Source organism: Podarcis vaucheri (assembly GCF_965113315.1).
Source record: "Podarcis vaucheri genome assembly, chromosome: 13".
NCBI classification, from domain to species: Eukaryota; Metazoa; Chordata; class Lepidosauria; order Squamata; family Lacertidae; genus Podarcis; species Podarcis vaucheri.
Genome location: NC_138751.1, coordinates 28,142,369 through 28,373,420, shown reverse-complemented (window position 1 = coordinate 28,373,420; position 231,052 = coordinate 28,142,369). Strand labels below are relative to the sequence as shown.

The following is a 231,052-nucleotide window of genomic DNA, read 5'->3' as shown; positions in this document are numbered from 1 at the left end:
TCAATCTAACCTCCCCCTACAGGGTTGTTGTGAGGAGAAAATGAGGAAGGAAGAACCCTGTACAATGCCTTGAGCACCTTAGAGGAGAAATTTGGTATAGACATGTAATCAATAAAATAAATAAGTAAAAGCACACAGCCTTTCCTGTCCATAAGCTTTATGTATAATTTAACCCCTGTCATATCCCCCCCTTTCCCCCCCTTTTTCCAAATGTGCATCATTTCTTCAGATTCTTGATTTTCACGCCGCAGCCAGTTTATCTTTTGGGTTTTTTAGCAGCTTTGACTAATCTACTGGTACCTACCCCTTCTTTCTCCCTCCTTCCTACCTTGTCTTCAGAGTCCTCAGTCCTATTCACTCCTCATGCTTCACTTCCCTGCCTGCTCCGCTCTTGACCTCCAGCCTCATTCTAACTTTCCTTCCTGTACTCTCTTTCATTCCCTGTTGTTACACGAATATGTCACTTCCCTACCTCCCAATCCTCATTCAGTATCTGTATGAAGTTGTAGTTCCTTCCAAATTGACAACTTTCTATGCCACCCTTCACCCGAGGATCACAGGGCAGTTTACAATATAAAAACACAAATACAGAACATAGTAACAACAAACAAACAAAAATACCCCAATGCACGGTTTAAGAGGCCATAGGTAGTTTAATTAGCCAAAGGCTAATTGCATAATCAGTATTAGAATTCAACTAAAGTTCACCTTGGTTTCTATTTGAGTGAGCTTTCTTCTCTCATTATTGCTACCAAATATGGTTGCCAACTGACCGGTACAAAGGCTCAGTCTCTTCTCATGCTGGATTACCCAACAGGCAGACTGAGCATGTGCTTAGGACACCAGCAAAGCAGGGGCACACAAACACACAAAATTGTTTGGGAAAGATTTAGTGCTCAATCAGAGCAAATGGCAATGGATGAGCTCTTTGATTAGCTAGTCACTGTAAGGGTTATTTTGTTCTGGTTTCAGTTGTGCTTTATGTTTTATTGTTGTAGGTGCCCTGATATTTTATGATACAGTGGTTGAGATGCCCTTGCTGGTAAAAAGGTAAAGGTACCCCTGACCGTTAGGTCCAGTTGTGGACGACTCTGGGGTTACGCACTCATCTCTCTCTATAGGCCGAGGGAGCTGGCATTTGTCCGCAGACAGCTTCCGGGTCATGTGGCCAGCGTGACTAAGCCACTTCTGGTGAACCAGAGCAGTGCACGGAAACACCGTTTACCTTCCTGCCAGAGCTGTACCCATTTATCTACTTGCACTTTGACATGCTTTTGAACTGCTAGGTGGGCAGGAGCTGGGACCTAACAACAGGAGCTCACCCCGTTGCAGGAATTTGAACTGCCGACCTTCTGATTGGCAAGCCCTAGGCTCTGTGGTTTAGACCACAGCGCCACCCATGTCCCACCCTTGCTGGTACTTGGCTCCAATTAAATAATGAGTAAGCCACCCGAAAGAATGCATATCACTGTGCTGTGTTGCATTAGAAGTTGATGCACTCACTTATCCAGGGGGATTCAGTGGGTATAATAGTTGTTTGTTTAGTGTTTCCTGTAACTGTATGATGCATTTGAGTCTTGAATAGATAAATAGATGATTGATAGATAGATAGATGGATAGATAGATAGATAGATAGATAGATAGAGACACTACCCTTCATTCTAGTTAGAAATGAAAGGTGGCATACAGCAAATAGTGTCAGCATGAAACTCCAGTAGTTGATATGTGGAGCATGCACGTGCTCATTCATTACATTTTGCAAGGGATCAGAAGTTTTGTTCACTTGAGATAAGAATATACCCTTTTACCGGGCCTCCTCTCAGACTTCAGCTCTGCTTAGATTAGCAAATATCCCTGATGGCCATTTTGGATCCCCAATTCACAAATGCCAGCTTGGCAATATTAAGTGATCACGTGGCATTAAACCAGGAGCAGCAACTCCATGGCAGAGAGTGTGCTTTGAATTTAGCTGGAGCCCAGTAATGGAGCAAATGTTCTGCATGCAAAAATAAATAAATCCCAGGTTCATTCCATGGTATCTCCAGTTAGGAGCTGCATGATATCCTACAGAACCGCTAGCAGTGGCTCCGCTTGGACAAATGGCCTCACCTAGTACAAAGCAGCATACTAAGAGCCTAATTTCACCCACTGGCCTCTCCAGTTAGGCAGTGCCAGAGAGCAAGGACTGTGAAATAGACCTCCTGCTTTCAGGCAGTGCTTATTGTATGCCATTTCTCATCTGCATACAATGAATATTGATCAAATATGACAGAGACAAGCCAAATGGATGTTGTATTTTATTTGGTCATTAAGGGTGTTCAAGACGTTTCCTAGTTCGGAGACATGTCTGAAGCATTATGGTATGTTCTATTTTGACAAAAATCTAAGAGTGGTCTGATTACTTACACTGAATTATTCCTCAGTAATTGTGGTGATAGTGAAAGATACAGCAAATTGAATGCACATTTCCAAAAATTAGCAAGGAGAGACAAGCAGGCCTTCTTAAACGAGCAATGCAAAGAAATAGAGGAAAACAACAGAATGGGAAGAACCAGAGATCTGTTCAAGAAAATTGGAGATATGAAAGGAACATTTCATACAAAGATTACCATAATAAAGGACAAAAGTGGAAAGGACCTAACAGAAGCAGAAGACATCAAGAAGAGGTGGCAAGAATACACAGAGGAAATATACCAGAAAGATATGGATGGCTCGTACACCCCAGGTAGTGTGGTTGCTGACCTTGAACCAGACATCCTGGAGAGTGAAGTCAAATGGGCCTTAGAAAGTACTGCAAATAACAAAGCCATTGGAAGTGATGGTATTCCAGCTGAACTATTTACAATTTTAAAAGATGATGCTGTCAAGGTGCTACACTCAATATGCCAGCAAGTTTGGAAAACTCAGCAGTGGCCAGAGGATTGGAGAAGATCAGTCTACATCCCAATCCCAAAGAAGGGCAGTGCCAAAGAATGCTCCAACTACTGCACAATTGCACTCATTTCACACGCTAGCAAGGTTATGCTTAAAATTCTACAAGGAAGGCTCAAGCAGTATGTGGACCGAGAACTCCCAGAAGTGCAAGCTGGATTTAGAAGAGGCAGAGGAACCAGAGACCAAATTGCAAACATGCGCTGGATTATGGAGAGAGCTAGAGAGTTCCAGAAAGACATCTACTTCTGCTTCATTGATTATGCAAAAGCCTTTGACTGTGTCGACCACAGCAAACTATGGCAAGTTCTTAAAGAAATGGGAGTGCCTGATCACCTCATCTGTCTCCTGAGAAATCTCTATGTGGGACAAGAAGCTACAGTTAGAACTGGATATGGAACAACTGATTGGTTCAAAATTGGGAAAGGAGTACGACAAGGCTGTATATTGTCTCCCTGCTTATTTAACTTATATGCAGAATTCATCATGCGAAAGGCTGGGCTGGATGAATCCCTAGCCGGAATTAAGATCACCAGAAGAAATATCAACAACCTCAGATATGCAGATGACACAACCTTGATGGCAGAAAGTGAGGAGGAATTAAAGAACCTTTTATTGAGGGTGAAAGAGGAGAGCGCAAAATATGGTCAACATCAAAAAAAACAAAGATCATGGCCACTGGTCCCATCACCTCCTGGCAAATAGAAGGGGAAGAAATGGAGGCAGTGAGAGATTTTACTTTCTTGGGCTCCATGATCACTGCAGATGGTGACAGCAGCCACGAAATTAAAAGACGCCTGCTTCTTGGGAGAAAAGCAATGACAAACCTAGACAGCATCTTAAAAACTAGAAACATCACCTTGCCAACAAAGGTCCGTATAGTAAAAGCTATGGTTTTCCCAGTAGTGATGTATGGAAGTGAGAGCTGGACCATAAAGAAGGCTGATCGCCGAATAATTGATGCTTTTGAATTATAGTGCTGGAGGAGACTCTTGAGAGTCCCATGGACTGCAAGAAGATCAAACGTATCCATTCTTAAGGAAATCAGCCCTGAGTGCTCACTGGAAGGACAGATCGTGAAGCTGAGGCTCCAATACTTTGGCCACCTCATGAGAAGAGAAGACTCCCTGGAAAATGTTGGGAAAGATGGAGGGCACAAGGAGAAGGGGACGACAGAGGACAAGATGGTTGGACAGTGATCTCGTAGCTACCAGCATGAGTTTGACCAAACTGAGGGGGCAGTGGAAGACAGGAGTGCCTGGCATGCTCTGGTCCGTGGGGTCATGAAGAGTCGGACACGACTAAACGACTAAACAACAACAACAATTGTGGTGATGGATTGATGCAGTGACGTCAATAGTAGGAAACAGTACTATATGGCATTAGCACACAGAAAGAAGAAAGAAAGAAAGAAAGAAAGAAAGAAAGAAAGAAAGAAAGAAAGAAAGAAAGGTCTCTGCTTCAAAGAGCTTACAATACAAAATTTGACAGCATAATACCTACAGGGGGGTGGAGTGAGAGACAGGAGAAGAGTAACCAGGAACAAATCTGAGTGCATGCAGTTATAAAGCAGGCTATCCATATAATTTAATTCAGTGGTTCACAGAGGTCTGAAATTCCTCACTGGAACTGAGTTCCTCCACTGGCAGCTGTATAGCAGAATGACACCCAGAACTGTATGTCAGAGGCGACTTTGCAATTGCAGCCGCCCTAGAAAAAGATCAACAACTTTGGCTCCCCCCCCCCCCGGTTGTCCGTCAAAAAAAAAGTGGGAGTTCCTGCACCTCTTTTTCTAGAAAAAAGGCACTGCCTCCAAGTGAAGATCAATAAAGACCAAACAACCTGTGATATGACAAATCAATGAATAGGATCTTCTGGTGTGTGTGTGTGTGTGTGTGTGTGTGTGTGTGTGTGTGTTTGTTAAAGATCACAGTAGTTGCAGTCCTGCTTCCATTTGACAGTTGCTTCAGTACTGAGGAAGAGACAGGGCAGGACTCCGGCAAAGGACAAAATGGCACCTTCTTCCCCCCACCGCACACAATCCCACACAGAGAAATCAAGTGTTTTGGCAGCTGAATCTTACCTCAGCACTGCATATGGGGAAGCATCCTCCACCATACCTGAGGACAGCACGTTAGATCAGAGCCCAAAAGGCAGGCTATGTAGCCTATAGACCTATGTTTTCCAACACCTCAGCAGCAGCAGAACCCATCCCCAGCATCTGCTGCCTGAGGTGGCTGCCTTAATCCAGCTAATGATAGGACCGGCTATGGAGAGGGAGGCTATTCCTTACTTTCTTTCTTGCTGTCTTCCTTATTGAAACCTCCCCACCACCGCCACGAAACTGTTGTATGTCTGAGGTAAAACAAGCCAGTATTGTATAGGTACCTATATAATTATTCACTGCCAGGCGAATAGCAGCATAGGAAAGGCAGTCCAGATTGAGAAAACAACACATGACAAATTCTTGGCCGTCTCACCCAGCTGTATGGCCTGACAGGATCCAGAGTGAAGGGGTGATGAAACAGCAGTGGTGCCTTTTCTTTTTTCAGGGAATGGGATGATGCCGAAGATTATCCCATGTCTTATCTTGTGTGGCCCTAAGATTTCTTAAAAGGCTGCGTGCTTACACCTGCCACTCATCTTCTAATAAATATCTGAAAGGTTGCTTTCTTCCCTCCAGAACTCCTCCAGACATTAAGATCAGCAGAGGGGGCCTCTTGGTAGTTCCAGAAGTTCTCTCGGAAGTTCAGAGGGTTGTAGAGAGGACATTCTTTGGGCCAGCCCCTAGGTTGAAGAACTCCCTCCCCACAGAGGCACGTCTGGCTTCTTCACAACTCAGCAAATGCTGAAGACACACCTCTTAACTCTGGCCTTTGACACCTGAGGTGTGTATTTTCAGGGCTCACCTAAGCGGCTTCAGCCTTGTATACCTGAAGGAGCGTCTCCATTCCTGTCATTCAGTCCAGACACTGAGGTCCAGCTCTGAGGGCCTTCTGATGTTTCTCTCACTGCAAAGTTACAGGGAGCCAGGCAGAGGGCCTTCTTGGTAGTGGCACCCACCTTGTGCAACACTCTTCCATCAGATGTCAGGGAGACAAAGAGCTATACAACTTTAGAAGACATCTCAAGGCACTCCTGTAGAGGGAAGTTTTAAATGTTTGATGTTTTATTAAGTTTTTATATCTCTTGGAAGCCACCCAGAGTTACTGGGGCAACCCACTCAGATGGGCAGCATGTAAATAATAAAATAAAATAAAATAAAATAAAATAAAATAAATAAAATAAAATAAAATAAAATAAAATAAAATAAAATAAAATAAAATAAAATAATGATGATAATGGTAATGATTCCTGTGACTTTAATCTGCTTTAACTGTTTATAGTTCTGGATTTTAAACTGTAACCTGTTCTGGGATCTGCTGGTGAAGGATGGATAACAGATTTGACAACAACAACAACAACATGTGCAGGCACAGGGATGTGATGAGTGTGAGACTCTACAGCACAGCACAGACCACTCCCTTCTTGAATGAACCATGCTTCCAAGAACATTTACCAGAATCCTTTGCAAGGCACAGGAGGCTCGTGACAGCTGAGGTGCTGCCAGGTGCGAGTGGACTCCGGGTGAGGTGCTCCCTTCCCTAATCTGGTCACCCCACTTTTCTCCCTCTTTGTTGCTGCCCTCACATGGTTTTTAACATAGTCATCTTAGCAATGGGGCCTTACAGACTTTACAATTCTATGATATCATACATAAAACCCTTTCATCTCATTTTCACATTGGTCTGCAAACTTTTTTTGTGTAAAAAAGCCTTGCATAATATTTTGCACAAAATACTATTCAAATAGTATATATATTCCATCACAAAATACATTTAATTAATTAACTGGGATCTGTGGGGAAAGCCTTGTTGATTGTGTCATGGCCACCAGAAGTCCATCTTGTTAGCTACGTGGCGATGGGCCTTCTTTGTGGTGACACCTACCCTATGGAGGAGCTTCACTTCAGAGATTAGGCCGGCACCAACAGCTGAGTGCTTTTACTACCCATCAGAGGATCCCCTTTTCACCCAAGCATTCTCTAGCCACCAATCACAGTACTTCAGCACCTTCAACAGCTGAAAACTTATGGTTTACAAACACTTTCTGCTGGTGTTTTGTTGTAATGTCTCATTATAGCATTACTGCCGTCTGATGGTTGTGAATGCTTTGGTAGCCACTGAATGAAAATTATTGAAAAAACAAACTTTTTTCTGTTCTTTTTAAGCTCATACCTGAGACTGTAATGTCTGAAGGATAATTGCACTGGTCTGGGAGGCGCAGATCAAGTTTGCACTGTTAACTCGAATTCGTCAAGCATCCCTAAGTGCACTAAAATATTCAGAACTGTGGCCATTTACATAGAACTTGATTAAACCATTCTAATATATGGAGCTTTACTTTTTCCCCAGGCCCTGTGCTTTGGTTACCGATATGTGCTTCTGTATTTAATTGAAGCTTTGCCAGACAGTTGAGGCCTTGCATATGTCAGACATACATGCAACCTGTATGTGCTTCTAAGTAGAGCACTGCTTCTGATTATTTCAAGTACAGGTAGGTAAAATGCACCCGTGAGAACTCATTCAAAGTTAATAAGGTCCAGACAGATACAGTTCCTGCCTTGCTTTCATCTTTACTTTCCTCTTCTAGCAGCCATTTCAGCTGAAAGCTGTGAACAGTGCTCATCAGCCTCCAGCCAAAAGAGGGAATCCCCACGAGAAACTTTTTTTAAATGAAAAAAACCACATCAATCCAAAAGGAAAACACCAGTGGCTATATTTGTGAGGGTTCCCCCTTCTTCCCCCACCCCTCCACCCCCAGCAGAGGAATTCCCCTTGAGATCTGTAAACAAGTTTATCTCGAGGATGCGAAGCTGAGAAGGCAACGTGACCCAGGAGGACCAAACGCTCATTGAGGAAGACGAGGTGGCCTTGCTAGGAATCGTTCGAAACTTAGGGGACCTTTCTAATGTTGGTGAGACCAGTCCTGGTGAGATGGGAGGGGCGAGCCAGCAACGTTCAAGAGCACGGATGGGTAGCAGGGAGGTTGCACCTCATGGTAACTCCAGATAATGTTGTTTACTGGTCCTTCGGGAAAAAAGTTGCATCTAGACCCACCAGGAACACCCCTGATGCCAGGTGGCACCGCGAGATTAAAGCAGCAGCCATGAGTCAGGACTTTGAAGCTCCTCTGGAGAGCTCTCTCGTCTCATTACCGCCTGTTGCAGGCTGTAGGGAACCGCTAAGGAGAGAGGGGTTCCACGGAGCAGCAGAAAGACCCCTGGCTTGAACCTTCTCTGCCTTCCCATCGAGCTCTCTCTGCAAGCATACAGGTAGGTGACCTTATACAATGAGTTGGTTCTTCAAGGGAGCCTATGGATGGAGGGGGCTGAGGGTGGAGATTGCAGGACATGGAAGGGAGGGCAATGTGAGAGGAGGGAGAAGAGGCTGCTCTTGGAAGGGGCCAAGGAACCCTTTGAGAAGCTTGGTGCCAACAAAAAATCCCAGTTGGCCATGCTTGCTGTGACTGATGGAAGTTGTAGTTCCCCATACCTTCTTCAGAGCATTTAATCTAAATACCCCCCCCCAAAAAAAAAAAAAAATCTCAAGGAGGTTTGAGGAGCCTCCAACAATTTTTCTCCACCAGCTGTTTGGTCTTTGCTTGGACTTCTGAGGCATGTCCCACCTTTGCTTCTCTCTCTTTCTAAGGAAAGTAGCTGCAGGTTACTGCTTTTTTTTCTTTTCCTGCCAAGAAAGGTACCTGCTTTGTGTGCTTGCAAAAGTTGGTTGGTCTCCTCTTTGTGATGTGCAGCTCCTTGTTCCTGGTGTGGGTCTGCAAGCTGTCAACAGCATCCTTTTCAATACTCTTGTCTTCAAAAGGAGGGGGTGGAGGTTACAGTGTACAAACCCTGCTGTAATGAAATGTTGGGATACTTTATGGAAGGTTGTCAATGTTTAAGAACTATGAATGTCACTTTTGGACAAACAAGGAGTTTGTAAGAAGTTAGCATCTCTTTTCCATTGATGCTTTCCTATGAGGATAATGAAATTGCCTTGCTGGATCTGACCAAAGGTCTGTTTGAGATTCATGTCTACCTCAGAGTAAGTCCCACTGTACTCTGTGGGGCTTATTTCTGAGGAGACACATATAGGATCAGACTGTTACTCCAACCCCCTGTCTCTGAACAGTGACCGCTAGATTAAGAACATAAAAACAGCCCTGCTGAATAAGTCCAACGACCCATCCAGTCCAACATCCTGTTCTCACAATGGCCAATCAGATATTTATGGGAAGCCCAAAAGCAAGACCTTAGTGCAACAGCACTTTTCCTGGCTCCAGCTTCCAACAAAGGAGGCAGAATATATCCATTCTGGCCAAAGTACTCTGGGAAGTTTGTAATCAACCAACGCTCATAATTGATACACTTATCCCCTGTGAATTCATATTCCCTTTTTCAAAACCTGTCTAAGCAAATGGTCGTCATCTCCAAATGTTTTTGGAATTCATTCCAGAAGTTAAAGAGGCTGGTGTTGTGGGAAGAAATGCTTCCTTTGGCGTGTCCTGAACCTAATGCTTATCAAATCCTTTGGATTACTCTGTGATCTATTTTGGGGTGTGTGTGTTGGGGGTGCTGGATGATTTTTGTCTCTTCACTTTCTCTGCACCACCATGTATTTCTCTCCATGCCTAGCTGACTTTAAAATCATGGATAGAGAACATGTGGTAATAGATACTGGACTCCAACTCCCATGAGCCTCAGTCAGTGGTCTGCAATGATGGGAGTTGTAGTCCCTCCAGCAATCCAGCTTTAGCCCGTGTCTAAAGCTACATTTGCATGGAACATGCTCCAACGCCTGATCTTTTTTAGCTGTGCTTCTCTTTTTAGCTTCACCAGCTGTACAGTACCTTTTTATCAGATGATGGAAATAGAACTGCCTGGTGCTCTTGTTGCATATAATAGGTGTTCCATAGAGACATAGTTGTCTAGTGACTAGGCTTAGCAATAGGCATATTCTGACTGAAGTCATGGATCTCTTTAAAAAAAAAAAAAAAGGTAGGCAAGAGATGTTTTGGAGATATCTGCCAATAGATCACAGCTGGTTTCCAGCATAGGAAGCTGCCTGGTGATGAATTGGACCATTGGTTCATGTAGTTCAGTATTGCCTACACCAGCAGTGGGGAACCATTTTCGGCCTGAGGGCCACCTTCCTCTCTGTGCAACTTTCTAAGGGCCACATGCCAAAGGTGGGTGGAGCCAGAGGCAAACATGGGCGGAGCAACAAATGTAAGTTTCTCTGCATACCCCTCTCTGTCCCCCATGCAGGCAACCAAGATGCATTGTCTGAGTTCAAAGACACACCCCAGTCATGTGACTGAAGAGTGGGTGTGGCCTGGGGAGAGTCTAGAGCAGCTTTTCTCAACCTTGGGTCACCAGATATTCTTGAGCTACAACTCCCTTCATCTCTGACCTTTGGCCACGTTGGATAGGAATGGTGGCAGTTGCAGTCCAGCACCGTCTAAGGACCCAAGGCTGAGAAAGGCTGGTTGACTCTAGAGGGCCAAATAGAGAAGGCTGCATCTGCCCCCCTCCACCAAGCCTAACATTTTCCCAACGGATCTACACTGGCTGGCATTGGTGCTCCAGGTTTTCAGATGGGAATGTTCCCAGCCCTACCTAGAGACATTTGGAAATGATCCCAGGCCCTTCTGCATGCTCTAACACTGAGCTATTCCTGCTTTCGATATCTCTTAGCATCTATTAATCTAGATTGCAGAAGGAGATGGAGGCATGATGACTGAGGGCAGTGATGGACAAACTTGGCCCTCCATCTGTTTTGAGACTACAACTCCCACCATCCCTAGCTAACAGGACCAGTGGTCAGGGGTGATGGGAATTGTAGTCCCTAAATAGCTGGAGGGCCAAGTTTGGCCATCACTGACCGAGGGTAACGAGGTGAAAAACTTTCATATGGGCATGCTTGAGAACTGTTGAAGGAAGGAACTGTTGCTTGTTCATGCTGGCTTTAGCTGAAGGTAGAAGAAGCAAAGCCTGCCAATGGAGTGAGGTGTGGGGTGGTCTTCTGTATGAGGATTTGGCAGTGTAAGGAGGGGTGGAAGGGAGTCTGAGCATCAACCCATCTAGAAATTAGAAAGTGGAGGGCAAACAGGAGAATTGCTTGACTCACAGAGCTGGGCAATACTCTGTGGGCCCTCACATTCAATGCTTTGTATTTAAATGGGACCGTGTGCCTATAAAGCATCTCAACATGCACCTGTTCAGTCTTCGCTTTGTACACTTGCCAATGAAGGGGTCTCTGCAGCAGCAGCATCCCTCGGGGGCTTAGTCCATTGCAGCATTGCTCTTGCAGCTCCATCAGCTGGTGCATAAGGAACTCAGCCCAGCTTGTGCAGGAGGGAAAAGATAAAGTTTATCTAAGGTGTGGTACCATAGAACTCCATTAACTTAATATGCAGTCCCTCAAAGCTCTTTTTTTAAAAAGAGCCAAATTAGGTATTACATAAAAGCTCAAATTGTGGACTGGAACACTTTGTGCATATTGATTAGCATTTATCTGGGGGTTTTTTGGGGGGGGAGGAAGTTGATAATTTGCATCACCAGGGCAACATTCCTTATAGAGCTTCTTTTCTTAAAATGAGAGCTGTGGTTGCTCAAGTTGATGCGGAAGCCACAGGGACCCTCTAAACTGGAAGCCAATTTTGCAGGGGTGGGGCCAAAGCTTAGATATGATTGCAGTTTCTCAATAGGACCAAGGATTTTGCACATGCCCAGAGACACTCAGTAAATTGCTTCGTGTGATTCCAGGGCTGAACTCCTGGCAAGAGAAGCCAGGTTCTGGGTCTAAGCCCTGCTGAGCCCTGCTTTGAATTATATCTTGTCTTCCTCATAGACTGGCTGGTACAGCAGGGCGAATAGGGCTTGAGGGTGCATAAGAAGTCCCTGAGGTTTGAATAGCGATCAGGAGAAATACATCAGCGTCCGCGTTTTTATGCAAACCTACCCAACTTGCACTTTCCAAACCAATAGTGAATGAAAATGCAACTTTGAAACTTGCATTTTGAAATTTGCACCCTGAATGTTGTTCTCCAAACAAAGAATGTACATTAGAGGAAGGTGCAGAATTTCACTAATATAGTTAAAATAATGTGCAAAATGCATCATATTATGGTGAAATTGCTTGTGTGTGTGTGTGTGTGTGTGTGTGTGTGTGTGTATATATATATATATATATATATATATATATATATATATATGCAGGTTTTGGTGTCTTCGGGTGTCTTCCCGTGTAAGAGTCGGGGTGTCTGTGCGACGTTTCGACGAGGTCTCACTCGTCATCTTCAGGCTGGTGCTTTATATGCTACGAAAGCATATATATATATATATATATATATATATATATATATATATATAGTGACCTCTGCATAGTTCCCTCTTGGCCATTCTGCTGTGGCCTCATAAATGTTGGGGCTAGCAGCACAGGAGAGAGCAATCTCTGTGGTAGTCCAGAAGTTGTGGAATTCCCCCTCCCCCCTGCCACCACCAAAAATAGTGTTTCTGGCACTGCCATTATGCAGACACATCTCTTTACCTCAGTTGAGATATATACATCTAATCTGTTTTAAACAGTTTTTAATATTGTATTCTTAAACTGTTTGAACCTGATCGGGTGGTGAAGGGTTGGCAGGGAATCATTTTTTTAAAGCTTAATTTATAATAATATCTTAGTCAAAAATTGCATACATGAAAATGTATATTAGATAAAGGGCTCAATGAAATGCCCTTGAATTTTCATGTAGAGAATGGAACTGAAAGTTGGAAAAATATTGGTTTCCCAATTTTTGAACCAAAGACTTCTTAGTTCGTAGCTCAGCCTGCTAGCTCTACTAGACAGTGACTTTGCTAAGATGCTGAAGATGAGTTTGGCCCTGAACAGCCCCTGCTTTTACCCCATTGGAAATTGGACCACAAAGGGGGTGCAGAATCAAGAAAAGACTGGTTTCTTGTAATAGCTTTTTGCACTCTCTGGCTAGGTGACTAAGCAGAGACAATTCCTTTAGCATGCTAGGCGCCGGCAGCCTCCCTGACTCAGCAACTTTTGCTGAACAGCGCCTCCTAGTGCTTCAGAAAATGTATTTCAACTCAGTGTACGGTGATGGGGGTGTGTACAGCAAATCCCATGCTAGAGATTAAAGGGACTGAAAATTAACCTGCTAGCATTGTTGAGATTAATATGTCTTCATATAAATCTGTCATCCAGCTGCACTTGAAATGCCGTATACAGTTCTGAACAAATCATCTAAAAAAAGGATATCATAGAACTGGGAAAAGGTGCAGAAAAGTGTAACAAATATGATCAGGGCCTGATTATCACATGTTCTATGGGAAAAGGTTGACGCATTTGGGTCTTTTTAGATGACTGAATGGGACACCATGGAAGATTATAAATGATGCTTGATAAGAAGAATATGAATATATTTTTTCTCTTCCTCCAATCATGCGAGGTTTATATATATATATTGTTTGGTTTCAAAACAAGCTACACAAATACTAAAATAAATTCCCATAATAAAGAATATACAGTAAAACAATGTTAAAACATTAAAATAGAAATATATTCTAATATAAGCAGCTTGAGGTTATTCGTTTAAACTGATTGGTGGTAGATTCAGGACAGAGAAAATCCACACACTGGCATAACTTGCCCCTCCATCTCAGGTCTCCATAAGGGACAGCTACATATTCCCGCATTGCAGGGGATTGGAGTAGATGATCCCCAGAGTCCCTTCCAACTCTATGTTTCTATGATTCTGGCTCAGCCAGCTAAACTGAAGCAGCCTGATCCAGGTGTAAGTCCCCACAAAACAGCATTCTGTGGGTGTGATGGGAGCAAGAGCAGAGAGGCTGGATTCTAAATAGAATAAACCTGCAAACAGGAAGTGTTTAATTAAAGGCAACAGAGCCACTGCGCTTTGCCTTTCTGCATTAGGCAAGTTATGGGGCTATTACATTTTATTATCCCCAAATCAGGTCTAGGTAAACACCAGGAGCCAACAGTGGGATGCACTAGGCTGAGACCTATATTTTCTGGAAGCTCCATAAAAAGTGAGAAAACAAAGGACGGTAATTCCAAAGGAAATGGCTATATCTGAAGCAACCAGAGAGAGGATTCAAATGGTTTGCTGTTGGTTATATTCAGCTGGTTATATTCACTGTAGGGCAGAGGGGCTGTAAGGACTTGTAGTGATTGCCATGGGAGTCTCTAGATACCCTATAGACAAAGGTGGCTTCTGTTTTCTTCCAAGAAAAAAGCAGCGCAGTCAATCTGCTCTTAAGTTATCTCTTCTAGGACAAAGAGCCACATCTATCAGTTCATGATCCTAAACTTCCTAACTTGTTCATCTTCCTTTTGGATTTCCAGCAGATCCAGCCAACCAGGGGATGTTACCTCCAGGCTGAGCGTTAGGAAGAGAACAAGAAGTACACGGAAAGAGTGAACGGAAGCCCAAAGGGAATGACAGCTCAGACGCAGGTGGGGAAAAACAAAAACAAAGACTGCACTTTTATAAGAATGTTGTGAATGAAGCTTAAAAATGAGGACTAGTGCCTTGAACTTTGTGCAAAGAATGTCAGGTTACCCCTGTTAGGCTAACACAGAGGTTTGTGATCTAGAACACTTGATAGCTGCTTTATAGAGTATTTAAATGATTATTCCTTTTTCTTCCCCCTCCTCCCGTGCCAGGACTATGAAGCTGACATTCAGAGGGAAATTGATATTGAAGGATACGACGACCCTGCAGTGAAACATTCCAACATGTCGCTTGCAACCAAAAGCGGTGAGTAATCCAAATCCCTTGAAGAAGAAGAGAAGCAAGATGTTCACGGGCCAAGCAATGAAGTGAGAGATCACACTGCAGGAGCCTTGCAAACAGAAACCTAGAATTTAGTGTTTCAGGATGTACCTGAGTAAGCCTGACTTAGATGGAATCTGGAAATACGAACACAAACATCTTTGACAGGCATTCCAGCTTGGAAGGAACACATGGGCTGAATTACAGTGTCCTCACATCTAAATCAATTGAAGGAAATTCAGATTGTATTAGGGTTTTCAAACTATGTTTGGAGTTTTGTTGTAAGCTTATTGAAGTTCCTCAATAAGGAGATCAGTAATGAAAGACAAGACAAATTTCCCAGGAAAGGAGCTTCCTTCTACCACCTCTCTTTCCCTACAGTTTGTTACCTAGGGAGTGTCTTGGGTAAATCCTAGCTAGGAATTGTGGAAAGAAATTTGCTTCGGTTCATCTTTTCATGTGAACTTACCTAATGCATTGTTCGTGAAACAATGTGCAAATAGAAAAAAAACACCATCATCATTTGAAATTCACACTTCTCTGAATTTTGCGATGCAGTTCTCCAATGTGCAAAAATGCACATATTGGGAGGGGGAAGTATGCATCAAATTACATATATTAATAAAAAAAAACCTAATGCATTTGTGCACCTTAAAGAAAATTGCTTGCAAAAATGTGCGCATTACGCCAAAGTGCGTAGAAAAATGTGTGTGTTAGGAGAAATGTGTGCGAAGGTGCTGGTGAATATTCATGAGGAATTGCAAACTGATGCATAAATGTGGCAAATTGAATTTAATGTTGGAAAAAGGAGAAAGTTAGAGAAAGAGAAATGATCAAATTCAGCCCTCCCTAACTGAGCATGGCTAATTCACCCAGGACAATGGCAGAGCCAGAGTACAGTTGCCTGGCTGGTTCCTTGCTCCTTAAACACAATGGAGTATGGAATGTGCACTGGATTTCAGTGTCCTCTGCAGTGACACACAAGGTCTCCACGGCAGATGCTCAGGGAGGTTTCTCAGCAGGCAAATCATTATGGGAAGGATTCCCTGGAAAACTGCAGCAGGGACAAAGAGTTAAGTCCCCCTGTGCTCCATGCCAGGGTCCCAGTCCAGAGCAGCTCCCCTCCCTTCCCCAAGACACAGACCCCAACTATTTGTGAGAGGAGCAATTCTTAAAGGCAGAATCATGTGAGCAATCTAGTGTGCAATATTAGATTGAAAGAAATATGGGTGTGGAGGGGAGATTGTGTTGCACTGAGAAGGGGGAGGGTGGGGGTGTGTGAGAAGGGATGAAGGAGGCATGTTCCTTCAGGTCAACCAACTGCTAATTACTGTTTGACCTCTGAACTTGCTGTAAGAAGAATGACCCAAGGTGGAAGCAGTGGATAAGCAAAGGATCTCTTGGCTCGTCTCGCCTGTGTATCTTGTTACTAACTGCCTAAATGGTCCTGTACCCAAACTCTGAAAGATCTGCTGCAGCGCATCTCTATTTCACTTGCTCTAACCAGTGCAGATTCACCCCAAATGCGCCTTCTTGACTCATTCTCGGCAGCTTCTTTCCCAGTGCAAATAGAACCTGGGTCAGATGAGCAGAGGTGGCCCTAGAATTGGGCGGAGGGAGGCAGCTGTCTCCAGTGGCAGACACAGGAGGGGGGTGAGGAAGGTCTGTAGCAGTGAATGTACGTTGCATGCAGAAAGTTCCAGGTTCGATTCCTGACACCTCCAGATAGGGTTGGGAATCTTCAGTTCTTGAAACCTTGGAGAGCCATTTCCAATCATTGTGGGTTGATGGCTTGATTTTGGCAGTCAGCTAGATGGACCAATGATCTTTCTTGGTATATATAGAGGGCCTTTCTGTGCACTATTCCCAATTCCACAGGTTGTCTTCTATGTTGGATTTATGCTCCATGGGGATAGGAGCGTTCCTGAACTTGATACATCTTAGCATTATATTCAGTGGTGGCATTTGGGTTGTGGCAGCAGCAATGGCATTCGCTGGAAACCCGTACCTTTGTCATAAAGTGATTCTGATCAACCATACATGAAAATACATAAAATCCAGCACATTTTGCATGCCATGTTAGGCTTGCTATTTGTGTTTGGGTTCTTACACACTTTCTTAATTCCTAGTTCTTATTCACATCCCTCTTTCCTTGCAGTGGGAGAAGGCAGAATGGGGACCGTGCAGGAGAGAGAAACTCTTCTATCACAGAGTTTATACCAAGGTTTCAAAGCATAGTCAGGGCCTTGTTTTCATTCAGATCCCTCTGCTCCCATCCACACGATAAACTTAAAGCATTCTTATAGCTTTGGACAGTCATGGCCTCCCCCCAAAGAATCCCAGGAACTAATAAAAATACAGCCCGTAACAAAATACAGTTCTCAGGCTTTTAATATTAATGACCAGTATCAAAAGCTTCTCTCTCTTAAAGTTGTTGTGAAAGAAAGTTCAATAAATGATGGGAAGCACTATGCAAAACAAGAGTCACAAAAAACGCAATGCTAATCTTTTAGTAGTAAGTGGCAGTGCTGCCTGGGTTGAACAGATAGTTGTGCCTGTGAGCTGGACCATGTCTCTTGCTTACAATTTTCTGGTTGCTGTTTGTGTGTTCCAAGCAATGGCCTTGAGTTCTGGCATCCTCTGCTTTCCCATTCCTCAACCTGTTGTCTTGGGACAGGAATGGTGTGCGATACAAAGAATGAAAGATAGCACTTTTCTCCTTCTCCCAGAGTCACATCCTCATCATATGTTTCAAGCACATTGTCAGCCTGGATAGCTCAGTTGGTTAGAGCATGCTGCGGATAACACCAAGGTTGCAGGTTCGTTCCCCATATGGGACAGCTGCCTATTCCTGCATTGGACTAGATTATCTACAACTGTATGATTCTATGAAGCAACTGGCTTCCCCCAAAGAATAAGGGGCCTGTAGTTTAACCCTCATGGGGCTACAATTCCCAGCACCCTTAACCAACTGCAGTTCCCAGGACTCCTTAAGGGTGCTAAATGTATGGTATGGATGTGGCCTGTGTTCTCTAGGGGACTGAGCTGAGCAGTTTGTGTACTGGCTCCTTTCAGACATTTCTGAATTTAGAGTAAGAGTTCATTGCTGCCCTGCACAGCTCTTCACCCCTTCCTCAAGAAGGCAGGCAGGTCAGCTCCAAAGGCAGGCACTCTTCAACCTAGGCATGATGCTAAAAGAAGACTTGTAGGAAAGCAACCAGATTATGAATCACCTTCAACGTGACTTAATGACACTTTGCCCATACCCTGCTGGGTCTGCATCCCCTTAGTTCACGCCAAAGCATTTCAGAGTGTTACCTGGCTGTGACAGTGGAGGAATTTTTGCAAAACAAACCCTAGTCAAGGAACCAGGGGCCCATGTTGTCCTCCCACCTCCTCCATCCCCCATTTCTGTACTTTCAGATCACCAAGTCAGCGCTTGCCAGCGTCTCTTTATGGTGTGTGTCTCTTTCTGTCGTTCCTCCTGGCCTGGTCACCGCCGGAGAGCATATCACCTGAGTAGGAGAAGGAGGATGGAAAGGGTATCCCCCTCAGGGAAGGCAGGACACTTTCAGAGCTGTGAGGACAATGGACCAAGTGAGTGCCATCCAGTGGCATTTTCAATGCAGTGATGATGCTGTGGAGTGGCTAAAAGATTGAGCTGCAAAACCAGGTTTTCCCTTTTAAAAAAACAAAAAACATTCTGCCTCTGCCGTGAACTAACTCATACTAAGTGACCTTAGGCAAGCTAACATTGTGTAACACCCGTACCATATATTGAAAGCACGTGGCTTCCCCCAAAGAACCCTGGGAACTGTAGATCCCCCCTCACAGAACTATTGCAAGGAAGGTTATGAAGAGAGTTGTTAGTTAAGATAATTAAAAGTAACAGTGAAATTAAGAAATGCAAATTAAGTGAAAAAGACTGGAAAAATTTTCAGATGTGATTGATGGAAGTCTAAAATTTGTATAAGATATGAAATTATGTTAAATGACCTTTGAAAATGATATGTTGAAAACTAATAAAAAGAAAAAAAGAAAGCACATGGCTTCTCCCAAAGAACCCTGGGAACTGTAGATCACCCCTCACAAAACTACAATTCCCAGTACCCTTAGCAAACTACAGTTCCCAGGATTCTTTGGGGGAAGATGTATGACCTTGGTCTCACTTTCCTATCTGCACTATGGGGGTAATAATACTAATTTACTTCACAGTAACACTTCTGAATACCAGTTGCTGGGAACCACAGGAGGGGAGAGGGCTCTTGGGCTCGCTGGTTTCCCACAGGCATCTGGTTGGCCACTGTGAGAACAGGATGCTGAACTAAATGGCTCATTGGCCTGATCCAGCAGGTCCTTCTTATCTTCTTCATACATACTGTGCAGTTGAATGCTGTAGCTTCAATCTAAGCAGTGAGCAATATGGATAGAACATACATCATAAAATCAATTAAAATTAAGCATAAGGTTTGTATGGGAAGTGCTTTGAAGACTCTAAAGGTTTGGTATAACTGTCCAAAACAATTAAGGTGGCATCTTCAGAAATGAATTGTGAGGGGGAAGAGTGCAAAATTCCTGGGTAATTAGCAGAGAAACCATCTCAGCCTCGCAGATAATTGCAAAGAACGCTTTTAAAAAAAACAGTCAAAAATCCACACCAAAGTTTTAAAAGAATTCTGCAGTCTGAGTGCACCATGCAAATAATTTATGGAAATGAGGGCAGACCTATGCATGTTACAAAAGTACTTATAAGTTCCCTTCTGGCTTCTGTTATTTCTGCAGGCATTGCCAATATGATTTGAAACTTATCTTTGCAGCTGTGACACCTAGAAACTTGCATATATGTATATATATAGAGAGAGAGAAATTAAACATCACATGCGAAGATGTGAAAGAAAGCCGTGATGGGTGCTTTTTGTTTTTTTACGAAAACAGTGGCATTGGGAGAATGAAGGAACATTAGCGAAATATATTTAACATTTTCACCACTAGCCACTTTTCCAATCCAAATGGTGACACCCCACCTCCTGACTTCCTTTCCCCACAGTTACAGGTGTATGTATATGGGGGAGATTCCCACAAGGGGAAGAGCAGGGCAATATGGTGTAGGTATGCCCACTGGATAAAGATCTACAGACCTAAGCAGCTAAACACTCCTCCTTGTTCTCTTGTGTCTCTGCTCAGAATCATGCCCTCTCAAGGTCACTGGCAAAATGTTTAAGACTGAGGCTTTCTGAACCTTGGAAAGGTAAATAGGCCTAGCGGATTGGCACTGGGAACAGCCGAGGAGCAAGCCAATCACTGCAGTCCTTGGATGTATCCAGCACCAATCACCTGAGGAAAGGTGAACAGTGGTGTTGCAGTAATCCCACCCCTTGCCTCCCTCCACCAGCTATCTCATTGGTGCAAGGAATAGCTGAGGAGTGTACACACCAATTTTTGATCAACTGATCAGTGATCAGTGCTAAAGACCTGGGGAGGGGAACTGTGGGCCACATGGAAGTCAGCCAAGGGCCACATTATGGTGTGCGGGCTGCCCTTATGTGATATAGGACCACTCCCCAGCCAATCAGAAGGCTGGGCTGGGAGCCAATCTGGGCTAAAGGTTACCTGAGATGCTTTATGACTGGGACTATGACCTCTGCTTCTCGTCCTGTGGAAGCTGGTCCATACCGGACAGCAGCCACCTTACATTTTGCTCTGTGAGTTTTTTCTCCTTATCAGGCAATCAGTAACCCACAAGGATGTTTGCTTTCAGCTTCTCCTTGAATGCTTCTGCTATTGATGATAAATAAAGATTTTGTTTGAAATGAAGACAGAAACCATTGAGTGCGAGCTGTTTCTGTTTACAGTTGGTTAAAAGCAGCTCTTTGGGTTATTGGTGTGTATGCATGTGTGAGAGAACGGATGGATGTGAGCAATATGAAGAACCATTTAACACTGTTTCAGTATAGGCAGTTGCCTGACTCCATCATTCTCAACATCATAATTTTTTTTAGCACCATCAGTGTGCAAATGGAGGTTTGCAGAGTGAACATGACCCAAAGTGCAGCCGGCTGCCACAACGAACTGAGAAATTCTTTTTGAACAACGGAAATAAGGATGGTGGAGGGATGGTGGATGTAATAGATATGTCCAAACGCAGCTACACAAAGTGAAGTTTCAGTTCAGGATGAAGACTAAGGGGGATAAATCAAAGATCTAAGGAGATTTGAGGCAGGATTTGAAGTGGGAGGGAGGTAGTGGTTTGGAAAGGAGCTCCAGACCAGACACAGGAGGCAGCAAAAGATGATGGTTGGATGTGTTTAAGGCAATAGGTGGTATCCATCCACTAACGCAAGGATTTCAGCTTGCTCAACGCAAGTTCCCCTACTTCTCCAAAGGCACTCAATGACTGGTAAATGCCAGGCACTTGTTTCTAACTTTTGTAAGATTAAATATTATTGAATTTTAATTACGTAATTTTATGTTGTCTATAATTTGATTCTAGTTGCTATGCAATTATTTACACACACACAGAGGCAGCCTTAGGCTCCCTTGCCACAACATTTCTTGCTACACACCTGAGTGAAGCCTGCCCTCCCTAGAGGTCCTGCTCAGTTCCCTCTCCACAACTGAGCTTTCTGAGAAGTTGCTAGACATCATCCTAGCACTTTCAAGCCATATTTTGTCATTTTAAGGACCAGAGACTTGCAGATGGAAGGCAAGAAAGAAAGCTGAGGTTCTTGGGGATCTCAATTCTGCACCCCGTATGCAAATTTCTGTGCTTGCGCAGTGCAATCTCCAAAGTTTGGAACAGACACAGTTTCAGCACAGTAACAATTAAAGAAGATGGGAACCCTATAAGGGACGGGGGATAAATTCAGTTCACACGGAAAGGCTAACATACCTAACAGGCATTTACCAAAGCAATGTGTGAACAGAAACCCAGCCACCCTTGAAAACTTGCCTTTCTCTGAATGTTGCAATGCAGTTCTCCAGCCCAGCAATGTGTACATGTAGATGAATATATCAGTGAAAACAACATGCAAAAATGATTTATACTAGCGAAGATTGCATGCAAAAATGTGTATATTAGGAAAAATGCACACTAAAATACTGGTGAATTTTCATGAATACTTTTTTTAAAAAAATCACAAAGTGATGTGGGAATGTGAAGAACTGAATTTAAGATGGGGGAAAATAGATTCACCCATCCCTAGATGTTGTGCTGAATTCTACTGCACCCACTTTCCCATTTGCCTACTTTTATTCTTTCTATTTTATCCTGCATCTTACTACAGTGGTATCTCAGGTTAAGTACTTATTTCGTTCCGGAGGTCCGTACTTAACCTGAAACTGTTCTTAATCTGAAGACCACTTTAGCTAATGGGGCCTCCTGCTGCCGCCGCGCTGCTGGAGCACGATTTCTGTTCTCATCCTGAAGCAAAGTTCTTAACCCGAGGTACTGTTTCCGGGTTAGCGGAGTCTGTAACCTGAAGCGTCTGTAACCTGAAGCGTATGTAACCTGAGGTACCACTGTATTACTTGCTTTATCTTATTGCTCAGTGCTGTCTGCTGCAGCTCTGCTCCTCTTATATACCAAGACCTTACCCAGCAGGGAACTTCACCTGGTGATTAATAAAGTGTCCTGGCTTAACAGTGAACTTGAAGGGCTTGTCATGGCTTGGTAATGAAGCACTTCTTACAACTCAACCTCTTGAAAGCCTCCAGGCTGGTCCCCTCACCTAGATAGGAGCCCAAGGCCCCCTTTATTTACTGTCAGCAAAGTTAGAGTGGCTTTCAATTTACTATGAACACAAAAACCACTTGTGACAGGAATTTGAGGGTGGGGCCCAGGTGTCCTGCTCTGTTGCCAAAAGGGGGGTTTATAGAGCCAAAACTCCAGGAGCTCTTTTCTTTTGGATGCCGGACGGTGGACTGTGCCTGCTTTTTAGGGTATGTGGGATAAAGCTGGTGGGGGCAGTGTGCATGGCAGTAGGATCAGTACCATGGCCAGAGATTACCTTTTAAATGCATTTTTGTGTGGAAGAAGTTGAACATGTGTGCAAGAAACTTTGGATGTGGGTTGTGAGGGCTTTCTGAAAAGAATCAGAATTGTTTGAAGGGACTAGCACTGGGGACCAGCACCATCACTCTTGGTCTTGAATGTGGAGGTGGTTGTTCCCATGTTGGAAGTGCCAACCTTTCATCTGGAAGCTGTTTCCCCTGATCCATAGAGACTTTCCACAGGGGAACATGCTGAAATATATGCACTCTGCACCAACGCAGGGACAATGTAATCTAGTCTTATACCCTACATTTAATCTATTCTTATATCCTACGCTTAATGGGCTGTGGCATTGAAAGGAGAGCTGGAGCAAAACCTTGCCATCAGCTAAGACCAGGGTTGCACATACAGAGTTATCAGTCTCCCCTGTTTGAATCTTCATTGTGGTGGGCAGAATGGGGGAAATTTGTCGTAGAGATACCATCACAATTTGCGATTCACAAAGAGGGCAACATTCTTTCTTGAACAGCGAGGAATATATTTGGTACTGACAATTTGTAGTGTAATCCTGAAGAGTGTGGGTTTTTTTGTAGGGAATTCACAGCCTATTTGTACATTGCAGTTGACATACAACAATGAAAAACCAGTTCCAGACTCTTAGTCAGGTAGGGTTCTGGGGAGGGAAGGCTGCACTTAAATTCCAATATACTTTCCCTTCAGAGAAGTTGATTTTGCTTAAACCTCAGAGCCTGAATGGTAACTGTATTAGGCATCAGGATGGTATTTGAGAGATCAGAGTGGCTGGTGGTGACGCTCACTGTGGTTTTCTTGTTTGATTGTTTTCCCTTGCAAGTGGCTTGGCTTGCTTGTTTGAGGCTCCTGTTGTTGTCTCATGGGAACCATCCACTGATGCAAACTCCTCTGTGATTGTGGCACACACCATAGTCTGGATCTATGGTGAAGCTTGGAACTGGCTGGTCCCAACTTTGTGTGGAACTAAATGTGACAGTGGCAGGTCTGTGCCTTGAAACACAAGTCACTACCAAAGCGTGATGTGGAAGCCATTGAAAATGAAGAAATTGTGCATGGAGGTGTTGAACTCTTCATGGCTTTGCCATTTCTCTGTTTTGCTCTCTTACACACACACACACACACAGAGAGAGAGAGAGAGAGAGAGAACACACTTTTTTGCTTGAAATCATCCCCACATTTGAAAATATAGCTCTGTGACATCTGATTATGCACTTGGTGCAATGAACAGGGGTAGACTTTGGAATGCAATACAGTCGTACCTCGGAAGTCCGCCGCTACTTCTGTGGCTTCCGATTGGCTGCAGGAGCTTCCTGCAGCCAATCGGAAGCTGTGCCGTGGTTGCTGAACGTTTTGGAAGTCAAACAGTTTTCTGGAACGGATTCCGTTCAACTTCTGAGGTACGATTGTAATTGCTTTGTTGCTTCAGACCATGGGTAGGCAGACTAAGGCCCAGGGGCCAGATCGGGCCCAAATGCCTTCTAAATCCGGCCTGCGGACGGTCCAGGAATCAGTGTGTTTTTACATGAGTAGAATGTGTCCTTTTATTTAAAATGCATCTCTGAGTTATTTGTGGGGCATAGGAATTCGTTCATATTTTTTTTCAAAATATTGTCCGACCCCCCACAAGATCTGAGGGACAGTGGACCGGCCCCCTGCTGAAAAAGTTTGCTGACCCCTGCTTCAGACCAAGGATCCACAGAACCCAGCAGTCTATTCTAACAGGCCTGGAGCCGACTTCCCCAACCCGGTGCCCTCCAAATGTTTTAGACTACAACTCCCTTCATCTCTTGCCATTAGCTCTGCCAGTGAGGGCTGATGGGAGTTGGAAGTCCAAACACCTGGAGGTCACCGGGTGGAGGAAGGCTGCTTTGGAATCTCACTAACAAGGTATGGCCTTTCCTGTCATTTTCTTCCAATGCCTAGTAGCTGATAGCTGACGCAACATATTATTTTTGGCTCATGCAACATACTAATCTATGTTTTAATAATCGGAATGCCAATTCATTAAGCAAATGGCAAAATCCATGGAGTTAATATGCCAATTTTCAAAATATTAATTATATATATGCTATTTCTTTATGCTAAATGGGATGACCATGGCAGGAAATGCTGGCTGCTCCTACTTATCATAAGGGATCAATTTAAGATAAGGTCTTCACTGCCTTTTGGTGGTGAAAGTCATTTAGCATGCCATCCAGAATTCTGCTACTTGCCCAAGTTGTGAATAAATAAAGAGGTGATGTCGTTTAATGGCTAAGAGAGTAAACTATGAATCAGGATCTCCGCAGCTCAAAAGCGATCTATGCATGCCAAATATTTTATTATTATTAAATTGCTGACACTCTTCCATGCTTTTATACACATCAAATCACCAAAGTTTGATTTGGAGCCCTTTTTGAGTTCTGCATAATTTAGATGTACATTGTGTTCTTGGTGTAGTGTCATTTTAAGGTGCTAAATGTTAAAATACGTAAGTCAGAGCTGCCATGGGGTTGGGGGCACCCTTTTCCTTGCCTCCCACACTCTACTCTGCATGGAAGCCCCAAACAATGGATCCTTTTGCCCACTCAAAGGATGACAGAGATTGTCAGAAACAAGGGCTGCTGTTTGGTCTCCAATCCTGAAATGCAGGATTGCCTGGATAGTGCCTGGAAGATCAGAAAGTGGAACCTTATGAGATAGAAGCAGAACCTAGTGGTGCCTGTTTGGGGCCAGACAGGAGAGCCGGTCTGTGCCTGATATCTCACAGCCTGGTGGACATAGGGCTAAACAGAAACACTGCAGCTTTTATGCAATTACCTGCTGCCTTTATTTTGGCTTCTCACCCTGCGGTTTTACAATTTTTTTGAGACTCGGAAAATGATGCTAAAATCCTGAAGTTTCAGGTCAAACCCAGCATCCTGCAACCCCCTTTAGAACCTTTCTCAACTATCAGTTGCAGCAGTCAATATATAGAGAGCACCAACTTCCAGAAATTGACAGCAGGAGGACAATACCTCTCTTATCTTTTACGCTCAGTTGAAATGAAGGTCCTGACTTCTGATAATGGGAGGAAGAAAAGAAAACAGTGGGATTTCAAAAGCCTATTCTGTTGGCTTTACAACAGCTGGACAAATCTTTGAATTAGGGGAAGTGGAAATAGAAAGAAGGAGCTGTGAAAAATTGCAAGAGAACTCTGAGAAACTGGGTTTGCACCAACTGTCTTGTTTCTCTGGTACCTGTCAGGGGCACAAAAACTGTTCCCTACTTTGTCCCTGTCTTTGCCTTTTTGAAGAGATTGAACATTTGGAAGCTGCCATTTAGCTCAGTACTGTCTGTTTTATGGAATCGTGGAACTGTAGAGTTGGAAGGGACCATCTAGTCCCACCCCCTGCACTGCAGGAATCTTTTACCCAATGTGGAACTCGAACCCATGACCCTGATATTAAGTCACTACACTGCCTGTCAGCAGCTCTCCAGGTTTTCAGGCCTACCTGGAGATACTGAGGCTCAAACTTGGAACTTCCTGCCTGCAATCAGATGCTCTGCCACAGAGCTATATCTTTCCCACTGGGGACACATTTTACCTTTTGGTACTTGTGAACTAGAATGGCTATTCTTGATGTATCAGCCACTTCCACCTGGCCTCTAGAAACTCTTGTCTCTAGTGCGCACCATCGATTCACACATTTTATTCCATTCTGAAGGAGCGTCCCCACCCCCATTGTTCTACCTAGACACTGAGGTCCAGTGCCGAGGGCCTTCTGGTGGTTTCCTCACTGCGAGAAGCCAAGTTACAGGGAACCAGGCAGAGGGCCTTCTCAGTAGTGGCGCCCGCCCTGTGGAAAGCCCTCCCACCAGATGTCAAAGAGAACAACAACTACCAGACTTTTAGAAGACATCTGAAGGCAGCCCTGTTTAGGGAAGCTTTTAATGTTTGATGCATTACTGTATTTTAATATTTTGTTGGAAGCCGCCCAGAGTAGCTGGGGAAGCCCAGCTAGATGGGTGGGGTATAAATAATAAATTATTATTGTTATTATTGTTATTATTATTATTATTATTATTATTAGGCCTCCAGGGAGCTCTGGATGGTTAAGCTGAGGGAGAAGAATGACCACCTCAGAGTTACCCAGGGAACTACATGGCTGAGTGAAGATTTGAACCTAGGTGTCTCCAGTTGTAGTCTTAACAATTTAGCCAGTATGCCACCTGATTCTAAGGACAAAGTTGATTCCAGTTGAGGGAATATACACCAAAAAACCCACTTCTTTCACACACCTGAAGTTCACCTGGGCCACACAAGAAAGGGAACAAAGTGCAGTGAGACTTGATTAACTATTGAGACCCTGCGGGACAATAGATACATTGCTGTGGACCTGGACAAGGACGTGGACATTCTAGAAAATGAAGCATACTGGATGTCCTTTGACAAGGCCATATCTGCTAGCTTAACTTTATGTCATGTGGTTTTTGGGGGCATATAGTTGGGAAATTTCATGCATGCTGCATGGAGCTTCTTGGAGGAATTTGGGGAAGGGGTGGGATTCAAAAGTAATAAATACACATATTTTTCTGTTGGCAGGTGGCTCCTCACCCGAGGAAGCATTAGGAAGTGGGGAGGCTGCCCCACCACCCTCCTATCGCAGAAACACACATGAGGTAAGTTCCTAGGGACTGGAGAGCTTTGAATTTTACTTTGTCTCACTAACAAGGAAGCTTTTCTTTCTGGCAGTGCTCCTTGTGTCTTTAATGTGCTCATTGCAGGGAGAAATTCAACAGGTGAAACTATTGGCCTCCCACTAAGCTATCTCTGTACTTGCGTGTTCAGACCCAGAAACCTCCCCCCTAAAATAAATTCACACTTGACTCAAATTTTGGTTTGGTTTTTGGCAGAATTTAGGCCACAACTTTATTGATTACAGAAAGTGACTGGTTGCATAGGCTCTGGTTCAACTAGCTCCCTGCCATGCAGGGAGCGCTGACCCAGGGTTCCAGCATAGGTCAGCCAAGGGTGAACACCTGGATAAGCGGAAAGCCAGGAACAGGCATCTCCGCCACCCAAATGTCCCCCTGGACTCGGGCATGGGCACAACCCCCTCTCAGGGGTTGACCAAACCATCAAGTCCCTGGATTCCTTTAACAGAATACCCTTCACATAGGGATGGTGAGAGCGTTCTCCCATCCCTGTCACCTGAACCAGAGCCTATCTGCAACTTTACAAGTTGTGACGACTTGCTACGCTGCAGGCGAAACCCAAATGGCAACAGCCAATCAGCCAAGTGGGGAAAATTCCTGCCATGCACCTGTCCCAACAACAGATGATACACGACGGCATAGCAAGGTCAAGCGCAGCAAGCCCTAAAAGTAGGGAGAGGTGGATGGGTGTTCCGAATGCACGCACCGAAAGAGGAAGCTCAGGGTCACATGCATGGGCATAAATAGGTCCCTTGAACCGTTTGGACTGCGTCCCATTGGCCAGATTGTACCCATCTTGAAGGGACCTACCAATCGGGTGTTGTGGCTAACCAATTATACCCACCCGCAACACAGGGTGTCGGTTGTCCAGGTCTCACCACAATACGTGCCCTCTTTAAGGAAGGCCCCGATTTGTTGAGTTTCTGCCTTTTTTGCTACTGCTAAAGAGACCTGGGCTGGATCTACACTGACCTTTTTAACGTTATTAGAACGATATTAGATATATCGTTCTAAAATGTCACAGGACATACTAGTAAGTTAAAAACGTTCCTTATCTTTTTGTGTGTGTGTTGTCAAAAAGCAGTTTCCCTACTGCTGGTTGCTCTGCAGCGCCCTCTGTTGTCACGTTTTAATAACGTATCATTCACGTTACAAGCGAAAAACATAATATGTCCATCTATGTTATAAAAACCATAACTTATAAACCATGAGTGTAGATCTGCCTAAAGAGCTCTGAAAGGGGAAGGGGAAAGGTGGCCACCATAATCGCAGGGCCCTTTGCTATACTCCCCAGGCATTTGTAGAACTTCATGAACTGGTCATGGACAGGAACAACGAGCTTCGCTGGATGGAGGCTTCTCACTGGATCAACCTGGAAGAGGATTTTGAGGAGATGGGGCACTGGGGAAGACCACACCTCTCCTATTTGAATTTCCAGAGCCTTCTGGAGGTGCGCAGGGCTTTCAGCAAAGGTGAGGGAAATTGCTGTGAGGTTTGTGCCTGTTGTCGCTCTGTGGCATTCAGGAAATGCAGCATTTATGTATGAATTGGCCCTCAGGTTGAGCACAGGCAATCATTTTTAGGAGCAGCTCTGCTTGCCTACAACACATAGGCAAACATGCCCACCACTTCCAATTCCCTCTCGCCTAAATCCTGATTCTACGTTATTTGTCCTTGCAAAGGGGAAGATATACAAATTCCAAATGACCATGTTGTTTTGCCCCTAGAAGAGATGTCCCTAGGATAATTTTGAAGACCCTGTCCAGGGCCCCACAAAACAAGGGTTATCTCTTTCAGTAAAGTTTGATATTAATACATATATTTTTAAGGTAGCTTAGGGGGAAAAATATGTTTCAACCCATTCAACAGCATGAGCATAACCTTGCTGAAAAATCTGGACTTTCCGAAATAAGAGTGACAACAATTTGTTGGGGGAACTGAATAGTCACCTGGAAAGATTCCCAAATCCTCTTCCTTTGTACCTTTGAAATTTTAGCAGGCATATCTTCTGAATTGTCAGGTTTCAGCCAGTGTGTTCCTTCTTTCTACTCTTCTAGGAACTGTTCTTCTAGACCTGCAAGAGAAGAGCCTAGCTGGGATTGCCAATCAGATGCTTGATGAAATGATCCATGAAGGGAAGATCAAGCCGGATGACCGAGAGTTAGTCTTAAGGACTCTCCTACTTCAGCACAGGTACACTTCCAAAGCACAGCACAAAGTCAAGGCGTGATCCCATTCCCTCCCTGCTGGCTCCAAATTCAGCCAGAGTGCAGGAGGGTGCCCATGTCATATGTGGTGTTTGTGCCACTTAGAGAGTCTCTAGAGTGCAGTGTGTTGCTGATAACCCCAGACGCACTGGCAGAGGAAGAGGAGTGCAGGGGGAGCGCACTGCCCCCGGCAGCGTGATCACGGCAGGGTGCCATTGTGGCTGCCCCCCGCCATGCTGGGCACCACACCCCCACAGGTGAGCCACACCGCCGCCTGCTCTCTGCCCCCCCCCCCGGTGAAGCTCTGCCACTGCCCAGACTTCCTCCTGAGCTTGAATCAGGGGCAGGGAAATATCCTCACAACCATTTATGAGGGTTTGGAAGCTCAACACTACAGAGACAATACCTTTCCCAGCTAGGACTGGGCCTCATCTGCCCCATCTTGTGTGGGGTGTTGAGCCTACTGAATATTGGCTCCCAGTTTCACATGTATCAGTTGCCTGTGAATGAAACCAGTCATAAAGTATTTATTAATTTTAATTATTTACTGGGTGCCTGCTTGTCCGAGGTCCTAGACATTAAACTTTTCTCCTTCCCTCCCTGCCCCTTCTTTCTTGGTTCCTTCCCTTCCCCTCATTTATTTCCCCCTTTGCCCAGTCACCCTGATGAGTCTGCTTCAGTGGGGACTCTTCTGCCTGGGCGGCTGGACAGAACTGATGGCCAGGACTCAGGGCAGCCACTTCTGCAAGAACATCACCAGATTGAGATGAAGACCTTCCCTGCTGACTCAGAGCAGGTAAGAGAACTTTCAGTCAGTGGGTTTAGGAGACAGAGAAGACCAATCTTGTGAACTCAACTCCAGGAACTCTGGGACTTGAACCAGAATGGAGTCACACTGTGTTAAGGCTGGGACCAATTTGTGATCAGTCCTTGGAGCCCTCTTCAGGTATAGAAGGGCACTTACAACCCACTGTTCATTTGTAAATCAAAAGCCTTTCGTTTTGTATGCCTGTTTGGCACCATAAGATACTGATGCTCTGTTCTCCGAAGAATGCATGCAGATTAATAAGAGCACCTTTACTCAGAAGTAAGCCTCACTGAGTTCAATTGGATTTTCTCCCTGCTAAGTATATTTAGAGTTGCAGCCTGAATCTGCAAAAGTTGTCATTTAAAAAAATAAATATTAAAATTTGGAAATATCAAATGTCTTTTTTATCAAAGTTAAAAAGCTAATCTAAATAAAAAGACAGACCAGAAAGGGAAAGAGAGAAAGAGATAGAAAGACAGAGAAAGAAAAGAGGAAAAGGAAAAGAAAGAATATATATCTGTCAGCTTTATATAAAAAATATTTAACACATCCACTTCAAGATAACACCCAACAAATCTACTTTTTATAAACCAACATTATCTTCCATCTTCAAACCCAAATGTCATGAGTGCATTTTCTTTTCCACACAAAAAGGCTATAAGAAGTTTCCAATCTTTAGTAATTGTTGGTAATGACCTTTCTCTTATTAACATGGCAACTTTGCCATCTCAGCTAAATCCAGTAATTTTGACAACAGTTCCTCCATTGTAGGTAATAATTATGAGTCTTTCCATCTTTGTGCATATAAACGTCTTGCTGCTGTAATCATATTTTGAAAATGAAGTTCCATAGCCTTTTTCAAATTATATATTCGTAAGTCCCAAAAAGGAAAAGTTGCCATGATTTCAGGGAAGGGTGAGTGCAAATATATACGCATTCTGAAGGCAGATTTCTGTTCCAATGGTCAATATTTGCATTTATTTATTTATTTTAAAGAAAAACTAGTACAAAATTTAAAAACAACAATAACCCAAGACCCCCACCAAACACAGCAGATCTTCATATTTACATGTTAGATTTGGAGTTGACATTCACAACTAAATGATTGACTGACATAAATGACTGAAAATTCTAATTCATTCATAAAAATGAAAACATTGTATTCTCAGAATCCCCCATTCTGAGGGCAGCAACAGAGCACATACTGTGAGATGAACTTGGGCCATGTCAACCTGCCTCATGACTTGGGGGTTAACTGCTTGCTTCTCTTGTTGCAGGAAGGCTCCAGCGGTGGTATTAAGAAGCCACTGGCAGATAAGATCCCACCTGATGCAGAAGCGACACTGGTACTGGCCGGTAAGTACTCTTAACTTGTGCAATGGCACTGTTAGGACTGGGCAGTGGGACCCTCATAGCCCTGGGACCTTCAAATGGTGCCCGAGAGCTAGAAGCAGCAACACATATACAAGGAAGGGTAGAGCTTTGGCAGGGTGAGAGTGGCTGTGAGGTGAGCCAATCAGACACCACCTATGGGGTTGTGGAGGGGCCAATGAGAGTCTTAGAGCAATGAGGGGAGGCCAGGCGAGAGATTGTGGCGGCCATTTTGGGTGCCATGCTCTCGCTCTGTGCTCTCACTCCCCAAAAGTGCCGGGGGGGGCTGCAATCTTGTGCAACCACCAGCAATGCACATTTGGGGGCATCGCCTGAGATTGCACCCCCAAAAAGCACTGGGGGGGGCAAGATCACGATGCGGGTCATGTAACTCACCCAGGAGCACATCTTGAAAGATGCATGTCCTGGTTTTTGACCTGAAAAAGTTGGGCAGTATGGATTGTAGTCTGCCCCGATACCTTCATGAACACAAATAATAAAGAATACCTAATAAACAGGATGTCTGGAGGGCTCCTTTCTCAGAGGTCTCCAGATATTGGAAGAAAAAAGAAGGAACATTGAATGGGACCCAGGGCCTCAGTAGTCTGTGTTAGAGCTACCCTATTAACCACAAAGGACTAACGAAAGCATTTCTGTGCTCCCAGCTCCATCTTCCTTCTTCCTTTAAAAAAAAAAAAATAACCAAATTTAAAATCACAAAAAAATTAACCAGATTCAAAATGTCTGTCCAGCGTAGCCTTAGACGTTTTGGTGTTTGAGATGGAAAAATCCAAAAAAGATGCTCCCTACGGTTGCTACAAATATATTAATTTTTAAAACAACAACAACAACAACAACAACAGACAACTTGCTGGAGTTTAAAATTGCCACAATTTTGCCCCTCCACCCTACATAATGGTAGAGCCAGTCCTGATTCAAGCCAACATGGGATATAATATAACTTCTTCCTTCTACAAGATGTATGCTAATCTAGCAAGTTTGGGAGGAAGGAAGTATTTTCTGGTTCTTGCTTGCCTTGTGTGTTTTGTCAGGGGGAGCCATGTTTCTCCCCGGCAAAAATGCTGCTTCGCTTCTCTATCTGGCTTAGCCAAACTCATTTGCAAACTTTGCTCACTTTGCTGTCTCTCGTTTTCTTCCCGTGTCCCTATTCTCTTCCACTCCACCTCCCTTTGCCTCTGCCTGGATCCCTTCCTTTCCTGCACATGGTTTGTGTTTCTTTTTCTTTCTGTTTCTGTGCTAAGCCCCCTAAATGATGCCCCATACCCATCCATCCTCCTTTCAGGCCGTGCCAGCATCGTGGACCATCCCACTCTAGCCTTTGTGCGCTTGAAGGATGCTGTAGAACTGGACTACGTTCTGGAGGTTCCTGTGCCTGTCCGATTCCTTTTTGTGGTTCTGGGCCCAGATTCCCCTCACGCCAACTACTACCATGAAATTGGGAGAGCCATCTCAACAATGATGTCCGAAAGGGTAAGTTGGAACCCTCCATAGCTTCAACTTGCCCAAGAAAGTACAGTGGTACCTCGGGTTACAGATGCTTCAGGTTACAGACTCCGCTAACACAGAAATAGTACCTCAGGTTAAGAACTTTACCTCAGGATGAGAACAGAAATCACGTGGTGGCGGCGCGGTGGCAGCAGCGGGAGGCCCCGTTAGCTAAAGTGGTACCTCAGGTTAAGAACAGACCCCCAGAACAAATTAAGTTCTTAACCTGAGGCACCACTGTAGTTGGAATTTCCTTTCAAGGAAGGAAGGATTGTATAGGTTAGGCATGGGGAACTTGTTGCTTTCCAGGTGTTGTTTTCCATCCCTTCTGACCATTTTGCCATGCTAGCTGAGGCTGGGAGTCCAGCAACAATATTCTGCAGGGCCACAGGCTTTTCCCATCCCTGTTTTAAGATCTAGAATTTCCCTGCATCTGCTCAATCACCTGAGTATGGTAGACAGAAGCACTCTGGAAAGGTTGGACCTCATACTCGTGTTGCAAGCTTAACTTAACTCTTCTGGAAAAACAGGAGCTAAAAGTGTTAAAAGTAGCATGTTAAATTAAACAATGTGGACCTGGCCATGTGCCACAAGCCATGTCATCATTCAGGACACAGGAAGATCCTGTGGAAATTAACGCCAGGAACTGCCCCTTTTAAACTCTCCCAAGCACAACATTTGCCTCCCTGAGTCTCCATGTTTTTCCTTCTTCCCTGACTAGGTGTTCCGCCTTGACTCCTACATGGCAGGAAGTAGGCAAGACTTGTTGAAGAGTCTGGATGCATACCTGGACTGTTGCATCGTCGTCCCGCCCTCTCATATCCAAAGTGAAACGCTCGTTAAGTCGTTGTTCCCAGTGCAGAAGGAGCTCCTGCGAAAAAGGTACCGGCCGGAGGAGAGGACGGAGCTCACCAAACAGCTTGGTATGTATGAATCACTGTGGGGTGATCTGCAGGGAACTTTGCCTGATCGCTACCAAGCATACCTAGGGAACCTAGGAAGCTGCCTTAGGCTGAATCAGATGATTCTGTCATCTAGCTCAATATTGCTTCCACTAAGGGCCCATCCATACTTACGTTTTGCCTCGCACTTTCTAAGCACAGGTTTGTGCTTTCCTGGTCCATGTCCAGGCACTCCCCCGCCTCCACTGCTTTTCCCAGGAAAACCTGCTCTTTGATGTGGAATTGGAACAAACAGCAACTCAGGTTTTCATTGGAATTATTGTCTGCAGTAAAGAGAGGGTTTTCATAGGGAAAGCACTGGGGCAAAACAAAGCACTTGGACACGGAGATTCAAAGTGCAGACCTGCAAATAATAATAATAAAAATAGTAATAATAATAATTTTACCCTGCCCATCTGACTGGGTTACCCCATTCACTCTTGGCAGCTTCCAACATATATAAAAACATAATAAAGCACCAAACATTAAAAGCCTAGAATGCGACACAAAAGGGGGTCTGGAAGAGCCCTAAGTGGAAGTGGCCCTCCAGGATTTGAGACAGGTCTCCTAGCCTTACCTGGAGATGCTGAAGATTGAGCCTAGACTCTTCTGCATGGTAAGCAGATGCGCTCTCCCTGAACTATGGTACTTCTCAGATGTTGTATATTATCACCCAAACAGTTTGGTGTGTTTGCTCCCACATGGCTTAATTACATTTGCAGAATTTTTAAACATACATATTTTTATACATGTATTTTTATTGATTTTCAGAAGTGTCTAATAAACTCATTTTGTATGCAGGTTTGACTAATGTACACATTAAAACAACTTCTAATAGAGTGCATTTTTAGCACTATTTTTACTAATATATTCATTTTTATGCATACTTTCCCATGATGTATGTATTTTTGTAAACATTGCTTGGTTGTAGAACTGCATCGCAAAATTCAGGTAAGTGAGAATTTCAGAGGATGGCTATGCTTTGGTTCTCACAATGCTTTGGAACCTGAATTTGATGGATTCAACTTTAAACAAGAACCAAATAGAATTCTTCACCCCTGCAGCTGCCCCACACCTAATGTCATAGATAATGTCAGGTGTAGGGCAGGTGTGTGTAGCTTTGCCAAACCTCTTCACAGGCCAAATGTGGAGACCTGTTGTGGGGTTCCTCACCGCTGCCTTAAGGCTTCCCACAAGATTTGGGATGAAACTCATGAGCTCCACATAACGCAAAACCTATGTTCGCAAAAAGCGAGGCTTACAGCCCTATTGCGGCCTCCAGTAAAACATCAGTCCTCTTTTCCCTTCATTCATTCAGCCTTGTCAGTCCCTGTGTTCTTATGTCTCATACAGAGCAAGAATTGCGGGGCCAAGCCTTCAAGACCCCAGAAAAGGATGATGATGACCCCTTGAGCAGGACTGGCCGGCCTTTTGGAGGGGTGGTGAGGGACATAAAACGCCGGTACCCCAAGTACCTCAGTGACATCACGGACGCTCTCAATGCTCAGTCTCTGGCTGCCGTCATCTTTATCTACTTTGCTGCCCTTTCTCCTGCCATTACCTTTGGAGGCCTTCTGGGTAAGGGAGCTGGGGCTGCTCGCTGCACCCTGACAAGTAATCACAAACTGATTATAAGTGAGGAAGTACTGTTATGAAAATGAGGAAAATATTGCATCAAACTGGAGTTCCCAGCAGCTCAGCACCACTTTCCCTCTTGAGTTTCTGCTGGACAAAACAGGACGGGAAGTAGAATGACATAAAGTTTCCCAGCAGGTTGGGCTATGCTGGTTTGTTTATTTTCTCCACATCCTTCTCATACGTAGGTGGAGCATGGCAGGGGCGAACAAAGGCTAACCAACACCGAGGGTGCGGCAAACCACCGGATGCGCACGCATTGCGCCACTACGTACAACGCATGCATAAAACACCGGGCATGTGTTGTACATAGTGGTTTGCCGCCGGCACCACCTAAGCGCCATACGGACAGTGGTAGGATCCTCTGCTCATGGCTGCAGCAGTGGCAGAGGGATCCTCTGGCTGTAGCGGCGAGGGAGGGATCCCACCGCCATCTGTACAGCGCTCAGGCGGTGCCGACAGCAAACCGCTATGTACAGCACATGTGCGGCATCGCTACGTACAGCGCATGCATGCAACACCACGCATGCGTTGTACGTAGCGGTTTGCCGCCGGTGCCGCTCGAACGCCCTACAGACGGTGGTGGGATCCTCTGCTCGCTGCTGCAGCTACAAACGGAGGATCCTCCACATGCGGCTGCGGTGGTGTGATGGCTGCTCGTGCTGCTGCGCCCAGGGGTGGTGGGGTGAGCACCCCGCGAAGTGCCTTCTTGTCACCCCTCCAGACATGGCACGGGGGGGGGCGCCATCCACCCCCCTTGTGACGCCACTGGGACTTGGCCACATGAACAACAGCTAGAAAATTATGCCAGAAAAACCCTATTAGAGGCTACTTCCATGTCTTGCTTGCTGACTGATTTGCTTATAGAACAGTTTTATACCACTATTCCCATAATCAATGCTCCAACATAGCTTACATGTAAAGTAAATAGTTATAAAAGCAATTTAAAGCACAAAAACATCTGTATCACCTTTGGACTGCAGGCACTCCTTTGCTACTCATCTTCAACTATGTGAAATTTATTTTTTGACATTTATTTTATTCTTTTAATGGCTGGATGCTGGTAAACTAAGAGACCTTGGTGACATCTCCTCCAGCCAAGGGGTTCGGGGAAGAATAAGAAAGATAAACTCTGGCACACCTTCCGGAAAGATCTCTAGCTTACATTACAAAGCAGATACTTAATAGACCTGGTTATTTACTCAGCAAGGAAAATAGTTTGACAATTTTAGCAGTCACCCCCTCCCTGGTTGTTGTTTCTTTTGCAGAATCCTGTCTTACAGCTATAAAATCAGAGGGCTGGAGGGGACCCTGAAAACCAAGGCCACCCACAACCCCAAACTCATTACAGTAATTAAGGCTGGTGATAGATGGCATTTGTTAAATAGGACTTAAAGGGATTTTTGCTCATGGTGTGCCTCCATTCATGTCACTTTGAGCTTCGACAAGCAGGCTTTTGTTTTGTTACTCTTACTGATGTGCCAGTTAGATCTCTGAAGTTTCTTAAAGCAGGAAACACCCCAGGTTTGTTCTTTCTTGCCGATAATCTGCTGTTGCTTCCAGGTGAGAAGACTAAGAAGGAGATGGGAGTATCTGAGCTTCTGATCTCCACGGCAGTCCAGGGTGTCATCTTCTGCTTGCTTGGAGCTCAACCTTTGCTTGTGATTGGCTTTTCTGGCCCCCTTCTGGTCTTTGAAGAAGCCTATTATGGGGTAGGTATCCTGCTATAAATAACATCCCTGTTGAATGATTACTTGTTTCAACACACTGAAAAGCTTCTTTAAACTTATGCAGTCCCCAGATCCACCCTGCTAATCAATGGAGATCACCATATGTTACCCGTCCATTCAATGGTTACCATAAGATGTAGTGAGGACTGTTAGTTTACACTGCTCTTAAAACAGGGTAGGCAAATTCGAAATGGAGGACAGTTCTATTATTCATGGTCTTTAGCTATTACATGAAATGGAACTTCCATGTTTGCAGGCAGTATATCTCTCATTACCAAGAACAGCATAGAACCCTAACCACTTTCCAGGTGGTTCTAGCTGATCACAGATGGAGACAGAATGCTAGATTAGGCAGCTTTTGATCCAGTAAAACCATTCTGCCTGAGCGTTTGCAGGTTTATTTCCATAACCCTAAGACGGGGTGGGAAGCATTTTGCCCTCCAGATGTTGTTGGACTCCAGTTCCCATCAGCCTCAGCCAACATGACTAATGATGAGGGATGGATGGGAGCTGGGAGTCTAAAAACATTCACATTCCTGTCATAAATGGCAGAAACTTGCTTCCTTTTAAAAGATCAAAGCTCAGATTCTTAAGATGTTGAACCTCACATGTACCAAACTCTGCTTGCTTGTTGTGACCAGAAGCACCTGTGCACTATACCCAGACCTGGGTATAAATGTCTATGCAGGTTTCACGGGAGGAATGGGCTACAAGATTTCAGCATGGCCCATGTAGTGTATCACGAGAAGGGCCAATACTCTACATTCTGGATAGCTGTTTCATTCCAGAGCAAGTTCAGCTGAGGGGGAAAGAACCATCAACATCTCACTAGCTTCTCCTTTGCTTTCCTCTCTGCACCCCACCCGTTTCTCTCTACACAGTTTTGTCAGAGTTTAGGGATTGAGTACCATCCGGGGAGAGTCTGGATCGGCCTCTGGCTTATAATATTGGTATTGGTGGTGGTGGCTTTTGAGGGCAGCTTCCTGGTACGTTACATCTCCCGCTACACCCAGGAGATCTTCTCCTTCCTCATCTCCCTCATCTTCATCTATGAGACTTTCTTCAAACTCTACAAGGTAACATGGCTTATATTTCATTCTCCCTCCCTTCCTTTGCTTTTGTGAGGGAGCAGCTTTGCTGGCACAAGGAACAGGCTGCTTCATGGCCACAGGGTTCCTCAAGACCCGTGAGGCAGGGCTGAAAGTTGGTCCATCATGGCCGTGTTTGAGCACTGAGCTGTACATAGTACCTATTTTCCATTGTCTCATGTGTGGCTTGGCTTCCTTTGTGCTTGAATGCTGGCTCCTGAGAGATTTGGGGCCCATCCACATTATCATTTGTCCAAGAGGCATTTTATTATTATTATTATTATTATTATTATTATTATTATTATTATTATTATTACATGGACAGGCGGAGTCCCCCTAACCCCAGGCAACCCCCGAGCAGAATAATGACTCAAGAAAATGCGCTATGGGATTAAAATTGCCACAACTTTATTAGGTTTCAGATGTAGGGAGACTTTGGCTCAGGCATTGGGCATTTATCCTTCCCAGTCCCCAGCCGGGGATCTGGGGGACATCAGGGTTATCCAAAATGTGGGGGATTGGCCTGGCTCTGGAGAACATATGTTCAAGCAGAGAGCCCGCCCCCTGTTTCGCCGCCGTTGCAAGGGAGAGCAATGACAACCTCTCAGCGTATGGCCAATGCCTCCCCTCAAAACTGTAGGCTGAGCCTAGTCCATGCCAGGGAATAGTTGGCCCGCGTCCTCAGATCCAGAGAGAGAGTAAAAGAAAACACCAGGAAAGATCCTTCTTTGGAGGAAAGCAGTTTTATTCTCTGTGCACAGGAGACAGCCAGCAGAATAATTTCTGGAAGACTGACTGCCTAGCAAATACGCCTCTGCAGACTTTCTTATACCTTGAGTAGGCTCTCTCCCTCCTCCCCACGCCCTCCAGAAACTTCCCCAATCAACTGGAAAGTTTTCAACTTATTTTTAGCATGTCTATAGCCCTCTAAACAGCCCTCCCTATTGTTCCCTATAGTGTCTTTCTAAGCGTCCTGCATCCCCTCGTCCAGTCTCCTCCTCCCGTCTCCCCGTATGTGTCCTTTTTATCTTGCATTCCTAAGGTAAGAAAGCGAGGCTATTAGCTTACAGTCTCTGTCTTATCTTACATTCCTTCGAGGGCCCCTTTTGCAGGTCTGGCTATTTCTAGCTAAGAAATTGACTTAGACAGAAAATATGAAGATCCTTCTTAGGTACATATGAAGATCCTTCTTAGGTACAAGGTACAAAGTATAGAAAGCAAAGGTACAAAGTATAGAAAGCAACCCTTCCCTCTCCCTTCAAAACGACCCCTTTAACGGGGAACCCTGGGATCACCACCGCATGGGCTGTGTGGGTCACTGCTTCATGCCCCCTCCCATTTAGGAAGATAGACTAAAGGATACTGCCCAAGGCCTGAAACCGCCACCCGAGGCCACAAAATCGCGGTCTTGCCGCCAAGACTACCTACACCTGAAAAGCGACATCCATTCCAAAAGGCCATGCCGAATGTCACTCAATTTCAGCTCTGTGACCAGAAATCACAGGGCAAATGGAAGTGTGGCTGGGCTCTTGGTCTCGAGTTCTGAGCATGAAAAATGACCCGTCTTCAGACTTTTCATGTTGTCTTCAGGCAGACCACACCATACAGTTAAAGCACAAGACTGCCCTCAAAAAAATCCTCGAAACTGTAAATTGTATGGTCCAGAGCTTGGAGTTTTAGCTCTGTGACTGAGGAAACTACTTCCTCCCAAAGGAGCACAGGGAAGCTCAGGCCCAAACCGTATGTTACAAGGAACACACAGCATCTTCCTTACAATGTTTTGTTAAAGACACACGGTATGTGTGTAAGAATGAAAGATATGTTTACGAAGCTGCCACCTAGTGGCCAAAAGTGTTTCTTGAGGAAAAATTTGGAACTGAGCATGCCTATGGCCTTTGGGAGTGGTTCCAAGATGGATGTCAGACTAAAAACTATATAACAGAAACCAAGATATTAATCCAGTTATTGTTCATTAAAACTCTCGCAGCTTGCTCGGTTTCTGCCTGCCACACTCCATTTCAGAGCTTGATGGTGTCATGCTGCTTCTTTAATTAACCGTTGTCTTGGAGGCAATATGTGAAAAACAGCAGCTGTGTTTCATGTTAGTCATTTGCATCTCAAGCATCTTTCTCAGTGTTCTCCATCCCATTGTTTTGGTTCATCAGGTGAGCAAGAGACAGGGCTTTGAGGTTCTCAGATCTTATCCCCACAAGCTTTTTTTCAACCAAAGTTGCAAAGGTTTTTTTATTGCAAATATGCAGTCATTTGCGTGTTTGTTCCCTGTGGCAATCAGCCCTGCCACTTTTATCCCCATTTTACAGATGGAAAAACCAAGACAGGGAGGCACAAGACTTTATCCAAAGCCACCCACTAAGTCCATAAGCGAACAGTGTATCTCCCACATGCATTAATATGTGCTCTGTTAATCTCAATTGATGTTCCCTGTGTATTACTGCATTTCTGCTACTGAGAGATGTCCTTTTGTCTCAGCTTGTTACACCGTTTCCCTCCCTCTCCACTGCCCCCAAATCTTTGACCATGCATAGCTACATTTTATGACGGCGGTGACACCTTGTACAGTCTCCACCTTCTGAAATCCTCTAGCCCCTCCTCTCCCTCTGCCCCTCCCTGGTAACAATTTGGCCACAGGAAGCGAGGCTGTCATGACATGGTTTCCATAGAAACTGAAGAGCAAAAGCAAGAAAGGAGAGATTGAAAACATGTAGGAAGAATGAAATGGAGCTCTAGCAAATGTTTAGAAATTAGACTGGGTGGACTAAGTGCATAGGAGACGAGCCTTTCGGAGACAGATGTTTGAAGGATAAGCAGCAGAAATGCCGGGCAAGGGCCTAAGAACAGGGGCAGAGGTTTCAACCTTGAGTCCCTGTTAGCATTGTGGTCTGCACAATATATTTTTGTTACTTATTTTATTGACTAAATTTGTATGCCTCCCTTCATCCAAAGATCACAGGGCAGTTCACAACATAAACTAGGCCTGATCTATGTTTGCAGCGGAGCGAAGGGCTAGAGATCTGAGGTAGCAGAATTCGTGATATGATTTCAGACTGAAGGTGGAGGGACACTTCTTTCTTTCTTTTACACGATGGGGATTCAAAATGGTACCCCACTGCCTGTATTCTAAAATGGTGCAGTCAACTCTTTCACCTCCCTCTGCTTCATACGTAGACCAGGTCTAAGAGTTACTTGTGTGCTGCGGGAGAAAGGGTAGGAATTATTTTGTTGCATGTAACAACAACATGATTTGGGTGGCGGTGTGGGCACGTGTGCTAATTTTGGCTGGCTGTGTTGTATGGTGTCTCAAGTCCTTCCCACTGTCCTACCCATTCCACATTCTAACACATCTTCCCTCTTACAGATTTTTGAGAAATTCCCTCTGCAGAAAAACTATAACGTCACCGTTGTAAATGAGGATCCAGACTATCCTGTACCCAACACAGCCCTGCTTGCCCTTATCCTCATGGCAGGAACGTTTTTCATCGCCTTTTTCTTGCGCCAGTTCAAGAACAGCAGTTTCTTTCCTGGCAAGGTAAATCCTACATTGCATGAGTGAAGTAGGACTTTGGCATGTTTGGGGATTTTGGAAGGGAGCGGCTTAAGTCTGTGCCTGCACTAACAAGTTTGTTCTGTCTCTGTATAATGGCCAACCTACAACTGGATTTAAATAGCAAAGGGCAGACTTCAAACTGAAGCAACAAGACACTGGGAGAAGTATTTTGGTCAGCAAATTGGTTTAGAATAAATGGGGCTTCCTTAGCATTCCTACCACATTGTACCTGAAGCATTAAAAAGTAATAAACAGAGCTGCAATGTTTCATCAATTAGAATAATCAATTTATAACGTGCCGATTGGAAAGCAGATTTTACATTTTTTGTTGTTATTTTTATCACAAGTAGTTCTAAAAACCAGATATGGCAGGTGCTATCTTTTAAGAAGCATTGCTTCTGATATTAGAGATAAGAAGGAAAGCCTCTTCTCTAATATACTTGCTGCAATAGATGTGTGCATCATCTAAAACCAATATATACTTTTTTTGCATAAGGAAGTTGATGCATGTTCAATCCATTAATCGCCTCATCAACTAAGTTTTCTTTAATCATCACCATCATCACCATTTTATTATTTGTACCCCACCCATCTGACTGGGTTGCCCCCAGCCACTCAGGGGGGGCTTCCAGCATATATAAAAACATAATAAAACATTAAAAACTTCCCTAACCAGGGTTGCCTTCAGATGCCTTCTAACGGTTGTATAGTTACTTATCTCCTTGACATCTGATGGAGGGCGTTCGACAGGGTGGGCATCACTAACAAGAAGGCTCTCTACCTGGTTCCCTGTTGACCTCACTTCTTGCCTCACCACCAGAAGGCCTATACTAGGCATAGAATTCAACATCTTAAAAACCTGTTTTGGTAAAAACCAAGTTCTGATGCTGTAAAGGCACATGCAAAAGTGTATGGGCAATAACTTCACAGAAGACAAAAAGGAGAAAAAGCAGGATTTCAAGGCAACAGACAGGGTTGCCTCCACAGCCCTTTCATTCCAGTGACTAAGGCTACAATACTATGCACACTTACATGGGGTTAATTCCCCCACGGAACCCAGTGGGATTTAACTTCCAGTTAAAAATGCGTAACATTGTGCTGTAGCCTACCAAAGAAGTAGCATAAATTTTACCAATGTAAGCAAATGTGCTTAAAATGCAAAATGATGATGGTGAGGATGAATTCAATTTATATACTGCCCTTTAATCAAATGATCCCAGGGCCGTATATAACATCAAAACACATTACAGAACATAAAAAGCACCAAAATAAAAAGCATGCTGACAGAACAGTCTAACATGACTTGCAGAATTTGGTGCAGCGGTGGTATGAAATTGTTTTGACTGCAGAATATGCACAGCCCAGTGTATCAGTCACAATATATGACTAAAGGGTTGCTGGTGCAGTTTCTTAGTTTGTCCCCCTTTTAAGCTGAGTCTAAACATTCCCTTATCAACATTGAGGTCTGTAAATCACCCAACAAAAACAGTCTCTGGCAGTATTACCCCTTTTTTTTTAAGTTCCACACTGTTCGCATGTTTGAAGGGGAAGGTCATATTTCTCATAATCAGATCAAAACTTTTAAAACTGAATTAGTTATATTTCCTTTGTCTCCAGGGTCAGTGTGGATGCCTGCCCTGGTAGCTGAGAACCTCTGTTCTATCTCATTTCCAAAGATACAGCTGGTCTTATTCACCTCTCACCTCCAGCCCTATATTGCTGAATTAATGTGGTTCTTTCTTACTTCTTATTTTTTGACAGATCCGCCGTGTGATTGGTGACTTTGGTGTCCCTATTGCCATCTTCCTCATGGCATTGGTAGACTACTTTATTGAAACCACCTATAGTCAGGTGAGTAGCTGGTCACTATCAGTAGCACCCTCTCCTTCCTTCTGTCTAAGTCCAGTGGATTCCAGTTTTTGATATCCTTTCCGAGCAGAAAAAATGAGCACTGACTCACTTTCCTGTCTGGGGTTGTCAGCATAAAATAATGTGGCGCTTCCTGCACTGGGGGCCAACAGAACTAGAGTTCATCCGTATTCATTTTGCTTGTTTCCTCACAGAAACTGAAAGTCCCCAAAGGCCTTGATACCACCCATCCAGCAAGGAGCTGGTTTGTTCATCCACTTGGAGAAAATGGGGAGTTTCCCTGGTGGATGGCGCTCGCTTCCGTTGTGCCAGCCCTCTTGGTCTTCATCCTCATCTTCTTGGAGTCACAGATCACCACGTAAGGAATTTGGAGAGTGTATAGGAAAGAAAAGCAGCCACAAGGGTCAAGTTTTGTATCTACTGCAGTGAGGGTGTTGCTAGGTACTTGGGATACGGGTGGTGCTGTGGTCTAAACCACTGGAGCCTCTTGGGCTTGCCAATCAGGTCAGCGGTTTGAATCCCCACGACAGGGTGAGCTCCCGTTGCTCTGTCCCAGCTCCTGCCAACCTAGCAGTTCGAAAGCACGCCAGTGCAAGTAGATAAATAGGTACCGCTGCAGTGGGAAGATAAACGGCGTTTCTGTGCACTCTGGCTTCCATCACGGTGTTCCGTTGTGCCAGAAGCAGTTTAGTCTTGCTGGCCACATGACCTGGAAAGCTGTCTCTTTAATAAAAACGAACTCATAAACAACAAAAAGGTTTATTGATAAATATTTTATTAGGTTTGTTGAAAGAGCAGACACCAATACAGATTTGAATAACATTTGCATATGCTAATTTATAAGCATAGCTGCAAATGTAACTCAAGAGAAGAAAAACAAGCTTTGTCTCCTGCTGTGAGGGCTTACTCTGAGCTATGGCATGCCAGCGTGATTTTCTACACCCAGTATACTTATATGTGAATTGGACACCTCCATCCCACCTGAATTGCTTTGGCAATAAATGCTTCTTATGGGCATGTTAAAAAGAAAACAGGATCACTCTCTCACACACGCATGTACTTCCTTCCCCTCTCCACCCAGCTGTTGTATGTGCCTCTGGGCAAATACAAGTCTCACTGGCATAAAAGACCCAAAGCTTAGGACATTTGAGCCAGCCCCCTATCAATGTCCCTGTACGCAGATGCCACTTTGAGTTGTCACCTGGTAGCAATGCTTAGTTATATCACGGTTGTTGGGATGTCCAATCTGTCATAGAATCATGTCAAATAAATATTAGGTTGTGTCCAATGCTAGTCATACCCCGAGTTGACCCATTAGAAATAATGGGCATGGGTAAACTATTAATTTCCGTGGTTCTACTCTCTGTGTAGGATTTAGCTGCCCGCAACCCACTTTCTTCTTCATTTCCTCCCTGCCCCCTTCTTCTTCTTCTTCTTCAGGCTGATTGTGAGCAAACCTGAAAGGAAGCTGGTGAAGGGTTCAGGTTTCCATCTAGACCTGCTTCTGATTGTTGGCTTGGGGGGTATTGCACCCCTTTTCGGCGCACCTTGGCTCAGTGCCACCACAGTGAGGACTGTCACACATGCGAATGCCCTGACGGTGATGTCCAAGACTACAGTCCCAGGGGAGAAGGCCCATGTCCAGGAAGTCAAGGAGCAAAGGATCACCGGCTTGCTGGTGGCCATTCTTGTAGGTGAGTTCTTCTGATACAGATTCCAATTTTGGGGGTGTCTAGGGATCAAAGTAGATACTATTTACTTACAAAATAAGTATTTTTATACTGCCATCTCATGAAATATCAGGGAGGTGTACAATGTTGAAATGTAGAATACGATCTAAAAAAAATAAAAATACAGATAATTATTACGGTGAGTGGCTAACATAAGAATATCTTTAATAAAAACTAATTCATAAATGACAAAAAAGGTTTACTGATAAATATTTTATGAGGTCTGTTGAAAGAGCAGACACCAACTAGGCAATACTGAAGGCACCTCTCTGATACACAATTATATATTGCTGCTGTTAGTGTTGTAATACTATTGGGTTTTTAGTATTGTGCTCTTCAGATGAAGGGTGGCATATCAATTTAATAAATAATAATTTTAACGTAAAAAAAGGTGAGTGGCTAACAAAAATTTAAACAGCTGCAAAGGCCTATCCGCATAAAAAGGTCTTCAAAAGATGCCTGAGAGTAAAAAAATGAGGATGCTTCCCAAATCTCTGCTGGAAGAGTGTTCCATTAACATGGGATTGGTGACACTAAAAGCCTGATTTCTGGTCGACCACCTGTCAGGTGTCTGAAATGCAAGGGATAAGTAACAGTGCTCCTCTGGTGGATCTCAGTGATTGGGCTAGGATGTAAAGAGCTCAGGGGTTCCTTAGGTTTTCCTGGAGCCAAGTTGTTCAGGGCTTTGTATTTCAACACCTTGAATCTGGCCCAGTAGTATATGGGCAGCAGAAGTTCCTCTCAGGTGCCTGTTCCCATCAACAGTGTCACTGCTACATTCTGCCTGGAGCTTCTGGACCAGGCCCAACGGCAGCTCCACACTGAGTGTGTTGCAGTTATCCAGTCTCAAGGTTACCAACGCAGTTGCCAAGTGATCCTGATATGGCCCTAAGCTGCCGTATAGCTTTGGGCAGGCATGTTTGCTCCTATTTCTTCCCTGTTCTCTCATAAAGCAGGGTGTGGCAAGGTGTCTAATTTTCCCATCGAAAGGAGCGCAGAGAGACGGGAAGAGCTGAACATCCCTCACCTTACTGCCCTGCACTCCTTTGCTTCCACTTAGGCACTTTTCTCTCAAGCCAGCTCTCGCTTTTCACCAAAAACTTTTATCACTCGCTTTATACATCAGTCGTGGGAACCCTGTGACCCTGCATGTGTTGTTGGACTGCATCTCCCATGTTTCCCAACTATTGGACATATCAGCTTGAGCTGATAGGCCTTGGAGTCCAAGAACATTTGGAGGGCCACAGGTTTACCCTGTGGTTATATATGAATGGGGCAGACACTGGGAAAGCATCCCCACCCCCAGTTTCTTCCCTTGGCACTGTCCAGCTTTGGATGAAAGAGGCGTGGAAGGGCTGGATGAAAGAGGGGAAATTATGGGTTCAGTTTCAAACTAGTATGAATAATCTGCTGGACTTGATAGGTAGCAGATTTATGAATGCCCTTGAGGAAATACCTGTTCTCACAAATCCTTAATTCACCCGTGGATCTCATTGCCATGTTCTGATAGTCTCTGGAGTAAGTTTATTTTGAGAAGAACTGGATAAAGCCATCGAGGTGGCTACTAGGTCTACTAGCCCTGATAAGAAGTGGTGCAACCCCCATGCTTGGTGACATCTTGAAAACCAGATGCCGGGGAAATAATGAACAGGGGATTAATTATCGCCATCAAGTTCTGGTGTCGTATCTTAACTTGTAACTCTTGGTAGACAGAACAGAGAGCCAGATGGACAGTTGGCTTGCTGGGTGGTGATTGTTGTTTGTGTGCCTTCCATTTGGGGAGGAGAGCTTCATTGGTGTCACCTTCCAGCTGAAGACGTGCCATCCTAAGTAACATGTGCCATTGCTTTTTACCCGCCTGCAGGCCTTTCCATCTTCATGGAGCCCATCCTGAAGCTCATTCCACTTTCCGTGCTCTTCGGCATCTTCCTGTACATGGGGGTGACATCCCTAAATGGGATCCAGCTTTACGACCGAATCCTTCTCATGCTGAAGCCGCCCAAATACTACCCGGATGTGCCTTACGTTAGAAAAGTAAGCCCAGGGGATCAGAAAAAGTAATGCTTGGAGGTTCAGGGAGAGCTGTGGTGGACGAAACAGATAAATCCCCGCAGGCTAGGAACCCTACTGTTTGAAACAATCATATGGGGTCCCTGATAGTCATGGATATATCTAAAAGGCTTCAGTAGACCTGGTGATCAGTTGTAGAACCTGGCCCTGTGTGTTAATGTCAGGGCTCTAGCTGAAACTTGAAAAATATTCAGGATGCCTCTGAGCATGTAGAAAGTATATTTGCTTTGTCAAATGAGTCACTTGTGGGATAAGAGAGGGAGCGAAGTACTTTTGTGGCAGAAAATATAGTTTCCAGAAAAGCTGCAGCCTCTTTAGTTCTCTCCCCCCCCCCTTCCCAATTGACCATTCTATTCTCTGATCTTGAACCTAAAATTTTAAGAATCGTAGAGTTCTTAGGGGCCTGATTTCAGCTTAACTCCAGCTGGAGGCTTGGATCAATACGGGATTCACCATGGCTTAGTTCTGGAGTCTGTTTTCTGTGCCTTCAAACCGAACCAGAAGACATGGGAGTCATAATGAAGCACAAAAGTGCATCTGACAACATGGCTGCCCAGTGATACAGGAGAAGGGGGAAGGAAGGTTTCCTGGTGAGAAGAGGCAGACGATGGCCTCCAAGTAACATTAAGGCCCACCATCCCAGTTTAGAACTTCGTTGCAAAGAGAAACGCACTGAAATAGCCCCAGGTGGGGCTGTAGCTCAGGGGTACAGCATGTGCCTCACAAACAGAAACTTCCAGGTTCAGTCTCTTCAGCTAAAGAGGCCTTAGGTAGCAGTGCTGAGGCCTTGGAGGTCCATGGCCAATCAGGGTGAACCATCACAGGCTAGGCGGTTTCAATGGCCTCAATCGGTGCTTGGCAGCTTCATAGGAAGATGCACACACAGAGAAAGGTTGAGGCATACTGAATGGTATGACTTGGCCATTTTATTTTGAAAGGAGGATTGCTTCTGAACTTTCAGTGGTTTAACTGGGCTTTATGAATCGTAGAATCATGGAGCTGGAAGGGACCATGAGGATCATTCAACCTCCTGCAATGGAGAAATGTGGGGCTCAGACCCATGAGGGTTTCATGCTCTACCAACAGAGCTGTCGGCTGAGAACCATGCTATCTATCTGTCTACAGACCTTGGTTGTCAGACGGGAGACAGGTAGACTGCTGACACCTCTGACTGTTTCTTGGGTCTTCTTCCTTTAAAGGTAAAGCCTTTGCGGATGCACCTCTTCACCTTCACCCAGATTTTGTGCCTGGTCTTGCTGTGGGCAGTGAAATCCACCCCAGCCTCCCTCGCCTTGCCTTTTCTCCTCATCCTGACAGTGCCTGTGAGACGCTACCTGCTGCCATGTTTCTTCAGCAATGTTGAACTCAAGTATGTAAGTATCGTTTGGCTCCTCCTGCTCGTCGAGCAACAGGAGGTTTAGATTCAGGTCTCTGTGTGGCCTAAATAGGAAGAAGGAGGGGAACAGCTTGGGATTTTTAAGAGTGGTCCCTGTGGGAAATGTTTGTTTATAAAACCTGGATTTCCCCATTAGGTCACATCCACACCATATATTTAAAGCACGCTGTTCCCCCAAAGGATCCTGGGAACTGTAGTTTACCCCTTGCAAAGCTACCACTGCCAGCACTGTTAACAACCTACAGTTCCAAGCATCCTTTAGGAGAAGCCATCTGCTTTACATATATGCTATGGGTGTTGTCCATGCCAGGGAGGGGGAACCTATGGCTTTCAAGATGTGCTGAGACTCCAACTCCCATCATTTCCAGTCACTGGCCATGCTGGCTAAAGGTCTTGGAAGCCTGGAAGTTCTCCATTTCTGCTTTATGAGGTGGTTTTCAAACCATGTCCCAAGGAACTGTGGAGTGCTTTAGACATGCTACTGGCGTTCCTCAAATTGAAGATTTGCGGGTGGCGCTGTGGTCTAAACCACTCTTGCCGATCGGAAGGTTGGTGGTTCAAATCTCCGCGACGGGGAGGGAAGGGGGGGATAAATAGGTACCACTCCGGCAGGAAGGTAAACGGCGTTTCCGTGCACTGCTCTGGTTTCACCAGAAGTGGCTTAGTTATGCTGGCCACATGACCCGGAAAAACTGTCCAGGGACAAATGTCGGCTCCCTAGGCCAGTAAAGCGAGATGAGCGCCGCAACTCCAAAGTCGTTCGCGACTGCACTTAACTGTCAGGAGTCCTTTGCCTTTACCTTTTAATGGCAGGCCACCTGTCCCTAATAGCTTGTCCATTACTATTGATCTTCCTCTGCATGGCACAGCTAGGAGATGGAAGGGTTTGAGATACAGGAGATCCAAAAGGAAGTACCGTACTTCTCTACACAGCACGTAGTTAAACCATGGAATCCTCTACCACAAGATGTGGAAGAGAACATGTCTTGTGTCTTGATAGCACAGCAGGGAAAGGGAGTCGTTGTCTGGGGCCTTGGAGAGTCTTTGCCAGTCAGAGCAGACAGTATTGGGCTAGTTGGACCAATGGCCTGTTTGGATATATAACACAGCTTCATGTGTAATGACTGTCAAAGGCCACCTAGCCATCCTTGACAGGCGAAAGACATACGTTTCTCAGATCCAAGAATAGTGCTCTGTTTGCTGGACCACCTCTAACAGTATATCTCTCCTCAAATTTCCTTCTAGTTGGATGCTGATGATGCTGAAGTGGATTTTGATGAGACAGAAGGCCGGGATGTTTATGATGAAGTCCAGATGCCTCTTTGAGCACACAGTGTGCTGCATCCTTATGACAGATAAGGAATCTAGAGCCCTCCACCAAAACACCAGGCAAAAAACCCCAAACAAAACCAGAATCTGGAGAACGTTTTCCCCTTATGTATGTTTATCAGTATACAAAAGTGGCATACTGGTAATTACCCCATAGATGTAAATAACATGTTTGACAAAACATGGATTCTTTAGGATTTAAATAGCTAGCATATGCTTTAGATATTTTTCAACCAGCCACTGTAGTTCTGTAGTGAAATGTTAACAAAGATTTAGAAAATATATATATTTTCCCCCCAGAAGGTATTTGGGGGCGAGGGGGAATCAAAGCTATGCAAGAATTGTGAGGAGATGGGAAGGGCATCCATGGACTCCACTTTTTATATTACCTGTCAACCCACTGCTGTGTGTGTGTGTGTGTGTGTGTGTTTCCACACAAGTGTGTATGCATGTGTGTAAGGCATTATCCGTTGTGTGCAGAAAGCCCCACCCACGGCCTTCCCAAGGCAGGAAGTACTTCTGCCACTGACATCGATATGAAGTTTTGGAAAGAAATGCTGAAAATCCAATTTATATCCTCAAGACGGGTCAAACAGCTAATGTCAGAACGGACCAAGATGCACAAATGAAGCTGGGAAGAAGTGACATGTTCTTTCTCGGACCTGGGAGATGCTAGGTCAGAAAACTCTGAGCACACAAATAAGGCACAGAACAAAAACAACAGCGAAGAAAGTCAACATCCTGGCAAAGGAAAGAAGCAACAACCATCACCTCAGATTAGAAACGTGATATGGAGGAATGGCAAAACCACCCAGTTGCGGAGAAGGATCAAGACTGCTCCTTGAGCGAGAAGGCTGTTGGGTTAACAAAATCAGTTACCATATGTCCTGGCACAGTAGGGAAGTCCCCCCCCCAAAAAAAAAAACCAGGTTCAAGGGAAAGCTGCCCCCCAGATTTAACTCTTTTTTGCAATTCCCCCCTAGCCTGCCCCACTTGGACTAAAACTATGGTGCTAAAAAGTCTGGAAGGCATCATCTAGAAGAAATGTCTCTGCCTAGTGCCGCTCTGCCTTGCTTGCATCCATTGCCGTTAAGTAAGAGCATATTACTTCTTCATGGAAGAAAAAGCTATCAAGGGCTCGTGGTGGCAACCAGGAGTAGAGGCTGGTGCCTCTGAATATTAGTCACCATAGCAGGAGAGTCTAGCTGTGGGCTTCCTACAGGCATCTTGGCTTGCCACTGTGAGAACAGGATGCTGGACCACGTAGGCTTTTGGTTGGATCAGGCAGCAGAGCTCTTTTTATGTCCTTATTAAGGCCACTTTAAGAGAAATGCTCTCTTTAGTATGAATTAGCTACAAAAAATAAGCTTGTCTTAATGGAGAACGATAACCAGGGCTGGGCGTGTGTTGAAAGTGCAGAATCTGTTGTCCTCTGCAGGCAGGAGTCCCGGGACTCTTTAACTTTTTTAATTTTTAAAGGAATTCTAGTCCTCATGATACAGGGAATGCTTGCAAATCTCTTCCAGCAGGTCCTGTCTTTCTCTTTTGCCTCCCCTGCCTTGCACGGTAACACATACCAAAATATATGAAAACCTGTATCAGGGAAGCATAGCTGAGCAGATGCCTGCAAACAAGATTTAAAATTTGCAGAATATATTCTTATTGCAGAGTACATATTTTATTTTTTTCCACAGTATACACATATAGCTACAATCACTCTCATATGCACCTGTCTGAGTGGTGCATGAATGTGCCAATAGCAGCTCTGCTTAATGATTTATGGCTAATCTCATGCATTGCTTTATGGGGTTCCCTATCCTCCACTCTCCTCCTAAAAGCTGTGTGCTAGGTGCTGTTTCTCTTCAAACAGCCAGCAGCCTTAAATCAAGGTATATGTCCTCACTGACCTTCATCTGGCTCCTACATGCTGCCTCCACCACCACCAAGTCAAATAGCTAACGATAAGCTCTCAGGCAAGTAGCTTCCTCCTCCTGATTCTACCTCACGCGGCTAACAAGTGCTACACCTGTCTGTTGAAATGATCCAGACCCTTTTGCACTGGTCTGATGCACAACCCCATCATCTCCCCTCGAATATACGAATCATGTCATGCTATCCCTCAATATATTTAGGATAATTAAAAAACTTCACTTGTTGTGACAAACAGGAATCCAGAGCTGGCAGTAGCTGTTCTAGCATAAATAGTGTTTTTAGTGGTTACTTCCTCAAAAGAAAGTGACCAGACAAATCTGGTACCACATTTTAATTTTTTTAAAAAATGGGCAGCCTGACTTTTCTAAATCCCAGGCATGCGTGGGCTACTGTGGTGATTCACTGCAAGCAAAAAGCTGTCGCAATATGCCCAGCAGTACTCTGCCCGTCGTAGCTATTTTGCATAAACCAGGACTGAACCCTGGGCTCAAATTAAGGGTTGGTTAGCATGAATTCAATTAGCAATAGGATTAGGAGAAACAAACGGTAGCATTTCTTCTTCCTATTGCATAACCAATTTATGGAACTAATTGCCACAAGCTGTAGTGATGGACGCTAGCTCTGGTTATGTTGTTTTTATTTATTATTATTATTATTAAAAGGATTTGATGATTCAAGGACAATCAGTGGATGTTCGACACGACAAATCAGGAGAACCTCCATCTTTGGAGGCAATATACCAATAGCATACCACTAGATAATGAGGGCAAACTACAAGGGAGGGCAATTTGTGGCATGCCTTGTGAGTTTCCCAGAAGCAGCCAACTGGCTACTGTTGAGAAGGCAAAAAATTAGATGAACCATTGGTTGGAGTTTCTGTCTTTTATTTATGCAGCCTCAGGGGGAACAAATCAAGAAACACATTCCAGCTTTTAATCTGAGCAAAATGGTAAATTGAACAGACCGATTAATTAGTTAATGTTGTGTGTCTGTGTGTGCATGTGTGAAGGGGGATCTTGAGACTAGACCCCTCTTTCTTGACAGAATTAACCATACCAGCTTGTGTCGGCTGAAGGTCGACATTTCCACGTTACATTAATTAAAGACATAAACTCTAAGGGCTATGTAATTGTATCCTGAAGCCACACTGCTATAATTAGGGTTGCCATTTGGAGGGGGGGGTAGTCTAGCAGGTTTCCTTTGCCTTTAACAGCTGCATGACAGGCAGAAACTCAACAGATGGACCATTTTTTCCAGCCTGGCATTGCAGTGATACGGCAAGCTTTACTGGCTGATTTTTTAAAAAATAAAATAAAAATTTGCCACTTAATCTAGGTGTTAAAGGCACAGGAGTCCTCTCAGGAAGAAAGTTGGCATCTCTAGTTGTTGTACACATTTTAAGTTGGTGATAATGAGCTTTTGTAATTTATTAAAATTCATTTTTAATAGCTTTTTGCTTTGCTAGGTTAAAAAAAATATACAATGCAGGATTTCACCTGCGCTTTGCATGCAATTGTGTGCTGCATTTCCTTTATGTTATTTTTCTCCGATTGACTTTAGAGATGATTGATTCAGCCAATTGTATTACAATTGTTTTCTTGATTATAACAACAATTAACAAAAGCAATAAACCTTTTTCTTTCTTTTTTTTAAGAAAAACAGCAACTTGTTCATTGTCTTTTCAACCCAAAACCAGTCTTTGGGTAATCACTGGGTCAAGGGGCAGGATATGGTCAATTATCATTGTTACTGAAGTCCATGTGAGCACTCTTCAAGGTGAAAGATTTACGTCTTTGTAGGGACAGGCCTTTTCTAATGTGATCGGTAGTTTTTTTCTGTTACGGCCAAACAACAAGGCCTAGGGGGCTACGGGGTGGTGTGCTTGGAAGCGAAGTGCTAACCCAGCAGCCAGGGCTGCAGCCAATTCCCCAAAGCAATGAGCCTGGTCATGAGTTCAGCAAATCAGATGGACTGGCATCCAAGGGGAGAGGCAACTAAGGTTGCTGGGGATCCCCTATGCTGTGGGGTGAGTGGGCAGGGGGCTTAATCCTGGAAGCAACTATGGAGTTAGACTCTGATTGAAGGGATGAGATTAAGGCCTAGTTTTCACTTTTTGGTGACAAAAAACTGTGTTATGGATGTTACCACTTCAGATTCCAGGTGAGGGGGTCCCAAAGTTGAACAAATATATACTCTACAACCTCGTGGTGGTGAACAAGTGTGGTGAACAGCTTTTATGCAGACATTTATTCGGCATCCATCCTGATTTGCTTGCACAAAGCTTATGTGGCAATTAAACTATGTCTGGTCTTCATTATTTGTTGATTGGTTTACAGGTGATTAGAAGTAAATGAGCATTCATCCCGATTTGCTTGCAGGGTGATTTAACAGGTCTTCCCCCTAATCATTCGTTCACCCCCCACTTTTCAATTAATTTCCCTGTCCCTTTCCAAACCACAAAGAGGTTTGTTTACAGTTTATTTTGTTGTGCTGGGGCAACAAAGTGCTTTAATCCACTTTAAAGGCACAGAGTTCCTTTATGCTTTTATATCCATCTAGAAAATATAGATAATCTGGAGGCACCCTAGGACACAAAGAGGAGGGCTTTAAAAAAATTAACATATGGTTTTGCTTTATTCACCGTGCAAAACAAAATAAGCATACCTAGAATGCACAGCCATCCGTGGAGAGATTTGGGTTGAGGATTGCAGCTCTTGTGTGAACAGAGGTTCTGTGGTCGACTCACTAAAGAAGTGTGTCTTGGAGACTGATGATACTGACAAAAGCATTTCGTCCACCCAGAAAATTAAAAGAGAGGAAGAGTTATCACCTGTCCTTATTTCTGAATTGCTAGTTATCTGGGTGCAAGGATTTATGTATTTTTAAACATAGGAGATTTGATCATATCAAACTTCATCTTCCGCCTGAAGGGATACAGTCTAGGCACAGCTTGGCCACCAGTGTGAAAACTAAGCCAAAATCATTGAGGTTGAAGAGGCAAGCTGAAGTCAGTCAAAGCAGTCCAGTTTGATGTGGCAGGTACATTGAAGGAAACAGGTTGTGGTGCAGGTGGGCTGAAGGAAGAAAAAGAAAAAAGAAAAAAGAAAAAAGGAAAGGAAGAGGAGGTGAAGAGTGTGTGGTGCCCTGGCTAGAATGGCAGCCTTAGACTTGGGAATGATGGAAGTTGTGATCTAACAATCTTTGGAGGCTCACAGCTTCTCCAACTTCTGCCCCACAGAAGTTACCACCCTCTTTGAGGTGGTAAGCCTGGGTCTAGGCCGCCGCACCATGTCAGACTGCAAGGGATGCGTGGCTCAAAGAACTGAATGCTCCATCGTATAAAAGAAATTCTGCAGGGCAGTTTCTGACTTTGCTTTTCCACCGACGTTTAAGTCCATCACATGCAAGTTAACATTTATGTATGGGAGAACATTCAGTCATGTGAGTCCCCAGTAGGAAGCAAACTATCAAAAGGGCTGCATACAAACCGGCTTGCTAAATGTGCACGAGTTGCACAGACCAGACTTTTCTGTTTCCACTTCCGTCCACACCTGAGCACTCTCAATTGCCATCTACACTAGTGGGTGAAGCTTGATGATGATGCAGTTTGTGAGATGACGTTGCTGGAAGTTGGTAAGTTTGGATTCTTGCATCATCACTTTCAACAGTTTCTGTGTTTCCTGGCTATATTTGGTTACAATGGGAACATGCCAGAATCCACAGCCTTTTGCCACAGCAGGTGTGGTCCTTTCTCGGGCAGCCATTGCAGCACCTTTAAAAGAAAAAAGTTCCCTCATAGGATCTTAATTGTTCCCTTCATTTGTAGGGGTAAGTCGAATCCCTCACATCCTCCTCCTCCTCTTGCCCGAGCTGGCGGCATTTGCAGTATGTGTTGCTGTCAGCTCTCCTCAATTAGTACTTCCCCACCTTCCCTAAATTCAGGAAACCTGAGGTCCATTATGAGCATCCACACAGGTATTTGTTTACCTGTATGTGGACTTTTTTTAAAAAAGGTTTTCTTATATATGTAAAAACAGGTTAATAAAATAAATAAATACATGTTGCCCCTGGCCCTGAGCAGTGCCTCATCAATGGAAGTAGGGGTGGTAGTGATAGAAAGCACTCAGCAAACCTCACCATACATAAGTGCAGCAGAAAGTTTATTGCTATGTACACAAAGTGTTGAAAAATCCATCATTGTCTATTTTACAGTTGGGGTGCAGACCTTTTTTCAAACTCGGGGACCTGCTCCTGTCTGAGAAAATGGCCCAGAGCCATGTGGCAGCTGTAGGTGGAGCCAGAGGCCAAAGTGTGAGGAGCCAGAGATGTGAAATTTACCTTTGTACACCAGGGTAGTTTCTATGAACATGCAGGACACACCCCTCTCAATTCCCCACCCAATCTGCCAAGATGCATTATCAGAGCTTACGGACACATTTCAGGCAGGCAAGAACATTCAAGGAAGGTAGGAAGTAGGATGGTGAGGGGGGTGGCCTATAGAAGAGGCCTGAGGGCTAGATTTGGTCCCCGGCCTAGCATTTCCTCACCCATGCTGTATTATACAGTGTACTATAGGGATGCCCACGTGGCAGCCTGTGTGTTCTCATCTGCAACGTGGTAAAGCGACAAGGGTAGAAGAAGCAAGCCCACTCCCAACAGAATTTACGTTTAGCAGCAAATTAAGCGAGAAGCAAAAATGAGCTGCTCTCCGTAAAATGGCAAAAATGCAGCATAACAGAATATTCTCGAAGCAACGATAACCAAATGATTTGCTGCAGAGGGGGGAGATGGGAGCAATATCTTATGCCGCTGGGATAGCTCAGTTCCCAGTGGGCAGAGCATGAGACATAATCTCAAATTCATGGGTTCCAGCCCCACATTGAAGAGAGTTGGACTAGATGATGCTAGGGGCCCCTTTCAACTCTACAATTCTACTTTTCTATTATCTTCACTGTCACACTCATGACAATCAATACGTATGTATTCCCATAACGTTGGGCTTTTCCAAACATATATTAGAAAACATAACAAAAACATTAAAAGCATGAATACAAATTAATCATAAATATGATAAGTGCCCTCTATAAAACTTGATCCATGCACAAAAGTTGCTATCTCAAAAAATACTTTGTTACAACGGTTTGCAACACATATATTACATTATTTACCACACTTACCTGGGAGTAAGCCCCATTGAACTCAGTGGAGCACGCATCTTGAGTAGACATATGCAAACTGCATTGTCAGTGTTAAGTTGTGGGTTGACATAGCAGCCGGCACAGCGATTTCTTCAAGTAGCTCTTTTATTCTGGTAAGCTGGAAATAAACTGACAGCGAACAGCTCAGCCGGCCTGTATTTATAGTCAGCCGGCTGTCAACATTGTAACCATAACAGCTCAGAGTTCCCGCCTAAAATAACGGACGCGGACCTGAGTGAAAACTATCTACAGACCTGAGTGGAAACTATATACAATATCCCCCTGTTGGCCCAGGGTGAAACTACACTACATAACACCCCTCCCCACCGAGATAAGGCGTTAGTTACAATCGTAATGGTTTCCTTATATACAGCACTACGCGTAATGGTTCAATTAGGCACAAAAGCATATCGGTTACATTTCCCCTACTTAGACCAACAGTGATACCTGTCCAACAACATAGTCCTTTAAATAAGTTGGGCGCTTGGAAACTCTGCCAGACCGCCGGGGACTGGTAGCCAAGTCCGGAGGGCCACACAGTTCTCGCTGAGGCTGTGGTGCGACCCTAGGTGGCGTTGGAACCAACTCCCCTGGATCCGCTGCTGTGGGTGGAGCCTCCACAAGTGGAGTGGTCTGAGTCTGTTCTGAAACGGCTTGGTTCGGCTCCACGCTGGCAGTTTGCGAGGGAGGTGTAGGTGGGGCCTCGCCATCTGTACGTGTCTCTTCCGGAGCCGCAAGCGCAGTTGGGGGCACCTCGGTAGTGTCCAAGTTCCCAACCCTGCGCCTAAGCTGGTCTATGTGCCGTCGCCACAAGCGTCCGTCTTCGAGTGCCACCTGGTATGAGCGAGGTCCAGTGACTCCCACTACTGTGGCTAGCACCCAAGGGATGTCCCCCACATAGTTCCGGGCAAAGACCTGGTTTCCTGGGACAAATGACCGTGGTGCGTTGGCACAGCCTGGGGGTTCAGCCACGGCAAAGTCTGGGTGTAGCCGGTCGAGCGGTGACCTGAGGCGGCGGCCCATAAGCAGTTCAGCAGGGCTCCTCCCTGTGGCCGCATGAGGGGTGATGTGTTGCACGAACAAGTATTCGGCGACCCGCTCATGCCAGTCTCCCCGGTCCAGGCGCGCCAGTGCCTGTTTTGCCGAGCGCACCATTCTCTCCGCTTGCCCATTGCTGGATGGATGAAATGGTGCCATTAGGGCATGGCGGATGCCCAGTCCCAAAAGATACCGCTCAAACGTGCCTGACGTGAACTGCGGTCCGTTGTCCGAGACCAGGACATCAGGACACCCATGCGTTGCAAACAGGCCTCGCAGCACCCAGATGACAGCTTCGGTAGTGGTGGAGGGCATCAGGGCGACCTCCAGCCATTTGGAATAGGCGTCCACCACTACCATAAAGGTCCGGCCGTGAAAGGGGCCAGCCAGATCGATGTGCACCCTCGACCAGGGTGTCTTTGGCGTCTCCCAGGTGTGTCCCTTAGCTGCCGGTGGTGCAGGCCTCGACTCTTGGCACGCTTGGCAGGCGGACACCCAGGCAGTGATGGCATCGTCCATATTAGGCCACCAGACGTAACACCGAGCCAACGCCTTCATTTTGACAATTCCCGGGTGGCCAACGTGCAGAGCCTCCAGGACGTGCTGACGGAGTCCCTGGGGAATCACGACGTGGTCTCCCCACAGCAGACAGCCGCGATGAGCTGAGAGTTCATGTTGTCTGGTTGCGAAGGGCTGGAACTCCGATGCAAAAGGCCCTTGTGGCCACCCCCTCCACACCCAGTTGAGCACCCGGCTGATGGTGCGATCCTGGGCAGACGCGGAGGCCACAGTGGCAGCCGATACAGGCGCTGTCGGAAGATCCTCAATCAGAAGGAGCAATGAAGCTGGAGCCGGGTCTTCCACAAATGCTGGAAGAGGGCAACGGCTGAGGGCGTCGGCATGGCCCATCGATTTCCCCGGGCGATGGATGAGCCGGTAGTGGTAGGCAGCCAGGAAAACAGTCCATCGCAGCATGCGTGGTGAGAGGACCGGTGGAGTTGGACGATCACCGGCGAGGAGGCCCAGGAGTGGCTTGTGGTCAGTGATGAGGTCAAAAGTCCTGCCATAGAGGTATTCGTGGAACCTCTTCACTCCAGCCACAAGTGCCAATGCCTCCTTGTCGAGCTGGCTGTAATTCCGTTCCGTCGGAGATAGTGTCCTGGAAAAGTAGGCGAGCAGTGCTTCTCTTCCATCTGGAAAACGGTGACTAAGGACAGCAGCGATGCCAAAAGGTGAGGCGTCGCAGGCAAGGACCAGCGGCCTGGATTCACTGTACTGTACCAGCACACTGTCTGAAGAAAGGAGAGCCTTGACCGCGTTGAAGGCCGCCATCTCCCGATGACCCCAGGCCCAAGGCGTCTTAGTGCTAAGGAGTCGGTGAAGAGGCTCAGCCACTGTGGCTTTGTGGGGCAGGAACATGTTATAAAAGTTCAGCAGCCCCAGGAATGCCTGCAACTCCGTTTTGTTTTTTGGGGTGGGGGCCTGCTGGATAGCGCGGATCTTGGATGTGGTTGGATGAAGGCCGGAGGCATCGATAAGATAGCCCAGGAACTCTACCTGTGAAACGGCAATCTGGCACTTCTCCCTCTTTACCTTGAGCCCGGCCTCCTGGAACCTGGTCAGCACGGCACGGAGGCGCTCGAACAGCTGCTGGTGTGAGTCTGCAGACACCAAGACGTCATCAAAATATGGTACCACGCCCGGAAGCCCTTGCAGGAGACGCTCCATAAGTCTTTGGAAGATGCCAGGAGCCACACTCACCCCGAACTGCAACCGGCGGCAACGGAATGCCCCCCGGTGGGTGACGATCGTCTGGGCCTCAGCAGTGGCATCATCGACAGGCAGTTGTTGATAGGCTTGGGCAAGGTCCAGCTTAGCGAAGACCTTACCCTCACCCAGGGAATGCAGCAGGTGGTGGACAACAGGAACCGGATAAGCGTGCTGCTGAAGTGCCTTGTTAATCGTGCACTTGTAGTCAGCGCAGATTCTCACCGACCCATCTGGCTTGACCGGCGTGACGATAGGGGTTTCCCACTTTGCGTGGTCAACCGGCTCCAAAACTCCTTGGGCGATCAGTTTGTCCAGTTGTTCGTCCACCTTAGCCTTGAGAGCAAAGGGAACCCGGCGTGGCTTTAGCTTGATGGGGGCGACTTGTGGATCAAGGCTAAAGGAGATGGGCGTACCTGTATATTGTCCCAAGGTGCCGTCAAAAACCTCGGCAAAGTCTTTGACCAGACCCTCAATCTCTGCGTCAGAGATGCAGTTGATGCCGGTGATTTCCAGGCCGAGGGCATCAAACCAGTCTAGCCCTAGGAGGCTTGGCCGCTGACCTTCGACCACCACCAACCGGAGCAGGCCCGAAAAATCCTTGAAGGCGATCCGGAACCGGCCAACGCCTACCACGGGAATGTCGTTTCCCTGGTAGTCTCTCAAGTGTACGCGGTGAGAGTTGAGTTGCCTTTTGGACACTCTGGGTACCAGTCTTTTGAGGGTGCTCCATGACACGATGGACAGGGCAGACCCGGTGTCGATCTCCATGTCACATGGAGCTCCTTCAATGAGCACCGTGACGTTCAGCTTGCGTCGCGTCGACGAGTCGGTTTGGCCAATCGTGGTTCCAGACGGGCAGCGGCAGTTGGTGAGAGCGAAACAACTTTCCTTGGCAGACTGGAGTGAAGACTTGGACTTGCGAGTCGATGAAGGGGGGGTGTCAGACGGAGCCGATCGGCAGACCTTAGCGATGTGGCCCCTTCTGGAACACTTCCTACAGATGGCGTCTCTGAATCGACACTTGGCACGGGAATGGTTGCCTCCGCAGCCAGCACATTCCGGTTGGCCCTTGGAGTTCTGTTGGAACTTCCTGCGCTCCCGCTTTGTCTGGTGCACATCATCGTCTTCACTGGAGGATGCCTCATCACTGCTGGCCTCTTCATGATGCACCGGAACTGGCTCCCTAGCAAGACGCGGGCTGCTGGACTTGCGGATCTCCTGAGCGGAGCGTTCAGCAGCTTCTGAGGCCACAGCCTCCTCAATGGCTTTCTGTAGCGTGAGGTCTGGCTTGGCTAGGAGACGCCGTTGCAGATGGATGTCCCGGACCCCGCAGACGATTCGATCCATCAGGGCATTGTCTAAGTCTCGGAACTCACAGTGCATTGCAGCCTGTCGCAGGGCGGTGGTGTAGTTGTTGATTGACTCCCCCTCTGCCTGGTTCCGGTGGTAGAACGCATGGCGGGCAGCAATCTTGGACAGCTTTGGTGCGTAGTGGCTGCGGAGCTTCTCTTGGATCGTGTCCCATGGTGTTTCCTGGACTGCTTCAGGCGCAACCAATGCTCGGGCCGTCTCAAACACCTCAGGCCCACAGAGGCTGAGGAATAGGCCCCGCTTCCGATCCTTTGATACTGCTGTCAGCTCGTTGGCTTGGAGGTAGCAGTCGAACCGAGCGAGGTAGGAGTCCCATGATTCAGATGCTGGCGCAAACGGCGGTAGAGGCACAAGTGAAGCCATGATTCCGATGCCGGCGTGAAGGGCGATGGATGGAACACAGTGCTCCAGCCAGAACAGTCAGCTCTGAATTGGTTCTGCCCAGTGATTTCGCTCAGTGATTTCGCTCTGTGATTCAGCTCAGTTCAGAGGCTGGCCGCATCTGGCTGTGCTCTGATGTCCATCCATCCCATCCTCGTCGCCAGGGTTAAGTTGTGGGTTGACATAGCAGCCGGCACAGCGATTTCTTCAAGTAGCTCTTTTATTCTGGTAAGCTGGAAATAAACTGACAGCGAACAGCTCAGCCGGCCTGTATTTATAGTCAGCCGGCTGTCAACATTGTAACCATAACAGCTCAGAGTTCCCGCCTAAAATAACGGACGCGGACCTGAGTGAAAACTATCTACAGACCTGAGTGGAAACTATATACAGTATCCCCCTGTTGGCCCAGGGTGAAACTACACTACATAACAGTCAGCCTTTTACAGTAGGTACAAAGGGGTCAGGGTCAGGGTCAGCCAAATCTACAGTTCTGTGTCCCCTTACTTGGCATAAAGTTTACCTTGAACTGACTGGGATTTAGTTTGCAGTAAATGTGCAGGTACATATTTAAAAGCTACTGCACAGATGCTCAAATCTCCACAAACTTGCTCATTCCCAACAGCTAAGGAAAATGGAGGAAGTAAAAGCAAAACGCAGTACGATTCAGGGTGGGCAGCGAAGGGTCCAAATGGATGGGTCTCGTGATTCAAAATGGGTTTGGGGGTTTGTCATTTTGCTTTGCCTTTTAAATTCCAAAACTTATCCTTATAATATAAATTACCTGTTAATGTGTTCCCCTCATTAGAACATACTTCCATGTTCTGTATGAGAGACAGGCAGACGTCACGCACACGCCTCCCTATCCCAGAGATTCCGGGAAGCAGAGAAATTATTCCCGGTTCCAACTGGAAAAACATCACGGAGAACAAACGAGCGCCGCTCATCCGCGGTGGCCCGTTTTTAACGCGGGTTGCTTGGGGGGGGAGGCGAGGGCGGGCGCGTTGATTAGCTCCCTCTGCCCCCTTCCCCGCCTCTCCAACCCATAACTCCTAATTGCATTCGGGTCTGTCTGTAAAAGTCGCTTTTGCGTATTGGAATCGGCGTTAATTTGACAGGCAACCCTGAAAGCAGGTGATTGGCTGCAGCCGGAGATGACGCCCTTAACAACAAAGGTGGAGCTGGAAAAAATTAGATTATAGAGAAAGAGAGGGAGGGAGGGAGAACAAAAAAATATGAAGCCTGGCATTTGACTGTAAAAATCTATAGACGAGTGTCATTTCAACGCAACGGCTAGAAAACAACACCGAGATTAGTGTCAATAATACCCAACAGGGAGTCACAAACTCCTCCTCCCCTCCCTTCCCCGTTGTTTACAAGGCAGGGAAACTGGCACCTTTTCGGGGGGGGAGCCGCTTGTTGCCAAAAATATGTCCGCTCTCAGAAATAATCTAGTGCCTTCGCTGCAGCTATTTCCTGCTCCTTCCGAGTTTTTATTTTTTAATTTATTTCGGATCGCTTCCCTGTCCCCCCCTCCCCGCCCTCTTGATGCAATCGTTTGAAGGTGGGGGAGGAAAGAAAGGGGAGGTCGCAGGAGGAATTAAAATCGAGTGCGTGTGATTTGTGATCGTTTTACAAGCGCCAAGCGAAGAGGATTTGTGGCAAATGCAAGGTTTTCCCCTCCTCTCTTTTCTTTTTTCCCTTTCCCCTCCTCCCTCTTCTCGTTTGACTACAGTGTTGCAAAAGCAGAGAGCAATAAAAACATACGCACATACACAGACACACACACACTGAACTCTCTCTCTACACACCCCGAGACACTTAGATCCACAACCTGGTGAGATCCGAGAGAGATCGGACCACCACCCCCGGAAAAAAAAATATGCTTCCATTTTTGCAATCCCGTTTAGGGAGCAGATGGAAAAGTGGGGACTTGTGAAGAAAGGCTGTGAGGTTGCCTAAGGATCCGGGAGCCGAAGAGACCGGCTGATTGGAAGAAAAAAGCAGAGCGATGGAGGCGGGGGAAGTGCGAGCTCTCTGCGGGGACTGGAGCGAGTCCACGCCCGGGGCCAGCGCTGCAGAGCTGGCGTGCATTCAACCAACGCTTCCCAGCTAAAGCGAGCCCGGGAAAGAAGAGGGGGGGAGGAAAAAAAGGGGGAGCTTTCCTCCAAAAGCCTTCCGATCTGCAGGTAGGTTGCAGACGTAGAAGGGGGCTCCGAATCTCCCCTCGAATCAGCTCCGGCATGGAGCCCCCCGTTGCAAAGGAGGGTGGGTGGTGGGTAAAGGACGGATCAGGGGGAGGGGGGGAAAGCAGGCACGATCCGAGGCGACGCTGCCTCCAGCCGGGGCTGCCTTTGCGGCAGTGCGAGCGCATGTGGAGCTCGCCATTAACCCGACGCTGCGCTCCGCCATCTGGGGCTGGAGGGAGGCGCTTTTGTTCCCTCCTCGAGCTCCGGCGGAGGAAGACAAGCAGGCGGCGGCCGCTGCTCGGAGGAAGCAGCCACCGTCACTGCTCTCCTCTGCCTGCGTCTCCTGGGTCCTCGGTAAGGCTGAAAAAATGGGGGCTTCCACTCATTTATCGGGGTGCATCTTTTTTTAAAAAGAAAATATTATTTCGGGGGTTTTCCCCTCCCGCTTCAACACATTTTTGGGGGAGGGAGGAGAGTGGTGTTATTTTTAAATATATTCAATATTTGAGAACCGAACAGGTTTTGTTTTTTTGAAAAACGTGTTTTGGGGGCGCGCCCCCTTTCCATCAAGCAGGGCATCGGTGGGGGGAAGCGGATCGGAGCCCCTTTCCGCCTTCCATGTGCTTGCTTAGGCGAAAGAGGCCGCCGCGTTCGGCCATGGAAGGGCGAGAGAGAAGGCAGGCGGTGGCGGGTTCTCGCACGCCGATCCTTGCTCTGCAGGGGCAGAAATAATCAGGCGGTACAATCCGGGGGTTCAGAGACTCGACCCCCCTTTTTTCTTTCTCCCCCGCCCATGGTTTAGGCTTATTTTGGAACCGAGGGGGCCCTGTTCGGGTTAGAAGGGAAGGCGAGGCGGTGGAAACAACCAAGCCGCCGCCGCCTTTCTCTGGCTGCCTGCAGAGGGAGAGAAGCCAATGGACGGCGGGGGAAACGCACTCATTTTCCCTTTTCTTTCCACCGTCCTCGCGCGGTAGTTTTGCTCCCATGCCTTTTCCATTGTACGAAATCGAGAGCCCAAAGCCGCCGCTCGATTTTATTTTGGAAAGGGTATTGTTCCCCGCTTTCCCCCCGCGCGCTGGGGACCTTTGGCGAGCTCGGTCGGCGCAGCCTTTCCGACCGGCTGCAGCCAGCGCGCTCCTCCGCCATCCGGAGGGTGGGTCCATGCAGGCGAGGTCTTCGGCGTCCCTCCCTCCTCTTTTCCTCTCGCTCTCTCCCCCGACGAGACGCTTTTTTCGGGGGGCCCCCCGCTGCGGAGCGAGTGTGGAGAATCGGGTGAGCGGGCTTTGGCTCCGCCGAGTTCCCGTGCGCCCTAGGCGCGCAGGGGGAGGCGCTCCCCGGGGGTCTGGGCGCTGCTGCTGGTGGAGGCGGCGGCAGAAGCAGCGGCAGCAACAGCCACGACGTGCTGCCCTCCCTCGGCTCTGCCTGGACGCCCCCAGCCGGGCATTCATTTCTCCCTCCCGCCAGCCTGCCTTCCCCGCCCCCCTTCCACCAGCGGCTCCGATGGGGCTGCTGCAGCAGCGGCTCTCCGGCTCCTGCTCCTCCCCACTCGCGCCTGCCGCCGCCACAACGAGGCGGGCTTGTCTCAGCCTTCTTAACCGCCTCGACGAGGTGAGACCGACGGAGAGAAAAAGAGACGCGCAACTCGCCTGGCGGCCCCCTTCTCCACGCGCGCACCGGGCTTGGGGTCGCTGCCTGTTCCGAGGCTGACGGCGCGGGATCCGTTGCTTCGCGCTGCGGGTACAGGATTTGGGGGGAAACCACAACCTCGCCCTTCAGATTGGGGACGGCTGCTCTCGGTTTCCTCGGAATCGAAGGCGAGTTAATCGGGGGAAACGCGAGAGCCAGCCTCGCCTGCTCGACCACGTTGCCCGACGGCGGGGAAGAGCCACCCCGCTCAAGTGGCTGGTCTCTCTGGGGATCTGGGGCGGCGGGAAAGCGGTTTGGGGATACAAAGGGGGGGGGGAGAGTTAGAAATTTGAGTAAAGGCATTTGGTTAGAGGGAAGGACTGGGTCGCACTTCGAGGATTTACGAAACCAAGATCCAGCGGGGAAAGAGGGTGATCTCTGTTAACAAAGCGGAGAAATCGTATGGGGTTGTGTGTCGAAAGAGAGCTGGATCTTGAATCAATCCCGTAGAAATCCAACAAAGCGAAGAACGGGGAGGGGAAAAGAAATCTCGGGAGCGGGTGATCCGGTGATCCAAAGTTTCCTCCTCCCGGGAAGGTCGACCTAACTCGGTGGAGCGCTGGATCTGCCGAAGAACCGAGGCTTCGGTGGAGCCCTCCTTCCTCCTTGCCCTCGGGAGGAAGGGAGGTTCAAGGCCAGAGGGCTGGAGCCCGTCCCGGGGTTTAAAAAAAAGCAACGTGTGCGAGGGTGGGCGGGAGAGAGGAATCGGGCAGACGAGGCGGCGGCGGCTAGATTTTTCCTTCGGTGGCGCCCGCAAGGCGTGTGGAGAGGACGGAGGCGGGGGGAGGAGGCGAGGCAGCTGCAGCAGCCGCTCCGACGGCTCGGCTCGGCTCTCCCGCCTGCCTGGAGACAGGCAGAGAGCGAGAGGAGGGGGGCAGCAACCAGCAGCAGCTGCGGCTCTTCTGCTGCAGGGAGGCGGCGGCGGCGGAGATTGGCTGCTGCTAGCGCGGCCTCGGAAGAGCAGATGGAAGGGGAGGGAGGGAGCGCAGAAGAGGCACCCGCAGATCCCACCCCCTCGCCCGGCCTCCCTCTACTCCACCCCGCCCCGCAGGTCCGCCTCTCTTCCCCACCCACGCTGGCCAGGGATCCTTGGGCTTGATTCGAAGCCGATCCCTCCCGCCCGCCCTCTTCCTTCTCGGCCAAACGAATCGTTTCTTTTGCCTTCCCTGCAACCAGAATCCCGGGGATCTCTTCCTCCTCCCAATCAGGTCGCTCGGCTTTCGTTTCTATCCCCTCCCCCTGTCGCTTCCCTTATATAACACTTCCTGTCTTCGCTCTTGAGGACTAGCGTGCCAGTTGCCCTTAAAAAACAAAACAAAATACGGATTCTCTACTCATTTAATGCCCATATCCCTCATTCTCTTCTCCTGTGCACTCCACAAAGTGACCTCCTTCTCTTCATTCTCCTCTTCCCCATTTTTAACCACTATTGCCTTTTGCTCTTGCCCTTCCTCATAGCTGTCTGTGTAGGCTACCTCGTTTTTATCCTTTCATCAACTCTGTGAGGAAAGTTACACTGAAGGGGAGGGGGAAAGTTACTAACTGGCCCATTGACTTAGAAATGACCACCCCACCCCGAAAAAATCAAGGTGAGAAAGTGGAACTCCTGGAAGGATCAACTGGGCTGCACTAGAAAATTTTGCAGAACAGGATTCCAACCACAGCTTGTCCTGTTTTACATATTTTTAAAAGAAATTGCTAACTGGCCCGAGATCACTCACTTGACTTTTATGGCAGAGTAGATAATCAAACTTAGGCATCCTCGGTCCAAGTCAACACTCCAAACTCAAGACTACCCTGGCTGTAATCCCCCCCCCCCGCATCCCTCTACTGTGATTTATTCCACTGCATTTCCCTTCTATGTGACATAGATCCCACTTTGGGCCCTCCTATTCCTAGTGCTGTTGGAGGCCTTTTCTGTTTAGAGGATCCCGCTGAGACCTACTTCAGCTGTGCAGATTCCCGACCCCCACCCCCAACACTTAGCCCCATTTGTGAAATGGATTCCTTTCTGAATTCAGATTTATACGCCAATCAGAGCTAGATTTAGGTTTGGTGAGGCCCTAAGCTACTAAGGTAATAGGGCCCTTTATATGTCTAGCTGTCCTTTGTCAACAAATGGTTGTTGTTTTTTGTGTTGAATAAATGCTATTTGGTAATTTATGGACCTAATTGGTATCTAAAGCCCTTTGCACATAACAAAATATGTATTTATCAAGGTAATTGTTGAACTGAAATACAATTAATAGGTTTTTTTCTTTAGTTTTTTGGGGGGCAAGAGAGTGGGGCCCTAAGCTATATCTTATACATAAACCCAGCACTGACACCAATGAATAGATGTGCTGTTACAATCCTCTAGGCCAAAGGGTAGACAGATGTTGCTGGAGGACTGTTCTTATCTCTTGCCGTTGGCCATGATAAGATTCAGGGCCCAACTTTTCTCTAGGGAAAGAGAATTCCAGAATGTTCCTGTGGCCGTCTTTGGACATCCGCTGTTTCCTCTGCCTACAGGAAACCTTGCCCTCCATCCACCAGAGAAGATAATCCTGTTACTGTTCACATAATCACTTACCCAAGGGTGAAAGGAAAATGTGTTGAGACCTTGATTTTATCAAAACTCCTTTCTTTTTTAAAAAAAAAAAACTCACTTGAACTCGCAGGTTCAAGTTCAGGAGTTGTTATTCTGTGTGCAAACAAGCCCCCTGTTTTTGGAGGGGACGTGCTGGTGCTGTTAAGAAGGGCAGTAGTGGGAAAGCAGAGTCTGTAATTCCCCTTCGTTCCTGCTTTCAGGGTGAAAAGTGATTGACGCCATCGTGAAGGGGGGCGAGAGGGAGCTGGAAGGGGCAGACCCAGGAGGTGTCACCCTAGGGTCCGAGAGGTGGAGGATGAACGGAGAAGCGGATAGCCCAACTGACTTAGAAATGACGGCCCCCAAAAACCAAGGTGAGAAGGTGGGAACTCCTGGGAGGGTCAACTGGGCTGCGCCAGAAAATTTTGCAGAACAGGATTCCAGCCACAGCTTGTTCTAGTTTGCATATTTAAAAAAAGGAAATTGATTGCTGGACGAAGTAAATCCTTTATAGAAGTCTCATGAATTAGCTTACTGAATTTCTAGCCAGATGGGAATGCAGGAAGGAGTTTTTCTTTTTTAGCTAACTTGGTGCAGAAGAAGAAGAAGAGTTTGGATTTGATATCCCGCCTTTCACTCCCTTTTAAGGAGTCTCAAAGCGGCTAACATTCTCCTTTCCCTTCCTCCCCCACAACAAACACTCTGTGAGGTGAGTGGGGCTGAGAGACTTCAAAGAAGTGTGACTGGCCCAAGGTCACCCAGCAGCTGCATGTGGAGGAGCGGAGACACGAACCCGGTTTTCCAGATTACATGACTACCGCTCTTAACCACTACACCACACTGGCTGTCCATCTCTCCTCTGCCACCCTAGTTGCTTGCCTGATGGCAGTTTCTGGTTGTCTCTGGCTACCAGGCTAAGTGCTTAAATACAAGAATACTTTATTACCTCGCTCATGCATTCCTAGTCTTTTCTTGAGAATATGATGTTTGCCATCTATGCAGGGCCTCCTCCCCACCTCCCACTTTAATTATATTATTTAGAATATATTGGGGATTTTTCCTGGTCGTGGACAGAAGGTTGATTAAACATGAAATTTCCAGACCCTTAGGGTTCATGTTTGCATGTGTTGCTGTTGAACTCTTTATGGGAAAAGCTAAGACTTGCATGCTGGGATTTGTAGTCCATGGGTATCGTTTTGCTATGAACGTGGAACCCTGTTGGCTATTGCTTTGCTGTTATTTTATATATGCTTCTAAATCTTCAGCAAGATACTAAGAAGAGTCTATCTAAGGCTTGGTGAGGCAGAAGTAGCCTCTCTGTGCATCATTATATAAGCATCCTCATACTCCTGTGAATTTTGACACAACCCAAATTTGAAAAAGAGCAATTAGATTCTTGCGTACAAAACGGTAAATATTCTAATTAGGGAGATAAAATGTTGCTTTCTTTAGGATCCTTGAAAAGAGCTGTACATTGAGCTCTTGCAATAAGCACATTTTTTAATTAAATTTTATATTTAAACAATATGTTGCTTAGTAATAAGGTGCATTGAATTCGACAGGACTTACTCCCAGGTAAGTGGATATAGTATTGCAGGCTGAGCAGATGATTTCATTGGCTAAAAGCAACTTGGTGATGAACCTTAGTATCCCTAGTGTATGCCAAATGTAATGTATGATATACAGAGTATATGTTTCCCCTCCCCTCCCGCAGACCGTTGGACCCAGGAAGATATGCTCACCCTCTTGGAGTGCATGAAGAACAATCTGCCCTCCAATGACGGCAGCAAGTTCAAAACCACCGAATCCCACCTGGACTGGGACAAAGTTGCCTTCAAGGACTTTTCCAGTGAGATGTGCAAGATGAAGTGGAATGAGATCTCCAATGAGGTAGCCTTTTGTATACTTGATATGGGTCTGTGACATGAAGTGTTGTTTAGTATGAGGATGGGGCACTTCTTTGGGCTGGGCTCTCTGGTCTGCTGCAGGGCTGCCTTGGTCTGAATGCTGGGTCCTAAGACTTTGCCAGTGTGACAGCAAGGCAGGAGTGCTGCTTCCTTCCCTGGTTCTTCTGTGTCTTCTGTCTTGCCCGTAATGTTCTCCCTTCTTTATCAGATGCCCACATCTCTTTCAAGTCCCTCTCCATCCACATACCACCAAAACTACCTGCCTCTTGCTGCCAGTTCCCATCTGCCCGATCACTCATCTTAATCACATCCTCTCTATCTCCTTCATGTCACATTTTGGCTGCAGTCCTAGATCCACTTACCTGAGAGCAAGCCCCATTGATCTCAGGATTGCACTGTCGAATGTCTTGATGGTATGAATGAAATCACTATTGCTACTACAAAGGCAGTCCTCGAGGAGATTCTGTTTTTGACCATTAAGTCGTTGTGCTTCAGTAAGAAAAGAGTTTTGAAGGGAGGCTGCAGCAGGAAGCTGAAGAGCCGTGGCTGGCAAAAGACAGATTGGGATATACTTGTAGAGAGAGATCTGGGCAAGATTTCTGGCAGACCACCAAGAGTTTCCAGCTCCCAGTAATTAAAACAACAGCAACGAAAAGCGCAAATCAGACTGCTGAAATAAATAAAAGCTTTTTGGGGAAACCAACCCCCTGTAACACTCAGTTCACATTCCAAAAACAAATTCCTGGGCTAAGCATGTGTTCATAGGTACTCTCTTCCTTTATTCTAATGGCTATTTTACATTGGGTTTCACTTGGTGGACTTTGGGGTGCTAGTAAAATAACACAAAGTAGATCCCGCAAGCCTGAAGTTTGCTTACCCCAGCATTAGAAAATTTGTTAGGGTTGAAGTCGAGACAGATGGCATTTAGGAACATCTTTCTTGCTGCAGAAATTTATTGTTCCACTTTACTTTATTTTTTTATAAGATATTTATTAAAGTTTTCAAAATATTACAAAAAGGGGGGGAAAAACAAAGTAGAGTCAGAAGGGAATACAAAGAATAAAAATAGTTAACAGAATAAAAAAGAAAAAAGCAAACCCCTTCCCACCATGTAAAAAAGAAGAAAAAGGAAGGGGGGGGGGAATTCAAAATAAGAAAACAAAAAAGTGACAAAAATACAAAAAAACCTAACCTTTAAAAACATTTAAAAACAAATTCATTATTTTCAGACCCTTAACTATCATAGCCTTCTTTCTTAGACTTCCTCCTCCTCCCTTCCTTTGTATCCTAGTTATTAATTATCCCAGCAAATCCTTTCCTTTCCATGTTTCATAAAATTCTGTCATTACATTACCCTAGACTATTTTGCTCTTATCTTTCTATAATGGCATAAACCTTAAAATTTAAAACTTAAGTCTTAACCTTACCAGCTTCTTATAATCATAATATTCTTTCATAATTCTTTAAGCATCTTTGCTAAAGCCAGGTAATTTCTTCTAACATTTTTCTATCATTCATCAACTTTATAAAACATTCTAATAATAAGGGAAAAAAAGAAAGGTACAAACAAATCCAATTTTTTCCCCAACGTCCCTTCCTCCTGGTTCCGGGTTTTGTCAGTCCTTATTCCCATCAGGCTAGCCCATTAACCTGGTAACCTTATGTCCGAGGCCCTCAAGTCACTTCCATGGCCCTTCAGCGGCTCTTCTTCATATTTGTAGCTGTAATTTCCCTTATCTCCTGCTATTGTTCCACTTAAGTGTTAAATATGCTATCTTTCTTGTCTTGCTAATTTAAAACCAATAATTACTAGTTAATGTTACTGATGAGCAACTGATTTGATCTTGTATTTATTTGAGTTGTGTATAGAAATGTTTCCTGCTCACTGCAATTCTGTGTTTTTGGGTTCACTGTAAAATCCTTTCACCCTATGTACTAATGCAAATATAAACTTAGGCATTGACATACTGCTTAATCCCTTAAAGTTTATGACATTTCTAAGCATAAAAATGCAAAATCTCTAAGGTGCTGTAGGAGTCTGTTATTTTTGCTGGAACAGCTGTTCTTAGGAATTTGCTATTAATGGCCTTATTGAAACATAAAACCAGGCCCTAGTTTGTTTGAATGTGTGAGCTGAGCCCAGAAGACTAACCACAGTCGGTTAGCTGGCAACAAACCACAAAGTGAAGCATGGTTTGCTGTTGGCTTCTGCGAGCCATGACTTGTTTTAATTATGGCTTTGGTGTTATGACCAAAACAAACGGTCGTGCTTAACTATGGTTTGTTTGCCCTAGTTACGCACCGAGCTGCGGGAGATTAGGCTAGAACAGCTGCAGAACCATCTTAAGTTTTGGAGAAAGCAGCTGACATGGTTTGCTTGCTTGTCTGTGAGATAACTCATGGTTGGTTAAGCAAGCCACGATTAAAACAAACCATGGATTACCATAATATGCAAACACAGCTATTGTATGTTTCGTGGCAGCTGGATGCTAGATGTTGCACAGAACATAAAGGCAACATGGTACCTTCCCCAGAGAGAATACACTCCACAATCAACGCCCCAGACACATAGCTAATTTTAGGTAGTTACTAGCATAATGCACGAATGCAGCCAATGTATGTTTAGTGGCAGCTGTGTGCTAGGTGCTGTATGAAACGTAGAAGCAACAAATTGCCTTCCCATTTGACACTTCATGATGAATGCCCCAGGCACATAGGGGATTGTTAGAACTAATGATGAATCGCCTGCTTGCTAATGCAACAAAGTCAATTTGCTTTTTGCCATAGACTCCATTAAGATGCCTGCTTTGAGAATTAAAGGATATGTAAGAACTTAGGTAGTTCCCCCATCCAAATACTGATCAGATTCAGACATGCTTAGCTGCAGCAAGGTGGTGGCTTCATAATTGGGGATTTGTATAAAAGTGCCCTTAGCTCTCAGTTCCGCTCACAAGTTCAGTCATTCAGTTGTGGTTGCTATGGTGTGCTAGTAAAGACTTGCAGCCCTGGAAATGGTTGATAATGCTGTTCTCTCCCCTGTCTCTGGTTGCATTTGCTGGTTGCTCCTGCAGGTGAGGAAGTTCCGAACCCTGACAGAACTGATTATGGACGCTGAGGAGCACGTGAAAAACCCATACAAGGGCAAAAAGCTGAAGGTAAGCGTTGACTCAGTGGAGGGAAAGGCTCATGAGAGAACATCTCCTTCTGAATCTGGCTGGCTGCTCTGTTAACTTTCCTGCTTTGTTCCTGTGCTGCAGTGCTTGGCGGCCAGTGTTTCTTAACATTGCTGACCCCCATACAAGATCCCACAGGGCAGGGGTGGGTACCGAGATGCCCTCCAGATAAATGGGACTACAGCTCCCATCATTCCTGATAATTGTTCATGCTAGGTGTGGAGGTTGGAAATTGTAGTCCAAAAACATCTGATGGCACCATGGCAGGTGGTTCTGCCATAGGGGAGAAATAGTGGAATAGTGCAGCTTCCAGTGTCACACACCTGTGCTATAAACAATCCTCATTACACACATACACACATACACATACAGTGGTACCTCGGGTTACATATGCTTCAGGTTACAGACTCCGTTAACCCAGAAATAGTGCTTCAGGTTAAGAACTTTGCTTCAGGATGAGAACAGAAATTGTGCTCCGGGGGACAGGAGGCCCCATTAGCTAAAGTGGTGCTTCAGGTTAAGAACACTTTCAGATTAAGAACGGATCTTGGAATGAATTAAGTACTTAACCCGAGGTACCACTGTACACGTATACACACATGCATTTCAATTTGCAGTTGTTGATATGGGTATCCCTTTAACGATCAGCAAAGTGCTTTTTAAGAGTGCAGAAGGGTAGCACAATTGTATTGTCTCTCGCCCCTCCTCTCTCAATTAAAGCACTTAAAACCAGATTACTTCAAAGAATGTGAAAAATTGAGAATGAGTCCTTCCCAAAGCATGTGCCAGGAAGGAGCTCTCTGGGGGCAGGCAGGTAGAAATACATGAATGAGTCAAAGTTGCTAGAAGCTTCAAAGCAGCCATCTTTAACAGGAACCTGCCCACTGCAGCCTATTATTTTTATTTTATTTTATTAGCTATACCTTGCCCATCTGGCTGGGTTTCCCCAGCCACTCTGGGTAGCTTACAACATACCTAAAAACATAACAAAAACATCAATCCTTAAAAACTTGGGTGTCTTCTAAAAGTCAGATAGTTGTTTGTTTCCTTGACATCTGAAGGGAAGCTATTCCACAGGGAGGGTACCGCTACCGAGAAGCCCTCTGCCTGGTTCCCTGTAACTTCGCTTTGCGCAGTGGGGGAACCAGCAGAAGACCCTTGGAGGAGGACCTCAAGTGTCCGGGCTGAGCAGTGGGGGTGGAGATTCTCCTTCAGGTATACTGGGCCGAGGCTGTTTAGGGCTTTGAAGGTCAGCACCAACACTTTGAATTAATTTGGGCATGCAAATCACGCAAACAGCAATCATGTAGGGAGGGAGAGCAGGGATGGCCACATGTGGTGGGGGCACATCTGTTGAGGGGAGCCTTGCTGCAGGCATATCCCTATAGTATGTGGGCGATAGAGGCGAGACCAGGGCAGATGGCCCTGCTTTGGCTCCATGCTGTAGCTTTCTCTGCAATTTGCATGCCGGAATAGGCCTTTTGTCTCTGCATGGTCTACTGCTTTGGTCTTCCCTTCCGCCAGTCAGCATCTGATGAGGGGGTAGGCATGTTTGCCACACCTGTGCCTTGGATGCCACCAGATCATTCAGTACTCTCCTAGATGAAGAGAATCAGCAGAATTCACCCCTGCACACTTGCATTTCTGCAGGGGTTACGGCTCTGGGCTTGCCTCCTTCCATTCAGGAGTCCTGCTTAAGACACAGTCCTTCGCATTAAGACACAGTCCCTCGCAGAAGGTGACTGAGCAAAATCTGAGCATTGTGTTTGGTGACCCTCTTCTCTTTCCCAATGATGCCACAAGTTATATTCTCTCTTTCAACCAGTGTTTTCTAAAGAGGATGAAGTGAGGTTCATTCCATGAAAAGGCCAGAATCCAAACTAGATAGAAAACATGAGAAGAAGAAGAATAATAGTACCCCACCTTTTCCCCTGATGGGGCTCAAGGCAGTTCATATATAAAAACAAGAGTGGCTGAAAACATAGAGGAAACAATAATTAAAAAACAGTTACACATTAATGGAATTAAATCTAAGCTGTTGCTATTATTACTATTGCAGTGCTCTAGTCAACAGGCTACTTTTGGTGGAAGTAGAGTCTTGAAAGGGTTGCCTGTTGGCCAGGAAAAAAATGGGTTGGGTCTGCTTTTGTTTCTTTCTAGCAGCAGCTTTAAGTGGCAGGAATGAGCAAGAAACTTTCATAGAAAAAAGCATTACCACCAACTCATGTCTACTCACAAGGGTTTAGGAGCTAGAAGAGATTAGAAAGCTGACAGGCCTACATATCATTCCACGGTGTAGAGTAAAACAAAATTGGAACTCACTTTCAGCTTCGTTAGGCCAACCTAAATGTCACAAAATTAGTCTGCAAGCTTTTGAGTTCCTCAGAACACTTCATCAGGATAGTGAATTATGTGTGTGTAGGGAGAGTTGATGTAGAATCCGTGGAGTCAGCCTTTAAGATGAAATGTGAAAGTTACAGGCATCCAAATGAGGCTTTCTCTAGGAGCTCTGCAGATTTCAGGTTGCACCAAATGCCGCCAAGGGCTTCTGGGAAGAAAACACTTTTCCCCCTATCCCCCTCCCCTTCCTTTGTTTGCAATCTATCCTAATGAAGGGTTCTGGAGAGAAAAATCACGCTCTTTTGTGACGTTTAGTTGGTCTTTAATAAAGGTACGGGCCTCACATCAATTTTAGATTTACCCTTTTGTGTTGCCCGTATCTGCTGTTCTTCCGTGAGTGCTCATGCACTCTGAAGACTGCCTGAGGTGCCATGTGGAAGATTTACACACACACCAAAAAACCCCACCTTGGCGCCCTTTTTCTGAGTCATTCTTATTTGGAGCACTGCCAGTTGCTTGAACTGTTGGTTTTCATTCAGAGCTGTTTTTTCAACACCTGTGCTTTTCTCTTCTTCTTTGGGTGTTTCCTGTTTTAGGAGGTCACAAAATGAAAATCGAATTTCTCAGATCTGCTTTTCGAACAAATGGGGCGGAAGCACAAATCGGGGAGGAGGGGTGCTTGAACCCGAGGCATGGTGCCCTGTGCATGCATTTTAGCCATGGCAACCGTATTTCTTGCAGTTCCCAGGCGTGGCCCTGTCAACCAGGCATTAAAGAAACTATAAATCCAGTTTAAGAAAAACCTGTAACTGAGAGATACCAACTTTTTATTTTTTATTTCTTAGATTTATACACCACCCTTCATCGTAAGATCTTGGGCCGCTCACACAATAAAATACAGAAACAAGTAAATGAGCAAAACAAAACAGCAAAACAATAACCTCCCACAGACACCTTTAAAAGACTGTAGAATATTAATCAACTTGAGGACTGGTTGAAGAGGAACATTTTTGCCTGGTGCCGAAACTTATATAACGCATCCTCTCTTTAAAATGTTTATACCCTGCTTTTCCTTAGAAAAGTTTAAGGCAGCTCACAAACAGGAGCCATAAAATTCAGTGAAATCAGAAGACACATTTGAGAGGAGTTGGAGTAGAGTTGCTCCGAGCTGTTGCTCTTGAACTTCCTCCCCCCTTCTGCATGAGTAGGACGTTCACATAGAATCTTAAGAGTTGGAAAGGACCCAAGGGGCATCTAGTCCAACCCCCTGCAATGCAAGAATCTCAGCTAAAGCCAAGTGTTTACCAGCCATGTGTTACAACAGTGAGTGGCTGGGTGGGAAGCTTGTGGGACCCAGGTCCTCACTGCACATTGCAGCCATGCCTTCTGTCATTGGTGCTCAGGGTGGAAATGCTTCCACACCAGATGGCTCTCCTCATGTGCGCTGGTGGAGTTCCTCCCTTCCAGTGTACAGATGCTCTGCCTGTGTGTTGCAGTGAGGTCAGGTGACATGGCCACTGCATGACACTATATGGTGCTTTGAAGTCCCAACAATTGGCCAATTGTCTGTCGGGACTTCAAAGCACCACCCAGAGTTCCTCTCAAGCCCCTGCATTTTGGCCCAGCCCAGATGCCTGTTTATTTGCCTATCTGTGACATTGGGTAATTGGCAGGTGGTCCCCAAAGGCCTAGAGGCCTTAATGGGTCATCGGGTTTTGTTCAGCTGCAGGATCTTTCCCTTCCCCTGCTGCTACTGGACACTTTAAGCTGGAGGTGCCAGGGATTGAATCTGGGGCCTTCTGCATCTTCCACTGAGATACAGCCTCTACCTTTGGAACAGTATGGGAGCAGGAGCAGTATCTTGGGACTTAAAATTTGGCCTCTTAATGGCATTTTAACACAGAAGGAATCTTAACCTGCCTTTTCCTCAAAGCCTTTGCGTTGTTTTCTCCCCCAGTCCCTTTATTGCAAATAAGCCAAAGTATGTGTTGTTGAAATAGTCGTGAATTCTTCCACTGCCTTGCATTGGCTGTTTCCATATTTATTTTATTAGACAGCCCCCACTTGAGGTAGGGGGCCTGTTCTTTGTAAACAGTATACATAGATGGCGCTGTGTAAATAACACTGATAGAGTTTACGTGTGCTGACCTATCTTGTGCATCAATTTAATCTGACTCAAGCAGGGACTGAGTAGTTTACAATATTAAAAGAAATAAGAAAAATAGTGGTGAAAGAAATGGGCCACTAAAAGCCATATCTGGATGCTAAAATCCTTTTGCTTTTTTAAAAAAATTAAAAAACAACAACACCTGATTGACTTGCTGTCTGCAGCTTGTTTTAGTCTCTTGCCCTCTGGAGAATCCCTGTCTCCATTCACAACCACTGTTGTCCCTTTAAGCTCATGCTCATGACTAGCCAATTATGGTGGCTCTAATTAACTTTTTCTCATCTTTTAATTCTGATTTAATTCTTTTGATTCACTTTCTGATTGGGGTGGAATTTGTGGGCGGGGGAAAAACCCCCAAACATTTTTTCTCTCATTTGCTATGAGGTAAGGTCTAGTTGCTGCAGTCAGTGTGTATAGGGTTACATGGGAATGATTTGCTTCTGAAAAGTACTAACTAGATTTGGGGTGAGAAACCTGCATCTCACTGCCCTTTGGTGTAGTTCCATGGGGCTGCCTGCAAGTGATCAATTCAGCCCTATGTTAGTAGGGAGCAAAAATGATGGGACTCTCCGTGTCCCCCACAAAAAAATACAGTGGGGAGCATGAGCACACACAGAACAAAATGGAGATGGCATGGAACAGAAAGAGTTACGCGATGCTAATTTAACACGTTTTGTGGACTTCTGACCAGGCAGGCTCAAAACGATAAACCTTCCTTGTTGCTTCCTTTCCTGTCCCTATTCAGAAGCATCCCGACTTCCCCAAGAAACCTTTGACTCCATATTTCCGTTTCTTCATGGAGAAGCGAGCAAAGTATGCTAAGCTACACCCGGAAATGAGCAATCTGGATCTCACCAAGATACTATCCAAAAAGTATAAGGAGCTCCCTGAAAAGAAGAAGGTGAGCAAATGAACACGGAGGCTGTGGAAAGTGCTGCATATGAGCATCTGCAGGGATGCAGCTCTCTGTGCTGTGGGGAGCATCCTAGTGCTTGTTCCCCTTTCTCTGCAGGCCAGATTTTCCCAGCTTGGGACTGATGGGAGCTGTAGTCCAAAGCATTTGGAATGTGCTGGGTTGGGGAAGGATTCTTTTGCAGAAGGCAGCGTCAGCAAGGTGCTCTTGGGAGTCTTATGCAAAAGGCCCTTCTGCAAGGAAAAGTCCCTTCCCTCAATTACCCTGCAGTGTTCAGAAACCAAGCCAAAATGTATGACATCCCCCCCCCCCCCATCATTTGGATGCTTCCCTTCAGCTGCAGTTCGGCAATGGCTGGAAATGTTTAGGGCCTTGAAAATGGAGTTTGCTTTACTGTGAAAGCCCATTTTATAGGATGCCATTGTTCTGGGATGACTACTCCCAGAACTCACTTCGACCTCTTACGGGTTGTAGTCAGCTAAGCTCTGTTCAGAGTCGGTCCCATGCAATAAATGATCCCAAAGTTAGTCATGTCCATTAACTTCAAGAGGTCAGCTCTGAATGGGGCTATTGCAGAATGCCACCTTGTGTTTTTATATATACAAGGCGGGTTAATTGGGAGGTTGAAGTGTCTGTTTTTAGCTTAGGGAGCACATGTACTGCTTGATGTTTCTTTTAGCAAAAATGGGTTCCTAGGTGCCATCTTACCTGTTGGCACCTTCCAGTTTCCCAGCCTTGAATGATGTATGGCAGGGGTGCAGGAACATCTGGCCCTGAGGCGGGCTTTGTGCCTCCTCTTTATTGAGCCCTCGGGCCACTCTGTAGGCAGCCCCTTTTTCCCCAGGCCACATCCTTCCCTGGCCCTGCTCCTATTGCACCCTCGCACACATGCTTTTGTCTGGCTGACTTACGGCCTTGAGCAGCAATAGTGCCTCTTTGCTTGCCTGGATGGAGAGAGGGGTGTGTGCATTGTATGTAGAAACCTCTTGACTTCTGCATGACTGCAAGGCAAGAGTCACAACTATAGACCCTCCCGCTTTTGCTTTTGGCCCTGTCCACCACTTGCATGTGGCCTCTGGAAGGTTGCCCATGAGGGAATGTGGCCCCTGGACTGTAAAAGGCACCCCATCCCTGATGTGAGGTGTCTTCTCCACTATGGAGGCCAGAGAGAGCAAGAGGGTGTCTGTCTGTGTGAATGGTTGTGCTCGCTTTCTCCACCCCTCCTAGTCTCCTGAGGGGCTTGAGAGCATGCAACAGTTTCCCCAAAGATGGCAGTTCATCTGCCTGTTTAACCCTCATGCCACTACTTGCCTGCTCATGCCACTCCCAGAGACTAGCAGATGCCACAGGGCTTTGTTGTGTTTCCTTGGCTTGCTGAGGGTCTAGGCTTCTAAAAGTAGCAGGAAGGAGGTGGTCTCAAGGAATGGAGGAGGGCCTAAAGAGCTGCACAGTTCTGCCCCCTCCTGCTTCATGTATTAGGAGTGCTTTAGTTGTGGCTGTTCCTGGAAACTTGTCAGCTTTTCCTGTCTCACCTGTAGTCAACACCTCCCCCCCTTTTTTTTGTTTGTCTTCTAGATGAAGTACATCCAAGACTTCCAGCGAGAGAAACAAGATTTTCAGCGAAATTTGGCAAGATTTAGGTAAGAGTTATCTAAGCAATAGCTTCACCTTTTGCACGTCAGGTGTGGCTGTGGATTTCAGTTGTAGACATGTACCAAAATTTACTTACGTTAACTTTGCTGCAAAAAGCTGCTTTGTTTTGGTGATAAGGGACTAAAAAGGTGCATAATCTGCAATGTGGGAACCTCTTTTCTTTTCTGTCTGGAAACCTGGGTCAACAAATGGCAAAATTCACAAATGAATATATTCTTCAGGCAGGTAGAATAATTCCCATCTGAAAGGGTACCTTCTTATGAGAAGAGCCTGAATCAAATTAGCGGCTTCTTTCAGTGTTTGAGAGGTGGGAATGATGCATGGGGCTTTAAAGGAAGTGGATAATGTGTTTCTGTGTTTCGTATGGTTCTGGTACTGCCACTGCCTTACCATTTCGCCCCCACCCCCTGTTACTTTTGCTCTGTGAAGGGAAGACCACCCCGACCTCATTCAAAATGCCAAGAAGTCTGATATCCCAGAGAAACCCAAGACTCCTCAACAGCTCTGGTACACTCATGAGAAGAAGATCTACCTGAAAGTGCGCCCTGATGTAAGTAGGTGGTGTAAGAGACTTGCATAAGGAGAGCCCACAAGGAGGAAACGTGGGTGGGGATTTGGGGGAGGGGGGGGGAGAACGATGACACACAGCTGTGTTCCTGAAAAGGAGGACAATGAAGGAATGTAAGGAAGGATATGCATTCTGTACCCAGTAAATCCAGATTTTGCTCTTAGACTGATACACAGACTTAATTTTATTTCTGGGTACCACTTTACAGCTGGAGCAGAAACAAGTGGCAAAAGACTTGTCTGTTTGGGCCGCCGATGGGATATCATATTTTGAATTTTATTTTTTAAACCTTCATTTCACACAACCCATATGTTAGAAGGAATAGTTCATTGTAAGCAATGCTGCTTTCCTACATGAAGGGGTATTAAAATAATAATAACAACAACAATGGAGGAGGAAGTTTTCAAATATGCAATCCCTCCCCCTATTGAAAATCTAGAAAAAGCTTTGCCTCTTGATTCTGCTGAGTATATAATGCAGTTCCCTAAGGTGATGCCCTCTAGGTGCTTTGGATACAGCTCCCATCAGCCCCCACCAGCTTGGCTGTGGTGGCTTGGGCTGATAGGAGCTGTAGTCCAAAGCATCCAGGTTTGAGGAAAGCTGGTGTTACCTGTTCCTGAGAGAGCTAGAGAAGAGATAGGGGGAAATAGCAAGTGAAATGATCAGGAAAACGGAGGAGCCCTTTCTAATGAAACAAAGGCTTAGGAAACTGATCCGTTAAGAATTTAGGGTGATCCAGTTTTACATCGCGGGAAAATAAACTGTGAAACTCACTGCCACAGAGTGTTGGTGATGATTGATAGACATAAATGGCTTTGAAAGAATAGTAGGCGGTTTGTAGATAATATTAGTAGTAGAGTGGGTTGCCAGAGACAAAACACAACCAATGCCAGTGGCTTGAGGACAAACAGGAAATCTCATTCTCCAGCTTGCCTGCAGGCATCTAGAGGGGCTGATATTGGAGACAGCTAGGCTAAATAAATCTGATCCAGTCCTTAGTGTTTGTATGTAAAGTTTGCATGCAGTTTGTTTAGCTTTGTATTCTCTGCTGCTGTAATTCATATCTGGATATTTGGTCCTCTGGGTCAGAAACAGGAATAGAGTGAGGAAAAGGACATGAGACCTATGGCCCATGAGGGCTAGAAATATTCTTAGTATTTAAAAATAAACATTTAAGGTTCTCAGGTTGCCTTGTTTGATGCTAGATATCAGATTTTTATGTAGCAAGTAAGCAAACCCATAGATTGCGGGTTTATATATTTCCTGAGTATTGGGCTTTTTTGCTCCCTTTAAAGGAGCCTGAGGAAAACTTTTTTTTTTCTAACTTGCCTTTCCAAAAGTGTAGCTTAGCTCACTGCTGTACCACTAGGGTGGGCAGTCCATCCCCTTTTGCTTCCTCCCCTATTTTTTCATTTTTACCTATTTTTATTACTATTATTATTTCCCCTTCCTCACCTGGGTTTTTCAGGCCACCACGAAGGAGCTGAAGGATTCGTTGGGCAAGCAATGGTCTCAGCTCTCGGACAAAAAAAGGCTGAAATGGATTCATAAGGCTCTGGAGCAGCGGAAGGAGTATGAGGTAGGGAACACTCAACAGTTCCCCTCCATCTTCTCCCCCCTGTGCTCAGCCCGGCCTTGTCGCAGCTGTAGAAACCCAGCCGCGCTCCGAGAGCCGACTTCTGGGCATCGCTCCCTCGGAAGGGAGTTGCAAAGCAACTCCTCCTCTGCTTCTTCTGCCAAGTATTTAAAACTGGTCAGGGTAGCACAGGCGGGTCCCCCCCCCCTGCCCTGTCCACAGCCCCAGAGCCTAGGGAGGGTATTCTACCAGCCTGCCTCTGCCACGCTAAACGCCCCGTGTGTTTTCTGCCCACAGGAAGTGATGCGGGATTATATCCAGAAGCACCCAGAGATGAACTTCGAGGAAGGTGCGCCCCCTCGCTCCACCCTGACTAAAGCGGAGAGGCAGCTGAAGGACAAGTTTGATGGGCGACCCACCAAGCCGCCTCCGTAAGTTGCCGTGCCCTTGAGAATTGGGTTTGGTAGTTGGGGAGGAGTTGCGAGGGCATTCGGGCATTTCCACATTGGTAAATGTAATTCATATTGGGCTGGAACTATATGCCAATAAAAATATACCCAGGTGGGAGGGCGACATCTGCCATCCACCCAATGTCTGCTTGTTGTGGGAAGATGCCCATGCGTTAGACGTAAGAGTGGGATGGACGCAGGTTCAAAGCCCTGCTCAGACGTGAAGCTCACAGCGCATGGGCCAGTCACTGCAAACTTAAAATCTTCTTCGCAGGACTCCTCTGAGGCTAAAATGGGGGTGGGACACATGCTATCTTGGCTCCTTAAATGAAGACAAGATACAAATTTATTGAGTTACCCAAGACTGGACACTCACTTCTCCTTGTGTCCATGCTCTCCTCACTTGATGAAGGGAGTCTTTCTATTGGCAGCTTCCTTGAGTCCCTGCCTGACGTTCGACATTGAGATGAGAGTGGTGCATCTCACATGTGCGCATAAACACACCCTGGTAGGACTCTCCTTTCAGCCTACCTCAGCTGGTTGCTCAGGGTATCAGAAGGAGATTGACAAGTCCCCACATTTCTCCATGACCACCATCACTTGCAGCCTTCCTGTGAGATTAGCTGAGGAGTTCCTCTTCAGGATCTCCCTTCATACATCTCTCTTGAGTTGTGTGTTTTTTCCTGATCTGCTACCCATCTTCATACCGAGGAGTAGGCCTTTCCTCATGGGGAAGCCTTTGCTTCCAGTAGGTGTTAGGTGCTTCTGCTGGCAAGGGGGTTGTCCCCTCCTCCTGAGTCATGTGCTAGGAAAACACAGTTGCCCACCGTTTTTGTACTTGGGCTGCTGTTCACCTCTTGAATCCACCCCACTGCTTCACTCTCCTCTGGAAATATTTTCCTGCGTTCCACAGCCTCCATGCAGAGGAGGCTCCCTGAAACCCTGATGCAAAAGACAATTCAGATATCTTTGCATTGGTGGTTTTCTCTTGATTTCCTGCCAGTGTGTCAAGTATTAAATGGATGTCATTTATGTTGTAGTTCCACACAATATCTATTGTATTTTCTAGTCATTTTTTATAGTTGGAAGCCGCGCCAAGTGGTGTGTAAGGGTTGGGGGTATGAATCCTGATATCAAATAAATAAATCCATTGACTTAACTTTTTCTTTAGAAACCTGGGGTTCTTGATCCAAGGCCACAGAGTTGTCTCATGTTCAGGGTTGTACTAAAAAGATACTAAAATTCTGTGCCAAGAGAACTCTAGCAGCTTGAACTGTATAAGCTGACTTCCTCATTTCTCTTAAGCTGCAAGCTGCTCCTTACTTGATTGAATGCTCTTCCATTTTTATTTTTAAAAAACCATACACATATTTTTTTTGCTTGGTACGTTTATATCTAACTTTCCTTCCATCATGGAACTCAAAGGAGGATACAAGGAGTTCCCAGTTCAGTCTCTCATCCAGGCAATGACCTGCCCCATACCTCCTTCAGCAAGGTGTCCGCATCATCTACCTTCAGACCATGCCTTCGAAGAAAATTATCATCTTTAGAAAATGCTAATGAGAAGGCAGGGCTAGAATCCTGCTCTGAAGTCTTAGGTTTTTTACGTGGAGTGATTTTTATTTAAGGTTAAGTCTTCAAACATTTTTGACTGACTGCAGAAAATACCCTGATTTTAATTGGGTAGCAGATTAAGCTTCTTTTTAAAAAATAAGTGATTATTTTAATGCAGGTACATAGAAAAGCAGTAAGTGGCAGGTGCCATCTCAGGGGAGACTTCTCTTTAACAGGAAAGGTGCCTTTTCTAAGATGGTGCCTGCTATGACACATATCAATTAATTTTAAAAAAGAAAACAGTAGGGTTCCCCTCCTTGTTTTCCTGTTTATGGACATTTATGCAGATTTAATCTGTTGATTTGGGGTGCATTTCTAATCCCATTTAATGTGTGAGTAAGCCCCATTGAATTCTATAGGACTTACTTCCAAGTAGACAGGGTTAGGTTTTTTTTTACAAACTGCACCCCTGCAGCAGAAAGCTAGGTTATGGGGAGAGAATTAAAAAAGCATTCTGAAAGAGCTGAAAAAACCAATTTGTCCGGCAAAACCAGGAAACTTCATAAACTGGAAGCAGTGTGTGTTCCTCACCCAACCACTTCCTTTCACGACACCCATGTTTAAGAGGGCTGTGACATTTTATTTGGCTAGTAACCTTTGTGTACTTACGACCAAGACTGCCTTGGGAATTGGCTGGGGGAGAAGGTCCAGAGTAACAAAAAGGGGGGAAACCCTAGGCGTGGTCCTGAGGGAAGTTTAGGAGGGTATTTTCTCTCTGTTGATTACGTCCTTGCATATCTTAATCCCAAGACAATAATAAGAATAAAGGCTTTAGAGCTCAAAATCCAACATCATGAATAAGACCCAGAAATCAAAATCAGGATGGGGAACCTGTGAGGCAAAAGTGGGTAGCATAATAGATGTGACTCTTAACCTTTGTACAGTAGACACCACTGAACCCATGCGAAAGCCAATGACATATACTCCTATTTATTCATATAATCCACATTATTGCATTCATAGTAAGGGTTGGAGGTGGAAATTAAGACACCCCCCCCAAAAAAAAAAATATGTGTGTGGTGGTGGTGGGTTATGAGACTGTGGGAGAAGCACTTCAGGCAGCAGTTTTGTGTGGCTTATTCTTATGTTTACATAAATTTCCCCAAGTGCTAACTTAATGGGTTGGTGCTATATAAAAGGAAATTGCTGTTTTAGGAATAGTTACTCGCTTTACTGTGCTGAACTGATGGCAAACATGAAAGATGTCCCAAGCACAGAACGGATGGTGCTCTGCAGTCAGCAGTGGAAGCTCCTTTCCCAGAAGGAAAAAGATGCCTACCACAAAAAGTGTGATCAGGTGAGCCTGGCCCTTATAAGGGTGTGTCGAAAAAGGGAAAGGATTAAAAATAATGCCCAGAGACAAATTATGGGTAGACTTTAGTGGTTCTATATATCAGGCAGGTTCCAGCTGTTACTACATACCCTGCTGCTGATAATGGATTTAATTTGCCTCAGTTTGGGGGTGCAGATTTGTTTTTTAAGCCACCCACAGATTTGGTTTCTCTGATTTGCTGGATGCGAGCAAAATGCTATCTTTCCCCAGTGTTTGAACAGAGTATGAAAATCAAAACAAGCACAAGTGATGGGTTGGGGGTTTTCGGGTTGTTGTTTTTTAAAAAAAGCAAATCAGTTGGTCACTGCCACTCCTCTTGCCTCAGATAACTTGGCTGAAATTGCAGTCTTATTCAGACTGCTTTTCTTCCCTGTTTTTGTTTGTTTGTTTTAAATGGTGGTGCTTTCTAGTAACTTGCAGGGGGATGTAGTCTGCCATCCATCCTCAAGCCCAGGCCCTGTGTGAAGTTCATCCTGGATGTGGAGAAGCAAAACTCCCATGAATTCTGCAAACAAGCAGAAGTTTGGTCAGGCACGGCCATGTCGGCCCTTGCAGTTTTTCCTCCTTCCGGTGGGAGGAAGCCCCACCCGGTTGCAGTCCTGCCTTCTCCACAGCAGCAGAGGTTTTTTTTCTAGAGCTCTGGCTCCTCTCAGAGGCTGAAATATTTGGAGAGAGAAGGGGAGTCCAGTTGCTTAATTCAGTGCTGGTCAGAAGGTAGATCAAGAGCTACTGAGCTACTGGGTTGCTTGAAGTAGATCGGCAGGAATTTCTAGCTTAACAATGGCAGGAAGAAAATCAATCTACCCCTGCCCTAAATTGTAGTCCTGAAATGAAGATCGGGGTTGTTGTTTTTTGCTGGGGTGGGGGGGGGGAGAGGCAACCAGGAGTTGGTTTTTCTGTGGCAAGACTGAGCTCACTTCAGTTTTTGTACTTAAATCTCTGGGTTCAGAATATTTTTAATTTCTATGCCTCTCGCACCTGGCTTCAGTTGTTACAAAAGAAGCAACAAACAAACAAACAAACCCAAAGTCTGGCTCAACTCAGGGCAGTTTACATAAGTTTCCCATTTATCGGGGATTAGTTGATTGTCTCTGTTAATTGTTTTCTGGCATTGATTGATCTAATGCATTTATCAACTGTGAATTGCCTCAGAATCAATTTCCCCTCAGCTTGATGAGTTGCTGTTTAAATCATTGGTAGCTGCGCTTGTTTAAAATTCCCTCCAACCCGAGATGCATCCGTGGCAAGCAAACAAGCTTTGCTAGGTGGCAGAAAAGATTGCCTGCTCTTGAGTCTGGAGAGGGGGAAAGCTAAGGCATGTGATGGAGGGTGTTGATGCAAGGACAAGGACAAGAGGGCTTTTTCCGGAGCTTCAAGTGGCCAAATGTTGAGGAGAATTCCCTGTGCTTTATCCAGCTGTACCAGCGCTAAACCTCCAGACTTGGAGACTTCTTCCTCTTCTCCTGACACACAAAAATCCCCTCAACTTTTTAATATGGCAGTTACAGTGGTTCTATCGATAGTCCAGGCTTTGGGCCTGCTGCTGCCTGTTCCTTACTACTTGAAGCTGTGGCGGCCATTTTAAGTAGCTCGGCTCTCCTCAGCAGTGACAGTGTGAGATAATGGCGGATTCGCCTGCTTTTTTGGCTGCTTTAACTAGGGCCTTTTCTGAGGTGGTTATATCCCACAGGCGGCAGGACCCCATTTCCCTCTTGAGTCCCAGTCCCCCAGTCCTTGTTCAAAATGGCAGAGTTGCTTCGTCTTGATCTTTGGAAAAGGGTTAAGAAGCCTGTTGTGCATCTGTGAAGCTGAGCCCTGGGGGAGAAGCTGCCATTTGAAAAAAATGTCTCTCTTCCTCCGCTCCTTCTCTAGGGGTTGCAATCCTCTACCATCATCAAAGGAATCTGGCGGATTCCTCAGACCCTTTTAGCAGTTGTATGAATAAGACTACTCAAGGGCGTGACCCATAGATGACAACAGAAATCCCCTTAAGGTGGTTTCTGTGCCTGGAAAGGATTTCCTCTAGTTGGGCTACTGATAATCAGTACTTTCCTGTCAATGTGAAACTGTCTTGTATCTTTTGAACTCAGAAATGATACATGAAGAAGGTGTGGTTTGACCTTCCCTAGTTTGTAGAGAAAGCAGTTATTTACACGTATGCATGTGGGTATGCTGACTGAATAATTTACTTTCTGACCCTCCAACTAATACTGCTTCATTAGGTGAGGGGAACAAATCTAGGATTTCTTCCCTTGAGTTCTTGCCTGTGTCGTCCTCTTCCCTTCCCCCTCCCCATTCACATTGCTTTCCAGGGACAATTTTAACCTACATTTGAATCTGAACCATCCCTTTGTTTGACATTCAGTGGACAATATTCCAGAGCAGCTTTACATTGAAATAAACATATTGTAAAACAAGAATATAGTAGTGCTTGCTTCGGCAGCACATATACTAAACAAAAATATAGTATAGTACAGTAAAAATAAAAATCAGATAAAGCAGTAAAAATACACAACAGTATTAAAAATCAGCAAAAGCACTGTAAAAACTGATGAATGAAAGCTTCCTTCCTTCCAGAAGCATCGACCAAAAGGGAAGGAGCTCGTCCAACTTCTTTGGGGAGAGAATTCCACAACTGTGCCATTGAGAAGCCCCTGTTCCTGCTACTTGTCAATCTGATATTTGCTCATGATGGGCTGGAGAGCAGGACTACTGTTGCTGATCTTAAAGCCTGGGCAGGTTCATGTGGGTGAAGGCAGTCCTCAGAGTAACATGGGTTCCAGGCAGTTTAGGGCTTTGAAGGTTATTACCAGTATTTAAACTTGAATCTGGGAATGAATTGATAACCAATGCAGTTGTAGGATAGGTGTGGTATGGTCCGATTGTAGTTTCTGAATTTTCTTTTGAGGTTAGCCCCATGTAGAGATCATGGCAATAATCCAGGCTGAATGTGACTAAAGCATTGCTAATTGAAGCCAGACCCACTTTACCCAGGTAGGTCTGTAGCTGGTGAAAAGCGCTACCGCCTACCAACATCAGCCAACGCAAGGATAATGCTGGACTCAGAAGCACTTGCAGGTTGTGTACTTGGTCCATAAGGGTATCTTAAGTTGTGGGAGTGCAACCCAATCCAAAAGATGACTTAGCCTCTGCCCAGATCAACAAACTTCCCGACCAGTACTTCTGTCTTGTTTGGATTAAGGTTCAGCTTTTCCAACCCTCATCTAAATTGGGGCTGCCTTCAAACTCTGGTACAGAAATTCTGCATCTCCTTAGGATCAGAGGATGGCAATAAAAGGACTGGGTGATCTGCATAATGTGAACACTTTAGCCCAAGCCAATGGATGGCCTCACTCAGTGGTTTAATGTTGATAACTTGTGAGATCTCTGTGGCACCTCATAAGCCAAAGGCCCAGAGGGACCAGTAGTTTCCCAACACTACCTTTTGAAAAGCCTTTCTCCAGGCAAGACTAGAACTGCAGTAAAGCAGTGCCTCCTGGTCCTATAAAGGGGGCCCATAAAAATTTAATTGTTGATAGCATCAAAGGTGATCAAGAATTTATGGAGAATCAACAAGGTTGCACTCATACCCATGAGGCCATCCACCTGGGTGACCAAGGTGGTTTTCAGTCTCAAAACCAGGCCTAGAACTCAGACTGGAATGGATCCAAGTAACCACTTTCACCCAAAACCATATGAAGTTTATAGGTCACCTCATGTTTTTAACATCTCTCCTAAAAATGGCACATTTAATGCCTAAGCATCTGCTTACCAATTATTTAAATTGCCAGGATCCTTCTCAGGTTTGGTTAAGAATAGATGAACCACTGTTTGCTTTAGTGCCGTATGGGCACCTCACACTCTTCAGAGAAGCAGTAGCCACCTCTGAAACCCAATATTCTTTATGACTTTTAAACTCTTTATGTTTATTGCATATAGATTTTCCAGGGAACTGAATGAGATATGTGGTTTGAGCGGGGGCATCTAGAAGCAACCGTATCAATTACCTGGGTCATCTTCACTTAATTGGAGAAAGACCCACAGCATTGACCAGACCACCAGCAACATCAGTAGGAAAATTTCCCAGAGACATTGAGAAAACATCAGCATCCAGAAGCTCCAAAGGGGGGTAGTTTTTCCATTAACTGAACTAGCATTTTAAAAGCAGCACCCTGATGGGCCGCTGAAATTATTACAAGTGACACTAAGGCAAAAGAAAACTCGTGTTCTCTATTACCCCTTGCCCTTCCTCATAAATTGTCCTATCCATTAATTGTCATACCACCCCCTGCCCCATATCACCCCTGATTTCAAGAGCTGCTCAAAAGCATCCTTTAGATGCAGCTATGAACTAGATAAAAAGACAAAAGCAGGTACAATAAAAACAGAAGCAGGTGATAATCGATACAATTTTATGTCAATAAATACCAAACTGAATAGCCTAAAGGATACTTTAAAATACACACAATACAGAGGCCAGAATAGTTTGCTTTCAAAAGGCAAGGCCATTGATGTTAAAGGTCATCTTCCAACTCCCTTACCAGGTCCTATTTACAATGTCCCCAATTAGCCTCCTCTCATCAGAGTATTGGTTCGTTCTCCCATTTTGCAATAGCATTGCTGTTGCAGGTTGAAAATGTCCCTGCTCTTGTAATGAACCTGAAATGGCATTGGAAGCACCTCCTACCCCCAGGAAGTAGCTGCAAATGGTGGAGCCACACTTTCAGAATAAAAAATTGCTCATGCCACACCAATTTTTAATTGATAGGAAATACACTGGTAAACAAAAAGAAACAACTAGCAGATTTATAACGTAGAACACAACTACTTTATAATATGATCATGGGACATCCAGAAAATATATTTAAAAAATCAGCTAACATGAATCATTCCCACACACTTGATGCTCTTGCTCTCATTTTGAAAAGATAGCTATCCATATTTTGCAAATAAACATTCTTATACTATACTACTGTACACTGAAATGTTTATATATATATATTTTTAGTGTCCTTGAATCTTCCTGCCATTGTCCTCTCCTGCCACACCAGTGTAGAGCTTCACACCCTTTGAGAATCACGGTGTTTAAGGTGTCCAGAATGCTTTGCTTTCCTTCCATTTCCAGCAGCTGCTCAAATTACATCTGCTGTTGAATCCCTTTCCCTTGGGCCCATGTTCCCATTTAAGGAATTCACATACAGCCCTGAAACACTGTCCTATGTCTCTAACTTAACATGCACACACACACCTATATCTATCAGTAATAAAGCATCATTGCCCCTGGATAGCAATTTGCTTTGACAGAAAGCCAGTTTTTAAGGTTCATCTCTACCACTTACTCCCTTCTGCCAAGTCCTGTTGTCCCAGACACTACAGTCATCTTTAGCATCTTTGGCACGTAGGGACCACTCAGTGGGCTGAGTTTGGCTCTGGGTTGCCAGTTGCTGGCCCCAATGGTACAGCAGTGTTTCTCAAAGTTATTCATTAAGTCATCTTGACTTATGCTGGCTATTAGGGTTCTGATTCCAAGTATCTATATTGATGTTTAGAAACCTGCACTGGCAGGAGTCAGATGTTTGGAGGAGGGTGCAGCTCTGGAGGGGAAGCAGAAGGAGGCAAAATTCATGGCATGTACCAGGAACTGACTCTTTTTTTGCTCCTTTGCCCCTATAGAGAAAGAAAGATTATGAAATTGAGCTCTTGCGTTTCCTGGAGGTGAGTCTGCCACAGCATTCTGCCAAACTGTGTTACTAAGTTTTTTAGCAGCTATTTTCTGTTACCTTTCCCATTCACACATACAGCTTGGACCAGCTAAGAAAATGGACTTTGGTATGAGTGATTGGGACTGGGAGCATTAAGAGTCATATTCTGGGTGAACATATAGCAGTGCCTTTCTGTGTACTCTGCAGTTCTTGATAACTGTTTTAAAAGCCTTGTCTAAAAAGACAGTGGGGTGCAATCCAGTTGGTTAAGCACTTTTAAATCTCATTGGTTTCAGTGTCCACTAAACTCTCTCCTATTTGACCTTGAAATATTTGACTTGGACTGGTCTTAGGTTCCTCTGTGTAAACTTTTTTTGTCTAAATCTGAAAGATCAGGTTCACACAGTCCGTAGTGATGAGGTCTCAACCCAGAAGGCCATGCTCCATTCCATATCATATATTGCCTCTTGCATTGAGAGGACTGGATGCCCCATTGCTGGTCAATTGGTGGAAGCGGGATTGGTTCATAAAAGGAGAAGCGGTCTCCATTCAACATTTCCCCAAACCACTGTTTGCATTAACAACAATTTAAAATCTAAACAGTGGTTTAGAGTTGCTTCTCTACTTACGGTGTGTTAATCCAGGCATCAACCCAAAACTGTTAACTTAATTTAACAGTACTTCTTTATGATGTCTGAATTAAGCCACTGACTTCAAATGCTTGTGATCCCAGGTCACTTAGACTTTCAAATTGATAGCCAGCACAGTTGTTTTAGAATAGTCTGTAAGTCTCTCTCTGCACTAGAATGAATAATGCATTTTGTGAGAACTAAGCTGCCAGTTGGTTTTCAGAGGCAGCTTCCTAGTACATTGGGGGGGGGGGGAGGAGAATGAAACAGCCAATGCCCATGCTAGGCTGCTGACTTAATTTCCTGGAAATCTTAAGCTGCTTGGGTGAAAGTGGGCAGCCATGTTCTGCACTACCTGAAGATGCTTCCAAACTATGTATACATTAATCTACTAGATATATGGGGAAAGGCAGAGAGAGAATGAAAAATAGTCATAACTCCTTATTTTGCCATTTCCTCCAAAATTCAGAGCTTACCTGAAGAAGAACAGCAGAGGGTTCTGGGAGAGGAGAAGATGCTGGGAGTAAACAAGAAAGGTGCCACCAGCCCTGCCTCTAAAAAGACTTCACCAGATGCCAGCAAGGTGAGTGACGCATACAGGCCAGGGCAACAAGCAGGATGCGTTGTGGGTATGGATACATTTTTTACATTTAGAGCAGTGGAGCAAATCTACTTTTAAACCAGCCTCAAGACTTCATGTAAAATGGCTGCTGGGATTCCTTTGGAAATTTGATAGTAAAAATGAGAACAAAAACTAATCCCTCTTGAAGGTTTCCTTATGTGTTTGTGGTATCCAACATTAGTCATACTTGGGATGGGCCCACTGAAATCAAATTGACTGAAATGACTTTTAAGTATATTGATTTTAATGGGTCTACTCCAGAGTACAATGAATGTTGGCTATCTCCCTATATGTATATAATAAGTAGAACTGTCAGCAGGTTTAAAGAATATTTCATTGATTTAATCATCTGCCTTATGTAACTGATTAATCTGATTAAAATAAATTTGCTTATGACCAAAAGTCCAATATTTGTCAGATACTGAAGGAAGTGCTAGATAATTGACAGTAAAATAATAAGTTACCATTCTCATTGTTGTATATAAACACCCATCTTCACGTTTTTTTTTTTCCCCATTCCCTTTGTTCATTACAATAATGCACCTGAACCAAAACAGCCTCAAAAGATAAACATGCTTTTAACTTGCAGTTCCACCAATTAAAAATTGATCTTGCTGGTAAAAATTGCCTCCCCCCATTGATTAATCAACTAAAGTGTTAGCTGGCTGATCTACTAGGAATACTTTGCAGCCCATAAAATAAGGCCACCTTCCCCAGTTTTTGCTCTTTTTATTATTATTTGCTTTTTTCCATAACGCTTTTTAAAAAGAACAAAAGATACAAACTCAAAATTCCACAACCACGAGTCCCTTTGTGCTCTTTAACAGGGAGGTTCTGAGAAACCCAAACGGCCCGTTTCTGCTATGTTTATCTTCTCGGAGGAGAAACGCAAGCAGCTGCAGGAGGAGCGACCCGAACTGTCGGAGAGCGAACTGACCCGGCTGCTGGCGCGGATGTGGAATGATCTTTCAGAGAAAAAAAAGGTTGTTGAATCAATAATGCACATATTCTCCTTAACCATCTTTTTTGGGGGAAGGTGTGGGGGAACATGTACTCCTGGGTATCTCAAAAAGTCAGCTGGATGGTTTCCCCCCCTGTTGACTTAGATCAGAGGTAGCCATCGTGACGCCTTCTTTTTGTTCCTGGACTCCCAGTTCCCATCAGCCCCAACCAGCATGGCCAAGGGTTAGGGATGATGGGAGTGGTAGTCTGACAACATCTGGAGGGCACCACATTGACTACCCCTGACTTAGATGAAACCAGGATCTTGACCCACTCCCTCACCCTTAAAAAAAAAAAGAAAGAAGAGGAAACAAAATCTGCTAGAAACCCCACAGAAGGTTCTGAACATTCCCGAGCCTTCGGTTCCCTCTAGAAGCCACCAAGCAGCTCTGTTAACAGTCTGGGCGCTCCTACCATTCCATCTTGCGTTACCTCTGCTCATTTTTTTTCACCAGCTTGGGAAGGGGGAAGGAGCCAGACTGCCAATGCGTTCCCTTAGTGTGAGAGTGGGTGCAATAAAAAAAACCCATTTTGCGTTCTTTTGTACTATTTGCCTCCCAGTACAGCTGTGAATACACATGGAGTCAAATGGGAGAGGTCTTGAGGCTTGGTTTAGATGCCTGAGAAAGAGGGTCTTGGGATCCTTGTGGGAGTTAGCTGGACACCTTAATATGGGTCATTGGTGGACAGGGAAAGTAGTTGCACTTGGGAGATGGGGTTTGTTGTTGCTGTGTGTATGCCTTGAAAGGCTAACTTTGGGTGGTGACAGATGACTAGATATCAAGCAGTACTTTCCTGTGGTGGGCATAACATGTGAGACGCTGGAGCAGCATCCACCCACATGCCAAAGAATGTCACCACAGATTTGCAGCCGATCAAAAATCCAATAAAAAGCAGGGGTGGGGGTTCTCCTTCCTTCATGAATAGCATTACCTCATGTATTTGGGTTTATTTGCTTTGTTTTATTCCTTTATTGCATTTATAGTCTACCTTTCTTCCAAGGGCCTCAAGGTGACATACATGGCTCTTCACCTTTCCATATTTTTCTCACAACAGCCTTGTGAGGTGGGTTAGGCTGAGAGTTGGTGTAACCTTGAGGCCTAGAAACATGCATAAAACCTGGGTGAACATTTGTATTATTGGGTACCTCAGTTGTGATTGCTCCAACCTTATGTTCCTAGTTGGCACTGTCTACCGAAATTTGTCTTTGAAACTACAGGGTATACCTTATTTTCATATTGTTAATCTGCATAAAGATACATAAAGTTTGTCCGTGTTGCTTTGTTTTTCATTATCTTGCATCTGTACCAGGCCCATACTTGACATGTTCAAACCTCACTGCAGCTGTTTTCTAGTACTAGAATGGCACATTCAGGAGTGAGAGACCTGAAGCTCTAAAGCCAGAGTTACTAACTTTTGGCCTTCCAGCTATTTCTGGACTAGACCTTCCATTGACCATGCTAGCTGGGGCCAATGGGAGTTCCATTCTAGCAACATCTGGAGTGCCACAGCTTAGTCAAACCTGCTCTAGGGAGTGTAGCTTCAAATCTTCAGCTCTAATAATGTCTGTCTTTAAGATTACATCTGTGCACAGAAAGAGGTATACATCCACAAGACTCCTTGAATTTAGCACTTTAAAAATATTAGTTTCTGTGCTGATTTTACTGCATCTCCCACATTATAAAAAAGAGATAATTTTAAAGGCAGAAAGATGTTTTTTGGGTGAAAGCAGTGAAGAATAACTGATTTTAATGGGGGAAAGAAAAAATGATAAATGACCTTATGGTACAACAAAAGTGCAATGTTTGTTTTTATCTTGCAAATAATTAAATAGCAGAAATTTGGTTGCAGTTCATAAAAGCAGTTAGATAGCTTGTTAGCCATGTTTTTAATGTACTAACAGAGAAACTTCCTTACAAGAAAACCTGCAACTCATGCAGAACAAAAAAATAAAATACAGATGTCTTTCAAGAGGACATGCATACAATGTTTTGTTCTATATGTTTTTCGAAAGTGCTGGGTCAGGCTTATAGTGGGACTCACATAAATTGAGCTCCTGCTGTCCTCCTGCAAGTGCAGGTCACAAGGCTGTTCAGAGTTTTTTAACCACCTTAATTTGTGTCCAGAAGCTAATAGATTGGCCCATAACTGATTATTCTGCTTTGGTTTAAAACCTGCTGTTCCTCCGGTTTAACAGCTTTCTTCCTCAAAATCTGTGTCACAGACGTGGGGGAGAACCACTGCATCATTAAGCCACACTCCAAAACACAGTTTCAGTGCTTAACTTTTTTCCCCCAGCCAGCCTGGTTTTCTGTGTTTCTTACCAATCAGTAATGGGTTTTGCAAAGATTTTGACCATGCGTGTTGTTTTCTAGGCCAAGTACAAAGCTCGTGAGGCTGCCATGAAAGCTCAGACAGAAAAGAAGCATGGTTCCGACAAGGAGGATCGCGGCAAACTTCCCGAGTCACCGAAAACAGCTGAAGAAATCTGGCAGCAGAGTGTCATTGGAGATTATCTTGCTCGCTTTAAGGTAAAGTGGGGCAGCAGAGGCCTAGTTTCATAATGGAATGACCTGCAGTGTGTCATTAGCAAGACATGTGAGTGACAAAGCAGAGAGTCGTATAGCTTTGAATTGCTCCAAAATAGAGGCAGGAGTCTGGAGAGGGGGGGGGGGCTGACTGACAACATGTCTTGGAGAGGAGTGAGGAGGTGGTTTCCAGCTTGGAATTTACTTCAGAGACTCAAGAAGGAGATAAACAAGGGGTAGCTCCCATCTGGTGGGTGTCCGGAGGAAGAATGTCAAATCAGATGAGCTGTGCTAATTGGAACTGTGGCTGTAAATAGGGCTGATGTTTTTATTGCCATTGAATTGATCAACTGTAATTTGAGGGATGGTAGCATGAGCCAAAGGCGTGCAATTCTTCCCTTGTGGGGAAAGGGCATGAGTTCTGGCCCCTGGTTTGCATGCTGCAGAACTCATGAGATGACCAGCGTAGAACGTGGGTTACCAGGTAACCAACCTGCCTTTTTCAGGTGGTAGCTGGCATGAAGTTAGGATAGAAGTGGTGGGCTCAAAGTGGGGAATTGTCTGAGCTCTGCACTTTTATGGAGTCCATGATAGTATATAGTAGCAGCTTTCCTTCTGTTTCAGAATGACCGAGGGAAAGCACTAAAAGCCATGGAAGCCACCTGGAACAACATGGAGAAGAAGGAGAAACTGATGTGGATCAAGAAGGCAGCAGAAGACCAGAAACGATACGAGGTTGGTCAGTCTTTTTTTTAAAAAAGCCCCACCCCACCTAGTATTTTTCACTTCAGTGTGATTGCACTGCATCGAGTGTGTGTGTGTGTGCACAGTTTCCACAGGAATGCAGAAAAACAATCCTGTGTGGTACTGGGCACAGAATATCAACTTCCAAAAAACCAGCCAGTTTCTGGCTGTATGGAGATATGCTTAAATGTAAGTGGCTTGTGCTTCCTGCCAGTGAAATGGTGGAATAAGATTATGCATAATTACACAGATTACATACATTCTCTTGTCTTTTCTTGGCTCAGAATCTGGCTTGCCAGAGTTCTAAATTTTAATTAATTTTCTCTAGCAGCTTGTATGCACAGCTCCTCTGTTTTACAGCTCAGGAATGGGAGCCATTGGTTTCTGCTCCAGATTTCTGCAGCCCTGTAAATGAGACAAGAAAGTTCCTAGCCTGCCAGGAGCTAGCAGAAGAGAGACAGAAAACTGCATTCTTTTTTGTAGCAGCCTGTTTGGTTCTGTACTGGGCTCAGAGAAGGAGCAGGGCACTCAATTTCTTCTTGGTTTGCCTACCCAGCATGTAATTCCTTGCCACCTCTGGCTAGGAGGTTAATACTTAAAATACAAGGTTGAAGCTCTGTATACTTTTCTTGGTAGGTAGTTTTCTGGGTTGTTGAGGAAAGCTAGCAAATGTCCAATGTTTGCCTCATTGAAGGCTTAGGCATCTGCATGAAATAGGAGGGCGGGTCAGCCTTTTTAATTTTTCTGACATTTTTCATTGAGCTGGACCAGGCTTCTCAGCTTTGTAATTCTGTTTCTTCTTTATTTTGTTCTGCAGCGAGAACTGAGTGAGATGAGGGCGCCACCATGCACAACAAATTCCTCCAAGAAGATGAAATTCCAGGGTGAGCCGAAGAAACCCCCCATGTGAGTATTGCCATTGAATTAAAAAAAGAAAAGCAGGGTTGTATGTGTGTGCTTATATGTTTTGTGTTCTGAGTTGTGGTTATGGCTTACAAACGCACAGTGGTGAGGAATCAGTGGCCTTCCTGAAGTTAAGTCAACTTCAGTAGGTGGATAATTGATTGGTTTAAAGGCAATCTATAAATACTGTAAATAAAATAAAAAGTTCACCATATGTAACTGAAGCACAATTAACATTTCTGGAAGCCCAAGATCATATTAAAACTGATGAACCAAAACCAAACAGCAGCAATAGAATAACTTCTAAAAAGTCTTAATTCTCCTAAAGATAAGTGAAGTTTCTGAATGGAGCCAAGAGCCAAGAGAAAAAAACAGTTGAGCTTCCTAGGAGATGCCATTTGAGTTCTGTGGCTACCACTGAAAAGATCTGTTTGTTCCCTGTGGAGAGCAGGGTGGCATCCAGAGAGAGTGCCTGTGTTTGCATATCGTACTCAACCATAGCTATGTGCATGAGCAAGAAGGAACCACCACAAGCCTTTGTCTCAGTATACCTTTGCCCTCCTTTCGTGTGACCGGGAGGAGGATTTTGCAGAGCTGCATTCCACTTCCCACAAAATCAGACTTACCATTTCTTATGAAATGGCGATAAGAGTGTAAAACAAATGGGTAAGTTTCCAAACAAACCAAAGTTTGTTTGGAAACTCTTAAGGGCAGTGGGGAGGTTCCAGCTGCTCCTTTCTGCCTCTGAAACCATGGTTTAGCAATGCATGTCAACCCATATCACTGAGTTTTCCAGTACATTAAATAGATCCTGCCATCAGTCCTGCTGTCTTTCTTCCTCCTGCCCATTCACCTGTAACTTCTCTCTTTTGTGTCCTCACCAGGAACGGGTATCAGAAGTTTTCTCAGGAGCTGCTTTCAAATGGTGAACTTAATCATCTTCCTCTGAAGGAGCGGATGGTGGAGATTGGAAGCCGCTGGCAGCGCATCTCTCAGAGCCAAAAGGAACAGTACAAGAAGTTGGCCGAAGAGCAGCAGAAACAGTACAAAGTACACCTGGATATGTGGCTCAAGGTGAGCTGTCAGTTGGGGGAAGGCACAAGAACAGGTAGCAGCTCCTTGAGAAGATCAGAGTGTTAGCAGTGAAGCATCCGTGTGAAAGCCTTCCAAGTCAAGCCATATTGACATTTGACTCTTGTTCTGCAACCAAAGACTTTCAATCTGTATGAAATTCTGCTCATCCCCAGTTCCTATCAGCAACATAAGCGTCCTAGACACTGTGTGAGCTTTCCCCACCTCTCATCTGTCCTCTGGCCTCATGGATCATCCTGCCACACAGAGCGCTCTCGCATGTTCGTATACCTTGTCTGAGGTTTTGTTCTGTGTTTTCTCTGCAACCCAAATCAAACTTCCTCTACCCTGACAGCATCTGCTTAGGCTTTTAGCATTTTCAGCCCTCCATTCCCTGCCTGTAAAATGGGAATAATTGTTCATAGGGCAGAACTCATTGAAGAACAGCCAGGGGCTTGCAAGAGGTGTCATATTAAAGTGCTGGCAAGGAATGATTCATCTGTGGTAATTATAATCTGGTTGCTTTATGTAGGGACTATAATCGATCCATCTTCTCCCACTCCCCATGTTTTGAACCACCTCCATAACATGCTTAATCTTGGCTTCTCACTCCTCCCCCTTCTGTCTTCTCTGCAGAGTTTGTCGCCACAGGAGAGAGCTGTGTACAAGGAACATACCTCCAATGTAAGTGTCTTGCAAGTGTTTGGAGGGGACTGGCAGGGGTATTTTTTCAACGACCTCTGAAATACAGTATAGCTTGGAAGTGAAAGGAAGGGAATCTCTTCATGCCTGAAGTCTAGGGTTCCATGTTCTGTAACTCTGGTTAGGTCAGAAACAAGGAACCTTTGGTCCCCCTCCCCAAGAAAAAGCTTCATTTTTGTCTGTATGGAAGATGGAGATGGTTATGCGAGTATAGAAACCCGCCTACTGTACAAATGTAAATATTACATTCATTGTTCTGTCCACTTGCCTCTGGCTCCTCCTACCAGTGGCTTTCCCAGAAGGAAATGTGGCCCTCTGACTGAAAAGGGATACCTATCCCAGCAGGACGTGCATCAGATAAAAGTGTACCAGTTACTTTTGAAAGCTGCTCTGAATTAAACAGGGTATATATGGTTATTGAATTGGTACATTTTGATTTAATAATAGGATAGATTTCCAGGATGTTAGAAGAACTCTTGAGTAGAAAAAGCTTAAGTTGCCTTTGTATTTTCCTCCTGCTGCTTGTTTTAACATTTTTGGCATCAAGTCTTCCGAATCTAGTGCCACAAGAACTAGATCGTTTGTCAGGGGCACATTTGATTTTTGCTAGAAATGGAGGATTGGGGAAGGGGCAGGCTAGATACTAGCTTGCTGAAAAGAATGCAAGTGTTATCCTTGCCACTGGTGCTGTCATGGGTGCCACATAATAATGAACCCATTTTACATTTATAGAAATCTTTTAGTGTGGCAGCACCGACACTTTGGAACTCCCTGCTTATTGACATCAGGCAGGCACTTTCACTGTACTGTACTGTACTGTATTGTATTTGGCACCTGCTAAAAACATTTTTGTTTAGACAAGCCTACCAGATACCAAGAACATTGGCGTATGTTTTAATCTGTTTATTGCTGATTTTAATTTTTTAAGAGTTCTAAATTGATTTTAATTACTTTTAGCAATAGTTTTATTGTTTTATTCTTCTTGCAAACTGCTTTGAGGGTTCTTTCTTTTTTTACAATCAAGCAGTATATAAATTTTATGAAAATAAATAAATGTTATAAATTTTATAAAATAAATAAATGTTGACTCCTCCCCCCCTTTTCTAACACTGCCCCCTCCCACTTGTATCTCAACAGAAACGCAAGAACATGGGGAAGATGCGAGGCCCAAATCCTAAGATGAAGCCCTCAGTGCAGTCCAAATCAGTAAGTGCTTTAACACTTCTTCCTCTTCATCATGCAGCTGTTACCCACAATGGAATAATCCAGGGAAGCTTGTTCCAAGGTTTGCCTTGCCTTAAATCAGCCCAAAATGGCTGATTTAATGAAGCCATTTTGAAAGTGTTAAAACTGACCCCAGGAACTCTGCTTTCTTTCTGAACTGGTCTGGTAAAGCATTGCAAATTATTGTAAAAGTTCTTGCTTGCTTGCTTCTTATTTCTAACAGGGGAGGGAGCCAAATTCTATGCAGGTGATTGATCTGATGGCTGGGGCCCACTGATCTTCCACTGGGAAGGAGAGATGCAATCTCCCTATAGTTAGCTATATGGTAGGGTTGCCAATCATCCAGAATTTCCCAGACGTAGCCAGAATACTGCAGTCGGAAGCAGTGTCTGGGTGTAAGTCGCTAAAATTTCCAGGGAAATCCGGACGTATGGCAACCCATGTTGGCAGTGTCTTTTTTGCCGATTAACATTAAAAATAGTTCAAAAACGTCATTTTTAGTTCAACAGCTTTGCCAAGTAAAGCTCAACAACCCCATTATGGGGAATGTAGTTTTTCCCCCTCTGTAGCTAAGGGGCGCAAGTAACTTTGCTTCCATGAGCATCAGTTGATTCGCATGACAAATTGTGGGATGGATTTTTAAAATTATTAGTCCCATGAAGATGATGTTTGGATGGGGAGAGGTTTTCTGCTGCACTTCAGGTACTGATAGCTGGAGAGCTGTTTGCTCTTCAGACCCCTTTGCTTTTCTTTCTTTCATTTTGGTCTTCTCCACTTTCCTTAAGTGGGCATGCTTGAAGTTGCAAATGTAAAAATCCTGGAGCTCTTGAGCATTTCATTAAAAATAAACCAGTGGTGCAGCAGTTAATTTTCTATAGTGAGAACTTTGGGTTGTTGAGCTGGCTTTCTTTTAACAGAATATTGGGGCAGAAGGGGCATATATTTTACCCTCCTTTGTAATTTCTGGCACAGCTATATTGCATTCAGTTTCATTTAAGGCCCTGAACCATGCCTGTGCCACCCTGGTGAGCACCTTCACATTTCATCCACATGCAAGAAGGCACATTTTGAGAAATAGGTTTATGTTTGGCCACTTGGGGTTCTTACTGTGGACTCTTGGGTGTATAAAGGTGAATGCCATCTGTTGAGCTCTAGGTGCGTTGCTGGTGTTTTCAGTCTACCTCTCCCATGTCTCTGTTAAATCCTGTGTGGTATTTGCAGGAATCTGAGGATGAGGATGATGATGATGACGACGACGATGATGACGATGAAGAGGAAGAGGAGGACGACGACGACAATGCTGACTCCTCTGAGGAGGGAGGGGATTCCTCTGATTCAAGTAGTGAAGAGGAGAGCGAAGACGGGGATGAGGTGAGTGTGCGGGTGTCTGTACACTTCTCTATATACACTACCCTTTGCTCACACCTATTCCACAAAACTGATTGTCGGGGCTGCGTGTTTCAGTGACTGCTTAACTGTGCTTGTTAAGCAGTGGGGGCTATCCCCAACAGCTGGGCTTTTCACAAGTTCAAAAGTGCAGTGCCTCTGAATATAACTAGAAGGCTTTTACTCTTTTAAGGTACAACCCTAGCATCCCACCCCCCACCCCCTGGTCCCACCCAAAACATGGTGGATAGCAAGGCTCCCAGGATAGATGGTGAGAGGTAATGAACGCAAGCCAGCACCTTGCATATGAAGGAACAAAAGCGCTAGTCAAGGAGCCGCTGTAAATACATACAGTGGTGCCCCGCAAGACGAATGCCTCGCAAGACGGAAAACTCGCTAGACGAAAGAGTTTTCCGTTTTGGAGGTGCTTCGCAAAACGAATTTCCTATGGGCTTGCTTCGCAAGACGACAATGTCTTGCGAGTTCCTGCTGGTTCCCCCCCCCCTTTTTCTAAGCCGCTAAGCTGCTTATCAGCTGATCCGATCAGCAGATAAGCCGCTAAAAGCCGCTAATAGCGCTAATCTGCTAATCCTTCAATGGGCTTGCTTCACAAGACGAAAAAACCTCTAGACGAAGAGAATCACAGAACAGATTCTTTTCGTCTTGCGAGGCACCACTGTATATACATTTTCTGTCAAAGCGATCTAAATTCTGTACCAAGAAAACGCTGGATTCTAAAAATAAATAAATGTTGCATTTCCCAGTAAACTGAATTCTGCACCCCTGCCACATTCTGCAGTCCCTCAGCATCACCTTGGGTACCCACACTAGACATAACTTCATATCTTGCCTCTTCCCTCACCAGAATGAAGAAGAGGATGATGAAGAGGACGACGATGACGACGACGACAATGAATCTGAGGGCAGCAGCAGTTCCTCCTCGTCCTCAGGAGATTCTTCTGATTCGGACTCCAATTGAACCATCCCCTTTCTCCAGCCGCCTTTCTTGCTGTACTCTATTCGGTTTTGTTTTTCCGGATAAAAGTAACATCTACAGCTGGAGAGCTAGGATGGGGAGGAAAGGGAGGAAGGAAATCACTGTGGTTTAATTATCTTCCTCTCCTCGCACACCTCACATTGTATTTAACTGTGTGTGGTTGTGTGTGAGGGGAGCAGGGGGGTAGAAAATAGCTGACAACCAGCGGAGGGTTTTTTTGTGGCAGTGGTGTGGGGAGAGAATTTTTATTCTATACTCCTCTCTCTTATTCCTCCCCTCCTTCTGAATCTCTCTGGGGGTCCCCCCCCCTTTTTGTTGAGGTGGGCAGGGTCCTGGCAAAATACAGGCCCCTTTTTATTTCGTCCCCCCTCACATATCTACCCCCACCCACCCACCCCCAATTCTATCCACCAGCTTTGGACTTTGTACAAATTCTTTTTTTAAAAAAACAAAAAACCAACATGGCAATGAGAGATTTCCCCACCCCCTTAGCAAACAGCCAGGGAGAGATGGGTTCCAGAGAGCACGAGCCATGGAAGGTTCTGGACTTTGCCAGTGTGACCCACCTCTCCTCAAAGTGGACAATCTTGTACAGTCTTGAAATTTTACACCTTGACGAAAGAGAACAAAATGGCCACAGCTGCACTTAGTTATTTCCTGTGATGAACTGGATATCCAGCAAACGTTTCCTGCTGAAGGAAACGGGATGGGAGGGTATATTTCACGTGAGTGCATGGCAAGGGTCAGGGAATAGAAAAGGAACTGAAGAAAAGGATTTCTTTTGCAGAGAGAATATCTGACTGGTATGCTGCCGCAGGAGAAGAGAATTTTGGGAGCTCCAAGGTTACTGACTTTATTTTGCAGGAGGTGGACTTTTTCTGTCGTTTTTCTGACCAGCATTTAAACAAAGACAGTAGTGGCCAGACCCCTTTGGGTTGTTGTTGTTGTTAATATATATATTTTTTTTTACAATGAAGTGACCAATAATTGTACCAAAATGGGGCATTTTGTTTGACTGTCTTTGGAAGCGGGAGGTTGGTTGTGGGTGGGATCCTCTGTGTCATTAAGCTTTTTTTTTTCAAAAAAACAACAAAAAATGTTTTATAAACAAAGTGAGACAACCATCTTTTTTACAACTAAATTATCCCATCTTTGAGATTGAGTACGTCATGTGTCTCTCACCCTTATGCAGAGGCTGGGATCTTGGGAGAGGATGGGGTTTGTATATAAGAGGCACATAGATTCCCCTGGCCCCCCAGCATGCCTTGGTTTTATTCAGGCTGCATGTGTTCATTCAACTTTGGGCAGAGGAATGATGCCAAGAAGAGAATGATTCCAGCCACCAAGAAGTGTATTTCTTGGCCTCTTCTGTGGGGAATAGAAAAGGAAAGGAAACTCCAGTACCAACTTTGTGTTTGCCCTGTAAATGACATCAGAGCTAGTAGACATGCTATTTGGGGGTCAGGTGGTGGTAGTTGTAAAAAAAAGAAAAAGCAGCAACCACACCTCCTCCTCCCTTGTAAGATGCCCGATCATACAAAACATCACCATGCCACAAATTCCCCTACCCATTCTCCCAGGAGTAACTAAAGGGGTAGGGAAATTTGCAGCTTGGTGATTTCAAGAAACACTTTGTATGACTAGACATTACTGGGCAAAAGGAAGGGCCAGAACTACATGGCTGCTGCTTCCAAGGGCGTGTGTCTCCTGTAATGTTTAGTTCCAGCCTGAAAAAAGAACAAGAAACTATTACCTTGTTTGGATGTAAAACTAAGATGTGTGTTAGCTCTACTTGAGCAAGCCTTGGACGTGTAAGCTTTCCCCTTGCTGTGAAGAGATCAGAAACATTTGTTTTCTTATTTAATTAACCATGGTTACTTGTTGTGTCCAAATGTGGACAAACTGGTTTAACTTTGCTTTACGGAAACAAGCCACAATTGGAAATCATGGTCTGTGATCCTGGCTTGTTTCCCTAAACCATAGTTAAGATTTGCCATAATATTAAACCATGGTTTATTGCAAACAGAGAAGAGAGTTTCTAATCTCACAGTGCAAGAAAGAGGAAGGGGGCGGATGCATGAGCCTGAGACTTGTTCACATAATGTTGATACACAGTTTAGCATAATGTCCAAACTAGATCAGTACAAATTAAATTGGCATTGGTGATTATCTCAGAAAAAAAAGCTGGTATGTTGCATCTTGCTATCTAATTGGACAGGTGGTATTTAGGCAAGGCTCCTTTTGCTTCTTCCCATCCGTGTTTCCTGTCCTTCTGTTTCTTTAATTTTTTTCATGTAAAACATAATTTAGTTTATGAGAGCATGCACCCCTGACTAGCCTTTATTTTTACATTCTTTGGACGATTACCTGCTCTAATAATATGACAAGGAATTTCTCATTTTTAAGGCCAGATCCTGCGACTAGTGGCTTGTAGCCCCAATTTGGCCTGCAAGCTGGTTCTGTACTATATCTTGGCTCTTCAGTGTCTTTCATAGCACCCTGTGTCTTCTGTTGACAAGCAAAATGAGAATTTTGCAAAACAAACTTCAAATGCATTGTAGTTTACAGAATTCATTGTTTCCCCTTGAAATATACTTTGGATTTTTATTTTTAAGCATACCCACCAGAAAAAGTACACACACACCCTTTTTATCCCTCCCCCCTTGTGGAAATTGAACACATGGCTTGTGCTTTGCCAATCTCTTTTGGGTAAGTCTGGAAACCTCATGAAGGAAACATGGTCTTCTAAAGAAAGACTTGGCTTCTAGCACTGCAGATATTCCCCTGGAGGGAAGCTGGACCATTTGAGAATGCAGTCAAGAGAGGGAGTTACAAAGGGCACTGAAGACCCTTCCAGATGCTGGACCACAGCTCTCATCATCCCTGATCGTTGGCCATGCTGCCTGGGGTTGATGGGAGTTGGAATTCAGCTACATCGGGAAAGCCACAGGTTAGTCAAATCCGATTTACAGGATAAAAAAACTTAACAGCAGTATTTCCCATTTAGTCTGCTTTTCTCTATCAATTCACTGTCTCTTGCAATGTCTTGCTGTGCCAAATGTATTCCTTCTCTTTGAGCATCTTGGCCCCACAGTTGCCCTTTGGAAGTGTGCTGTACCTCCGTTCCATCACTGGGAAGAGTCCAGTTGCTAAATAATCTTATTTTGAACCAGCAACTTAAATATATACAAAAGTCTCCCACTATTGCAAAATGCCTTGGGAGGACCTGCAGGTTTCAAGCATTGGAACTTTCCCTACCTTTGCTAGCATTTCTAGTTTTTTTTTAAAAAAACACGTCATCTTGGGTAGCAAACTGTCAAAACTAGCCACAGGATTGATATTAAACTTATATACACACAGGCACCACTGGAACCTGTTTAAACCTGGCTCCATTGAAATATTGAGTGGCTCTTGGTGGCCGTATTAATTTAGGAAAGAGTATTTTGCATTGTGGGAATGACTTGACTGAATAACATGCAAATGTTCCCATAACATACCTTGAGAAGTGCAGTTTTCCACTGTACTTTCATTGGGATGAACAACTTACTTCCATGAGCATTGACATATTGCAAAGCACATCAGTCTTGTTTATGAAGAGAAGTGCACCGTCACGTATGGGAGTGTGTGTTTGTGTGTATGTATGCAGTTGTTGTGGGAATAGTTCGGACAAGTCAAGATATTCCTCTGTCTTTTTTGTTTGTTTGTTTATGTTTTTGGTACATATTGGTCTGGGTTGCTTTGGGTTGAACTCTTGGAGGCAAAGCAACAGAAGTATGTTGTCTTTGGACAAGCGGTCGATCTCAATAGCCCTTTGGCTTTTCTGGCTTGGTATAAAATACCAGTAACACATCCAAGCAGGGATTTACTGAATAACACCAGATCATTTAGAGCAAAAGCTTTTCAGGGAAAAAGAAACTTACCTGAGAACATAGGAAATCAATTAATGTACAGTACACATGAAAATGGGTATTTTTGTGCCCTTGAATAGTACTCAAACGGTTATTAGTTTTTTGTGGATTCAGTACACTTGAAAAACCTCCAAAGATCTTGCAGACTTGAAAAGATATTATTAAGTACATGTAATCAAAACTAAAACCGTTGAAGTTGATAGAAATGCTACTCAGGAAGAATCACTAAATGATGTAGGGTGTAAGCCACCCCTTTTGGGTGGGGCAAGGGTTTGGATTGGTAGGTGGAAGTGCTGCCACTGAAAAGAGACATTCCAAGGGAGGGGCTAAGTTGTTCACACTGCCATCAGTGGATAGCACTGGGTCTGATGCTGGTCCAGCTTGGCATAGCATTTTGCCTGCCCCCGGCTTTGACCCTAGCCCATGTGCCTGGTAGGACTGCTAATGTGATGGCGGCCGTGCTGCTCTCTTAAGCCCTGCGAGGCAGTAACTCAGGTTTGAATGTCTTCCTAAAGCTAAACAACAGTGAAGCTTTATGATGATGATAAATAACCATTTACAAGAAATATAAGAAAAGAGTGGCAACATGTAAAATCGTAAGTAATCCGTTCAACGTTTGCTTTTTAAGTCTGTATGATCACCAACACGTTCTCATTCCTGAAGTTCTTTGGGTTATTCTATAAATCCTTGCCTGCAACCTGTCACTGACCTTGAGCTGGTGTATAAAAGATAAGTATTACATGGCTCTTCACCCATGTGCTGGTCCCTTGATATGCACAATTCCAACGCCAGTAATCTTTGATAAAGAGGGAAGCCTCACTGCCATGCAAATGAAGAGGCTATCACATGGGTTAAGAGCCTTTTCAAGCAAGGCACCAAACTACAGGGAGCCCGGCATGGGGGTAAGTACTGTCTCCAGATTATGTGGTTGGGCGTAATCTTCCTTTAGAACCAATAGGTGTTCCTCAAAGCTAGAAGTTGTTTTTGGTTGTTGTCATTGTACCTCATTCTGCAAGAGAATCCTGACGTGGGTGGGGGGTTAGACTTGTGAAGAAGTGTGGCAAGTTGTGTATGTTTCAGGTAACACCTTGTTGCCTCCTCCTTGCCCTCTGCCCGTTTGGTGCTAAGTTTTTCTCATTACGTGAACTGCATGGAAGCAACCAATAAATGCTTTTGCACAGGGAAGGTCCATACAGAACCGTGCTAAGGGGGCATCATGGCTATGGATCCCCAAATCATGTGGAGTTTTTACATGTAATTGCCTCACCTTCCTTGAAGGCAGTGGAAGCTGAAACTCCATCCCTTTTAAGTGACCCTTTGGTAAGTGTATTTTAATCAGTTAACACCTCTTCTGTTGCGTTATTTCTTAGTGAACTTGTGGCTGGTATAATGTGTACTCTGATTCACACATGCGCACATCTTTTGTGGAGGTAGGCGAGAACCAAACCTTAACATTTTTGGACTCCCTTTTTATATAATTTTCAAGCCTTTCCCAATTTTGTCTCTGCTGGTGTAGGGAAAACCTTGTCGCCTCATAAGATGTTTGTCAGAACTTTGCCAGAAATGAGATGACCCAATGAAAATGTAGGATGCATCCATTTAGATGTACCTTTCTCACCTCAATGAAGTTGGTTATCATTTGTGGAATGGAGGCATTTGTTCTGATGCAGCAAATGTGGCCACACGTAGAAGTAAATTACGCAAAATATCAGCGGCAGGGGGAGAAGGATTGCATACAATAACCAGGCAGTGTATGCAACACTTTCTGTTGTTCTAATGCAGCCTTCCCCACCTTGGTGCCTTCTCCAAAGGCCTGGCAAACTGGGACTGACTTGAGGGCATCAGGTTCAGGAAGTCTCTTAACAGATCCTACCCACTAGAAACCTGAAAAAAACACTTCAGCCATTGCCACATCAAGCTAGATTTCTCCACATTAACTTTGCTTTTCATTGCCATGTTTGAATTCTGATAGGATGTGCCCAGTCATGCACATTTGTCACACATCAACCCCTCTGATGCTCCTGAACTCTCTATTTCTGATTCCGTCAGTCAATCTTCCTTCCCCCTTTTCTCCTCTCTCTCATCCTTCTAAAGTGAAACACCTGGTTTGATTTTGCTGAATGTACCAGCTCTGTTGTATTTTAGTAGATGTGTTTTTTAAGTAAAAAAAAAAAACCTTAAAAAAACCTTGTTCTTTAAAGTAAATTTCTTACAGTACTGATGTCTTTTTAAAAAAGAAAAAAAATGTTACCAGGGGTTAGGGAGGGAGACAGATTGTACTGTAAGAAGGTGAGACTGAGTGCATTTTTGCACTGTTGACAAAATGTGATATTCCAGATAGAAGTTCTTGTGAAAAAGGAATCATTTTTTTTCTAATATTTAAAGTGTTTTTGTAGATTTAAAAAAACTTTAAAATGCCAAAAAATATTAAAATGTACTGGATTTCGGTTTCTATTACTAAATGGGACTTGGCAAGCTCAGGATGCTTTTGGTTTCCTTAGAAGTTTTTGCTATTTGCACCAACATGGCAAGAACTTCAGCCTCAAGTCTAAATAGACTTAAAACTGTGGATCTCCCTCCCCTCCTTTTTTTTTTCCTTTTGTATAATAAAGAGCAAAAACAAAGCTTTTGTTCTCATGTCATTACTTGGAACATTAAAAAAAACTTGCAGGGAAAAGAGGATTTGAGGCTGTTTATATGGGTTGCTCTGTTCAAGTTGACCATATCTTTCATTTCTGGTGGATATACTAAGTGCTATTACTATTTTGCATTTTTTTGTGGTCCAGTAGAGCTGTGGACCTGGATATTGCCTTCCTCGAATGCAATCTGTTGCATCTCTGAAATACTGTACCTGAAATTAGAATTTGAGACTAATCCAGACAGCAAGGCAACATTTGTATCAACGCTTCTAAGGCACTCGGAGGCAATAAACTAAAGATGCAGTGGTGCCTCGCAAGATGAAATTAATCCGTTCCGCGAGTCTCTTCGTCTAGCAGTTTTTTCGTCTTGCAAAGCAACCCTATTAGCGGATTAGTGCTATTAGCGGTTTAGCGGCTATTAAAGGCTTAGTGGATTAGCGGCTAAAAGGCTATTAGCGGCTTAGCAGCTTAGAAAAAGGGGGGAAAGCGGGGGGAAATCGGAACACTCGCAAGACGTTTTCGTCTTGCAAAGCAAGCCCATAGGGAAAATCGTCTTGCGAAGCAGCTCAAAAACGGAAAACCCTTTCGTCTAGCGGGTTTTCCGTCTTGCGAGGCATTCGTCTTGCGGGGCACCACTGTATATCCCTCACAACACACTGAAATAGGTTAGGCTAAGAGACAGAGGGTGTGACTTGCCCAAGGCCATGAAGTGAGCTTTATGGTTGTATGAATATTTAAACCCAGACTGCAATTGTACACACACTTAATTTGGGGAGTAAATTCAGTGGCACCTACTTCTGAGTAAGCAAGCCTACCCAGTTAATGTCTTGGCTACTATTTTTTTCTTTGCAAAAGGTACTTGAGCGCAAGGCAGGTAAGTAGGCCTAAAGTCTGTTCTGAGAAAGATGGGCTAGACAATTTGAATTGAAATCCAGGCAAGTAGCTCTCTGGACTATGGCCCAAGTCGCTTTAAAGACTCATCCACTCTTAGAAATAATCACTGAATGTACATTATCTGAATGTTGCAGCCTACTAGGGCCTTCAGTTTCCCTCTTTGCCTGAAACATTCCTAGTTATTTTAACAGTTACTGCAGAGGTGGAGAACCTTTGGCCCACCAGATGATATTGGACTTCCATCAGCCTCAGTTTCAAGGTCCACTGCCCCCTTATCCTCTATAGCTGTGTTTCCCAAACTTGGGTATCTGTTTTGAACTACAATTCCTATCATCCCTGACCACTGGTCCTGCTAGCTAGGGATGGTGGGAGTTGTAGTCCAAGAACAGCCAGAGACACAAGTTTTGGAAACGCTGCTCTACAGCTACAGTGGTACCTCAGGTTAAGTACTTAATTTGTTCCGGAGGTCCGTACTTAACCTGAAACTGTTCTTAACCTGAAGCACCACTTTAGCTAATGAGGCCTCCTGCTGCTGCTGCCGCGCCACCAGAGCCCGGTTTCTGTTCTCATCCTGAAGCAAAGTTCTTAACCTGAAACACTATTTCTGGGTTAGCGGAGTCTGTAACCTGAAGCGTATGTAACCCGAGGTACCACTGTACTTTCATCAACAGCAAATAGCTCTTTCATTCTTCATGCCTCTTTCAGTGTGACCAAATGCCAGAGTTCTCCCTTTATGATAACTGGAAACCAAAGTGTGCTGTGAATGGGTGTGTGAAAGAAAATGGAACTGGGAGAGAACAGATACCTAGGATGGCAGCCATTTTGAGATCAGCTGCGGAAAGAATGGCACAGTATTAAAAGAGGTCTGCTCACCGCTTGGCTCCCGTGGCATCAATTTTACAAAATTATTAGTGGCAATAATCACATGGGATTCATAACTTAAATGCTGCAGCTGCTCCAACCCATGGACTCAGGTAAAATAAGCAGCTAGAACTATAACTTCCAGGGCAATCACACTGAGGAGCAGGGGCTATTGCTGATGCAGGAAAATTGGGAGCAGAGCAGTGGAGAATCTTGGTGTCTCAACTTTCATTGGCACGCTGTGTGACACCAAAATACAGCCCCCCTCCACTGCTGACCATTGGATTTCATGGTTGCGGCACGTGCTGTGGCACCCCAGAAGCTCCGCACCCAGTGCCACCAAACAAGTCCTCCTCTCCTAGAGCCACTTTTGAGCAGAACCACTTTTAAAACATACAAAGAGTCTTGTTGCATGAGACCAAAGGCCTGCAAAGTCCACCCCTCTGTTTCCCAAAGTGACCAACCAGATGCCTACAGGAGAATTACAAGCAGGGAATGAGGGCAATAGCTCCCTCCCCCATGTTGTTCCCTATCATGGAGCGAAGTTGTGTCCATCACCACATCTTGTGGAAGCAAATTTCAAAGTTTTAATTATGTGGTGTGTGAAGATGTGTTCCCTTTTGCCTATCCTGATTCTTCCACCGTACAGCATAAATTTATATACCTCTTTTATGGCCCGTCCCCCTTATTTGCCTTCTTTTCCAGACTAGTTACCTCCAAAGATTGTAAGGTCTCCTTGTAGGAACATTTGCTCTAACCGCCTGCCCCCTATTATGTTGATTGCTTTCTCATTCCTTGCTTGACCTGGTGGTCAGGGATGATAGTTGATGCAGCCCAATAGCATACTCTCCATCATTTATCTGATGAAAATAGGGACATCACATTCTATTATTACTACTAGTACTACTGGCACCCTGCCCATTTGACTGGGTTCCCCAGCCACTTCCAACATATGTAAAAGCATAATAAAACATGAAACATTTTTTAAAAACTTCCCTATACAAGGCTGCCTTCAGATGTCTTCTAAAGGTTGTATTGTTACTTATCTCCTTGGCTTGGGGGTCGCATAACTCCCATACCCTCCAACATTTATCTGATGAAAATAGGGACGTCCTAAGGGAAAGTGGGACATTTTGGGATCAAATCAGAAACCGGGGCAATTTCTGTAAATCCAGGACTGTCCCTGGAAGACAGGGACACTTGAAGGGTCTGCGAAAGTAGCGGCGCATTTTAACACCATAGAGCTGCATCTGTGACACGTTGGAGACCAGGCTAAATGCATGCTGCTGCTCCATTCTGAAAATTTAACAATGCCTAGCATGAAAGCTTGAGGCCTAGGTGTAAACTACTATCAGTGCCAGAATTCAGCCCTGGAACAAGTAGGGTTATAATCAAAAGGGTGTGTCTAAGAATGAGTAAAATACCTTCTCTCCCCCCCCCCTTCTGAATAGTCACACATTACAGTTTAAATTCAAGCATTTTGGTATTATTACATTTATTTATATTCCTCCTCTTTCCCTGGAAGGACTAAAAAATGGCTTACAACTAAAATAGAAACAGGAGTCTATTTTCCTTGTATACTCAACCCCTTTCCACTAGTCTTAGAATCTGAGCACTTGGAGATGATGGGCAAATCATATTTGGGCCTGTTTTACTCAACTAGCTTTGAACAGCTACTGTTGGGTAGTGGTGGTTTCAAATTAAGCAAGGAACGGAAGAGCAGACAACTGTGGCTGAGGTTGATGGGAGCCAGAGTCCGACAACTTGTGGAAGGCCACAGGTTCCCCTCCGCTGTGAGGATTTCAGCAAGATAAATGCAGATGATGTGGCTTGAATATTAAATGATGACTCTAAATGCTAGGTAGGGGTAGTAACCTTACTCCACGGACTACTGCCTGAGTACATAGGCCCTTCCGCCAATGTGAAGGCTATTAACCACATGCTGTCTGCCTTTACAGTAGCCTGTGTTGCACTGATTTGAAACAGGCTGTTGTTTATTAAGTTAGTGATAAGCTGCAGGCAGGGGGAGAATGATAACATATTGTAGGGAAATGTAAATTGTAGGGAAATGGAAAAGCCCCTTGGGTGGAGGCAACTAAAATCAGGGAATCTGCTGGGGGAGGGGCACTTTATCCTTTCCCTACCTGCTTCTTTGCCAGTTCCAAAATCCCTCCTCCAGCAGCTGTCTGTTACATGCTTTTAATGCACTGGCAAAGCTATTGAGGGATATTAGAGCAGAGAAACAGTCATCGCCTTCACACACCAAACCACCACATCCACTACCTTACCGCTCAATATCATCTTCTGTTTTCCTCATCTAAAACCAGCAAGCTATCATTACATGCACTTGCACATATCATGTAGTTTGGGCATCATTGCTCATTGTTATGCATTTTATGTTGCACTAGTGTCAAGCTACATGCACACACATATATTTAGCTTTGAAAGATCCAGAGGAAGTGGTCTGAGGAATTCCAGCTCAAGCAACATATGAACATTCTTTTAAAGACATCCCAAAGGCAATTTACTAGGTAAACAACTTCTAAATAATCCTGTTTAGGATTCGTTCGCATAGAGTAGCTGCAATTAGAAAGGAAACCTTTTGTGTGCCAAAGTTGTGAACATGTTGGAATGTTGGAAGGAGGAAGACTGACACATTCCATGATGCTCCGTTTAGAATGATGCTCTTTAGAAGAAAACTAAACTGGGGCTGCCTAGCAACCATTGCCAGGCAGAACAACCTCCCTGCTTTCAGAGCATCATTGCCACCAATATATCTGTGGGAGAGAAGACCCAAACTGGAAATAAGCAGAGGTGTTTGAAGGTCAGAAGAAGGAAGGAAATCTTTATATTGGAGAAAGGTGCCTTTTGGTGACACCAAATGGGAGGAGTGGTGGCTGGATGGAGCTGAAGAGTAATCTAAACCAAAAGCGGGGTTTAACTGTGAGAGTATATGGTCACCAGGACTGTCAGGGACCAAAGTTTAGCCTTATTGGTTGGCACTGGGCAAATCTTTGTACATATTAGCCTTTATAAGACCATGTTGGGTTATGAAAGATTACCCATGGGGCACTGCTTTTACTGGCTAAAATTAGCCATAAAAGCTCCAAAAAGCCCGCTTTATTGTTGGTTTGGAATGGAGGCTTAGTCTATCATGTTCTTGTACTACTTGAAAGCTTCCCTTCCAGACCTTGACAAAGGCCCCACACCAAAACGTGGGGCCACCACACCACACTCGACCAGCTATGAGTATTCTGCCAGTAAGAAGATGCAAAGCAGCAGACAGGTAGGAGGGGGACTTGACTGTTCCATAACTGGAGCAAGGCCCTCTTAAACTGCCATCTTCACAACTGTATGGTTCTGCCCAGTACACAGTGCAAAGGACTAAATATCCTACTGTAATACTTGATTTTTATTTCTATGCCAATGTTGTATGTTGTTCTGGTAATTTTTCAGAGAAGCAATACATAACAATTACCCCTTTAAAATAAAATAAGAAAAGTTGGTTTCTGATTGTTAGAAAAACCTTCTGTACCCTAAGTAATTTTTAAAAGCCGCATATTATTTTTTCTGTGACAGCACACAAAATCTGTGGGCTTGAAGAAAGCAGTCTAACCTGTCAATATTAGCACACTTAAATTTTCTACAGTTACAAATTCTTTAAGATGACTAAAACCAAGTTCTACAGAACCTGATTTCCGACATGTTATTATCACGACTGTTATATCCACCCACCCAAGCAGAGAAGTGGCATTCTATAAAGACGTTCTATAAAGACTGGCATTTTTCAATGTGGGGCTTGGATTTCAGAAGCTTGACCCTTAAACTGGCACCCATCCAAATGCGTGTGCTGTTGGGGAGATGGAGCTAGAGGTTGGGACATTTCGATCGAGCGGGACACTCAATTTGGTGTGAATTGGGGAGAGAAAGAATAGGAGACATGCCAAGACACAAGCCTGGAAACAGAAATCCCTCTCATCCTGCCACTGCTCGCTCAGGGGCACTATTCTCTCCCCCCCCCATCTTTTCCTACTTTATGGGTTCCAGAGTTGAAAGTCTGAAAATAATGTCCGAGCCCCGCAGTAGTGAGTGACTCCCTCTCTCTGCAAACAGCTCTCTGCACCTGCTCAGAGGTGCTTTAAAACAATATTAATAATACCGATGATGTGTCCCTGCGTTGATTTAGCGCAGGCACTGAAGACGAGTGGCCAGAGCGCTGCGTCCCTTCGGCCAGTCCGTGGCACCCGAACGACAAGGTAGCCGCCAGCAGCAAACAGCAGCAGCACCAGCTCCTCGCGCACAACCTTGAATGACGAGAGATAGAGAGAGGGAGGGAGAGGCGGGCGAGAGGGGGAAGTAGGAGGAGCAGGAGGCCGCGCCGATTGGCCTCTCTGCGCCGCTCCGAGCTCTCGCATTGGGCGCTGCGGCTCACCCGCCTCCCTCTCCCCTGTCCTCCGGCAGGTCCCGCCCCCTTGCCGGAGCCAACAAGTTAGGTTGCGCGCCTATTGCAAAAGGTGCCTCTCCCCCCCCCCAACCCGCCTTTCCCTTCCCTTATTGCTGCTGCTGCCGCCGCCGCCGCCAATGTTGGTGCTGCCGCCGCCGCCGCTGCCGCTGCGGAGAAGGAGGTGGACGTGCTAGGCCGGAGCGCCCTGCCCACTGCCGCCGTCCCTGTGTCCCCTTCCTCCTGCCGGGGGCCTTGCGCTGAGCTGGGGCCCGGCGGGGAGGGGGCATGGCTGCTTCGCCTGGGGCCCGGCAGGCCGCCTGGGGGGCAGGCACGGGCAATCGGGGAAGGGGGACCCGGTGGTGAGGGGACTCCTCCTCCTCCTCTTCCTGCCTGTGCGTGGGGTAAGTCCACGGGGTGGGGTGGGATGCTGCTTGCCTCCAGCCCCTCTCTCTGCAAATCCCTCTGTGTGTGCCTATGTGGGGGTGCTGTGGGAGGAGTTAGGGGTGCGCAGAGAGGAAAGGGTGGGGTGGAGGAAGGAGGGGGGTGGAGGAGAGGTTGGGGAGGGTAAACAAGTGTGGGGCGCTGGGAGCAAAAGGAAGGGGTTCGGGGTTTTATTTTTTTGGAGGGGGATTAAGGTGCGCCTTGTTAGTTTGCATGGCTTTAAACGGAAATTAAGATGACTCCATGGAGGAGCAGTTGTTAAACTGGCTGGCTCAACAGAGTCTTTATTTCTTCTCGTCCCCAAATGTTCACATTCGGTGTATCTCTGTCAGGGAGCAAAACAATAGCGAGGGCTGTTGCATCCATGCCTTTCCCAGAAGCATCTGGCTGGATGCAGGGTGCTGGGCTGGACAGACCTTTGACCTGATCCAGCGGGACACTTTTTCTCTTTCCCCCCCTCCTTTGCTCTCTCAGAAAGGATTAGGGAAATTCCTGATAGATGAGATCTGCTGAGAGCCAGTGTGGGGCAGTGGTTGGGCTGTTAGACCAGTGAGACCCAGGTTCGAATCTACCCCTCAGCCGTGAAACTTGCCACTGGGTGACCTTGGGCCTGCCACCCTCCCTTAACACAGTTGTTGTGCAGATAAAAGGGGAGAAAGAGAAGCATGTGTGCTGCCCTAAACTCCTTGAAAGACGTGGGTTATAAATTGTAATCATCCAGCTAACTATACTTTGATCCATACCTCCATGTGCATTGGCATGGTATCCCTGGATACCAGATGCTGGGGGGCATCCAGTGGGCAAGGGCTGCTGCCCTCATGCCCTGCTTGTAAGCTTCAAGGGTATCTGCCCAGCTGCTGCTGGATTTCGGGTACCATTGCTCTGGTATGGCAGTTGTTCAGCAAGCAGAGAAGAGGAGGATGTTAAAGTGAGCCTGGGTTTTTCTGGGGGTGGAAAGAGAGTCAGCTATGGGATGTGGCTGGCAAGTCGTCTTGTGGGATGGAGTGCTTAAAGTGGGTTTGAGGGGCTAGCAAGTGAAATAAGCAGTTAAGTTATGTTGCAGAGGGGAGAAAGGTGTGGTGGTATTCAGGGTGGGGCAGGGGAAGAGAAAGATTGGGAAAGCAGCTATAAGTCTTAAGGAAGGGATTAGAAAGTAAATAAGTGGGGCGGGAGAGGAAGTTAATGAGAATGCAGCAATTAAATAGGGTGTGGGGGATATTGAGTTTGAAACAGTGGGGTTGACAACATTGTGGTTGAAGGAAGGAGACCGGGCAGAGAAGTGATATGCTTTGGCAGGGGTCAGGCCCAGGTCTGTTTTTGGGTGTGTGGGTGTGCTGAAGATAGGATTAAAAGGTTAAGATGAACTGGCCATGATAGGAGGAGACTTCCGGGGGAAACGTAGTAGCAGGAGTAAAGATGTGAGTTCATGGTAGAATCATAGAGTTGGAAGAGACCCCATGGATCACCTAGTCCAATCCCCTGCATTGCAGGAATTGCAGCTAAAGAATTCATGACCAGTGGCCATTCAACCTCTGCTTTAAAATCTGCATTGAAGGAGAGGCCACCACTTTCCAAGGTAGTCTGTGCTGCTGCTGCCTTACTGGTAGGTAAAAAGAGGCAGGAAAAGAGGGGTATGCTTTGGTGCCTGTGTGATGTAAAGGCAGTGAGAAACCTAGAATATGGGCTTGATCTAAAGCAGTGTTTCCCAAACTTGTGTCTCTGGCTGTTTTTGGACTACAGCTCCCAGCATCCCTAGCTAGCAGGACTAGTGGCCAGGGATGATGGGAATTGTAGTTCACAAAACAGAGTTGGGAAACGCTGATCCAAAATGACAACTCTTGTAGTTTGGACAAGCTGGCCCACAAAGTACCGTTGTCTTCAGAAACTCAGATGGGCTGAGTCTTCACCAGGTGCATGTAAAAAAGTGTGTGTGTGTGTGTATTGGAACATGCCCATCCCACCACTAACTCAGTTGTTTTGCCAGGTATGATTTCAAGCGGATCTCACTCCCAGAACCTGTTTCCAGAATATGGGAAGTAATAAGCACAAAAGGGTGCCTCTGAGCAGACCTAGAGTGCATTACTCTCACTGGGTGTTTTTTTAAGTGCACATTTAGCTTATTACTATTATTTTATAAAATATATATAGCAAAGGGCAAACAATATACCAAAGAAAATAACAGAAAGCACTCATATTGTACACAACACAGATTCCAGCAGGAAGAAAGAAACTATATTGCTGTGTTGAGTAATGGCAGCCTGCCCACCACATGTATCGGGGATTAGGACATCCAGGTGAGAGAGAATTTTGTTCTGCAGTGGGGATTTGTGCCTGAGCCCTTCTCTACCACCAAAATGCTTCTGGATCTGTGTCATGCTCCCAAATTATACCCTGCTTAAGGGAGTGGGGAAGAACAGTTTCCTAATGAAACAGTCACTTTGTTTAATCACGTTGTGGAGACACAACTTTTCAGGATCAGAATTGGTCATGGGTTCTATGGCTTCGAGCAACCTTTTCCAACCTATTTCCGACCGTGGCTCACTTGCGACCTTGTTTCCTTCCTGTGCCATTCCCCTTGGGCGTGGCCAGGGGCGCAGGGAGGCAGCTACCCTCCCCCAATACCATTTTTTTGCTCTGTAAGACTCACTTTTTCCCTCCTAAAAAGTAAGGGGAAATGTGTGTGCGTCTTATGGAGCGAATGCAGGCTGCGCAGCTATCCCAGAAGCCAGTACAGCAAGAGGGATCGCTGATTTCGCTGTGCAGTGATCCCTCTTGCTATTCTGGCTTCTGGGATTCAGAATTTTTTTTTTCTTGTTTTCCTCCTCCAAAAACTAGGTGCATCTTACGGTCTGGTGCGTCTTATAGAGCAAAAAATACGGGTAAGTAAAAATCAATACAAATATGAGGTTCTGGCCCCCCAAAAAGTCCTGGCTACACCTATGGCCCCCCAGCCTACTGGTAGAAAGGTAGCTATTTAAATGTTTTGTTTGTAAATAGAACAGGTTTTGTTTAATTTTTTTTATAATTTATACAAAGTACAATTATACATAAAATGATAGCAACATAATGAAATGTTGTTGAAGCAGAAAAACATGGAATTATGGAACGGGAAGGGACCACAAGGGTCATCTTTCTAGTGCACCCCCTGCAATGTAGGAAACTCAGCTGAAGTATCCACGACAGATGGCCATCCAGCCTCCGCTTAGATACCTTCAAGGAAGGAGAGTCTGGAACCTCCATCTTCCATGTATTATAAAAAGGAAACAACAGTTATTTGATGCATATGGGGACAGCTACTGAGGTCAACCCTCACTGACCTGGTGCAAAGAGATTTTGTCTTCTGGAGGAGTCCTGGCTGCCTAGATAAAACATGACCGTCCCCCCCCCGCCCCCCTTACCGGGGGTAAGACCCACTGAACTCAGTGCTACTTTCTTCTGAGTAGGCACTTAGTTATTTACTTGATGCAAGTCAGCAGCACCAGGCGGCCCTGCTCAGCTAGGCGCTGGGGTGGATTTCACCCTGCGCTTTGCAGAGCTGGGCCGACACTGCCGATGGGCCCTGCGCCCCTCAGCAACATCCGAAGACACTGATCTGCTAGGTGCTGGAGTGGATTGCACCCTGCACCTTGCAGAGTCAGGCCCAGGCTGCCACCGGGCCCAGAACTAGTGGCAGCAACAAGCAGCTCTGGCTCGCCCAGCCTTACCCATTGCCACCCAACCACCGCACTTACCTGATCTGGCGGCTCTGGATTGCGAGCTCTTCTGGTCAAAATGGGAGCCTCAGCAATTGCCCTCTCCCGCCGGAAACAAGCCAGGATTGCTCCAAGAAAATGCACGTGGCAAATAGGAGCATTAGGCCCTGGTGGGCTGCTTCCTTACCCACTTGTGATTGGCCAAGTAGATAGCCAGCCAATCAGGATTTTTTTAAAATAAAAAAAGGATTCCCCCCCCCTTTTCACTTCTCTTTGAGGCCCCCTAACCTTGTGCTGTGGTCCCCGATTTACACATTTTCCACCCATGGCCCCCATGGAATATTCTGAGCCCCCTCCAGGGGGCCACATGTCCCCCAATTAGGAAACACTTACTTAGAGAAACCTTTCCCAGTCTTGGTTCCCCAGGTGCTGGACTACAACTCCCATCATCCCTGACCATTGGCCCTGTTTAGGGATGATGGGAGTTGTAGTCCAACAACATCTGAGGACCCAAGTTCGGGAAGGACTGCTCTCAAGGGTTTAAGTTAAGGGAGGCAGAAATTGGAGTGTTCTGACAGTGCATTCTAAATTGGGAGTATGGGGTGTATTGGGGTTGATATGGTGGCATGCGTGCAGAGAGGCACTCGATTGACACAGGAGTGCAGCAGAATGGTGGGGAAGGGTATCGAGGTGAGGAGGAGAAACAGCTTTGCAGAATGGGTTGGGAATGCTGAGTCAGGGAGCAGAGGAAGACCATGTGATGGGGCTTGAGAGTTGGCTGAGAGGCCTGGTGGAGGAGAAAGTTATGTGAGGTTCAGGGGAAGCTATACGAAATAGGCAAACCAGCCTCACATCTAAGGTTTGGAGTGGGCTACGGTATGTCAAGACATGTCTGAAATAGATAGCCAATGAAAACTGATAAAACCCCCTATTAATTGCTTCCTTCCTTCCTTGCAAGCCCTCAAAGGTTATGGGCTGAGGTTGAGGGGCTGGTGGTCGGTGAGAACAGTTATTCTAGGTCTCACTTTCCTTATATTGCTGTGCTTCCTGCTGATGGTTCCCCTAAAAAAAAAGTCCCCTTCCTGTTGGGACCAACTCCCCCTTTGGCTTCTGGTCTAGACAGGGTGGGGGGTATCCTTCTGATTCCAGATGGCTGGCCGCAGGGAGGCATTGGAGGAAAGGAGGCTCCCATAGTGTCTGGATTTTGTTTGCCCATTGTTAGGCTAATGAAGCCTGTGTCTGGTGTCGAAGTAGCCCTTCTCCCAACAATAGGGGACTAGGAAGAGCCTCAAGTTATTGGCAGGCCCTGCAAGCTGGCCCATTCTTTGTCAGCTAGCTTCCCCCACCCTCCCTGTATTATGCCAAACCTTCCATATCTGGCTTTCCCTTCGGTGGCGGATGGCAGCCTCTGGTCCTTGCTTCAATAGGGAATATGGCAAGAGAGGAAGACAAGTGAGATGTGATTTAAAGAGCGGTACCAGTCTACTTGCCTCTGTAGGTATCCCAGCTGAAGATGGCCACTTGAGAAGAGGTTACTTCTACACCCCTAGTTAGTTTTGGTGTTTGAAAGGGGATATAGGTTTGCATGCATTTTACATGTGCATGCATCAATTTGCCTGTCTGTCTGTCTGTCTTATATCCTGCCATTACTCCCAAAGAGCTCAGAGCAGCAAACACGTCATGTGTGCGCGTGTGTAAACATTCTCTCAAGCACTGATTTCAGGGTTACCACTATCTTCTGCTGATCAAATGCCTCGGTAAATTGGAATGTTTCAAAATTCCTTCTGAGAGTCTGGTTTCCTTTTTAGTTATGACTGCAGCATTGATAACAAGATTCCAAACTTTCAGATGTCAAGACCCCTAAAAAATGGAAAAGGAGAAGCGCCAGACTCAGAAAAGAGTAAAATTATACACACACATTTTTCAGTTCTTGATTTTGTTCATGTTGGTGTCAAATTTCTAGGTGCCTGGCACAGCTAGGGGATTCATTCTCATGTTCTCTCTCTCTCAACACACCTATAAATACTATATAACAAAATACCAGCCTGAGTACAAGGATAGAACAAATTGAAAAGGCCAGATAGTCTTTAAAATATAGGAAATAAACTTTTGAGATGCACAGATTCCTTCTTCATGTTTGGATATTTTAGAGCAACTTTTTTGTCTGTATCACTAATACATAGATTCTTTCCCCCATCTCCAAAATGAGCCAGCAGTGTGGCGGTTCCATCTTCCAAGCACTCTTCCCTTTCCATGGTTGCCTCCCTGTATTCATTTTACCGACACAGGCTGTGGCTTTCCTTGAGGGCCCTCGGCAGGAGAGGGTGAGTCAGCAGGAACTTCTGGATCCTGGAAATGGCCGTGGGTCCAACACACAGGGAGAATTGCTGTGATTTGGACAGACTGTTGCTCTCATTGATGGGGACTTTTGCCTGCATCCTCTTAATGAACCCTTTTGAAGACCGGTCCCTTCTCCTGTCTTGTCTTTTGTAGAAGGAGGAGGGGCTTGATGATGGATCAGGGAGGTAACTGGGAAGGCAGTGGCCCAGGAATGGAGTCTTGACTATTTTCAGATTTCTGTTTTTCCCTCCTTCTTGGTCCTCCCTGCATTGGGTAGACAGCATTGCTTTAATCTGTCAGTTTTCTCCTTTGCATGCATTTGTCTTGTATGTCACAATCTGTTAATGGTGCCAGCGTTTTTTGATACAAAGAACACAGGCAGTTTTGGGATGGTCAGCCAGTTTGCTTTCTGCTTTGTGTAGGACCCTTGTCCATTGGAGGCAGTGGGAGATGTGCTTTCTTTTCTCCCTCATATGCACTTCTCTTCTCTCCCCTCCTTTGCATTGCGAGATCAGTTCATAGCTGCAGCTAGGGATGCAGTCTTTGGGGGGATTGTGGAGGCTGTAACTGAGTGAAGCTTTCGTGGACAAGATTTGGTGAGTGGGATTTACTCCCACTTAAGACAACTGTTTTTGGAGGCAGAGATTAGACAGTCTAGCTCAAACCTGGACCAGGGGAATAAGTGTCCCTCTATTGTTTGGTGGCAAAGCCGTCTGCTCATGACTCACTATAGGCTGGTGGTGCAAGCTGACTTGGGGATAATCCTGGGTTGAGGTAGCAGGTGCTGTGTGCTAAACCATTAAGTTGGATTTTGTGTCCTTAGGAATCATGCCGATTTGCATAACTTTATTTTCTCATTCTTGCCGCTTGGCATAACTTAATCTGGCTTTGCTAGTCATGGAGGGTGCAAAGACCCAGAAACCCCATCCCCAAGCACTGAATCTTACTAATTGTGCTCTCTGCTGCTGAGATTCCAGCAGGCATTGTTGCTATCAAGACACATAACCACAAGGGCTAGAAGCCTCTCCAGCGATAGGTTGCCTGTTAAAATAAAATTAAAAATGTGAAACTGAGATTCTCGGCCATATTCAGAACTATATTCTGTGTTCTCTGCCTTGTCTGTGCTCCTCCAGAATCACAGCCCTGCTCTCTTTAATCTGTTTCAACTCAGTCTTTGGATTTATTGCCGGGCTTTGTGCATGTCCCAGTTCTGTGGTAGGAGAAGCAATTGTGGAATTTGATGCTCGCTATGTGCAGCATCTTGAAAATCTCAGCTTTTCATGTCATCTTAAAAAAAAACCCAAAAACACCAAACCCTCTAGCATTTATGACTGTAGAAGCAAGCTTGAAAGTGTGTGTTCAGTGCCTGGTGAAGGAGCCAGAGAAGCGACTGAGCAGCAGATTCAGTTCTAGATGGGTAACGCTATGCGGTATAGCAAAAACAACCGGGTGTCATGGACTGGCTAGAAACAGAGGAGTGGTGGGAGGTACCAGCTGGGGAACCCCAAAGGGATGAAAGTTCAGGCCTAGGGGATTGGTGGTGGGGCGACGGGAGGGAAGTGGTGGTCAGAGGGAGAAGACTGTGAGGAGGAGGTGCCGGAAACTGAAGAGGTAACAGGGTTTAGTGAGCAGGAAGAGTCTATGGCAGAAAGAAGTTCAGGATCAGACGCAGCAGAGGAGGGAGGCCAAGAAGCAGAGATGAGTCAGGCTGGTGAAGGAACCAGAGTGTGTGACCCTCCTGCTACAACAAGCTCCCCTCCTCCATCGTCTCCTAGAACCAGGGGAGGTGTGAGGCAGGAGAAGCAAAGACAGGCATACCGGCGTAGTCTCAGATTGCTTGGGTAGGACCTGGGAAAGGAGGAGACATAGGCAGCTGTGGGAAGGTGGGGAGCTTCAGTCTCCACAGCTGCCTCATAGGAGCAAGACCTACCGAGAAACGTTACGCACAGAAACTCCATTACCTAACCCAATATACACTGGTACCTTGGTTTAAGAACAGTTTAGTTTATGAACATCTTGGATTAAGAACGCTGCAAACTGGAAGTAGGTGTTTTGGTTTGTGAACTTTGCCTTGGAAGCAGAACATGTTCCGCTTTCTGTTGAGTGTGTTCCGTTTGTAAATTGAGTCCCCCGCTGCTATGGGAAAGCACGCCTTGGTTTAAGAATGCTTTGGTTTAAGAACAGACTTCTGGAATGGATTAACAAGGTAGCTTCAGGCAAGCCACTCTCTCTCAGCTCCAGTCCCTAATGTGCAGTGTGCAGGTGGTAAGTGTTGACTTGCCTTGCAGAGCTCTTGTATGGGTTGCAAGAAGATTAAACGCTTGAAGAGTTTGGGCATTATATGAACACTTAAATGCTCTTATTGGAAAGGAGAGGGGAATGCAGCAAAAGGGCCAGGGATTGGAAGCAGTCCAGTCACAATGCAGAAGGTTATTGTGGCACAGGGAGCTGGATATGGTGAGTGCTGCTGGCTGCCAGGGAGAGAGAATGGTACGCACACAACAAATTGAGTCACACCATGGTGTGGCTGGAGGTTGTGTGGTGGCATGTGGTTATGATATGCCCAGTGTCCCTTCTGGAACCATGGGAGGAGCTGCAGCCTTTCAGGTAAGGAGGTTGCGAGGCAAAGGGGGACAAGGACATCAGGCAGACACTGCAAAGGGGGGAAGAAACTTTACAGACCAGGTCAGAAAGCTATGACCATCACTATTATTTAGATTTGTTCCTTGCCTCTTCAAACAAACCGGCTTAACAGTGGCTCTGTTTTGTTTCTATTTCTAGAGTCAGGCTGTTGTTAAACAGTTCTACATGATATAGGTGGGGTTTTTAAGCTCTCAGATGGAAAACTGGAAAAAAGTTCTTTTTATAATATGCATATACTATAATATATGCATATTATATGCTTATATAATATACTTGCTAGCAAATTATTTAATCTGCTTACCGAGGCTGCAATGTTTAGTTGGTTGTTGCATTAGATTAATCAATTAAACTTTTTTGGCAATTTCAGAGGTGCCCTCAACCAGGCAGTAGATGATAATGATAATAATAATAATAATAATAATAATAATAATAATAAGGCTTGCATAAACTACAGAAGGCAGGTGCCATCTTCAAAGAAGCATTCTCCATTCTCTTTCAAACAGAAGGGAATACACTGAGAATGGTGTCTGCTGCACCAGCTAAAAGCATTGTTTCCTTCTCTCTCTCTCTCTCTCTCTCTCTCTCTCTCTCTCTCTCTCTGTCTCCAGAGCCGTGGTTTAGTATGTAGGTGCTTCTAAATTAATATATAGTTGTTTAGAATTCACATTACTGTCCTCTTTTTCCAACCCACAAGCCCATCCTCCGGCTTGAATTGAGATTGCAGCCTGACCACCGAATCCTGTCTTGTCTTCGCAGGGGGATCCCTTCCCATTTCAGCCTGGCCTCTGCTATGTTGCGTTCTCCGCATCTTCTCCAATAGCTTTTGCAAATGAAAATGGAGGAAATGACTTTGTCGGGCCTGGATAACAGCAAGTTGGAGGTAAGTTGCCTCCCTTGAGGCTGAAAGGCTTCTTACAAGGATTTGGAGGGAGTAGTGCCATCAAAGGCAGGCAGAAATTGATGGGTTCATGAAAAGCCTGAGATGGAGGACCTGTTCTCCTAGGTACAGAAGTTCATGCCAGTGTGGTGTAGTGGTTAAGAGCGGTAGGCTCGTAATCTGGTGAACCGGGTTCGCTTCCCCACTCCTCCACATGCAGCTGCTGGGTGACCTTGGGCCAGTCACACTCCTCTGAAGTCTCTCAGCCTCACTCACCTCACAGAGTGTTTGTTGTGGGGGAGGAAGGGAAAGGAGAATGTTAGCCGCTTTGAGACTCCTTAGGGTAGTGATAAAGCGAGATATCAAATCCAAATCCAAACTCTTCATGCAAGCCAGGACTTTAACCCCAGAGCCTTTCCATCGTGAGAGTTGCTGGAAGGATATTAGAAATTGGAATTCCCCCCCCCCCCTTTTAATAAAGAGACTTCATCCTTTGTATTGATTGTGTGTTGGAAGCACAACGTATTCTGACATATATTAGGAATATTGATTCATTTTGCATGGTTACAATTTCACAGCCTTGCTGCCATTTCTTTTGACTTGGTGCCCCGGGAATTTAGAATGAGGCTACACTCACTCTTGTTTCTGTGCTTTACCTCTGAGTAGACTTAACTAGGATTGTACTGCAGTGTAGGCAATTCTGGGTGACCCTTTACGACTGGTTCAAATGACTTGTGTGTCCTGGGGTGTGGAAGTGCAAGCCACTTGCATATCCTGTCCGACACCTTCCCCTTCACTTTATCATGTCTGAGACAGCGGTTGGTCTGCCTTAAAAAAAAAAGCCATGAAGAACGATTGAAGTCTTCCAGGCAGTGTTTGGATTGTAGATGCTGCTTGTATTCTTGAGAACAGAGTTGGGGAGTGAGGGGGGGACATGGCTAGTGGAAATCCTCTTAGCAGGATGCAGCAATGTACATCAATTCGGCTGGATAACTTGGTCGGTACAGCCTGAGACTCTGAATCCCAGAGTCGTGGGTTTGAGCCCCACACTGGGCGAAAGATTCCTGCATTTCAGGGGGTTGGGCTAGATGACCCTTGGGGCCCCTTCCAACTCTATAATTCCAGAGTGTGTTCTGGGTGCTGAACTCTGGACTGGAATCAGATTCTGAGGCTTAAACCATGGGAAATGGGTGCTGCTCCCTGTTCAACCTTGCTCTTGTTCTCTACGGCTCTCACTGGCCTTGTTCTTGGTCTTCTTGCTTCCTAGGCTGTGGCTCATGATATCTATACAGACTTGATTGAGGATGCCTGCCTGGGCTTGTGCTTTGAGGTTCACCGGGCTGTCAAATGTGGCTATTTCTTTTTGGATGACACAGATCCTGAGAGTATGAAGGACTTTGGTAAGTATGTGTTGCAGCCAATCATTCCCCCACCCCCACCCCACTGCCCCTTACCAGAAATCCAGCATAGATTTTTAAAGGGTGCTTCTTTGTTTTAATGCCTTGAGTTTAATCCATGAGTAGGCAAACTAAGGCTCAGGGGCCGGATCCGGCCCAATCGCCTTCTTAATCCGGCCCGCAGACGGTCCGGGAATCAGCGTGTTTCTACATGAGTAGAATGTGTGCTTTTATTTAAAATGCATCTCTGGGTTATGTGTGGGGCATAGGAATTTATTCATTTCCCCGAAAAAATATAGTCCGCCCCACAAGGTCTGAGGGACAGTGGACCCACCCCCTGCTGAAAAAGTTTGCTGACCCCTGACTCTAATCCGATTCCTTGATTAAATTTGTGCTCAAGCATATATTTAATGCGAGCACAGCTGCCAAAAGTTCGTTTGTTCATTTTCCTTTTTTAAAAAATTATTATTTTTTCTCTCTCTCCCCCGCCCCCCCGCCTTCTAAAGTGAGTGATTTAAGAAGCCACTCATAATGGTGGGCTGCAGAATTTTATGCTTGGGGAAAGGGACGGTGGTTAAATCCAGACCACAGCGTGGCACATACAAAGAGCAGGGGAACTGCAGAATAGTGCCTGCAGAACGAATTGCTACAGAGGCAATACGTTCCGTGCTGCAAGGAACTTGCATGAGGGGAGCTTGGTGGCAGGATGAGCTTAAAGTCGCCTGGGAAATCTTTTGCTCGAGACTGCAGGATTTAAGAAGAGTGGTTTGGTGAATTAGTGGGGTCCCCCAGCTGGTGCCCCCCACCACTCCTTTGGATTCAGCCAGTCCCTCCCCACCCTCCCACTTGATGAACCATCTCCCATTTCTTCCCTACTCCCAGAAATTGTAGATCAGCCGGGACTGGATATCTTTGGCCAGGTCTACAACCAGTGGAAGAACAAGGAATGTGTTTGCCCAAACTGCAGCCGAAGCATTGCCGCCTCCCGCTTCGCCCCACACTTGGAGAAGTGCCTTGGCATGGGCCGGAACAGCAGCCGCATTGCCAATAGGAGGTGAGGTCTAAGAATCGAAGCCTTGCCTGAAAACCAGACCTCTCAAAATGGTGTTTCGGGTGAGAAGGCCGAGGGTAGGATTTCTGGAAGAAGGAACAAATGCCAAAAACGGGTGAACTTTTGGCTTCCGGTTCATACCAGGTTGTGCATACCCTGTGCTTAAAACAATTTTTTGATGTCTTTGCCGTGCTGAACCTAAATTCTGCGCCGCTAAGAAGCTTACATGGCATGGCTGGAAAATAGCAATTGCCTGGTCTGGTCTGGTCTGGAGTTGTGGCTAAGAGAGGGTTCAAATCTTGCCTCTGCCCCTGACCTTCCCAAGTCCAAATGGCTTTGGTAAAGCTGCTGTTCTCTGTCCTGACCCTTCTTTACTTCTTCTCCCCATCCCCGGTCTTCCATATGGGGATCATTACATCATTACACAGAATTCAAAGGGATATTGAAAGGGAGTCCTGAGGGGTTTTGTGTGAATTGCTGTAAATGCTCACGAAGTGTTAAAATTGCAATGGCATATTTAAGAACCTGCTGCTGGTGACAAATCAGAAGAAAGTGTGTCTTTGGCTTTGACTCTGCTTGCTCCATTACACTGTATCCTAATAGCAGGGTTTTCAAACTTTCCACCAACAGGGACCCCTTTTTAAAATTCCCTTTTTTGGCAAGAACCCTCTTGCCTTGTTGGCATGGGTGTGGGAGCAGCTTCTAGGGCCACGTGCTCAGTTCATGTAGATATTTGCCAGTCTTGCTTGGGGGCTTCACCTCTTTGTGGGAACTGGGAATGTGTCATGGAGCACAGCCTTATGCCTGCACTTTGCAGAGGAAGCCAGTGGTGGGAACACAGGCATTCCTGTTAGTTACGAATCGGCCTTCAGACTTTTCCTCCTCCCACCGCAAAGCTGTCTAGCTCACTTTCTTTTTTTTCTTCCTGTTCCTTTTGCTATAGGATAGCAAGCAGTAACAACATGAACAAATCCGAGAGTGACCAAGAAGACAATGACGATATAAATGATAATGACTGGTCATATGGATCCGAGAAGAAAGGTAAGACAAGGAAGGGGTTTGGCGGTGTATTATTTATTCTATTTATAAATAGCATATTCTGTACAGTCTTCTGGCTTACAACAATAAAACCTCAAAGGAAAGGGTGTTCAAAAATACGGATAAACCAAACCGTAACTTGACGAAAACGGGAATGATTTACAGATGGAACAAAATAAATTCCTTTAGGTGGGCAGATAAGGTTTTAGAGGAGGGACCGGTCTAACAGATGCAGATGTTGCTGAACCACAACTCCTGCCATCCTTGACAATGGACCATGTTAGGGCTGATGGGAGTTGAAGTCTAGCAACATCTGGATGGCCACAGGTTCCCCATAGGCATCTCTGGCCTGTGGGAGCATGTAGCCCAGTTCAAAAGTTGTCCATTTGCATCAGGTGTTTGGCTTTATAAAGAAAGCACAGGACAGGGTAAATAGCCTGGAAACACTAGACAGAATTGGGTTTGTTCTTTTTTTTCAGATTGGTAGGCCAAGGCTTTATCATGTTGATGAATATCATCATCTGACTTAGAATATCATTGTGCAGCATTCTGTCTACAGTGTTTCCCAAACTTGAGGTCTCCAGCTGTTTTTGGACTACAACTCACATCATCTCTAGCTAGCAGGACCGGTGGTCAGGAACAATGGGAATTGTATTCCAGAAACAGATGGAGACCCAAGTTTGGGAAACGCTGGAAGGTTTTGTGGAAAGCATTTGTCAGAACTACCCCTTGAGCTAACAGAGACTGTGCTTTGTTCTTGGGGTGTTTTGTTAAAATAGTCTCGTCTCTTTTCCTTCCTAGCAAAAAAGAGAAAATCAGATAAGGTAAGACCATCGTTATGCATACTGGCACAATTAAATGAGATGTACCTTTTCTAACTTTTTTTGCAAAGAGCGATCAGTACAGGAGAAAACTTGAAAGACACACATCCCTTGTGCATGTGAGCAGACCTGCTGGTTTCCCTCAACTTTCTCGATCTTAACCTATATGCCGAATGTTGCTTGCCAAATCTTGGGAAGTTTGGGGGAGGCTGTTGATGGAGAGCGCTGCATCCTTTGGAATGGCCTGGTAGTAGATTTTACTCACACTTGTTCTGATTGGCAGCTTTTCAGGAGGATCCCCTCCAGCAGCTAGCTGAGTGATTCTGGTCCCCAACTCTATTGCACAAAGATCCTGTAAATATACTTCTGTGTACCTGGATGCTTCTTTCTAATTTTTTACTGCTAGACAGCAAGCGCACCTGTTCTGTTGGTTATGGAAAGGAGTGCTCGGCTTTTGGGGCTCGATAACTTTGGCCATTTGACCACTACCTTCCTCTGATGTCACTTTTCTTTTCCTTTTTTTAAAAAATAAATTTTATTAGGGTTTATAGAGAAAAATACATAATTTAATATCGAAACATATTTTCCCCTCCTTTTTTTTTTTTTTTTTTTGGTCCAAACTAAGACTTTAAATATAGTAAAAGCATAAAGAGAAGGGGAGGGAGAGAGTGAAAGGAATAAAGAAATAGAAATAGAAAAGAGGTTAAGAAAGAGAGAGAGAGAAATAAAATTCAGAAGGTAAGGGACTTCTGATTCTTCATCTGTCAGCTATATATAAACAATATTCACTTCACCCACTCCAATATAATACCTAGCAAAGCCACTTTCCATAAACAAGTATTATCTTCAATCCTCAACTCCAAATGTCATTATTTCTTGTTCTTTTTCACTCCAAAAGCCTACGGGAGTTTTCCAATCTTTTAACAAATGTTAGCAATGACTTTTCCCTGATTAAACATGTCAGTTTCGCCATCTCCACTAAGTCCGTTATTTTAACAGCCATTCTTCCGTTGCTGGTAACAATGGGTCCTTCCATCTTTCTGCATATAAAAGTCTCAGAGCCGTAATCGTATATTGAAGCAAAGTTCCATAGTCCCGTCTGATGTCACTTTTCAAGGTTAGCAGTAAGGTGTTGGTTTTTTTTAAATGACCCTTTGCTGCTCTTCTCCTTTTGTTTCAGAATCCCAACTCGCCCCGACGATCCAAGTCCCTGAAACATAAAAATGGTGAGTGCATTATGTGTGTTGGTTCTCTTCGCTCATTCCCTCCTTACATACTATAGCAGCATTTCCTGGGCTCCTTAAGCATACTTCTCTGTGTTAATTAAAATCTGGCATCCAAGTAGATTGGGGTTGACAGGGATGGCCTTTAAATTGGATGGCCTTTAAATTGGTCTGACAGGTTGGGAGAGAGGGTTTTTTAAAACACACACACATAATTTGGAACTTTCAAATGGGGCCTAATACGCCACATATGTGGCTATCTGGGATGATGATTATGTGTGTAGCAGTTCTTTAGACCAGATGCAGATGGAGCCAGTGGAAAGAGGGTGTTGCAAAAAATACCTGGGAACAGGTATTATGCAGGACAGCTCTGAGACCACAATGCAGAATGGGGAACCTGCTTGGAGATGCATGATAGCTCAGTTGGTAGAACATGAGACTCCTAATCTTAGGGTTGTGAGTTCGAGCCTCACATTGGGCGAAATATTCCTGTGTTGCAGGGAGTTGGACTAGGTGACCCTTGCGGTCCCTTCCAACTGTATGATCCTATGACACTCAGCCTATCCCTCAACTCATCACTTGCCCTTGCGTTCCTTCCTAATAAGCTCTCAGTGCTGCCGGGAGAGTAAAATGGGGAGATGGGAACTTTGTGGCCTTCCAGATGTCACTGTACTCTGACATCCACCAGCCACAGCTCGCATGGCCAATGGTCAGTTACATTGAGAATTGTAGACCAGCAACATCTGGTGGTTGATAGTTTCTTCACCCTTGGAACAAAGTGAGCTTTTCAACTGCGCTGGATGCATATTATGCTGTGTTTGTGTGTGTGTTACTATACAAAGATAAAATAGACCAGGCATGTCCAACCAGTCAACAACTTTGCTGAAGGCTCCCCCAAGAAAGCTCAACAAGTTTGGTCAATCCAATGGGGTTTTTTTTTACAGTGGGAATAGATCGCAGTCTCTTAGGAGTTGGACATGCCTGAAATATACAAATGAAATTCATGGTTTTGCATCCCAAGTTCTTGTTTTGTGCATTTCCTAAGGTGGAGGCCAGACATCACTATTAATATGCATCCTCTTTTTTTCTTTTTCTTTTTCCCCTTCCCTAGGGGAACTGAGTGGTAACTCGGACCCATTTAAGGTGAGTTTAGCTTGTCTCTGTAGCTCTTTACTTCTCGTGTCCTGCTTCAGAGGACTTCAGGAGACCATAGAGCTGATCTGCATAGCTGTCCACTGGGGTCTGAGTGGACTTTCAAGGGCCGCAGTATGGGAGCCACTGTGAATAGAGAATGCCCTTGGAGAATTGGGCCAAAAAGCAATCGCTCTTATTTGTGTAACCTCTAAAGTGCCTTGGTTTGTGTGTATTCTGTTTCAATAGTATAACAACTCTGCTGGAATCAACTATGAAACGCTGGGCCCTGAGGAGCTCCGTACTTTGCTCACTACGGTGAGTACCAGAATTTCCTTCTGCCTCTTGCTCTCGTGCACCATCAGCTGCAAGGGTTGCCTGTTAACTATGACTTTCTTTGCTATTGACTGCAATAAAAAGACTTGCTTACTATGGCTTCCTACCAGAACCTCTTTTGTGAAATCACAGCATCCAAGTCAGTGATAGCCGGAGGGCCCGTGACCTCTCTTAGCCAAGCCCCACGGTGTGTTCGGTGGATAGATTAGCTATTTGCAATGAAATACTACCTTTAATATTTGTTTAGCCCCAACTGACTTGTTTGTTAGGGTGTGCGGAACAGGAGCAGCAGAGGAGGCAGCACAGGCAAGGCTCTGTAGGGTTAGGTTTTGAAGCACAAGGTCAGCCTGGATAGCTCAGTTGGTTTAGAGCACGGGGCTGATAAACAGGTTGCAGGTTCAATCCCCGTATGGGACAGTGCATATTCCTGCATTCCAGGGGGTTGGACTAGATGATCCTCAGGGTCCCTTCCAACTCTTAAAAGTCTGCGAAGGTTGCCGCAAAGGCCTTGACTAGCAACGTGGAGATGACGGTGGCTGACGGAGGTGTGAAAGAAAGCTGTGTGCGCAGGAATATATATTGATGCACTCTGTGAGCTGCTGCCTAGGCCTTGGCGTGGGTCCTCTCAGGTTTCCTTGTTTTTACCCCCATGGAGTGGTATCGAGCTTGCCAGGGATCATGGCTTTACTCTCTTACCTTTCCCCTACTCTGAGTGGGAACGTTCCTCCACGTCTCTCTTCTCCACCTCCCAAGTAGGGTTGTTCATAGCTTCCTTGAGCCTCCCATACCTCACAGGGCCACCTCATGAGTTCCCTTGCTTCCAGGTAGGCCATATTGGCTCACCCGCCTCCACATTCCCAATAACTTTCTATCCTCCTCCTTCAGCCCCTCTTGGAGCCACTGTAACTTTTGTTTTTATCCCGGCTGTCCTTCTGAGAACTCTACCTGCATTTAGAATGTTGCTCCTCAATTTCTGGTGGCAAAAATTATTCTTACAACCCCCTCCCCCCGTTTACTTTCCAGAATGTGTAAAAGTAAGAATCGCCTTCCATCAGAACTCCCTTCCCGCCCCCCAATACATTTGCGTGAGACACTGTTTTGAGTGCCACCTTGATTAGGAAAGGCCAGAGTGACAACATAAGCAGAGGTGAAATAGGTAGCCTCCTCTGAGAGGTGGGCACGTTTGGTTTGCAGGGAACAGCTAATAAATTCCTTATTCCCCAGTTCTGTTATACCATACAGTTAGAGCATTAGTGGTATCATGCTTGGCTGAAAGGGGCCAGCCCACTTCTGTCATACTTGGTGGACTTTGATTTGTTCGCTGCTACACGCTTTTAATTTGTTGACGCCGTCTATTTCCTTCTCCATAGCAATGTGGGGTGATATCTGAGCACACCAAGAAGATGTGTACACGGTGAGAGCAGCCCTTCCTTCTACTTTCTTGAGCCCCATAACCTCTTTCCGTTCCTCTGCCGGTGCAACCGTTCCCAGGTCACAAGGAGAGTGGGAGGTATTCACGACTGCCTGCTTGGGGTGGCTGGGTGGAAGTCCAGGTTAACTGCGATGGATCTGAAAGAACACCCACACCATGATCCGTTCGCTGCCGTTGACTCAGAATTTACGCTCAGGGCCAAAACATGTCCTGGAAGCCAGGTTGGGGTGTGTGTGTATTTCCTGTTGGATTAGCTCGCAAACTGCTTGCACAGGCCGAAGGTGGAAGTGGAAATCTTCCCGACTCTTCAATATACCCTTGCAACTTGCTGTTGCTGGTTTGCCTGTCACAATGCACCTTTTTTTGCTGGTCATTTATCAGTAGCTTAAAAGGGAACTAGCTCTTAATGAGTTTGCGGAGGTTTCTTTGTCTGCTTGCTTGGAAGAGACTGGGAGTGGCCGCTGAGACCATATAACACTGGTCCTGAAAGACCTACATTGGCTCCCAGTACATTTCTGAGCACAATTCAAAGTGTTGGTGCTGACCTTTAAAGCCCTAAATGGCCTCGGGCCAGTATACCTGAAGGAACATCACCACCCACATCGTTCAACCTGGACACTGAGTTCCAGCTCTGAGGGCCTTATGGTGGTTCCCTCACTACAAGAAGTGAGGTTACAGGGAACCAGGCAGAGGGCCTTCTCGGTGGTGGTGCCCGCCCTGTAGAATGTTCTCCCATGATATGTCAAGGAAATAAACAATTATCTGACTTTTAGAAGACATCTGAAGGCAGCCCTGTTTAGGGAAGTTTTAATGTTTGATGTTTAATCGCTTTATTATTATTAATCATAATATTCTGTTGGGAGCTGCCCACAGTGGCTGGGGAAACCCAGCCAGATGGGTGGGGCATAATTATTATTATTATTATTATTATTATTATTATTATTATTATTATTAGTTTAAGTTACCACACGTCGCCCAGCAAACAGTTGCTTACAAACCTGCCTTAGTCATTGTCATAGGACAGATTCAGACCACTGGAAACTGTGCAGGAACTGCTGAAAAAAATAACTGTATGATTCCTGTAACCAGCAAATTAAGCCCAGTGTTACCACCACCACCTCCCAGTCTCCCCAGAATTATGACTGGCTGTGGAAAGATGTTGGCATTGGACTTGACTGCCTGTCGGGGTGATGGATAACTTCCTTCCCAGATGGCAATGGGTGCCATGTGTTCAGTTGCCAAGTGCCCACCATAGTGCTTGCTGGTCTGCCGTTTATGCTCCCAGTTGATTGGGCTCATTGGTATCCATTTAAGCCCAGTGCTTGTGTGCTGCTTCTGATATCTTAACCCTGGTGAAGAGACTGGGAGTTGTCCACCAGCTTGTGTTTCCAACCTCCCTTCTACCATGAAAGTTTTGCCTTCGCTTCTCTTGTCAGCCTGAACACTAATGGGTTGGCAAATGTTGGTGTAAGACATAATTGTACACTATGGCTAAAACCTTATCAGAGAAGAGAGGGAAGTCTGAATATCATACAGGAGTGTACAGATCCACAGACCCATGCATTTGACAGGCAGTGTCGATGGTCCGCATGTGTAGCTTTCTGCGCTCAGTGTAGAGTATGCAGGATTGTGTACACCCCATGCTTTTTATATTTAAAAAGTCCATTCAAATTCTGTGATAAAAATTGGGCAGCTTGTATAAATTATGAAATTAAGCTCTGTGACTTATTTTTAATTTAATTTTTTTAATTTTTGCATAACACTGGTGGGAAACCTATTATCCTCCAGACGGTGGACTCCAGCTCCCATCAGCCCCAATCAACATGACTAATGGTCAGGGTTTATAGAAGAAAAAACATATGGGAGGCCACAGATTCTCTATTTCCATCACACTGCCATGGAGAGGTTGTGGAAGCCCCATGTCTTTGAGTAGAAATCCTGGTCAGCATCCTCACTCTGGCTTCTGAGGCTTCAACTGAGATTGCCCCACACTTGCAAGTCTCTTGTTTTGCAGCCATGAGAGCTACCAACTTGCTTTTAATGAAAGACAGCTGAGGTCCAGAAAGTCACTGAAATCAATGCCCACTTCCCAAATTTGAACTCTTGTGCAAAATACGCAGTCCTGGGTTTATTACTGGACCAAGGGGCCTATCTTTTTTTAAAGGATGCTCCTGGTTGCATGTTCCAGCACCTGAATGAGCCCTGCATATGACTGGCTTAGTTACTCCCTTTCCGGAATAGCGCAAACATTCTTTACCGCAGTCCAAAGACCCACAGAAACAGTTTTGGAACGAAATACTGCAGGAACACAGGGAAAAGATTCCAAGGCAGTCACTATGCTTTATCCATTTCTGGAATGAATATCAATCCGTTTAGGAACAGGGAAACCTGTGTTTCTTAGCTTGTGCCTCATCCCTGACTTTTCCTGTTTTTCCTGCAGGTCTTTGCGCTGCCCCCAACACACGGATGAACAGCGGAGGTCAGTCAGAGTCTACCTCCTGGGACCTTCTGCGTAAGTGTGATGGGATGGAGGCAGGGCAGGTGTGGTGTAGGGAACCCCCCCTCCCAAAAAAAGTGTCATGTGATTAACACTTAAGTTCAGCTGGAAGGATTCTGGAGAAGGACTGTGCTTGCTTTTGTGAAGAAAAAAAAAGCTGAATTCTTCAACTGACATAAATTGAGAATCTTTCTGTAGCTGATTAGCATAATTCTGCATAGGTGGTCAAGGGGAGGCGGCAGGACTGGGAGAAACCTTACTTGGCTATCCTGCTCTCTTTCGGTTGTAGTTTTGCAGCTGCGAAGCTTGCAGGTGTTTTTTGTCTCCTTTCTTAGCAAACCCACACTCAGTGCAGCATTTTGTGTTCCTTTGAAAGCACAGAATTCATTTTGTCTTGCCTGGGATTTGCTGCCTGGATGGAAGCTATCCTGATCCAGCAGCAGCTCTCGCAAACGTGTCTCCTCCTTCATTGGCTAGTGTGCTTCAATACACAGCATGCATTGAGAGCACTCAGATTCTGTATACATTACTCACCTGAACGCCCCTTGCATGCATGCATGCGCTCTCTCTCTCTCTCTCCCTTTCTCTCTTCCTTTTTGTCATAACTTCCCTTCTGTTTGCACATGAGTGGAAAGCCAAGAAGTTGCCCTGAAGCCTTACCATCAGCAAGTCATCCTCAGCCTGTATCCACTCAAGCTTCTGCCATTCCACCCCATGCTGCCCACACATCTTACAACTTGCTTTCTCAGTCAGCTAGACAATTTTGTTTTAATGCACTGCACAACAGTAGATCACATCCCCATTACTCTGTATCAGTTAATACCTAGGGACCCTCCAGTCCTCGATCATTATTGCAAATTTAAAAATCTCCATTTTACCTGTAAAAGTTGGACATGGTGGGGACCAGCCCTGTGTCAGTCCTAATCTTGGTATGACAACTTTGTTAAGAGCCCTGAAGTGTAAATCAGAAGATTTTGCCATTTTGGTCTAGTTCAAGGATTGGGAACCTTTAGGGTCCTCTAGATATCACTAGATTCCCACCTCCTATCAGTCTCAGTCAGCGTGGACTGTGGTCAGGGACAGGGAAAATGGTGGTCCAACAACATCTAGAGGTCCACAGCTTCCCTATGCCTGGTCTAGTCTGTTTCCAGGAGTGACCAGTCAGGTGACCCTGGGGACAAAAAAATTCACTCCCATAGTACCTGGTATTCAGAAAATATACTGCTCTTACACATGGAGGTTCCATTTGGCTATAAGGGTTAAAAGCCATCTATAAGATCAGTTATCCATGAATTCATTCTAATCCTTAAAAAAAAAGCAAAGCCATCTAAGCTAGCTATCTCCTTGAAGTCACACCCATAACAATGCATTACTTCTGTCTGCAGCCAATAATTAGGGGGGCTGGAATGCTAACGTTGGGAGTTATCTCATCTGCAAAGTGATCTTGAGTATTATGTGGCTCAAAGTCCTGAATGTTTTGCAAAGGTTTTGCAGAATCCTTTTCTCTGGAGAGAGCGGTCAAATTGGATGCGAAGGCAAGGAGGAGGAGTGGAGTGTTTTGCTTTGTGACGCTGCCTTGTTTCCTTTTTACTCTTGACATGGCTTTAAAACCTCAGCTGAGAAGCTGCAGAAGCAGCTGGAGGGGGGTCATCTTGCTCCTTCACCCCTTCTCATACATCTGCCCCTTTTCCTAGCTCACTTCCTGAGGCGGAAGGAAGTGTGGAGAACGACAGTTTTGACGTGGCAGAAAGTCAAGCCCTCATGAATAGACTGCAGTGGGACGGATCTTCAGATATCTCGCCTTCTGACTCGGCCTCATCGAAAGCAAGTAAGAATCGGACGGGGTGCCCAGTTAGAGCACGGCATAAGTTGGTGATGGACTGGGCTGCCATTGGTGCTGGGACAGCATGTTCTTTGTGCCTTTTCTAAAACAATCTTCCCCAAGAATCTCTTACAGTGGTATATCGGGTTACGAACTTAATTCGTTCTGGAGATCCGTTCTTAACCTGAAACCGTTCTTAACCTGAGGTGTGCTTTCGCAAATGGGGCCTCCCGTGCTGCCGCATGATTTCTGTTCTCATCCTGGGGCAAAGTTCTTAACCCGAGGTACTACTTCTGGGTTAGCGGAGTCTGTAACCTGATGCATATGTAACCTAAAGCGTATGTAACCCGAGGTACCACTGTACAAAGTGTTGTCAACAGAGGAAAGTGCCTATGAAACATACCAGAGGCTTAACGGGCACTTGCCTTCTTCTCCACCTCAGGTACAAATAACTCAGAGTCCCGGAAAACCAAAAAGAAGAAACCGCACATGAGCCTGGTAGGAGGTGCTCCAGGAATGAGCTCCAGCAAGAAGAAACTGAAGCCGAAGCAGCTTGCACCTCCCACCCCCAGCCTTTATGACGACATCAATTGAATAATGCTGGGATGAGGATAAAGAAAAGAGGGAGGAGGGGAGATGCCCCGGAACCCCGTCCGACCCAGTTTGCGGGAAAGGAGCAGGACTGTCTCCTCTCAGGCACACCTTTTTATGAACTGTGAAGAGAGTTGGCTGCATGTCTCCCTTTTCCTCCCAAGCCTCCAGCACACATTGCACAGCCCTTTGTGTCCACTGGATGTGAGAACGAAAGGACCGGACTGCTTTTGGTGCAGTGGGCACCCACCTCTTCCGGGGAAAAGCAGGGGTGGTGGTGTTTTGAGGCGGGGCCTTGAAGATGAGTGACTCCGTCAGCCAGGGAGTCGCTATTCTCTTTCCTCCCCCACCCCCCTCCCCGTTTCAACACGTCTATTTATTGTGATGTTAGTGGATGTTCAATCATGACTATATATACGGTGGCATTGTATCGCTTTGCAGCCCTGGAGACTGACTGGGCGGGGTGGTGTGTGTCGGCCTGCAGCCTTTTCGGCCTGGTTTGCGAGAGAATTAAAGGGTCTCTGGGGGGAAATGGAGAATGTCTGTTGCGCTTCAGTGCCTGCCCTTCCTTCTCGAGAGCCTCTGCTCCAAAACGGAGCCTCCTTTCCGTCGTGCGAAGGGGGCACCAGATCGTGAACCTGCCTCTGTGCTGCTGCGGCGGCGCTCCGTTGTTCAAAAGGCTGTCTCCTTGGCTGCTGTATCCCTCTTGCCCTCCTAAGCAGGAATAATGCTCTTGCTGCAGAGAGCAGTCCTCAGACGTCTGCACAACCTGAGCAAACTGGGATGGAGGCCGAAGAGAGGTTTGGTCTTGTGTTGCTGCTGTCACTACTGCCAAACGGTGTCTGCTTCCCTGCCAAATGGCATTTCCAAGACTGTGTATGAAGCAACATGATGAATGGCTTTGATGATGTGGGCAGTCTCTCCCGGCGATGCATGTCAGGAAGCTGGTGCAGCTGTTTGCTTCCTAACTCTTCCTATACTGGGCACAAATCTACGTTTTGCCCAACCCTGGTGAGCCAATACCATAAGATTTGCAATGCTTTATACATACTCCGTATGCAGGTATGAATCTCCGTACAGCCCTAAAAATTGGCTGTAAATTTAGAATAGTTGGTTGTTGCTTTTTTTAATTAAAAAAATATGGCTCTGCAGTTTAACATCCCTCAGAAGATGTTAATGAAGATCAAGCACAGGAGGGGCAGCGCTGCCTTCCCTACTATGGCCTGTGTGGGTCGATGAATCTAAACAAAACCTTGCTGGAGTATTAGAGCCAATCTAAGTGTGCCTGGGTGGGGCAGTAGAAGAGATGAGAGGGAGGACGTATACTCTTAAGTGAGTACTTCCACCGCTCTCTCCCCATCTATATAAACCTCCCTTCCACCTCAATCCTGGCCTGAATTCTATTCCTTCTGTAAGCAGGTGCAGTTTTTAAAACGCCAGAAATCATGGTGGTCCTGGATGGAAACTTGAAATTGCAAAGTTGATTCTGGAAGGTGGAGTGTTGCTGGTTTTCATTGTGTCTCTCTGCTTCTCTCTTTTCTGGAATTTTGACAAGACTTAGAAAAGGGCATGTGCTGTCCAATAAGCTTTGTGCAAGCCCAGCCCTGCCACCCCCAGCTTCTGAACATACTTAAAGGGAATTTCTCGTGTATTCTTCTTCCCTTTCCTCTATTCCAGAGAATGCAAATATGTGTGTGTGTTTGGGGGGGGGGAGGGAGAGACTAAGATTTTTCCTCCCATAAATCTGTTCTGTTGCAGCTACGCACATGCCTGCTTCAGCACAGCGATGTCTGCTGCTGATGCTGGTTTTTCAGGACTGAGCCTTTCGAACCTTTTCCTCCATTCTCATAGCAGCTGAAAAAGCCAGTTGGGTTGCAGATGAAAGTCCGCCTTTGCCATGGCTAAAATTCATGGGCTTAGTTCTGTAAGGAGAGGCTTCTCTGAGCAATCACTTCCTACAGTCCCGAAACAGAAAACTTTTCAGATGTTCAGCTGTTTGTACAGAGGGTCTCCGAAGAGCCTTATGTCTTCCTGCTTTCTCCTTAGTTTCTCACACTTTTCCTGCCTGTGAGGGCCCAAATTGTGGCAGCGGTGTTTCCCTACAATACAGTGTGGATGCTGAACCTGCAGTCACTGAGCAGGAGTGTGCAGCTGATGATGTTCAGCATGTCTGGAAGTAGAGATAGCCAACTCAGCAAGTTAACACCATCTCTAGTTTTCTCTCTCTTTCCCTACCCCCTTGCTCCTCTTCACTTTGCTTCCCTAGGCAAAAGGTACAAGGTATGCAGGGACTGTTCAGAGGATGAGGTAGCTTTTGCTCCACATGGAGCAAGAACTCCATGTTATTTAAAGGTAAATAACATGACCTGGAGCTCTAACAGCTGAATCGTACAGTTCTTTTGACTTGAAGGGATGGATCCTGCACCACGACCAACCTTTCTTTTTTTTTAAAGGTCGCCTGTTTTCTTCTATGGCAGTCTGCACTCCCTCATCATTAGAAACCTATGCTTCATGTTGTGCTTTAGCAAATGTTTTTGAAAACATGACTTGACAGCCTGTGCTATGCAGGCAATGATCAGCCTTGCACCCGCTTCTGACTTAACTAGTTGAACCGAATCATATCTTTCCAGGGAGAAATAGTAAGGAAGAAGAAGAGGTAGACTTTTATTCAAACCAGGATCAGTTACCTTCTCTATGCCTGGCAACCAGTTGCTACCCCATTAAAATTATGTACCTGTAAAACTGAAGTGGCGCAAAAGTGGCCAGATTGAGGGAAAAGGAAGACCCCTGCTCAGCCTCCATGGTTGCAACTGAACCCTTTGGGATCATGTTGCAGATAACCTAGGAAGTGTAGCATCTGGGGAATTTTGAACATTAATTGAGGGAGGGGTAGGGTGGGGGAAGACCTAGGTCTTTTTATATATGGCTCTGTATCTGCACTTGCACCCTTTAATTTTTTTAAGGTAGGCCTGTTTCACTTGAAGAAGAAAAAACAAACCCGTGTATTCTATCATGAGTGGACTGTTGAGAGGTTTTTAATTTGTTGATGATGATGTACAAACTGCACCTGTGTGATATCTTTGAACATGTGCAGAAATCATTGGAGTAAGTACTGTACTGTGGTCTCTGAATTATTTTTTAAAACTTGTTTTGTGTATGTAATCTCAGCTTGTACAGGTAGGTAGCTAGATTTTTTTAAAAAAACAAAACAACCCTGTCAAATCTGTATTTTTTTTCTGCCCATCCATGGATTGCGGAATGCCTGTGTAAATAAACTGCAACTCTGCTTGGTATTTGAGCCTCAGGCTGTTCTTTGTTGTTTAGTCAATTAGTCTTGTCCGACTCTTCGTGACCCCATGGACCAGAGCACACCAGTCTTCCACTGCCTCCTGGAGTTTCGTCAAATTCATGTTGGTTGCTTCGAGAACACTGTCCAACCATCTCATCCTCTGTTGTGCCCTTCTGCTTGTGCCCTCAATCTTACCCAGCATCAGAGTTTTTTCCAGAGAGCCTTCTCTTCTCATGAGGTGGCCAAAGTATTTGAGCCTCAGCTTCAGGATCTGTCCTTCCACTGAGCACTCACGGTTGATTTCCTTCAGAATGGATAGCTTTGAGCTTTCTGCAGTCCATGGCTGCTGTTAGTTCTGTTAAATTGTTGCTTTCAATGCCTACTCAATCCTCATCTTGAGAGCTAGTGTTGAATCAGATCTTCTGTTGAAACCAGAGGGCTTTTTGCATTTACAAAAATGCAATTTTGGACAGCACCTGAAAGACTTGAGTGTGAGTGTGTGAGTCTAAAATAATCTACGTAATTGTCAAAAGGCAAGCATAAGCACATTGTGAAATCTCAAGAAGCTACAGAGCAAAAGCTTTGCAGGGTTGGGGAAGAGATGAGTGCGCTACAAAGCTCCTGCTCCCTCTCAAAAGCTAGAGTAAATCGCAGGAGCAAGCATGTATGTGCTAACTCAGAGTGCTGTCCAATTCCCAGAATGTTTAGCTTTTCTTGAAACAAAATTTGGAGTCTACATACAGCACACAATCTTGCTGTAAGGCTAGTTCTGGTTGAGTGTTGCAAGATTACTCCCATCATGCTAGCTGGGACTGATAGGAAGCAAGCAGGTAGAGAACCACAAGTTAGGCACCCCTGTTTTAGACTGTAGATCAGGGATGTCCATCCAACAGGTCGATCACAATCTATCGATCAATTGTGGGGCATCCCTGGTCGATCCTGATCCCCCCCCCAAAAAAGCTCAACAACTTTGGTCAATCCAATGGGGTAGATCACTGCCATTTTTTTATAGTGGGAGTAGATAGCAGTCTCTTGGGAGTTGGGCATGCCTGGTGTAGATCATGTAGCAAAGCTGTTCCGAATTTGGTGGTGTGAAAAGCCTATACATGAAGAGAATATAGAGTATATAAAATTTGGGTATGGAAACTTCCCAGCTCCAGCAAAAGCCCTTTTAAGCAAGTAAATAACTGGACGTACGTATGTAGCACACCAAAGACTGGGGGGGGGGACAGGGGGAAGAGTCCAATCTCTCCCAATTTACAAAAAGCTTCCCTGCCTAGTCATTTAGAGGCGATGCTTAATTGTCACAGGTAGTTACTCAGATGCCTGTTTTTATTTTCCTTCCTCTTAAAGCAGATTTGAACAAACTCCACAGAAGAAAACACAACAACATAAAATCTGCATGGATTTTTATAATACATTTCACACAGTGGATGTCAAGCGCAGGTTTAACTTAAAAGAATGATTTCTGACAACTTTTAATAAATGCCTTGATTTTAAAAGCTGGATCAGTGGTACAAATACTAGAGATTGATTTTGAGAAGTGGGAAATTACTTGGCACTGATAATTACCATCGGAAATATCTGAAGTTGGTTATTCAGTTCCAACTTAGGTTAGCAACCATGAGGCCTGAAATTTAATTAGCTCCCCCAACTCCCTCCACTTAAGAGACAAGTTGTGGGATTTAAAATACTTTAGCAAGCTCAAAGAGAAGTCGCCTACAACCTAGCGGAGAGGGGTGTAGTGATTACATTTACTAGTCCTGGTCTTTGATGTCTTTGATGTCAAATCATCACCTCTGACACAGAAGACAAGAGAAATTCAGCTTGCCTGTCTTCTATTTGAAGCCCTCTCAGCCAATGACTGTGAATTCCAAGGAGATACATGTGGTTTCAATACTTGTAAGTCAACCTGGTTAACCCCCAAGTGCTGCCAATATTCTTCCTGTAGACAGTTAAGAGGCAAACCATGCAAGCATCTTGGTTACTAATGGCATTCTGGATCATAATCCTTGCAGAGTGTGCACATGCAAATGGCCCTCTTTGGAGAGGGCTCTTCTTTTCCACAGCACAGGGGTAGTGTGAGCATCTCAATGGAGTCCGTACAGTAAGAAGTGGGCAGGTGTCTTCAGAACAGTTCAAGGTGCATGTATCTTGGCAAGGTGGGAGGGGAGAAGGCAGGTGTCTCACTAGTTCACAGTGTGTCACTGTGTAACTACCATGTAATTAGTGGCGGTGAAATGGAGAGAAGCATGAGCCCAAAGATCATTCCATTCATGCTTTCCAAAGCAGTAGCAGCAGCAAACTAAACAGGCTAATGCTTAGGTGGAGAGCCCGTTTCCTCTATTGCGGGGCTCAGAAGTCTTAAGAGCATAAGGGACAGGAACTGTACTTCAGTACAAATGGGTTCTCTACGATAATCATCACCAAGTTCCAAGTCCTAGTAGCTGTGGAGGAGAACGTGGCAGCCAAATCTCTCTTTGAGGCCTAGAAGCCGGACGACAGCAAGGCAATGCTTCTGACAGCTGAAAGGATTCTATCCTGAGAGTAGGGGGAGATCAGAGCAAACACCTGTGGCCCTGCTCTCTTCTATACTTGTCTCGTTCCCCTCTTCTAGCATCACTCTTCAAAGATACCCAAATGCTGTAGCGATAGAAAATGTAGAAACTAAGTACAATTTTTCAACTCAAAGGTTTTGTGGAGCTCTAACCTCCATCAGCGGAGAATTCTGGATAAGAGCTTTATATGTCCCTCACAGGGTATGAATGAGTGGAAGTACGAAACAGAGAGCACTCAAGATTTGGCAGCTAAGGCCACTCCCTCCTTCCCCATGGCTGCTCATCGTCCATACATCCCGAAAACAAGGAAACTAAAAAAGACAGTCGCCCCAACCAAGGAAATGGTGGCCGGGGCTGTGAATAACTGCCGGTAGTTGATACGGAAATACCAGATGACCGCCAGCATCACCACAAAAATGGGAATCATCAGGTTGCCCATGCTCAAAGTGATACCGCCAGCTTCCGATGGTGCAACCACTGGGTCAGGCATGGCGGAGGTAGCAGTCTGAGACAGATGACAGTGGATTACGCAATTGTCCAGGATATTGAGAGAGCGAAGAGTCCGTGCCTGGTCCTGAAGAAGCTGGCCCTGGTAGATAAACTTCATCTGATTCTCCCGGCCTGGGAAGTACTTGCTTTGGAGAGAAAAACAAGGAAATGAACATCTAGGTCAAAGAGAGAGAGAGGGAGGGAATACTGATGGGACTGCTTTTAAATGGGTGTTATGGCGGAGACTGAGGAGTGTTGTAGTACAAAATACCTGCAGGGCATGATGTTGTGGGGTAAGGCCGCTTCAAAATAAGCAACAACATACCTCGCTACCCTATAAATAAATGTGTTCACAAGTATCAGTTCTCATAGGGGATGTGGAAGTTGGTGGGGTGCAGGAAACGGGGGGGGGGGGGATTTCTGCATGCTGGATCCTAGTAGCCTGGCAGCACTTCCTGGAGCGCCCATGGCTCACATCACCCCAGGGGTATTCCAAGAAGTGCTGCTGGGCTGGTAGTCGGTGCACAGAGGTCTTGCACTGCTGTGAGTGCGCTTGGAGGTCTCAAAGTTTTAAGAGGAATAAACCTCCACCCCAACCACTTTGTAGGCTAATAAACTACACACAACTCTTGCTATTTACCTACCCACCCACCTACCTGCAAAGCTTTCTTTGAAGATTTCCCACTCCTTGGAAACATTTTTTGTTCATCTCCCACCCCCATCTTCAAATGTGTAGCGCTGTTTTTTAAAGGTCAGGTGAATGATTCAGCTCAGCAGACTGCTGTGCAACATGCTTCATGCCATTCAAAGTGAATAGGGTTCATCTGCTAGCGCTGCTCGCAGCTGCATATAATGCATTGGTTCCTTATAATCAGTATGCCAGAACCACCCTCCACTAGTCTCCTTTGGACAGAACTTATTTATGTGCAAAACTAAAACTTATTTCACAATACTGAAGAAAGTATACAAAAAAAGTTAGCCATAAGTATCCAAGACAGCATTTACCTGCATGATCCTCTACATTATTCTTTCTCATTGTATTGTGTCATCCAGATTACAGTAGAATCATAGAACTGTAGAGATGGAAGGGACCCACAGGGTCATCTAGTCCAACCCCCTGCAGTGCAGGAATCTGAACTAAAGCATTCATGACAGATGGCCATATGATCTCTGTTTAAAAACCTCCCATGAAGGAGAATCCACAACCTCCCAAGGGAGTCCATCCTACTGTCAGACAGCTCTTATGCCAGAAAGCTATTCCTGGTGTTTAGTTGGAATCTTCTTTCTTGTAACTTGTGCTAATGGTTTTTTTATGCACATTTTAATGATCAGTGACTAAAGATTTTGAGATGTTGCATCCTGTTTATCAAACCTTTTCTTATCAATGGTTTGAACACATGTATAGATGATGTACTTGTGCAAGTATTTCTTTTGGCTTTCAGTTGTTTAGTACTGTTGACAACATATGAGACAAACCATTTTACTTACTTGCTTTAACTGCAAATAAACCAGGTTGCACATTACTCACTGTTAATATGTAGACACAACACTTTGGACGTGCATATTTGATTCATATTCAACACCACTCACCTCTTGAGGATGCCAATGGTGTCTTCTGGCTTCACAATGGCCACCTCCTCTGTGTCATTGAGGAATTTGAGGCGCACCTTGATAAATCCTGGGTTTGGTTCACTCTCCTCCATGACAGCTACAGCTTGTGGAACTCTCTGGTTCTCTTGGGAATCAGCAGCAATAGAAAAGGTCCTTTGGGACAGGCCCTGAATGTCCAACAGACGGTCTAAGGTAGCATCTGAGCTACTGCTGCTGTCTCCTTGCTCAACTGCAGGACCTGCATCAGAAGCAGGACCCTCTTCTGCCTTCTCTGCAGCCCCTTCTGCAGCACCTTGGGGCTCCGACTGCTCTGACACCGAGTTCCCCACGTAGCGTTCGATGGGGCTCAAGTGGATCACTGCTGAATCTCCAGTAGCCACAACCGTTCCCAGAAGATGGCTGCCACCATCCGCCACATATGTGGAAAGCCAGGCCAGGACCAAGGCCATGATAAGGACCACGACGCCAGCCACAACAGTGACTTCATCCCCCACACCTTCAATGATGGTCACTTCAAGGGGCTCCATCTCTTAGCTTTAGAGAACGGGGGAGCAACAAGGATAGCAGTTCTGGCCTTGACAGCAGAGGGAAATTCAGATGGCATCTGATTAGGATTTCAGTCCCATGTCTCACTGCAGTTTTTAATTAAGGAGAAAGAGAGACAGTGGTTTTTACCCCTGGTTTTACCTGCTGTTTTCAGTTTTCCTGTTTCTCTGAATGTTACATAAAATAGGCATCAAAGTCAGAGGGGCACAATTCATAGTTCTCAATTCCTAGTCCCGTGAGATTTAGCCCCTACCTCAGTCATGACCTCAAGGAGCCTTGGGCAAGTTGCTATCTCAGCCTCAGTTCTCCAGTGGTAAAATGGAAATGAAAAGGTGTTGCAAGGATAAACAAGACAATGTACAAAATACAATCTGTACAAAGATGGATTGATGATATATACTTAGTGAGAAAGAGGATCTCGAAAACAGAGCAGTTAAGATTGGATGCTGATGCACACTATCTTTCTAACAAATCATCAGATTTCTGAAGACCTGTTTCTTTGTATTCCAACAAATCTTTTTTTAATTTATCAGCTTGGTACATGTTATCAGGAGTAAGATATCAAGCAGCCAAAATTTATATGACTTAAGGACATACTTATAGGGACTAGGTTTATTTGTTTCTTACTTACCAAGCGGGATTTAGATCTAATATTTGTAATAGAAGCCAAAGCTTGTAGGCTGAAGCCTTGGTTATTCCACTAGATTGTAACCTAAGACCTTCACATCCTCTTGCCTGCTAGCCTCCCTGTCCAATATTAAAAAATAAAACTGCCTCCAGGTTAAGAGAAGTTTCCATTTGCAGAACCAGTTTGTGACACAAAACTATGTCTTCATGGAAGCGCCTGGGGAAGATTAGTTCACAGAAGTACATTACATTACTCTGTGCTGGTTGTACTGGTTTTCAATAGATTTTCAGCCCAATTCAAGGCAGTACTTTTGATCTATAACGTCTTATAATGTCAATACGGTGAAGAAAGCAGATTACATGGGGGAAAGAGACAGCTATGATTGAGTATGCTTTCCTCAGTCTCAGCTTTGTTACTGACCTTATAATAGCAACCCAATGTACAGAAACTAAGCAAGTGAAGCAATTCCCACTACTTATCTCCATGCCAGAAAAAAATATCTTTAATTTCCTCTTGTCCAGTTGACATTAAAAGGGGCGGGGGTGGGGAGTGGCAGAAATATACTCCCCTCTATCTCATTAGGATTTTTAAGATTGACCCAGACCACCCCCTTATCCAATGATGGAAAAAATACATGTGACAGGCAAGAATTAGCCTCCTGCCACTGACTCTGATGGCCTGCTGGGGAAGTAGCCACAGTAAACAAAAAACTGGGGCACATTAAGTTTCCATTGATAAGGGAGGGAGCAAGGAACCAACAACTTGGCATGACATAAGCACTTCATGACATAAGCACTCCATGTAGTCCTCCTATTTGCACGATATAGCACAGGTGATTTCCATGTCCTCCTTGGCCCCCAAGGAAGTGTATGCTAGCTGAGAGCTTTTCTGTTTTTGCCCAAGTGCCTCAACCTGCCTTTTGCTGGGTTCCTGCTTCTTCCTTCTACGAAGCCTTCAAGGAGCCTGCCCTCAACTCCTGTCTTTTAGCCTTGCTCTGATGTTCCCCATCACCTCTGATCCGGTCCCAAGTTTCAGCAACCGTCTCCCGGGTATTAACTTCTATGGGCATTGCCCCTGCCCGATGCCGCCCCCCCCCCCCCCAGCAAGGTTTCCTTCTCCATTCCGTTCTCCCTCTTAGGCTTCGCCATGAGTTTTGCTTCCCAAGTTAAAAACAAAACAAAGAGCCCACTAGGCGGGGGGGGGGGGGCGTGTTGCTTGGGGAAGGGACGTGGAGCCTCGCCAGTGCAAAGGGAAGCAGCTTCAGGGCCGCGCGAGGTGACAGAAAGGAGGCAGGGCGAGGAGGAAGCGGGGCCAAAAAGCAGCGTGCAAACGAAAAGAAAAGGTGCCGGGGCAGAGGAAACGCTGCCCGAAAGAGGGGCGGAAAGTTCCGGCATTTCCGCGGGCTGGAAAGCGAAGGCAAGGGCGGAGAGGCGCCGAGGGGAAGGAGGTCCGGCCGAAAGGGCAGCAGCAGCAGAGCGGGGAGCGCAACCGGGAGGTGCCGAGGGACTTCCCGGGGGGGAGAAGCGGAAGGGCCCGCTTCAAAGGGGTCTCGGCCCCGGAGCGCCAAGCTGGGGGCCCGCCGGGAACCTGTCACTCACCTGCCCGAGAGCCCTTTCTTCCCCAGAGGAAACGGTTACGTCACTAACGCCCGCAGCTCACGTCACTTCGAGGCGCGCGAGGTTGCCAGGATGGAAGGCCGCGGTTGCCATAGCAGCGGCTGTGGAAGGGAATGGGTGACGTCTATATTAGGCGTCCAAGGCGTATTGCGTACATTTATCATTTTATATACAGTACTATCCAGCTATGAAATGTGGTTTTTCTCCAAAAGTGTGAGGGGATGCCTTTCGTTTTCCAGTGAACAGAACAGACAGCACCATATAAATTGATATATATGCGCATGTCTGAGTATTTTTATCCTGCCCACCCCCATATCTTTCCACCCAAGGGGAGAAATCGGGGTTTTTAACTGCAATGTTAAGAGATCGCACTGCAAGGCTGTTTCAGGTCACTCTTTGCTGGGCGCAGTCCACCAGCTTCACTGCCCAGCCTCCACGCGTAAGAGGATAATAGAGGGACTTTACTAGTAGGGGGAGGTTTCCGAAACGTTATCAGAACATTGTAAAATTTGTTTCCCTCCCCACAACACAAACGCAGCTGTTGGGGCCCATTAGACACTTGTAACACTGTCCGCTTCTTCTAGCACACCCTGGTCCCATTCCACATAAAAACTCACAAATCGTGAAAGAAAAGATTCTGTATTATCTCTGAAGTTATGTTTCCTACGTTTCTGAAATTAAGCAGTGAGGTTATACTCGTCTGACAATAGGAAGAAATAAGGTATATTTATTTAACTTACAGTAATTATAAATGTGTATATATACATATACTTATATATAAGCATATGCAAATTCTCCTTTTGATGGTAGGCCATCCTGTTCACGGGAGTTTGTTGCTGCAACTCCAGGTATTTTTAGATGATGGCCGTTGTCTGGGGGGCTTGCATTTCAGTCTGGTTTTTGGCCTCAGTTTGGTACTGAAACATCTTTGGTTGCCCTGATGGAGACAGAGATAGAGAGACAAGGGGAGTTCAGCTCTGTTAACTCTCCTAAAACTTTTGACAGTCTTTGATATTATGAGTCCTTTTATCCTAGTGGTTCCTAACGGGATCCATGGACCTCAAGGGGTGTACGTAACACCACACACACACACACACACACACACCAGTTTGTGGCACCATTTGCATAACAAAAACCACCATAGCTATATCAAAATTTTCAAAAGTAGGGGGTCCATGGCTTGGCTTTTGAAAAACGGGGTCTGCAGTACTTAGCTAATTGGGAACCACCGTCCTGGAATGAATATTAGGGCATAGTGGCAGGGGGCATGCACACTAGACCATGTTGCAACAGTTCCCTTTCTAGGTTGATGGCCACTTCTATTGTTGATGGCAACAATCCTCCAGGAGTTATGCTATGGCGTTCCACATGGCTCCATTTTGCATCTCTCACTGCTTAACATCTGCATTAAGCCACTGAGCGAAATCATATTGGTATCCAGAGCAAGGTATCCTCCATCTGCTACAGAAGCAATATATCTCCTTTTCATTGTATTCAATAAAAGACTTTGCCCAAGGAAGGGCACATGCGTCTCACTGCTGCATGCCTTCTGGTGAGCTTTTCCAGCATGGTATTATGTGGCACTGTCTTTTGAAATGGGCTCTTCTCTTATTTTGATTGCATTGTCATTCAGTATTTTTTATTGTTTAAAAGTTTGCTGTGATAGCAGCCTTTAATATATTTTAATACAAAATAGTTGATTAAAAGAGGCAGGTTATATAAATAGATAGGCAGGTTAATAACAATGATGATGTCTACGACATGGTGTTGCGGGCAGGAGCTGGAACATTGCAGCAAGAGATTTTGTTACACTGCTAGATTCAAAGGGCATCTTTGACTAACATTTTGATAAGAGAAAACAGATAAAAGCAGACACAAGCTAAATAAAGGAAATAATCAGCTTAATACTAATCAGTATTAGTGCAGTCAAAGATTATATGGTGAAGGGGCCTAACAGTACATCGTGGGGCAATTGTCAGCCATTTTCAGACACAAATATAAATGTGTTAAAATATAATTAAAATAATTTAGATTTTAAGTGTCAGGTGCCCAAGTGCTCATTCAGGCCCCAGGTTCTAGGGTGATCCTTGACCACTTCAAGATGAGAGAGCAGATGGCTGCTGAATATACCATTCCCAGACAATTTTACATTTCACCACAACCTTATTAATAGTGCTTAATGAGCAGCTTCTCATAAATTTGGAGAAATGGCCACTTGGAAAAATAAGTATGTCTTTCTGAATTTTTGACTTCTATCTTCTTGAGGCCAGTGTATACATTCCTCATCACTGGAGATAGCCCTCCAGTGGGAGATGTAGGTAGTCTTGCAGAGAAGATGGCAGTTTCAACTGAGCAATGCCCTGATGGCATTGCGGCCCCAACTGCTTCCGCACAGCACAACGGGCCAGATGTTGCAGAGGGCGGGGCTGATTCACCAGGTAGACAGCTGAATCGTAGAACACCTGATGCTCCTGTCCAAATGCAAAGAAAAGTAAAATGAGGCATTGAACACACACACACACACACACACACACACCACACCAGCAGGCTGGTCCATGGAGGCGAATTGGGTACTGCCCCACCAACTGCAGTCTGCCCTCAGGACTTCCCACCAGCCTGCCTTCTTGCTTACAACCAGCCTAGGGAAGTGACCCTACCAGTCAACTCCCTCCTCCTTAGTCTTGGTGTTGTCACTATAGAAGTCAGCAGCGAGGAGGATAGGCACAAACCTAGAATTAGTTGGCTCTGCCTGTTATTAGCCCTGGGTCCACTCTGTGCTGGCCTCTCTGCCTTCTGAGTCTTAAGACAAATCAGCCTCCACTGACCACCACAAACATAATCCTCTCATTCTTCTCCCTGAGCCTTGGCTGAGGCCGATAGGAACTGCAATATCTTGGGGGCCACAGGTTCCCTGTCCCTGTAGTAGCAGAAGCAACCAGGCAGGCATGCCATACAAAATCATATTATCCTATAGGGCATACGGGGTGAGCCCCTGTTGCTCTGTCCCAGCTCCTGCCTACCTAGCCGTTCGAAAGCATGCTAGTGCAAGTAGATAAATAGATACCGCTGTGGCGGGAAGGTAAACGGTGTTTCCGTGCACTCTGGTTTCTGTCACGGTGTTCCGTTGTGCCAGAAGCAGTTTATTGATGCTGGCCACATGACCCAGAAAGCTGTCTGGACAAACACCAGCTCCCTTGGCTTGAAAGTGAAATGAATGCCGCAACCCCATTGTCGCCGTTCACTGGACTTAACCGTCCAGGGGTCCTTAACCTTTTTACCTTTACCTTAGCATAATTATAGAAAATAAAACGGACTACTACAAATTTTTCCAAACTCTGGAAATATTTTAATTATGCTTAGTATTTTCGGAGCACTTTGCACTCCACACATTTCACATAATTAGCACTAGAAATTCTGTAACGGGAATAATGCTAGCCCAGAAACACACCTATCAGTGCATCAGCAGGACAGGCAAAGGGTACCACTCAAACCTCCCAGAGAGCCTTACTCTTTCCTCTTCCCTTTTGCAAGTCTCTGCTGCTATTTGACCCGTCTCTCTCTCGTCATTGGTTCGTAGAAGAATAATGGCCCTTCAGAATGTCATGGGTTTGTTGCTCTGATGTCACATGAGTCCTGACCTGTCTTGGCTTGGGCAGTCAAAAGAGTTTGTCATTTTAGAACTTCCACTCTGAATTCCAAGGTTTATAAGCATCCTGTGTGAAACTAAACCTGTTCATCTATGGCTGGTTACAAGTTCACAAGATAGAATGCTTGTTTTTTTGTTTTGTTTTTTAATAAACTTCCACAGAGAACCACCACACTAGGGAGGTGTGTTCTAGCCTAACATGCTAGTTCAGGTAGACATGTTTAGGTAGGCATGTTCTCCACCCCATGTTCTCCACCATCATGAGAGCCCTCATTTAGAGCCTGGACACATTTTGACCACCACAGGGAGAACTGACCCAACAATGGCATTCCATGAACTTTCAGATGGCATAATAGATTGTACCCAATGTTCAGACAACTGAAATGAATGGGCATGACTAATTTAGGATCATTAATCTTAGAGGGCCTGTTAAATAGAATTTAGTTGGATATGGTTGAGTGGGTGCTAACCAGGTTAGTTGAGTGGTCCCTTTGCTTAGAGACAACAGCTTGTCATAGGCCACCACACTGAATTCTTTATCTGAGCTGCAGTTTGCATGGACTTCCATGTTCATATATCATATCCATTGCCACCATGGACCATGCCACACCCGCTTGACTACTACTGCACATTTTATTAGTGTGCCAAAGTTCTTTCTTTAGGAAAGCAAAGTTCTGCAGTACAGCCAAGGGGATGGACATACGGGGATGGACACACACAAACACACACACACACACATGTCAGGTGCCCAATTCAGGAATTTTAAGGATAGATCAGGGATAAATATGAAAGTAGTCAAAGAAATGTTAGGTGGCAGAAAGTACTGAGTTAGAAGGAGAAAAATGAGGCCTGGGTCTTACAAATGGTAGATGAGCTTGCATTTGCGCTCCGCCATACAAAAATGTAGTCTCCAAATATAGAAAACTAGCTGTCAGGGAAGCAGAGCTGTAGCCTCACCTTCTTCCCAAGATGCACTGTTCCCAAGATTCATTGTTTGATACACCATCTCCCATTTTGCAGGACAAAACAGCAAGCCTTGTGATTGCATAAGTGTGTGTATATGTGTTTGTTTTTGTGTTGCATTACATTGGATTGGAGGAATTTACCTGCCACACTTCAAGAGGCACAGAATCCACCCAAGAATCACAGGGTGGGATCCGGTCATAGGAATTTAGAACAACTTCCATAGCATGAGGTGACAAGGCACAAAATTTTAGCATCTGAAGGCAAAATTACCAAGCAGAGAGAGAGAGAGATAAAATGCATGTGTGAGCATACTGGAAAGAAAAGAAGAGGTAGATTCAGTTCCGCTCCTACTCCCAGGGACCCCTTCTTCCATCTTCAGGCCCCACCAAACCTTGATTCTCTCATATCATTCTATAATGGGTTGGGAGTTACTCGTGCGTAATCCTGCTCCATTTGAGCATTAGATTGCCTGGTTAAACCCTCCGGACTGCACAGCCCATCTCAGCGTGGCTGCCCTTAGTCACTCGTAGAATCTGTCTGTGGGCGTTTCTTAAAGCGTTGCCAACATAAGAGTTGTTTGACGCCCAATCGTTTCCGCCTCTCACTGCGCGGGAGTCTCCTGCGCAGGGTGGGCGTGGGCAGCGGGGTGCTTGGGCTCTCCTCGCTAACCTCCAATGAAGAGTCCTGGAGCCCCTGCACCTCCCTGTCCCGTTGCTCTCCTGGATCCCTGGTGTTACACTCATTCTCTTCCCCTTCTTCCCGGCTGAGTCTCCCTCTAGCGCTTGGACCTTCCCCTGCAGAGTCAGAGACCCTCTCCTTCTCCCATGCCTCTGATGGCAGTTCCCTGACACATTCCTTTCCTTCTATTTACAGACATGACTTACGGAACTGTAGTCCAGAACATCTGGAGGGCAGCAGGTTGGCCAAGGCTGCCACAGACAAATGTTCTCCTCCCCACCGCCTAAGGACCAACCCAAACCATGTTGCTGCCTACCCAGGGACTAAATGACTCCCACCCACTTTGTTTTCCACATACTGAATGGTAGGTTAAATTTACTACATACTGTGCTGACAGAGAGTGTCTTCCATCATACAAGAGGACAACAAGGTAACTTAAGAGGCGCAGGGCAGACCACACCCTACAAACAACTCCGCCCTCCAGCACCTCTTTGCTACCCCAAAGCTGCTTAATGGTGTGGCCAGCCCTGCCTTCTCCTCCTGTTGGGTTGAATGTACAAAAAGGTTCCCCAGTACCAAGGACAGCCAGCAGCTTATAGAGGTGGCGACCCTTACCTTGGGATTGATAGAAGCAGCACCATGGTCGAGCAAGGTGGCTATAAGCCTCTCAGGTTGCCCCTCCAGGTAATCTTCCACTGCTTGCAGGGCACAATCCACAGGTGTGTAGCCGGCGCAGTTTCTAACGTTGACCTGTGCCCCGTGCTGCAGCAGAAGCTCCACAATGCGGATGTGGCAGTTGCTGCAGGCATTGTGCAGGGGCGTATGGTTCTTCCGGCCAGCTATCCGGACGTCGGCCCCACCTTCCAGCAGCCGCTTCACCACCCGGTAGTAGCGGCCAGCCTCCTCAGGCCTGTCTGCACTGGCGCAGGCCGCGTTGAGGGCCGTCTCTCCCTCTCGGTTCCTGTGGGCAACATTTGCTCCATAGCAGAGGTAGAGCTTCGCGTGGTCGTCCAGGCCGTGCTTTGCAGCCACGTGCAATGGGGAAGCACGGTGGTCTCTTGTATTCTGGTTGACCAGAGCTCCGTACTCCAGGAGCAGCTGGGCACATCTGGAAAGCACAGGGAGTAGCTGTGGGGAATTTGGCAACCATCACACGATCCCACCCATGGGTGGGTGCAGGAAGCTTGCACAATATTTATCTGGGGAAGCAGCAGGGAACACAGTCTTCTGCTACTCTGTTTTTGTGTGTGTGTGTTTTTTTAAAAGAATCAGGACCCATATAGGACATGACCCTGCAACTGGAATTGAAGGGGCTAGAGAGACCCTTTTGGCCTAAGTGTGTCCATAACAATGGCTTCTCTCCCACCTGTTAGATATGCTTGTAAACGATATGGCCTACTTAGCATGACCCATTTAGCTGTACACAAGGTGCTTTTAGAAGCAAAAGTCAAGTTGTCCACTTGCAACAGACCTTATGGTTGGAAATTTCTTGGTAGTGCCTGGGAGAGTGACTCTGGGAATCAAACTCCAAGACCAACAGGAAGACTGAATGCAAGGTATTCTATTGAAGCACATGATCACGCGTCCTTCACATGTAACAATGTACCGGGACTGTATAAATATGTGCTGTGCACTCTTCAGAGTTGTGGAGAGTTGGGTATTAACCTAATCTGTGCCTTCTGCCATGGTTTTCCACCCTGGTGTGTTCATTGGCTACATTCACCCCGGCTCAACTGGACACTTTTCATTAACAGAAGAACCCAGCTTTCTCAGGAAGCATAGCTGGAGAATGGTGCCAGTGATTGGGGTTCTACTGACCTGCAAACATGCTCTCCACCCCCATGACTAGCAGGACCAGAAAACAGTAGGGAACAGAATAAACAAAAGCAATTATGCAAAACAAGATTAAACTCGGTGGTTCTTGCTTCAGAATTGCCCAAGGATTGTAATATTTAACACCACGCTCTGCATAATTTATTGAGGTAGTACAATCTACATTTAATTTAGCATGGGAGAAAGGCATTTTTGCAGTTGAATTAAGGAGCCCCCTGCCAAGTCCACCAGGAAGGCTAATTGTTAGTTTAATAGAGGCTAATCGTTAGTCCTATTTGGCTAATTACTTTGCCGCTATTCTGTTGTTGCCTTATTGCTGCAACACTTCAATCCACAAAAACACCCCCCTTCCCAATTCCCCAGACATACGGCAGAGACTCCTGAGTGGTGCAGAGATGCAGAGGGGCCAGTCCATCCTCCGAAAGAAGGTTGGGGTTTGTGCTGTAGCTCAGGAGCAAGCGGGTGCACTCTGCGCGGTGGTTGGCACAGCTTTCGTGAATGGCGGCTTTCCCACCAATGACAGCATCAACCTCGGCCCCTTGCAGCAGCAGGTGCTTCACACAATCCTGGTAGCCTCTGGCCGCTGTGATGCACAATGGAGAAGTGTGCTTCTTCTGGGGGGTCAGCACCCACAGCCCTGCAGAAGAAGATTATTGGGCAGGAGGATCAGAAACTGAGAAGTGGCAGGTTAATACTGCCAGTTAAATGGATTTGCAATAGGTTCAGGGAAAACAAACAGAAAATCCTTCCCACAGCGCATAACTAGGCTGCCACAAAATCTGACGATAGAACTATCAGCCATGATAGCCAATGAGCAAAACAAATACCTTAATAAATATTTAAAAGCACAGAATTCCATGATTCTCTGGTGATGAGAGCAAACAGCACAGTATGACTTTCTCCATCGTTCTCCGCTGGGGAGCTTTCCCAAAGCAATAGCCTCATGGTAGACCAGCTCTTGAATTTAAGCACTAACCTGGGCAACCGTTAGTGATCAGAAATTCCATGCAAGTGAGTGAGCATGAAATAATACTGCTGTTTGCCCTGAAACTACTTAAATCTGGGTAATGTGTTGCAGGTTGTGGATTAACGTGGGCCTCAAGTCTGAGGAAGTTGGAGGCTATTGCTCTTAAAAGTGTCGCAACTTGTTGACGGCAGAGAGAAAATAGCAAACATTTTCTGCCGAAGTTGCTACTGGTTCCATGTCAAAATATCTATGTTGCAATAAAAGCAATGTGACAGAAGGCTCTGTTTACAAAGAATACCCCTTTTCATAAGGGGATTCCAAACTAACCACTTTTACTGAAGTGGCCACATTTTTGTGATTACAACTACATTTCTGGCTATTCACTTTTCCTTTTTTTAAAAAAAATTACTGGGCATTTAAAGGGCAGAGAAACTGTTTTCAAGACAGTGAGTGCATGTAGGTTATTCGTTTATATGCCTCTATCATGTTCTTTTTCCAAATTGTCTCCCCACACCCTTCTAAGCTAAAAAGAAATCCTAAAAATAGACCAATGCTGAATCTTTCCCCAGTGGGACCAAAATTCCTGTGCTCCAACTTGTCGTCCTGCCAGAACCCAAGCCTTGAAAAGTCTCCCACCCCCACAGAAATGAGTCAAAATCTAAAAGGCCAGTGACCAATTCAAGTGATCTTCTTTCCACTGTGGACAACCCCTTCTTACCCATTTCGGCAGACCACACCAGCTCCTCACTGAGGGTCTCCACAATCAAGTTGGCAGTAGACTCATCCTTAAAAATGCTCCGGACTCTTGGAAGGTCTCCTGTGTACAGGGCATTGTGAACAGCAGGATCCCGGCAATACTGTGGGTGCCGTGCAGGTTTGGGGAGTGCAGAGAGGCTCCCCAAACTAGGCTGGTACCTCCGACTCACAGACTGGCGAGACGCAGCTCTCCGCCGGTCTTCCCATTCCAGCATTTCTCGCTGCAGACGCAGGGAGCGAAGGGTGGAAGAAGTGAACGTGAAAGTTTCCTTCGACATTCTTGCACGCGAGAGAAGGCAGCCAAAGTTTACCCACACAGGCCTAATTCATCCACCCCCGACCTGTGAGCTGCTTAGGAAAGGAGCACCTGCTCCCAGCTGCAATTTTAAAAGGTATGGTTACGACGCGGTGTCACCAATGGGCACATCTGTTTATTGGACGAACACCCAAGCTTTGCTGTGTCTATAAATAGAAAGGAATAGTCATCATGACAGCAAAAATACTCTCAGTCTCTCTGCAGTGTCAATTTTCCTTTCTGGATCTCCGTGCAATTAACTTGTTGGTGGATCCGTAGAAGAAAGCTGAGAAGAGTACAGTGATAAAGGAACAAAATGAGGATGGCAATCACCAAGTTTTTTTAAGCCTTCCTCCCTAGCCCCCCAAGTTATCTTGTAAGCAAAGTCTGCTGTCTGAAAAATAAGTATTAATATGGGAGGGGGGAATTCAGAGCACACACTGGAAAGGGGGATTCTACCCTCTGTGGTCTAAACCTCTGAGCCTAGGGCTTGCTGATCAGAAGGTCAGCGGTTTGAATCCCTGTGACGGGGTGAGCTCCCGTTGCTCAGTCCCAGCTCCTGCCAACCTAGCAGTTCGAAAGCACATCAAAAGTGCAAGTAGATAAATAGGTACCGCTCCGGTGGGAAGGTAAACGGCATTTCCGTGCGCTGCTCTGGTTTCGCCAGAAGCAGCTTAGTCATGCTGGCCACATGACCCAGAAAAACTGTCTGTGGACAAACGTTGGCTCCCTCGGCCAGTAAAGCGAGATGAGTGCCGCAACCCCAAAGTCAGTCGTGACTGGACTTAACTCTCAGGGGTGCTTCACCTTTTTACAGCTGTTTAAAGTGGCACAATACTGCTTTAAATGTGTAGTGTAGATGCTGCCAAAGACATGAGGAGTCAGCTATCTAAGGATTTGTTTTGCAAATTGCCACCTGCCTTCTGCTTATACCATGGGAACGTAATGTTGCCACTTCACTGAATTTCATTGCCCATCCACTACGGCTCTCATTCCTTGTTGCTTCCTTTAGCTGTGCAATCCAGCTTTTATTGTTTAAAACTCCCACCTCTAACCATTGGTTATGCTAGCTGATGCTGGTTAGAATCTGGAGGGCCACAAGCTCCCTATCCTGATTTTAAGTGTCTGCTTGCCAATTCAGAGGCAGTCTTTGATAATTTGGTGCCCCCAAATAGATCTTCTGAATTATGGATCTTCTCAATTTTGCGCCCCCTTTGGCTCAGCACCATGTGTGGGAATTGCCCTCACCGCCCTAAATCCAGCACTGGCCTATTTGGAACCTCTACCTCCAACCTATGAAGATTCTCATGTGTGTAATGGGGACAGCTGAGCATATGGCATTTGAATGCTAGAACTCGCCCCATAACACTGGTCTAATGATTTGCAAACCTTATCCCAGTTTGAGTTGGCTGGGTACCAACATGAGCACAAAGAGGACAATGTCCTATACCCAGGAGACTTGCCAAGAGTCAGAGATGGTTGCCGCCTGCTTTCTTTCTGGCATTTGGCTAAAGATGTTCCTGTTTACCAAAGCCTTCGATGTAGCAGTTAGAAACCACTTTGCTGTATTCTTTTACGTTTATTATTCATGGCACCATTTTTACCTTTTGTACACCACTTTTGATATTCACAATCATTAGCAGTATCTTAAGTGTTTTAAATAAAAATAAATAGGGTGACATTCAGTCAGCTTTTCTTGAAGCTTGTGCGCAAACAGTAGTTAGTGTACATTTTTTTCTTCCATCGTATCGTTTTCCCATCTGTATGTGCTATTTTATGCATAGTTTCTCCCCTTTTTATTTGTGATTAACTGAATTATCTGTTTGAAAAAAGGCTCCAGGGGCTGTATTTTTTTCCTCCAACCAATCTGACAGTGAGTTGTTCTCTGCATGCCACCATATTATAGTTCTATAAGCATAGTTAAACATTTAATCTTGCAGGGGATAACAGCAGCAATGACACACATTTCTTATTATACACTTACAAGACCATCTCCAAAAAGTGCATGTGGACAACCAGTTCCAACACACCAGTTTTTGTCATTTGAATAAATTTATGAAATTTGATCACATACATTGATGCAACTGGTCAAACTACCACAGCATTGACTGCAGCACTTTATGGGAAGAAAAAGGCATTCCATTTTTGCTGTTTCTGGTTCTTTATTGCCAGCATTCTGTTTTGCTCTAAATTTCCCAAGGAGACAAACAAGAAAAGCTGGGTTTATCCAGCTTCAATATCTCAGACCCACATTATCCATGTAGTATATGGAGGTGATTGTATGTATCCAAGAAGCTCTACCTGAACAGGGGATGCTCCTCACTTCAATATGTAGAGAAGTGCAATCATGCAATGGGTGTACGGCACCAACTCTGAAAATTGAGAGGTATCGGGGATGGGAGGCTTGTGGTCCTCCAGTCCAAGAGCTTCCGTCCATTAGCCAATCAATGACCATTTGCCAAGAGGGCTGGGGCTGATGGGAAGTGGAGTCCAACAACTGGAAGATCACAGACTCCCTATCCCTGCTTGTGTGAAGTAACCAGTGCGTATATAAGTGCCTCAGTACTAGGAATGGCTGCTACAACATCCAGAGTTCAAATTGGCATGAGCTACCTGGCAGAGAAGGTTACTTGCCTTTCTGGAGCCAGATCTCTAAGTTAATATGTATAAAACATATTATGCACACACTCTCTTTAAAACCCACAATCAAAATGTCAATTGCAAAGGAATAAAAGGTAAAGATTAAATAAAAAGATACAACACGCTCAAAACCTTCCTTTCACAAACATGTTTTTCGCAAGATTCAATCGGCAAAAGTCAACTTCACACATTTTGCTAACTGCTTCCATCCGCATAAGATTATTTACAAGGTTATTTACAAGATTATTCGCATGTTGCCCCTGACATGGTTTGTGACTGAGTACCGAAGCAGGCATCAGGAGAGATAGTGTTTCAAATTGGAAGGGAACGACAGCTGCTTAATGTGCTAAATGACCGTTCTGGCTGGTTTAAACATCCAGGCAAAGCGCCCCACGCAGGCAGAAGTAGGTCTGGAACAAGGTGTGATGCTGGGTGTGCACTGCCAGATATCTTGTTGCTTGGAAGGCTGTGCCTTTAAACAAATGGCAGGCTGCAGTAAAATTAGTAGCAGGAGCTTAATGTCCAGTGCTATTCCTGCTGGGGCTCCCGTTTCTGTCCAATTCCATCAGATTTGTTATCTGCCTTATGAAGGAGCTTCTTTCCTCCAATCACAACCAATGTTGATAAAGATGCTGAAGGCAAAAATCTCAAAGATATGTGCAAGGGAGTCAGCCTCACTGGGCAAAAAAGTCTGTGCAGGGCTCAGGACAATAGCCATGCTTCTATGACAGCAGGTCCTCTTATTTGAGCATCAGGGAGCTATCATAGATTGCTTTGGGCATCAAAGTTGGAGAAAAAGTCATCAGGTAGTTCTCCAAGAAGCTGGTCCAGGTCATCTGCATAGGAAGCATGAAAAGTTATTCAGGCTGCAAAACAGGAACTAAATCACCCCAGCGCCCCATGCACGGGTTCCTATTTGCACACAAGATTCTCCAAAGATCAGGGGCTGTCCCATTCTCTTCAGCCTGTGGGAAAGCTGTGCAACTGAGAATAAAGGGAGAGGAAAGAAAATATTGCAGACTCATTTAGACTCAGTGAGCAAGGCTCTGGTCAGGGCTTAGTCCAGTCTATGCTTCAGACACAGAGTGCAAACACAACATTTCACAACCAGTGAGGAATTCATATTCTGATAATCTCTGCACCACTCCCACTTTTTTTGGGTGGGGTGGGGATCAATTATTGTCATTATATATATAAAGCAAACAGTGCCAGGGTGGGTAGAATTATCACTGGTTCAGGTGACATGGCCCCATCTATGCAGTGTCTCTGCCAACCTGCATTCTAAGCAAATATAGCCCAGTAGCACCGTTGTTTTAGCCGAGGCCCAACATGCTTATGTCCCTACTCAGCTGTGAATATCCTAGGAAGCACCTCTTTCCATGGCCAAACGTTTTCTACTTTGCATCTGTGTTTCATACATTTGACCTGCTTCCATGTTTCAGGTTTCCCAAAGTATTTGGAATTTTCTGGGAAGGAACCGGGGTGAGTGGGCAGGAATGCAGGTAGACCGCAGAAGTCATGAGGAAGGGCAAAGGAGCAGCACAGAGGCATGCAGCTTCACCCCTTGGCAGCACCAAAAGCCCTGGCCGATCTCTCTCTGCTTTCAAAGCTGTTGCCAGATGCTGCTTATCAAAGCTCTCCCCGGACAAGGGGGGCTAGCTTGCCCGTTTTTCAAAAGGTAAGTTCAGTCCCCGGCATGCCAAGTACCTTATTCTATCGTTGAACAACATATCCACTTTTGCCGCACACTCTCAAATCAGCAGGTGGGATGCAGTGCTCTATGTGTGGCCCCTGAATGGTTACACACAGGGCTCTGCATGCCATCTGCTGATCTGAGAGTCATTAAGTGCTTGGGGAGCAGCGGGGAGGTTGGCAACATTTAGTCCTGTAAGCTGCATCTGGCTCAGTAGGACTTTTCTATAGTCCATCTTGCTGGTTATCTTTCCAGATCATTGGCCATGCTGGCTGGAACTGAAGGGAACCCAACAACAAATGGAGAGCCACAGGTTCCCCCATCCTATTTTCCTTGTTCTGGAGGAGGCAGTGGGAAAAGAGAGACAGAAAGGCATTATTAGTCCATTGCTACTTAAGAGTTCTATTTACCCAAATCAGTTGTTTCAGCCTTTGAGGATGGAAAGTGCAAAACTGATTTGCCTGCTCCAGAGACCCCTGGAATTGATGTCGATGATGACCCTTTATCCAATCCTGATACTCGCTGACAGCGGTCCTTATCCATCTCATGTCCTCCTTTGTTCCTGTTGTCTGTTGTAGTCATGGCAACGGGGGCGTTGGTGGGAGGATCCTGCTGGAATTCCGGCGCAGGCTGCACTTGCAAGTTTCCAAGAGGCTGCAGAGAATGTTCGAGTTTAGCATCCTTCATACTTTTATCACCAAGCCACGGTCCCATATCATAATTGGCTCCCGATATCAATTACAGGAAAGGATAAATGGAGCTGCCTTGTTATAAGGACACCAACAAATCTAGCACAGCCCTGTAAGAGTTGGGAGTCCAACATCATCTCAAGGACCACTCCAACCCTGGTCTGCACTGCTCAGTTAAAACAGGTGTAGGGAACCTTTGGACTTTGGGATGTTGCTGAACTACAATTCTCAACAGCCTTCGCAAGCAAAGCCAATGGACAGGAATGATGGGAGTTGCAGATCAGCAATGTCTGGAGGGCCAAAGGTTGCCCACACCTGAGTTAAAGCTCTCTGAGGTCTGAAGCAGGTGAGATCTAACATGGAGTTTGGTACTTGAGATGCTAGTATAGGCAGAGGCTCAGCCAGAGATATTCTCAGTAAAAGATCATGTGCTCCCCTAGTGAAGTGGTATGACTTCTCCAAGTGATTGGACTCGGCCTAAACCTCAGAAGGGAGATGTGATTTGGGAAGAGAATGGGAAGGAAGAAGTATGCATTGCAGGGGTTGGACTAGATGACCCTTGGGGTCTCTTCCAACTACGATTCTATGAATAGTGATTATAACTGGAACACAACGATCATCTACTGATGGGGGTAGTGGAATCCCTTGTCTAACTCACTCAAGCCAATTCCCTTGAGGGGCGTAACTTAGTGCCAGTGCATATACTTTAAATGTAAAAAAGGGCTTCAGGTCCAGTCCCTGGCATCTTTAAGCAGGGCAAGATTTGTCTCTGCGACCCTGGGGAGCCAGTTCCTGTCACTGTAGAGTAGTTAAGTCTCATCTAGATTACTAGTGGTCTGACCTGATAGAAGACTGGTTTCTCAGTGTCCTCCTCCTTACTCCTCCAATTTCCTCTCTCAGAGCAGGCCCTTAGCTGCACAGGAATTAGCCAAGGCAGCAATGGCTGCTTCCTCATTCTCCATATCCATCCTGACTTTGGACAGACCTGAGCACAGCGTGTTTGAGAAGAGGGAGCTCTCTTGTTGCTTCCCTCCCCCCTTTCACCTTGAACTTTTTGTTAACATTCAAGCATTTCCTCATGCATTTTACCTTAGTGGCTGCTATTCCCATTTTACAGAATTTGCTGATGAAGTTTAAAAAGTGAGAGAGAGAGAAAGAAATCGGCACTTGAGCAGTGCAAATACTTCATCAAGATACGTTTCAAAACTCACCTATGTAAACTAAGGAAAATAGGAATTTAGGCAATTTTTCCAGGTTAAATTAGGACGCAGAATTTGCTAGGTGTGGGAAGAGGAAAGGACCTATGCAGGGCCAGTCCCACCCCGTCCCACCCTGCCCCCACATTTTAACAGTTAATACATTGTATATGGCTGCCAATCTTAATGAAATGCAACATCCCAGTAATTAAGAACAAGCGCCTCCATACACTTTTTTTTTAAAGTATCCAGAGTACACACAGCCTCTCCTATATCCTAGCAATTGTGCCAAGGAGAGCCTGCTCCTTACCTGTGGTGGCTCCATCTGCATTCCTCCCTCAATCTCTCGGCATAACTGAGGGGTCTTCTCACTGCTGAATCCCGGAGGATATATCTTCACCAAATTACTGGGTGTCACATTGAGGTAGTGGTTGCGATACGATGGGGAGAACACACCCACCTGTGAAACCCAAGGTTAATTAATACTGCCTATGGTACACGGCACAATTGACTATACTTTGTGCCACTGTGTGCACATCTCCTAAATGGTCTCTGCGCAGGCTGAAGTTGCTCAAACTTATCCCTCCAAAGCTTTGCTCTCCAAAAGTTAGCTGAAAGAGTCTTTCTAGATGAAGTAACACTTGACTCTCTGTGCTATACTAACCCTTAGCACTATATCCTGTCCTCACATAAGAGGAAGGAACAGGAAGAGGGGATTTTTTTTTTCCAGCAAAGGCGCACCTTAGTTCTTATTGATTTTTTCCCCCAAAGAGTAAAAAATAAATTTAAAAAATAAATAATAATAACAACATAATAAAAATAAAAACAACTTTCCATCGCTGGAAAGGGGTAGTTCACAACCAAAGAATGAAATATACAACCCAACTTCTGAAAAGAAGGAGGGAGATAATACTATTTAATTGGTGTCCTGGACCAGCTCATCTAAAGAATGCAAGAGGTCTGAATAAAAGTGACGCATACAATCTCCAGAAGTAAGATGGACTAGGTGAGCCTCTAGGGCAAAGAATTCTAAGACACCTTTCTACATATTCTCATGGACCTCATTTAGAGCACCCAAATAATAGTAAAGAAAGCTCTCTGGGAGTATAAGGAAGAACATTCCACCATCCAATGGACAGTCTTTGGTAGATGGTTCCTGACTTGTCAGTTCTGCTTTCAACTGACATTGGTTGCCTCTATTTGACACAAAGCTAGAAGGGGTAACTTGTTTTTGTTAACTTGTGTTAATCTGGAGGTGATAACTGCACCAGCAGGGGCACAAACAAGCAGAACTATCACTCAAAAATGTCTCTGGATCCCCTGTAGCAGAAGGTCTTAAATGCCAGTTATTCATTATAATTTTTTTGCATGGAAACGAAAGCTCACCCAGCCCTTGATTTCTTGTTTTCTAGTACCTGCTTTAGCAGAAGCACTGAACCAGCCTTAAATTCACTCTGTTTCTCCTCCAGCAACAGGCGATGTATTGTGCCCTGCATTTCTCCTGCATGACAGAAGGCCAAACCAATCAGGTACAGGAGCACTAAGTATACAGTGAAGTCAAAGCAGAAACACATGAGTGTCACACACCAATAGCTCTCACTGCCCTTTATACAGGAACACAGAGATGGGAGGGAGAGCCCAGCGAAGGAAGGGTCCCAAGCACTCAACACCAGCCACATAATTTGCCAGTGACCTGGAGCAAAGAACAATTAGTCCCAGGCAAATGCACATATCAGCCCCACCTAGGCTTGGGACTTCTAAGGACAACTTCAGTGTTGCCTGTTTATTCCTTGTTTATTCCTTGTGATGGTCAAATGAAAACATATCCTAGGAAGTCAAGAATGTGGCTGTGTAGGGAGTGGCAACTAAAACAAACTATACTGGAGAGGCTTGCAGTGAATGTTTATGCATGAGAGTTAACAAGCAAACCATCCCAAATGGCCTACTTTTTTTTTAATGCCCTGTTAGTATTACCTGGTAGCATAGAGCACCAAGGTTTCAAACTAGGGCCACAAAAAAATTGGTGCCAAAATGTCAGTCTGGAACCTCCACGTGCATTTGTGGGACTAGCTCAACTGAGAACTTGCCTCAATATTTGCTGGACCGCTTATTCCTTTGCAGATGTTGGATTTAAATCGGGTGAGGAACCTTTGTCCCTCCAGATGTTGCTGAACTACATCTCCCATCAGCCCCAGCCGGCATGGCCAATGGTTAGGGATGATGGGAATGGGAGTTCAGCAACATCTGGAGAGCCAGAGGGTACCATTGGGAGTCAAAGCTGAAAAATGAACAAAAAGACTACTGCCAATATCAATTGTAACTGGAAATGCCAAGGATTAAATTGTGTTTGTATTTTTTTGTTTTGTTTGTGTTTTTGTTCGGTGCAAGTTGCTTTTTACCCAGTCTTCTTTTTTTGTTATGGTCAATGCAAATATGTTTTACATACGTATTTCCAATAGCAAAGGGTAAAAAGCTTAATCAATATTTGAGCAGTCCATTGAAAACTAACTCCCTCCAGCCACTGCCTTTCTTCTTGCTTCACTTCTGGCTTGAGAAGCCAGCCTGTCTAGGCAATTCTCCCTCCCAATACCTATTCACAAATTTTGTTTAAGCACCTTAAACATTTTACTTAAGAATTTGAAACATTTGTCCAATTCTCTGCTGGCTCCAAATAAGTTTTTCTGGGGGAAACCCCATGTCACAACTATCCAGTCCCTTTCCCTCAATCTAACGAAAAGGCAGCACTCTCCCTCTCCATCCTTCACCATCAACACAAGGGGTCAGCAAAACACACAGATTTGCTCAGGGCTATATACAAGCTCTATTGATAGGCTAGTGGAAGCCCGTGCAACAATTCCCAGTAGCACAGTGTGCTTAAAGGACTGTAACATATTTAGTAGGAATCAATTCAAGCACCCAGAAATGAGTCAGACGGTGGTCATTAACAAACAAGGTTTGCCCAGACACCACAGGCAAAGCAAAAACGCCCCACCAATAATGCATGCAGAATAAGTAAGTCACTACACTGAACTCTTTTCATCCTTACCAGTAGGGTCTTTGAACACGACACCCGCGTCAACGTTGGTCTGCATTACTGACTTAATCATCACGGCCATGTTAGGAACCTTGTTCTTTGGGAGCTGCTTCAGGGCTGCCTGCGTGAAAGAGAACGAGCAAGGGAAACACACTATTTGTGGGAAGTCAGGGTAGCAAATCTGAATCAGGATTGTATTAACTTTTGAGATTTGAGAAAAAGGTGCCTGATCGCAAGAGCAGCGAAGGATATGGAAGAGGCCTTCTAATATAGCTTTCTTTCTGCCCTTTGTTGTACAGTGACACACAGTGAAAGGACAGCTGGCCAAAGAGGCCTTGTAGTTCGCTTCCTGATGGCTCGAGGTTGGTGGAGAGGACGACAGGTGAACATCAAGCAACTGCCCGCACCTCGCTTATTGCTTGACGCGCAGCAGGAAAAGAGGCAGAAGGGAGAGTCATGTGGGAGTTGCCTAGCAACCCGCCATGTTTACCTTCTTACCAGACTAGGCCTCATTCAGTGGCGAAGCTACCTGCTCTGGCACTGGAGTACATGCGGGGGCATGGTGCGTGTCAAGGGGGTGTGCAGCAAGCAGTGCACGTCCCGGGGCGTGTGCAGTGAGCGTCCTGGGGGTAGCCACAATGGCACCCCCCCCGATGGCACCCGGGGCGGATTGCCCTACCCCACCTTCGTTCACCAGTGCATACAAACCTGGTGCAAGCGGTCCTACCAGAGGTGTGGACAGTTATTCCCAGCTGTGTGGAGCAGATGCTGGCCTTCCCTGGGCTGGATTTAGAGTGAATACTAGTCACCAACACTTCCAAGGTGTTATGGAGGAACTTCTGTATGTTCTTTAGAAAATATGTTTATATGTATACTGTACCCTTGCAGATGGATCACAGTATATATCCCATCCAGATTACTGATAAGGTTATCCATGGCTCCAGTAATATTGCAATACCTCCTTGCTTCCAGGCCCAACCATTTTATCATCTTTGGCATTTGCACTTCATGAAGAGATTCTTCTTCAAGTGAAGTGGAATTTTCCCACCTGCAAAACCAAACTCAGCCTTTACCTTACGAAGCACCATAACAACGCTGTATGTCCTAAGGAAGCAGGACGGATCTCTCTCGTCCAATCCCAGCTCCGTTTTCATGGCAGCCCAAGGGCCTCTTCCAAATTCGTCTTCTATTGGCTGCTGGGAAGGAGGCATCTCCTAGAGTCGCACACGCAATTCCAGGTTAAAGCTTACTTATCACCTTACCTTCGGGTAAAGCACTTAGTCATTTGGAGACAACATTACTTATGGGAGCTGTTTTGCTCTACTGGGTGCAGGCCATATTGCTTATGCTCCTTCCTCTGCTCACTCCAGAATCTCCTCCTTGCTACCTCACTCTCTCTCACACACATTAAAACATATAAAAGTATAGTTAGAAGAAACATCTCTATTGAAGCAGAATGACCAGACGTATGAAAAACTTGCTGTAGTCCAAGACATGCAAGGGCTGGTTTGGGTTACTCAGCACATGCCCAGAGGCATCTTTTAAAACTACCTGAACCCTTCTTGTTAAATGTTGTTTCCAGGACTGCTCTGGCTCATGAGGTGAGTTTCTGCAATTCATCATCCTTAATATTGACCTTATCTGTGCAATAAGAATAACCAAGTGACGCTTAGAAGTATTAGACTAAAGATTTCAAGATTTTCCACAGATGAGTTAGTTTTTCTTTTTTGAAATACAAAGAAGGGATGGAAACTTGCAGTTTTCTCCTGTGAAGGTCATTCTGCACAGCTGCTTCAGAGTTGGGTTTTAGAAAAATTAATAGCCAGTACAGGACACCAATTTTTACTAGGACTACAGTGTTTGGAGGGTGAGGTTTAACCATTCCCTTCCTGTGGTTGAGCCTGATAAAAGTTACCCCCCCCCCCCCAGCTTGGCTAGCAACACCCTGTGGCACCAATGGGAGCGACCATCACCATTAATACAGTAGTTACACGGTAAGGAACTCTTTATTGGCATCAGGACTGCGAAAGGCAGGGGCTAAATCTCCCATTCCCATGAAGTTTGGTTCCAATGAAATTCATATCCCATTAAATGAAGAGACACCCAACAGGGTTTGTAATCGTGTGCTTAGCATCACAGCTGGGTTCTCAGAGGCAATGCAGAATTTCCAATCCCCCTCTGCAGCGTGACTTCTTCTGTTAAGAAAGGGAAGAGTAGAACCATGAATTACCTCCGTCCGCAGCTTCGCTAGAGCCCCATGAGTTGGTGTCTGTGGAGTTGTAATGAGAATCTCTTCCAAGTTTTTCCCATCTGGCTATTTTATGGAACAAGGAAAGGAAGAAAATCTAATGAACACAAATTCTTGCCAGAGTTACGTACTCACCTTAAAGTAAGATATCCAAAGGTAGGTAGATCCCTCCCTCCCACCCAGCCGCATTTAAAAAATGAAAGCTGAGATTCTCAGAGTGCTGAATGTGGTAGTCTGGGCCCAATTCTGTGCTCCCAAGGCAGTTACACAACCTTACCTAAACACTTTAAAGCCCTAAATGGCCTTGGCCCAGTATACCTGAAGGAGCGTCTCCACCCCCATCGTTCTATCCGGACACTGAGGTCCAGCTCCGAGGGCCTTCTGGCAGCTCCCTCACTGCGAGAAGTGCGGTTACAGGGAACCAGGCAGAGGGCTTTCTCGGTAGTAGTGACCACCCTGTGGAATGCCCTACCATCAGATGTCAAGGAAATAAACAACCATCTGACTTTTAGGAGACATCTGAAGGCAGCCCTGTTTAGGGAAGTTTTTAATGTTTGATATTTTATCATGTTTTTATATTCTGTTGGGAGCTGCCCATAGTGGCTGGGGAAACCCAGCCAGATGGGCTGGGTATAAATAATAAAATTATTATTATTATTATTATTATTATTATTATTACTACTACTACTACTATTATTATTATTATTATTATTATTATTATTTATAGAAACCATTGGCACAGACTAAAATTATTAGCTTGACTTCCTGTCCTCCCTGAGTCAAAGCTATGTCCCAAGTCAGGAGAGAATGTACAAGTTTTCTTTCTATATTCAATTTCCCTTCAGTCCCAGTCAGAGGTCACTTTTTAGTGATTTTTGGAAGCAGAATATTTCAGCAAAAATATTTAACTGAGGTTTCAATTTAATATTTTATCCTTTTTCTATATTATTAATTTCATTAGCATTGTTTTTCTAAGCCACCACAGAGCATTTGTATCAGCAAAGCAGAGCAAAAAAAGTTATTTCACCTGCAGGCACCCCAAGAAGCATTCAGTGAATCCATATAGGGAGATAATAAGTAATCCCCATCACTAGGATAACAATATAGCAGCCATTTTGGAGCAGAGAAAACTTAGGGAGGATGGCAGCTTTTATGCTCCTTTTGTGACATAGCAACTGTGGGTGGAGTGGAGGAAATAAGGAAATATTTCACAACACACATGTCAGGGGTTCAGGAGCAGAGACGCAGAGAAGGGAGGAAGCAGAGAGCGAGGGGGAGGAATCCGAAGGGAAAATGAGTGATGATGACGACCCGAGATCTCCAAGCCTAAGCAGTGAGTCAGAGGACTCCCAAAAGGGAGCCCCAGTGAGCAGAGCAAGGGGGGGATCCGGGGGGACACCCCAGGAGGAAGGGAACAGAGGAGATTCAGAGAGTAGCAGCTGGAAGTCGGGACCCACGCTCAAGACTGAGAGCAGCAGGGAGGAAGGTAGCCAGGCATCGGGTTCCGGAGGCTGTCAGCAGGAGGGAGGGCACGAGTCAGGGGTGGTCACGCCCTCCTCAGAGAGCGAGGCAACGGTTAAGAGGAAAGTAGAGAGTTGGGCGCGCGCGCCAAGTTCAAATGCAACGGAAGCTGGAGCAGTAAGCAGCCCGGAGAGTGAGCCAGGTCCCAAAGCCCGCCGCAAGGAGGCAGAAGGATCAGGGGGGTCAGCGTCAGAGGAGAGTAGAAGGGAGGAGGCCCAGGGGGGCAGAAGGACCCAGAGACGTAGGGAGAGGCGAAGGAGGTGGAGCAAGGCTAGGGTATTAAGCTGGTGTGCAAGAGGCGGGGACTCAGACGGGTCTTCGCCGACCTAGGGCAGAAGGTGTAGAGCTGCACGCTGCAGTTCGGAAATGAAACCTGTAACTTAATAAAGACTCTTATAAAGTGAACGCTGGCGGACTTGGTCCTATGTGAGCTGGGACTGGGTGGCAGCTCTGACAGTAAGACCCGTCTCAGAAAAGCTTCGGACACCTGATATCTCGCAGCGGAGAGAGAGGCAGCTGGAGGAGGGGATCGGTGTTTGGGAGCAAGCTCACGACGGTTAGCAGAGATGACGGAAGCAGAGACAGTTGCAGCGCTGCAACAGGCAGTTACCCAATTGAACGCGGAGGTACTGGCATCCAAGAAGAGGGAGGAGGATGCGGCAGCCGCCTACAGAGATCTCCACGCCAGGTTTGAAGCATGGGTTAAACACGGGCAGCCAGGACCCAGACCGGAGGGGGTTGGGTTGGCACGGAGAGCAGGAGGGCTTGTGGCTCACTTCGATGGGAATTTACAACAGTACCCCAATTTTCGAGCAGACGTAATGTGCGCACTGCAACTGCTGGCAAAAGACTTTAGAGATGAGGAAGAGAAAGTGGGGTTCATACTATCCCATTTGCATGGGGATGCTAAAGCGTGGCTACGCAATTTGTGGAGGGATAAAGATCCGGCGCTTCAGAATGCAGATGCCTTTATCAAAGCGATGGATGCGTGTTTTTTGTCTACTATTGATGTGGATCTTGCCCGACGGGAGATTCATGGACTAAAACAAGGGAGGGCAAGCGTCCGGCAGTACCACGCCCGCTTTTTTGCGCTGGTCAGTGCCTTAGAGTGGGACCGGGATTCGCCCCCTGTCAGAGACCTGTTCTGGGAGGGTCTAAGCTCTGCGGTCAAGGATGAAATTGCAAGGGGGGAGAGGCCCCGAAGCACGCAGGAGGTGGTCCAAAGGGCGCTGACTGTGGGGGTGAGGCTGGAAGAACGTCCATGGTGCAGAGATGAAGGACGTGGAGGGCGCGAAGCAGCGAGAAGTTTCTCTTTCGTTCCAAGAGAAGCAGCGCGTGCGCAATCCACACCTCCGCCTGGAGGGGGAGGGGAACCGATGGAGGTTGGAGGTGCAAGGGCTCAGTCAGCAGCCAGAGCCCAAGCACCGACAGCAGTGAAAGCGAAGCCTCCTAGAGGGAACAGGAAGTGTTACATCTGCGAGGATCCAGGCCATTTGGCGAAAGAGTGTCCCCGGAGGCTCCACAAGCACACTGCAGCCTCAGCAATGGTGACTGCAGCAACGCAGCAAGGAGAACCACAGCAGGGAAACGACGATGTCTGGCTGGAGACAGAGGCACTGGGGCCCAGCCAGACGCATCAGTGAAGCAGTCCCCAGCGATCTTGCAACCCACGGACCCCCTCCCACCCAAACCAGTAGTGCAGCTCACAGCATCTCTCCAGCTACCCGATGGCGTCACTATCGAAGTGCCGCTTTCTGTGGATTCTGGAAGCAACGCAGACTTTATAGCGCAGGATTTTGTGGAGCAGCACGCTATACAGCTACTGCCTGCCACTCTGCCCCTGCAAGTCGTCACAGTGGATGGCAGAGAGTTGCTAGGGGGGCAGGTGGTGAAGCAAACGCCACCGATGGTGATGCGCCTTGGCAACCACAGGGAAGTCCTCAGTTTTAATGTCACCCAACTGTCGGACACGCCCATTGTGTTGGGCATGAGTTGGCTGGACAGGCACAGTCCGACACTGGCTTGGTACCAGAGACAGCTGATCTTCGGCTCCTCTTATTGCGCAGAACACTGCATCCTGCCCAGACAGGAGGGAGAGGAGGAGGAATCACAACTGCAGTTGGGAACGTTGCAAGCAGTCCCCCACAAATACGCAGACTTTCTGGAGGTCTTCTGCGAGAAAGAGGCTGACAAGCTACCACCGCACAGGCAATATGACTGCAAGATTGACCTCCTACCAGGGGCGACGCTGCCGAAAGGGAAGCTGTATTCCATGTCTGAGGACGAATTACAGGAACTCAAACAGTTCATAGATCACAATTTGCAGCGCGGTTTCATCCGGGAGTCCAGGGCAGTAGGGGGCAGTCCTGTTTTCTTCGTGAAGAAGAAAGACACGCCCCAAAAAAGACTGGTGGTGGATTTTCGCCTCTTAAACAAGATGACCAAGCCTTCTGATTTCCCCATGCCCAGGATTGACGACCTACTAGCGACGGTGCGCAAGGGACGCGTGTTCACCAAGTTGGACCTGCGAGGTGCGTACAATCTCATCCGCATGAGGGAGGGCGATGAGTGGAAGACAGCCATGTTCACGCCTCTGGGCACCTACGAATACAGAGTGATGCCGTTTGGATTGCAAAACGGTTCTCACTGTTTCCAAGCTTTCATGCATCATGTGTTGGCGGGACTCCTTTACAAGAAGTGCGTCTGCTTTCTGGATGACATCCTGATATTCTCCGAATCGCAGCAAGCCCATGACCAAGATGTTCGGGAGGTGCTGAAGAGGCTGCAGCAGCATAGACTGTACGCCAAACTGGAGAAGTGCCAGTTCGACACGACGGAGGTGGATTTCTTGGGTTACAAGTTGTCGGACAAGGGGCTGGCCATGGACAGCGCCAAGGTTCGTGCGGTGTTGGATTGGAAGAGCCCGCGCAACCGGAAGGAGGTCCAGCGGTTTGTCGGCTTCGCCAACTTCTATCGCAAGTTTATCAAGGGGTTCGCGATGCAGACGGCGGCCATTACGGACACGCTAAGCTCCAAGAAAAAGAAATTCATCTGGACGGAGCAGGCGGAGCAGTCCTTTCAGGCACTCAAGCGTCTCTTCGCGTCGGAAGAGCAACTGCTGCATATCGACCCCAGCAGACCGATGCGGGTAGAGACAGACGCGTCCGATAGAGCAGTGGGAGCTGTCCTGCTGCAAAGGGACCCACAGGGGGTCTGGAGGCCGGGAGCGTTCTACTCCAGAAAGCTCAGCAAGTCGGAGCAGAACTACACCATCTGGGACAGGGAGTTGCTGGCCATTCATGCAGCTTTCAAGGCGTGGAGGCACTTCCTGATCGGCGCCAAGCACACGGTGCAGGTCTGCACGGATCACAAGAATCTGGAGCACTGGCGCACGGCTCAGTTCCTGAACCAGAGGCAGATACGTTGGGCGGAGTTCTTTGCTGACTTCAATTTCCGAATAGAGTACGTCCCAGGCGACACCAACGTAATGGCGGATGCACTGTCCCGCAAACCGCAATACCTCGAAGAGGCGACGCCAGCGGCAGCCATGCACATCTTCGCGCCAACAGCGTGGGCGTGCGCTTCAGCCACAGTAGACCTGGATGCGGTGCGGCGGGCGTTGCAGGACGACTCCTTCGCGCAGGCGAAGATGGCAGAGGTGCACAAGGGCACGGCGAGGGGCGACGAGTTCCAGATACGAGACGGCTTGCTCTTACGTAAAGGGGCCATCTACGTGCCGGGAGACGAACTTCGCGCCAGGGTACTGCAGCAGCTGCACGACGCACCCACGGCCGGGCACTTTGGCACGGAAAAAACGGTGGAATTAGTCGCAAGGGACTTTTGGTGGCCCAGACTGAGAGGGGAAGTCGCGGACTACGTTGCGAGGTGCGACACCTGCCAGAGGGCCAAACCGGTGCACAAACCACCGGCGGGACTGCTGGAACCGCTGCAAACGCCGTTGGAACCGTGGGAGAGGGTGGCCCTGGACTTTGTTACGGATCTACCCAGCTCGAGCGGCAAGACAGCTGTACTAGTGGTGGTGGACTTGTTCACCAAGATGGCACATTTCATTCCGTGTGCGAAGGTGGCCACGGCGGAACAAACCGCCAAACTGTTCATAGATCACGTGTTCAAAGTGCATGGTCTGCCGCGGTCTATCCTGTCCGACCGCGGGCGCCAGTTCGTCTCGAATTTCTGGCAGAAGCTGATGAGTTTTCTAAATGTCAAGGTCGATCTGGCATCAGCAAGACACCCGCAGACCAACGGGCAAGCAGAGAGGGTCAATGCCATCATGCAGCAGTACCTGAGATGCTATGCCAATCAACAACCTGCGACCTGGGTGGATTACCTGCCGCTCGCCGAGTTCGCTTACAACAACACGAAGCACGTGTCCACAGGGGTGACGCCGTTCTTCGCCAACAATGGGAGGAATCCCAGAACCTTCCCGGGACGGGAGAGAGTGGGGGACGGAGAACCACAGACGGCGGACGCGTTCGCGTCAGAGTTGCAGGCAGTACACGATCAACTCAGACGGCAGCTGGAGCTAGCTAAGCACGCCTACAAGGTGCAAGCTGACAAGCACAGGCGGGTTGGCGAAGAGATCCAAGTGGGAGACTGGGTCTGGTTGGCAGCCCACGCAGTGCCGACCAGGTCACTAGCCAAGAAGAAGTTGGGGCACAAGCAAATTGGTCCGTACCAAGTCGAAGCACAGATCAACCCGGTAGCCTTCCGACTGGCGCTGCCGGAGGGTTCCAGAATGCATCCGGTGTTCCACAGGTCGGTGCTCACTCCCTACAAGGCACCTCACAGATTCCAGGAGCCAGGGACGGCACCGAGTCCGTTCCGGGAGCGGACGGAGACGCGAGGGGTGACGCAGCAAGACCCCATCAACGAGGTCACGGAGATTTTGGACTCCAGATGGGGGGAAGAGGGAGTCGAATACCTCCTAGCCAGAGAGGGCACCCGGGCCAGCACCAATAGCTGGGTGCCAGACTACGCTTTGGAGGAACCCCTGCTCAAGGACGAGTTTCATGCCCTTTTCCCACACAGACCCATGCCAGCGAGCTTCTTCGACGACTGGCTGTTCACGCCCACACTTTCTTCCAGCACGTTCCATGGCTTCGACTCGGACGGGGAACCCGCACTGAGCACCCGTTCCCCAGAAGGATCGCCGGCGGGTTCGGCGTCAGACACCTCGTATTGGTGGGACGATCGACCGGAGGAGCAATGGCGCCGGAAGTGGCTGGAGATGCCAGGTCGAGCGACCGACGCAGAGACTGACATGGACGTGTTCGGGGAGGACCTTGGGTTCGAGCACGGCGGTACAGAGATGGAAGCGGAACAGGTCAACGTCGGCGACCGCGAGGAGGAAGACTCGGAGGTCTTCAGTTGGCGGCCAACCACGGGGAGCGAACTGTATCCGGCATTCCCTCCCGTGATGATGGAGCACCCAGCACCCACACCTGAAAGCGGGGAGGGGGGAAGGGGGGGCTTCGAGGGGGGGATGGATGTCAGGGGTTCAGGAGCAGAGACGCAGAGAAGGGAGGAAGCAGAGAGCGAGGGGGAGGAATCCGAAGGGAAAATGAGTGATGATGACGACCCGAGATCTCCAAGCCTAAGCAGTGAGTCAGAGGACTCCCAAAAGGGAGCCCCAGTGAGCAGAGCAAGGGGGGGATCCGGGGGGACACCCCAGGAGGAAGGGAACAGAGGAGATTCAGAGAGTAGCAGCTGGAAGTCGGGACCCACGCTCAAGACTGAGAGCAGCAGGGAGGAAGGTAGCCAGGCATCGGGTTCCGGAGGCTGTCAGCAGGAGGGAGGGCACGAGTCAGGGGTGGTCACGCCCTCCTCAGAGAGCGAGGCAACGGTTAAGAGGAAAGTAGAGAGTTGGGCGCGCGCGCCAAGTTCAAATGCAACGGAAGCTGGAGCAGTAAGCAGCCCGGAGAGTGAGCCAGGTCCCAAAGCCCGCCGCAAGGAGGCAGAAGGATCAGGGGGGTCAGCGTCAGAGGAGAGTAGAAGGGAGGAGGCCCAGGGGGGCAGAAGGACCCAGAGACGTAGGGAGAGGCGAAGGAGGTGGAGCAAGGCTAGGGTATTAAGCTGGTGTGCAAGAGGCGGGGACTCAGACGGGTCTTCGCCGACCTAGGGCAGAAGGTGTAGAGCTGCACGCTGCAGTTCGGAAATGAAACCTGTAACTTAATAAAGACTCTTATAAAGTGAACGCTGGCGGACTTGGTCCTATGTGAGCTGGGACTGGGTGGCAGCTCTGACAACACATATACTGTATTTTTCTGTGTATAACACTCCCCCGTGTATAACACGCCCCCTATTTTGGGGGACTCAAATTTATGAAAATGGGGGGAAATGACCCCTGTGTATAAGACGACCCCTGTTTTTAAACATTAAGGTAAAGGGACCCCTAGCCGTTAGGCCCAGTCACGGAAGGCTCTGGGGTTGCGGTGCTCAAATCGCTTTACTGGCCGAGGGAGCCGGCGTACAGCTTCTGGACCATGTGGCCAGCATGACTAAGCCTCTTCTGGTGAACCAGAGCAGCACACAGAAACGCCATTTACCTTCCCGCCAGAGCGGTACCTATTTATCTACTTGCACTTTGACGTGCTAGGTTGGCAGGAACAGGGACTGAGCAACAGGAGCTCACCCCGCTGTGGGGATTCGAATAGCCGACCTTCTGATCGGCAAGCCCTAGGCTCTGTGGTTTAAACACTATTTTAGAGTAAAAAACCTAGTCTTATACATTGAAAAGTATGGTACTTCCAAAGTATCCTCACATACAGCAGGGGTGGCTAACCTGTGACTCTCCAGATGCTGTGAACTGCACCTCCCCTCAGCCCCTGGCAACGTGGCCAATGGTTAGAGCCAAAGGTAGCTGTAGTTACTATCTGGACAGCCATACACTTCCCATCCCCAACATAAAGATTGCCCTATTATCATGCTGGTCCTCTTACTTGATGTGGCAGAATGCCAGCAGGTCCTGGGAAGCGCCGCATCTTAGCCCGTAAAGGAACTTGGGTCACTGGCTCTGGCATCTTGTTGGCTGCTGTGACCAAACGGACAAGGTGATTGGTGACCACAGGTGACTGGAGGTTTCCGGGAGCTTTAGGGTTGGCAGGTGAAGTCTCCATAGAGGTTGCTGGGGGACCATATGCAGAAAGCAGCTGAGCACCACAACTGGCCGTTCTGGACACAGAGCAGCTCTGATTGGGCATCCATGGTTTGTGCAGCCTTGTTGGGGTACTTGCTGACTGAAAAGAAGAGCAGGGTCTAACCAGAGGCAAGCATGGGCTGTTGGATGCAGCAGTGGGTTTTTGCAGAGATGCCTGGAAAGGCCTGAGCACCTGGCAGCTGGAGTTTGAAAGGGCACATGTGCTGCTACTCAACCCTAGGCGAGACTGAGACAAGGAAGAGTCTACAGCAGGAGGCCTCAAAGGCAACTTCGGAGAAGTCTCTGCCGGCTGGAGATGGCTGATGACATCTACCACGGGTTGTTTCCAAGTCCTTTGCAACTGTGAGGTCTCTGACCCAAAAGAGTCAGTCAATGCCAGCAAATCTACCACTCGTGGCTTCTTCGCTGTTGCTACACTATTATCTCGCATTTGCTCCCAGGACGCACAGTTGGACCTGAAGGATCCCGGATATGACTGTGTATCAGACTCTTCCAGATCCATGCACGCAGCCAATACAAGCTCATTGTCAATTTCCTCATCGCAGGGGGCACCCCCAGTGGGGGTCTTAGCTGGAGGCTGCTTCACGAACCTGAACCTTGTGCCTGAAGTGCCGCTCGATTTACATTCAGTTGCAGTGGGTGCCAGGTTCTTCTGAACTGTGAAGCTGGTCGCCAGAGGAGTCTTCTGGTTGCTTTTGACATTACCTTCTCCAAACCTTAGTCTGGAGCAGTTTTGCACCTGCAAGACTGGGGACATGGTCACCCTTGGCCCCTCAGAGACCGGAATGGTGGTGCTGGGGGCTCTCAACCCAGTTGAGAGGGGTCTAAGACATCTTGAGCTATCTGTAGGTGGATCCAGGGCTTGCTTCTCGACATCATTCACAGCTGACAGAAAATCCTACCAAGAACAGAGAAATAGAATAGTTGTCATGAGGTGCCATCCCTCAGCTTTGTACTACGTGACCATTCTGAGCCTGAGAGCCCATGGTTGGCTTAAAGGTATCTTTTGTTTGCCATTTGGCCAACAGAGTTCTTCCATCACAGGTCCATCTGAAGTCATCCAAAGTACACTTCAACCAATAAGTAGAAACCTTTGACCTCTCCACCACACCCAGATGCACAAATATTCTCTTACCTCATCTTCAAAGTCTGCCTCCACAGCAAACAGCTTCTGTAGACCACAGGCCTGTTGGGAGGGGGCGGGGGGGAGAGAGAAATAATAACTTTTTAAAAATTATTCTATACTACCTGAACTTATACTACCTGAATTATTCTAGCTACATGCAGTTTTTGTTCCAGCACAAGTCTGAGTGGGATTTGGGAGTTTTGTTGTTGTTGTTTTGGTACACCACTTTAAGTGTCTCTTTGGGCTGAAAAAAGGAAAATCCAAGCATTCTAAACAAATAAATACAGTGGTACCTCGGGTTACATACGCTTCAGGTTACAGACTCTGCTAACCCAGAAATATTACCTCGGGTTAAGAAATTTGCTTCAGGATGAGAACAGAAATCGTGCTCCAGTGGTGTGGCAGCTGCAGGAGGCCCCATTAGCTAAAATGGTGCTTCAGGTTAAGTACAGTTTCAGGTTAAGTACAGACCTCCGGAACGAATTAAGTACTTAACCTGAGGTACCACTGTACATAACAGGCTTGCCCTTTTTTTTAACCTGATCGTCTTCCACCCAAAAGAGTTCTGAGATATTCAAAAGACTGCCTGATAACTTTAACGTTTTTTATTACTATATATTGCATTGTGTTAAAAACAATGTTTCCCGGGGTTTGGGGGGAGTGTAATAGCCTCGTCAGTCTGCTGCAGCAAACACAAGAGAGTCCTGTGGCCCTTTACAGGCCAACCCCCTTATTATGGGCTACAATGTCACGGGCTACAGTCCTGCTGCACGGGCTGTGGCTATGTTTTTATAAGGCATTTGTCCTCCCTCTGGACTGCCCTCCTCCCCAGTCCCTCCTGCCCCTCTATTACCATCGTGGAGGCAGAAGAACCAAAACTCCAGGGTTAATACGGTGTGAAGAAACAAGGACGACGCAGGGATGCAGCGAGAGAGGGAAGTCCAGCATCCAGGCCCGCACCTCCGCTCACCGAGCTCTGCATTCGAACTGGCCGCCTCAAAGATGACGAGCCGCCCCCCGCCCCCGCCCTTCTTCATTGCACCTGCGCAATAGCTCCCTCTCTCTTCGCCCACAAAAGGGCAAACGCTTCGTTTCCTTGGCTACGCAAGCGCCTAAAGCTTTCGCCCACTCAGCCCCCGCCCGGTCGTCATAATACGGCGCTCTTCTACTACGTAAGCGGGGGCTGAGTGGGCGAAAACTCTAGGCGGTTACGCAGCCAAGGAAACGAAGCGTTTGCCCTTTTGTGGGCGGGGAGACAACGTAAGCGTAGTAAGAGCCCCTGTTCTCGTTTTAGGCAAGGAGGGGATTTTCCACGTTTTTGCCCGCTTGTTAAAATAACCTCGTTTGTCTTTAGCGCGCAGGCGCCAAGCTTCCGCGGCTCGTGTCCGTTCTCTGTCAGAGTGTTTCTCCCCACACGGACGTAAATAAGACCGTTGGGAAGAGGTCGAGCTCGTTTCTAAAAGTTACCTTTAGTGTTAAGCAGTTTGGACTCTATGTCATCAGACTAAGCTTTAACGTGGGCCAAGGTGTATCTTTTAAATATCAAAGTGCAGCTCTGGAGTAAGTGAAGCACTGTGCCTCGGAGCATATCGAAAGGTTTTTCTTTTACTGTCTTCCATGAAAACGGTCTTAACAGTGAGTCCATAAGTGACTGTGGAGGCCAATTCTGGGTCCAGATGTCCTTCCACAGTGTGGACATAGGTTTCCGGACGGGAGTTGAACCCTATACAGTGGTTCCTTGGTTTACGAACTTACGAACTTAATCCGTTCCAGAAGTCCATTCTTAAACCAAAACCGTTCTTAAACCGAGGCACGCTTTCCCTAACGAGGCCTGCCGCCCCCAGTGCCCTTCCACTGTTCGGATTCGATTCTTAGACGAAGGTAAAGCTCTCAAAGCAAGACACTATTTCCGGTTTTGCGGAGTTTGTAAACCAAATTGTTCTTAAACTGGACTGTTCTTAAACTGAGGTACCACTGTGCTGCATATAACACCAATGTCTCACAACAAATGTGACTGAAGAACCTGAAGAAAGAGACAATGCATGTGCTTTTGAAAACGAGGGGAAAATATTATTTTTTTAAAGAAGAATAGGAGTTTGTGGCAGCCCCCAGTATTTAAAGAGCCCCCACCCCTATTGCATCATTAGAACCAGAACATAAACATATGAACCTATAAAAAGAGCAAACAAAAAAAATATCAATGTTTGATCCAGATCCTAGGTACTGCACCCTCACTAAAGGAGACTGTATGGATGATTCACTAAATGATTGTAGGATGACGTGTGTACCTGAGCTTATGGCCTCAGATTCTCTTTATCTTATATGCTGCTTTATTACAAAAATGACGGCTAGACTACTGATCCTAAACTGAATAGTTAGTTGCCCAACCAGCCCCTCCAGAACCCACTGCTCTCAACTCACTCTCAACTGCCTCACATTCAAACTCCCTTTCAAATCCTCATCCAATCATCACTCACCACCAGAATTCCACACTCTCCCTTTCCCCCTCCCTCCCTCCTTAACATTCCCATAATAATTCTGATATAATTACCTTAATAACCCTATTACATTCAATATTTTATACACACTGCTCCCTATAACCATACTGTTAGAAGCATTTGAGCTTCCCATTCCTGGTTCCTAGGAAATGGGGGTGAGCAAACTGCAGGTTCTCCATCCATGTTCTAAAAACCAGATGTCTTCCCCCAAATGATCCTGGGAATTGCAGTTTGTTAGGGGTTCTGAGGAATGTAGGTCTGTGAGAGGGAAGTCACAATGGCACAAATCATTTCAGTGGAAGTCATGTGCTTTAAAGGTGCATTGGATTCTCTTTAAAACATAGCATCATAGAATTGTAGAGTTGGAAAGGACCCGAGGGTCATCTAGTCCAACCACCGGCAATGCAGGAATCTCAACTAGATGATGCATGGCTGATGGCCATCCAAGCACTGCTTAAAAACCTCCAAGGAAGGAGAGTCACTGCTTCAGGCCCTAAGGGCCTCTGGAGCAGGAGAAAGCAAGCTTGCCCTATCCTCCATGTGACAGCCCTTTAGACTTTAGTTATTGAAAGGGCTTCATGGTGTGGATCTCATCTCAGTGTTTTGAGAGTGTAAGCAACACATTTTCCTCTCTCCTTTCTCCACGCCATGCAGAATTGCAATGGTAACCAGAAGGCTGGAGTTTGGAGCCCAGCCAGTCCTGGCTGTGGGCAGGATCCTTGCATTGCCAGGGGTTGGGCTAGATGACCCTTGGGATCCCTTCCAACCCTGCCATGCTATGATTCTATCAAGCAACTAAAGGAACAAAAAGATGCTTCTGAAACATTTGGAAATCATAGGAACACTCTTCCCACCAGTGGCTTCTAGCAAGAGCTTGCATCTTCCTTAGGAGATAGGCAGGCCAGAACAAGGAGGGAAAGGCTCAGAGTTCAGGTAGGTGCAATGCCAATTGAGTGCCTTATACTATAGGAATGCTTCCTTCCTGTGTCCCCTACCCTTATGCACCAGACTGCTGCTAGCATGGCTGGGAGCCAGGTGCCTGCTGATTGTTCCGTTTTCTTTGCAGGGAGGGAGCCTTTCCCCAACATATACTTTGTTCTGGCCAAATCCCTGGAGAGACATGTCAACCCTTAGGTACTGGGACAGAGGGAAGGAAGGGGTCCCTGTGAAACACGTTTGGGGAGTCTGTGGCTTCCAGCAAGTGCTTTCAGAAGCATTGCTTCCTCCAACAGGGGAGGCTGAGCATAGCCATTACAGCTAGTTGCCTTTGATAGGCCTTTCCTCCATGCAGTTGCCTCGCCCTCTTTGAAAGCCATCCCATCCAAGATGCTCTTGTGGTGCATCTGATTCTCCTATGCTTCCTTGCTCCTGCAAGGAGATGACTATTGTCAGATCCTTTGGTTAACATCTGTCTGGGCTGGAAAATATTAAAGAATCAGAGGACTGGTGGGCTTCCCTTGAAGTACAACTGATCAAAGGCAGGCAGATCTGTTAGCATCTTGATAATGATGCTCAAAAGACAAAGGATCCTATAATACCCTGCAAGCGTCTCAGAAAAAGCTCCCAAGCTGATGGAGAAGAGAGCAGTTAAGTGGTCAGTGGGGCTCCAGGTTGCCGTTTCTGGATCCCACCACAGCCCTTCCAAGTTGCTAAAGAAATCAATGTCACAACAGTTCAATGACTTGGATGAAGGAATTGAGAGGATGCTCAGCAAATCTGCAGATGGCACCAAACTGGGAGGGGAATCTAATGCTGCAGAAGGCAGAATCTGGATTCAATATGATGATATTAACAGATTGAAGAGCTTGGTCATTTTTTAGAGTCCTGACCTCTGAGCACACATTTTTGGTCATTTTTCAGCTGCTAACCCCCGGTCATGTTTTTGTTATTTTTCAGCGCTCTGACCCATGGGTCAAATTTATGGTCATTTTGTTGGAGACCTGATCTTGTTATACTTTCAGTCATTTTTTGGCATCCTGACCCACATACCACATTTTTGCTCAAATACTGTAATATTTTAGCAGCAAATCTTCTCCTAAAAACATGGATGCTGCCAGTTTGGGATACCAGCATTCTGGAGCAGGAGACTTGTGATAGTGTTTATGGATAGGAGAAGACATTTCCCCATATCCCATCTGGCTCAAACCTTACTCCAATGTGCTCAAGAGGATTGGCAGAGGTCATCATACCAGGCAACTTACCTCTTTGGCTCAGGGATCTGTCCCCTCCTGCTTTCCTCTCTCCCTATATTTCCCTCTCCACTGCCACATTGGAACCATCAATTCAACATTTCATAACTTAAATGCTTTCAAAAACTTATTTGCTAGACATTCTGATCCAGTTTCTTTCAATACTCCTTTTTAAATTGAATACTCCTTTTAAAAATTGAATAGATCCTGGCAGGGCCGCCTTAAGTATATCCGATGCCATGGTGCAAAGACCCCCCCCCCCCGTTTCCCAGAGTTGCTGACGTTTTTACGGCACTGATGGCAGCTTTGCGGGGCTGAAGGATGGCTCCTCTGGCGGGGAAGAGGCGGAGGCTCTGGGCATGGTGCTGCTTCAGCAAGGCGGGTGAGGGCGGTGAGCTGATGCTGGGAGGCGCCGCGTCCAGCCTCCGCCTCTTCCCTGGCGCCCTCCAGAACTTGGTGCCCTGGCACCCTGCGCCACTTGCCTCTATGGGCAAGACGCCCCTGGATCCTGGATCTCTATGAAAAGGGGCAGCTTGATCTTCAATGTAAACCCATGAGTTCCTTCTCCAGACATTGAAATAAATTACTCAGCAATATTTTTTTAATTTCAGAGTTTGTTGGAGCTGACAATCCAGTGTTTTTCATTTTTTAAATCAAATTGCTCAGCTAAAGATACACAGACACCTCAAGGCCAATTGAAAGTGGCCATTAGGAGAAGTGTTACGGAAGATAATAAGTTTGTCTACAACTGCACTGTAAGATCCAAATAATAATTTCTGAAGAATGCATGACATATATGCACAGCTTCAATGCACACTACAATCCTCATCTGAACTGGGGAATATCCCTCCTTTTATATGCAATGGCAGGATTTTTTTTTTAAAAGACATTTTCTTTATTGTTAAAGCCAGATAAATTCTGTTTTGCTTAAATAAATTCCATTTTACTTTTGAATTACCTGGTTGGCCCATGATCAACCCACCCATGCTCCTCCTCTGCCTATAAGCTCTTAGGAGCCTTCCCATAAATATATGGGTCCTGTTCTGTTCTTCAGTAAGAGGTTTTAATAAGATGTTCCTCTGGTGTCTATTTAAATGCTGGAGTGGAGCAGTGACACTTCAACAATGTATTATTGTGGGAGAGGCGCTATGCAGCCCAGGAAGGCACTAGTGTGTAGAGCTGTGGATTAAAGAATAACTCTGAATATTTAGCTTGCCATAGCGGTATTCTTTGCATACTCCACCGTGTGGTAGGTACCACTAAATAGCCACTTGATATTCTGGCATATTTATGCCATGGAAATAAAGGAATGGAAAATAATGGAAAATGTCCATGCCTGCTGTTGTGACAAATGAGCTTGGGGTGGGCTAAATCAAATGAAAAACCAAAACTGGAACTCCATACAGTGGTGAACACTGAAGTTTCACGCAACTAACATTTTTAATCCATTATATTTCATTCTGAATAATATATCACACAACTGTCCTAATTTGTTTGTTGAGAGAAAGTAAATAAAATGACTAAGGTCATCCATGTTTATTTGTAAGACATGTTCATTTGTCCACCACATCAACAGTATTAACATCTCACTGGAGGAAAGCATGATGGCAGAAATTGCAGATCTTGGAATATGTTAGAATTTCCTCTTTATTAACTGCTCCTTGCTGTTCAAATAGGGCCTCAGCACAATAATGTAGCATTTGGGAGCAAAGATGGAACCCAGCAAGCCAGAACTAGAGGCCAAGATGGAGAAGATCTCCACAGCCACCATGTATTTTCCTTTGGTACTCAAGTAAACTGGAACAAAGGATATCCAAACACTACAAAACACTAACATGCTGAAGGTTATAAATTTGGTCTCATTAAAGCTGTCTGGCAGTTTCCGAGCTAAAAATGCCACAACAAAGCTGACCATAGCCAGGAAGCCCATGTAACCAAGAACACAGTAAAACATGGCGACGGACCCTTCATTACATTCCAGTATCATTTCTCCCACCATGGAGTGCATGTCAAGTTGGGGGAATGAGGGAGAGGTTATCAGCCACACAGTGCAAATACCTGCTTGAATAAGAGAACAAGAAAACACAATGGTGCCTGCCAGTCTTTTCCCCACCCATTTCCTCATTATGGATCCTGGTTTAGTGGCCATGAAGGCCAGAACCACGGTGATGGTTTTGGCCAGCACACAAGAAACGGTCACTGTGAAAATGACAGCAAAAGCAACTTGTCGAAGAAGGCAGATCACTCTTTCTGGTGGGCTAAGGAAGAGCAAAGGGCAGAGAAAACAGAGCAGGAGGGAAGTGAGGAGAGCGTAGGTGAGATCCCGATTGTTGGCTCTGACGATTGGCGTGTCCTGGTTTTTAATAAAGATGGCTAGAACCAACACTGTGAGCATAGAGAGAGAAAGAGCCAAGGAAGCCAAGCTCATCCCTAGATGCTCTTTTATAGACAGGAAGATTATTGCCTTTGGAATGCATTGTGATTGGCCTTTGTCTGGATATCGATCTTCACTACATCTGTCGCAATTGTCCATGTCTGGTAAAAGAAGAGATGCAGGTTCTGGGAGTGCCGGACAGAAACTGTCTATGGCATCCTAACATTAAACTGGAGTACCAAAAGGATTCCTAGACAGAACAAATACACTATGACCTTTGGACCTGAAATCAGCATACAGTGGTACCTCAGGTTACATACGCTTCAGGTTACATACGCTTCAGGTTACAGACTCCGCTAACCTAGAAACAGTGCTTGAGGTTAAGAACTTTGCTTCAGGATGAGAACAGAAATTGTGCTCCGGAGGCATGGCAGCAGCAGGAGGCACCATTAGCTAAAGTGATGCTTCAGGTTAAGAACAGTTTCAGGTTAAGAACAGACCTCCAGAACGAATTAAGTACTTAACCCGAGGTACCACTGTAATTTGCTGGGTTGTCTGCCTCTGTTATGCTAACTTCACAGGGGCAGTCATCTGTTGTATAGATTGCTGCGGAGACGATGATGTTTGAATATTTAAGAACATTTATAGTGGAGTGGCTCCTTCAGACATATATTCAGTCTCCCATGCATGAATCATAAAGTGGTAGATACATTTAGGGCAGAGTTCTATCAACTGCTTGATTGCAAGCTTCTCTTCTATTACCCCACCCTCTCCCATATCAGACTATCCAGATGTTTAGGTCCCCATCAGAGACCCTCCTCCATATGTCTCCTCTGAAAGAGGTTTGGAAGGTGGCATCAAGGGAAAGGGGCTTTTCAATGGTGTCCCTCGTTTATGGAATGGTCTCCCCAGAGACATTCACCTGGGGCCAACTTTGACATGACTTGGGCGCTAAGCAAAAACATTTTTGCTTCCCCAGGCATTTGAACATTGATGTCATTGTTCTTGGGATTGAGTTGAAGGTGTAGATTATTTTGTAGTGATGAAGTCATGGTTGTGGGAGAAGACACTTGTAAGTTGGGTATGCTTTATGTGCTCACCAGCTTGCATTATTATTTGTTAACTATGGAATTTGTATGCTTTTATATTTCCTATGTGCTATTTTAAATTGTTCATTCACCTAAGAAATCTTCTTAAAAGGCGATTCATACATTGAATAATTAATAATAATATTAGTAAGTCCTGTCCAAATGCACTGGATGCATTCCTGTGTAAGTTATCTTACGGACCCATCCTCAGTTATCTCCTGATAACCAGAAAATAAGGGCGAAATTTCGATTTCCGAAAAAGTTTAGATAAACTGTAGAAATGCTGCCAAAAGAGACCAACACCATTCAGAGTCAGTGGTAACCTCCGATTGATCATCAATAGGAGTCCCATGCAGATCACATCACTAGGGTGGGGAAAGATAGCTTCTAACTTAGAATCAGAAGGAATATCATAAAAAGATACTAGTTGGGTTTCTGAGTGTTGCTCCAATAAGATATGAAAAATTATACAATTATTACCATTGAAAGCCTCAAGCTTCTGAGCTCCAGCTATTATAGAAAGAACAATGGCATCAATGATTGGTTCATTTTTTGTTGAAACCGTCTCCTTACGTATGTTACAATGTGCACTATCTTTGAAGTATTTCTTGTCTCTTACCCTTCTGGGATGAAATCTTGCCTTGAGGGCATGGAGAACAATCATAGCAGCAGAATTTCTCCCCCTCCTTCTTTTTCTTGCTGAAGCCAGGAAGGCAATTTGGGTTACATGTAGAAAGGGGTGGAACCTGTCCATTTGAATAAACACACAAATAGTTTATCACCGAGAATAAAATAACAGATGCAAACTCAAGGTGTGTTGGGTGGGGTTTTTTTTGAGAAACTTGTTTCAGGTTTTTTGGGTGGTTGAGGTTTGATTGATTGATTGATTTCAAGCAGTTAAATAGTTGGAATACATTGGCGGCATTCCTATCAAATACTGTATGGATATAAAGTAGCTTGTACACCATGAGGTTTTAGACAGGATTAAGAGTTGCTGATGGTCTCCATTGCCAATGGGACAAAATACAGATTTTTAGTAATGCAGCAGCAAAATTGTGTACTTTTTCATAAAAATACTAATTTTACATCATTTGTAGCCTAACGCTTACTAATCATTTTATGATATAGAGGCATGTGATGTTGCATGTGTATGCATGCACAGCCAGTTGAACGCACAGTGGCTTATAACAGTGTTATGCTTTTTTAATGTAAGCATTAAATTTACAGATTTATAGACATAGTGATAATTTTCATATATGGAAACATGGTGTTATAGGCTTCCATAATTAAGGGTTTAGGATTTGAGTTATGCAAGAAGTGCACCGAGACTGCTATCCATTTGATCTATTTTATTAGTCGGTGCAATAATATTCAATTTCCCTATAGAGCCTGGAAATCGCAGTTGTGCCCCACCTGCTTAAAGCTTCTGTGCCACACCATTTTTTCATCATCAACTGAAAATTCCTTGCCTGTGGGAGCCTCCAAATCAATTTTTCCAAACTTGACTCTCAGGAAGGAGTTATTTGGGAAAATGACAAAATTGGTAATATCGAATCCGTTCTTCAATTCCACACTCTCACCAAAAGACACTGTTTCTCCCACGCTGTTGTTAAATGAGACACTCCTAAGAAAGGGGTGGAGCTGAGTAGAAAGAGGAACAGAAGGACAGGAACAATTGATTAAAACTCGAACATCTCTCAGATCTTTTCCACACACAATTATTTCCAGGGGAGGGAACTTGTTAGATTGAAGCTTTTGTTGGCAGTTGAAAGATGAATGAGAAAATAAACAAGTGCTAGTCTCCAAACCCAAGCATCTCTGGGTAGGGCTGCAAGTGACTTTTTCCTGGAATGCAGGAATGTCACAGTAAGTGTGAACAATACTGAATTTGATGTTCTTAAAGATCTTATTTAGTATAGGGTAGCTTCCTATAAAGGCACTGTTCTATATGCCCCTGGGTTGTCATTCCTCCGCTTATATCAATAGAGCTGAGTCTCAAGAAAGATATTACCTGCCAAGGCTGCAGATTTGGAAGCACCCACCTCCCTTTGTCTTCCATAGTTCTGCGTTTGTACCTGGTTTGGAAAATGGCATGTAAAGCATGTGCTACAACATAGACTGCATTGTAGATGCTGTAGCTGTGGCCAGTCATGCTCGTCTCAAAGCCAGATGAAGGGAGATCTTCAAGCTTCTCCTTTCCGGTGCAGATTTTATTAACCTGCTTCTTTGTCTTAGAGCTTGGAAATGAACATCTGAATGCTCGTTCCCAGAACAACTTGAGAAAAATGTCTTCATTGGTCCCCAGAGGATTTAAGAGCTGAAGAAATGTTCTGAATCCTTGAACCTCTTTTGAATGAACCCTGAAGGAGATGGAACCATGGAAGGCTTTCATACTTAAGGTCATTTGGTAGAAGAATTCTGTAAGCTCCAGCTGAGCAGTCATAATCCACACCTTTCGTACTGGTGTTTTTGCGCCATATGTTATTTCACCTGTGATGAGCATTGTTCGTAAACAAAGCATGGACTTGGTTTCTCCAAAGACAACAACAGCACTGGCTTTGCTCTCCGCAATAACTTTGTAGATTTGGAGCCACTTGAGACTTAAAGAAAAGAAAACTCTCCAATATGTGTTTTTTGGAGTTCTCTCTGTGAAAGCAAAGCAGATGCCTCTCTGGGAAAGCAGATGTTGCATGGACTGCAAAAATCTCTCCCCGCTCTCTCCCTCTATAGCGATAAACCCAACCCATGTCCATCCAAAGTGCAGAAGCAACTGAACAATGCCAGTGTATTGATGGGCTTCGTTTGGAACCATCCGGTAGAAGGGAGTAGACTGGACTTGATCACTGTCTTCTGGAGCAAAGGAACCATAACTGAGCTAAAAAGAAATAAGGAAGCATATTATGTCAATGTAATAGAGGGAATTGCTACATGCATCTGCAGTGAAAGGGCAATTGCGATTGGGATTCACCTCTGCTGCTAGGCCAGAGGGTCCAGGATGGAGCAAGTTGATTTGATGACATAACTGCAAAATCAGTGCATATCGAATGCAAAGATATTCCTGAGAGTGTCATCAGCTTCAGCCTTTGTAAGAGTGGAGTGTGGTCCTAGCATAGTGGATTTGTGGCTTGTGCAATATTTCACATAACCAAGAATGTTTACTGGAGATTTGTTAAGAGTGCTAGAATTGTAGCTCTGTAACAGGTCTCCTAACAATTCTCAGCATGCTTAACAAGCTACAGTTCTCAGGATTCTGAGTGTTAAGGTAGAATAATAGTGCTTTAACTGTATAGTGTGAACGTGATCTTTGTCTCTCAGAACTGGAAAACTTTTCTGGGTAGAAAAGGAAAATGCAAATGACTCATGAAGTTACCTATATCTTACCTGTGGAGTCTTGTAAACACCCAGGATGGCTGCCATATGGAGAGAGGTTTCAAAATCAAGTCCCCCAATGGCAGCCAACAGACTTTTCTGAGTGTCACACTTGTAGTTGGGAACAAATTTCTGCTGTGTGAATAGAAGCTCCAGAGTTGCCCGATAGGTCATCCTTTCATTGTAATAACTATCGTAGATGTGAAATCCCAAGGTGACATTTGGCAAGATCTCAGGATTCTCATTGATCTCCTTGACAGCAAATACCAATGCCAGAATATGCTGGTAGTTCTTTGGCACAACCCTGCAATGAGAGTTACTTGATATTGAGTTATCAGGTATGCTAGGCATTGTGTGACATAGAGATGAGTGGATCTGTCTGTTTGGGTTTCTCTCCATTTCTCTTTTTTTCCTAATCTTAAATTCTGTTTTCAATCGCATATAGGATACATGTTCCTGATTCAAACCAATACTCAATTTTTGGCAGGCAAAGATATATATATGGGTGGATCTGTCCGTTTTTATTTCTCTCTGTTTCTCATTTTTCCAATCTTAAGTTTACATTCTGATATCAGTTTGTGATTAAAAAAAAAAAAAGGCCACCAGCAATTTTAGTGCAAATTTCTCCTAATATTCATATTTTTGTATGCAGTTCTGCCCAGTGTAAACATTTTACAAAGTGATGTCTGCAGATATAATGCATTTTTAAATGTTATTTCACTAAAATATGCATTGTTATGTACACTTTACCCTAGTATGCATTACTTGACTGGAGAACTGCACTGCAAAATTTGGAAAAGTTTGAAGTTCAAGGCATAGCTGGGTTCTGGTTTGCATATTGTTTCATTACTGTTAAAAACATAGGTTCATCTTTAAATGAGAGCAGAATGGAATTTCCCCACCACCACCCTTACTCCTCTCACTCATGCACAGATGTCCATCTCTCTCTGCTTCAAACTGCATTAAAGAGTATTTGTCTTCATTTCTGTGTAAACAGGGTTAAAAGGTAAAGGGACCCCTGACAATTAAGCCCAGTCGTGAACGACTCAGGGGTTGCGGCGCTCATCTCACTTTAAAGGCTGAGGGAGCCGGTGTTTGTCTGTTTCCACAGACAGTTTTTCAGGGTCATGTGGCCAGCATGACCAAGCCGCTTCTGGCAAAACCAGAGCAGCACATGGAAACACCGGTAAACAGGGTTAGGATCTGGATATTAATGAGCATCAAATAAAGTCCTTACAATACGTTAAGTAATTGCTGGAAGGTGTGGTATTTCTTGAAGTCTTCCCAGTTAAGAGAAGGAAAGAGATGAGAAGTAAGTCCACCAATGATCAGGTCACCTGGCTGATAATACTTGTGCGGAATATGGAATGGGTCACTGATGGTGCACGTACTGATCATTTTTCCATTACATATCATCCATGGAAGCAACAAGAGCACTAGCATCACAAAAAATATCATGCTCATCTTCCTTCTATACAGAGAGCCCTGTATTCCATTTACAACATTGGTCTTCGGATCAGTCACAAAGCAGGTTATCTTGAATGGTACTACATGCTACCTAAGCAAGAGATGAATTCCTGGGAGCTTGGTTAAAAATCAAGAAAAGATCTGAGATTAGACTTACAGAATCTGGCTTTCCCCTCTTACTTGAAATGCCAGAGACAGTGGGGGTTGCATTTGCATTTAGATATCTAGTAGTGGTCTCTGGAAATGCACTGGGGCCACATGAAAAACACATTCAGTCATCTTGAGATTGATAATTATAGGGGAGTTAATGATCGTTTATCCAACCTGAAGCAGCAGGTGTGTTGGAAGAATGGGGGTGGGGTTACTTGTCATATCTTAACCATAATAAGTAGTTGTTGCTTCATTGTGGAACAGCTGAAGTGTATGGAGAATATGCTGTAATGGGACAAACAAAATTATAAATCCTGGGCCTTGGGACTGAGTCAGGGTGGAAGCATGTCTGCCTGATAGGGATAGGTGAATCTCTCCATTATGATATTGCTCCATTTCTCATTTTTTTCTAATCTTATATTCAGTTTTCAGGAGCATATAAGATATATGCTCCTAATTCCAATCAATTCTCATTCTTGGCTAAAACCTTTAAGGAATGCTTACAATTTGCCACAGGGGATAGAATAATTTCAGGATATCTTAATGCCATCTTCAATAAAACTTTAGAGAAACATACAACATCTCTCTTAGGTTCCTGTCAAGGAACGAGGAATACAGATAGCTTTCCTGTAGGAATGTTTCTTTCACACAACCCTGCAATGAGAGTTACTTGAACTGCACTGCAAAATTTTGAGAATTCCAGAGAATTCCAAAACTGATGACTGTTTTGGTTCACAGATTGTTTTGCTGGTGAGAAGTTTCATCTTTAAATGAGAATTGAATCAAATTTCTCCCTATATGTTAGTATATGAATTATTAAATGAGCATTCAAATGTTTAGCACATGTGATAAAGGGGAAGCAGACGTCTAAAAAATATATATTCACTGATACAAAAAGATGGGAGTGTTACTTATGATAATGCAAAAATAAATTCCTTGTTTGGGAATTTATCATTACTAAAACTCAATAGCTTGATGAAACCTTGAGGTGAGGACATATCTAGTGGAAAATGTATAAGTGGGACACATTGGACCAAAATGAATAGAGATATTTTGAAGGAAGAGATTTATCAGACTGTTAACAGGTTGAAATAACAAAACACTTGGACTGGATAGCTTTGTAAGTTCTTTCCACAAAAAAAGAAAAGAAAAAGGGACCCGCTGGTTAGGTTAGTGGATTAAGGAACAATTCTACAATTCTGAAGTTAGTTTGCTGTAGCAGGGTTTTTCTATATTTGTTTGCCAGATGTTAGGCACTACTGAATAGTCACATGATATCCTGGCATTTTTGTGCCTTGCAGATGGATATGGGGAAAATGCCAATGTTTGCTAATGTGACACATGAACTTGGGGTAGGATAAATCAAATGGAGAACCAATACTGGAAGTCCAAATGTCCCTGCCAAAATATATTACTGGAGAACCCGGAGAGATTCACTCAACTAACATTTTTTAATCCATTATCTTTTATTTTGGGTAATGTATTACACAATTGTTCTCTGATTTGTTGATAGAAGTGAAGAAAATGACAATGATGATCCATGCTAATTTGTAAGTTATGTACATTTGCTCACCACCTCATTACCACCTCAACAGAGAAGAATATTATGGCAGAAATTGCAGACTCTACAATACTTTAGAATATTTATTGATTGATTGGATTTACAGTGGATCTCACACAATAACGTAGCATTTGCAAACAAACATGTAACCTAGTAAGCCAGTACTGGAAGCCACAGTGGAGAAGATCTCCACAGCCATCCTCAGGAACAAAGGATAGCCAAACACTTCAGAATATCACCAAAATTGTCATTTTTTGATTTTTTTGCTTTGGTGTCCTCAACCACAGGTTATGTTTTCGTTCCTTTTTCGGAGTTCTGACCCGTATGTCATCATTTTGCTAATCTTTCAAGTCTAAATCTGCTGGTCACCTTTTTCTTCATCTTTCAAGTTCTGATGCACAGGTTAAATTTTCACTCATATTTTTTTTTAGTCCATCGTGTTTTTTGCTCAAAATACTCATCATTATCATCAACCTTTATTACGGTCCAGAGACCCAACAAATTGTTACAAAGCAATACACAATTCATACAGCCTACCTCCAGGTTAAACAAGCATTTCGTTCAGAATATAGGGATCATTGGTTCTTGCAACCACCGATAAAAACTTGGCCACTGCTAATGTTCTAGCATTTGTCCAGTCTTCCAATAGGAACCTGACATAGTGAGCCTCCGATTTTCCCGGGAAAGGTACCAGCAAGGGTAATATCAGTTCAGCCCTGGCTTGCTCATATTTTGCACAGTGAAACAAAATATGTTTTATAGAATCGATGTCTTGAGCACATGAGCAAAGTCTGTCCTGGCAGGGAACTCCTCTCAACCTGCCATCCAACACTGCAGAAGGAAAGATGTTTAGTCTGGCTTTGGTGAAAAGCCTTCGATAATTTGGTACTGTCAGGTTTGGTAATTTGGTACTGTCAGGTTTTTAATGTAAGATGTTAACTTAAAGACATGCCCATATTGTACTCCTACTGCCAGCGGACTACAGACTGCGTGTGATCTAGATCACAAGTCACTGTGTGGATTATCCCATAATCTTTAACGTCTTTAGGATGCCTTCATAACCCAGGTAATACAGTTGGGGGGGTGACAGACCAATAGAGGTGGCTTTTTTAGCCATGGTTTTCTGCCATTTGCTAACAAATTCCTGCAATACACCTTTCCTTCTAAAAAGAGTGATAATGTTCAGTATAACAGCTGCCCTGGAACAGGAAACGTGGTGGTCTTTAAGGGTAGGAAACTCATCCCACCTTTCCCATCTACCTCAAATCTTACCCCAACATGCTAGCGTTGCATGTATCTCCAAATCTTGCCGTATCTCCAGATCTGGAGTGGGCAGAATTGAGCTTACCCAACAACTTCAAAAAAATCTGGCAGAGAGAAGAGATCCCAGGAGACTTTAGAGATGCCAAAATTATCAGTCTTTTTAAAAAAGCTGATAGAACGGATTGTGGAAATTATTGAGGCATCTCTTTCTTGACCACAACCAGCAAAATTATTGTAGGGATCTTAGCAAACCATCTCCTAACTATATCTGAGAACACACTTCCTAGATCCCAAAATAGTTTTTGATGTTCTAGGGGGACAGTGGATATGAATTTCACTGCTTGACAGCTTCAAGAAAAATGCAGAGAGCAAAATCAACCCCTGTATATGGTGTTTATCTACCTGACTAAGACTTTGGTAGTGTAAATTGTACTGCCCTGTAGACTGTCCTTCTGGAAAACAGCTGCCCAGATAAATTTGTGAACATCCTTTGGCTCCTCCACAGTAACATGATGGCAACAATCGCGGATAACAATGGCTCTCAAAAGTCAACCATTCACAGTGGGATCAGACATTAAACAGGGGTGTGTTATTGCCCCAACTCTATTGATTATCTTCATCTCCAGCTGGAGAACATCCTTTACCAAGGGTGTCATGGGCTTTGAATAAGCACGAGCTCGGGGCAAAAAGGAGAAACAGCAAGAGGTAGGGTACATTTGACAAACCCTCACTGTGATCAACTCCTGCCAGGAAACCTATGTCCCCACTGTGGAAGGACTTGTGGATCCAGAATTGGCCTTCGGTCACTTATGGACTCACTGTTAAGACTGTGTTCATGGAAGATAATCTTTCTTGCCAAGAGTGATCGGAGGAGGAGGAGGAGGGCTCAGGATTGGCACTGTTTACCAGGCTGAAACTGCTTTATGACTACCTATATAGCTGAAGATGGTATAGTGTGAGGAGAGCATTCTAATTTCACAATTTTCATGTCTAGGATAATTTAGATTGCCAGGATCAAGGAAACCACTTTCTTCTCTCCCTATATTTCCCTGTCCACTGTCACATTGCAACTGTCGGTGCAACATCCCATAACTTAAATGTTTTCAAAGACTTAATTGCTGGGATCAGACCTTCTGGTCTAGTTTCTTTCAATACTTCTCTTTCCTGGGAAGTAAATGGAAGCTGATATTTTTAAAACTGAAGAAATCCTGCATTTCTACCAAAAATGGCAGTTTGACCTTTAGTGGTAAACCCAAAAGTTCCTTCCATAGCACCCAACTCCAGGGAGGCACAATAATATAATTGTGGGGGCTAGGCCCCCACAAAGTCAATGAGAAAACCCAGCAGGCGTCAGTGGCACTGCCTCTGAGAGAGTTGTTCAGCTCCATCCTCTGCAGCCAGCCAACAAGGCATCCTTTCCCGGGGTGGGGGGGTGGGGTGGGGTGTGTTGGATCCTGCCTGCAGAGAGGAGGAAGGGGAACCACCATGCGGACGTGCGATGTCATGCACACGCCTGTACATATGTGTGTGATGTCGCACATCCACGTGGCGGCGGCAGGCACCCTCAATCCTGACGACAAGATGGCATCCCTGGTTCCTTCTCCATATACAGTCATACCTCATGTTACATTTGCTTCAGGTTGCGCGTTTTCAGGTTGCGTCCCGCGGTGACCCGGATGTACCGGAAAGGGTTCCTTCCGGGTTTCACCGCTTGCGCATGTGCATACGCGCAAAATGACATCACGCGCATGCGCAGAGGCGGCAGATCATGACCCGCGCACGCGCAGACGTGGGTTGCGTTCTTTTCAGGTTGCGAATGGGCCTCCGGAACGGATCCCGTTCTCAGCCAGAGGTACCAATATATTGAGATGGGTTACTCGAAAATATTTTTATCTCACCACTGTTTAACTTCTGGAAGATCAGAGTTTGTTGAAGCTGACAATGCAGAGCTTTTCATTTTTATTTTTATTTTTTTTAAAAATAATATTTATTAAACTTTTCCAGACAATAAAAATTACAAAATTGTAGATAGGAAAATAAAAGAAGCATAACAATAATAAAAGAGAGAGAAAAAATACAAAAATATGAAAACCAAATACATAGACAATAAAGAAGAAAGTTTAAAAAAAGAAAAAGAAAAAAACAATCAATATTTTCATGTCATATCTTTCATTTACTTATTTCCTGACCTCCTCACACACCCCTTTTCTGTATTCCAGTTCACATAGTTAGTTTAGCAAATCCTTACCCTCTATCATTTATCTTTACTTATTATCTTAACCTATTATAACTATATATTTCCAATCATTGTCAATCCGCATTTACATATTCTTATTCATTAATTTTACAGTATTTCTGCAAGTAGTCTTTAAATTTCTTCCAGTCTTCTTCCACCACCTCTTCTCCCTGATCTCGGATTCTGCCAGTCATTTCTGCCAATTCCATGTAGTCCATCACCTTCATCTGCCATTCTTCCAGTGTGGGTAAATCTTGTGTCTTCCAATACTTTGCAATCAAAATTCTTGCTGCTGTTGTTGCATACATAAAAAAAATTCTGTCCTTCTTTGGCACCAATTGGCCGGCTATGCCCAAGAGGAAGGCCTCTGGTTTCTTCAGGAAGGTATATTTAAATACCTTTTTCATTTCATTATAGATCATTTCGCAGAAAGCCTTAATCTTTGGGCATGTCCACCAAAGGTGAAAGAATGTACCTTCAGTTTCTTTACATTTCCAACATTTATTATCGGGCAAATGGTAAATTTTTGCAAGCTTGACGGGGGTCATGTACCACCTATAAATCATTTTCATAATATTCTCTCTTAAGGCATTACATGCCGTAAATTTTATACCTGTGGTCCACAACTGTTCCCAGTCAGCAAACATAATGTTATGTCCAAGATCTTGTGCCCATTTAATCATAGCAGATTTAACCGTCTCATCCTGGGTGTTCCATTTCAACAGCAAGTTGTACATTCTTGAAAGTGTCTTTGTTTTAGGATCTAACAGTTCTGTTTCCAACTTTGATTTTTACACCTGGAAGCCAATTTTTCTATCTAGATTAAAGGTCTCTCTTATTTGGTAATAGTGAAGCCAATCTCACACTTTGTCTTTTAGTTTCTCAAAACTCTGCAATTTCAAATTATCTCCTTCCTGCTCCAAAATTTCCCAATATTTCGGCCACGGCCTCCATATTGAGCTTTTTCTGAGCCTTCGCCTCCATCGGTGACAACCACCTTGGGGTTTTGTTTTCAAATAAGTCTTTATATCTTGTCCAGACATTAAACAATGCTTTCCTGACAATATGGTTTTTAAAAGCTTTATGTGCTTTAACCTTGTCGTACCACAAGTATGCATGCCACCCAAAAACATTTTTAATCACAGACTGACTCAACACACCTCAAGTCCGATTGAAAGAGGCCTGTTAGAAGAGGCAATACTCAAGATAATGAGTTTGTACACCACTGAAACTATAATTCTGAAGAATGCATTGCATATTTGTTCAGTTCCAGTAGAGTGGGGGAGGAATAAAAAAGTTAGAATATATCCAAACACTACAAAATAACATGCTGAAGGTGATAAATTTGGCTTCATTGAAGTTGTAAACATATTTTCCCCTAGCAAAAACTGCAGTAAAAAATCGGAACATGGCCAAGAAGCCCATGTAGTCATAATATTCTTGTCTGTGGCCCTTTACATAGCTTAAAGGGCGGGAATGCAGGAGGAGGGATAGGGACCTTCTGGAGAAGGTCAATGAATGCTAAATAGGTAGGAGTCACAAAATAAAAATAATTAAAGTTTTTATTTATACTTTTCAAGTTTATACATTTCATTAGTTTTACAATCAATTTAACATTTCAAAGTTTGACTTCGTTTCCCCTCTTTCTGCAGTTCCTGAAATTTGTGTTTTAATATCTTCTGCATATCCAAATTCATTTATTTTGCCCATTATCTACTTTAAATATATACTCTTATGAAACTGCAGGTTATTACAATAATCCTGCTAATGTTTTTATCTGTTTGCAATTTATCTGTAAATATTCAATAATTTCTAGTCTTTTATAAAAAGTCTGTTATCTTGATTTCTTATTCTCGCGGTCAGCTTCGCCATTTCTGCATATTCCATAGGTAGAGGGACCCATGCGAAATTGGTAGACAGGAACTTACTATCTAACTTTAATAACTGTCACTCGAGTCTGCTTCTTTCTCCCTTCCCCTCTTTTGGGTCACGTCTATCAGCCTGTGAACTTTTGGGCAAAGGCTGCCTTGTCTAAATGGACAGAACCGCTTTAAAAGCAAACCGGCCCACTGACAGTTGGCCCCCAGGCTCGCGCGCCTCCTGCCGGGGTGCTTTGGCGCGCTTGTGATTGGCCCACGGGGCGACGGTACCCGCCTTTTCATGCGCACGCAATCCGTTATGCTCTTTTTTCTTTTAGAACCCGCATTTGATCTGAAGGGGGCGGCCTTTGATTGGCTGTAGGCGGGAGGTTCGGTTGCGCCAGGCTGCCCGGAAGTAACACAAGCGCCTAGAAAGGCGAGAGGGGGATTGGTCAGGTGTGTGGGGGGTGATACGTAGGAGCTGCAATCTCGCTCCCTAGAGATAGGAAAAAGTGAGAAAAGCGCGCAGCCTGAACTTCCTGTAATACACAAGACGCAACCCCTAGGTTTTCCTACCCTCGGGCAAAGACGCCTAGGAATGCAGACTAAAATGCTTTTCATAAAAGCGTTGTGATTTCTTGCGTTGGCTCTTTGCTCTACGGGGAATGCGATCCTTGCATTCTGAACGCCTGAGCGAATGGAACTCGAGAGCGGAAATGGCCGGCGCCGAGGGGGCTCTCTTCACTTTTTCCTATCTCTAGCTCTTCGCTTGCTCGCGCACCTATTCTCGCGAGAAGGTGCTGAGATTCCCCCTGTCAGCTTCGAAGCCGCGACGGCGGTGCCCCGAGCAATGGGAGTGGGGAGGTGAGGAGAGAAACCAATAAAATAAAAATTAGTGACCCCCTCACCCGACTTCTCCGCCGCGAGCCCTTCCTCTGCGTCTCCGTTCTCGGCGGTGGGCAGAGGGGCATTTGGGCCGCTTTTCCTCCTTTCCCGGTGGGGGGGGGGGAGGAGGGAGAGAGAGATGGAGACCTGCTGTGGCCCCGCCCCTTTTGCTCTGCATATCCCCCCCCCAGTCATTTCAAACTCTGGAATGTCCCTTTCCTTGCGGGGCGGGAGGCGGCTCATGACATTCCCTCCCCCATCCCTTTGGGATGGTCCTCAGTTCCTGCCACTCAAACGTTCTTCCCGTTTCATTCCAGATTAGCTAACCCGAAATAATGGGCGTAATTGGCAAAAAAAAAACACACCCCACAAACCTTTCCTTGCCCTCCGCCGGCCCCCAATTACTGATGCACGTTAGGACTTCCACGGTTGGGTGGGTGAAAGCGCGTGAATGTAAGGGCGTCGCCAGTCTGTTTTCAGCTGGTATTAAAAGGGTCAGACTAGGACCTTGGGGTGGGGGTGGGGGGGGTTGTGTGGGGTGGGAATCCTGGCTTCATTCCCCCACTATTTGGTTCTGAAGCTGGTTACGGTGACCTTGAACTAGCCACCCACCTCACTGTGCTGTTGTGAGGGTTGAAGTGAGTGGCAGCAGTGGAAGAGCACCGGAGGCATGATCCCCCAGGGGGATGGATGGGATACAGGTTTTAAAAATAAATAACCCCTTAGGAGATCAGCAGCTGAATGGCTGTGAGATGTATGAAACCTTCTGTCTAGGCCTCTCTCTGTTTCACTTAAGAGCAGTGTTTTCTCATTCCTATCTTGTACCGCTGTATTTTCTCAGCACCAGCTTTTGCTCTCCGTTTTCCTATTTGTATCCTTGTCTGGATTCCAGTGTTGTTGGGCACCATTTTGCCTCTAGTGCAACCTAAGTGATATCTGCAACATCCAAATGTGAGCCAACCTGGCAGTGAAGGAAGAAAATTCAGCCCTAGCATCATAAAATGCCGTGCAAATGAAAATAATGCCTAAGCCAAAAGGTGGAGGGTTAAGATCTCTGAGAGCTTATACTTCAGCTACCATGTTACATTGGATCTATTTAGGCCAGCATTCTGATGCAGCATTGGCCAAGTAGATCCTCTGGAATGCCCCACCCTTCCCAGCAGTGGATGAAGGCAACTCTCATTCCCTGTTGCTTTGTGTCAATATCTGGTAACTGGAAACCTTCAGTTTCAAAAGTCGAAGGGTATGGCCACTTATACAATGGGTGGACAATCTAAAACTAACAGCAGGAAGCAAACAACAGAGAATGCTGGAGAGAACTTGGAAGAGGTGTACATCCAAATATGGATGTAAGAGGCTGTGGAAGAATAATATCCACTTATAGCAGTTGATGGTCTTCTCCATGAACATGTTCAATGCTCTTTTCTTTTTAAAGTACTAAGTTATCACATCTGGGTATTGAATTCACTGCATTAATCTGATGTGTGCAGAAGCATGTTCATTTCTCTGTCCTTGGCCTACTGCCAAATCAGTTTTATTGGGTGACCCTGTTCTAGTATCCTTTCCCCCTCAGCACTCATAATTTTATATTGTTTTGCAGAAGTAATTTTCTCTTCGCTTAAGACTCCCAGTTTGGTTTTTGAGCATTTTGGTTTGATGCTTTGTTTGTCACCCCCCACAACCCCAAACCCTGACGAGAGCTTCAGCAATCTTCTTCCAAAGGATACATGGCTTGCACAGCCTTATGCCAATTCCTGAAGATGGTTGCTCTGCTTTTAGAGCTGTCCAAACCCTTAGTGTATTTACTTAAATGGTTTCTGGGATATTGCTTTAGTGTTATAAGGATGTTATGTGCTGCCTTGCTGTTTCTGCTGTTCTACAATGAGAGATACAGAGGCCCAGAAAATATGAGGGGGCTTTTCTTTTTTCTCCCCCCCCCCTCATTATTTCTGATGCCTTGCAAAATAATTGAAACAGATGCAAACAGAGAGTACGGTAGATGCTCATCAAGTATAACAAAAGGAAGAACCTGCATGACTTGAGAGTCAGCTTGTGTGTATTCCATGCCAGACTGAGAAACTTTCTGTGTTCCTGTGCAAGGGATCCTGCTTCTTCAGAATCTTAGATGTCTTGTGAAGGTGGGCTTTAAGTTTTGTCTGCAATGCTGGTGAAATCTCATAAACCAGGTGGGTGGATGAAGATGATTTCCAGTAGTTATATTGTGGGGTGGGACTTCGCTTCCCTATATAGCTCCTTGTCTTAACCTCTGCCTAAAAAACAAAAGCTAGCAGATTATGCAAATAAATTGTGCTGATTAGAATAATTTATACAGCTTATAGAATTCAGATGCTTTTGGCACCAAATTATGATAACTTGTTGCAGAACTTTGGGACTTTCTTAGCACACTTAGTCAGCTCTTGGGGCTTATGAATACCCAGCATGCCCCTTCCTCTTAAAATACAAATATAATAGCTTCTATAGCTTACCCTGAGTCTTCAGGATAGTGTGGGTTTTAAAGTTCCTCTCTTTTGTTATAGATGCCCCGCCACTGTTCTGCCACTGGCTGCTGCACCCGTGACACTCCTGAGACACGCAACCGAGGCATTTCCTTCCATCGGTGAGAGTTGATGCTATTCTGGGCCCACCCAATCTCCCTTTCAAAATGGTGCCCATTTTGAATTGAGGGCTGGCTGGTACTAGTCTGCAGGAATATCACGTTGGGGATATTAGTATTTCTTCTTATATTTCTGTCCCACCCTTCCTTGAGGAGCTCATGGCAGAAAAGTGTGTGTGTGTGTGTGTGTGTGTGTGTGTGTGTGTGTGTAGCCATTGATCCAAAGGTAGAGCTGTCACAAGGCAGAGGAAAGGCTAAGAAAACCTACCAGATTCCTGCTGTCACTCCTTTGACTAGTTGAAGATCTTTCCATTACAATGGTACCTTGGTTCTCAAACTTAATCCGGAAGTCCGTTCCAAAACCAAAGCGTTCCAAAACCAAGGCGTGCTTTCCCATAGAAAGTAATGAAAAACAGATTAATCTGTTCCAGACTTTTAAAAACGACTCCTAAAACAGCAATTGTACTATCTAACAAGACCATTGATCCATAAAATGAAAGCAATAATCAATGTACTATACTATAAAATAAATAAGACAGTATTGTAGATGATAAAAATTAAAATTAGTTTTTTTTCTTACCTGCACTGATGATAGTCATTGTTTGGATGGGGGGCTTTTATCCACTTCCGCAGTCACACAGTCAGTCAATCAGTAGCTGAACTGGGTTCCACACAGTAACAAAAACAAATTAACTGAAAAAGCCTAAAAAACAAAAATGCAAAATACATAGCAAAAACAAAAGCGCCACATTTTATCCATTCCGGAAGTCTGTTTGACTTCCGAAATGTTCAAAAACCAAGGCGCAACTTCTGATTGGTGCAGGTGCCCCAGAAACAATAGCCGTCAGCCGCACCAGACGTTCAGCTTCCGAAAAATATTCAAAAATCGGAACACTTACTTCAGGGTTTTCGGCGTTTGAGTACCAAGGTGTTTGAGAACCAAGGTACCACTGTATTTCCCTGTTATCATTTCTGAAGTTCACAGTGCCTTTTTATGGTACCTTAAGCAGATTTCGCACAAACAGAAGCTGTAATATGCATACTTCTTTTTTAAAGTAACAATCATGTCCTGCCCTCTCCCTCACAAAAAAAAGTGTTCAAGATAGGGGTTTGTTGGCATGAAATGTGAATGGGAAGGGCAAGTTGCAGGGTGGCTTCACCAAAAACTATGGAATATTTTACCTAGCTACACTTACTTTCCTTTTGCACCGCTGTGATACTGTTGGCGGAACAGCCATAATCTCTGGAAATAGTAATTCAGATATCCTTGTAGTGTCTCCTAGCGTTAAAGGGCTAGAATGATGCTGTAGTTCCTTTTCCAGCCTGGGAGAGACTCTTATGTTAGCCAAGGATCTGGAGTCCCAAGGGATCAGTCAGACTCAGTTTGACATTAAGCAACTCACTCAGAGCAATTGTTATTCCATGCAATCAAATCATACTTTTGCTCTATGATGCGCTAAGTCCACATGACAGGGAAGCTCCTGGGATGACATTTTCAGACAAATGTCCTTGTGCCTGGGAAGAAGGCCTCCATTGTTTTGCTGCACTCTGCTACTCATCCTTGCCTGACTCACCTCCTGTGTGTGCTCCTAGACTTCCAAAGGACAACCCCCGGCGAGCGATGTGGTTGGAGAATTGTCGGAGGAAGGACATGAGCGGCCAGGGTCTTTGGGACCCTGCCTCCAAGTATGTTTACTTTTGCTCCAAGCACTTTGAGAAGAGTTGCTTCGAACTGGTGGGCACCAGGTAGGTCACTGGAATATGAAAGGGCATGAACAGCTAAGCAGAATTAAAACAGGTGGATATGGTCACAATTGGACAATGTCTTAGATTATACATTTGACATTGGCAAAGGTGCTGCTTGCAGAGGAGGTGGAGAAGAGAGCTAGAAATGACTTAAAGGCCGGTGGGGAGGGGGAACAGTGTTGAAGGCCAGAAAGCTGTCATGGAAGACCCGCTCTGTGGTTTATTCAGGGTGACCAGCTTTCAATTTAAATACTTTTATTGGGGGTGAGGGCAGAATCCAATGTGTAGATGCTGTGTAGATGTAGATAAACCTAGACATACCCAAGTCACCAAGACCTGTTAGATCAGTTTGATAAAGTAATGAAGGTGTGTGAGGATCTTAAGGACTCAGGAAGAGGCTTTTCCCAATAAGTATCACTGAGAGCAAATAGTAGTGGGCAATAATGGTCCGACTCCTTATAAAGCAATTTTATATCTTAGGAGTATAAGCAAGTGGGAGTGCTGTATTGTGGAGGTCACACTGGATTATCTCCATTGAGATTTGTGGGGAGAAATCCGAATTTAAGCAGCATGTGTTACTTACAAAGCTCTGTTTATTTGGGACTCAGCACATGCAGTTGCACGTGCAGAGATCTAGAGGGAAAACATTGCAATGCAGAAATATAACTGGCTAACCGCAGGTGCAGCTAGCACCTCCCAGAACCCAGCAGCTCCCCAAAAAGAGACGCCTTGCTGCAAGGTCTATAGTTCAGATGACCTTCTAGAGAAGAATGCTTGCCTGTCTGAAGCCAGAGATGGCTTATGAGTGTTGATGCTCCTTTTTGCAGTGGCTACCATCGGCTCAAAGAGGGTGCTGTTCCCACAATATTTGAACTTCACGCCAAACTGCGCCAAAAATCAAAGCTAGGCAACTCGAAACTCGCGAAACGTCAACAGAAGCAGAGGTGAGTATTGCCCTTCTGGCTTCTCTTGCCATGCTCCGTGGAAGGTCTTCCCTCCCTTCCTGTACCATCCTATGAATGTTAATTATGTTTAGTGGGGCTTGCTTCTTTGGAAGTGTGCACACAGAATTGCTGCCTTACTGCAGGGGTAGGGAAGCTACCACCCTCCAGTTGAAGTTGAACCACAGTTATTGCTCCATGCTGGCATGCTTTGGTTATTTCGGGAACAAGGGCATGTCCAATTTTGTCATCCTCTGCTTGTCATTACACCTGCAATAAAAGTGTGGCAGATCTTCCCCACTCGGTTCCTGTCTGACCAGGGTTCTGTTCCTTGCCTACAGCTGCAGCCCTTGCCTGGAGGAGGAGTCGAGTCCTTTGTGCATGGACATCTCCTGCTTCCCTGCACAAGAGCTGCCAAGCCCTGGGGCTGCTCCCACCAGCGGCGAGCCTCGTAGCCAGCCTGACCTCCCGGGGCCGGCGTCGGAGAGCCTGGCCACCCTGTCAGACATTCCCCTGGAACAGTCACCCGCTGCTACTGGCCAGGAAGAAGCTTCTCCTTCTCCGGCCCTCCCGGAGCCTGTGGGGGATTCATCCCACCCCGTTTCCCTCTCTCTCTACATGTTGCGCCTGCCTCCCCCAGCTGGGGCTTACATCCAGAACGAGCACAGCTACCAGGTCGGCAGTGCCTTGCTGTGGAAGCGGCGAGCGGAGGCGGCCCTTGATGCTCTGGGGAAGGCGCAGCGGCAGCTCCAGGCCTGCCGGCGCCGAGAACAGCGACTCCGCCTTCGGATCTGCGAGCTTCAGCGCGAGCGGCGGCCGCACAGCGCCGAGGCACATCGACGGCTCAAGGAGCACCTGCAGGTCTTTGAACTGCAGCTCCTCAATGACCTTGAGTAACTTTGGGGCGGGCCAAAACCGACCTTTCCCTGTTTGGTGCACTCTCAGCTTCAGGCTGTGGGGTGGTCCCTGCGGCTAAGCTGTGTGCCAGAACTCGGGGTCCTCCAATTTGGCTGGCCGGTTGGCACTCGCCGCCTTCCCTATCACCATTCACATATAATCTGTACCTGTAAATAAATGCTGTTTTGTATGATGGATGCTTCCTACTCGTCTGAAAGACACTTTTTACAGCAGATTTGCAACAGCTGTCAACCTGCGGCCTTCAGCATGGTGTTGCCTGAGGCATAGGAAGGATCATACAGTTTCTAGCAAGTTTTGGCTCAGCCTTGCTCACAAGGAGATTGAATTAGGGGGTGTATGGGATAAAGGTTGTCCTGTTTTCTGATGAATTATAGGTTTACAAGGATCTTAAGATCCTGTGGGCCAAGGCATCCTCATCCCACAGAGGCTTATCCATAAAATATATATGGTGGAGTGATGGGCATCAGCAGGAGAAGAGCAAACTCGCCATGCTGGAGATGGCACTATCTTTTGAGGAATAGTTCAATAAGACCACTCAGATGGTTTTAAGTAAGTAAGCCAAAAGCTTAAGTGAAGTCTAGGCTGCTAGACTTGCTGCGAAGCAAAACCTGTCTGCCTATCAGCTGAGTTAGGCCTGGTGTATGTAAGGAAAGGACAGAAGCACTAAGACAGGAATAATAAGTACCATTTATTGGGTGTTTCTCATGTGCACTCATAAAAACAACCATCTGTGCTCTTCAAATAGCCTTTTGCAAAAAGGTTTTATTCAAAATGCTGGAGGGTCATGGGTGAATATGAGTCTCATTACTGATAATTGAAACCTGCTCTGGGAGCCTTTTTCAGCTCAAAGAGTGGAGTGAAAACAGTTTAAAAATGCACATTAGTGGCATGCAGAAGGCTGCTTACCTGTAAGGATCTCTTGTTGGACTGGGGCAACTGTCTTCAGCTTGAACCAAAATGATTTCTATAGTTTGCAACGATTGCAGGTTATTTCACTTTGTGCTGGCACCCGCCAAGGACTCAGCTGCCTGAACAGAACCACTTACATGCCTATCATGACTATCACAACCCGTAAGGGTGGATGGAACAAGGATGTGGCTCCTCAGAAATATTCCTGGCCTCTCTCCTGAATGTTCAGCTGTTTTTTTTTAATAAAAAAAACCCTAAGTCTCTAGCCCTTTTTCCGGGAAAGCACCCAGACAGACTTTTGTCCAGTTGCTCTCTAAAAAAAAAATTGCTGTTGCCTTCTATTGTTTTCTGGCTAATGAATGAAAAGGCACCGTAATAACTGATGAGCTCTAAGCCCTTATTTTTTTTTGTACTTTTTATTTGTATTTAACACTATGAAACAAAATAAATATACTGGGCTACTCCAACTGATATTCTGGTTGTCCTAAATAAAATGTCCGGCTACAGAATAGCTGCAATGATCTACCATAAAATGTGGAGAACTCTGCCAGTGTTAGAGAATTACATGCCCATTTCTTCCTGGTTAAGGGGTCCCACAGAGATGCCTTGTCTGAGAACCTCCAAAATCCTGTTGCTGGGTTTATTTTTTAAACCAGGGATGGGGAACCTGTGCCACTCCAGCTATTGTCAACATAGCCAGTGGTCAAACACTCTTCCATGCACAGTTCATGAGGCAGAAAGAGTTTCAAACTTTAAACACTTCCTGAAGGCCCATCTATTTAAGCTGGCATTCCCAGGCTCATCAGATTCACCATGTTCTATTATTTATTGATATTTAACTGAATGCTTTATTGATAGCTTTTCTGTTTTTACTTACGTATTTCTTTGTATTTTTGGTTTTAAATGTTGTACATACATTTTTATTTTTCTTACCTTACTATGCTTTATGTAAACCACTTAGGTATATTATATATTAAGTGGCATATAAATCTTATTGATGATGATAGTAGCAGCCACATGTTCCCTATTCCTGCTTTAAACAGTGCTATATAAAGCTGTTACATAGCCTAATTCTATAGTAAAGCACAAGATACAGTTCTAAAGAGACATGGGATAAAATATGAATGTGAAATATACATGAATCCTTCCTTTCTTATTCAGCAATACTACGCACCTTGAGAAAATGAGTACTCTGAAGATGTCTTGGTGCCGAAATGCCATCAAGAGACAATGAGTGAAGTGAACCTGCTCCTCATCCCTTCAACCTCAGCTGCACCTTAGCAATGAGATGCAGGGATAACCTGACTAATCACCATAGGCAACATGACCAGTCACCAGAGACTGGCTTTGTGACCTCATCTATCCATTGTGGTCTCACATTCATAGGCTGTGGCTGTGACTGCCTGGGAAATCTCACTCCCAGTTTACTTATAACTGCAGGAAAGGCTTGTATCTGTTAGCTGCCAGCTCTACAGTACTTTGGGTTACCTGCTAAACTTACTTTTTAGCAAATTGGCAGGTGCTCTGTCGTGGTCCTATAACAGAAGCGCATGTCTACAACAGGCACCAAAGCTAAACAAGCTACAATCATCAGAGCGGAGCATGTAATTCGTATGGATGCCAGTGGCAGAATTAAACCCAATCTTAAATACCACTAAAATCAATGGAAATTTAAAGTGGTCAACTTTAGCAGACTCATACCCATTAAGTCTGAAAAGCTGAGCTCATTGTTAGTGTGTAGACTTATGGGCCAAGCTACACATGACAAGATGTCACCTGAAGATATATAAATCTCTGCTCCCCCCATTTTTTAAAACTGGCTGCTGGATGGTCTAGTTGAGCCTGTGGTGCACTGGGAAGTGGGATTTAACTTGTCCCACCCCCAATATTACAGCACCTTCCCCCCGAAAAAAGCTATTGCATTGGGATGGGAGCTTCCCTCCCTTTCCAAAAGGCAGTTGACATTTTTGTTGAGACCACGGAATGAGAGGAAAAGGCTACCCCACCCACCCCTCCCCACCCCCTTGTGCTGCTATACTGAACAAGAGACTCAGTGCCTACAGTGAAGAGTAATGGGGCCACACGAGGGCAGCATAAGCCCAGGAAAGGAGCCTGTAACTGGAGAAGGACGAGGGTGGGATTTCTTTAATGGAGGAGAACTGGGATTCCCAGCATGCAACAATTGGAACAATTGGATAGCTTTATCGTTCAAATTCCAAGCTATTGAGAAGAGTGGCGGAAAATGACAGACCAAAGGGGGGATGCACCAAAGAAACAGGTACGGACCCCTAAAGCTTTTGCCAGGATCCCTGCTCTATTCATAAGTTAATTAAATTTCTAACACACTTTACCAGGGCGCTAAGAAAATAACAGCCCCGGCTCCCAGTATTCAGATACTTTCCTGTTTCATTTTTTTGGTAGAGTGGATCACAGTCTTACCAAACTGAAAATCAGCAAAGAACATCAAGAAAATGAATGTGCATATGTGTGTGTGTGTGTGGTTTAGATTTCAAAAAATGTATAAGACCCCTGCTCCTATTACTTTTAACAGTAGTTTAATCGGCTGGCATTAACAGCTGACGAACCCCCAGGCCATGAAAAGCTTCCCTTGTTGATCTCTGCAGATGGAGCTCCTGTTAAAGTTACTCAAGGATTATTTCCTCTTAAGCAGCTGGCTATCTAATGTATGCTTGTTTTCCTATAGAGCCAGAGCAGCTCGTTTTTTGAGAAAAGTTTCTAACCTTTTTTTAGCTATAAACTTTGAAGGAAGCAACAGTGTTCAAAGTCTGCGCGGCACAAGCAAGCTATGACGACACTTTCAACTTTGGGAGGGGGGCAGAATTGAGTTTTACCTTCCGCGGCACTTTCACTTTCATTTGCTGTGCCATGCCAAAGAGGACAACCGCAGCCAGGAAGGAGCGGTGAGTTTTCCCCCAAACTCTGAACCTTCCCTCAAAGGTTCTTGTTCTGTACATACATGTCTCTTTTGTCCTCCCGTCGTCGCTGATCAAACAGGTTTGGCTGGGTTTACAGAATAATAAACAAACTTGAGCCAGGGCTATGGAAGCAGGGTGATATACTGTTTATAATATGCAATATATATACCTGTGTCAGGTGGAAGGCACAACACAACGTCTGCACTAGAAAATAAATTTGTTGCGCTTACCTGGGAGAAAAAACCCCATTGAATTCAATATAATTTACTCCTGAATACGGACAGATATAGTTGCTGCAAAGTTCTTTTCTTGCTTTTGCTGTAATTATCACAGCTTCCCCTCTATGTTTTTGTCAAACAGACTTTGGAACTTGACCTGAATGTACCCAATATGCACACATAATGGAGTACTCTGTGGTATATTTGATACTCACAGAGCATGAAAAGGCAGGACATCACTTCAACAGAGCTGTGTGGAGATGGAGCATATTTGTTTTGTAACAAAAGGAAAACTGAGCAGAATGGGGCCAATCTATTTTTATTATGTGACTCCTACCTATTTAGCATTCATTTTGGGGTGAGGTTGGGCTCACCTTTATTTAGAGGGAGGTAACTGATATTTGGGACACGGGTGGCGCTGTGGGTTAAACCACAGAGCCTAGGGCTTGCCGATCAGAAGGTCGGCGGTTCGAATCCCCGCAACAGAGTGAGCTCCCGTTGCTTGGTCCCTGCTCCTGCCAACCTAGCAGTTCGAAAGCACGTCAAAGTGCAAGTAGATAAATAGGTACCGCTCCGGCGGAAAGGTAAACGGCGTTTCCGTGCGCTGCTCTGGTTCGCCAGAAGCAGCTTAGTCATGCTGGCCACATGACCCAGAAGCTGTACACCGCCTCCCTCGGCCAATAAAGTGAGATGAGTGCCGCAACCCCAGAGTCGGTCACGACTGGACCTAATCTAATGGTCAGGGGTCCCTTTACCTTTTTTAACTGATATTTGCAACCACTGGTTCCCCTTGACATTATGCTTTTTTCCAGAAACTTGTCCCTCTTACTATATTGTTGGATGAGCATTTTAGGAATGTGGTATTGTTTGTTGTTTCATTCTTTTCAATGGCTTTTGATTTCCCCCGTTTGCATTTTGTCATTAAGTTGCTTATAAATTAATAATAATAATAATAATAATAATAATAATTAATAAATGGGTTGAGGAGTCTCCTTTTATGAAACTGAAATCGTTCTGTAAAATTATTGTGCATCCTTCAGCTCACAGCTCATGACAGTTTGCAGAAACTGGTCAGCCCCATCTTTGCTTCTTCAATCCAATCAGAAGAGAATTGACTCACCTTCCTTCTCCTAGAGACAATTTTTCCTCCTTCCGTAAACCTTTGACTGGAAGGGGCCAAGATGTCCAACAGTGTCTGCTGCAAATTGGTGGACTACTTGGACGAGCTCACAGAGGAGGAATTCAAGAGATTTAAGATGCACCTCGAAGACTACCCACTGGAGCAAGGCTACAAGCCGATCCGGCACTGTAAGACCGAGAAGGCTGACCTCACTGAAATAGCACGGCTCATGGTCAGGGCCTACGAGGAAGCGAAAGCATTGCAGATGACAGTCAACATCCTCGACCGAATAAATAGAAAGGATCTGTCGGCAAAAGTCAAACAAGAGATGCCAGCGTGTAAGTAAACAAAGGAGCCCCACCATTCCAGGCTTCGTACGTCTCTTGTCCAATTTGCTGTGAATTCTGCGCTTCATCCGTGTATCAAACATGCTTGAGAAATGGCCATAGGCTTTGCCCACGGAATCCTGGGAACTGCAGTTCAACCATCACAGAGCTACAAACTATGGCTCCCATAATTCTTTGGGCGGAATCCGTGTACTTTAAATGTATGGTGTGGTTGTGAGCATCAAACGGTCTTCGCTTGTCTGCTGTGTGCCTAGGTGGGCAACAATGGATGGCCATCCGTCATGGATGCTTTAGCTGAGATTCCTGCTTTGCAGGAGGGTTGGACTAGATGACCCCGTGGGTCCCTCCCAACTCTATGAATCTGTGATTCTAAGATGGAAACCCGTCTCTCCAATGCAGCCGTGTAGGACCAGCAACAGTCCTTGAAGGGCCTCATACTTGCAGTGGAGCCCTTGTCCTCCATGCCTGGTGAGCTCACCACTGTCCCTGATACCTCAAACTCATGCTTTGTCCCCTTGCCTCCCTGGCAGCAGAGAGTCTCCCTTCCTTGCCAATGGCGACATCACTGGCACTGCCACTACCTCAGTGCAGCTGACTAGGGCTTAGTGAGTAGCAGTGGCTGCCTGGCCCAACCTCCTGTGTTTAAAAAGGTGGCCATACACTGTTCCGTGCTCCATATTGTATGATGAAGCCTCGCAGTTGCAGGAAGCTGTACTAGCCTTGTGAAAAAGTCCAAGCACATATGGAGGTTTAGCCAATGGGCAGCTACATAGCACCATATTTGTTATGTGCTTCTGGGGGGCTGTGGGCCCTGGCAGATCCAAGACTATGCCAGCTGTGACACTGGGCCTCCAGCAGTTTCTTATTGTGATATTTCTACAGTGGTACCTCGCAAGACGAATGCCTCGCAAGATGGAAAACATGCAAAATGAAAGGGTTTTTGTTTTTTTGAGTTGCTTCACAAGACGATTTTCCCTATGGGTTTGCTTTGCAAGACGGAAACAGTTGCGACTTGACTTCGAGGAGCAACTCATAGCACGCGGTGTGGTAGTCTTTTTTGAGGTTTTTGAAGACTTTGGTGATTTTTGAAGCTTTTCCAAAACTTTTCTGACACCGTGCTTTGCAAGACGAAAAAACTCGCGGAACGAATTAATTTCGTCTTGCGAGGCACCACTGCATGTGACTGAGGCCCTCCGATGATGGGTGCAACTCTGCCCACAGAACAGCCTCAGGCTTTATACAGTGGTGCCTCGCAAGACGAAAAGAATCCGTTCTGTGATTCTCTTCGTCTAGCGGTTTTTTTGTCTTGCGAAGCAAGCCCATTGAAGGATTAGCGGATTAGTGCTATTAGCGCCTTTTAGCAGCTTATCTGCTGATCGGATCAGCTGATAAGCGGCTAAGCGGCTTAGAAAAAGGGGGGGAGGAAAAAAACCATCAGGAACTCGCAAGACAGGGGCGCCGACTTATAAAAAATATTGGGGGGGCCCATACCGGGGTCCTGCCGCTGGTTCGCTCGGGTAGCCGGGAGAACGCAGTTCGAGGTGGCGGTGTTGGGGAGAGACCCTCGCTCAGGGCGCCACTAGACTTGGCGGCCGGCGGCCTATCTGGGGGGTTTTGGAGCGTATTTCGGCGGAGCGATTGGGGAGGAGGGGGCTTGTTGCCGGATTCTTCAGCTGAGCCGGAGATCCACTGCTGGGGGGTCCCTGGGCCGAGTTGTGAGCACGGCCTGCTGAAGGGAGATCCAGCCGATTGCGCGACGGGGATGGTCGGGGCTCTCCGGCTAGGGCGCGCGGCTGGCTGGCTGGCGAGGGAGCAGGTGGGGAGGAGGCGGGGGTCCTCACTCTCTTAGGAAACGCACCCACGCGCCCGATTGCCACGAAGTCCGAAGGGTGCGTGTGTGGAATTAAAAAGCAAAAACGAGATACGGGCAGGGCAGGCAAAGAGTTTTCTGCAAGAGGATGGAGGGCAGGTTGAAGAGAAAATCACTCAGGATGAGACAGTCAAATCAGCCATGATAAAATGGGCTCAGGATATTGGGTATAACATCATGTTTGAGGACTGGGAAAGGTTATGGACCACCGGTATGAAATTCACGGCATGTAATGCCTTGAAGGAAAATATTATGAAAATGATTTATAGGTGGTACATGACCCCAGTCAAGCTTGCAAAAATATATCACCTGTCTGATAATAAATGTTGGAAATGTAAGGAGGCTGAAGGGACATTCTTTCACCTCTGGTGGACTTGTCCAAAAGTTAAGGCCTTCTGGGAATTGATCTATAATGAGTTAAAAAAGGTATTTAAGTATACCTTTCCCAAGAAACCAGAGGCCTTCCTCTTGGGCATTGTTGGCCAGAAAGTGTTAAAGAAGGATAGAACTTTCTTTATGTATGCAACTACAGCAGCAAGAATACTTATCGCAAAATATTGGAAGACACAAGATTTGCCCACACTGGAAGAGTGGCAGACGCAATTGATGAACTACATGGAACTGGCTGAAATGACTGGCAGAATCCGAGATTTAGGAGAAGAAACAACGGAAGAGGACTGGAAAAAATTTAAGGACTATTTACAAAAACAATATAAGTTGTATGAATGTTAAAAATTTACACGATTCGGAAACTATAGCTTCAGCAATTAGATTTGGGAAACAGGAAATTATATTTTAAGTAAGAAAAGGTCAAAATCTAAGGTAATACTATGTTTAATTTAAGATATAAGTAACTGATGAAAAGTATGTTAAATTTAGAGGTATAGTATTTGAAAAGTACAAAATAAGGTACGAAACAAGGTAATAATTTGCTGATATCTTTATTATAAAGAATGCAGGGTAAGGGAGATGCGAGGAAGTCCAGTTAGTTATATAAAAAATGTGTTGAATGGTTGGTTTTCTTTTCTTCTTCTTTTTCTTTTTCTTGTTCTTTTACTTTTTTCTTCAGTGTATGTTTCTAACTTTGTATTTGAAAACTTAATAAAATATTTATAAAAAAAGAAGAAGAGAAAATCCTTTCGCTTTTCTGGGGCTCAGGGAAGTCTCAGAGCCGGAGGTTGGGGAAGGGACCCCCTTTGCTCTGCCCTCTTCTCCCGTCTTAGATTCGCATGGGGGTCCCCGCCCGAGCTTGCCTGGCCACCGGGCCACACAAGGGCCGCGCTCTACGCGGCGCACCTTGCTAGCCGCGCAGCTGTCCTCCGCAGCTGCGGAGTGGCCCTGCACCAGTGCCCAGCCCCTCTGGGCGCCCGCTGCGCTGCCAATGACAAGCGGGCGACGTCGCGGGCGGGGAAGGCGTCGCTTTCTTTCCCGATCCTGCATCCTCCCAGTCTTCCAGCCCTTTTTTGGGTTGGAAGCTCGTCTCGTTCGCCCTTCTCCTTTCTTCACCCTGCGCGCAATTTTCCTCCCTCGTCTCCCTCCCCATTTCTCCTGACTGACTGACTGACTGACTGACGGGCTTGGGCTCAGGCTCAGGCTCGGGCTCGGGCTCCGGGTCGGGCTCAGGCTCAGGCTCGGGCTCCGGGTCGGGCTCGGGCTCGGGCAGCCACAGCGTCGGCGGTGTTGGCGATCGGCGGCGCGGGGGAATGGCCCTTCCGGGGGAGCCGGCGCTGCTCAATGGGGTTGCCAAGGAGACAGGCCGGCCGCCCCCCTCCTCCGGCCCGGTGCCCCCCGCCGCGCGGGTGCCCGTTATCGAGCTGGTGCGCACCGGGCGCCCTATAAAAGCCGCGGACGCGCCCACCGCCGCCCGAGATTATTGGGGGGGCTGAGCCCCCCCAAACGATTTTTTGAGGGGGCTCGGGCCCCCTCAAGCCCCATGGAGTCGGCGCCTATGTCGCAAGACATTGTCGTCTTGCGAAGCAAGCCCATAGGAAATTCGTTTTGCGAAGCACCTCCAAAATGGAAAACTCTTTCATCTAGCGAGTTTTCCATCTTGTGAGGCATTCATCTTGTGGGGCACCACTGTACTGCACATTTCTATTCCATGAGCCCTATATCAATGAAGCAAAGTCTGGAGGAGCCCTAACTATTGCAATACTATGCAGACCCTGATCCTATTTGCATCAGTTTATTGATGGGACTTCCGCAAACGGACACTGTTCTTGTGCATGCGGTGTAAGAGGAGCAAAAAGGGGATGGGAAATCTTCTTTCTTTTATTTACTTATCTTTAACCAGAATGTCATTTTTTTAAAACAACAACAACAGTTTTCCTGCAGCCTATGAAAGCAGTGGCCTCGACCAGGGAAGAAAAAAGAAAACGGGAAGAAAGGTTTCTGTCCAGTATCACTGACAAGTTTTGCGGGACTCAAAAGAAAGGTTAGTTTACGGGGACAAATAGAAGAAGACGCCTTCTGGAATGGTAATTTTGAAAATAATGTGCAATTTTAAGTTATACTTACCATATTATAATTATCAGGGCCTTTTTCTTCTTAACAGCAATGATATAGTTATGAATATGAGTTTGTAATTGTCATAATAATTACATCATAAAAATATACCTGTAATATTTCAAGGAAGGCTTTCCTGGGTTCAACCTGAAACTATGCCCAAATCTACAAAGTTGTTTTTTGGGGTTTTTTTTAGAACTTATCCTAGGAAGGAAAATAGCACATGTTTTTTTTCTGGTTAGCAAAGGTACCATTAAATAACATTCAGTGTTCCTAAAACGTTGTTCTTCACCTTGAGATGTCTGTGCTCTGGAAACTGTTACCACTAAAGCAGTAGAACAGGTATAGGGAACAGTTGGTCCTCCGGGAATTGCTGAACTACAACTCCCATCAGCCTCAGGAAGCACGGCCAATGACCAGGGATGATGGTAGTTGTAGTTCAGCAACATCTGGAGGGGCAAAGATTCTCAACTCCTACAGTAGAAAGTCATTTCTTCAGCTGGTAAGGTTGTTTGCAAATTATTCTCCATCTCTGTTTTTAGTGGAAGTCACACTGGATCCCAAGACAGCCTTCCCTACCCTCATCCTTTCTGAAGATCGGAAAAGTGTGTACCTGGGCAGCCAGGCCCAGGTTCTTCCTGACAACCCTGAGCGCTTCAATTTTTCGCCATGTGTCCTCGGAGCAGAAGGCATCACCTCTGGGACTATGGAATGGGTGGTAGAGGTGGGCAAGGCCAAAGCATGGGCCATCGGTGCAGTCCGGGAATCCATAGGGAGAAAATGGTACCAATGCATCAGAGTTACTGAGGGGTTTTGGGCACTGCAGCTGATTGGGGGGGAATATATGGCCTCTACCTCTCCTTCCACTGTCCTTCCACTGTGGAAATCCCCACGACGGATCAAGATACTCCTGGAGTACGATTTTGAAATCCTCTCCTTTTATGACGCCGACTCCATGGAACTTATCTATACTTTCAACTATCCTTTCTCTGAGAAGATGTTTCCCTTTTTCCAGGTCTGGGATACCGAGATCCCCCTGAAAATCTCATAAGGGTACATTTTTAAGATGACTTAGGCTGCAATCCTACGCTAGGGCTGTGTACGCATTCCTGTTTGCTCCGCAACAGGTGTGGTTCCATCGCTGGCTTGGGAGCAGTGTACACAACATTAGTTACAGTCCATACGTGGTTTCCTAGGAAATAATCACATTTTGATGCGTTTTCTGCCAAACCTGCCTGGATTCAAACTGAGGAATCAGGACAACCTAGTAATGTGTACACAGCCTTAGATGTGGCAAGAAACAGTGAATCCACCAACCAATTATGAAATTGAGCTGGTAATTTAAGGAGAGATGAGTTGGTGAAATGGCCCCTCAGCTGGTTCCTGGTACCGACCAAAGAGGAATGGTTATGTAAATTATGTGAATATTTGGAGCTGTCCAAATTGATGGATGTAATAAGACTAAAGCCAATGAATACAGTCAAGAAGGAATGGAAGTGCTTGAATGATTATTTAGAAAGACAAGGTTCTAATGGAAAAATTTGGCTGTGTCTAGAATGACCTCATGAATGGAAAAGGGGAAACATACATATATACATATCTATATATTAAGATGAAAATAATACTGAAATACAGATAAAATATGAAATGTGAAAGGAAGTGTTGTGAGAGTGATGGAAGTCTATTACTATTATTATTTTGTAAAATAGTGTTTATTGTATTGAAATATTATACTTTTCTTTATTCTTTTACTGTCTTTTTTGCTTCCCCCCTTCTTTATTTTTTTCTTTCTCTTTATAGTATTCTTTATGTGTGGCTTGGTATTAATGTATTTACTTTGCAATAAAATTTTTTATCAAAAAAATAAAGAAAAGAAATGGCCCCTCACACAAATTTGTTTCTTTGGCGTGTTTGCTTGAGATTAAGTCCTATTGAGCTTGGTGGGTCTCCTACGTTTCTGATGAGAAATGAATATGCTTACATTGTTCATTCCTCCACCCCAAAGAATGGCATGGGTTGCCTTTTAAACCTCTTTATCTGCTGTGAAATAAAAAAAAAACATTGAGGGGGTTTGCAAGACATTCTACTATGAAACGAGAAGAAATCCAAATGTGTAAAATGTTCTTGTTGTTTTTATACTTCAAGTTTAAAAATAGGGTTATGTGGAAGAGAACACTGTGATTTTATATTTTTCACATGTCTGATTCAATCTATCTTTTCTTTGGCGGGATATTTAACATTGCATCTCTCGGAGAAAAGGACAGTGCTTAGAGGCACAGTCGACCCACTCAGTAAAGGTGTGTGGTTTTCTGTACATATTCATTTGCAGCCCACTACAACAGTGGTCCCCGGTGAGTGGCAAAGGAGGCAGCCATTTTGAGTTACTCAAAATTTGAAAAACCACCTCAGAAAGCGGCTTTGTGTGAAAAACAAATGGCAGCTGCTGCGATTCTCTTCTTCTCAAAATAATGTCACCTCAGCTAACAATACAGCAAACAAAGAAGCTATATTTTGGTGTCAGGATGGGTGACATGACTGAGAAGTGGTCCTTGTCAGTGTTGGTGCAGCACACCTACTTGGGAGTAAGTCCCATTCAACTCTGTGAGATTTGCCTCTGACAATTTGCTGTATTTCTCTCATATATTCCCCACCCCAATGCATTGTACTTGCAAAAGAGGGTAGCTTATGGGTATATTCACTCCACCACTATTTAGCACACACTGGGGATTCCAATGCACCTTTGCACTTCCAACATTGGCTTGTGGTTTCAGTACTCTCAAATGCCAACTTCAGCAACACCTCATCTCTCATGGGAGAAAAAACAGCTGCTTTGCTGCTAATGATATGTGTGAATGGACTGAGTCCACTGAGAGGACTGAAGTGGCAGACAACAGTTATTTTGGATTTGTTAATATCCAAAATATTCTATAGGTATCAAACTTCTAGTTCAGCATAAGGCTACCATCTCTATTCCCAGTCTATCTTCCTTTCCCTTTGCGGCGTCTTACTGTAGGGATGCTCCACCACCTCGTTTCGGACTCTCTTCCTCTGATTGTTTTTTTAAAAAATCTTAAATTCAACCATCTCCTTAAGCCAACATCTGTTCACCATGATTTTCCATGACTGTCTTCTTGACTTTAATACATATAAATGGCCACATTTGAGAGGGCGGGCAGGGGGAATTAGAAAACCTTTTGGCAACACAGCAGAGGACTTGGAGTAAGCAGTCTAGAATCTTGACTCAATAGGAGAAATGGCCTGTGTCCAGGTAGGTAGGTTGTCAAGGTAACAATGGAATGCCTCCTTTGTGACATTCCTTGTTGATGAATTAAAAGTATGGAATCGAGAGGTGTCCAATGAAGGAGTTAGGATAGGTAGCAAGAGCCTGTGAGAGAGATGGCAAAGAGGAGATATCGATAAGATACCTTGGGGTGTATTTATTGTTTGCATTCCCCTTTAGCTTACCTAGTCCATAAAATGTTACACGCAAACAGCACCAACCTCAATGTGTTTCCCCTGCAAATTTGGATTAACCTGATAATCCTCTAAATGGGGCAAAATCAAACTCCAAACCACTCCTCTTGGGGTTGCAAGTGAATTGTTTTGAGGTGGGAGGATCATTCATCACTTTTAGTGACTCGTTTTCATGCCCATTACTTCCTCAATGCTTTTGTTTCTTTTTTGGCAGTCTTAAATGTTCATCTTGTATCAAAACAATGTTTCCTCCTAGAATGAGTTTCTATACAAGTCCATTGTGTGGACTAATTAAGTGATTAAGCAAATTGCATGTCTCCATCTGCTCTGCCACCTTACTGGATGTATAAAAATTCACAAATGGATCAATGACTTTCAGAAATGATATTTTTCCCTATTGCTTTAGCCAGGGCTCCTTTGACTTCCTTGTTCCTTAGGCTGTAGATTATAGGATTGAGCATCGGAGTAACGACTGCATAGAAGAAAGCCAGCATCTTGTCCTGGTTGGGCGAAGTGTTGGATCTGGGGCTCATGTAAGCAAAGATTGCTGTGCCATAGCAGAGGGCAACTACGGTCAGGTGAGAGGTACATGTGGAGAAGGCTCTCTGACGACCTCCTGAAGACTGGATACGTAGGATAGCACGGATTATATAGACGTAGGAAAGTGTGACCACGATACAGGGGATCACCAGCACAATGGACCCTGTCACCAGAAACAGAATCTCATTGATGGAAGTGTCTGAACATGCAATCTTGATAACAGCCAGGACTTCACAGGCAAAGTGATTGATGATGTTGGAGTTGCAGAAGTGAAGGCGCACAGTGAACACCGTATGCAGGAGAGCATTGAGAAATCCGGCTGTCCAGGATGCTAGCACCAACTGCGTACACACTGTCCTGCTCATGATGACCTTGTAATGCAACGGATGACAGACAGCCACATATCGGTCATAAGCCATGGCTGCCAAGAGGATAAATTCAATGCTTCCGAAGGCGAATGAGAGATAGAGCTGAGCCATGCACCTGTTGTAGGAGATGGTCTTGTAGCGGGTCAGGAAATGGATTAACAACTGAGGCACCACACTTGTTGTGTAGCAGATGTCCAGGAAGGACAGATAGCTCAGGAAGAAGTACATGGGTGTGCTGAGCCGTGGGTCTATGTGGATGGCCACGATGATGAGTGTGTTACCTGTCAGGGTGATGAGGTACATGAAAAGGACCGCTGCAAAGAGGTAAAGGTTGGTGTCTTGATCTTTGGAAAATCCCAGAAACACGAACTCCAGGGCAATTGTTTGATTGTATTGCTCCATCACACACACAATGCTTGAGCTAAGAGAATGAAAGCAGGATTGAAATGGGAAGTTTTGGAACAGGGATGGTTTTACACCTAAGATATGGAACGTGTCACCCTCCAGATGTTGTGGGACTCCTGTTCCCATCAGCCACAGGCAGCAAGGTCAGTGGTCAGGGATAGTGGGAGTTGTAATCCAATAACATCTAAAACAGGGGTCATCAACCTTTTCCAGCTGTGGGGTGGTCCACCATCCCTCAGACCATGTGGGGGGCCGGACTATATATTTTTTTTTGGGGGGGAGAAGAAGAACGAATTCCTATGCCCCACAAATAACCCAGAAATGTATTTTAAATAAAAGCACACATTCTACTCATTTAAAAACACCAGGCAGGCACCACAAATAACCCAGAGATGCATTTTAAATAAAAGGACACATTCTACTCATGTAAAAACACACTGATTCCCGGACCATCCGTGGGCCGGATTGAGAAGGCGATTGGGCCGCACCCGGCGCACGGGCCTTAGGTTGCCTACCCCTGATCTAGAAGTTTCGGGTTCCCCATCCCTGCTTAATACCTTACAACTCTCAATGAATACAGGCATTGCCTAAATATGGAGGTAGAAGATGTGGCAAAAACAATACAAAATGCATTCAGGATTAATACAAAGACAACAAAGGCAAAAAAAATTCCCAGGAGATTGTTTGATTATATTTAAGGATAGAGAAATGAGAAATTTGATTTTGCAGAAAAACAGATAAAAAAGATTATGCATTGATGGAATATTCACAATCATATTTAAAGACGTCCCACTTCGCTCGTTAAAAAAACACGACCAATATAAGACATTAACTCAGATTTTGAGAAAAAATGGAATTGAATTTAAATGGGAATTTCCAGAAGGAGTTTCATTTTATTACAAAGAAAAGAAATTTAAATTCAAAAATGTGGATGAGACATACAAATTTCTGAGAAGATACAAAGAATTGGGAAAGGGAGAAGAGGCAGCAGCAGTGACGCCAGAGGGAGTAGATCTTAATAAATCAGAAGAAGAGGAAGAAGGAGGAGGAGGACAGGTTTAAGAACTTTAGCAGTTTTACTTACCAAAGAAGGCCAAAATGGCATTGAAATTATGGACTTGGAATGTTAATGGCATAAATGATAACAAAAATAAAAGGAATAGAATTGAACAGTTTTTGTTAAAAAAGAATTTGGACATTATTTGTTTACAAGAGACTCATGTAGCCAGGAAACACAGTAGTGTATTAATCAACAAAAAATTAAGAAATGTGTTTGTCTCATCAGATAAAAGTAAGAAGAGAGGAGTGGTGATGTATGTAAAAAACAAATTAGAAGCTCAGCAAATCTTTAAAGATGAAGAAGGCAGAATAATTGCAGCACAAGTCAACTGGCAAGGTGAAAAAATGATAATTGTCAGAATTTATGCACCAAATGGCAGTAAAATGGAATTTTATAAAGATTTGGAATAAAAACTGTTTGAATTTATGGATCAAAAAATTATAATCATGGGAGATATGAATGGAGTGGTTTCGTTGGAAATGGATAGGTCAAGTAAAAAAGAGAAAATAAAAGAAGGGAAGTTACCAAAGACTTTGTCTCTCTATGATAGAGAATTGCAATTTGATAGATGTTTGGAAACTGAGACACCCATTAGATAAGCAGTTTACGTATTTTTCAGAACCAAATCAACCGGCTTCAAGAATTGACTATGTGTAGATATCCAGTGAACTAACACCTAGAGTTACAAAAATAGAAATCCAACCAAAGATATTTTCGGATCACAATTAAGTGTGAATTAAAAGAATTAGAGGAAAAGACTTTTCGATGGAAATTAAATGAAAATTTGTTAGAAGATGAAAAAATAAATGAGGAGGCTCAGAGGATGCTAACAGAGTATTTTGTAAATAATTGTAATAAAGAAACCCAAATGAATGTTGTTTGGGATGCTAGTAAAACTGTTATGCGAGGTTTCTTTATACAACAAAACAGCATCAGAAAAAAGTTTAGAGAGAAAGAGAAAAAAGAGATTTTAAATCAGATTATGGAAAATGAAAAAAAGCTAATAAAAAATCCGAAAGATGGAAAAATTAATCAGAACATTAAGATGTTACAAAGCCAATTTGCAATGATAATTAATCAAGAAGTGGAATGGAATATAAAAAGAATGAGACCAAAGAATTTTGAATATGCCAATAAATCAGGTAAATGGTTGGCATGGCAAATTTAAAAAAAAGCTCAAAGCACAATAAATAAAATAATATTGGACGGAAAAGAAGTAGAAAATCAGAAAAAGATTTGTTAATTTTTATAAACAATTGTATTACAAAAAACTGGAAAAGAAGATGCAAAGAAGATAGAGGAATTTTTGAAACAGAAAGGAGTGCAACAAATTCCGACAGAAAAGAAAGAACTTTTAAATGGAGTAATAGAGGAAGAAGAAAGTAAAGATGCAATAAAGCAACTAAAAAAAAAAGTTGTTTTTTTTAAAAGTGGAAAAGCACCAGGACCGGATGGATTTACAGTGAAATATTTTTAAACTTTTATTTTGCTTTAAACAGGTACATATAAATATAGACAACCAAAATTACAAAGGAAAATTTCTTAATAGCAATGACAAAAAAACTAAAAAAACTACAAAAAAATATCGAAGTACATGACACAGAACATAAGCAACTATGGAAAAGATAAAAGAAAAGAAAAAAGAAAAAAAAGGAAGATGAGCCAAAGCAGGAAAGCTCATCTATTGTACACTTCCGTCAAGCTCACAACAGATCATTATTCTTATCAATTATCTCTATCTGCATTCCAGAGGAATCCCTCATCTTGGTATCAGGGAACATTTCTCTATGCGGTATCATTCTAAACATAGCCAGATCTTTCTTGTTGAGCCCTTGTCCCCTAAATAATTATTTAAACATTCCCATTCTTCTTTCACCAATTTTTAAGGTTTATCTCTTATTGCATCTGTCAGCTTTGCGAGCTCCAAGTACTCACACAATTTGACTACCCATTCCTCTTTAGTGGGTGTATTTTTATCTTTCCACTATACTACTTACTACTATAACCCTTGCTGCTGACGTTGCATACATAAATAACCTAGTTTTGTTTTTGGGAATATTATCTGAAACCATTCCTAGTAAAAATTCTTCCGGTTTCTTGCTAAATGTAGTTTTTATCAATCTCTTTATCTCTTCATAAATCATGTTCCAAAATCTTTGTATCTCTAGACAGGACCACCACATATGGTAGTATGTTCCTATCTGTTCCTTACATCGGCAGCACTTGTTATTGTTTGATTTATTTATTTTTGCAAGTTTTACAGGGGTCAGGTACCACCTATAGTACATTTTCATAAGATTTTCCCTTATAAGGAAACAAGCCGTGAATTATATATTTTTAGTCCATAATTCATTCCAAATATTGGGTTTGATCGTATGTCCCAGGTCCCTCTCCCATTTTACTGTAATTTCTTTGATATCTTCCTCCTTTCTTTGCCAATTCAAAAGTAGTTTGTATATTTTTGAAAGTGTCTTTTGATTATTATATAAAATATCCTTCTCCAGGTAGGATTTTTTTTGTCAAATCCTTTGGTTTTTTTATCCTTTTCAAGGGCGGCTTTTAGTTGATAATACTCCAGCCAGGTTATTCCCTTCTGTTTCAATTCACTTAGGTCCTTTATTTTCGGATCACTACTTGTTTCCTCTACTAAATCCTTATATGTTAGCCAATCACTGTTCATATTTATCCTGTGAACCGACATAGATTCCATTGGTGACAGCCACCATGGTGTTTTGGTTACTACTGAGTTTTTACTCCTCTCCCATACTCCTTCTCACAATATGATTTAAAAATCCTTTGTGGGATTTAACCTTGTCATAGCCTATGTAGCCATGCCACCCGTACACAATATCCCACCCCTCCAGATCTAGGACTTCCGTGTTTTTAATTAATATCCAGTCCTTAATCCATGTCCAGCACGCTGCCTCAAAGTACAGTTTAAGGTCAGGGACCGCAAAGCCTCTTTTTCCCTTCAACTCTGTTAGTAGCTTAAATTTTATGTGTGGTTTTTTCCCTTTCCAAATAAACTTGGCAAGGTCTTTCTGCCATTCCTTAAAACACTTTACGTCTCTAATTATAGGTATTGTTTGGAACATAAAAATCATCTTTGGCAATACCATCATTTTAACTGTGGATATTCTTCCCCACAGGGACAAATTCAATTTTCCCCAAGTCTCTAATTCTTGTTTTATTTCCTTCCACTTCTTCTCATAATTGTCCTTATATAAGTTTATATTCTTATTGGTGATCCAAACCCCCAAATAATTTACCTTATTGGCTACCTTTAAACCTGTTGTATTTTCCAGTTCCTCTTGTTCCGACTTATGTAAATTTTTCGTTAATAATTTGGATTTTACTTTATTCAGTTTGAACCCAGAGACCTTCCCAAATTCTTCCAGTTGTGGAAGCATTTTTTGGATACTTTCCACTGGGTTTTCAGTGGTTACGATTACAGCATCTGCAAAGGCTCTAATTTTGTAGTATCGAGTTCCTAGGTTAATTCCTCTTATGTTTTTATCCTTTCTTATTGCTATTAAAAGTGGTTCCAAGGTGGCAATAAAAAGAAGTGGGGAGAGAGGGCACCCCTGTCTTGTCCCCCTTTCGATGCTGAACTCTTCTGTGATCTTGTTATTTATTAGCAATTTTGCTTTTTGGCTATCATATATCGCCCTAATTCCATTAATTATTTTCTCCCCTATGTCCAGACCTTTGAAAGTTTCCAATAAGAAATTCCATGATACTCTATCAAAAGCTTTCAACCAATAACATGGCCATCTTTTTACTTGGTTTCATTTCCACATACTCCAACAGGTCAATTATTGTTCTTGTATTGTCTTTTATATGTCTATCCGGTAAGAAGCCTGCCTGGTCTCTGCTGATTATTTTGTTTAGAGTCTTTTTTAATCTATTAGCCATCACCCCAGCATAGATTTTATAGTCTGTATTCAACATTCTATAATTTTTCATGTCTGTCAACTCCACTCCCTGTTTCGGGATTAGAGTGATCAGTGCTTCTTTCCAGGATTGTGGTATATCTTTCCCTCCCAGTATATTATTCATTTCAGTGAAATATTATAAAGAATGAAAGCACACCCTACTTGTACCAATGAAAGAAGTGATGGAAAGAAGCATATATTTCATTAATACCCAAACCAGACTCTGATTTATTACAAGTGAAGAATTATAGGCCAATTTCGCTGTTAAATAATGATTATAAATTATTTGCAAGTATATTAGCAAATAGGTTGAAAAAATAATGAATGAGATAATACATAAAGATCAAGCAGATTTTCTTCCTGGCTATCAGATGAAAGATGATATAAGGAATATTGTGAACATAATTGAATATCTGACGGCAAGGAATGATAAACAAGCGATGTTAATGTTTGCAGATGCGGAAAAGGCTTGGGAATATATGATAAAGAACTTGGAATTAATGGACATTGGACAATCGTTTATAAAAGGTATAAAAGTGATACACTCTGATCAAAAAGCAAAACTGATAGTAAATAATATAATAACTGAAAATATTGAAATTACGAAGGGTACAAGACAAGGGTGTCCACTTTCACCACTACTATTCATATCGATACTGGAAGTCTTCCTAAGGACAATCAGAGAAAATGAGAAAATAAAAGGAATTTCAGTTGACTGGAAAGAACATAAAGTGAAAGCCTTTGCAGACGACTTGGTACTAACTATAGAAGAACCATTAAACAAAGCCAAAGTGGTTACTGAAGGAATAGAACAAATTGGACAAGTAGCAGGTTTTAAATTAAACAAAAGAAAGACTAAAATGTTAGTTAAAAATATGAAACAAGACTTGGTGGATATGTTGCAGCAGCAGATTGGTATAGAAGCAGTTTAAAAAGTTAAGTAGGAATTTGGGAATTTAGGAATTTGGTTAACCACAAAGAATATAGTTTTATTTCAAAATAATTATACACCGGTGTGGAATGGAATTAAGAGAGACCTGGAAGTAGGGGGAAGGATGAAATTGTCATTTTGGGGAAGGATTTTGGCTATAAAATGAATGTGCTACCAAAGATGTTATTTTTATTTCAATCAATTCCAATAATTAAAGGGGCAGCAATCTTTAAAGAATGGCAAAAAGCAATTTCAAGATATGTCTGGCAGGGGAAGAAACCGAGAATACAGTATAAATTGTTAACAGATGCTAAAGAAAGAGGGGGCTTCGCCCTGCCAGACTTGAAGTTGTATTATGAAGCAGCTTGCCTCTGTTGGTTAAAAGAATGGATGTTGCTAAAAAATACAGACTTGTTGGATTTGGAAGGTTATGACAATAGATTTTGCTGGCACACATATTTATGGTGTAACAAAACAAAAATCCATAAAGGATTTGGTAATCATATATTTCAAATATCTTTATATGAAGTATAGGACAGGTATAAAAAATTATTAGAACGTAAAACACTGTGGTGGTTATCTCCACTGGAAGCAATGTGTGTGAAAAAGATAAATGAGTAAAAATTGGGTTACCTATCAGAAATTGTTGGGGGGGGGGAGGAAGTAAATGGAAAATGAAACCTTATGATTGGTTGCACTATCGCCAAGTCAATGAAATGTATAAACAGGATTTAAAGGAAAATGGATTTGATGATAAGAAATCAAAATTTGAAATAGAAATATTAAACAATAAATGTAAAATAATGTCTAAAATGTATAAAATACTGCTGGAATGGCACCTGAAAGACAAGGAAGTGAAATTGGTGATGATACACTGGGCAAAATATTTTGGATACAACATACAGCTTAAGGAATGGGAAAGGTTGTGGAAAGAAAGAATAAAATTTACAGCTTGTAATGCCTTGAAAGAAAATATGATGAAAATGATGTATCGATGGTATATTACACCTGTGGAATTAGCCAAAATGTATAAGATAAATAATAAATGTTGGAATTGCAAAGAACAAGAAGGAACATTTTATCATATGTGGTGGGAATGTGAGTAAGTAAAAAACCTCTGGGAAGTGATATATAATGAGATGAAAAAGATGCTGAAATATACATTTTTTAAAAAACCAGAAGCATTTTTACTTGGCACTATAGGTGAGTATATTAATAGACAGGATGTAAAATTGTTCTTATATGCAACAACAGTGGCAAGAGTATTGTTAGCTCAGAAATGGGAGCAAGAAAAAATACCAATGAAAGAAGAATGGCAGACAAAATTAATGGACTACGCAGAATTGGATAAAATGACAGGAAGGATTCGAAACTTGCGGGACCGGAGATTTACAGAAGATTGGAAGAAATAACCAAACTATTTGAAGAGCAACTGTAATCAATAAATTATGCTAGTAGGATTAGAAGTTTTGTAAGGAGAAATATATGAAATATTGCAAAGAAGAGAGACATTATTTATGAGATTTAAATGTAATAGTGAATGTAAGAAATGCATATTAAGAGAAAAGACTGGAAAATTTTCAGATGTGATTGATGGAAGTGAAAAAAAATTGCATAAGATATAAAAGTATGTTTAATAATTGTTGAAAATGATATGTTAAAAAACTAATAAAAATACTTTTAAAAAAAGAGAGCTGTCAGGGGACTGCCATCAAGAGAGGGGAGGGAGGCAGGAAAGTACAGGCAGCCACCCCCTTTGCTGAGCAGCAGCACCTTGCCAGAGACTGGTGAAGGTGAAGCCTCAGGAGAAATGGATGGGGGGGGGGCAAGGCTCACACAGGCTCAGGTGAGCCACAGCGCCGCTCCCAGGCAAACA

The 231,052-nt window shown here is 45.1% G+C and overlaps 10 protein-coding genes and 3 long non-coding RNA genes across 33 annotated transcripts; 6 read left to right on the top strand and 7 right to left on the bottom strand.

The window, feature by feature from the left end:
- Positions 1-8,147: 8,147 nt before the first annotated feature.
- SLC4A1 (solute carrier family 4 member 1 (Diego blood group)) lies at positions 8,148-52,117 on the top strand. Of its 2 annotated transcripts, XM_082195664.1 has the most exons (20): positions 8,148-8,305; positions 14,415-14,522; positions 14,733-14,826; positions 27,429-27,505; positions 28,836-29,013; positions 29,599-29,734; positions 30,406-30,544; positions 31,834-31,912; positions 33,231-33,418; positions 34,155-34,356; positions 35,728-35,952; positions 37,573-37,721; positions 38,621-38,815; positions 42,204-42,374; positions 44,154-44,243; positions 44,456-44,619; positions 45,702-45,955; positions 47,856-48,025; positions 49,261-49,434; positions 50,703-52,117. In XM_082195664.1, exons 2-20 carry the CDS (start codon positions 14,505-14,507, stop codon positions 50,781-50,783), a joined length of 2,784 nt encoding a protein of 927 aa, XP_082051790.1. In that variant the 5' UTR covers positions 8,148-8,305; positions 14,415-14,504; the 3' UTR covers positions 50,784-52,117. The 2 variants fall into 2 exon arrangements, with proteins under 2 accessions (XP_082051790.1, XP_082051789.1); XM_082195663.1 differs by lacking the exons at positions 8,148-8,305; positions 14,415-14,522; positions 14,733-14,826 and adding an exon at positions 18,292-18,438.
- LOC309516795 lies at positions 45,869-64,086 on the bottom strand. 3 transcript variants are annotated; one of them, XR_014213044.1, is made up of 3 exons: positions 63,258-64,086; positions 55,383-55,792; positions 45,869-45,993 (listed from the first exon to the last, which is right to left on the bottom strand). It is a non-coding gene; the product is annotated as an uncharacterized lncRNA (long non-coding RNA). The 3 variants fall into 3 exon arrangements; XR_014213045.1 differs by having other exon boundaries at positions 45,986-46,097; XR_014213046.1 differs by lacking the exon at positions 45,869-45,993 and having other exon boundaries at positions 53,362-55,792.
- Positions 64,087-64,313: 227 nt separating this feature from the next.
- On the top strand, positions 64,314-107,402 carry UBTF (upstream binding transcription factor). 5 transcript variants are annotated; one of them, XM_082195665.1, is made up of 21 exons: positions 64,314-64,662; positions 69,139-69,291; positions 70,632-70,807; positions 73,896-73,979; positions 79,250-79,405; positions 80,993-81,057; positions 81,500-81,620; positions 83,107-83,217; positions 83,512-83,645; positions 86,433-86,574; positions 92,284-92,325; positions 93,411-93,524; positions 94,391-94,546; positions 96,941-97,096; positions 97,718-97,828; positions 98,655-98,743; positions 99,625-99,814; positions 100,448-100,495; positions 101,651-101,719; positions 102,959-103,108; positions 103,989-107,402. In XM_082195665.1, exons 2-21 carry the CDS (start codon positions 69,234-69,236, stop codon positions 104,100-104,102), a joined length of 2,286 nt encoding a protein of 761 aa, XP_082051791.1. In that variant the 5' UTR covers positions 64,314-64,662; positions 69,139-69,233; the 3' UTR covers positions 104,103-107,402. The 5 variants fall into 5 exon arrangements, with proteins under 5 accessions (XP_082051791.1, XP_082051794.1, XP_082051795.1 ...); XM_082195666.1 differs by lacking the exon at positions 64,314-64,662 and adding an exon at positions 64,806-65,016; XM_082195667.1 differs by lacking the exon at positions 64,314-64,662 and adding an exon at positions 66,268-66,399.
- Positions 107,403-115,158: 7,756 nt separating this feature from the next.
- On the top strand, positions 115,159-143,491 carry ATXN7L3 (ataxin 7 like 3). Of its 4 annotated transcripts, none has more exons than XM_082194267.1 (13): positions 115,159-115,283; positions 126,739-126,862; positions 128,127-128,259; positions 129,139-129,310; positions 130,251-130,348; positions 131,147-131,169; positions 132,347-132,392; positions 133,501-133,532; positions 133,770-133,838; positions 135,227-135,270; positions 137,729-137,800; positions 139,480-139,613; positions 140,050-143,491. In XM_082194267.1, exons 2-13 carry the CDS (start codon positions 126,812-126,814, stop codon positions 140,199-140,201), a joined length of 1,026 nt encoding a protein of 341 aa, XP_082050393.1. In that variant the 5' UTR covers positions 115,159-115,283; positions 126,739-126,811; the 3' UTR covers positions 140,202-143,491. The 4 variants fall into 4 exon arrangements, with proteins under 4 accessions (XP_082050393.1, XP_082050394.1, XP_082050395.1 ...); XM_082194268.1 differs by lacking the exon at positions 115,159-115,283 and adding an exon at positions 115,611-115,708; XM_082194269.1 differs by lacking the exon at positions 115,159-115,283 and adding an exon at positions 116,949-117,267 and having other exon boundaries at positions 137,729-137,767.
- Positions 143,492-144,879: 1,388 nt separating this feature from the next.
- TMUB2 (transmembrane and ubiquitin like domain containing 2) lies at positions 144,880-151,034 on the bottom strand. Of its 2 annotated transcripts, none has more exons than XM_082194264.1 (3): positions 150,918-151,034; positions 148,125-148,777; positions 144,880-146,680 (listed from the first exon to the last, which is right to left on the bottom strand). In XM_082194264.1, the coding sequence occupies exons 2-3, from the start codon at positions 148,670-148,672 to the stop codon at positions 146,326-146,328; spliced, it is 903 nt and encodes a 300-aa protein (XP_082050390.1). In that variant the 5' UTR covers positions 148,673-148,777; positions 150,918-151,034; the 3' UTR covers positions 144,880-146,325. The 2 variants fall into 2 exon arrangements, with proteins under 2 accessions (XP_082050390.1, XP_082050391.1); XM_082194265.1 differs by lacking the exon at positions 150,918-151,034 and adding an exon at positions 150,232-150,402 and having other exon boundaries at positions 148,125-148,773.
- A 115-nt stretch (positions 151,035-151,149) lies between these two features.
- Positions 151,150-170,380, top strand: LOC309515943. Its single transcript, XR_014212733.1, has 5 exons — positions 151,150-151,656; positions 156,421-156,589; positions 167,764-167,823; positions 169,628-169,690; positions 170,301-170,380. It is a non-coding gene; the product is annotated as an uncharacterized lncRNA (long non-coding RNA).
- ASB16 (ankyrin repeat and SOCS box containing 16) lies at positions 152,820-160,189 on the bottom strand. 2 transcript variants are annotated; one of them, XM_082194262.1, is made up of 5 exons: positions 159,744-160,188; positions 158,428-158,695; positions 156,841-157,333; positions 155,688-155,801; positions 152,820-153,406 (listed from the first exon to the last, which is right to left on the bottom strand). In XM_082194262.1, the coding sequence occupies exons 1-5, from the start codon at positions 160,057-160,059 to the stop codon at positions 153,221-153,223; spliced, it is 1,377 nt and encodes a 458-aa protein (XP_082050388.1). In that variant the 5' UTR covers positions 160,060-160,188; the 3' UTR covers positions 152,820-153,220. The 2 variants fall into 2 exon arrangements, with proteins under 2 accessions (XP_082050388.1, XP_082050389.1); XM_082194263.1 differs by lacking the exon at positions 155,688-155,801 and having other exon boundaries at positions 159,744-160,189.
- On the bottom strand, positions 162,219-182,481 carry HROB (homologous recombination factor with OB-fold). 3 transcript variants are annotated; one of them, XM_082194260.1, is made up of 10 exons: positions 182,254-182,481; positions 181,410-181,460; positions 180,057-181,172; positions 171,559-171,642; positions 170,402-170,542; positions 169,341-169,449; positions 167,710-167,795; positions 166,605-166,754; positions 164,820-165,063; positions 162,219-163,552 (listed from the first exon to the last, which is right to left on the bottom strand). In XM_082194260.1, the coding sequence occupies exons 1-10, from the start codon at positions 182,254-182,256 to the stop codon at positions 163,479-163,481; spliced, it is 2,058 nt and encodes a 685-aa protein (XP_082050386.1). In that variant the 5' UTR covers positions 182,257-182,481; the 3' UTR covers positions 162,219-163,478. The 3 variants fall into 3 exon arrangements, with proteins under 3 accessions (XP_082050386.1, XP_082050387.1, XP_082050385.1); XM_082194261.1 differs by having other exon boundaries at positions 164,820-165,039; positions 182,371-182,468; XM_082194259.1 differs by having other exon boundaries at positions 182,371-182,467.
- Positions 182,482-186,782: 4,301 nt separating this feature from the next.
- On the bottom strand, positions 186,783-202,519 carry LOC309517590 (vomeronasal type-2 receptor 26-like). The gene is made up of 6 exons (XM_082196812.1): positions 202,363-202,519; positions 192,931-193,222; positions 191,561-192,424; positions 190,963-191,190; positions 190,169-190,295; positions 186,783-188,622 (listed from the first exon to the last, which is right to left on the bottom strand). The coding sequence occupies exons 1-6, from the start codon at positions 202,515-202,517 to the stop codon at positions 187,721-187,723; spliced, it is 2,568 nt and encodes an 855-aa protein (XP_082052938.1). The 5' UTR covers positions 202,518-202,519; the 3' UTR covers positions 186,783-187,720.
- On the top strand, positions 201,859-208,730 carry THAP7 (THAP domain containing 7). 3 transcript variants are annotated; one of them, XM_082196815.1, is made up of 5 exons: positions 201,859-201,966; positions 204,877-204,956; positions 206,547-206,699; positions 207,527-207,643; positions 207,982-208,730. In XM_082196815.1, the coding sequence occupies exons 2-5, from the start codon at positions 204,877-204,879 to the stop codon at positions 208,535-208,537; spliced, it is 906 nt and encodes a 301-aa protein (XP_082052941.1). In that variant the 5' UTR covers positions 201,859-201,966; the 3' UTR covers positions 208,538-208,730. The 3 variants fall into 3 exon arrangements, with proteins under 3 accessions (XP_082052941.1, XP_082052939.1, XP_082052940.1); XM_082196813.1 differs by lacking the exon at positions 201,859-201,966 and adding an exon at positions 202,033-202,318; XM_082196814.1 differs by lacking the exon at positions 201,859-201,966 and adding an exon at positions 204,408-204,525.
- On the bottom strand, positions 204,945-208,702 carry LOC309517593. Its single transcript, XR_014213208.1, has 5 exons — positions 208,561-208,702; positions 206,528-206,707; positions 206,150-206,276; positions 205,222-205,656; positions 204,945-205,040 (listed from the first exon to the last, which is right to left on the bottom strand). It is a non-coding gene; the product is annotated as an uncharacterized lncRNA (long non-coding RNA).
- A 2,853-nt stretch (positions 208,731-211,583) lies between the features above and the next one.
- Positions 211,584-220,122, top strand: LOC309517592 (butyrophilin subfamily 1 member A1-like). Of its 5 annotated transcripts, none has more exons than XM_082196820.1 (5): positions 211,595-211,745; positions 212,172-212,388; positions 213,756-214,079; positions 218,282-218,392; positions 219,006-220,122. In XM_082196820.1, the coding sequence occupies exons 3-5, from the start codon at positions 213,803-213,805 to the stop codon at positions 219,512-219,514; spliced, it is 897 nt and encodes a 298-aa protein (XP_082052946.1). In that variant the 5' UTR covers positions 211,595-211,745; positions 212,172-212,388; positions 213,756-213,802; the 3' UTR covers positions 219,515-220,122. The 5 variants fall into 5 exon arrangements, with proteins under 5 accessions (XP_082052945.1, XP_082052946.1, XP_082052942.1 ...); XM_082196816.1 differs by having other exon boundaries at positions 213,662-214,079; XM_082196818.1 differs by having other exon boundaries at positions 211,602-211,745; positions 212,234-212,388; positions 213,662-214,079.
- A 1,724-nt stretch (positions 220,123-221,846) lies between these two features.
- On the bottom strand, positions 221,847-223,755 carry LOC309517890 (olfactory receptor-like protein OLF3). The gene has a single exon (XM_082197453.1). The coding sequence runs from the start codon at positions 223,374-223,376 to the stop codon at positions 222,303-222,305; it is 1,074 nt and encodes a 357-aa protein (XP_082053579.1). The 5' UTR covers positions 223,377-223,755; the 3' UTR covers positions 221,847-222,302.
- Between the last annotated feature and the right edge of the window lie 7,297 nt (positions 223,756-231,052).

Excerpts from the sequence above, each read along its gene's own strand:
- SLC4A1 (XM_082195663.1), top strand. The coding sequence starts at position 18,297 with ATGGTGTGTGTCTCTTTCTGTCGTTCCTCCTGGCCTGGTCACCGCCGG. Across the intron at positions 30,545-31,833 it reads TCCCTGCTGACTCAGAGCAG|GAAGGCTCCAGCGGTGGTAT; the intron begins GTAAGAGAACTT and ends CTCTTGTTGCAG. Across the intron at positions 37,722-38,620 it reads TTGAAGAAGCCTATTATGGG|TTTTGTCAGAGTTTAGGGAT; the intron begins GTAGGTATCCTG and ends CTCTCTACACAG.
- UBTF (XM_082195665.1), top strand. The coding sequence starts at position 69,234 with ATGAACGGAGAAGCGGATAGCCCAACTGACTTAGAAATGACGGCCCCC. Across the intron at positions 70,808-73,895 it reads GGAATGAGATCTCCAATGAG|GTGAGGAAGTTCCGAACCCT; the intron begins GTAGCCTTTTGT and ends TTGCTCCTGCAG. Across the intron at positions 83,646-86,432 it reads CGACCCACCAAGCCGCCTCC|GAATAGTTACTCGCTTTACT; the intron begins GTAAGTTGCCGT and ends TTGCTGTTTTAG.
- ATXN7L3 (XM_082194267.1), top strand. The coding sequence starts at position 126,812 with ATGAAAATGGAGGAAATGACTTTGTCGGGCCTGGATAACAGCAAGTTG. Across the intron at positions 130,349-131,146 it reads ATATGGATCCGAGAAGAAAG|CAAAAAAGAGAAAATCAGAT; the intron begins GTAAGACAAGGA and ends TTTCCTTCCTAG. Across the intron at positions 135,271-137,728 it reads ACCAAGAAGATGTGTACACG|GTCTTTGCGCTGCCCCCAAC; the intron begins GTGAGAGCAGCC and ends TTTTTCCTGCAG.
- TMUB2 (XM_082194264.1), bottom strand. The coding sequence starts at position 148,672 with ATGGAGCCCCTTGAAGTGACCATCATTGAAGGTGTGGGGGATGAAGTC. Across the intron at positions 146,681-148,124 it reads ACCATTGGCATCCTCAAGAG|CAAGTACTTCCCAGGCCGGG; the intron begins GTGAGTGGTGTT and ends TTCTCTCCAAAG.
- ASB16 (XM_082194262.1), bottom strand. The coding sequence starts at position 160,059 with ATGTCGAAGGAAACTTTCACGTTCACTTCTTCCACCCTTCGCTCCCTG. Across the intron at positions 157,334-158,427 it reads ACCACTCAGGAGTCTCTGCC|ATGTGCCCAGCTGCTCCTGG; the intron begins GTATGTCTGGGG and ends TGTGCTTTCCAG. Across the intron at positions 155,802-156,840 it reads CTGCTTCTATCAATCCCAAG|ATGCTAAAATTTTGTGCCTT; the intron begins GTAAGGGTCGCC and ends TTTTGCCTTCAG.
- HROB (XM_082194259.1), bottom strand. Across the intron at positions 181,173-181,409 it reads AGGCAGACTTTGAAGATGAG|GATTTTCTGTCAGCTGTGAA; the intron begins GTAAGAGAATAT and ends TGTTCTTGGTAG. Across the intron at positions 169,450-170,401 it reads TTGTTATGGTGCTTCGTAAG|GCAGCCCTGAAGCAGCTCCC; the intron begins GTAAAGGCTGAG and ends TCTTTCACGCAG.
- LOC309517590 (XM_082196812.1), bottom strand. The coding sequence starts at position 202,517 with ATGCAGAGCAAAAGGGGCGGGGCCACAGCAGGTCTCCATCTCTCTCTC. Across the intron at positions 192,425-192,930 it reads GTGTTTACAAGACTCCACAG|CTCAGTTATGGTTCCTTTGC; the intron begins GTAAGATATAGG and ends ATTTCTTTTTAG. Across the intron at positions 188,623-190,168 it reads CAAGATTTCATCCCAGAAGG|ACATGGACAATTGCGACAGA; the intron begins GTAAGAGACAAG and ends TTCTTTTACCAG.
- THAP7 (XM_082196815.1), top strand. The coding sequence starts at position 204,877 with ATGCCCCGCCACTGTTCTGCCACTGGCTGCTGCACCCGTGACACTCCT. Across the intron at positions 204,957-206,546 it reads CGAGGCATTTCCTTCCATCG|ACTTCCAAAGGACAACCCCC; the intron begins GTGAGAGTTGAT and ends GTGTGCTCCTAG. Across the intron at positions 206,700-207,526 it reads TTCGAACTGGTGGGCACCAG|TGGCTACCATCGGCTCAAAG; the intron begins GTAGGTCACTGG and ends TCCTTTTTGCAG.
- LOC309517592 (XM_082196819.1), top strand. The coding sequence starts at position 213,803 with ATGTCCAACAGTGTCTGCTGCAAATTGGTGGACTACTTGGACGAGCTC. Across the intron at positions 214,080-218,281 it reads CAAACAAGAGATGCCAGCGT|TTTTCCTGCAGCCTATGAAA; the intron begins GTAAGTAAACAA and ends CAACAACAACAG. Across the intron at positions 218,393-219,005 it reads TTGCGGGACTCAAAAGAAAG|TGGAAGTCACACTGGATCCC; the intron begins GTTAGTTTACGG and ends CTCTGTTTTTAG.
- LOC309517890 (XM_082197453.1), bottom strand. The coding sequence starts at position 223,376 with ATGGGAACAGGAGTCCCACAACATCTGGAGGGTGACACGTTCCATATC.